The 245,818-nt window shown below is 43.6% G+C and overlaps 1 protein-coding gene, 1 long non-coding RNA gene and 2 other non-coding genes across 4 annotated transcripts; 3 read left to right on the top strand and 1 right to left on the bottom strand.

Annotated features, from left to right (window-relative positions):
• The first annotated feature begins 20,234 nt into the window (after positions 1 to 20,234).
• On the top strand, positions 20,235 to 20,371 carry LOC114814880. The gene has a single exon (XR_003762676.1). It is a non-coding gene; the product is annotated as a small nucleolar RNA SNORA7 (small nucleolar RNA).
• A 7,393-nt stretch (positions 20,372 to 27,764) lies between these two features.
• On the bottom strand, positions 27,765 to 40,723 carry LOC114814509. The gene is made up of 3 exons (XR_003762301.2): positions 40,571 to 40,723; positions 40,015 to 40,103; positions 27,765 to 27,800 (listed from the first exon to the last, which is right to left on the bottom strand). It is a non-coding gene; the product is annotated as an uncharacterized LOC114814509 (long non-coding RNA).
• LOC114814854 lies at positions 31,742 to 31,879 on the top strand. Its single transcript, XR_003762650.1, has one exon. It is a non-coding gene; the product is annotated as a small nucleolar RNA SNORA7 (small nucleolar RNA).
• A 7,641-nt stretch (positions 40,724 to 48,364) lies between the features above and the next one.
• NDFIP2 (Nedd4 family interacting protein 2) lies at positions 48,365 to 147,965 on the top strand. The gene is made up of 8 exons (XM_029073692.2): positions 48,365 to 48,600; positions 79,778 to 79,946; positions 87,570 to 87,697; positions 120,071 to 120,158; positions 135,336 to 135,460; positions 139,058 to 139,124; positions 143,902 to 144,007; positions 146,410 to 147,965. The coding sequence occupies exons 1-7, from the start codon at positions 48,562 to 48,564 to the stop codon at positions 144,003 to 144,005; spliced, it is 720 nt and encodes a 239-aa protein (XP_028929525.1). The 5' UTR covers positions 48,365 to 48,561; the 3' UTR covers positions 144,006 to 144,007; positions 146,410 to 147,965.
• The last annotated feature ends 97,853 nt before the right edge of the window (positions 147,966 to 245,818 follow it).

The following is a 245,818-nucleotide window of genomic DNA, read 5'->3' as shown; positions in this document are numbered from 1 at the left end:
TGACGGGCTCGCAGTCCAGAAGGGGGAAACAGACAACAAAACATTCTTTCATTATATAGTATTTATTAAGCGTTTACTATGTGCAGAGGACTGTACTGAGCGCCTGGAATATACAATTGGGCAAAGGATAGCGACCATCCCTGCCCCATGACGGGCTCACAGTCCGGAAGGGGGAGACAGACAACAAAACATTCATTCCTTCAGTCGTATTTATTGAGCGCTTACTATGTGCAGAGGACTGTACTGAGCGCCTGGAATGGACAATGGGGCAACAGAGAGAGACCATCCCTGCCCAATGACGGGCTCACAGTCCGGAAGGGGGAGACAGACAACAAAACATTCATTCATTCAGTCGTATTTATTGAGCGCTTACTATGTGCAGAGCACTGTACTGAGCGCTTGGAATGGACAATTGCGCAACAGATAGAGACCATCCCTGCCCATTGACAGGCTCACAGTCCAGACGGGGGAGACGGACAACGAATCATTCAATAGCATTTATTGAGCGCTTACTATGTGCAAAGCACTGGACTGAGCGCTTGGAACATGCAAAGCGGTGACAGATAGAGACAGTCCCTGCCCTTTGAAGGGCTTACGTTCATTCAATAGTATTTATTAAGCGCTTACTATGTGCAGAGCACCATACTGAGCGCTTGGAATGGACAATTGGGCAACGGATAGAGACCATCCCTGCCCAGTGACGGGCTCACAGTTCAGAAGGGGGAGACAGAAAACAAAACATTCATTCATTCACTCCATAGTATTTATTGAGCGCTTACTATGTGCAGAGCACTGTACTAAGTGCTTGGAATATACAATTGGGCAACAGAGACCATCCCTGCCCAGTGAGGGGCTCACAGTCCAGAAGGGGGAGACAGACAACAAAACAGTCATTCATTCAATACTATTTATTGAGCGCTTATTATGTGCAGAGCACTGTACTAAGCGTTTGGAATGTGCAAATCGGTAACTGGTATAGACAGTCCCTGCCCTTTGACGGGCTTACAATCTAATCGGGGGAGACGGACGGACAAGAACAATGGCAATAAATAGAATCAAGGGGATGAAGTAATAATGTTGGTATTTGTTAAGCGCTTACTATGTGCAGAGCACTGTTCTAAGCGCTGGGGGGATACAAGGTGATCAGGTTGTCCCTCATGGGGCTCACAGTCTTCATCCCCATTTTACAGATGAGGTCACTGAGGCCCAGAGAAGCGGCCCAGAGAAGCAGCGTGGCTCAGTGGAAAGAGCCCGCGCTTGGAAGTCAGAGGTCATGGGTTCGAATCCCGCCTCTGCCACTTGTCAGCTGTGTGACTGTGGGCAAGTCACTTAACTTCTCTGTGCCTCAGTTCCCTCGTCTGTAAAATGGGGATGAAGACTGTGAGCCCCACGTGGGACAACCTGATTCCCCTGTGTCTCCCCCAGCACTTAGAACAGTGCTCTGCACGTAGTAAGCGCTTAACAAATACCAACATTATTATTACAATTGGGCAACGGGATAGAGACCATCCCTGCCCCATGACGGGCTCACAGTCCGGAAGGGGGAGACAGACAACAAAACATTCATTCAATCGCATTTACTGAGCGCTTACTATGTGCAGAGCACTGTACTGAGCACTTGGAATGGACAATTGGGCAACAGATAGAGACAGTCCCTGCCCAATGACGGGCTCACAGTCCAGAAGGGGGAGACAGACAACAAAACATTCAATAGTATTTATTGAGCGCTTAGTATGTTGCAGATCACTGTACTGAGCGCCTGGAATGTACAATTGGGCAACAGACAGAGACCATCCCTGCCCACTGACGGGCTCACAGTCCAGAAGGGGGAGACAAACAACAAAACATTCATTGATTCACTCAATAGTATTTATTGAACGCTTACTATGTGCAGAGCACTGTACTGAGCGCCTGGAATGGACAATGGGGCAACGAAGAGAGACCATCTCTGCCCAATGACGGGCTCACAGTCCGGAAGGGGGAGGCAGACAACAAAACATTCAATTGTATTTGTTGAGCCCTTACTATGTGCAGAGCACTGTACTGAGCGCCTGGAATGGACAATGGGGCAACAGATAGAGACCATCCCTGCCCAGTGACGGGTTCACAGTCCGGAAGGGGAGACAGACAGCAAAACATTCATTCATTCATTCACTCAATAGTATTTATTGAGCACTTACTATGTGCAGAGCACTGTACTGAGCACCTGGAATGGACACTGGGGCAACGGAAAGAGACCATCCCCGCCCAATGACGGGCTCACAGTCCAGAAGGGGGAGACAGACAACAAAACACTCATTCATTCAATAGTATTTATTAAGCGTTTACTATGTGCAGAGCACTGTACTGAGCGCCTGGAATGGACAATGGGGCAACAGAGAGGGACCATCCCTGCCCAATGACGGGCTCACAGTCCGGAAGGGGGAGACAGACAACAAAACATTCATTCATTCAGTCGTATTTATTGAGCGCTTACTATGTGCAGAGCACTGTACTGAGCGCTTGGAAAATACAATTGCGCAACGGATAGAGACCATCCCTGCCCAATGACGGGCTCACAGTCCAGAAGGGGGAGACAGACAACGAATCATTCAATCGTATTTATTGAGCGCTTACTATGTGCAGAGCACTGTACTGAGCGCCTGGAATGGACAATTGGGCAAAGGAGAGAGACCATCCCTGCCCAATAACGGGATCGCAGTCCGGAAGGGGGAGAAAGACAACAAAACATTCATTCAATCGTATTTATTGAGCCCTTACCATGTGCAGAGCACTGTACTGAGCACTTGGAATATACAATTAGGCAACGGATAGAGACCATCCCTGCCCAATGACGGGCTCGCAGTCCAGAGCGGGAGACAGACAAAACATTCGATCGTGTTTATTGAGTGCTTACTATGTGCAGAGCACTGTACTAAGCGCCTGGAATGGACAAGAGGGCAACAGATAGAGACCATCCCTGCCCAGTGAAGGGCTCGCCGTCCAGAAGAGGGAGACAGACAACCAAACATTCATTCATTTAATAGTATTTATTGAACGCTTACTATGTGCAGAGCACTGGACTGAGCGCTTGGAATGTACAATTGGGCAACGGATAGAGACCATCCCTGCCCAGTGACGGGCTTACAGTTTAATCAAGGGAGATAGACAAAAACAAGAGAACATAATCACGATAAATAGAATCAAGGGGATGTACACCCCATTAACAAATAAATAGGATAATAAAAATATATACCAATGAGCAGGGAGAGGGGGTTTAGCTGAGGGAGGTGAAGAGGGAAAGGGGGAGGACAAGTAGACAGGCATCAATGCCATCAAAATAGATCAATCGAATCATAGATGTATACACATGATGACAATAAAAACATATAATAATTATAATAATGTTTGGTATTTGTTAAGCGCTTACTATGGGCTAAGCCCTGAGCAATACTGGGGAAGCAGCCGTGGCTCAGTGGAAAGAGCCCGGGCTTGGGAGTTAGGGGTCCTGCGTTCGAATCCCACTCCACCATTTGTCAGCTGTGTGACTGTGGGCAAGTCACTTCACTTCTCGGGGCCTCAGTTCCCTCATCTGGAAAATGGGGATGAAGACTGTGAGCCTCCCATGGGACAACCTGATTACCCTGTATCTACCCCAGCGCTTAGAACAGTGCTTTGCACATAGTAAGCGCTTAACAAACACCAACATTATTATTATTATACAGGGTAATCAGGTTGTCCCACGGGAGGCTCACAGTCTTCATCCCTATTTTCCAGATGAGGGAACTGAGGCCTCGGGAAGTGAAGTGACTTGTCCAAAGTCACACCGCTGACAGGTGGTGGAGCTAGGATTAGAACCCATGACCTCTGACTCCTAAGCCCGGGCTCTTTCCACTGAGCCAAGCTGCTTCTATATTATATATACAAATATATGTATTATTGGTGATAATATTCATGGTATTTGCTAGCACTTTATGTGCCAAGCAGTGTTCTATAAATAATAATAATGTTGGGATTTAAGTGCTTCCTATGTGCAGAGCACTCTTCTAAGCACTGGGGTAGATACGGATAATCAGGTTGTTCCACGTGAGGCTCACACTTAATCCCCATTTTACAGATGAGGTAACTGAGGCATAGAGAAGTTAAGTGACTTGCCCACAGTCACACAGCTGACAAGTGTCAGAGCCGGAAGTCGAACCCATGACCTCTGACTCCGAAGCCCAGGTTCTTTCCACTGAGCCACGCTGCTTCCCAATAATATATTATATTACAATTATATTATAATATTATAATGTTTCTATATAATATGTATTATATAATATATAATTGTTATGCATACATTATACATAAATTATCTATACAATATATACATTATACATATATTGTATATTGTATAATATGCTTTATATTATATATGATATCTTATATGATATATTATCAATAATTATATGTATTATCGATGATGATAATAATCATGGTATTGGCTAAGCACTTACTATGTGCCAAGCAGTGTTCTAAGCGCCAGGGTAGGTAACAAGCTAATCAAATTGTCCCACGTGGGGCTCACAGTTCTTAATCCCCATTCTACAGATGAGGTAACTGAGGCCCAGAGAAGTTAAGTGGCTTGCCCAAGGTCACATAGCAGACAAGTGGCAGAGCCAGGATTAGGACCCAAGTCCTCTGACGCCCAAGCCCGGCCTCTTGCCACTATGCCACGCTGCTTCAATACCCACGTCAACTGATGGCTTCGCCGTAGCCCATCCAGCCACCTCGGGTCTTTTCGCCCGCCGCCGCCAAAGCGGGACCCAGGCAGCAAGAGAAGTGTGGAATCTGTTAAACACCTACAGTAATTATAATAATATTTGTTAAGTGCCTACCATGAGCCAGGCACAGTTCTAAGCACTGGGGTAGAAACAAGATAGTTGGGTTGGGCACAGGCCACATAAGGCTGTCAGTCTTAGTACATGTTTTACGTTTACGTTTCACGGATGAGGGAACTGAGGACCGAGAAGTGATCTGACTTACCCAAGGTCACACTGCAGACAAGGGGCAGAACTGGGATTAGAACCCATGACCACCTAAAGCCTGGGCTTCGGAGTCAGAGGTCATGAGTTCGACTCCCGGCTCTGCCACTTGTCAGCTGTGTGACTGTGGGCAAGTCACTTAACTTCTCTGTGCCTCAGTTCCCTCATCTGTAAAATGGGGATTAAAAGTGTGTGAGCCCCACGTGGGACAACCTGATTACCCTGTATCTCCCCCAGCACTTAGAACAGTGCTCAGCACCTAGTAAGCGCTTAAATACAAACAATTAACTCCCAGGCTTGTGCTCTGTCTACTAAGCCACAGTGCTTCTCATCCTCCCAGGCCGGGCTTCTATCCACTAGGCCCCATTGCTTCTCACATGCCGAGCAATGTATTTATTGAGCACAAAGGACTCACAGTCCTAATCCCCGTTTTACAGGTAACTGAGACACAGAGAAGTTAAGTGACTTGAACAAGGTCACACAGCAGAGAAGCAGCTGAGCCAGCATTAGAACCCAGGTCCTCTGACCCCCTAAACTTGTGTTCTTTCCACTAAATCACGCACCTTCCATCCACCTGAATGCCCAGCAATCACTCTAGACTATAAACTCCTTATTGGCAGGGACGGGACCTGCCAATTCTGTTGCTCAGTACTCACCCAAACCCTTAGTACTCTGCATATGGTAAGCGCTCAATAAATGGGAAGCTCAATGAGAAGCAGCAAGGCCTAGTGGAAAGGGCATGTGCCTGGGAGTCAGGGGACATGGCCTCTAATCCCGGCTCTGCCACGTGACTGCTGGGTGACCTTGGGCAAGTCACTTCACTTCTCTGGGCCTCAATTACCTCATCTGTAAAACAGGGATGAAGCCTGCAAGCCCCAAGTGTGTCCAACCTGATTAGCTTGTATCTACTCCGGGGCTTAGAACACTGCTTGGCACATAGTAAACACTTCAAAAATACCAAAACTATTAGTAGTAGTAGTACTTTTGGTAAGAATAATAAAAAAATCAATCATATTTATTGAGCGCTTACTGTGTGCAGTATTGCTGTACTAAGCTTTTGAGAGAGTAGAATATAAGAATAAAACAGACACTTTCACTGCCCACAGTGAGCTTACAGCTTACAGATATTAATAAAAATAAATTACGGATCTGTACAGAAGTGCTGTGGGGCTGGGAAGGGGATGAATGAAGGGAGCAAGTCAGAGTGACATAGAAGGTAGTGGAAAAGAAGGAAATGAGGATTTAGGGAAGGCCTCTTGGAGGAGCAGTGCCTTCAATATGGTTATCAAGATGGGGAGAGTAATTTTTTGTTGGATATGAGGAGGTTGGGCATTCCAGGCCATAGGCAGGACGTGGGCGAGAGGTCGGCGGCGAGACTGAGGACAGTGAGTGAGTTGGCATTAGAGGGCAAAGTGTGCAGGCTGGATTGTAGTAGGAGAGTATCGAGGTGCGGTAGGAGGGGGCAAGGTGATGGACTGCTTTAAAGCCGATGGGAAGGAATTTCTGTCTGATGCAGAGATGGATGGGCCACCACTGGAATTTCTTGAAAAGTGGGGAAACATGGACTGACCATTTTTGTAGAAAAATGATCCGGCCAACAGAGTGAAGCTTGGACTGGAGTCGGGAGGTCAGCAAGGAAGCCGATGCAGTAAACAAGGAAGAATAGGATGAATGCTTGGATTAACACGATAGCAGTTTGGGAGGAGAGGAAAGGGCAGATTAGGGATGTCATGAAGGTTGGACCTACAAGATTTAGTGATAGATTCAATATGTGGGTTGAATGAGAGAGAGGAGTCAAGGATAATGCCAAAGTGATGGACTTGTGAGTTAGGAAGGACGGAGGTGCTGTCTTCAGCGATGGGAAAGACGGGGAGGGCAGGGTTTGGGTGGGAAGATAAGGAGTTCTATTTTGGACACGTTAAGCTTCAGAAGTCCAAGGGACATCCAAATAGAGATGTCTTGAAGGCAGGAAGAAATGCAAGACTGCAGAGAGAGAGAGAGATCAGGGCAGGAGATGGAGATTTGGATATTATCTGCATAGAGGTGGTAGTTGAAGCCACGGGAGCAAATGAGATCTCCAAGGGACGGGGTGTAGTTGGAGAATAGAAGGGGATCCAGAACTGAACCTTGAGGGACCCCCACAGTTGGGGGGAGGGAGGAGGCAGAGGAGGAGGCAGAGGAGGAGACCGCAAAGGAGACAGGGAATGAATGGCCAGAGAGTTAAGAGGAAAACCAGTAGAGGCCAGAGTCAGTGAAGCCAAGTTTGGATAATGTTTTCAGGAGAAGAGGGTAGTCCACAGTGACGAAGGCAGCTGAGAGGTTGAGGAAGATTTGGATGGAATAGAGGGCATTGGATTTGGCAAGAAGATCACTGGTGACCTCTGAAAGGATGGTTTCTGTGGAGCAAAGAGGATGGAAGCCAGCTTGGAGGGTGCCAAGGAGAGAATTGGAGGAGAGGAATTTGAGACAGCGGGTATAGACAACTCACTCAAGGAGTTTGAAGAAGAATGGTATTCCTTCATTCAATTGTATTTATTAAATGCTTACTGTGTGCAGTGCACTGTACTAAACACTTGGAAAAGGACAGTGCAACAACAGACACATTTCTTGCCCACAATGGGCTCACAGTCTAGAGGTGGAGACAGACATTAATATAAAAAGAAAAGAATAAATATCAGATGCATACATATGTGCTGTGGAGCTAGGAGGGAGAATGCATGGAATGAAGAGAGCAAGTCAAGGTGAAGCAGAAAGGAGTGGGAGAGGAAGGCTTAGTCAGGGAAGGCTTCTTGGAGGAGATGTGCCTTCAATAAGACTTTGAAGTGGGGGACAGTAATTATCTGTTTGTTATGAGAAGGGAGGGCATTCCAAGCCAGAGGAAGGATGTGGGCGACTGTGGGGAAAGGAGGAAGATGAAGAAATGGCAGCTTCTGAGCCTGAGCGGATTGGGAAGAGACCCGGCAGGTGGACAGACGGATGAGCAGATGGCAGGCAGGGGGACCGATGGCCGATAATGTGGTCTGGCTGAGCCCACTCGGTGGAGAGATCTCAGTGTCCCCAGGCAGGTCTCTGTCCCGGCCGATAGTGGCTGGGCCGTGCCGCTTTGAGGCCTCTCGGCCTCACGTATACCGATCAATCAGTCATACTGACTATCGATTGATTGATTGACTGTCATCATGGAGGCAAAAGTTATTATGAGGTCGAAAAAGTGTGTCCATGACGGTAGGTGGCTAATGTGGGTGGAATTAGAGGCCTCTAAAATTGAAGTCAAAGACTGTGGGACTCAGTAAGCTCAGCAACATGGAGACTGAAATCTCCGAGAGACGGTACAGGTGCTGGGATCTGACCCAGACTGTCAGAACAGGGGCTGGGGTCTGTCCAAGACCTTCAGGTTTATGAGGGTCAGGGTCATTCCTTCTATTTCATTCATTCAGTCAGTCAATTGTAATTATTGAGTGCTTACTTTGTGCAGAACACTGTACTAAGCACCTGGGAGAGTACAACATAGCAACAAACAGTGTCAATTGAAAGTTCCCAAAATCACACCTAGGACTCTATTCCCATCTCCTCTAGTTGCCTGCTGTGTGACCTTGGGCAAGTTACTTAACTTTTCAGTGCCTCAGTTGCCTCGTCTGTAAAATGGGGATTGAAAACCTGTTCACCTTCCTACTTGGACTGTGACCCACCTGGTTGACTTGTTTCTACTCAAGAGCTTAGAACTTTTGCTTGACAAATAGTAAGCACTTAACAAATAAATCCTCTCTCGCCCCGCTCCGGTCTATTCTTCACTCCGCTGCCCGGCTCATCTTCCTGCAGAAACGATCTGGGCATGTCACTCCCCTTCTTAAACAACTCCAGTGGTTGCCTATCGACCTCCGCTCCAAACAAAAACTCCTCACTCTAGGCTTCAAGGCTCTCCATCACCTTGCCCCTTCCTACTTCTCCTCCCTTCTCTCTTTCTACCGCCCACCCCGCACGCTCCGCTCCTCTGCCGCCCACCTCCTCGCCGTCCCTCGGTCTCGCCTATCCCGCCGTCGACCCCTGGGTCACGTCCTCCCGCGGTCCTGGAACGCCCTCCCTCCTCACCTCCGCCAAACTGATTCTCTTTCCCTCTTCAAAACCTTACTTAAAAATCACCTCCTCCAAGAGGCCTTCCCAGACTGAGCTCCTCTTCCCCCTCTACTCCCTCTGCCATCCCCCCTTTACCTCTCCGCAGCTAAAGCCTCATTTTCCCCTTTTCCCTCTGCTCCTCCACCTCTCCCTTCCCATCCCCACAGCACTGTTCTCGTCCGCTCAACTGTATATATTTTCGTTACCCTATTTATTTTGTTAATGAATTGTACATCGCCTTGATTCTATTTAGTTGCCATCGGTTTTTACGAGATGTTCTTCCCCTTGACGCTGTTTAGTGCCATCGTTCTTGTCTGTCCGTCTCCCCCGATTAGACTGTAAGCCCGTCAAACGGCAGGGACTGTCTCTATCTGTTGCCGACTTGTTCATCCCAAGCGCTTAGTACAGTGCTCTGCACATAGTAAGCGCTCAATAAATACTATTGAATGAAAATAACAAAAAAACTCCCCTCACTCAGTAAATGGTACAGTGCTTTGCACACAGTAAGCACTCAATAAATACAATTGAATGAATGAATAAATGCTAGCGATGATCATGTTGTGAGATAGGCCTCGAATTTGCTTAGAAACACAGTCTTCCTCAAAGCCTCTTGCCTTGGATTGCTTTGTCATCATCATCAAAAACGATATTTGTTGAGTTCCTCTTACACTTTACTAAGCACTTGGGAGAGTGCAACAGAAACAAGTCATGTGATCCTGTCTCCACAACTCTCCAGAATCTCAGGGTCCCCATCTTTCTTTCTGTAAGGCCCTGCTGCCACCCCAGAAATTTATCTTGACTTTCATACTGAAAACAATATAAAGAGAACATCGGCACATCATCACCCTATTTCTATGTAAACCCTAACCTCTTTGCTATTAATCCTAGACTTTTCGCTCTACATAGTAAATCTTCGTAATCTCTAAAACTTACGTGAGAATGTTAAGAATTTTTAAGTAGACTGTCCTCCCTCATCCTAGTCCGTAAGCTTGTTGTGGGCAGGGAATGTGCCTGTTTATTGTTATATTGTACTCTCCCAAGCGCTTAGTACAGTGCTCTGCAGACAGTAAGCACTCAATAAATGTGGTGGGCTGACTACAACCATTCAAAATTTACTGCTATCGTAAGTCTAAGACAATCATGTGCTGTACAAAATTGTTTTGTCTAAAGATCACACCTATTATAAACACTATAAATCAAATTTATATTGATTTATATAAATCAATGTGTGCTGCCTCAGCACACAATAAATCAAAGATGCTAGTGGATTATTTTAACATATTCGCTAATCCACGGGGTACAAATAGAATGTGAAGCAGTAAATTCATTCATTCATCAGGTTAAATGAATGCATGAATGAATTCACTGCATCACATACCATTTGTACCCCCTGGGTTAGCGACTACGTTCAAATAACTTGGTCTTTTGAATTCCTGATTTTATTTTGCTTTAGATTCAATTTTTTAATTCTTTAATGTATTTTTTGCCAGTGTTTAAGAAGACCAAATTTTTTTTTAAATCTTCTAAATTTCAAATTTAACTCTTTAAGTTATTTTAAGCCTATAATTCCACTTTACCGTTAGAGAAATCTGTCGATAGACTGATGCAGCGCCAGCAGGGGGAGCTCAAAATTTGATTTTTGTCGTTGTTATTGTGCTTATGAATTACCCTTTTGTATGTCAAATAAAGACTCTAGAAAATCAATATATGATTCAGAAACAAAATTATTAAAGATAATATAATAATAATATAATAATAATTAAATTATTAAAATTATTAAGACATGCACCGGTCCTGTCTCCATCCAGTCTCTCCGCCCTCAGGTCCAGACATCAATCATTCTGTTAACCGGATTATTTGTCTAAAAAAGTGTTTTGTGCCAGTCTCCCCTCTCCTCAAGAACCTCAAGTGGTTGCCCATTGATGTCCTCATTAAATAAATATTCCTTACTAAAAATAAATGGTGGTATTTGTTAAGCGCTTAAGGTGTGCAAAGCACTGTTCTAAGTGCTGGGGGATACAAGGTGATCACGTTGTCCCACATGGGGCTCACAGTTTTAATCCCCATTTTACAGATGAGGTAACTGAGGCACAGAGAAGTTAAGTGACTAGCCCAAAGTCACACAGCTGGCAAGAGGCAGAGCCAGGATTAGAACCCACAACCTCTGACTCCCAAGCCCGGGCTCTTTCCACTGAGCCATGCTGCTTCTACTATTTACTACTGGCTTTGAGGCACTCAATCATCTCTCTCTCCCCAACCTCAGCTGGCTCACCTCCTACTACAGCCCAGCCCACATATTTGGTTCCTGTAACTTTAACCTTTTTCCAGCACCTCAATCTTCTTTCATTCATTCCATCGTATTTAATAATAATGTTGGTATTTGTTAAGTGCTTGTTATGTGCAGAGCACTGTTCTGAGCGCTGGGGGAGATACAGGGTCATCAGGTGGTCCCACGTAAGGTTCACAGTTAATCCCCAATTTACAGATGAGGTAACTGAGGCACCGAGAAGTGAAGTGACTTGCCCACAGTCACACAGCTGACAAGTGGCAGAACCGGGATTAGAACTCATGACCTCTGAATCCCAAGCCCGGGCTCTTTCCACTAAGCCACGCTGTGCCTACTGTGTGCTGAGCACTGTACTAAGCGATTGGAAAGTACAATTCAGCAACAAAGAGAGACAATCCCTGCCCACAAAGGGCTCACAGTCTAGAAGGGGTAGGGAGGACAGATATCAAAACAAGTAAACAGGTATCAGTAGCACCAATATTAATAAATAGAATTATACATATATACACATTGTTAGAAAAAATAAATAGAATTATAAATATGCATATATATACACAAGGGCTTTTGGAAGGGAGTAAAGGGAATGAGTTGGGGTGATGGGGAGGGGAGGGAGAGCAGAGGAAAAGGGGGGATCTATATCCCTCAAATACTTTGATACTCTCCCCACCTCATCCCCACAGCAATTATATACATAATACACTCTGCTGCTTTCCCTAGCTGTAGTCTATTCTATTGTCTGTCTCCCCCACTAGACTTTAAGCTCCTTGAAAGCAGGCATCATGTCTCCCAATTCTATTGTATAGTACTCCCGATTCATTCCTATTGTCTTGAATCTGGTGCAATGCTTAGTACAGTGCTTAGCACATAGTAAGGACTCAATAAATATAGTAATAAGAAAGTACAAGTGCTTACTATTATTGTTATTTTTATTATTACTCTTCTCCCAAGCACTCAATACAATGCTCTGCACATAGTAAGAGCTCAAAAAATACCCCTGATCATTTTATTGATTAAAATGTAGATTAGAGATCAGAGCTTTGATTTCTCTTCTTTGGATTTTTCATTTTTCTTTTGTTCATTTTTGGCAGCATAGCACACTAGGATTTGAGCATCAATCTTATCAATCAATTAATCAAAAGTATTTATTGAGTGCTTTCTGGGCACAGAGCACTGTACTAAGTGATGGAGAGAGGAGCACAGACTGTAGACTGTAGAGGAAGGCTTGACAAACTTTAAACTATAAGCTGCTTGTGGTCAAGGAACATGTCTGCTAACTCTGTTATATTGTATTCTCCCAAGCAGTTAGTACAGTGCTCTGCACACAGGTAGCTCTCAATAAATACCATGGATTGATTGGAGAGCATGCTAGAGGTGGTAGGTGAGATCTTCTTTCTTCAATTTCAGTTCCAAAGACTCAATAATTATTTATAGTTGACTTTCCTACTTGAAGAAGGCCCCATTGATGATGAAATTTACCTGTTGGGGGGGGCGGGGAGGAGGATGTGTGTGTGTGTGTGTGTGTGTGTGTGTGTGTGTGTGTGTGTGTGTGTAAGCCCAATGCTGTATCCAAAATCTTGGTCCCCTTGTATGCATCAAAAATCTGTTCCTTGTTGTGTTGCTGTGGTTGATGCTTGCAGCACATGACACTGTGTTTGCTTGTCTATCATTTACCATGAAGCTCGGTGTTATCCTTGACTCTTCTCTCTCATTCAATCCACGTATTCAATCCATCACAAGTCTTGTCAACTCAACCTTCACATCGTTCAAATCCATCCTTTCCTCTGCATCCAAACTGCTACCATATTAAACTAAGCATTTATCTGATTCCGCTTTGATTACTGCATCAACCTCCTTGCTGACCTCCCTGCCTCCTGTCTCCCCTAGGCTCCAGTCTGTATTTCACTCTGCTGCCTGGATCATTTTTCTACAAAAATGTTCAGGCCATGTTTCCTCAATCCTCAAGAACCTCCAGTGGTTGTCCATCCACCTCCACATCAAACAGAAATGCCTTAAAGCACTCAATCACCTTGCCCCCTTCTACTTTAGCTCCTCGACACCCCGACCCACACACTTCTCTCCTTTAATACCAACCTACTTACTGTACCTCAGTCCCGTCTATCTCAACTCTGACCCCTCACCCGGGTCCTGCCACTGGCCTGGAACTCCCTCCTTTTTCATATACAGCAGATTATCAGTCTCCCTTCCTTCAAAACCTCATTAAGAGCCCATATCCTCTAAGAGATCTTCCCTGATTAAACCCTCATTTCCACTTCTCCTGCTCTCTTCTGCATCACCCTTGCACTTGGATTTGCACCCTTTATTCACCCCTCCCTCAGCCCCTCAGCACTTATGTGCTTACCTGTAATTTATTTATATTAATGTCTGTCTCCCCATCTAGACTGTAAGCTGCTTTTTGCTGGCAGGGAACATGTCTACAAACTCTGTTATATTGTATTCTCCCAAGCACTTTGTACACCATAAATACTCAATAAATATGGTTGCTTGTTTGAATTTGTCTCAAAAAGAGATATTCCTTTCTTGATAACAGGATCCCATGCTAGTCTAAGGCCTGGAACACAGCAGCAAGGAAGTGCTGGCATCTCAAAATCAGGAATACATAACTTTAACAGGTACATGGTTGCACTTTTATTGAATAAACACAATCTCACTTATACCATCCACTCAACTAACAGACTTCACTTACTCTTTTGCACTTTTTTATTTCATATTTAAAATATGAAATATTTTATGTAACCATCCCAGCGCTTAGTACAATGCCTGGCACATAGTAAGCCTTTAACATATACCATAATTACTATTATTATTATTTCCTTTTTTTCCACCAGAAATTTACTCTTGGCTTTCATTATCATACTTCCCTGACCTGAGAGAAGGGGAATTATTAACCTCTACAATTTTGTCTTCCTTCAGAGAGATGGTAAAGGGGAGGAAGAGGAAGGGGGCAGGGGGTGAAGGAAAAGAAGACAAGGAAGAGGGAAAGGAAGAAGGAAAAATTATTAAAAGAGTTGGTCCAAAACCAACAGGATTGGACATAAATCTAAAATACCAAGTCTAAGTACTATGCCCTGCCACACAGTAAAAACTTAACATTCTTAAAATAAAGAAGACCTTGCGTTTCAGAGCTTGATATTCCAGTTAATTATTCTTTGCAGAGAGTGAAAAGATGACATTCTTTTAGGGATAATTAGTCTTGAAAATGAATATACAATTAATAGAACTGGAAGCCACACTACCACACTGAAACTCTTCCTTCAGTGATGATTGAGCTACTCCTCCAGAAATGAAATAGAACCTTCCACACCTGCTGCCGCTGCGTCTCATCCCCTCGGATCAATCATATTTATTGAGCACTTACTATGTGCAGGATACTGTACTAAGTGCTTGGGAGAGTACAATATAACCTAGTTGACAGACATATTCCCTGCCCACGACAAACTTACAGTGCAAAGGGGAATTCAGACGTTAATACAGATAAATTTCCTCCCCAGGGAGGAAAGGGGCTAAAAGTTCGATCTCAGAACCCTGGATGTAAATTTCAGAATCAAGGGCATGACATCCACCAGGATTATGTGGCAGATACCATTTAAAGTGCAGGGGAAGATACAGGGTAATAAGTTTGGACAAAGTCCATGTCCCATGTGGGACCTCACAGTCTTACTCCCCATTTTACAGATGAGCTGAGGCACAGAGAAGTGAAATGATTTGCCCAAGGTCACCCAACAGAAAACGAGGGGAGGACCTGGAATTAGAACCCAGGTCCTTCTGATTCCCAGACCCATGCTCTATCCACTAAGCCTTGCTGCTTCTCAGTTGGCTCTGAAATGCTTTTAAAATTTCATCCTCACTTTTTCTGCACTGGTGTGTCAATCAGATGATCTCTCAGTCAATCAGCAATCAATCAGTGGTATTTATTGAGTTCTTTATTGAGTTCTTACTGTGGGCAGAGCAGGGCTCAGATTTGTGGGTAAAACCTTTCCCGTCAAGGGAGAACAACATGGAAATTATAGTCCAGAGTCAACTGCAGCAAAAACGACCTTTGAAAATCTGTAGTCCATTGAGTGGAGAAAAGGCTGAAAACATTTTCATTCAAGTCAGAATCTGTGAATTTTTTTTCAAGTGTTTGTTGATTTTGCTTCAGTTGCTTAAACAGGAGCAGTGATGTTGATAAAGCGTTTTATCTTCTTCTAAAGATACAAAACATCTCCTATTGTTAACTGTGAGTTCTTTTGTAGATAAGAAGGAAGTAGTCTCCTTGCTGACCTCTCAACCTCCTGCCTCTCCCCACAGCAGTCCATACTTCACTCTGCTGCCCAGATCATCTTTCTATAGAAACATTCAGGAAATGTCACCCCGCCCCCCCCCGCCCAAAATTATCCAGTGGTTGCCTATCCACTCCATATCAAATAAAAATTCCTCATCATTGGCTTTAAAGCACTCCAACACCTTGCCCCTTCCTACCTCATCTCACGTCTCTCCTTCTACAACCCAGCCCACACACTTCGCTCCTCTGGTGCTAACCTTCTCACTGTGCCTCCATCTTGCCTGTCTTGTCACCGAGCCCTGGCCCATGTCCTACCTCTGTCCTGGAGCTCCCTCCCTCCTCAAATCCGCCACATAATTACTCTCCCCCTCTTCTAAGCCTTGCTGAAGCCACATCTCCTCAAAGAGGCCTTCCCAGATTAAGCCCCACTTTTCCTCATCCCCCACTCCCTTCTGCATCACCCTGACTTGCTCCTTTTGCTCTTCCCCCTCTCCCAGACCCACAGCACGTATGTATAAATCTGTAACTTTATTTATTTATATTGATGTCTGTTTATTTGTATCATTGTCTCTCTCCCCCCTCTAGACTGAGCTCACAGTGGGCGGGGATTGTCATTCTTTACTGTTGTATTGTACTTTCCCAAGTGCTTAGTACAGTGCTCTACACAATAAGTGCTTAATAAGTATGACTGAATAAATGAATGGACTAGGAAATGTAAAATTCATACCTAAATAGTCACACAAAGAGAAAAGGTCGTATAAATTTAGAACAAATTATACAAATTGAGAAGTAGGGTCTGATGAGCCAATGAGGAGACAAAGTTTCTAAATCTGGTTTTCTGGGGGGTTTTTTGTATTTTGTTAAGAGATTATTACGTGCCAGGCACTGGACTAATCGCTGGGGTACATCCAAGCTAATCAACTTGGACATAGTCCCTGTCTCACATGGGGCTCACAGTCTTAATTCTCATTTCTCCATTTCATACACGAGATAACTGAGTGACAGAGAAGTTAGGTATCTTGCCCAGGGTCACACAGCAGACAAGTGGAGGATTCGGGATTAGAACCCAGGTCCTTTTGACTCCTAGGCCTGGGGTCTATCCACTAAGCCACACTGCTTCTTTAGTTTTCCTCTAATGCAAAGGTTGCATTCTTACCAAAGAATGCAAGGAGAAATGGGCTGCGATTCTCATCTTTTCTAGAGCTCCACAGGCGAACGCCTTCAAGAGCACAAACTGTTCCTTTCGGTAAAGCGGCACACCCACCCCAAGCGGGCTGGGATTGTTGGAAGAAGTTTCCTTAATTCGTTAGTATGTTCTAGCCAAAACACACACTGCAAACACAAGTCATGGCTATAAGTAGACATACCCAATGCAGAAACAAAACAAAACCTTCTATTTGGGGAAACAGATTTGAGAAGGACTGTTTACATATGAGACGCAAGTCTCCCTGAACTTCTTGACTTCCCTCTATTTCTTAGGCTGGAAAGAGATTTCCTGTTTCTCTCTTGAGCACACACTCCCCTGGATATGAACTGTTGGCTGGCATTTGTGAGTGGCTCAAACCAGCAGCTGTTTCTCTAAATTGCTGGAAACTGCCGCCAAACCAAAAGAATAGAAAATTTGGCATTGACATCCTTCTCCAATTATGCATTATTTAAATAGGAAGAATGTGTTCATGACTATAGGACGAGAGGATGTTTCGAACCTGAATTCAGGTCTTGTGACAACTGAGAAGCAGCTTGGCCTAGTGGATAGAGTACAGGCCTGGGAGGGGGAGGACCTGGCTTCTAATCCCCAGTCTGCCACTTGTCTGCTGTGTGACCTTGGGCAAGTGATTTCACTTCTGTGTGCCTCATTTACTTCATCTGTGAGATGAGGATTAAGACTGGGAGCCCCATGTGGGACAGGAGCTGTGAACAAGCCAAATTAGCTTGTATCTCCTGCAGGATTTTTAGTACAGTGCCTGCTACATAATGAGCACTTACCTCATTAATCTCCTACTGCAACCCAGTTTGCACACTTAACTCCTCTAATGCTAATCTTCTCACCATATGTCGATTTCTTTGACCCCTCCTCCACGTCCTACCTCTGGCCTGGAACGCCCTGCCTCCTCATATTAGACAGACAATTGCTCTCCATCCCTTCAGAGTCTTACAGAAGGCACATCTCCTCCAAGAGACCTTCCCTGACTAAACCTTCCTTCCTCTTCTCCCACTCCCTTCTGTCACCCTGACTTGTTTCTCTTATTCATCCTCCTTCGCAGCCCCACAGCATTTATCATTCACTCTTATTTATTGAGCACTTACTGTGTGCAGAGCACTGTACTAAGGGTTTGAGTTTGGGTGGGAAGATGAGGAATTCAGTTTTGGATATGTTAAGTGACTGTGTCCAACCCGATTTGCTTGTATCCACCCCAGTGCTTAGTACAGTGCCTGGCACATAGTAAGCACTTAACAAATATCATAGTCATAGTTATTTTGGCAGCTGGCATGCCTTGTACCCAGGGCTTCCTGGGTCATTCAGATCAGAAAACATTAGTTATTAAGCAACTGATTTGGAGAATGTGACTGCAAATCTCTTAGAATCACAAATTAAATCTGCAGGGGCAGTGGTTAAAGAGGGTGGATATGAGCCTTGCAAATCTATGACTTGTCACCTCAAGGAGACTTTTTTTTTAGGCTTATTATATGCCAGGCACTCTAGAGTAAGTGCTTAACAAATACCATAATTATTATTATTTATAGAGAAGCAGCATGGCTTAGTGGAAAGAGCCCGGGCTTGGGAGTCAGAGGTCGTGGGTTCTAATCCCAGCTCTGCCACTTGTCAGCTGTGTGACTTTGGTCAAATCACTTAACTTCTCTGTTTCTCAGTTCCCTCAACTGTAAAATGGGGATTAATAATAATGTTGGTATTTGTTAAACACTTAACTATGTGCAGAGCACTGTTCTAAGTGCTGGGGTAGATACAGGGTAATCAGGTTGTCCCACGTGAGGCTCACAGTTAATCTCCATTTTACAAATTAGGTAACTGAGGCACAGAGAAGTTAAGTGACTTGCCCACAGTCACACAGCTGACAAGTGGCAGAGCCAGGAGTCGAACTCATGACCTCTGACTCCAAAGCCCAGGCTCTTTCCACTGAGCCATGCTGATTAAGACTGTGAGCCCCATGTGGGACAACCTGATAATCTTGAATCTTTCCCACCGCTTAGAATGGTGCTTGGCACATAGTCTTAATCCCCATTTTATAGATAAGGGAACTGAGGCCAGAGAAGTGAAGTGATATTCCCAAGGTCACACAGCAGATAAGTGGCAGAAGTAGAATTAGAACATAGGTCCTTCTAAATCCCAGCCCTGTGGTCTATCCACTAGGCCACTCTAAAATAAGCTTTGTCTTACTCCTATCTCTGAATTAGAATTTGTGGGATTAGAACCACGTCCTTCTGACTCCCAGACCTGTGTTCTTGTCTCCTTCACACTTCTTTACCTCCTCCTTCTGGCCGAGAACTTCCTCCCCCTTCCTATTCTACAGAGCACCACTCTTCCCATCTTCATAGTCCATTAAAATCATCTCTCCTCCAAGAAGCCTTCCCTCCCAAACCTCTCTTTTCCCCAACCTATTCACGCTCCCTTCTGTGTCTTCTGTGTGCTTAGGTCTGTATTCCTTAATCACTTTGATAGTCCCTTTAGACTGTACACTTGTTGTAGGCAGGAAATGTGTCTACGGAGTCTGTTTTACTGCACTCCCCAGATCAGAGCCAGAATTAGAACCCAGGACCTTCTGACTCCCAGGCTCGAGTGCTATCTACTAAGTCCTGCTGCTTCAGGGTTGTGTGTAATGGTCTAAAACAGTCCCCCTAATGTGGTTTTGGCTTTACTTCAGTAATTGTTCTGTTAAAAGGAAAACATCCTGTAACACATTAAATATTAAATAGACAGGATATTGCATTATGCAATGCATCCCACATAAATTAGTAGTGTCACTTTGGGCAAGTCATTTAACTGATCTGTGCCTCAGTTTCCTCATCTGTAGGGATTCAATACCTGTTCTCCCTCCTCCTTAGACTGTGAATCCCTTGTGGGACCTGATTATCTCGTATCCACACCAGCTGTAAGTACAGTGCTTGGCATATAGTAAGTGCTTATCAATTACCACAATTAACATTTTTTTATTAACTTTTTATTAACTCTTCTATAGTTGAACCACCGACAGAAAGATTATTTTGATTGTGAATCCTTAATAAATAAATAAATAAATTTTAATAGTCTCATAGTTTTTTAATTACGGTAGTTTTCTTTGTTTTTACAGGCATTAGAATTGTTTCCAATTTTCTCTGCAAATGTAACGAGTGGATTACTTGAAAAACTTGAACAGTGAAAGGTGGGCTAAGCAACACAATGCAATTCAGGCATCTTGCCAGGATGTCTTATTATCATCAAGAAGCGATGTAGGGGAGTTCTAGGAAAAGGAATCCAATGCCTTCCTAATGTACTATACTGAACAGCTGCCTTCCTAATGTACTATAGTGTATATCTGCCTCCCTAATATACTATCCCCTCTCAGGGTTGCACCTGGAGAGTTTCCAGTACTTTACCAGTCTTGACTATGAAGGGAGAGTCAAGCAAAGGCCTGTCCATTCCATTCCTAGCTTGGGCAGTGGCTAGTGAGTGGAAGGCAATCTGCTACAAGTCAAAACTCAACTGTGCTGGGCAGCAGTGGCGTGGGAGAGATTTGAGGGCGGAGACTCAAGTTTACTGCTCAGAAGGAGGCAGTGGTAAACTACTTCTGTATTTTTACCAAGAAAACTCTATGGATAGACTACCAGAACCACTGCAGATGGAGGTGGGGTGTTCTGGGAGAGATGTGTCCATGGTGTCGCTATGGGGTCGGAGACAGCTTGACAGCATGACAAGACAAAAAATGTACTATATTGAATATCTGCCTTCCTAATGTACTATCCTAAATATTTACCTTCCTAAGGTACTGTAGTATGTATCTGCCTTCCTAATGTACTATCCTGAATATTTACCTTCCTAATGTACAATTCTGCATATCCAATTATTGCACAGTACATCTTTTGGAAAAAGACCTTCATGTTAATTTTCTAAATTACAGGGGAGCTTATGCAGTGTCAGACAAATGATGAAAAGGAATCTATAAGCAGATAAATATCTAGCCCCGTGCTTAGAATAGTGGTTGACATATAGTAAGTGCTTAACAAATAATATAATACTAATGATAGTGATAATCATAGAGAAGTAACGTGGCTCAGTGGAAAGAGCAGGGGCTTGGGAGTCAGAGGATGTGGGTTCTAATCCCAGCTCTGCCACTTGTTTACTGTGTGATCTTGGGTAAGCCACTTAACTTCTCTGTGCCTCAGTTACCTCATCTGTAAAATGGGGATTAAGATTGTGAGCCCCATGTGGGACAACCTGATTAGCTTATATCTACCTCAGTGTTTAGAAGGGTGCTTGGCACATAGTAAGCACTTAGCAAATACCATAATCATCAATAATAATAATAATTTGATAAAAGCTTGCTTTAGAGTTGAAAAATTGAAGGACAAGTCAAGATGCTTCTTACCTCAGTAAACACTATCCTTCAGTGGTACGTATTAAGTGCTTACCGTATATAATACAACTGATTTGGTTGATATGTTCCCTGCCCAAAATGAGAAGCAGTGTGGCCTAGTGGATAGACCTTGTGTCTGGGAGTCAGAAAGACCTGGGTTCTAATTCTGGCTCTGCCACTTGTCTTCCTCTAGACTCTAAATTTATTGTGGGCAGGGAATGTGTCTACCAATTCTGTCATATTGTACTCTCCCAAGCACTTAGTACAGTCATCTGCACACAGTAAGTGCTCATTAAATGCTCTCGATTGATTGGCAAGTCACTTAACGTCTCTGTGACTCAGCTAAATCATCTGTAAAATGGAGGTTAAGACTGTGAGCTCCAGGTGTAACACAGACTGTCCAACCTGATTAGCTTGTATCTACCCCAGCGCTTAGTACAGTGCCTGGCACATAATAAACGCTCAACCAATACCATTAAAAAATGAGCTCACAGTCTAGAGGGTGAGACAGACATTAATGTAAATAAAGAATTTATAGAAGTGTACTGAACTGAAGGGGGTGAGAATACCAAGTGCCAAAGAGCACAGATCCAAGCGCATACACAACGTGGAAAGGAGAGGAAGTCGGGGAAAAGCAGGAACAAATATCCTGTGTTCCCGTGGCATTCGGTTGCTGGAAATAAAGAAGTCGGTGATTCTATACTATTCACTGCGTGCCTATTGAGTACACAGCACTGTAATAAGTATTTGTAAGAGTACAGCTGCAGCAAAACACATGTTCTCCGCCTCCAAGGATCTTAAGATCTAATAAGAGAGGGAATACGGACAAAAATTCTTCATAAACAGTAGGAACAGGAAGAAGAAAAGGGTAGAGCGAGTAGAACAAGTATTTCAGGATGAAATAGCTGAATAAATAATTGAATATATAATTGAAAACAGATGTATCCTGATACACCTGGGTGATGTTCTTTGACCACAGAGTTGGGTGTCATGAATGGCTGCCTTGTGGGGCATGTTTTTCCAAAGACTTACATGCAAATAGTCAGGATTATTTCCAGAACCCTGACTTTATGGCTGAGTGCTCACAAATAAGTAAAATTGACACTATAAATTCCTCTCCTTCTAGCCCACTTCTTCCCCAACTTTTCCTCACCTCCTTAAGCCAGAATGAGCTATTGTAGGATGCACTGCGATGTAATGGAAAGAATGTAAGTCAGAGAATCAGAGGGGCTAGGATTTATTCCTACCACTGCCACTTACCTTCTGTGTGACCTTGGTCAAGTCATTTAACTTCTCTGTGCCTAAGTTTCCTCAACTAGACAGTGGGGATTCAATACCTACTTAAACAAAAGCTCCATGTGGACAGGGACTGTGGACGAGCTAATTAACTCATATCTACCCCAGCACTTAGAACAGAGAAGCAGCATGGCCTAATGCGTAGAGTACAGGTCTGGGAGACAGAAGGACCTGGGTGTTAATACCCACTCTGCCAGGTTGAACACAGTCCTTGTCCCACACAGGGCTCACAATCTAGGTAAATGATGGTATTGGTTAAGGGCTTACTGTGTGCCAAGCACTGTTCTAAGCACTGGGGTAATCAGGTTACCCCATGTGGAGCTCACCGCCTTAATACCCATTTTACAGATGAGGTAACTGAAGCACAGAGCAGTTAAGTGACTTGCCCAAAGTCAAGCTGACGATTGGCAGAGCAGAGGTTAGAACTCAGGACGGCTGACTTCCAAGCCCGTGCTCTTTCCACTAAGCCACGCTGATTTTGAGGTAGGGAAGAGGTATTGAATCCTCATTTTACAGATGAAATAACTGTGGCACAGAGAAGTGAAGTGACTTGACCAAGATCACACAACAGGCACATGGCAGAGGCAGGATCCTAATAATAATAATGATAATTGTGGCATTTGTGGTGTTTACTATGTGTGAGGCACTGTTCTAAGTGCCAGGATAGATACCAGATACTTACGTCCCTTTCCCACATGGGGCTCACAATTTTAACCCTCTTTTTACAGAGATAACTGAGGCACAGAGAATGACTTGCTCAAGGTCATGTAGCAGACACATGGCGGAGCTGGGACTAGAACCCAAGTCCTTCTGACCTCCAGGCCTGTGCTCTGTCCACTAGGCCAAGCTGCTTTTCTACAATACTTTGCACATTCAATCATGCATTCATTCCCTCAATCATATTAATTGAGCACATCCTGTGTGCAGAACACTGTACTAAGTGCTTGGGAGAGTACAATGTAACAGTACAGACACATTCCCTGCTCACAGTGAGCTTACAGTCTAGAGGGGGAGACAGACATTAATATAGATAAAAAAATTGTATGGAAAGCATTCAATAAATACCAATGATCGATTAATGATTGAGCACCTAAAGTGTGCAGAGTGCCACGAATCCGAGACACATTGTCTTTGGGTCTAAGCAGGGTCATTGTTGATGGAAGTCACTTTATGCTGAGTTCAGGCAGTGATTCATTCATTCATTCATTCATTCAGTGGTATTTATTAAGCTCTTACTATGTGCATAGTGCTGTCCTAAGTGATTTGAAGAGTGCAATACAACACTAAACAAATACATTCCCTGCCCACAATACAACACTAAACAAATACATTCCCTGCCCACAGCGAGCTTACAGTCTTGAGGCGGGGAGAGAGACATTAATATAAACAAGTAAATTATGGATGTTGACATAGGTACTGTGGGCCTGGGAGAAGGGAAGAACAGTGACAAAACATTCATTTAGTTCATATTTATTGAACACGTACTGTGTGCAGAGCACTGTACTAAGTGCTTGGAAACAACCCGCCTCCACCCAGTAGGCTGACCCCGGCTGGCTCCATCTTCTACCTTTTAAGCTTAATTTCCCCAATCCTGTTGTAATATTGCTTCCTTGGATCCTTCCCCTGGGAAGCAGCATGGACCTGAGAGTCAGGACCTGGGTTCTAATCCCAGTCCTGTCAATTGCTGGGTGTGTGACCTTCGGCAAGTCACTTTATATCTCTGTGCCTCAGTTCCCCTGTTCTCCCTCTCCTACTTAGGCTGTGAGCCCCATATGGTACAGGGACTGTGTCTGACCTATTTCACTTGTAACAACCCCGGTGGTCAGAGGAGTGTCTGACACATAGTGTTTAAGAAATGCCACTAAAAAATAAAATTTCATTATTGATTTAAGGGTCACTTGTAATGCGGTCTGTACACTTAAGGGTCATTTGTAATGGTTTGCATCCTCAAGGGTCACTTGAAATGGTTTGCAAACTTTAGGGTCACTTGTAATGGTCTATATCCTTAAGGGTCACTTGTAACGTCACTTTATGTTACCATTGTCCTCCAGTCATCCTTGGCTTGCCTATATATATCTGGACCTCTTAATTTTGGCTAGCAGTACCTCCTAGCTCATGTTTGCCAACTCTGTTATATTGCTTGTAAGCACCCCAGGGCTTAGTACGGTGCCTGGAACATTGGAAATGCTTAGCAAGTAATGTAATTATTATTAATGTACTCTCCCAAGAGCTTAGGACAGCGCTCTGTATACAGTAAGAGCTCAATGAAGACCATCAACTGATTGATTTAGAGTACTTTATCTGAGGAATTATCTGTTCCTTTATCTGTATTTATCTGTTTTCACTCTACTGGTTGGTTTGTTGTTTCTCACTTCATTTTCAACAGTTTCGATGGTGTAGGAGCCTCTTTGTCCTCTAGACTGTGATCTCATTGTGGGCAGGGAATATGTCTGTTTACTGTTATATTGTACTTTCCCAAGTGCTTAGTGGAGTGCTCTGCAGTCAGTAAATGCTCAGTAAGTACCACTGATCGGTTGAATGATTGTATCTACCTAGTGCTTAGAAGAGTGTTTGACACATAGTAAGTGCTTAACAAATATCTTGAGCCGTCTTATGCCATCAAGTCATTTCCAATCCATAGCTACGTTATCGACACGTCTCTCCCAGAACGCCCCACCTCCATTTGCAATTGTTCTGGTAGTGGATCCATAGAGTTTTCTTAGTAAAAATACAGAAGTGGTTTACCACTGCCTCCTTCCACACAGTAAACTTGAGTCTCTGTCCTCGACACTCTCCCGTGCCTCTGCTGCCCAGCACGGGTGAGTTTTGACTTGTAGCGGATTGCCTTCCTCTCAGTAGCCACTGGCCAAGCTAGGAAGGGAATGGGTAGGCCTCTGCTTGACTCTCCCTCCCGTAGTTGAGACTGGTAGAGTACTGGAAACTCAGGTGCGACCCTGAGAGGGGGCTCAACAAGTGATTTTGGGAAGTGGAGTGATTTTGGGAAGTTGATCCTCGATGGTTTCTATTTAATCAGCAAGATAGTTGACACAGTCCCTAGAGGTAAAGAAGAGATTTGGGGGTGGAGGTGGGGGGTAACTGCAGGGAGAAGTTAAAGGTTGGGAATAGTTGGAGAGAGTTGTGAGATTGAGGATAAGTGAAGGAGGAATAGCCAAGTTGCTGGGCAGAAGAGAGAGCCTTGTAGGTGTTTACAATCTAATGTGCTAAATTATGCAAAAAATAGCATCAACAGGAAATGAGAAAAGTTTTAAAAGTCATGACTCAGCTGAACTGTGGTTAGAAGGGGAAAAAATGTGCTCAAGGTATGTGGTGAGGAAGAAATCATGCTCCTTTATGAGAAAATCAGCCAATCTAATCACCTTAAGAGGTCAGATCATAATTATGGTGTTTGTTAAGTGCTTACTATGTGCCAGACAGGGTACTAAGATGGGAAGAAAGGTTAACTTGTTTAATAGCCTAGGTGCAGCAAGATTGTTTGCTACCTGGAAAGAATAACTAGGGAAAATATATGTCCGGATCAAATTATTCCTTTCAAAGGACCAATAATGAATTATTATGTTGGTATTTGTAAAGCGCTTACTATGTTCCGAGCACTGTTCTAAGCGCTGGGGTAGATACAGGTTAATCAGGTTGTCCCACATGAGGCTCACAGTTAATCCCCATTTTACAGATGAGGTAACTGAGGCACAGAGAAGTTAAGTGACTTGCCCTCAGTCACCCAGCTGACAAGTGGCGGAGCCGGGATACGCAGCCTACTGTTAGGAAGTGGGCTTTAGGGAGGTAAGATTGAAGGGAGGAATTTAAAGTTGATCACTTTCCCTTATCTGCAAAATGAGGATTAAGACTATTAGTCCCATGTGGGACAGGGACTGTGTCTGGCTTGATTACCTCCAATCTACCCCAGTGTCTGACACATAGTAAGCGCTTAACAAATGCCTTAAAAAATTAAATTTGAAAAGGTAAAATAACAACTCCTGGGCCATAACCTAGATGCCATTCAGTTCACAGCTCCCCACACAGCTCCGTGTGGTTATGCAGCCGCAGAATCACTGGAAAGATTAGCTTAAACTGGAAGATTGGAACAACATTGAAGAAGATATTTAAGTGGATTGGAAGGCCTTTGCATTGAGCTCTTCCCTCTCATGCCGTCCGGTTTCTTTAGGACCCAGTCTGGGGCCGGGCACCAGGAGAGGAGCTGAGGTTCAAATCCGGCAATAACTTGATTTTCTGGGCTCTGGCGCTCAATAAATATGATTGAATGAATGAATGAATGAATCTGGTGAGCGATAAGCTGGGTCCTGTGGGAGTCTCTGATCTGGCCTGGCCTGGCCCCTGGAACACTCTAGCTTCACTGCTTCCTCCTGGAACACCCTCCCTCTTCAAATCAGATGTGCAATGACTCTCACTGCAGCATTTATTGAAGGCACACCTCCTCCATGAGGCCTTCCCTGACTAATTGTTTCAATCACATTTATTGAACACTCACTGTGCAGAGCACCGTACTAAGCGATTCCTTTTCTCTTCTCCCACTCCTTCTGAGTTGCCCTGACTTGCTCCCTTTATTTATCTTCCTTCCCACCCACTGGCACTAATGTACATATCTGTAATTTATTTATTTCTATTAATGTCTGTCTCAAGCTCAAAGTGAGCAGGGAATGTGTCTGTTCATTATTATATTGTATTTTCCCAGGCATTTAGTATAGTCCTCTGCACACAGTAAGTGCTTAATAAATACAGCTGAATGAATGGATAAATAGATCATCTTAATGTATATGATATTAATAAAAGGGAAATAATAATAATAATTGTGGAGTTTGTTAAGCACTTATTAGGTACCAGGCACTGTACAAAACACTGGGGGGACGAAACAAGCAAATCAAGTTGGGCACAGTCCTTGTCCCATCCTTGTCCCATATGGGGCTTCCAGACTTAATCCCCATTCTACAGATGAGGTAACTGAGGCACAGAGAAGTAAAGTGACTTTCTCAAGGTCACACAGCAGACAAGTGACAGAGTCAGGATTAGAACCCAGATTCTAATATGAATACTACCCAGAAATCACACAACGCGTAAGCCATGTCCAAAGAAGATTTAATCTTGAAGATGCAGTGTCAATCAATCCATCAGTGGTATTTATCGACTGCTACATGTGCAGGGCACTTTACGAAGTGCTTGGTAGAGTCCAGTACAGCAGAGTTTGTAGCCATGTTCTCTGCTCATGAGGTGTTTACAGTCTAGAGGGAGAGATAGAAATTAAAAACAATTATAGATATTTAAATATCTACATAAGTACTATGGGCTAAGGGTGGGTTGAATATCAAATACTGAAAGGGTACAAAGCCAAGTGCGAGGGAGACGCAGGAGGGAGAGGAGGTAGGGGATATGAAGGCTCTCTCCTCTGCAATCTCTTACTTCCCCCAGCCTTCAGGACATCTCTTCTTGACCTTCTCACTGTGCCTCAATCTCGTTTATCTCACCGTCGACCCCTTGCCCACATCCTGCCTCTGGCCTGGCCTCCTCAAATCCGACAGACAGTGACTCTCCCCCGCTTCAAAGCCTTATTGAAGGCACATCTCCTCCAAGAGGCCTTCCCAGACTAAGCCCCACTTTTCTTCATCTCCCACTCCCTTCTATATCATCCTAACTTGCTCCCTTTGCTCTTCCCCTCTCCCAGCCCCACAGCATTTGTTTTGATTTTTGTCTCCTCCCCCCTTCCCCCACGCCCCCGAGAGTGTAAGCTTGTTGTGGGCAGGGAATGTCACTGTTTATTGTTGTATTGTACTTTTCCAAGTGTTTAGTACAGTGCTCTGCACACAGTAATCACTTAATAAATCTGATTGAATGAATGTCCCGGTGAAACCTGAAATTAAACATGGTCTAAACAGAACTCCTCCTATTCCCACCCAAACCCTCTCCTCCCCCTGACTTTCCCCTCACTGTAGACAGCACCACCAGCCTCCCTGACTCACAGGCTCATAACCTTGGCATTATCCTCAACTCATTGCTCTCAGTCAACCCATATATTCCATCTATCACCGAATCCTGTCAGTTCAGCCTTCACAACATTGCTAAAATCTGCCCTTTCTTCTTTATCCCAACTGCTACCGTGCTAATCCCAGCATTTATCCAATTCTGCCTTCGTTACTCCATCAGCTCTCTTGCTGACCTCATAGCCTCTCCCCAATGCAGTCCACACTCCATAATAAATCATAATCATAATAAAATAATAATGGTTTTTGTTAAGTGATAAGTACCCTGTAGACAGTTTGGGCTCTTTTCCTGTCCCTCAGGGGGCTCAAAGTCTAAGAGGGAGGGGGAAACACGTATTTCTTAACCTGCTTGGAATTATATAGTTTGCTCCTCACTGGTACCACCAGTGAGCTGTTATCATCAATAGTACTTATTGAACTCTTACTATCTACGGAGCACTGTACTAGGTGCTTGGGAGAGTATTAACCAACTGAGTTGGTAGATACACTCCCTGCTCACAGTGAATTTACAGTCAATTAATATATTGAATAATACTGAGTGCTTATTGATATTATTATATCAATAATAATATAATCTATTGACAATAATATAATAATATATTGAATATTATTGAGAGGACTGATCTAAGTACCGGAGAGAGTACAGTACAACAGAGTTGGTAGACATGCTCTCTGCCCACAGTGAGCTTTTTTTCTTTTTTTAATGGTATTTCAAGTGAGAACTTACTATATGTCAGGCACTATTCTAAGCGCCGGGGTAGGTACAAGATAATCAGCCTGGACACAGTCCCTGTCCCACATGGAGCTCACAGTCCTAATCCCCACTTTACAGATGAGGGAGCTGAGACCCAGAGAAGTGAAGTGACTTGCCCAAGGTCACATAGAAGACAAGTGGAGGAGTCGGGATTAGACCCGTGCTGTCTTCACTAGGCCATGCTGCTTCTTGAGTTTATAATCAATCGATCAATGGTATTTATCGAGTGCTTACTGGGTGCAGAGCACTGTACTAAGCACTTGGGAAAGTACAATGAAATAGAGTTGGCGGACATGTTCCCTCCCCTCAAGGAGCTCTTTGTTCTCCCCTTTGCCTTGAGGAAAGGCAAGCCCTCCCCCTCCTTCCCTTCCCTCCTCACCATCGTCCTTTCCTCCCCTTTCCACCCCTTCCTCCCAACCCCACCCTAAGGCTCAGTGGAATTGGCTGGCCACCCCCAGGAGCTGTACTCTTGTTCTGTTCAACTGCCATCTGAAGGGGTTCTATGTCCACCCTTTTAACAAGAACAGGAAAATAGGGAAAGATGCATCCTTCCCAGAAAATTAGTTGTTTAGCTCCAGACCTGTCCTATTTTTGCCCTTCCCTTTTCTGACTAACCCCCTTTTATTAGGGGGTGTTTCCAGAGCGGTAGAGGAAGTAAAGAGGAACTGCAATGTAATATAATTTGCACTGCTCAATGCAAATCAATGTTTGACATCCTGGATGGGGTATTTTTCTTATTGCTGTTAGTAAATGGTACCTATAAAGCACTTACTCTGTGCCAGCCACTGTACTAAGTTTTACAGTAGATAGAAGATAATTGGGTTGGACATAGTCCCTGTCCTCCATGGGGGCTATGTAGGAGGGAGGAGGATTTCATTCCCATTTTCCAGATGAGGTAAATAAAGCACAGAGAGATTACTCATGGACTTAGTCATGATCAGAGAAGCAGCGTGGTCTAGTGGATAGAGAAAAGGTCTGGGAGTCTAATGCCGGCTCTGCCACTTGCTTGCTGTGTGACCCTGGATAAGTCACTTCACTTCTCTGTGCCTCAGTTACCTCATTCATTCAATCATATTTATTGAGCACTTACTGTGGGCAGAGAGCTGTACTAAGTGCTTGGAAGAGTACAATATAACAATAAACAGACATATTCCCTGCCCCTAATGAATTTACAGTCTAGCGGGGGAGGTAGACGCTAATCTAAATGAATTACAGATATTTACATAAGTGCTGTGGGGTTTACAGTCTAGAGTGTGGGGGAGATAAAAAAAGGGTCATCAGAAGCAGCGTGGCTCAGTGGAAAGAGCTCGGGCTTAGGAGTCAGAGGTCATGGGTTCGAATCCCAGCTCTGCCACTTGTCAGCTTTGTGACTGTGGGCAAGTCACACTTCTCTGGGCCTCAGTTACCTCATCTGTAAAATGGGGATGAAGACTGTGAGCCTCACGAGGGACAACCTGATTACCCTGTATCTACCCCAGCGTTTAGAACAGTGCTCTGCACATAGTAAGTGCTTAACAAATACCAAAATTATTATCATTAGAGGAGGAGACACATAGGAGGGAAAGCAGGTATTGAGCACTTAGTAGAGTGCTCTGCACACAGTAAGCGTTCAATAAATACGATTGGATGAATTTAATATCTATTTCACAGAAGCAGCATCTGTAAATTGGGGATTAAGACTGTGAGCTCCAGGTGGGACATCTACTGTACCCAACCTGATTAGCTTGTATCTACCCCAGCTCTTAGTATAGTGCCTGACACATAGTAAGCACTTAACAAATATCACAGGAAAAGAAAAAATGGCTCACCCAGCAGGCAAGTGGAAGATTCAGAATTAGAAGCCAGGTCCTCCGACTCCCAGGCCTAGGTTCTTTCCATTATGCCACGCTGTTTTCCAAAGAATCTATAAGACTCTGAGCCCCACGTGGGACAGGGAGTGTGTCCAACCTGATTAGCTCCTATCCATCCCAGTGCTCAAAACAGTGCTTGACACAGAGTAAGCACTTAACAGATCCCATCATCATCATCATCTCAGTTAACACTTTTTATAACTCCACCTATTGATGAAAGATACTTTCCAAAAGAAAATCGCTTGTCAGAGCAGGAGCTGCTACATATGTAGAACAAACACATGGCCCAAGAGATTGAAGAGGCAGGTATTGCATAATCTTATTTCCACCTTGCTCCCCGGGACTTAGTCGATCTTTGCCCTGACCCTTCTTGGTGTCAGACTTCAAAGATTTCCGTTCACCTCCCTGAAGAGGAGGTTCCGGAAAATGAGCCAAGGTTTCAGTTTTGTTGGGATGGTGACGAATTGCTGCTGACTGCCGTCCTATGGCCAGAGATGGTCAGCAGGACTCTTGAAAGATCCACTTACACCCAGTGAGATGGTGGTGGCTGAAGTGAGTTTTTTAATGGTACTTGTTAAGTGCCCCACTCAGGGTCGCACCTGGAGAGTTTCCAGTACTCTACCAGTCTCACCTATGGGAGGGAGAATCAAGCAGCGGCCTACCCATTCCATTCCTAGCTTGGGCAGTGGCTAGTGAGTGGAAGGTAATCTGCTACAAGTCAAAACTCACCTGTGCTGGGCAGCAGTGTAATGGGAGAGAGTCGAGGGCGGAGATTTGAGTTAACTGCACATGGAAGGAGGCAATGGTAAACCACTTCCAGATTTTTACCAAGAAAACTCTATGGATACACTACCAGAACGATTGCAGATGGAGAGCGGTGAGGTCTGGGAGAGATGTGTCCATGGCGTCACTATGGGTTAGAAATGACTTCACGGCATAACAGGACACGTTAAGTTATTACTTTGTGCCAAGCACTGTACAAAATGTAGATAAAATAAAATCAAGTTGGACTCAGCCTCCGTCCCACATGAGCTGTACAATCTAAGTAGGGGGTATCATGGAGAGAATTCGCTCCCTTCATTCTACTGAAACTGCCCTCTCAAAGGTCACCAGTGATCTCCTTCTTGCCAGATCCCACCATCTCTACTCCATCCTTATCCTCCTCGACCTCTCTGAGGGCTTCGACACTGTGGACCACCCTCTTCTCTTGAAAACATTATCCAAACTTGGCTTCGCTGATGTTGTCCTCTCCTGGTTCTCCTAATTCTCTGGCTGCTCATTCTCTGTCTATTTTGCGGGTTCCTCCTCTGCCTCCCACCCCCTAACTGAAGGGACCGCTCCAGGTTCAGTTCTAGGGCCTCTTCTATTCTCCATCTACATCCACTCCCTTGGAGAACTGATTCTCTCCCATGGTTATACCACCTCTATAATAATAATAATAATTGTGGCATTTGTTAAGCGCTTAACTATGTGCTAGGCACTGTACTAAGCGCTGTGGTGGATACAAGCAAATCGGGTTGGACTTATTCCCTGTCCCACGTGGAGCTCACAGTTTCAGCCCCCATTTTACAGATGAGGTAACTGAGGCCCAGAGAAGTGAAGTGACTTGCCCAAGGTCACACAGCAGACAAGTGGTGGAGCTGGAATGAGAACCCATGACAATTCTGACTCCCAGGCCCGTGCTCTATCCACTACGCCATGCTGCTTCACATGTTGCTTCTGCTCTATGCAGATGGTAGCCAAATCTACATCTCCAGCACCGGTCTCTCTCCCTTTCTGCAGTATCGCATTTCCTCCTGTCATCAAGTCAGTGCTACTTGGATGTCCTCCCTTCACCTCAAGCTTAACATGTTCAAAATAGAACTCCTTATCTTCCTACTCAAACCATATCCTCCCCTTGACTTTCCCATCACTGTAGACAGAACCACCATCCTTCTTATCTCACAAGCTTGTAATACTGGCATGATCCTTAACTCATCTCTCTTATTCAATCCATATAATCTACCACTAAATCCTGTAGGTATGAACATTCACACTGCTAAAATCCTCCTTTTCCTCTCCATCCAAACTGCTACTACACTGATCCAAGCATTTATCCTATCCCGCTTTGATTACTACATCAGCCTCCTTGCTGACCTCCCTGCCTCCTGTTTCTGCCCACTTCAGTCCATACGTCACTCTTCTGACTGGATCATTTTTCTACAAAACCATTCAGTTCATTCATTCATTCATTCATTCAATCAATCAATTGTATTTATTGAGCACTTACTGTGTGCAGAGCACTGCACTTAATGCTTGGACATACAACAATAAACACATTCCCTGCTCACAACAAACTTAGAGTCTAGAAGGGGAGAGACAGACATTAATATAAATAAATTATTTAGAGATATGTACATAAATGCTGTGGGGCTGGGAGTGGGGGAGAATAAAGGGAGCGAATCAGGGCAATGCAGAAGGGAGTGGGAGAAAAGGAAAGGGGGGCTTATCCTGAGAAGCCCTCTTGGAGGAAATGTGCCTTCATTAAGACTTTGAAGGGGGGAGAGTAATTGTCTGTCGGATTTGAGGAGGGAGGGTGTTCCAGGCCAGAGGCAGGACATGGTCAAGGGGTTGGTGGTGAGATAGGTGAGACTGAGGCACAGTGAGAAGGTTAGCATTAGAGGAACAAAGTTTGAAGGTTGGTTATATAGTAGGAGAGTAGCAATGCGAGGTAGGAGGGGAAAAGGTGATCTGGTACTTTAAGGCCAATGGTGAGGAGGTTTTGTTTGATGCGGAGGTAGATGGGCAACCACTGGAGTTTTTTGAGGAGTAGGGTGACATGTCTTGAACATTTCTGTAGAAAAATGATCTAGTCAGCAGAGTGAAGTATGGACTGGAGTGGGGAGGGGCAGGAGGCCGAGAGGTCAGCGAGGAGGCTGAGGGATAGGACGAGGTGACCGTATTAACATGGCAGCAGTCCATGTTTCCCCATTCCTCAAGAACCTCCCACAGTTGTCCGTCCACTCCGCATCATGCAGAAACTCCCTACCATAGGCTTTTAAAGCACTCAGTCACCTTGCCCCTCCTAATTCTACCTCTTGTATTTCCTACTACAACCTAGTCCACACACTCTACTCCCCTAATGCCAACCTACTCACCATACTTCCATCTTGCCTATCTCACTGCCGAGTTTTGCCTACATCCTACCTCTGACCTGGAACGCTCTTCCTCTCTTTGGCCAACAGATGATCACTCTCCCTACCTTCAAAGCTTTATTAAAAGCAAGTCCCCTTCGAGAGGCCTTCCCCTACTAAGCCCTCATTTTACTCTTCTCCCACAACCTTCCATGTTATCCCTGGTACTAGGGTTTGCACTCTTTATTCACCACTCCCTCCTATAGCACTTAAATTCATATCTGTAATTTAATTATGTTCATGTTTGTCTTCCCCTCCCCTCTAGACTGTTGTGGGCAGAGAACACATCTACCAATTCTGTTATATTGTAATTTCCCAAGTGCTCCTAGTACAATGCTCTGCACACAGGAAGCACTCAATAAATATTGTTTATTAAGATGAAATTCCCATTTTACAGATGAGATAACTGAGACTTAGAGAAGTTAAGTGACTTGACCAAGATCAAACAGCAGATAAGTGACATAGGATTAGAACCTAGATCCTGTGACTCCCAGGCCTGTGCAAGAGGGTAAAAAAGTAGTAGAAGGGGCCCAGTCTTCAGTGCATGCCTGTGTTTTTTTGTTTGCTTTTTTCTGATGGCATCTATTAAGCGCTTCCTAAATGCCAGGCATCGTACTGAGCACCAGGGTAGGTCCAAGTTACTCAGGTTGGACACAATCCCTGTCTCATATATGACTCGCAGTCTCAATCCCCATTTTACAGATGCAGTAACTAAGGCCCAGAGAAGTGAAGTGACTTGTCCAAGTTTCCACAGCAGACAAGTGGCGGAGCGGAATTAGAACCCAGGTCCTTCTGACTTCCAGGACCTGGCTCTCCCGTCGTTGGGTAGGGATTGTCTCTATCTGTTTTTAAAATGTACTTTCCAGGCACTTAGTACAGTGCTCTGCACACAGTAAATGCTCAAGAAATACGATTGAATGAATGAATGAATGAATGAATGAATGAATGAATGAATGAATGAATGAATACGCCACACTGCTTCTCTACAAGCAGGAACATGATTGCAGCTCTATGCCTCTATTCCCTCATCTATAAAATGGAGATTAAGACTGTGAGCCCTATATGGGACAGGGACTGTGTCCAACCTGATTATCTTGTATCTACCCCGGTGCTCAGTACAGTGCCTGGCATATACTAAGTGCTTAATACAGACCATCAGAAAAAAACAAACAAAAAAAACACAGGGGTTCACTGAAGACTGGGCCCCTTCTGCTACTTTTTTACCCTTCTGCACAGGCCTGGGAGTCACAGGATTTGGGTTCTAATCCTAGCTATGTCACTTATCTGCTCTTTGATCTTGGTCAAGTCACTTAAATTCTCTGAGTCTCAGTAAGCACTTAACAAATACCATTTTTTTTTAAAGGGGGTGAAGGGAGCTGGTTTGTAGCACTCTGAATAATAAGAGGAGAGGGAGGGCCAACCATGTGACCTTAAACTGGGTTAGATAACACCAGCTGCCTCCAGCCAGAAAGCTGCTATTGTGAAGCAGGTGTATACTGGATACACCCCCTGGGGTGTATGGTGCCACTGCACAATAGCAGCTAGAGAATGGGCCTGGGAGTCAGAAGGTCATGGGTTCTAATCCCCACTCCACCACTTGTTTGCTGTGTGACCTTGAGCAAGTCGCTTCACTTCTCTGGGCCTCAGTTCCCTCATCTGTAAAATGAGGGGATTGAGACTGTGAGCCCCAAAGGGGAAAGGGACTGTGCCAACCCAATTTGCTTGTATCTACCCCAGCACGTAGTATAGTCCCTGGCACACAGTAAGTGCTTAACAAATAATAATAATAAATAATAATGCAGCGTGGCTCAGTGGAAAGAGCACGGGCTTTGGAGTCAGGGCTCATGAGTTCGAATCCCAGCTCTGCCACTTGTCGGCTGTGTGACTGTGGGCAAGTCACTTAACTTCTCTGTGCCTCAATTCCCTCATCTGTAAAATGGGGATTAAGACTGTGAGCCCCATGTGGGACAACCTGATTCCCCTATGTCTACCCCAGCGCTTAGAACAGTGCTCGGCACATAGTAAGCACTTAACAAATACCAACATTATTATTATTATTATTATTAATGGGATTTGTTAAGTGCTTACTATGTGCCAATCACTGTTCTAAACTCTGGGGGGGGGGTGGTACAAGGTAATGAGGTTGTCCCACATGGGGCTCCCAGTCTTGATCCCCAGATGAGGTAACTGAGGCACCGAGAAGTTAAGTGACTCACCCAAAGTCACACAACTGACAAGTGACGCAGCTGGGATTAGAACCTATGACTTCTGACTCCCAAGCCTGTGCTCTTTCCACTGAGCCACGCTGTTTCTATAATTATTTTCACAATTATGGTCATCATTATTATTACTCCTCTTCTTCCTCCTCCATCCTCCTCCTCCCCTCTTCCTCCTTGCATCCTTTTTTGTGCAAAACCTAGGGAACTCTAATTCGTTTTATCACCGCCTGGTTTTCCCCTCTACCTTAGGAAAGGGGTAAGGCTCCTTTTTCTTTTCTTCCAACTACAATATCCTCTTTTTAAAATGATTGTATTTGTATTTTAGATTAAAAGCAAGATTGTTTTCTGCTGTGAATGCAAAACAATTAAAAGGAAACCCTTTGAACTCCTTTAATGGCTTTTTTGGCTCTCGAAAATGGAGAATGGATTAGCATACGAGTGAGATGACTCAGGAGAACACGATTTTACAAGGGGCTCCTGTCTTCCTTCATCGTTTCGACTTGCACACCCTCCAAACCCAAAATATGAGCTTAAAATCTAATTACATCTCTCTCCATCCACCAAGATCAGACACAGCAACGCATGCTATTCCTGTGAAGTAGTCACTGGCTGCTCAAAGTCTAGGCGCTGTTCAGAAGGGAAATGCATTTCCGCATTTTCGGGGCGTCTTGGAAATGAGCTGTTAACACATTTGTCCCCACACCCAAAATTTGTGAAGTTACTTTGCATCTTAATCATCGGCTATTGAAAGGACATCACGGATTTATGTAAAGCCTTTCATATACAGATGTTACCCCCTCACTGAGTAGCAGTGCAGCCGGCCTAGTGGCTAGAGCACGGGCCTGGAAGTCAGAAGGACCTGGGTTCTAATCCAGATCCCCGCTTGTCTGCTGTGTGACCTTGGACAAGTCGCTCAACTTCTCTGTGCCTCAGTTCCCTCATCTGTAAAATGGGGATGAAGACGGTGAGGCCTATGTGGGACAGGGACTATGACCAAACCGATTAGCTTGTATCTACCCAAAAACTTAATACAGTGCTTGGCACAGAGTAAGCGCTTAACAAATACCACAATTATATTATTCTCTTTATTAGGTAGTATGTAATGAAGACACTGTACCACCTCTTCTTTTCTCCTCTCCTTTAACTCTGCTCTGCTCTGACTCCTGTGCCACCCACCTCTCCTTCTTATCCACAGGGCCCAGTTCTCCCAATTAATTCCTGGAGATCCTGCTTGGAGCCAGTCAGATTGTTTCTGATGCTCTCCCTCTTTCTACCCAACAGATAATTACTGTCCCGCCTTCAAAGCCTTATTGAAGGCATATTTCCTCCAAGAGGCCTTCCTCCACTAAACCCTCATTTCCTCTTCTCCCACTCCCTTCTGCATCACTCTTGCATTTGGATTTACACCCTTTATTTACCCGTCCCTCAGCCTCAGAGCATTTATGTAGATATCTGTAACCTATTTATGTATATTATTGTCTGCCTCCCCCTCTAGACTGTAAACCTTTTATGGGCAAGGAGAGTATCTTACCAACTCTGTGTCACTGAGCTCTCCCAAGTGCTTAGTAGACTGCTCTGCATACAGTTCTAGTAATAATAATAATAATAATAATTGTGGTTTTTGTTAAGCATTTACTACGTGCCAGGCATTGCCCTTATCACTGTGGTGAATACAAGCAAGTTGGGTTGAACACAGTCCCTGTCCCACATGGGGCTCACAGTCTTAATCCCCATTTTACAGATGAGGTAACTGAGGCACAGGGAAGTTGAGGTGACTTGCCCAAGGTCACCCAGCAGACAAGTGGCAGAGCCCAGATTAGAACCCAAGTCCTTCTGACTCCCAGGCCCGTGCTATATCTACTAGGCTGTGCTGCTCAATAATTATGATTGATCGACTGATCTGAAACGGAGAAGAGAACTCTTCCTTTCAGCTCTCCATGCCCAGGTGTGATCCATTTAAGGGAATCTGGGTCAGAGAGAGAAATGTGAATTTGGACCACTGCATCCAAAATAAATGTTCTTCAGTTTTTTCAGAAGGCTCTTCCTTTCTTTATCCAACTGCACGATGACAAATAGACACTGTGCCAAAATTCATACATCAAACTTGACTGAATAGATCAGTCTTGATTCATGCTATAGAAGACTACAACTGGCCATTACGTGCCGGCAAATTCTTGTCATGGAGAAAGACTGCATCTCTCCAGAACATATGTTTATTAACTGTCCTTTCAAATCGTAGTTATACAATTGCCAGGAGGAACTCTCAATAACGGTAAACTGATCAGGGCCAACTCTAATCATTTGAGATCAGAACAATCTCTAGCTGGAGAAATAGGAGGATATCCCAAAGGTACATTTAAAAACAGTATTTCTCCTTTACTATAGCTAAGTGTAACTTCATAATGCTAAGACAAAGTAAAGTTGGTATAAATAAAAAGCTGAAAGTTGTCAGGACAGCTTAAAATCAGAAAAAAAACACAAAAAACCCTGCTATCAGTCTGACTACACTTATAAAATGTAGAAGCTTCCCAGTGTGGCAGGATTAAATGGGGAACGTGCAAGGAGTCCTAATTTCAGAAGCTCCCAAATCTGCCTAGGAACTTGGCACCCTTACACTAAACAAAATAAATGGAGCAAATATTTTAGCCAGTGTGCTCTGCTTTGAGAAGATTCTATAGTGGCCTTCTTAAGGTACCAAAGGCAGGTCAAAACTGGAAATTTCAGGACCTTCCTGACCTCCACTTAGGGAGATGCATGCCATATGGGCCTGGGAGTCAGAGCAACCTGGGTTCTCATCCCGGCTCCACCACTTGTCTGCTGTGTGACCTTGGGCAAGTCAGTTCACTTCCTCTGAGCCTCAGCGACCTCATCTGGAAAATGAGGATTAAGACTGTGAGCCCTAAAATAATGATGGTATTTGTTAAGTGCTTACTATGTGCCAAGCACTGTTATAGATACAAGGTAATCAGGTTGTCCCAAGTGGGGCTCACAGTCTCAATCCCCATTTTACAGATGAGGTAACTGAAGCACAAAGAAGTTAAGTGATTTGCCCAAGGTCACACAGCAGACAAGTGGCAGAGCAGGGATTAGAACCCATGTTCTCTGACTCCCAAATCCGTGATATTTCCACTAAGCATGCTGCTTCCCTGTGTGGGACATTGGGCTGTATTTCTTCAATAGTATTTACTGAGTGCTTACTATGTGCAGAGCACTGTACTAATTGCTTGGAATGTACAAATCGGCAACAGATAGAGACCAGTCCCTGCCCATTGACGGGCTTACAGTCTGTATTTAACCCAATTTTCTCATTTCTACTCCAGTGCTTAGTACACTGCCTGGCATACAATAAGCACTTAACAAATACCATAAAACAAAAACAAAACCATGGGCCCAGAGCTGGAGGGTGGATAAAAGCCAGGGCCTAGTGGTTTCAAAGAGGTCATAACTAATATGTCAGCTTACCTGGAGGCCAGTACAGTTGCTGCTGTTACATCATGGACTGAAGTGGTGGTCTTGTCCAAAGGTGATCTGAAGCATCACGGGCTTTATCTCTGCAAAGGGGAGGGGAGAAAAGAGGCCGGGGGGGGGGGGGGGGGGGGGGGGTGTCTTCTGGATGCCAGAGGTCATGGCAGAAGAACCGAATGTGTCCCATCCTTTTCCAAGTTTTCCCCTTCTCCCCTCTCATCTTTCCTCTCTTCTTTTTGTCTTTTTATTTCCATTCCTCTTTCTTCAATCAGTCAAGCAATCAGTTGTGTTTATGAATGCTGACTGTGTGCAAAACACTATACTAAGCTCCTGGTAGCATGTAGTACAATGCAGTACAATAATATACTAAAGATATTCTTCCTCTTTCATTTCTTTCCTTTACCCCATTCCCCAAAGTCCTCTTCCTTCCCCTCTTCCTTCTTTCTTTCCACCTCTTCATCCCCCTTTCCTCTCTCCTCCAGTTTACCTCTTTTTCCCATTTTCTTCCCCCAACCATCTCCTCCTTTTTCCTCTTCCCCTTTTCATCTCTCACCCTCCTGTCCTCTTCCCTTTCTGCAACTTCAGCTCCGCACTATCCTCCAGGGCTTAGAACAGCGTTCTGCCCAGTCAGAGCTTAATAACTACTCTCATTATTTCTTCTACCCCTTCTCTCCCCCAGGCCGTTCTGTCGGAAAGTGACCAGGTTTCTGTTCACCACCGTCATAGTAAGCTCATTCCTGATCACCCCTCGCTAAGACACGAAGGTCATTCTAAGTCTGAAGGGAAAAGGAGGAATGAAGCCAAGTTGTAAACATCATGCCTGAGGGGGCCAGTGTACTTTTTAAAACAGCTGAGGCTCAGAAGGAAATTTCTGGGACGGATTGGTCTTGCAAAATCGCAAAAATAGTCAGCACATTGAACGTAAGCGGGAGCCCAATCCTGCTCTGATTTCCCAGCAGGCAACGGTCTGCACACACCATTTGGTCTTGGTTACCGACCAGACTGAAACAGGACCCACTTACACAGTGGAACCTACCCAGCTCCTCATCATTGATGGCATTTTTTGAGCGTTTCCTGTGTGTGAAACAATGTGTGTGTTACAATGCAACATAGTTGGTAAACTTGCTCTTTGCCCATAAGAGACAATAGTGGAATGGCCCCATCAGCTTTTGAGATATCTAGTCTAGCATGCAAATTGAGTTTTTTAAATGGTATTTGTTGAGTGCTTACTATGTGCCAGGCACTGTACTCAGCTCTGGGGTAGATACAGGATAATAGGCTCAGACACAGTCCCTGTCCCACATGGGGTTTACAGTCTTAATCCCCATTTTACAGAAGAGGGAACTGAGGCACAGAGAAGTGAAGTGTCCGAGGTGACGCGGAAGCAAAGTGGCGTGGCGGAGAGGAGTTAGAACCCAGGTCCTTCTGACTCCCAGGTCCATACTCTGTCCACTAAGCCATGCTGTTTCCCTAATGAGTTCTGGTGGTCAAAGGGTAATGTAAGATCTGATGAGAAAAGAGGAGAAGGATGCCGGTTCCCAGGTAAACTAAATTAAGACAAACAAGACATGATTTATAAATCAGTCAATCATATTTAGTAAGCACTTCCTGGATACAGAGCGCTGTACTAAGCACTTGGGAGAATACAGTGGTAAGCACTTGGGAGAATACAGTGTAACAGAGTTGGTAGACACATTTCCTGCCCACAGTGAGTTTACTGTCTAGAGAGAGCTACAGCTCCTTTCTTTACAGAAATGGCCACTAACAGGGCTCAAGTTCTAGTCTTCTCCTGACTATTATCAGCCTCCTCACTGGACACTTCATTTCAAGACTCTCCTCTCTTCAAAAACCTCAAGTGCCAATCCATTTCCCTCTACATTAAGTAGAATCCCCTGAACATTGGCTTCTAAGCTCTCTTCTTTTTGTTTTCTTTCCTTGCAGGATACTTCTCAACCTGCCTTTTTTGCTCCTTCAATCGACCCTTCTTATTGTGCCTCACTTTGGCTTCACCTTCCTCTGATTCCTTTTTCTTTTGTTCCCCCTGCTGGGAATCTACCTGCCGCCTGCCCCCCCCCCCCTTTTTTTTTTTAATAGCATTTTTAAGTGCTTACTATGTACCCGTCACTGAACTAAGCCCCGGGGTAGATACAAGATTGTCAGGTTGGACACAGTTCCCTTCCCACATGGGGCTCACAGTTTTAATCCCAGTTTTATAGATGAGACAACCGAGGCACAGAGAAGTGCAGGACTTGCCCAAGATCACATTTCCAGATTAGAACACAGGTCCTTCTGACTCCAAGATCCCTGCTGTATCCACTAGGCCCTGCCCAAATCTACCAGACCACAGGACTCCCCATCTTTAAAGCTCCCCTGAATGTGAGCTCGTGGGCAGGAATCTGTCCATCTGTTATTATATTGTACTCTCCCAAGCACTTAGTACAGTGTTTTGTATCCAATAAGCGCTCAAGGAATATGATTGAATCCATGAATGAAGTCATACTTCCTCTAGGAAGCGTGCCTCTGTGGCCTAGTGGAGAGAACACAGGCCTGAGGGTCAGAGGGACCTGGGGTCTAATTCCGGCTCTGCCACTTGTCTGCTACGTGACCTTGGGCAAGTCACTTCACTTTTCTGGGCCTCAGTTACCGCATCTGTAAAATGGGAGTGAAGACTGTGAGCCCCATGTGGGACAGGGACTGTGTCCAACCTAATTGACTTGTATCTAGCCCAGCTCTTAGAACAGTGCTTGGCATATAGTAAGCACTCAACAAATACCATTATTATTATTATTATTACTGTTATTTTTAAATTCCTTACTCCACCTACCAGCCTCTAAGTACTTACGCATATACAGACCTAAGAAGTTTACTTATTTTTTCGACAACTTAACTCTTCATGCCCCTACTTCCAAGTCTAATTTCCTCTTGATGGGCTATTAGTAAACAATTTATAACTGCTTATCTCCTCCATTAGCTTGTAAGTTTTTTGAATGCAGAAACTATTTTTAACTGCTGTTGCAGTATTCTCTTCTGCACACTGCTCAGTGAATACTATTGATTGATTGTTACCTTACAATCTAATTATGTTGAATTTGCGGGGGCGGGGGTGGGCAGCGGGCGGGTTTAATTCACAAGAAAATGGAAAAACAGGACTGGAAGGAAAGGTGCTTATTCGGGTCAGAAGCCTGTGATGATGGCAAAATAAAAATTTCTGGATCGGCTGGTTCAATATAAAGATTGTCTTGTTGCATCAGAAATGGTGATTCTCCCAACAGCTGCCCTTATTAAAGGGAAGGTTAGTGCTTGTTAAGGGTGGACAACATGTCTGACAATTCTGTTATACCCACCCAAAAATTTAGCATAGTGGTCTGCACACATGTGGCCTAGTGGGTAAAGCACAGGCCTGGAAGTCAGAAGGGCCTGTGTTCTAATCCCGCCTCTGCCACTTGTCTGTTGTGTGACTGTGGGCAAGTCGCTTCACTTCCTCTGCTCCTCAGTTATCTCATCTGCAAAATGGGGATTAAGACTGTGAGCTCCATGTGGGACATGGACTGGGTCCAACCTGATTTGCTTGTATCCACTACAGTGCCTGGCACATAGTAAGCGCTTAACAAATATCTTATTTATTATTAATGTTATTATTAGTAGTAAGCACTCAATAAATGTCATGGATTGATTGGTAGTGGCCCCACCCATATGGGCCTGGGCCAGGCAGGGGGACATGGTGTGACACCCAGGCTCTGCTGTCTTTTCTTTCAATGTGGAGAGATGGAGCCAGGGTGGCTACATCCCCTCTAGCCCCTTGACATCCCTCCTAGTCCCCTGCTGGCAGGAGGTGGTCTCCATCCTGGTCTGGGAACCTGCTCTCTATCACTCAATCCCCTCAACCCCTCCTACTCACTTCGCTGCTCTCCTACTGCATCTCAGATGGCACACTTTTGCTCCTCTAATGCTAGACCTGTTTCCTATAGCTCATCTCCGCTCAACTGTATATATTTTCATTACCCTATTTATTTTGTTAATGAATTGTACATCGCCTTGATTCTATTTAGTTGCCATTGTTTTTACGAGCTGTTCTTCCCCTTGACGCTGTTTAGTGCCATTGTTCTTGTCTGTCCGTCTCCCCCGATTAGACTGTAAGCCCGTCAAACGGCAGGGACTGTCTCTATCTGTTGCCGACTTGTTCATCCCAAGCGCTTAGTACAGTGCTCTGCACATAGTAAGCGCTCAATAAATACTATTGAATCTATCTTGCTGCCGACCCCTCACCATGTCCAGTTCTGGCCTGGAACTCCCTCCCTCTTCATATCCAACAAACTATCACTCTCCCCACTTTAATAATAAATAATAATAATGGTACTTGTTAAGTGCTTACTATGTGCCAAGCACTGCTCTAAGCTTTAGGGTAGATACAAGTTAATCAGGTTGGACAAGTCCTTGTCCCACATGGGGCTCACATTGGGGAAGCAGCGTGGCGCAGTGGAAAGAGCACGGGCTTTGGAGTCAGGGCTCATGAGTTCGAATCCCAGCTCTGCCACGTGTCGGCTGTGTGACTGTGGGTGAGTCACTTAACTTCTCTGTGCCTCAGTTCCCTCATCTGTAAAATGGGGATTAAGACTGTGAGCCCCACGTGGGACAACCTGATTCCCCTGTGTCTACCCCAGTGCTTAGAACAGTGCTCTGCACATAGTAAGCGCTTAACAAATACCAACATTATTATTATTATTACATTCTCAATCCCCATTTTACGGATGAGGTAACTGAGGCACAGAGAAGTGAAGAGGGAGGGTGTTCTGGGCCAGAAGCAGGATGTGGGTGACAGGTCAGCAGCAAGATAGATAGACAAGATCAAGGTACAGTGAGGAGGTTGGAATTAGAGGAGTGAAGTGTGTATGGGCTGGATTGAAGAAGGAGAGTAGCGAAGTGAGGTAGGAGGGGGCAAGGTGATGGAGTGCTTTAAAGCCGATGGTGAGGAATTTCTGTTTGATGTGGAGGTGGATGGGAGACTACTGGAGTGCTTTGAGGAGCGGGGAAACATGGCCTGAATGTTTTTATGGAAAAAATGATCCGGGCAGCAGAACGAAATATGGACTGGAGTGGGGAGAGACAGGAGGCAGGGAGGACAGTGAGGAGGCTGATACAGTAGCAGAAGCATGAGAAGCAGCGTGGCTTAGTGGAAAGAGCAGGGGCTTGGGAGTCAGAGGTTGTGGGATTTAATCCTGGCTCCGCCACTTCTCAGCTGTGTGACCTTGGACAAGTCACTTAACTTCTCTATGCCTCAGTTCCCTCATCTGTAGAATGGAGGTTAAGACTGAGCCCCATGTGGGACAACCTGATTAGCTTGTATCTAGCCCAGTGCTTAGAACAGTGCTCGACACATAGTAAGCGCTTAACAAATACCGTTATTATTATTATTATTAGTTACAGTAATCAAGACAGGATAGAATGAGTGCTTGGAGTAATGTGGTAGCAGTTTGGATGGCCAGGAAAGGACGGATTTTAGCAGTGTTGATACAGACAAGTGGCAGAGCGGGGATTAAAAAGCAGATGTTTGGACCGAAGGAGAACTGTGTGTAACCCCGCTGTGTTTGCCTTGCCGACCAGTAGGCCAAACGGTGGACAAACACCTCCTCGGGCCTGGGCGTCCCCGTCAGCGGTCAACCCTGCTCCTCCGCTAGTTCCAGGCGAGGGTCCCTCCACAGACCCTCCTTCTGGCGGCGGGTCTGAGCGCTCAGAGCTGGGGTCACTGCAGGTGCCAGACCCGGCCCCCCCGAGTCAGAAAACACACACACTCCCACACCCCCTCCACACCCCTAGTCCCACTGTGTGCACTCCGGTTGCCCAGCCCAGGCCTCCTGTGCCAGAACACTCACATGTACGTACAGACACACACACACACACCCCTTAACTCATACCCCTGTAGCAACTGAGGACAGCTGACTCGGTTACACTATGCCCGAAAACAAACAAACACACACATAGGTCACTCTGCCCAGGCCGCCCCTGCCAAAACACCCACGTATACACTCTCCCACACCCCTGTAGTCACTCGGGGCGCCTGACCCGAGCTTGCTGTGCCAGAAAAAGCACACACACCCTCCCTCCTCACCTCTGCCAAACTAACTCTCTTCCCCTCTTTAAAGCCCTAGTGAGAGCTCACCTCCTCCAAGAGGTCTTCCCAGACTGAGATTCCCCTTTTCCCTCTGCCCCCCCTCACCCCCCTTCAGCTAAGCCCCCTTTCCCTCTGCTCCTCCTCCTCCCGCTTCCCCTCCCCTCAGCACTGTGCTCATCTGTATGTATTTTTATTACCCTATTTACTTTTTTAATGAGGTGTATATCCCCTTGATTCTATTTATCATGATTAAGTTGACTTGTTTTTGTCTGTCTGTCTCCCCTGATTAGACTGTGAGCCCGTCAGTGGGCAGGGATGGTCTCTATCTGTTGCCCAATTGTCCATTCCAAGCGCTTAGTACAGCGCTCTGCCCATAGTAAGTGCTCAATAAATACTATTGCATAAACACACAACCCCCCAAAAAAGAAATGACACAGTAGTCACTCTGGTTGCCCGACCCAGGCCCCCGTTGCCACAACCCCCACACCCACACATCCCTGCAGTCACTAGGGGCCCCCGCCCTGGGTCCACTGTGCCAGACTGAAAACTCATCAGGGGGCAGGGGCTAATAATTATAATAATAATGTTGGTATTTGTTAAGCGCTTACTATGTGCAGAGCACTGTTCTAAGCGTTAGGGGAGATACAGGGTCATCAGTTTGTCCCTCGTGAGGCTCACAGTCTTAACCCCCATTTTACAGATGAGGATGAGAGTGTCAGCGTGGCTCAGTGGAAAGAGCCCAGGCTTGGGAGTCAGAGGTCATGGGTTCGAATCCCTGATCTGCCACTTGTCAGCTGTGTGACTGTGGGCAAGTCATGTCACTTCTCTGTGCCTCGGTGACCTCATCTGTAAAATGGGGATGAAGACTGTGAGCCTCACGAGGGACAACCTGATGACCCTGTATCTCCCCTAGCGCTTAGAGCAGTGCTCTGCACATAGTAAGCGCTTAACAAATACCAACATTATTGGACTGTGAGCCCGTCAATGGGCAGGGATGATCTCTATCTGTGGCCGATTTGTCCATTCCAAGCGCTTAGTCCAGTGCTCTGCACATAGTAAGCGCTCAATAAATACTATTGAATGAGTAAATGATTGTAGTAGTGTACTCTCCCAAGTGCTTAGAACACAGTAAGCGCTCAATAAAGACGACCTAAAGAGTGACTGGTTTCTGCCTGTCTGTCAATGATTTGCTATTGTTTTAATGAAACATTCATCCCCTTGATTCTATTTATTGCTATTGTTTTTGTCTGTCTGTCTCCCCCGATTAGACTGTAGGCCCGTCAATGGGCAGGGACAGTCTCTATCTGTGGCCGATTTGTCCAACCCAAGCGCTTAGTCCAGTGCTCTGCACATAGTAAGGCTCAATAAATACTATTGAATGAATAGTAAGCACTCAATAAATACTACTGAACGAATGAATGATTGTAGTAGTGTACTCTCTCAAGGGCTTAGGACACAGCAAGCGCTCAACAAAGACGACCGAACGAGTGACTGGTTTCCGCCTGTCTGTCAACGATTTGCTATTGTTTTAATGAAATGTTCATCCCCTTGATTCTTTTTATTGCTATTGTTTTTGTCTGTCTGTCTCCCCCGATTAGACTGTAGGCCCGTCAAAGGGCAGGGGCTGTCTCTATCTGTTACCGATTTGTCCATTCCAAGCGCTTAGTCCAGTGCTCTGCACATAGTAAGCGCTCAATAAATACTATTGAATGAATGAATAGTAAGCGCTCAGTAAATACTATTTTAATAAATGAATGATTGAGGTAGTGTACTCTCCCAAATGCTTAGAACACAGTAAGCGCTCAACAATGACGGACCGAAAGAGCGACTGGTTTCCACGTGTCTGTCATCGATTTGCTGTTGTTTTAATGAGATGTTCATCCCCTTGATTCTATTTATTGCTATTTTTTGTCTGTTTCCCCCCATTAGACTGTAGGCCCGTCGAAGGGCAGGGACTGTCTCTGTTATCTGTTAGTCCAGTGCTCTGCACATAGTAAGCGCTCAGTACATACTATTGAATGAATGAAGAGTAAGCACTCAATAAATACTATTTTAATAAATGAATGATTGTAGTAGTGTACTCTCCCAAGTGCTTAGGACACGGCAAGCGCTCCATAAAGACGACCCAAAGAGGGCCTGGCTTCCGCCTGTCCGTCAACGAGCCGGCGGCGGCGGCGGGGGGACGGAGTGAGCATGCGCGGCGGGCGGGGGTGGGGGCGCGGCCCCGCGCGGCGCCTGCGCAGTGCGGCGGGGCCGGTCCCCGCGGAGGGCGTGGAGTGTCGCCGGAGCGGCCGGAAGTGAAGCGGCTCCGCCCTCCGCCGCCTCCGCCGCCCCCCGAGAAGGGCGAGGGCGAAAAGAAGGGCGAGAAGCAGGGCCCGGGCCGGTCCTGCCCCGTCCCGTCCTGCCGCCGCCGCCGCCCCCGGGGCCCGGGCGCCATGGACCTCCACCAGCCGCCGGCCAGCAGATACCGAATGGTCAGTTCTACCACCCCCGATCGCCCCCATCCCCCGGTCCCGGGGGCTCCGAGGCCTCCCCCCCCCCCCCCCCCGTAATCCCACTACTACTAGTAATGATGGCGTGTGTTAAGCGCCTACGCCGTGCAAAGCACTGTTCTAAGCGCTGGGGACGATTACCAGGGCATCAGCTGGGCTCACAGTCTCCATCCCCATTTTCCAGTTGGGGCAATTGAGGCCCAGAGAAGTGAAGTGCGCTTGTTTTCAGGAGATGTGCTTCCCCTTGATTCTGTTTATTGCTGTTGTTTTAGTGAGATGTTCATCCCCTTGATTCTGATTATTTGCTGTTGTTTTAATGAGATGTTCATCCTCTTGATTCTGTTTATTTGCTGTTGTTTTAATGAGATGTTCATCCCTTTGATTCTATTTATTTGCTATTTTAGTGGGATGTTCATCCCCTTGATTCTGTTTATTTGCTGTTGTTTTAATGAGATGTTCATCCCTTTGATTCTATTTATTTGCTATTTTGGTGAGATGTTCATCCCCTTGATTCTGTTTATTTGCTGTTGTTTTAATGAGATGTTCATCCCCTTGATTCTGATTATTTGCTATTGTTTTACTATGAGATGTTCATCCCCTTGATTCTATTTATTTGCTGTTGTTTTACTATATGTTCATCCCCTTGATTCTATTTATTTTAGGGAGATGTTCATCCCCTTGATTCTATTTATTTGCTATTGTTTTAATATGAGATGTTCATCCCCTTGATTCTGTTTGCTATTTTAGTGAGATGTTCATCCCCTTGATGCTATTTATTTGCTATTGTTTTAATGAGATGTGCATCCCCTTGATTCTATGTATTGCTCTTGTTTTAGTGAGATGTTCATCCCCTTGATTCTGTTTATTTGCTATTTTAGTGAGATGTTCATCCCCTTGATTCTATTTATTGCTATTGTTTTAATGGGATGTACATCCCCTTGCTTCTATTTATTTGCTATTGTTTTAATGAGATGTTCATCCCCTTGATTCTGTTTATTTGTTATTGTTTTAATGAGATGTTCATCCCCTTGATTCTGTTTATTTGCTATTGTTTTAATTCATTCAGTCAATAGTATTTATTGAGCGCTTAGTATGTGCAGAACACTATACTAAGCTCTTGAAATGTACAAATCGGCAACAGATAGAGACAGTCCCTGCCCTTTGACAAGCTTACAGTCTAATCGGGGGAGACAGAGAGACAAAAACAATAGCAAAGAATAGAATCAAGGGGAAGAACATCTCATTAACAAAATAAATAGGGTAATGAAGATATATACAATTGGTGAGATGTTCATCCCCTTGATTCTGTTTATTGCTATTGTTTTAATGAGATGTCCATCCCCTTGATTCTATTTATTGCTACTGTTTTTGTCAGGCTCCCCATTAGACTGTAAGCCCGTCAATGGGCAGGGACTGTCTCTATCTGTTGCCGATTTGACCATTCCAAGCGCTTAGTACAGTGCTCTGCACATAGTAAGCGCTCAATAAATGCTATTGAATAAATGAAATGACTGGCCCAGAGTCACCCAGCTGACGAGCAGGATTTGAACCCGTGATCTCGGAGTCCCCGGCCCGGGCTCCTTCCCCTGAGCCCCTCTGCTTCTCTTCGGCCTCCCCAGTGGCCGCACCTGACCGCCCTTATGGCTCAATCGACCGATCAATCAGCCAGTCAGTCGATTCAGGGGCCCCCATATCGATTGAGCTCTTACTATTGACGATACTGGTATTGGTTAAGGCCTTACGACTTGCCAAGCACTGTTCTAAGCGCTGCGGCACTCAGCCCTTCCAGAGGCCCATCCGGGGGGAATCTATTGAGCGCTCACCGGGTGCGGAACCCTGGCCTAAGCGCTGGCCACAGTGCAGTTTAACAGAGCCGGTGGACACTGTACTCTGTTTCATTCATTCACTCAGTCGTATTCATTGAGCACTTCCTGGGTGCAGAACGCTGCCCAAAGCGCTTGGGAAGGACACTTCGGCAACAGATAGAGACAATCCCTGCCCAACCACGGGCTCACAGTCTAGAAAGCCCTGTATTGAGCGCTCTCCCAAGCGCTTAGTACAGCTCTCAGCACACAGTTAAGTGGTCAATGAATGGGATCGATTGATAGGTCAGGGTTCCGGTAAACTGGCCTATAACTTTGGAGCCAGGGCTGATCCTTGGGGCCCCGTGGGGGCCAGTCAGTCAATGGGCTTGCCCAAGCGTCCAGTACAGCGTTCTGCACGCTCCAGTTGTCACTTGTCAACTGTGTGTCTGTGGCCAAGTCACTTAACTTCTCTGTGCCTGTTACCTCATCTGCAAAATGGGGATTAAGACTATGAGCCTCAGGTGGGACAACCTGATTAGCCTGTATTTACTCCAGGGCTTAGAACAGTGCTCTGCACATAGTGAGCGCTTAACAAAATAGCAACACTATCAGTTGAGTGCTTACCCTGTGCAGAGCACTCGACTAAGCACTTGTGAACAGGGCCCAGCACTTAGAGCGGTGCTTGGCATGTAGTAAGCCCTTAACAAGAAGTGACATGGCAGTGGATAGAGCACAGGCCCGGGAGTCAGGATGTCACAGGTTCTAATTCCGGCTTCGCCACTTGTCTGCTGCGTGACCTCGGGCAAGTCACTTCACTTCTCTGGGCCTCAGTTTCCTCATCTGTAAAATGGGGATCGAGACTGTGAGCCCTATGTGGGACAGGGACACAACCTAATCACCTTGTATCTACCATAGTGCTTGGCACATAGAAAGGGTTTAACGGGTACCATAATCATAATAATTATTATTTTTATAATGATTATGCTTGAAAGCCTGATATAATAGACTTGGTAGAGGCGATCCCAGTCCACAAGGGGTGGCGGTACACCGTCCTAAGTGCTCTGCAGAGTACAACAGTGCAATGTGGTTTTTAGACACAATCTCTGCCTTCGAGGAACTCTGCCTGATCTGTATATATTCATTCAATCGTATTTATTGGGCACTTACTGTGTGCAGAGCACTGAACTAAGCACTTGGGAAAGTACAGTACAACAGTGTCTCTGTCAGTGAGAAGCAGCGTGGCTCAGTGGCAAGAGCACGGGCTTGGGATTCAGCGGTTGTGGGTTTTAATCCCAGCTCAGTCACTTATCAGCTGTGTGACTTTGAGCAAGCCGTTTAACTTCAAAATGGGGATTAAGAGGGTGAGCCCCACGTGGGATGACCTGATTACCTTGTATCCACCCTAGCGCTTAAAACAGTGCTTGGCACATGGTAAGTGCTTAACAAATACCATAATTATCATTATTATTCATGAGGGAGTAGTATTTATCGAGCTCCTGTGGGCAGAATGGTGCTGAGTAGAATGCTTGATACAGTCAACACTAATTGTTAATATTATTATTGTTGTTATTATCAGATCTTAAACTGGGAGTCCCACCTGGGACAGAAACTGTGCCTGACCTCATTAACTCTATATCTACCCCAGTGCTTGACATGTAGTAAGCGCTTACCAGATTCCATCAGTGTTATTATGATTATTAACGTTTTTCTTGTTCCAGCCAGGTTGGTCACTCTTGGCTGTTGTTAATTATTGACAATAAAAATTGATTTTTTTGCCCTTCCTAATGCCAGGCCATGAACTAGGAGGCAGGCAAGGGGTGGGAGCTGCACTTCATTGTTTTCATATACATTAGAATTTATTAATTGCTCCCTTATGTGTCACACCCGTTCTGTGATGTTAAGTTTTGTGGTTGCCGAATCCAGCATCCTTTTCCATAAAGAAGTGTCTGTAATATTTGAAAGATGCTGAATGTTTCCTCAGTAGAATAAGAATAAAAATAGGATTGGAAGGATTCTTTTAGTTCTCCCCGTCATGACTTCTCATCCTCTGTGATCTCCTGGCATCTGCCGGAGTTTCAATAATAAAGGTATTATTTATTATTATAAATGATCTTTGTCGGCTGGCTCAGAGTTTTTTTGTTAGGTGTTCAAGTTGTGTGCCAGGTAGCAGTTTTTTTTTTTAAATCACAGTACGTTTCATATGGTTATTTAATTAAAACTTTTATCAGTGGGGAGAAAAGCTGAATTCCCAGGCCAGTTGAGTAATTTGTGCGGGTAGGCAGTCAAACCCTGAAACCTTCATAGACTTTTGGTGAATTGGTGTGGCCGGTCAAACCGAAATTGTATGTTAACATAATCTGCATTTCAACTGAAAGATTTTGATAAGGCATAATTACTAAAGCCTCTTAGTAATGATGGCCATTCATTTCCAGGTAACTCTGTGTCTTGAGGTGTCCTCAGAGGTTCCAAAGGCCCACATTTTCTTTTTCATGTAAATCGACAGAAGGTTTTACACATTTCAGTTTTAATCATGCTTATAGTTTGGAACTGGAGGTCCGGATGAGCTTTTAAATGCAGAACAGCTTTGGAGATAGCCTAGAGTTGTCCCAAAGGATGGGAGACCCATTTCCAGTTGGAAAGCGAATCAATTCATTGTAGCATGATGGCAATCAGGACATGTAATATTGATGCCGTTGGTGAATACCATTAGTGAAGAACAGAACATAATTTTGGGTTTGTTTATCTTCCTTCTCTCTGTCCTTAAATCTTTCTCTTTTAGAGGCAGCAGCAGGTATGGATTCTCTCATCATAGGCCTTTGCTTCCTCATCTTTATGTTGCAGAAGCTTTTATGAAGTGGCATGGTGCTACAGAGGGAGCTGTACAAAAAAATCCAAGCAGCCATTGCTCACTACTTTTCATTTATCTTTCCTTTATATGTGGCTATCCTATGCTTGCATCTTATATCGTATTATTTTTTTCCTTCCGAAACCTCCCAAAATTGATACCAACTTTGACCATTTATTTCTGAAAATTTTCACTTTTTTCCCCACTTTGGAAAGTCGTGAAAATCTACTCTGCACTGCCGCTTTTCAAACGGAAGAATTCTTCTTCAAAGTAAAAGTGAGCAGGCCACAGGCCATTTCTCATTTCAAAGCCAGTGTTAGTATGCCTGCTAGGAATAGGGGATAAAGGCATATTCTCTTAGTGAGAATCATAGGGAGGGTTTTGAGAAGTGAACCCATTTTAAAAGTTCTGTCAGGATCTATTTAATATTTGATTTCATATCCAGCAGGCCCTCTGTTTAGTTTACCATTATGTGATTAATCTCTGCTCTCATCTCCCTGGCCAAGTCAGGATAAAAACCCAGGTGATTAAGGGTTCCCATATTCCAGTGCTGAGAGCCGGATGATCAAAGCCTACTTTGTTCAAGTCACAGCCTCTGTCCTTTGGGAAGATCAGGACTGTGAAAGTTGCTGGAAGAGAAGTAGCAGTGGCCTAGTGGAAATAGAGAACCTGGGTTCTAATCCCAGCTCTGTCACTTGCCTTGGGCAAGTCATTTCACTTCTCTGGGCCTCAGTTCCCTCATCTGCAGAATACTTTTTCTCCCTCCTACTTAGACCGCAAGCCCCATATAGGACGTGATTATCTTGAATCTACCCCAGTGCTTAGTTCAGTGTTTGGAACACAGTAAGCACTTAAATGCTACAAGTATTATTATTATTATTGTTTTTATTAAGAGGCTATCGGGAACCAATAGCAAACGGATAAAAATAGAGGCTCAAACAAAGTAAGGCAAAGCACACTCTTTAAGGGCCCGTCTTGAGAAGGACTGTGTCATTAATGCCTAGACTTCTGCAAATGCAGATCTCATGCCGAGGGATGGAAAGCTTATTTTCTCTTGTGGTAATGCCTAGAACTCAGGAAGTGCCCTTGACCAATGAGCACGATAGTGTGAATCATGTAGAAAAGCAAACGTACAGTCAGTTCTTCCGTTTCGTGTGTCTTCACTGTCTGTCTTAGGTAGCGTAGGACTATGGAATTAGGGTACTTTCTTCCAGGCCCCACATCTGTCTGGACACAGTGCTGTGTGGTGTTGGAACAAGATGCGTGGGCGAGGCCCAGGACACAGACAAGCTGAATATTCCGTTGTGAGTTTTCCCGTGACACGGGGCTCTGCCAGGACACCACCCCCACGTCATAGGAGAACAAAATGCACTTCCATCAGGAGTGGGCCCATGTCCCTTGTCATTCAGCGGATCAGGTTGAGGATTGTGATTTGGGCAGTATAGGTTATCAGGCCACACTGAGGATGCTGAAATATTGGCCAGCCTGACTTCTTTGACCTAGAATGGAAAGATGTTTGGTGGTTCTTGTAAGGTGGAGATCTCAGTCTTTGGCTTTGTGTGAGAGATGGGCCATTCTAATAATCATAACAATAACAATAATAATGATAGGAGTTGGGCCCTACTAAGCCAAGCACTGAACTAAGCACTGAGGTCAAGAGAGCTAATTGGGTCAAACACAGTCCCTGACCCATACAGGGCTCACAGACTAAAGGGGAGGGAGAACAAGATAAGCAGGACGGACGCAGTCCGTGTCCCACATGGGGCTCACGGCCTTAATCCCCATTTTACTGATGAGGTAACTGAGGCCCAGGGAAGCGAAGTGACTTGCCGAAGGTCACTTGGCTGGCCAATGATGGAACCGGAATTAGAACCCAGGTCCCCTGGTGCCCAGGCCCTTGCTCTTTCCACTCCATAATGGCACTGATTTGCAGGGAGAACAGTGACTATATTTGCTGATTTCCAGATTTTACAGTATTCTTTAGTTTGGGATTGTCTCTGCCAGTTTTCAGTTTTTAGGTTGCCAGTACTTAGATCTGCCTACACAGGTGTAAAAGGAGTTTTCGAGATTAGAATTTCAATTAGAGCCAAGCTTTTCCTTTTGCTATTAGGCATCGGAAGGATTAGGTTTGTCACTGCAAGAGTCTCCTAGGTCTCTGCTTTCAGATTTCACCCTAGACGTCAAACCTGCCACGTCAGAACACATTTTGGGGTTTGAGGCATTTTAGGGATTCACTGGATACCATCTCTCCTGAAGGAGGAATTGAAAGTGGCTGTTTGAGCATTTACCACTTGCTTCCTTGTCCTGTGACATCAGTCAATCAATTGCAAATATTGAGCGCTTTCTGTTTGCAGAGCACTATACTAAGTGCTTGTGAGGGTATACTATACTAGAGTTGGTAGACGCGTTTCCTGCCCTCAATGAGCTTACAGTCTGGAGGGGGTGACAGACATTAATAGAAATAAATAAATAAATGGATATGTACATAAGTGACGGGCTGAGGGGTGAATAAAAGGAGCAAATCCAAATGCAAGAGCGACACAGAAGGGAGTGAGAAAAGAGTAAATGAGGGCCTATTCGGGGAAGGCCGGTGGAGGGGGTGTGCTTTCAATAAGCCTTTGAAAGAGGGGGAAAGTAATTGTCAGATTTGAGGAGAGAGGGCTTTCTAGGCCAGAGGCGGGTTGCTCGTGAGGGGTCGGAGATGAGAAAGACGAGATTGAGGTACAGAGAGAAGGTTGGCGTTATTGTGCGGGCTGGGTTGTAGTAGGAGAGCAGTGAGGTGAGATACGATGGGGCAAGGTGATTGATTCTTTTAAAACTGATGGTGAGGAGTTTGTTTGATTTGGAGGTAGATGGGTAACCTCTCGAGGAGTGGGGAGACCGGCATGGGCACTCCTGCGGCCCCAAGATGCCTGTGTAGGTTCCGTGGACCCAGGACAGTGGGGATAGAGCTCAGAGTAGGACCCGAAATAGTGAGACACCCGGGCCAGACGACCTTCGAGGCTGGGATACGGGTGGACGACCCCAGTGACAGGGGTGGAGGGACATGAGATTAGGGCTTATGGTGTCAGAGATAGCCACAGGGATGGAGAGGGGAGGGGACAGAGGGTGGAAGGAGCGATGGAAGAGGAGCGGCAGGTGGGGAGCTCCGTGGGGCGCTTGGCTATCTTTTGGGGCATCCTTTTGGGAATGGGGGAAAGAAACAAATGACATCCAAGTCAGTACTATACGATGATTCGCAATACACCCGTATTTTGGGTGAATATAGTATAATCTAATCTTGGGGTGTGCCGATACTGAAATTCGAGTCAGTGTGGGGAGGTGCGGGAGAAGGGGGTCGAGTTGGAGGTACAGAGAAGGAGGGAAAGCAGAAGGAAAGAAATAAACCAGAGGAGGGGAAGGGGATTCGCAGGCTAATTTTCAGTGACGTCTAGGTTGTGGCAATCGAATCAGGGCTAGTTCTGGAAAGGACCCTAATAAATTAAATTGAATGCATCGATGAGAAAAGTTAGCCAGGGATACAGCTATGTGTGAGATGGCCGCGTTTATGAGGATCTCATCAAAGCTGGATCGTGGATTGAGCTGGTAGTATTATTTAAGCGGTACCACACGCAACTACCAGGCTACGGTGTAGCTCAGTAATGACATCGGTAGTTAGCCCGGATGGAAAGTGCGTTGAGGAATACGAGAAATGTGTAACAGGGAAAGCGAAACTAAGTCACAGAACAATTGATTCTGATAAAAAATACTTTTGCATGCTCAGTTTGGGGGGAACTAATGACGGGCAGCCCACTCCTGGAACATTCAGCTTTAGGAGATTGCCAGGTTTAGAAATGACATGACATTTGCTGTTCACAAAGCAATTATTCATCAGATAGACAGTTGTTCTTCACATTCAGAGAGGACTCTCTGATGGTAAAGTTCACTTCTGGGTGCGTGTGTGGCTCGAAAGGCCAATGTGGGATTCGCAGCACTGGCCCCATTGGGCAAGCAGAAAGCTCGTCCCTTGTTGCATGTTGTGCGTAATATTTGCCCCCCCCCCCCCCCCCGCAGTGTTTTCTCTGTTATTCATTAAGGATGTGACAGGCAAATTGTTATTTAAATGATGAAAAATGAGACGTGGAACCACTTCATTTTTTGGGGGTGGGAGGGGTCCTGTCGGTATTTTCCCTGCTTTCAGAATCTCATATGCCTTCCGAATGTTCTCATCGCCTCCGCTCCTTCATACTGTATTGTTAACTGCCTGTAAGGTATCCAGTTCTTGAAAAATGCAGATGGATAATATGAGGTGATTCCGCCTCCGCTGGTAATGGAAACCAGCAGCTTGGTGTCTCTTACATCATGTTTAATGACCCGATACTTTTCTTCTGGTAGTACCAATCAGTGGTATTTGTTGTGGACAGGGAAAGTGTCTATTATTGTAGTCTCCCAAGCGCTTAATACAGTGCTCTGCACTCAGTAAATAAGATCGAATGAATGAGAGGAGCTTACAGTCTAGTATACACTGGGGAGGCAATCAGTTAATCAGTGGTATTTATTGGGCACTTACAGTTTGCAGAGCTCTGTACTAAGCACTTGGGAAAGTACAGGGTAATAGAGTTGACAGAAAAGTTTCCTCCCACAACGAGCCTACAGTCTAGAGGGGGAGACAGACTTTAAAATGAATTAGGGATATTTACATAGGACCTGTGGGGCTGAGAGTGGGTTGAATAAAGCATACAAATCCAACTGCTTGGGTGAAGCATTAGGGAGAGTGAGTAGGGGACATGAGGGTATAATAGGGAAGGGTCTCACAGAGATGTGATTTTTAGCAAGGTTTTGAAGGTGGGGAGAGAGCATCTTTGGGGTCCGAAGGGGGAGGGAGATCCAGGCCAGAGGCAGGACATGGGCCCGAGATCAGTGGCGAGATGAGATCAAGGTACAGTGAGTAGGTTGGCGTTAGGGAAATGAAGTGAGCATGCTGGTTTGAAATGGTAGGAAATCAGCCAAGTAAGGTGACTGCTTTAAAGCCAGTGGTAAAGAGTTTCTGTGATGCAGAGGCGGGTGGGCAACCATTGGAGTCCTTGACTGGGGAAACATGAACTGAACGTTTTTTTAGAAAATTGATGCAAGCAGAAGAGTGAAGTATGGCCTGGAGTAGGGGCAAGAGTCAAGAGGCAGAGAGGTCAGCTAAGAGTACAGTAGTCAAGGTGGGATTTACTAAATTCTTTGATCAGCGTAGTCGCCGTTTGGGTGGAGAGGAAGAGTGGATCTTAGCGATGTCGTGTTGAATATGTGGGTTGAATAATATATGAGTCGAGGATAATGCCAAGGTTACAGGCCTGGCAGAGAGCATAAAGGACCCTGGAGTTGGGGGCTTGGGTTCTAGACCCAGCTCTGCCCATTTTCCAGCTGTTGGACCTTGGGCAAGTCACTTACCTTCTCTTTGTCTGTTTCCTCATCTGAAAATGGGGATTTAGTAGCTGTTCTTCCCTTCCCCTAGATTGTGGGGCTAGGAATCATATCTGAGCTCATTATCCTGAATAATAATGATGGTATTTGTAAAGTGCTTACTATGTACCGAGCACTCTTCTAGGTGTCTACCCCAGTGCTTAAAGTCATTGCTTGGCTTAGGTAGATGCCTGATGAAGAACATCATTGGCATCGGGTATTCCAGAGAGAATTTAAGATGACATTGTCAAATTTAATTCGGAGGCAAAATTTTTCTCATCCAACTAAATGGTCATGTGTTGGTGTTAGTGATTGCTTGACACTGCCTTTCCTTAGAATACTAGTAGATTTGAAAGCAGCTAACATGGGGAATAACTCTGACCACATACCTGTTACCATTTGCAGTTATGCCAGGGTTGCGAGGTGGCGTATTATTGAAGTCATGAGCAAACAGGGTTTGTGTTTTTCTAATACAAAATAGCTAGGGGCTGTTGCTAAAAGTGTTTACATTTCATTTGCCTATTTGCTTTGGTTAAAAAAAAAAGCAGTGAGAAAAATCATCTTTTGGTGGATTTTTTTTTTTTTTTTTTAGGGCACTCTGCTTTGAATGCACTGCTAAGGCCCAAAACAAGGTAGAACTTCTTTTCAAATTGTAACCTGTTTCAGGGGAGGAGGAAGGAGACTAAGTCAAGTGACTTTAATAAATGGTGAGGAGAAAGAATGCTAACCCATTTTTAGCTGCCTCATTATATTATGCCAAACAGGTTAGAGCACCTGAAAATAGTTATTTGAATGTGGCATTTTCAATCAAGCCACTTTTTTATATTTTTCTCTATTAGCCTTTTATTTTTCCATATCTTCCTGCTTCTGCTCCATGAACAGCTCATTGTTGAGTGATTAAATGTCAGCCAATTATCTCTCATTTCTCCTCTATGTTTATTTATATCTTTTAGTGCTACTGGTAAAAATGACTCAAAGGTATAAAACAAACCATTACACAGTTTTTTCCCCCCCCATATTGCTCTCACTTCTTGTGGGGGGAGGGGAGTGAATGGTTTCTGGATCATCCAATTTGGATTGAATAGATTCACATACTGAAAATTCAGTAATTGGGCAATATTAATTTACTTGTATTGATGTGCCTCTTCCTCCAAATGCTTTAAATGCTAAAGAATAGAAATATTATACTTGATGCAGGCACTATTTGTAAAGCACATGTAGTTCTCTAGTTCACGATAGCGGTAGCCTCTCATGAGCCAGCGAGCCAGAGAATTGATGTTTATATTTTTTCTGCGAGAGTGGATCAGGGTTTACTACAGTGCTTTGTACCCCCTAAGTGCTCAAATACCATTGGTTGGGTGATTGATAAAAAGTGCTAGGTAGGCTACATGTACCCTCTTTGGTCTTCTGCAACAAGAAATTTAACCATATATTCTCAAAATTTCATGTGATTTCTTTTTTGTATGTGGTTTTCGCTTCCTCCTTCATTTTATCTCCTTGGATAATGTGAACTATGCTAGAAGCATACAATTCTCACTTTTCTTTTTGTACCATCTATAGCAATCATAATTATTGGGCCCATAATTCTACCAGCGCATGATTGTGTTTTGCAAAATTAGTGACAATATACAGTGCAAAAGGAAAGAACAATATATATGAATTTAAGTATTTAGAAAATTTAGAAATAAAATTTTTTTTCTTTAAGAAGCCCTTTTTTTGGGGAAAAAAAAGGTATCACACATTTTCTCCAATCTACATTATTTCTCAGAAAATATACCTCCTCGTTACACTCCTATGCAGAACTTAATGAATGAAGGACACCTCACAGAGGCCTTCTTTTTTCAGAATGATGCCTATAATAATAATTGTGGTATTTAATTGCTTACGCTGTGCCAAGCACTGTACTAAGCACTGGAGAAGACACAAGAAAATCAGGTCAGAGACAATCTTTGTCCTAAATAGGGAGAACAGGTATTTAATTCCCATTTTACAGGTGAGGAAACTGAGGCACTTAGAAGTTAGTCATACACAGCAAGCAAGTGGCAAAGCCAGGAATAGAACCCGGGTTCTGACTTCCAGGCCCGGACTCTTTCCACTAGGTCACACTGCTTCAAATTTTTTGGATTTGCAATTAGACAAAACTAATATCGGACCTCTACGATCAACCCAAAGTACTAAATGACCTCCTTGGGCTACACCTACAAAAGCCCTTTGTCACCATCCGCTTTCATTAAGGGCTCCAGTGATCTCCTCCTTGTCCAATCCAACGGGCTCTACTCCGTCCTAATCAACCTCCACTTCTCAACTGCCCTTGACGTTGTAGACCAGCCCACCGCTCATGGAAACACTTTCTAACCTCTACTTTGCTGACACTGGTTTTCTTCTTACCTCTCTGGACCCTTCATTTCAGCTTCTTTCACCAGCTCCTCTTTGCCTCCCACCCTGTAATTGTGGAGGGGTCCTTCAAGGACAGTTCTGGATCCCCTTCTATTCTTCATCTACACCAATTCCCTTGGAAAACTCATTCTCTCCCTTGAGTTCAACTACCACCTCTATGTGGATGATTCCCAAATCTACCTCTCCAACCATAACCTTTCACCTGTCTTAAGGATATCTCCACTTGGAGTCCTAGACTGTAAACTCATTAAGGGCAGGGAACTTGTATGCTAATTCTCTTGTATTGTTCTCTCCTAAGCACTTAGCTAGTGCTCTGCACATAGGAAGGCTAAATCAATACCATTGATTGATTGAATGCCTCCTATGACACTTCAAACTTAGCGTGTCCCAAACAATACTCCTCATCCTTCCGCACAAATCCTCTTCTACCCCGAGACTTTTCAGTCACTGTCTACACCACCACCCTTTCTGTCTCACAGACCCTTAATCGTCGCATAATGCATTCGTTTATTCAGTAGTATTTATTGAGCACTTACTGTGTGTAGAGCACTGTACTAAGCACTTGGAATCCTCAACTCATCCTACTCATTCAACCTGCGTATTCAGTCTGCCACTAAATCCTGTCAATCTGCCTTAATGGCATCTCTAGAATCTGCCCCTCCCTCTCCATCCATATTGCTAACACATTGCTCCAAACACTCATTTTATCCTGCTCTCGCTACTCCAGCAGCCTCCTCTGTGACCTCCCTTCCTCTTGTCTCTCCCTTCTCCAGTCTGTACTTCAGTCGGCTGCCCGGATCATTTTTCTAAAAAGAAAAAAGTTCGGCCCGTCTTTCCCCACTCCTCAAGAACCTCCAGTGGTTGCCCATCCACCTCCACGGCAAACAGAAGCTCCTTACCATTGGCTTTTAAAGCACTCAATCAGCTCTCCTCGCCTCCTCCTCCTCCTGGTTTCTTATTTCAACCAAGCCCACATATTTTACTTCTTCACTGCCAACCTACTTACTGTTCCTCAAATTTGTTTGTCTTGCTGCCGACGCTTTGCCAACTTCTTCTCTCTGGTCTTGAGCTTCCTCCCCCTTTGTATATGTCAGACCACCCCTCTCCCCACTTTCAAAGCCCTATTAAAGTCATACCCTCCCAGATGCTTTCCCGGAATAATCCCTCATTTTCTATATTTCCTCTCCCTTCTATGTCACTTAGGCACTTGGATCTGTACCCCGTAAGCCCTTGATAATCACCTTATCCCCTCAGTACTTTGAGGTTTTCACTATCTTTAATGTCTGTCTTCCCTTCTAGACTGTAAGCTTCTTTAGGGCATGTGTTATGTCTATCTACTCGGTTGTATTGTACTCTCCCAAGCGCTTATTACAGTAGTCTGCATACGGTAAAAGGTCGATTAAAACCATTGAGTGATTGGAAAGTTTGTTGTTGTTTTTTTAAGGTAGCTGACCCGAGCAGTATAAGTGCGTGGCAGGGAGATCTAGAGGATGATCAGTTACTTTTTCAAGAGGCTGCCAAAGTAACCTGGCTGGGATATATAATGAGCATCTGATGCAAGACGTTGGCCGTTTTGATGGAGTGGAAAGGGTGGATCTAGGACAGGTAGAGGGAAAACTGACTGGCCTTAGTGGCAGACTGAATGTGAGAGTTGGAAGGTAATGAGGTACCAACATAATACTGAAGTTGGGGGCTCTGGAGGCAGGAGAATGATCATCATAAGTGTCCTTCTATCTACTGTGCTGGGAAAATTAGGTGGAGGAGAGAAATCTAGAGGGAAGATGAGTTGTTCAATTTCAGACATATTGAGTTTCAGATGCTGATGGGACATCCTTGTGGAGATGTGCCATAGGCAGGAGGAACTCCCAGGGCATTGAGTTTCAAGTGGAAAGAGTAGGGCACCCAGAACAAAAAGCTTTGAGGGGCATCCACTGTTCAGAAGGAACATGAAATCCTCTCCTGCCTTGATTATTTATTCAGCCTCTTTGCTGACCTCCCAGCCTCCTGTCTATCCCCACTCCAGTCCATACTTCACTCTGCTGCCCACAGCGTTTTTCTCCAAAAACTTTCAGGACGTGTCTATCCACTCATCAAAACACTCCAAGGGGGGCCCATCCACTTCCGCATCAAACAAAAACTCCGCCCCATTGGCTTTAAAATGCTCAATCACCTTGTCCTCTACTACCTTACCTTGCTACTCTGCTACTACAACTTAGCCTGCACACTTTGCTCCTGTAATGTTAACCACCTCACTGTGCCTCGATCTCAACTATCTCGCCACCGACCCCTCGCCCACATCCTCCTTTTGGCCCGGATTGCCCTCCCTCCTCAAATTTGACAGACAATTACTCTCCCCTGTTGCTTAGACGCCTTACTGAAGGCACATCTCCTCCAAAAGGCCTTCTAAGCCCCCCTTTCCTCTTCTCCCACTCCCAGTCTGCATCGCCCTGACTTGCTCCTTTTATTCATCCCTCCTCCCAGCCCCACAACACTTATGGACATATCTGTCATTTATTGATTTATATTGGTGTCTGTAGCCCCCTCTAGACTGTGAGCTCGTTGTGGGCAGGGAATGTGTCTGTTGTTATATTGTACTCTCCCAAGAGCTTAATGCAGTTCTCTGCACACAGTAAGCACTCAGTAAATATAATTGAATGAATGTAAGGCAGAAAAGGAAGCAGCCCAAGAGCCTGAGGAAGAATGGACAGGAAAATTGGAGAGAAAACAGCATGGCCTAGTGCAAAGAGCACGGGCTTGGGATGCAAAAGACCTGGCCGGGGGCTGCTGATCCCGGCTCTGCCACTTGCCTGCTGCATGACCGTGGGGAATTCACTTGATTTCCTGGTGCCATTAATTCCCTAATCTGTAAAATGGGAATCATATATCTGTTCTCCCTCCCTGCCTAGACTCTAAGCCCATGTGGAACAAGGACTGGATTTTCATAGGCACCCCAACGCTTACTACAGTTCCTGGCACATAGTAAGCACTTATCAAATACCATTATTGTTATTTATGATCATTGTTGTTATGATCATTGTTAAGGTTATTAAGTAAACTGAGAGGACTGTCTCTGCATTTAAGATCAGATAGCATTTTTAGGAGGAGCGAGTGGTCCTTGAGGCCAAAGGCAGCTAAGTAAAGAACTATTACCTCAGAATAGTAGTAGTAGTGATTATTAAGTGCTTACTGCACACATGCAGAGCACTGTACTAAGTGCCGGGAAAGAGTGTACTCGTACCTGGAACCTTTTGAGGAGCAGGTCAGAGAGAGCCTCTCGACTTGGCTAAAAAAGATGAGAGAGTAATTGTAGACCTAGAACAAGTTGGGGAAACCAAGGGAACTTTGGGAAACACACATCTCATGGTTTCCATTTTGCTAAGAGTTGGCGAGGGTGTCAGGTGTGAGGATGGGGGAAGAGACGGAAGGTAAGGGAATGAGTGATCTGGAATCATTGGCAAGGCAATGGGCATGAGAGTCGAGGAAGGGTAAGTATCATTCCTGAGCAGAATAAAGATCAAAGTCAGAGCAAGCAAGAGTGAATTTGAAGGGGCAGAAGTGGGCCTGGGCCCCAGGGCTTGGATTTCCGCCAGCAACGTGTTTTGCAGTACGAGCGAGCCGGAGGCAGGGCCCTGTGAGGGGGTGATCCAGGGCCAGGGGTGGGTGGTGCGAGATCGACCAAGAGTGTCAATCTGGTTTAAAAATGACTATTCCGTGGTAATTCTATCTCCTTTTCATTTCTAATTCTATATCGACTACATTTTTAGAAGAGTAAAACCAACCGGCAGGCAGCAGCGCAGGATATTTTCCTCTCAAGAACATATACGGTCTAGGCTGGCTGTGCTTACATCTGACGCTGAGGATGCCTGATCCGGGGTTTGGATTTGTTGGGGCAGGGTGGGCCCAAAGGACAGTCCAAGGAGGAAGTGCGCGGGGCTTCACTTGGATCGCCGTGGCATAGGAGGCCCAAGGGAACCTGGATGTGAGGAAAGGACGAGGGATGTGAAGCCTAGAAGGAATGGAGGGAAACTCACTTGAACCAGTCTGTCAGTCATATTTATTGAGTGCTTACTGTGTGCAGAGTCCTGTACTAAGCACCTGGGAGAGTATAACAGAACAATAAACAGACACATTGCCTGCCCACAACAACCTCCCTTTCCCTCTTTTTTCCCTTTTCTCTCGGGGAACAGTAGTTCCTCTTGTCGTCTTTCAATCAGTCCTATTTATCGAGCACCTACTTTGTACAGAGCTTTGTACCAAGCACTCGGGAGAGTACAATACAGCGTTGTTGGTAGACACGTAATCATATCTCTGGTATTTGTTAAGCTCTTACTGTGTGTCAGGCACTATACTAAGCACTGGGGTGGATATAAGCAAATCAGGTTGGACACATTCCCTGTCCCATCTAGGGCTCAGGGTCTTAATCCCCATTTTACAGATGAGGTAACAAGTCCAGAGAAGTGCAGTGACTTGCCCAAAGTCACACAGCAGACAAGTGGCGGAGTCAGGATCAGACAGAACCCATGGACTTCTGACTCAGGCCTGTGTTCTGGCTCCTACACCATGCTGCTTCCCATTCCCTGACCACAGAGAGTTTACCATCTAATAATAATATTTAAGTGGCTTTTAAGATGTGATTCTTTTAGTTGAGTGAAATTCCTGGTGGTCGTATGCTAAGGAGAGATAGCTAAAGAATAGTTGAACAAAGAGAAGAAATGGCAGAGGTACTTATTCCTTGAAATGAGTTAACTGTAGATAGTATGTCCAGTTAAAATAATTAGAACTTTTTTCAGCCTTTTCATGGAACTCATGATTTTTCCATGCTACCTGAAATTCTTCTTGCATATTTAAGATACACATAAGCTACCTACCTGCTGGATTAAGAGATTAAGATATCTCTTAATCAGATATCTAATGTACTCTTTATTACATAATTATTGGACAACATTCTGCATTGGAAAACATTTTATAGGTGCAATTGCTTGGCCTTATTAAAAATTGAAGTAGAGTTCAAAGAGCTCTTCATCCACATATTTTACTCTCCCTGTAGCCTTTTCTTTAGAAGCAAAATTCCATACTTCAGGAGAGAAAATTGAGCTCTGAGCCTATCAAACCTGTTTCTCGAGCCTATTTTAATTAAGTTGTCTCCTCCCTCTTGGTTTCCAACAGATATGAGGGGAGGGAATGTGTTAGATTGTTGAGTTGTACTCTCCCAAACACTTAGTACAGTGCCCTGCGCACAGTAAGCGTTCGAGAAATACGATTGATTGCATACGGCATGATTAAGGCCGTTTAACTTCTCATCAATCATCAGTAGTATTTATTGAGCGCTTACTATGTGTTTGGGAGAGTCTGCTACAACAGATTTGGCACACACGTTCCCTGCCCACAACGAGCTTCCAGTTGAGAGGGCTGTCGGGTGCTGGGCTGCCTCCATTCTGTTTTTTTTTAAAGGCACAGATTACAACAGGGCTTCCTACTCCACTCCCCTGACCCCCAAATGCACTGTTTTATATGTTTGAGGTGACCTCCAGATTACAAAGCCTTGTAAGAGGAGTAGCATGATGTAGTGGATAGAGCACGGGCCTGAAGTCAGAAGGTCATGGGTTCTAATCCCAGCTCTGCCACGTGTCTGCTTGTGTGGCCTTGGGCAAATCACTTCACTCTCTGGGCCTCAGTTATCTCATCTGTAAAATGGGATTGAGACTGTGAGCCCCACGTGGGACAGGGACTGTGTCCAACCCGATTTGGTTTATCAACCGTGGCGTGTAGTACGGTGCCTGGCACATGGTAAGTGCTTAAATACCATAATTATTATTATTATTATTATTGTAATGAGACTGGCACAGGACCTTGTGAGAGGTGTTTATCTTTAGGTTTTCCTTGTTAATCACGTGAATGACGTTTTCAGGCTCAACACTGTGGTAGAATATATCTGTTCTACCAGGTTAAAGATGATGCTACCTGTGGTGAGATTTTATTTGTGAGTGGGTGGGGCCAGTGAGACCGATGCTGACTGATGTTTGCGTAATGTGCAGTTGCAGGTTTATTCATTCTTTCATTCATTCAATGGTATTTGTTAAGATCTTACTATGTGCAGAGCACTGTTCTCAGAGCTTGGGAAAAAAGGCTTAGTGGAAAAGAGCACGGGCTTGGAAGTCAGAGGTCGTGGGTTCTAATTCCAGCTCTGCCACTTGACAGCTATGTGACTTTAGACAAGGCACTTAATTTCTCTGTGCCTCAGTTCCCTCATCTGTAAAATGGGGATTAAGACTGTGAGCCCCAAGTGGGACAGCCTGATAACCTGGTATCTACCTCAGCACTTAGAACAGTGCTGGGCACATAGTAAGTGCTTAACAAATACCATCATCATTATTATTATTATTATTATAGTACCCTTTCAAGCACTTAGTTTGGTGCTTTGAGCATTTGTAGGAGCTCAGTAAACAACTCTTGCTCATTGTGGTGAATGTTCTGAAGCTTGACCTTCTTGATACTTGTTCCATTTCTAATGGTTGCCCACCAATATATGCTCCTACGCCACATCCCCCTCTAAACTAGAGAAGCAGCGTGGCTCAGTGGAAAGAGCACGGGCTTTGGAGTCAGAGGTCATGAGTTCGAATCCCGGCTCGGCCACTTGTCAGCTGTGTGACTGTGGGCAAGTCACTTAACTTCTCTGGGCCTCAGTTACCTCATCTGTAAAATGGGGATTAAGACTGTGAGCCCCATGTGGGACAACCTGATTCCCCTATGTCTACGCCAGCGCTTAGAACAGTGCTCGGCACATAGTAAGCACTTAACAAATACCAACATTATTATTATTATTATTAACTGTCAGCTCACTGTGGGCAGGGAATGTTTGTTATACTCTCCCAAGCAAGTACAGTGCTTTGTACACAGTAAACACCCAATAAATACGATTGAATGAATCAGTGAAGGACATCAGTGAGGTTTCTCTTCATCGTGCCTCTAAGGTGTTCTTATGGGGTCCTTTTTCGGGTGGTCAGCTACAACTAGAGCAGTCGTATTGGTCCCGTGGTCACCCTAGCCATTCCCCTCACATGCCCGGGGACCGGTTCTGAGGCTGGGCTTTGTTTGTGATTCCCTCTTGCCTTGTCATTCCTTGTTGTCTCTTCCCTAAAGCGACCACGTTGTACTTGTTGACTTGTATTTCTAATAGAAAACAAGGAAGGGACTGAATCAGTGGAACTGCCAGGTCTTGGTTTTTTTTTTATTTTAGGTTAGCTCTCGTCCCTGGGTTTGGGACCCCTTTCCTCCCTTTGGTTTGGGTCACAGTGTTTCCTTGATTCAGCTCCCCAAACTTTAGCAGGATACAGAGTAGAGTCAAAGGGTGCTTACTACTACCGCTGATAATAAAAGTAATTATTGTATTTGTTAAGCATTTACTATGTACCAGGCACTGTACTAAGCAGAAGCAGCATGGCCTAGTGGCAAGAGCACAGGTTTGGGAGGCAGAGGTTGTAGCTTCTAATCCCGGCTTTGCCACTTATCTGCTGTGTGACCTTGGGCAAGCCACTTAATTTCTCTGTGGCTCAGTTACCTCATCTGTAAAATGGGACTTGAGATTGTAAGCCCCACGTGGGACAATCTGATTACCTTCTATCTACCCCAGTGTTTAGAACAGTGCTTGGCACATAGTAAGTGCTTAACAAATCCCATTATTATTATTATTATTATTATTATTAAGCACTGGGGTGTATACAAAGAAATCGGGTTGGACACAGTCCCTTTTCCCATATGGGGCTCACAGTCTCAATCCCCTTTTCCAGATGAGGCAATTGAGGCCCAGTGAAGTGACTTGTCCAAGGTCACACAGCAGATAAGTGGTGGAGTCAGGATTAGAACCCATGACCTTCTGACTCCCAGGACCGTGCTCTATCCACTGTGCCATCCTGGGGGAATTGGGGACATCATTTAAGCAGCTATGCCGGTTCGTCTATGAGTCGGGGTGGGGCGTGTGAGGCATTGCATAATTATGGAATTGGAGACTTGGGGAAGATTGTTTCCTGATTCCACTGAGAGAACCTATGTAGCTGGCGCCCTTTGATTGAAGCAGATGCCTAATTAGGTGAGCAACGAGTCAGTAGAAACCCATCAGGGGAGCGGCCTACAGTGTTGAGAAGCAGCGTGGCTTAGTGGATGGAGCCTGAGAGTCAGAAGGACCTGGGTTCTATTCCCTAATCCGCCACTTGTCTGCGGTGTGACTGTGGGAAGTTCACTTCTCTGGGCCTCAGTTACTTCATCTTTAAAATGGAATTCATTCAATCGTATTTTTTGAGCACTTACTGTGTGCAGAGCACTGTACCAAGTGCTTGGAAAGTACAATTCAGCAACAGATAGAGACAATCCTTACCCAACAATGGGCTCACAGTCTAGAACGAAGAGTATAAGCTCCATGTTCAATCTGATTAACTCGGTTCTACACCAGAGCCTAAAACAGTGCTTGGCACATAGTAAGAGTTTAACAAATGCCCCAATTCTTCTTCTCCTTCTTATGTTTGCCCGAATTTGGGGGCTCTTAGAGCTCATGAGCTTTACAGGTGGTGTGGTGGCTGATACCAAAGCTTATTCTTTATCACCTGAAACAACAGATGGGATCTCCGTGCTGCTCCACTACCGGCTTCCTGTCAACTTGGGGAAATCCACCCTTCAGGTCTTGGATTGATACTGTTAAATTGGCAGCCCATCTCTAGCTCATAAAGAGTAGTTTAATTAGTCTTGCTTTCATTTTTGAAAAATTTCTTTTTTTTTAATGGACCTTTGAAGTAAATGGAAACTGTCAGCATGTAGTGGGCAGGGAATGGGTGAGTTCTATTGTTGAATTGTATTCGCCCAAGTGATTAGTATGATGCTCCATACACAAGAAGTGCTCAATAAATATGATTGACTGGTTGATCGACACTGGAATGCCTGAGGCTCCTGTCGATGTTGGTCGTATTAAATTCTCCCAGGTGCTCAGTACAGTGCTCTGCACACAGTAAAGGCCATTGATGATGAAAATGATCTCTCCTTTTGAAGTAGTTCTGGCTCCTTAGAACCACCATCATTTTGGGTGGAGTTAATAGTAATTATTCAACACTTTCTGTTTGCAGAGCACTGTACTAAGCACTTGGGCGAGTACACGATAACAGTATAACAGACATATTCCCTGCCCTCAACTAGTTTATTAGTCTAGAGGGGGAGACAGGCATTAATATAAAGAAATGTGACAGATATGTACACAAGTGCCTTGGGGCTGGGAGCCCATTATAGGCAGGGGAACCGAAGCACAGAGAAGTGAAGCGACTTACCTAAGGTCACCCAGCAGACAAGTGGTGGAGGTGGGATTCAAACCCAGGTCCTTCTGATTCCCAGGCCCGTGCTCTATCCACTAGGCCACGCTGCTTCCCTTCCTGCTTCGTCCTCTTCCCTCCTTCCTCCTGTTCTTCTTTCCTCCTTGAGCCATGTCCCTACCTTCCGCCCTCCCACACACCTATTCTGTGTTCTCCCCACTCACTTCTCCGCCTCCCATTTATCCAGGTTCCTTCTGAGCATCTCTACTTATGTCTTCGCCTACTCATCAAACTACTTTGTTCCCACTTAAGTTTAGAAAACCCACCTGACACTCAAATCACCAAAGTATATGGAAATTTTTTCTCCATGAAAAAATCAGAAAAAGCTCCTAGAGACAGTATTTACTTACCTATGTGCATAATCTTCCCCTCCCCCGATTTTTGAGGCAGGAATTAAAGATTGTTTTCTGTATTAAGTACTAGGAATTGTAAGGAATGATAGCAAGTGTAAGAAGATGGCAAGGGTCAGGATGTGGTAGCACCAAAGAGGAGTCTTGCCTTTGAAACAGGTGCTCTCTGGAATAGGAAGAGGAGAGTGTGCTTAGGAATATGGGTACTGTAATTAGCTGAGTGTCTACTGTGTGCGGCACTTGGGAAAGTGCAATAGAAATGGGGCATCATCTCCAGTAGAATCTCTTGCACCCTCATTGCTAAGCTTAATTTCTTACATAATGGCCCCTTCCATTTTCAGGTTGCCAAAATTAGGGAAGAATTGGGACAGTTATATGAGTAAATAATGGTTTCAATTTTAATTATTTTGTTATCTGTCTCTCCTTGCTCCTCCTCCAAGACTGTAAGCTCCTTTTGGGCAGGTAACATGTCTATCAAATCTCCCCCAAAAGCTTAATCCATGGAAACAGCAAGTTGTAGTGGATAGAGCACGGGCCTGGGAGTCAGAAGGTCCTGGATTCTAGGCTCGGCTCTGCCACTTGTCTGCTCTGTGAGCTTGGGCAAGTTATTTAACCCCTCTCTGCCTGTTACCTTATCTGTAAAATGTAAGTCCCATGTGGGGTGTGGATAGTGTCCAAACTGATTAGCTTGAATATGTGTGTTGAGAAGCAGCGTGGCTTAGTGGAAAGAGCATAGGCTTGGGAGTCAGAGGTCGTGGGTTCTAATCCCGGCTCCACCACTTGTCAGCTGTGTGTCTTTGGGGAAGTTGCTTAACTTCTCTGTGACTCAGTTACCTCATCTGTAAAATGGAGATTAAGACTGTGAGCCCCACCTGGGGCAACCTGATTACCCCGTGTCTACCCCAGCACTTAGAACAGTGCTTGGCACACAGTAAGTGACAAATGCCAACATTATTATTACTCCAGCACTTAGAACAGTGCCTGGCACATAGTAAGTGCTTAACAAATACCACAATTACTATTATTGCTGTATTATACTCTCCCAAATTCTTGGTACAGTGCTCTGCACACAGTAAGGGCTCAATAAAGATGATTGAATCAATTATTAAATCCAAGTGCAAAGGCAGTATAGAAGGGAGTGAGAGAAGAGGAAATGGGGGCTTAGGGAAGAAGGTACCCCTTTCAGTAAGGCTTTGTGGGCAGGGGGTGCGGGGGTGGGGGGGTGGGGAGAGTGAGTGTCAGATATGAAAAGGGAGGGCGTTCCAGGCCTGAGGGCGATAGGTTGGGGGTGAGATAGAGGAGATTGTGGTACAGTGACTAGGTTGGAATTAGGGGAGCTAAGTGTGTGGTTTGGGTTGTAGTAGGAGAGCAGAGAGACAAGGTAGGAGGGAGCAAGGTGTGCTTTAAAGCCAGTGTTAAGGAGTTTCTGTGTGATACGGAGGTGGATGGGCAGCCACCAGAGGTACCAGAGGAATGGGGAAATGGGGACTGAATGTTTTTGTAGAAAGCTGGTCCAGGCAGCAAAGCGAAGCATGGACCAGAGTGGGGAGAGACAGGAGGCAGGGAGGTCAGCAAGGAGGCTGATGCAATAATCAAGGTGGGATAGGATAAGTGATTGGCTTAACGTGGTAGCGGTTTGGAGGGAGAGGAAAGGGTGGATTTTAGCGATGTCGTGCAGGTTGAATCGACAGGATTTGGTGACAGATTCATTCATTCAGTCGTATTTATTGAGCGTTTACTGTGTGCAGAACACTGTACTCAGTGCTTGGAAAGTACAATTTGGCAACAGATAGAGACAATCCCTACCCAACAACTGGCTCATAGTCTAGAAGGGGAGAGGTAGACAACAAAAGAAAACAAGTAGACAGGCATCAATAGCATCAAAATAGATAAATAGAATTATAGCTATATATACATCAATAAAATAAAGTAATAAATATGTACAGATATACACAAGTGCTGTGGGGTAGGGAGGGGGGTAAAGCAGAGGGAGGGAGTAGGGGCATTGGGGAGGGGAGGAGGAGCAGAGGAAAAGGGGGGCTCAGTCTGGATACGTGTTGAGAGAGATAAGTCAAGGATCACGGCCTTGTGAGACAAGGAGGATGGTGGTGCTGTCCAAATCTCCCCATTCCTCAAAAACCTCCATTGGTTGCCTTCACATCAAGCAGAAACTTCTTACCGTTGGCTTTAAGGCACATAGTCAGCTCTCTCCCTCTTACCTAACCTCACGGATCTCCTGCAACCCAGCTCTTAAAATCTGCTCCTGTAACACCAGCTTTCTCTCTGTACCTGGATCTTGTCTTTCTCTCCACGATTGCTTGCCCACGTTATCCCTCGGGCCAGGAATTCCTTCCCCCTTTATATCCAAAGAGTCCACCACTTTCCCCACCTTCAAAATCCTTCTAAAATCTCATCTGCCCCTAGAAGCCATCCCTGATTGTTATTTCCCGTCTGTCCTCTCTTCTCCATTGACTGTGCACTTAGCAGTGTTTCTTAAGCACTTTGTTACTCACCCCAGCCTCACAATACTTAGGTCAGGATTCTCATACGTTATCATGTCCCTCATCCCTAATCTGCTTTAATGCCTGTGGGCAGGGGCAGGGATTGTGTCTAACCGACTGTTGAATTGTACTTTCCCGAACGTTCAGTACAGTGCACATAGTAAAGCCTCCTTCATCACCATCGTTATCCTTATCATAGGCTTTGGGAACTTGCTTGGGATAAGATAAGAGTTTCTGCTGTGAAAGTACAGTGTATAACTTCGGGGGGGGGGGGCGGGGGGGTTAAGGAAATGTTGATTGATTTGTATCCACCACTTTTATGATTTTTATCTTTGCCATAGTACAGTTCTGACCAAATACCATTTTACGTATAAGGGAAACATTGATGAGTCAAAGGGGCATAAATCAAAGGTGATCTAGGTGATTTTTTTTAAATGGTATTGGGTTAAGTACTTACTAAATGCCAAACACTGTTCCAAGCACTGGGGTAGATGCAACTGAATTAAGTTGGATACGCATGGTGCCCACAGGCTAAGCAGGAGGAAAAACCGGAGAACTGAGGCACAGAGAAGTTAAGTAACTTGCCCACCGTCACAAAGCAAGCAGTTGGCAGAGCTGGGATTAGAAAGCAAAAGTCCTCTGACTCTCAGGCTTGTGTTCTTCAGAGTCTCATTGTTAGTCAGTGGTAGTTATTGGACACTCACTGTATGCAGAGCCCTGTACCAAGAGCTTGGGAGAGTACGATATAAAAATATAACAGACACATTCCCTGCCCACAGCAAGTTTACAGTCTAGAAGTGGAGACAGACAGTCATATAAATAAATAAAATTATAGATATGTACATAAGTGCTGTGTGCCTGGGAGGGGGAATGAATAAAGGGAGCAAGTCAAGGCGACCCAGAAGTGTGTGAGAGAAGAGGACAGGAGGTCTTAGTCAGGGAAGGCCTCTTAGAGGAGATGCTCCTTCATAATAATGTTGGTATTTGTTAAGCGCTTACTATGTGCCGAGCACTGTTCTAAGCGCTGGGGTAGACATAGGGGAATCAGGTTGTCCCACGTGGGGCTCACAGTCTTAATCCCCATTTTACAGATGAGGGAACTGAGGCACAGAGAAGTTAAGTGACTTGCCCACAGTCACACAGCCGACAAGTGGCAGAGCTGGGATTCGAACTCATGAGCCCTGACTCCAAAGCCCGTGCTCTTTCCACTGAGCCACGCTGCTTCTCCTTCAGAAAGGCTTTGAAGAACAGGAAAGTAATTGTCCGTCATATTAAGAGGGAGGGCGGCCCAGGCCGGAGGCCCGACGTGGGCGAGATAGACGAGATGGAGGTACATTGATGCCCGTTTACTTATGATGTCCATCTCCCCACTTCTAGACTGTGAGCCCATTGTGGGCAGGGACTGTCTCTATTTGTTGCTGAATTGTACTTTCCAAGTGCTTAGTACAGTGCCCTACAGGCAGTAAGTGCTCAATACAATTGAATGAATGAATGAACTACCTCATCTGTAGAATGGAGATTAAGCCTATGAGTCCCATGTGGGACATGAACTATGTCCAACCTGATTACCTTGTATCTACTCCAGTGCTCAGAACAGTACCTGGCCCATTGTAAGCACTTAAACAAATATCAATTAAAAGGTATCAATCAATCAGTGGCATTAAAGTTAGCATTAGAGGAGCAAAGTGTGCAGGCTAGGTTGTAGAAGAGTAGTGAGGTGAGGTAGGAAGGGACAAGGTGATTGAGTGCTCACTTCATATTATACAGCAGGGGATCCAGGTTGTTTCAGTAGCAGACCCCATGATGAGAAATCCATATATAGGTGGGACACACAGATATTTGTTTTGATAAAGTATACACTGTTTGCTTTTCAAAGACATGGATTAAAAAAAAATCCACTTTATTAGTACAAAAGTGAACCGTTGCAAACTAGTGGTAGTCATGGATCGATTTTAATTAAGTCAACGAGAAGGCTGGTATTCAACAGGCTGAACTATTCTCAAAAACTGTGGGTGTGTTCAGGGTGTGTCTCAGTTATGACTCAAGGCCTACTGTCACTGCTATAGACCCTCAGCTTCTGTGGAAGAGAATGTACTTTCACAGAGCCGGGCGGAATCCAAACACGGCCCAGATTTTGGCCACAAAGCCAGTCATTTCAAGATTGTTCTGAGGTTAATATGGTCTCTCCAGTGTCATTTTCTTGGGCACAGTTCACTTTCCACTCAATCAGACCCGCCTGAAACTGATCCACTCTCATAAGACAGACGCTTGATAATTCATATGCATCTTGAGGTTGGCACTCCAGAGACAAGCAGAGAACTTTAAGGTGTGATTCATACTCATCAAAATCTGTGAATCTCTTCTGAAATTGATTCCGTTTCCACCACAGAAGTCTAAATCTTTAGCATCTGTGATTCCCTTGATCTCAAGGCAGGTCAACTGGGGGAAATGAGTGTGCAGTTGTATTTTTATTTAGAATTTACTGTAGTCTCTATTTGGGAAACAGCATCGCTTAGTGGAAAGAGCACAGGCCTGGGAGTCAGGGGACCTGGGTTCTCATCCCGGCTGCTGCCACTTAATAACGATGTTAATAATAATTGTGGTATTTGTTAAGCGCTTACTATGTGCCGAACACTGAAACACTGGGGGGGGAAATACAAGTAAATAGGGTTGGACACGGGCCCTGTTCCACGTCGGGCTTGCGGTCTTAATCCCCATTTTACAGATGAGGGAACTGAGGCACAGGGAAGTAAAGTGACTTGCCCAAGGTCACACAGCAGACAAATAGTGGAGCTGGAATTAGGACCCATGACCTTTTGACTTCCAGCCCGTCGTCTATCCACTGGGCCATGATGCACTTGCCTGCTGTTTGACCTTGAGCAAGTTGCTTAACTTCTCTGTAACTCGGTTTCCTCATCTGTAAAACAGGGATCAAATAATCTTTCTCCTACTTAAACGGTGAGCCTAGTGTGGGACGGGGACTGTGTCCAACCTGATTCTCTTGTATAGTACTTGGCCCATATTAAGTGTTTATTATTTTGCCACCTTCTCAATCCACATCTCAACTTTGAATCTGAAAACTCATACTTCTTTGGTCAAGTCAGGAGTGCTTTCTTTTCTCTGCAGCCTCAAGTTCAGTGTGCTTAGATATTTAAAGAAGCATCAGTAAGTAAACACAATCTCATGGGCCATGGGAGATTCACGTGTCAGAGCTCATGTTTGCTAGCCTTTTAGGTAAAAGAAAAAATTGCAAAAAATCTGCGTCTTGGATTACATAGCTCTCCCTGAGAGAAGATGTTTAAGTCCCTTGGGGGAGCCAAGTGTTCTAAGGATTAATTTTTGTTAGTCCTTTCTGACTCAGGAAATATTTCTTTTAAGCCCGTTCAATAGGTTACACTTAAAGCAGGCCCCATAGACTCAGCCAAGTTTGATGATGCTGTCTATTGTGATATTGTTAATGAACTTTAGTATCTCACACTTGGAATAGTCTCTTGTATGAGGTATTCTCCCTCAGGGGAAACCCCGTAAATTCAAGCTACTACAGGTGCTGATTTCTTTTTGGAGAATACAAATGGAAAAACTTTCCAGGGACTCTGCCAAAATACTGCTTCCATGACGAAAGAAGCAGTGAAGGAAAAAAAAAAACCATAAAACTTCCTGACCAGTGACCACTAGAAGTAGTTAAGGGTTAAAAGTCATTATACCAACTACCATGTCTATGTGGATGATTCCCACATCTACATCTTCAGCTCTGATCTTTCTCCTTCTCTGCCATCTCATATTTCCCTGCCTTCAGGACATCTCTACTTTGATATCTCACTGACATCTCAAGGTTAACATGTCTAAAACAGAAAACAAAACAAAACCCTCTTCATTACTTTCCCAACATTGTAGACAACACCTCCATCCTCAGTCTCACAAGCCTGTAACTGTGGCATTTTCCTCAACTCATCTCTCTCATTTAATAATAATAATAATAATAATAATAGTTTTTGTTAAGTGTTTACTATGTTAAGTGTTTAAACTCGGGTAGATACAGGTAATCAGGTTGTCCCATGTGGAGCTCACAGTCTTGATCTCCAATTTATAGATGAGGTAACAGGCACAGAGAAGTTAAGTGGCTTTCCTAAGGTCACACAGCAGACAAATGGCAGAGCTGGGATTAGAACCCACATCCTCTGACTCTCAAGCCCGTGCTCTTTTCTCTAAGCTACGCGGCTTCTCATTTAACCCAGATAGTCTGTCACTGAATCCTGTTGGTTCAACCTTTACCACATTGCTAAAATCTGCCCTTTCCTCTCTATCCGAACTGCTTCCACGTTATTCCAAGCACTTATCCTCTCCCGCCGTGATTACTGTGTCAGCCTCCTTGCTGACCTCGCCGCCTCCCATCTCTGCCCACTCCAGTCCATAGTTCACTCTGCTGCCTGGATCATTTTTCTACTGAACTGTTCAGTCTGTGTTTCTGCACTTCTCAAGAACCTTTAGTATCCATCCACACTCCTTACCCTTGGCTTTAAAGCAAATAATCAGCTCACCCCTTCATATCTTATTTTGCTGATTTCTTACTACAAACCGGCATGCTCACTTCACTCCTCTAATGCCAACCTACTCACTGTACCTCAGCCCCGTCTTTTCTCGCTACCGATCCCTCGCCCACGACTTGCCTCTGGCCTGGAACTCCCTCTGCCTTCATATCTTACAGGCCATCACTCCCCCACTTTCAAAACTGTATTAAAATCACATCTCCTCCAAGAGGCCTTCCACAGCTCAGTCCCCTTTTCCTCTACTCCCTCCTGTATCACCCTTGCCTTTGAATCACCTTACTCTCAGCATTAGAGCACGTAGGTACATATCTCCCCTTCTAGACTGCAAGCTCATTGTGGGCAGGGAATGTGTCTGCCAACCTTTTTGTATTGTATTTTACCCCAAGTGCTTAGTACCATGCTCTGCACACAGTAAGCACTCAATAAATACCATTGGATGATGGTGATGATGATTTGTTTTTTGATAAATAAATTGTAAATTTTGATAAATTGTAATTTGATAATTAGCTAACACCACCTGCCCCCTTTAACCTTTCCATCTCTTCACCTCCACTCTCATGGCTTTTTAAATTGCATCCCCATAGTTTCTAGGGATATTCATTGCTTGCCCCCTTGAGAAGTGCAGTAGAGGATTTAGTGTTCTACAGCCGAAATAGTGTGAAAGTTTGTATTGTCCACCTTTACCCAAGCCCTCTTGTCCGAGGACCTGACCGGCATTTTACCATGGGAAATCCAAGTAAAAGGAATATTGTTAAACCTCAGAATTCTAATGATGAAATAGATGACTATATTGTAAATGTCCTTTGGTTCTTTTTTCAAAGAAGATCCCCGTTGGTTGAAATTCTTATCCAGGGAGAGATTCAGGTTGTTGGACCGTGATTTTCATTCTGTTTGTTTTGCCTGGTTTCAGGTATGCATGCAGTGCTCTGCACACAGTAAGCACTCAATAAACACCATTGATTGAATGATTGATTGTGACACTTTCTTTTTGAGCAGTGTAGTTTTATCATCATCTGGTATAAGGTAGTTGCCACGGAGCATAAATACTCCTAGAATCAGTGGGTCACTTCAGTTTTTTTTTTGCCACTCCCATGCTACAGTTGGTGTGATCAGTTATGATGATGGTATTTGTTAAGCGCTTAAATAATAATGTTGGTATTTGTTAAGCGCTTACTATGTGCCGAGCACTGTTCTAAGCGCTGGGGTAGACATAGGGGAATCAGGTTGTCCCACGTGGGGCTCACAGTCTTGATCCCCATTTTACAGATGAGGGAACTGAGGCACAGAGAAGTTAAGTGACTTGCCCACAGTCACACAGCCAAGTGGCAGAGCTGGGATTCGAACTCGTGAGCCCTGACTCCAAAGCCCATGCTCTTTCCACTGAGCCACGCTGCTTACTATGTGCCAAGCACTGTTCTCAACTTCACGTTGTCTGCTTGCCTATTCGTGCCGTTTATCACCTTCGGAGAGTTGCTTACCCTGAGCTCCAAGAGACAATTGGAAGTGGAGCGAAAATGGCGTCACATGTGAGGAAAAAGAGAAAAAGGTTTTGACTTTTGTTGAGAAAAGAGTTGACTTTGAACAGGCTAAGTGAGCAAATCTTGTTGCTTGTGTACCTAGGGTGTTTATATTGCAATCTCTTCTCAGTACCCATTCTCCCATCCCACTTGCTAAAACATCCCCCCCCCCCCCATTATTAATATCTGTAGTACGAGGATGATGATGGAATCTCCCCTCAAGAAAAGTCAGTGACACCTCGGGACAGAGAATCAATCACCTCTGCTTTATCCACTTGGGTTTCTCTAGCTCGCCGCCGTCATCCGAATGAGGCTAATTGTTACCATTTTCTCCTCACAGTAAGGCCTGAAGAAATCAGGCTGGCTTAATGTATCAGTCCTCTGATTCGTTTAATGTTTCTTGTTGTCGTTGTTTAGCTCCACAATGAAGATGACGCTTCAGAGTCGCCTGCTGAGGAGCAGCCGTCCACTTCAACCCAGGCGACGCAGATAGCGCCAAGTCCTCCCACCCCTGAAGCTGAAGCAGGCACTTCCCCGCCGCCTTACAGCAGTATTGGAGTTCCTGTGGGAGCCGCGGCTGCCTCAGGTATTTGCCTCAGTTTAAGCCGTTTCTTGTTTTTTTTGTTTATTTTTTGAATATTATTCCTGGGAATTGTGCTTGGACTTAATTAAGTTGAATAACCTTCCCTTGAATGTCTCTACATTGAAACATCATTCGTTTAGACTCTGCCATTTTGGAAGGAGCCCCAGGTGAGCACTGTAGATTTATTAGTGTCTGGTATAATACAGTTGCCATGGTACATTGTAACTCCTTGAATGAGTGGGTCACTTTCAGTCTTTTTACCTACCCATGATCTCTCCTCCATTGGAGTCGGGGCCTGTTGGTGCTGCCGTTGGTTGAGAGGGTTCGGAGGCACGTCTAAGCTGGTCCATGTGAGGAAAAGACACAGGAAACGGGACTCCGGAAGCTGGAATTCTCTAGGGAGAGAAAGGGCCACTCTGTTATAGTGAAGCAGCATGGCCAAGTGGCAAGAAGGCGGGCTTGGGAGTCAGAGTTCGTGGGTTGTAATCCTTGCTCTACTACCTGTCTGCTATGTGACCTTGGGGAAGTCCCTTCACTTCTCTCTGCCTCATTTACCTCATCTGTAAAATAGGGTTTGAGACTGTGAGCCCTGTGTGGGACAAGGACTGTGTCCAACTTGATTACCTTCTATCTCAGCTCTTAAAACAGTGCTTGGCACATAGTAAGTGCTTAACAAACACCATAATTATTATTATTATTATAGTGGACTCTCCTAAGCATTGGGTACAGTGCTCTGCACACCATAAGTGCTCAATAAATGCTATTGATTGATTGGAGAAGTTCTATTCAGGAAGGAGAGCTGCTCTGAAGACCTGTGAAAGTGGCCTTCCACAGAGGACTTCCTCGCCAAACGGACTCTACTCTATCTGGCCTCTTGGCAGTCTTTGCCATTGTGGAGCACCTGCTTCTCCCAGAAACACCAACTGTGGTTTCTCTGACACTGTCAACTCCTGGTTCTCTTCCTGAACGTCTGACCACTCCTTCTCAGTCCCTCTCTCTGGCTCACACTCCCTATCTGAGGCTGTTCATAATAATAATACTTGTGTGCCAGGCACTGTACTGAGCACGGGGGTGGATACAAGGAAATTAGGCTGGGCACAGTCCTTGTCCCACATGGGGCTCACAGTCATAATCCCCATTTTACAGATGAGGTAACAAGCCCAGAGAAGTGAAGGGACTTGCCCAGGGTTCCACAACAGGTAAGTGGCGGAGGCAGGATTTGAACCCATGACCTTCTGACTCTCAGGCCTGTGGTGCTTCTTACGGCTCATTTCTGAGTCTCCATCTATTCTCAGTTGATACTCCCTCGAAGAGCTCAGCCCTCTCAGGGTCGCATCTGGAGAGTTTCCAGTACTTTATCAGTCTCAACTACAGGAGGGAGAGTCAAGTGGAGGCCTGTCCATTCCATTCCTAGCTTGGGAAGTGGCTAGGGAGTGGAAGCAATCTGCTACAAGTCCAAACTTACCTGTGCCGGGCAGCAGTGGCCCACAATGAGCTCACACAATCATGTGCTCTCGTAGCTTCAAATACTGCCTGTATGCAAATATACCTTTGACCTCCTCTGCAGTCTGCCATCTCCTCCTGCCTCCGCCGATCGCCAGTTCAACACGTCCAAAACAGAATTTGTTTTCCCTCCAGAATCCTCTCTTCCTCCTAACGCTCCCATCAGTACGGACAACAGCACCATCCTCCCCACCTCTCAAACCCACCACTTGTCTGCTGTGTGACCTAGGGCAAGCCACTTTAAGTTCTCTGTGACTCAGTTACCTCATTTGTAAAATGAGGATTAAGCCTGTGAGCTCCAAGGAGGACAACCTGATTACTTCGTTTCTACCCCAGCGCTTAGAACAGTGCTTGTCACATAGTAAGCAGGGGATAGCAGGAGCAGCAGCGGGGGTGACATTGAGGGTGGCAGCGGGGGCTGATGCTGGTCCTGGGGTGTGGGAGAGTAATGCCAATTTGACGCTCCTGGCACAGCTGCAGTGGCTCAAGTGGACCCCAGGAGAGTGACTTTTTTTTAAAGTGGTATTTGTTAAACAATTACTATGTGCCAAGCACTGTCCAGAGCACTGGGGTAGATACAAGCTCCTCAGATGGGACCCAGTCCATGTCCCACATGGGACTCCCAAGTCTTAATTGGGCTCTGCCACTTGTCAGCTGGGTGACTTTGGGCAGTCACTTAACTTCTCTATACCTCAGTTACCTCATCTGGAAAATGGGGATTAAGACTGTGAGCCCCACGTGGGACAACCTTGTATCTACCCAGCACTTAGAACAGTGCTTGGCAAGTAGTAAGTGCTTAACAGATATCATCATCATCATCCCCATTATCCAGCTGAGGGAACTGAGGCCCACAGAAGAGAAGGGACTTGCCCAAGGTGACACCACAGACAAGTGGGGGAGATGGGATTCTAACTTAGGTCCTTCTGACGCTGGGAGACTTCTGAGAGCTCAGAGCCCGGGTATGTGCCCTGGGGAATAGAAGGCCAGAACCCACAGAGAGGGGATGTAGTGAGTTCAAAGCACGCTGGCTCCCTGCCACGGCAGCCAAGGAAGGTGGGCCTGGAACCGGGCATCTGGCCGATCGGAAACCATTTTCCTGCTCACCTGCTGCCGATGCCAGTGGCACACGGTTTGAATATGGGCCACATAGTAGAAATAGTCCTCATTCAGTTGTATTTATTGAGCACTTAGTGGGTGCAGAGCACTGTACTAAGTGCTTGGGAGAGTACAATACAACAATAAACAGCCACATTTCCTATCCATAAGGAAGTTACAATCTAGAGGGCTGGAGACAGCCATTAATATAAATAAATACAATTATGGCTATGTACATAAGTGCTGTGGGACTGTGCAGAGCACTGTGCTAAACTCTGGGCAAGTAGACACGGGCCCTCTCCCTCATAGGGTTCACAGTCTATGAATGTAAGTGGAGGCAGATTCATGAGGAACAATGAAGCCCTGAAACAGCACAGAGGACAAATACGCAATACAGAAAATGAAAGCCACAGTCAGTAGGGAGCGGTGGCTAGAGGAGCAGAATTTCTCCTCAATTTCAAAGTCCACAGCCACCAGCTATTCCAAGCTTCTTTGAGGCCCCATGTTGCAGGTGCTGTTCTCACGTGAGTCTCTGGTTTATTAGAAGCAACAAAGACAAAAACTGGGTGGGGTGGACAGGGCTGGATGATGATAAGTTGATGAGGTGCAACTTGGCCTTGTGGAAAGAACATGAGCCCGGGAGTCAGAGGTTCTGGGTTCTAATACTGACTCTGCCACTCATCTGCCTTGTGACCTTGGGCAAGTCAAATAACTTCTCTGTCAGTCACCTCATCTGGAAAATGGGGATTAAATCCTACTCCCTCCTTCATAGATTGTGAGCCCCATGTAGGACAGTGTACAACCTGATAAACCTGTATTTTGGCAGTGGTTAGTACAGTGCTTCACATGTAGTAAACACTTAATGGATAACTTTTTTTTTTTAACAAAAGATGATGGAATCGTGGGGCTAGGGAGGGAAATCACATTTGGGCTGCAAAAATTCTGTCGGGGATAGTTGAGGGGAAAGGATACAGGGAGGGAGGGGCAAAAAAAGATCCATGGTGTACCTTTGTACCAGTCTGTAAGAGTTGGTGATCATATCGGGGTTGATTCTGGAATGGGATCTAACTCACTAATTGACAATGCATCCTCATTTTGGGGGCCAAGTGGACAGAAGATGGGCCTGAGAGTCAGGGACCTGAGTTCTAATCCTACCTCTGCCATTTGCTCTTTGTGTGAAATTGGGCATCACTTCACTTCTCTGAGCCTCAGTTTCCTCATTTGTAAAATGGGGATTAAGACCGGAAGCCTTAGGTGGATCGTGAACCGCTTGCTTGTATCTACCTCAGCACTTAGTACAGTGCATGGCTTGGAGAAAGCGCTTAAATACCATTAAAACAAAAACAAAATCATTAGTATCAGAACACACAGCTGCCTCGGAGATTTAAAAATTGTATATAAAATGTTTTTTAATCAGCTGCATTATTTTTTTTTAGTGTTTGAGTTTGGACCAGGCCTTGTTCTAAGCTCTGGGGTAGATACTAGGTAATCAGGTTGGACACAGTCCCTGTCCCACATGGGGTTCACAAGGCTTAATCCCCATTTTACAGATGAAGGAACTGAGAAGAGACGTGACTTGCTCAAGGTCACACAGCAGAAAAATGGCAGAATCTGGATTAGAACCCAGGTCCTTCTGATTCTCAGTTCTATGTTCTACCCACTAGGCCATGCTTCTTCTCAGTCACACTTTTTCAATCACTCTATTCTTTTTAAGCCATTTAATTCACTCCAAATCTAGTTTTTCAGGTCTGTAATCTTTGTACTTTATTTTGCTTAATAATCATATGTAACCTTTTCATAAAAGGAAAATGATACGTGGTGATTTGGTTTCACATTTGGAAATAGACTGCATCTCAAATAGTCCAGATTGGTTACTTTGTCTCCCACTTTCCATCTTGGTGTATTTTGGCATTTTGTCAGAAGCAGCAGCATTGCCTAGCAGAATGGCCTAGGAGTCCAAAGACTTGGCTTCTAATCCTGCCTCCACCACTTGTTTGCTGGGTGACCCTAGGCAAGTTACTTCACTTCTCTGAGCCTCAGTTTCTTCATCTGAAAATGGCAATTAAATCCTACTCCCTTCTGTTTAGACTGAGAGCCCCATGTAGGATAGGGATTGGTCTCACATAATCTTATATCTACTCCAGTGCTAGTACAGTGCTTAGCACACAGGAGGAGCTTAGCAAATATCATTGTTATTTTACTCTATTTTTCTTTTTCAATTTAACAGCAGCATACCAAGTAATTTTCTGTTTTGCAGAATAGCCAGTGTCCTTCTCTTCAGTAGGTCAATCCTTTCAGATGTGCTATATTTCACTTTTCATTAATGTGAAAAATAATTCTAACTAGAACCTATGGGGAATCCAAATATCAAGCCAAGAAGAAGTCTTACTGGTTTGCATTTTATTCAGTAATTGAATCTTTGTGCCTTGTTTTTTAGCTGAATTATGTTGTTTGCTAGAGATAAATACACTTCCTATGGGCAGAGAAAGTGTCTGCTAATTCGGTTCTATTGTACTCTCCCAAGCACTTAGTACAGTGCACATAGAAAGCACTCAATAAATACCCTTGATTGACTAGTCAGAGAAACTTTACAGGGTGCAGTAGTCTGGAGTAGTGATTACACCCGGTGGGAGTAATAAATGTTATTACTTTTAGATGTCATCCTTACAAAGGTCAGAGAGCCCCATGCTCTTATATATCGCCCTGCTTGCCTCTATAATTAACCTTGAAATTTAAGATCACCCCCAGATAATCAGATTCTGTTGTATTCATTCTTCTTTGGGGTGTATTTTCACTTAATTTTAATGCATTACACCACAGAGACACTTGTTAGTTCCTTCGTTTTTGTTTTTTAATAGTATTTGTTCAGCGCTTACTCTGTGACAGGCACTGTACTAAATGCTGGGGGAGAAAAAGCTAATCAGATTGGACACAGTCCATGTCCCACAGGGACCTCACGATCTTAATCCCCGTTTTACAGATGAGGGAACTGAGGCCCAGAGAAGTCAGGTGACTTGCCCACTGTCCTTTGGCAGACAAGCGGTGGAGTCTGGATTAGAACCCAGGTCCTTCTGAGTCCCAGGCCTGTGCTCTATCCACTAGGTTAGAGGATTATCCACTATTCCTCTGGTATTACTTTGTTAACTCTATCTGGGCATCATCAGCTTCACTGTAGAAAGTATCCATCTTAATCATATTTATTGAGCGCTTACTGTGTACAGAGCACTGGACTAAACGTTTGGGAGAGTACAATATAAAAGAGTTGGTAGACACATTCTGTGCCCGCAGTGTCTAGAGGGGGAGACAGACATTGATATAAATAAATTGCAGAAAATGTTTATAAGTGCTGCGGGACTGAAGGTGGGGTGAATAAAGCGTGTGAGTGCCAGGGCGTCACAGAAGGGAGTGGGAACAGAGGAAATGAGGGCTTAGTCAGGGAAGGCGTCTTGGAGGAGATGTCCCTTCAATAAGGCTTTGGAGGTGGGGGAGAGTAGTTGTCTGACAGATAGGAAGGAAGAGAGCGTTCTAGAGGCAGGACATGGGCAAGAGGTTAGCTTGGGAGTCAGAGGTCATGAGTTTTCTCTTAATTAACAAGATGGTCTTTGTTACAATGAAGTGATGTGGTCTACTGAACTGAGTGCTGAATTGAAATTAAAAACTCTTGGAGTTCTCAGCTTTTACTGATCTGGTTTGGGACCATGTGGAATTATTTGAAGGCCCATTTGACTAAAAATAGCAACACTGACCTCGTCAGTATAACAACACTCTGGTGATGTTCATGATGTGTATCACTTATGATATTTGAAGATATAATATTTCTCTAGGTGAACTCTGTCCATGGGTGTGGGTGAGGCTGAAGTGACTAATCTGTGACCAGCCATCCTATCATCTGCACCAGGCAGTTGTAAAAATTGTCGTAGACTCTCATGATGTTTTCATTGAGAATCACAGAGTAATTAAAGTTTTTGCTAGATGAGTTAACTTCCATTCATTCAGTCATATTTATCAAGTGCTTTACTGTGTGCAGAGCACGGTACTGAGCTCTTGAGAGAGTACAATAGAACAGTTTGTTGTTGTAGTGTATTCTTCTAAGTGCTTAGTACAGTGCTCTGCACACAGTAATCGCTCAATAAATATAATTGAATGAGTAAACGGACACGTTCCCTGCCCACATTGAGCTTACAGTCCTTCTCTCCCCCATAGGATTGTTGTCTGCCAAATTAGTCTGTTGGTGACCGTTACCTCATAACTGTCTCTTGCTCTACTGTGTATATTGTATATTCTATGCATATTTTTTTAATCAATCAGTCATATTTATTGAGCATTTACTGTGGGCAGAGCATTGTCCTAAGCACTTGGGAAAGTACAGTATGAAAGAGTTGGTAGACATGTTCCCTGCCCACAAGGAACATACTGTCTAGAGAGGGAGAGAGGCATTACTATAAATAAATAAATTACAGCTATGTAAATAATGCCATGTGGCTGAGTGTGGGGTTGGTACAGGCATGTAGTACATATTGTTTGAACCTGTGCCTCAGGAAATCCAATGACACTTTTCTTTGCCCCTCTGACTTGGTGTTTTGACTCTTTAGCCTGCTGTTTGGTAGCAGTTTGTTTTTTTTAAATGGGATTTAAGTGTTTGCTATATGCCAGGCACTGTACTAAGTGCTGGGGTAGATATGAGTTATTCAGGTTGGACATAGTCCATGGCCCACATGGGACTCACAGTCTGTCCTCAAAGACTAAGAAGAGGTAACCTAGGCCCAGAGAAGTGAAATGACTTTCCCAAGGTCACACAGCAGACGGGTGGCGGATCTGGGATTAGAACCCGGTTATTCTGCGCTTGTGAATTCTATTCCAATTTTCTTCTTATAGGCCATGTAAACAGCACTACAGATAGTGAAATACAGTAATTGTTCTTTATTAGTCATTTAGCTAGTGGAGGTAATGATTGTGCTACCTGAATGGTTGATGAACCACTCATAATCTTTACTCTCTCCCCCTCTTGATTCTTTTTTTTTTTTGCAGAAACACACAGTGATCTTTATCCTGGACCCCCTCCCTATAGCGTAGCTACCTCTCTTCCAACATACGATGAAGCAGAGAAGGCCAAAGCCGCCTCCATGGCAGCAGCAGCAGCGGAAGCAACCCAAAGAGTAAGAAAACTTCATCTTTTTAAAGCCTATTTCCAAATTATTATCTGTCTTGATCAAATTATATGCTTTAGTTAATGGATATTGAAAAATGCAGCTCAGGCCCTTGAGGGGATCTGTTCTAGAAATCTGGGTCAGAAGGCAGTATACCTGTGAATTCCCCCAAATCTGCTGTAAATGAGAGAATCATGTATTGAGAGCCCAAAACAATCTGTGTTTGTGTCGCCTTGTTGGCCCTGTTACCACAAATTAGGGGAAGTTCTGTTGAGAAATAGTGAGACCTAGGGGAAAGAGCCTGGGCAGTGCGACCCGGGTTCTAATTCCGGCTCTGCCAGTTGTCTGCCCTGTGACTTTAGGCAAGTCACTTCACTTCTCTGGGCCTCGGTTTCATCAACTGTAAAATGGAGATTTAAATATCCATTCGTCATCTTACTAAGTGTGTCAGCGCCATGTGGGACAGGTACTGCGTCCATCCTGATTAACTTGCAGCTACCCCAATGCTTAGAGAAGTGCTTGACACATATTGTGCAGTTAACAAATGTCATAATACCAGTCCTTATTACTGTCATCGTCTCCTATTCCTGTCTCTTTCTAGGCACCAATGAATTAAATAAGATACACTCACGTTTGTAACAAGTAAACAAAAACTTAAGTCATTCCAATGACTTGTGTAATTTTGTGTACAGCAATTAATGTCACACATGCCACCGGCATTGGCTTTTTCCTTAAATACCACAGTCTTATTAAAACACTCATTTTGGAACCAATCAAGCAGTTTTGTTTCATATGGGTGAATTATTTTTTGGCAGAGACCACGAGAGATAAATGGTGTTTTAAGACTACAGACATAAATGGGCAATTGGAACATTAAAAGTTAGCTGAGAGTAAAACTTCTTTTCTTGAGATTCTTCTTTCATCTTTTGAAAAATTGTCTGAATAATCGCATAGGAATAGTACACTCAGATGATTGTATTGTGTTGGCACATGTATTGTGTGTTACTGTGAAAACACCTTTTGAAGTCTTGACTTTAAATGTTTACCAAGAAATGTAAAACCCCAAGTCTCAATCACACTGAAAATCAAGACTTGATTATAGATTACGAAGGGAAATTCGTGTTTGTGCCATGAGGAAAGAATTGTCAGCCAGGCAGAGTTCTTTTCAAACTTCACCCACAACCATAGAAAAATTTCATCGTCAGTAGCTTCAGCTTCAAATAGGAATGATGACAGTAAAAAAATAGTGTTGTATATTATCAAATTTTCTTTCTTGACAGATTTTGTCACATAAAGCCAATTTAGTCCTTTGCCGCTCGAATGACTTGATACACAGACGGTGGAGGAGGGAGTGTTAACATTGTGTAGGAATAATTTTTTATGGTATTTGTTAAGTGCTGTATATGTATCAGGTACTCTACAAAGTATTGAGATAGATACGAGATAGGTTGGACAAAGTTTCTGTCCCAAATGGGGCTCACAGTCTTAATCCCCATTTGACAGATGAGGTAACTGAAGTGAAGTGAAGTGACTTGCCCAGGTCACACAGCAGACAAGTGGTGGAACTGGGATAATTTCCGGGGGTAGTTCTTTTTGTGAGTGTTGTTGCCTTCACAACTTGCTCAGCTAACCCAGGCAAAACACTCAGAGTGTTACAGGTTGTAAGGCATTGTTGATGTCTCTTCTCTGATATTGCACTACATCGTTTTCTAGTTACAGACTAGGTTCATGTGTTCCTTTCAGTCATTTTAAGCCTGAACTGTCCCAAAGGGTTTTGTGAGGGACAGGCTTTTCATAGGCATACACTGTGATACAGCTGTGATGTGTTCCTCAAAAATGTGGATGTATCCGTAACTGCCGGTTTATGGGAGTCCTGTTAATTGCATCCAATTTAAGTTCCATTCCAGAACCAGCCCTGTAATGCTGACTGGTTCTACAGGTCAGATAAAATTACATTGTAAATCCCTCCCTGCTACCCCCTTCTTGTGCTTATCCTTTCCCTTATTCCTTTTTTTTAATTATTATTTTGGTAAAGTGCTTACTATATGTCAAACACTGTTTTCAGTGCTGCGGTAGGTAGTCAATCAGTTGTGTTTATTATTTATTGAGCATTCACTCTGTGCAGAATGCTGTACTGAGCCCTTGGGAGAGTACAATCAAACAATAAACACATTCCCTGCCCACAACAAGGTTACACTCTAGAGGTACAAGATAATTAGGTTGGATACAGTCCCTATCCCGCATGGGACTCAGTCTGAGAAGGGAGGACGGGTACTGAATCCCCATTTTACATTTGAAGAAACTGAGACCCAGAGAAGTGAAGTGATTTGCCCAAGGTCCCACAGCAGACAGTGGAAGAGCTGGGATTAGAACTCAAGATCTTCTGACTTTCAGGCCCATGCTCTGTCCATGAGTCTGTGCTGCTGATTAAAAAGAGAAGGAAGGCCTAGGCTTTGTTGTTCCACTTCAGCCAAAGTCAGGACAGAACAGAGCTTCAGCTTCCCATGAACCAGCTCCCATCATCTTCGCTCCTTTCCCACTTACACCTTCCTCCTCCCTTGCTTACCCAGCGGACAGAGCCCAAACGTGTCTCATGCCGGAGCCCGAAGAGGGAAGCCAGTCGGGAAACTTCAAGCCCCTGATGGGGAATGACAGGGAGGAGGTGGGGATAGGAGGGGAGGTTGTGGAGAGAATTGATGTCCTTTTTTTTTTTTTTAAAAAAAAAAAAAAAAGGTTTGTGCCAGGCACTCTTTTAAGCTCTAGAGTAGATAGCTAATTGGGTGGATGTAGTCCCTGTCCCACATGAGGCTCACACTCTTAATCCCCATTTGACAGATAAGGGAACCTAGGCACAGGGAAGTGAAGTGACTTGCCCCAGGTCACCCAGCAGGTGTGGTGGCGCCAGGGTTAGAACCCAGGTCCTTCTGACTCCCAGGCCCGTGCTCTAGGCCTTGCTGCTACGTCGAATGGGGCTTACCAACCCTGGGCTACATTGGTGATTATTTCATGGCTTATCTTCAAGGTTTACATTGTTTCTTCATTTGGAACTGGAAACGTATCTGTATTTTGAGATCCAGTGCTCAAGATCTGAAAACAGGGACCTTGTTTATCCTCGAAGACTTTGGAATCTGCAGCAAGTATTGAATTCCTCCCAAAGGGGCCTCTTCTGTTCCATTCCCTTTGGGCAGAGTCCTATTTCGAATCAGTTGCTTACTCATTTGCTAGCTAATGTTTTCTAATTTAATTGGATCGTATTGGTCAAGAAGTGTATTAAGCTGGACTGATCTATTCACATTCAGATTAGAAATTTGGAAAATAAGGCTCTTGACTGGTCAGCCCTAAAAAGTATGTTTTTATGATCTGAAAACATGAGGCAAGGCTCACAGAACTTTCAAAAGTGTCAACTCATGCTTTAGGAAAAAAAAATAAAAGAAAGCTAATTTAGATGTTATTTCCTGTGGAAAACAAAGTTTGTATCTCAAGCATTGAAGTATTGTGTCAATGATCAGGTAACATTTCCATTACAGTGAATATTTTCTCAAATATATAGGCAAAGCTCTAATTACTTAATTTAAGAGTGTAGTTTGAGGCATTTTTTCCCCCACAATACTTTCTAACTTTCTTTATTTTTGGAGTTCCGAGGCAAGGAAAGGACAACAGCAAGTGATTGGAGTTTTCTATATGGCCTTTAGTTTAGCAGAAAGAGCTTTAGGAAGCAATAATATATTTTTGTTGGGTTAAAATTTAGTCGTAGTGGTATATAATAAAGTGGTTATGGACTTAAGGGAAAGAAAATTGCCAGGCCAGAATAAAGCACTTAGATTGATGCCTAATAAAAGTAGTGTCCATGTACTTCCTAATTTTAAAAATCTGCTTGAAATCAATCTAAAGTAAAAATTTTCAAGTTTTATTGGCACAACATTCTGAGACCTCAAGAAGAAGAGATTAGGCAGCGTGGGAAGTTAATGTCTAAAACTCTGACTCTGAGAGGATATTGTGACTTCCTTTGTGGACATAATAAACCACTGTACTTTTCTCTCTCTTGAAATAAACAAGATCTTCTGAATTTGCCCAGCAAGTATTTTGAAACTGTGAACTAGTATTTCAGTTATAAATTTGCTAATGAGACCTCAGATTCTTGGACCAGCTCTGCTAAAACCTTGTCTCTTAGAGACACTCACACAGACCTCAGCCATAGAAATAGGCAGTTTTTCTATTGTAGAAAATAGATGTAGGCAGTTTTCATCTCTCTGAGGGCAACTTCCTCTTTCCAGATCTGTATTAACTAGAGAGATTCATTCATTCATTGTTATATTCATTCATTCATTGTCATATTTATTGATTGCTTACTGTGTGCAGATCACTGTACTGAACACTTGGGACAGAGGTGGAAGGATGACTTTGTCAAAACCTTCCCCTCTTCCCCCATAGAGAAAGTGATAATGATCATTTTTTAACTTTTATCTTATTCTTTCAAAGTGCTTGTATGTTAGGGTGAGAGTTGGGGATTCTCCCAGCCCTTTTTTTTGGCTGAAATTTGATCCCAACACAATTGAAAGAGGGCTTGATTGCCACTTGAAAGATAGCCTGAATGCAGGGAAGTTTCCCTAAGGTTCTAAAGCCTGTAAGGCCTTTCCTTCTCAGGAATGGAGTGCTTTTGAGGATTCACTGTGATCTCCAAACTGGGCCCCTTGGTTTGTTTCCACCTCACCATGACTTTAGTAGGACACTCCCGTTCTACTAAAATCTATTCTCCATTAGCCAGTCCTGCTTCTAAAGGACTGGTTGCTGTGACTTTGGAGATATTTTCTGCCTCCTGCTTCTCTGTGCCTTATTGTGACTTCCCAGAGGCACAGTCACTATTCAGCCCCAGACCCTTGGGCTATAGATTTTACCCAGTTTTTAGTTAGTTTCAAGTTGCCAAGAGTGGCAGGTTAGCTACAGCAGAAGATATGGGAATTGAAATAGCCCATCACCCAAACCATCAGTATTGGCCCAAGAGCTTTTTAAAATAAAGTCTCAATCAAATGCCTTTCCTTACATCAACTAATACTTTGGCTCAGAGGTGACTTCTCCTACCCACAAACCATCTTAATAAAAATAATAATGGTATTTGATAAGCGCTTACTATGTGCAAAGCACCATTCTAACCACTGGATAGAAGCTAATCACGTTGGACAGAGTCTCCATCCCACATCCATTGTTTTTACGAGATGTTCTTCCCCTTGACGCTTTTTAGTGCCATTGTTCTTGTCTGTCCGTCTCCCCCGATTAAACTGTAAGCCCGTCAAACGGCAGGGACTGTCTCTATCTGTTGCCGACTTGTTCATCCTAAGCGCTTAGTACAGTGCTCTGCACATAGTAAGCGCTCAATAAATACTATTGAATGAATGAATGAATGAATGGAGCTCACGTCATAATCCCCATTTTACAGATGAGGTAACTGAGGCCCAGAGAAGTGAAATGACGTGCCCAAGGTCACATAGACAAATGGCAGGGCTGGGATTAGAACCCAGGTCCTTCTGACTCCCAGGTCTGTGCTCTATCCACAAGGGCACGCTACATCCCTGCAAGCATCCTGAAGGAGTCTCAGATTCTCCCTTCATGGAGAAGTCCTCCAGCTGCAGAGGATTTTGCAGAGGAAGCTTGGTTCCTCAGGATCTGTCCTCTGACACGCCCCCCACCCCCCCCCAAAAATGGGACAATGTCGTCATTTACGTCCTGTCCCAAGAATCACTCTACCTCAGTTAATCTAAAATAGCCCTCCTCCAGCTAGTTAGCCCATTCTTTGGGGAGGTACAACCAGAAATAAATAATTGACCCTCTGTCTAATGGTGTATGCGGGGAGGAAGTTGAGATTTACTGTCAGTTACTTGCTTTACTTTGACTTTCCAGTGTCCCTGTGTATTAAAGAGAGGCAGATAGCATTGTCCTCATTTAACAGTTGAAGCTGAGACATAGGGAGGTTGTAATTTGTTTGAGCACACATGGCAGACCGGTAACATTTGAAATAGAACCCAGGTCTTCTGACTTCCAGAGTCATGCTACTTTCCCTCTGCTTTTGCCCTTAAAATGCCCTCATACCATCAACCATCTCCTCTCCTACAAAAATCTCTTCTCACATCACGTTGTCTCCATTTTCCTATCTAAATATACTCCAGTCCTTACCATTTTGATATGCTATTTGTTAAACTAATAATAATAATATTTTTAGTATTTCTTAAGCGCTTACGCTTTGGCAGGGAATGTCGCTGTTTATTGTTGTGTTGTACTGTGCTCTGTCCTTTAGGTCACACTGCTTCTCTCCATATCCCATCATATTTTACCCCTTCTCCTAAAACCCTTCATTCATTCATTGTCATTTATTGAGTGCTTATTTTGTGCAGAGCACTGTACTAAGTGCTTGGAATGTACAGTTCAGCAATAAAGAGAGAAAATCCCTGCCCACACCAAGCTTACAGTCTAAAGAACCCTCTCTTTAAAGATATTTTCCCCAGAGTAGCACCACTCTTTTTACTATGCTCTTCAGAAATACTTTCCTCACTTGCCTGCTTGCTCTAAAAATAGCCAGACCTTTAGCCTTTTAAGTCAATCCCCATCATTCCTTCAGTCTACTCCTGCCCCATCCTTTTTTGTCCTAACCCCAGCCTCTTGCAGTAGTTGCCTCCCATTAAGTCAGTTGGCCACATGATGAAGATTTTGTTTTGAGAGCTGTGGGTTGTTTTTTTTTTTTAAACATTTCAGTGCCACGCTAAATGGGTATTCACTGGATTCCATTTTAGAGCCTAAATGGTAACATTTGAATAGGAGTTCTTTGGGAATTTATCTTATTAAATTTTGCACCTGCTCTTCTTAGCCTCTAGCAATGTATTCATTCAGTAGTATTTATTGAGCGCTTACTATGTGCAGAGCACTGTACTAAGCACTTGGAATGTACAATTCGGCAACAAATAGAGACAATCCCTGCCCATTGATGGGCTTACAGTCTAATCGATGGGCTTACATGATGATGTGCTTTCCCTAAAATGGTTGGCATGGAAAATATTCAAGTTAGTTCAAGATCATTTTATAGCTTTCTTTTACATGGTTAAAGAAACAATTCTCCATGAGGAGAAATGTGGGACGTTTTTGGATTTCCATTAATGAAGTACATTTCTCATTTTTCCCAGTGATTTTCCCTGCATCATTTTCTTGGTTAGCATTTTTCTGCCTCCTCTTAGACCTTTCCAAAAATCTTGACAAAATTGCCAGGTATTAAGTATTGTTTACTAAAAACCCAGAGAACACCTGGCACTGGTGTTTTTTTAGAAGCACAGAGAAGAATCTTAGAATAAGTGCTGACTGCACAAGAGTTTTATACTTTGGGGGGTTGGCTGATATTGACACTGGTGCATTAAGTGAGACTCTCAAAGAAAACAGGACCCATTTAATTGAATTTTAGATCTCTGAAGTGATACCTTTTCATTTTAATACTGTAAGCTCACTGTGGGCAAGAAACATGTCTATCAACTCTGTTGCCCTCTCCCAAGTGCTTAGTCCAGTGCTCTGCACACAGTAAGCATTCAAAAAATACCATTGATTGATAAAATCAAAGTTGAATTAAATTTGAAACGGATTTTCCTTATCTTTGAGAACAGTGTTCAGAAATATTAAGGGAAACTTATTATAAGGCAAATCACTCTTTCAGTGCCTGCCTGCAATAATCTTTCCATAGTACAGTGGAAACAGCATGGCCTAGTGGATAGAGCAAAGTCCCGGGAGTCGGAAAGACTTGAGTCCTAGTCCCGGCTCCACCACTTGTCTGGTGTGTGACCTTGGGCAAGTCACTTCACTTCTCTGTACCTCGGTTGCCTTAACTGTCACATGGGGGTTAAGACTATGAGCCCCAGGTGGGCCAGGGACTGTTTCCAACCTGATTAGATTGTATCTACCACAGCACTTAGAACTGTGCTCGACACATAGTAACTGCTTAACAAATGCAGTCATCATTATTACTACCTATCACGCTTTTTCAGGCCTCTGGTCTATATTGTTCGTATAGGCCAACGTAATGGTGGAATAAAAACCTCTGTTTAGCTAACTGCAGACTGGAATCCATTTCTTTGAGTACTCAGAAAGAGGTACTTCTGGTTTCGTGATTTCTAACTTGCAGTTGTAACAGGAAAAAAGTCATTGAGTGGAAGATCACCCATTGTTCCCTCAGAAGCACTTTTTCGTTTTAAGAACTTTTGAATACCTATTCTTAAATATAACATCTAGTATCTGATAGCCTCAAACCTTTTGTATTGCATTAGAACATACCAAACCCTACTTTATAAATTATGTAGAAAAAGAAGTAGCCATAATGTTTCCTGGTATCTTCAAAATGAGCTGTAGATGAAATTTTCCTGGTGGCGCATTGCTACTTTAAAGCAGGTTATACTAGACAATCAAAATGTTAAGCAGCTTGATTTGAGAATACTTAATTATAATTTTGTACATCAAGGTTTTATCAATCCTGAGTAGGTATTGATGTTAGATTGGCTCCCCCACTGCATTACAGTGGGAGTATTGAAATTTATAGGCATTACACCTTTCCCTCTCAACTTGAACCCTGCATTTTAAAATTCAGAGAGATGCCATTTAAAACATTTGGTGGAAACTCTTAAAATGTTTTGTTCGTGTATTTTCACAAATGGTTTTTGCTTAATGTTCCTTATTTTTTCATCTTCTTTTCTATTTTATTGTTTTACATGCTAGCACGGCCAGTATAGGGAATCTAGGAGTCTGTTTGATGAAATATTCCTCAGCCCATCAGAGGTATGATATAGTTCTACATAGTTTAGACTTTGCTGTACATTTTGCAGCTCATGAAAAATGCTTCGTTTTTCACTTAGTAGAATCAGTCTCACTGAAAAATAAAAAGGGTAATATTTGCATCATTGGAATTTGGCATTATCTTCTGTCCCAAATTGTTAAAGTTGTTCTTTTACTGAACCCTCTGTGGGTTTTCTCTGCTTGTTTCTCTTTCCAGTCACATGCGCTGAAAAGATCTTCTTTAATGCAGTTAAGAAATCTGGGGTAATGAAAATATTACAGTAGAGGTAAAATGCTCACTGGGCTAATTTTCTAAGCAGATAAGCTTATTATGCTCTCCCTTTCTTCCTATCTTCGTCCTCTAATTTATATTAGCTTCATGCAAATGTTCCAAGCCATTCTGGAAAGAAGACATATCTGCCTAGGTAGTTGATATAATACCAAAAATAGGACATTTGCAGAGATTAATTACACAATGCTATCAAATTTCCTTTTGTGATATTTTGAAATATTTGTTTACAGATCTTGTAATCCATAGGAGCTTTAAAAACCGAATGGCTACTGTTTATTTCATAATGAATGATGCCTTGTCTTGAAGGGCTGTAAATGTCTGAAAGCAAAAGCTTGTAATTTTATACGGGCAAAATATTTCATTGGGATTTAAAGCAGGTGGGCAAGACTTGAAATGGAGCAATGGATTTAAGTGAGTTTTGGTTTGTTGAGGTATTATTGGAATTTGAAGTCAGTACCTTTCAGTTTACATGTGTAGGTAAACATAAGCATGTGTAATGAAATAGACCATAAAAGCCGGAGCCTTTTCATATTTTCTTTTATTTTTATGTACCCCTTTATGGATTTCACATGCCCTTATATTCTGCACATTTTCAGCACTTAGAACATACCCTCTAGACTGTAAGCTTTTCGTTGACAGGGAATGTGTCTACCAACTCTGTATTCTCCCAAGCTGTTAGTACAGTGCCCTGCACACAGTATGCTCTCAATAAATATCACTGATGATGACACCCGTGTGAATATGATAGGTCAGAAACTTAGGAAAATCCCATACGATACTCTTTTATTACAACACTATCTCAAAAAAAGTGGATGGGCTTATAAAATTCTTTTAAAAATGAACTTTATGGTAGAATGAACTTTATGGTAGTAGGTTAGGGAATTGAGGAAAGGAGGCTAATATAAAGAGGCAGTTAGAAATGAAGGCAAGCAGTGGAGTGGAAGGACAGGCGTGGAGTATGAGAATAAAGAGAGAATGAAAAGGGAAAGTTGGGAGAGAGATAGTGAGATGGAAAGAGATAAGGGAGACAAAGTTAGTTTATAGGTTCCAGGGCAGATAGAAGAAGATAGGAAGAATTGTTGAGAGATGGAGAAAAGCAGGATAAGGGTTCTAATCCTGACTTGGTCAGTTGACTGCTGTCTGACCTGGGCTAGTCACTTAACTTCTCTATGCCTCAGTTTCCTCATCTGTAAAATGGGGAGCCACTACCTGTCCTTCCTCCTCCTCAGTTTTGGAGTCCCATATGGGGTAGGGACTGAGACCGACTTATCTTGTGTTTAGTAGAGTCCTCGACAAGTAGTAAGTGATTACCAGGTATCATGATTATTATTATTATTAGAATCAGAAGGGAGGAGTGATGAAGAAGTAAGAGACAAAGAAAAAAGGAAAAGAGAGGAGAAAAAAAGCATCAAACATTATTTCTGCTGGTGCAACAACAAGCAAGCCAAAAAAAAAAAAAATTGGAGGTGTACAAAACTGTTCATTAAAAGCAATCTATATACCATGAATTTGGATTTTTCCATAAGTGATGTTGGTTGATTGCACAAGGGAAGAGCCTTTAATAGACTAAAGATTTAATATATAATTTCGTAGTAGGTGCTTCTCAGCATTTTATGATGGACTTCCAACTGTCTTAGAGTTGCTGATAACTGGAAGGACTCCATTGCTGCTGTATATCCATTGATATATGCCAAGAAAAAAACTTCTGTTATACAAACCCCGGAAGAAATACAATCTATGTTGGAAATCTCTAGACTGTCTGACCTTGGGTGAGTCACTTTACACTCTACTAAACACGGGGTAGATACGAGGTAATCAGGTAGAGCACAGTCCCTGTCCCACGTGGAGTTTACATTCTAAGTGGGTGGGAGAACAGGTATTGAATCCCCACTGTACAGTTGAGGAAATGGAGGCACAGGGATGTGAAGCGACTTTCCCAAGGTCATGCCACAGGCAAGTGGTAGTGGCAGGGTTAGAACCCATATCCTCTGACCCCAGGGCCTTGTTCTTTCTACTAGGCCACACTGATACTCCATCTTTCATAGAATCCACTTCTCACATTTGTAAAAGTTCTTGAAATCAATGAGGATATGGGTTTCCCTGTTGGAAAATATCTTGCACAGTTTCTGGAGGTTCTTAACGAACAGGCTTGCGATGGGTAACTTCCCCAACTAGCTAAGTACTCATCGTCTTTTCTTTCTGATGCCGTGATTTTGAAAAAGAAGCAAGGGGCTTGAAAGAGTGAGGAAAAAGGCCAAGGAAAGGGTATGTGTGAGTACTATCTGAGCCATTGCCTGTTGATTATGGTTCTCACAATGAGTGTGAACGTGGTTTCTCAGGGACAAGTTGCTGCTTCAAGCCCTATTTCTGGCTTGAGGACTCCTGTGTGTAATTTATTTAGTTATATTAATGCCTGTCTCCCCCCCAGACTATAAATCACCTACATTTTTGTGGCCTCGTGGAAAGAGCATGAGCTTGGCTTGCCTGCTGTATGACCTTGAATTAGTCACTAGAAGCAGCGTGGCTCAGTGGAAAGAGCACAGGCTTTGGAGTCAGAGGTGATGGGTTCGAATCCTGGCTCGGCCACTTGTCAGCTGTGTGACTTTGGGCAAGTCACTTAACTTCTCGGTGCCTCAGTTACCTCATCTGTAAAATGGGGATTAAGACTGTGAGCCCCAAGTGGGACAACCTGATTCCCCTGTGTCTACCCCAGCGCTTAGAACAGTGCTCGGCACATAGTAAGCACTTAACAAATACCAACATTTCTTTTCTTTCACTTCATTTCTGTCTCAGTTTCTTCACCTATGAAATGGAGATTCAGTACCTATTCTTCCTATGGCAGCCACATGAGAGACAGGAACTGTTTATTATCTTTTGTCGCCCCAGTGCTTAGTACAATGCTAACAAATGCCATAATTATTTTTTCTTTTTGAGTACTGAATAGCAGGTGTATCCTGATGCATGCCTATATTCTTCAATATTCTAGATCAGCTGAATTTAAACAACTGAGAAGCAGGCAGCATGGCCTAGTAGCTCGATGTGGGCAGGACACATGGCTGTTTGTTGTTGTATTGTACTCTTCCAAGCGCCTAATACAGTGCTTTGCACACAGTAAGCACTCAATAAATACGATTGAATGAATGATTGGATAGGTAGAACGTGGGCCTTAAAGTCAAAAGAACCTGAGTTCTAATCCCAGTCACTTCTCTGCTATGTGTCTTTGGACAAGTCACTTTAACTTCTCTGTGCCTCAGTTACCTCATCTGTAGGTGCAGTGTGGGCATGCAATGTGTCTGTTTATTGTTCTGTTGTACTTTCCCAAGTGCTTAGTACAGTATTCTGCACACAGGAAGCAGTCAAATGTGGTTGACTGGAGGAGCCAGGATGGGTCTCAGAGCTATGGGTGTCCCCTATCCAGCTCCTACAACTTGGTGCGTCACTAGGTTTCTAGGGCAAAGTTTGGCCCAGGGGCACTGAATCAGAAGCGGCAGTGTGGTCTAGTGGATAGATGGATAGAGCACGAGCCTGGGAGTCAGAAGGCCCTGGGTTCTAATCCCGGCTCTGCACTTGTCTGCTGTGTGACTTTGGGGAAGTCAGTTCACTTCTCTGGGCCTCAGTTACCTCATCTGAAGAATGGGGATTAAGACTGGGAGCCCCATATGGGACATGGACTACATCCAACCCAAGGGACTTGAAACTACCCCAGTGCTTATTAACGCAATGCCTGGCACATACTAAATGCTTAGCAAAAGCTACTTAAAAAAAAAAAAAGCAAGAAGCTCTCTTCCAAAGGGGCCTGAAAGGTGACCCTAGCGGCAGGAGTTAGAGAAGAACAGCGGGAAACCTGGCAAGTGTCCAGCCACTTCATTTTGTGGCCAAATTCTTCCCCTTCAGCCCTACCACAGCTTCTTTCCTGAAATGTCAAGCCAGGGGAGGAGAAGGGAGGGGGCCTTAGTTGTGAGGGATTCTGCTCTGGACATTTAGGTTTGGCAAAAATGACTGGTTTTTCCCAGCCCTTGGCCAGGCTCACCCACTTAACAAGAAACTGTTGAAATCATCCGTTTTCTAATATGTTTTTAATGTTTATCAATTCTTGTATACTGGGGGAAGAAAGATTCAGGTATTCTCATGGAGACAGAACACTACATATGGCCTTCTGAGGGTGGGATTTTAAAATTGATTAAAACCAACATGTAAATATGCTGTTGATTATTAAATCGAACAGGAAGGGAAAATTGTGTTCCTCATCCCACGTTATTTGTGCATCTGTTTCTTTGCTGATCTCCCTTCCTCCTGTCTCTCCCCACTCCAGTTCGTACTTCACTCTGCTGCTCGGATCAGTGAATATCAGAAAAATGATATTCCGGATTTGAATCACATGAGCTGTGGTCCTTAGTTTACTGGATCACATCCTGGCTAGAAATCCCCTTTTTAGAGCTGCCACCACTCAACATTGAGAAGCAGCATGCCGTAGTGGCTAGAGCATGGGTCTGGGAGTCAGAAGGACCTGTGTTCTAATCCTGCCTCCACAACTTTTCTGCTGTCACCTTGGGAAAGTCACTTCACTTCTCTGGGCATCAGTTACCTCATCTGTAAAATGGGGATTAAGAATGCAGACTCCACATGGGACATGGACAGGGTCTAATCTGATTTGCTTGTCTCTACTCCAGTGCTCAGTACACTGTCTGGCACATAGTAAACAATTAACAAATTCTATTAAAAAACCAACAATCTGGTAAACGGTCAAATCTGCCAGGATTTGGGAAACCAACTTGGGGAAAGACAAGAGAAACCATGTCGTGTATCTAAGAGGAAGAAAGACACTATCACTGATCTTGGAAATGAGCAGAGTATATTTTTAAAAAACCCTTAACATTCTTCCATATCAAAATTTAAGAAAATCTCACTAATCCTGGGATTGGTGGGAATATTCTCTCACGGAGAAGTCAACTAGACCAAAGATTGGGGAAAATGAAAGGGATAAATGATCATGTATGGGGAGAGGTGCAAATCTTAGAATCCTCCAGCGATCACTACTCAAACTAGTTTTATTTAATCTATTCATAAATGATTTGGAATCAGCAAACAGGGAAGATTTCCAGGTTTGTAAATAGCATTAAGATTTTCCAGGTGGTGAAATGCCACACTGATAAGGATCCACCGCAGGGAAACCTCATAAAAGAGAATGACGAAGCCAAAGGTGGTGGGGTAACTTCAGGGCAAACAAGTTCAAGATAATGCATTTGGGGAAAAATAATCCAAATTTCAAGATGCCAGAAGACCTGGTTACAATCCAGCCCCGGCTACGTTCTGGATAGCTTCAGAAAGGATAGGGAAAATTACATGGTTTACCATTATGCGAAAACTATGGTACAACCACCTATTAAGCATTTAGTACAGTGCTGCGCACACAGTAAGTGCTCAATAAATACGATTGAATGAATATTGAAACACTGCATGATGTTTGGGATGCCAAACAGGTATTTTAGAGGTGGAAAGGATGATGATAGAGTGGCAGAATGAAACCTGGGAAAGACAGTTGACGTGTCCAAATTCGGGAAAGATATGACATGGTAGATTGTGTGCCCTATGTGGGACAGGGACTGCAGTGTGGCCTAGTGGGTAGAGCATGGGCCTGGAAGTCAGAAGATCTGGGTTCTAATCCTGATTCTTCCACGTGTCTGCTGAGTGACCTTAGATAAGTCACTTCACTTCTGTGGGCCTTGGTAACCTGATGTGTGAGTAGTGTGTCATTCATGGATGGTGTCCAATCTGATTAGCTAATATCTACTCCAGCATTTAGTACAGTGCGTCGCCCGTAGTAAGCGCTTAAAAAATACCAAAAAACCCCTTGTGTCCCCAGTGTTTAGAACAGTGCTCGACACATAGTAAGTGTTTAACAGATGCCACTGAAAAAAGATGCGTTCATCAAATTGCATAGCACCTGGATGAAACAGCACTTGTGATGCTTGAAAGCAACCAAATGGAAAATCTGTTTCTGAGTGGATGGAGATATCTTTATAAAGGCAAGAAAATGTAGCTGGTTGTTCGATAAATCAATCAAGAATTCGTATTGAATGAGCACTTCCGTTTGCTGAGCATTGTACCAAGTGCTTGGGAGAGAAGAGCAAAACAGAGTTGGTAGACATGTTCCCTGCCCACTAAGAGCTTACCGGCCAGAGAGGGAGGCTGACCTAAAAATAAACTGTAGATATGAACATAAGCGTATATGGTTGATGGTGAGTTGATTATCAAGTGTTTAAAGGGGGCTAATCCAGTTCTATAGGCGATGTCAAAGGGAGTAGGGTTGGTGAGAGATGTTGTTGTGAAACTTTATGTGAAGTAAAACTCGTTCTGCTGATGCTCAATCATTCCAGCACTATGAAGGCGCACATCAGCAGTTTCTTTGATAACATGTCCCTCTACCATTTGAAAAGGTACTTTGTCTTGTAAGTACACCCCCTAGTTCCTTCATGGATTTCTGCATTTATTTACACTCTCCTTAGCACTATTATTAATTAGGTGTACTTAAGTGATTTATTTTCACTAGTGGTGTATGTTTTTCTGTTTTTCTCCTTGGTAGAGTGCAGACATCCTGTGTGTCTCTTCTTTCTTCTGTACTTTCCAAGCATCTTGTATAAGGTACTCTACCAAGTGGGTGTGTTGTTACTAATCACACATCATGGCAGAGCTGTTGTACTGACTTCTCAAGAAAAGATAATAGCCATTAAAATAGTGACTTCAGTTAATCTATTTAAACCTTTTTAAACTAAGCATGCTAATGTGTTTCAGATATGTTCAATTATTATTTTGAAGTTTGCTAATTCTGTTGTATTATACTCTTTCAAGTGCTTAGTACAGTGCTCTGCTCAGAGTAAGCACTCAATATATATGATTGATCGAGTGAACTATTAAGTAATGTAGTGCATGGAGGAATGAAACCAGTGAGACAGAAAAATCAGGGCTAGGCATTTGAAGGAGTTTAGGAACTAAAGCCCCCTCCTTTAAATAAGAGTTGTGAATTCCAGGAGAGCGGTCAGGTGAAATTTGCCACCCAAGAACTCCAAAGCATTCAGCCTTCAGGGAAGGAGGGGCGGTTACAGGGTGAAGTTGCGATGCATTTTCCGATTCACATTCAGCGATGAGGGTTGGACTCATTCCTAGAGCAAGTGGGACAAATTTCCCCAACCTGGACTCTGTGGTGAGGCTTTGGACGGTGACCCGGGCCTCTCTTTTCTCTCTCACACCTCCCACTTGTTCTTTCCCACCCAACTAATCTCTCTGTCACCCCACTCCCTGGGAAACTCCCAGTTGAAGCCGCTGCCACCCAGCTACCCATACGGGGGGTGGAAACTGGGGGACCGGGGAGAAGGGATGGGGGACTGATGACTGAGGAGAAGGGAGCTAGAGATGGGCCCGAAGCTAAGGCCAGAGGTGAGCCAGGACACAGGGCCTGGTGTTTCTATGCCACATATACTTTCCACCATCACCACCAGTCTTCAGTCCAGGGCCTTACACCTCACATTCAGTCAGTTTGTTTTTATTGAGCTTTAACTGTGTGCAGAGCACTCATTTGTTCATTCATTTACTCAGTCATATTTACTGAGCATTACTGTGTGCAAAGCACACAGTACAATACAAAAGAGAGTACAATACAACATCAGACAGGTACCTTCCTTGCCCACAACGAGTTTGCAGCCTCATTATGTTCCTACGACTTTGCTACTTGTGAATCAGAGCACACGGAAGGGCACAGAGCACAAGTCCAGCTCTTTTGTTCTTTGGCCCTCTTTTTGTTAGTACTCTCCTTTTCTTTCATCTGTTTAGCCTTTCCTGTTATTCTTTCTTCTCATTGCATCACCTCCTCTAGATGGTAAACTCGTTGTGGGCAGGGAATGTGTCAGTCATATCGTTGTTTTGTACTCACCCTAGTACTTAGTGCAACACCTTTCATACAGTATGTGCATAACAGGAGAAGGAGCGTGGCTCAGTGGAAAGAGCCCGGGCTTGGGAGTCAGAGGAGGTGGGTTCTAATCCCGGCTCTGCCACTTGTCTGCTGTGTGACCTTTGGCAAGTCACTTAACTTCTTTGTGCCTCAGTTAACTCATCTGTAAAATGGGGATTAAGACTGTAAGCCCCACATGGGACAACCTGATTACTTTGTGCCTACCCTAGTGCTTAGCACATACTAAGTGCTTAACAAATACCATAATAATAATAATTAATACAATTGATTGATCTCCCCAGGGTTGTCATCTTCAGAGTTCCTAATCTTGAATCGACCAAACAGTCGTATTTATTGAATGCTTCCTGCGTGCAGAGCACGGTACTAAGCGCTTGGCTGAGGACAGTATAGCAACATAACAGACACATTCCTTGCCCACAATGAGCTTTATGGTATGGGGAGGAGACAGACATTAATATAAGTACATAAATGATGGTTATGTACATAAGTGCTATGGGGCTGTAATTGGAGAAGGGAGCAAGACAAGGTGAATCAGAAGGGAGTGGACGAAAAGCATAAAAGGGGCTTAGGGAAGACCTCTTGGAGGCCATATGCCTTCGCTAAGACTTTGAATTGGGGGAGAGTAAGTGTCTTTTGGAATTGAGGAGGGAAGGCATGCCAGACCAGAGCAGGATGTGGACAAGGGGTTGGCAGCAGGATAGACATGTTACAGGCACAGTGAGAAGGTTAGCATTAGAGGAGTGAAGTGCACAAGCTGAATTGTAGTAGGAGAGCAGCGAGGTGAGGTGTGAGGGGGCAGCTCTCTGCTAAGCAGTTGTTTGGGTAACCTCCTGTCATTTTCCTTGTGCATCCCACCCAATTTGGATGTGTTGAAGTTAGCATAGCTTCGTTGGTAGGAGACTGACTTCATAATTTTGTTCTGCTGCTTGTTATTGAGTGTAGCCCTCAAGTGACACTAATGGACCTGCTCCAATAGTTGGATGTGGTGCTTGTATAAAGTGCAGCTGTCAGACCCTTACACACGTCTGGATGGCATTACAGCTCGGTACACATTCGGTTTGGTCCCAACCCTGAAAATCCGACAGCCATCACACTCTGTCTCACGGTCTCTCAGGTACGTTTTGGCCAGTGTGCACTGTCTAGGTAACAGAATCACGCCACAGCGTTTAGCTCTGTGACACCGATTTATATTTTTCAATTCGCGTTGGCTTTCCTGGCACAGGTCGATACATCACCTTGGCTTTCCTTGGGCTAATCATCTGTCCTAAACTGTGGACTGATTTGGTGAATTGGTTTACGATCCCTTTCATAGCTGTTTGAGTGTTCTGTCTCTAGGGCGCAATCATCTGCATTTGGCCTTTTCTTGAATGATTCTCCCTAGGTCTGAAGATAATGCTTGAAAGCAGTTGATTTGGAAATTTCCCAGAGTTGCAGAAGTATATTCTCACACCTGCAACTAGGTCTCTTATTACGTCCTCCGGCATGGCTAGGTAGTACGGCTGCCTTAGAATAAATTAAACAGCACTGGTCTTTTTGGGTTTTTAAAAGTTTTGTTAAGGGCTTACTCTGTGCACTGTACTCTCTTCATTCATTCAATAGTATTTATTGAGTGCTTACTATGTGCAGAGCACTGTACTAAGCACTTGGAATGAACAAGTGGGCAACAGATAGAGACAATCCCTGCCGTTTGACGGGCTTACAGTCTAATCGGGGGAGACAGACAGACAAGAACAATGACAATAAATAGAGTCAAGGGGAAGAACATCTCGTAAAAACAATGGCAACTAAATAGAATGTCTTGTACAAAGCGCCAGGGTAGATATCAGCTAATCAGGTTGAACACCGTCCCTGTCCCACAAGGGACTCCCAGTCTTAATCACCATATTACAGATGAGTTGGCTAAGGCCCAGAGAAGTGAAGTGACTTGCCCAGGGTCTCACAGCTGTGTCACATTGCGATCTGAGACCACTCCGTGTTTCAGGGAATGTTCAGTTCACAATGCCCTATATTAGCCAATCCTGGAATACTCTGGAGAACAATGAAGTGCCTCCATAATTCCTGGAATCTGAATTTCTGTCTTTTTTCTCAAAGGCAGTGTTGAAAGTGGCTTTACCTCAAGGGTCCATATGTGGAGAAAGAGATAAACAGGATGTCCCCTCTATATTTGTAGATCTCTGCAGGATTGCTATCTGGTCAATCAATCACTGGTATTTATTGAGTGCTTACTATATGCAGAGCATGCTATTAAGCGCTTGGGAGAGAAATAATAGTAATTATGTACAGTACAACAGAATGAGCAGATAGGTTAACAGTGCTCGGCACATGGTAAGTGCTTAACAAGTACCAACATTATTATTATTATATATGTTCCCTGCCTGTCATGAGGTTGCAGTCCAGGTCTCGATGCTTTTCCATTTATCAGTGCTGGGGTTACCACAGTGACTTGTCCAATTATTGGTAGAAGAGTCCTGTGTATACATATATCGGAAGGTTTTACGTTTCGTGTGGCCTCTTCTTCAGTAGTAGAAGGTATGTGGAAGATAACATTTCATTGTTCCTACCGTCTTTTTGGGATTCTTCCTTGCTTGTAATGAGTGGAGCTGATCTCACTGGGGTGGCATGATGAGGGCTATATAATGCTGCAAGCAGTAGGTAGAAGTTTTTAGTTCTGTGGTATTTTGCATAGCCCTGGAATACGTAAGATGTGAAGCCCCTTCCAACCTAATGACCTTAAATTCTATCCCAGAGCTTGTAAGTGCTTAAGTAAGCAAGAGCAAGGGCTTGGGAGACAGAAGTCATGGGTTCTAATCCTGGCTTTGCAACTTGTCTGCTGTGTGACCTTGGACAAGTCACTTAACTTCTCTGTGCCTCAGTGGTACAGTCAGATTACCTTGTATCTACTCCAGCGCTTAAAACAGTACTTGGCATATAGTAATCACCTAATAGATGCCATTATTATTATTATTGTTATTATTATTGTTATTCTCTCTCCCTCTTTGGCATCTCACAACCCGTTCCATGTGGTGTTTAATGTAATCTGCAAGTCACAAAGCAAATTTCTGAAAGCTCGTTTTGTCCACTAAAGAGTATTCTACTGACAAACCATCAGTCAAGCAGTCATATTTATCGAGCGCAAACCATGTGCAGACACGGTACTAAACGCTTGGGAAAGTACAGTATAACAGAATTGGTTATGTTCCCTGCGAGGCGTGACCCTCTGCTGCAGTTCTTCCTCTTGGTTCTGACAGTAGTGGTTAGTGGACTCTCTCCAATGCTCAGTCGGTCGTATTCATTCAATCTTATTAATTGAGTGCTTACTACTGAGCGCTTACTGTGTGCAGAGCACTGTATTAAGCGCTTGGGAGAGTACGACAGCCAGCCGGCTTTCTATTAGGTGCCATTTTGGCATTTTCCCTGAGGTTGAGAAGAGTGCTTGTGCTTTCTCAGGTAAAGTGTGGAGGATGGGCATCTGACGAGTTCATGCATGTGTTCTTCCGCCGCCTCCTTGCCCTCACTCCCACATGCACAGTCCCGGGTGAAGTGGGATTGAAGCCAAGGAGCCCAAAGGGCTTTGTTGGATCCAGGAACTGCAACTCATTATTCCCCTTAACTGGGTGGTCTGGGGTTTTCAGTTGGGTGAAACAGTCACAGTAAGGGTTCAATATGTGCTTTCAAGTGAGGAGCGTGGTCTAGTGGATACAGCACGGGCCTGGAAGGACCTGGATTCTAATCCTAGCTCTGCCACTTGTCTGCTGTGTGACCTTAGGCAAGTCACTTCACTTCTCAGTGCCTTCATCTGTAAAATGGGGATTGAGACTGGAGCCCCATGTGGGACAGGGATTGTGTCCAACCTGATTTGCTTGTATTTCCCCCAGCGCTTAGTACAGGACCTGGCACATAGGAAGCACTTAAGAAATAGCACAATTATAGTTATTATTATTATTTTAATGGGGATGATGAAGGGATGGGAGCTCTTGGGGAAGCTTGAGGTGCCCTTTCTGCCACTTTCCACCTCCTTGCTCACCTCCACACCACTTTCATTCCCATCTGGCTCATTTTCTTCTCCAGCAAAGTCACCAATCACATGCCTCCAAAACAGCCATCTCAGCTTTCTCTAAAACGGTGGAAAGAGTTTGTGGCTCTTTCTAGACCTCCAGTCTTGTCCATGAGGGAGTTGCCCAAGACCGACTCAATGAGCAGATTGCCCTCTCATTTTTCTTTGCCAAACCTAAAGGCAGTAATGGGGAAGGAGCTCGCTCATCCTCAACGCCTTCAGAGTGGCACTCTTTACCTAGAGAGGGTACTGAGACGATGAGAAGCAGTGCGGGGTAGTGGTAACAGCACGGGACAGGGAGTCAGAAAACCTGAGTTCTAATCCTGGGTCCCCCATATGTACGCCCTGTGATCTTGGGCAAGTCAGTTGTATTTATTGAGCCCTTGCCGTGTGCAGAGCCCTGTACTAAGTGCTTGGGGAGTACAATAGAGCAAAGTTGATAGACACGTTCCCTGTCCACATTGAGGTTACAGTCTAGACAGACATTAATATAAATCAGTGAATTACAGAAATGTACTTAAGTGCTGTGGGGCTGAGTGAGGGGTGAATAAAAGGTGCAAATCCAAGTTCCAAGGTGACAAGTTTCGAGTCACTAAGTCATTTAACTTCCCTGTGCCTAAACTCCCTCATCTGTAAAATAGAGACTAAATACCTGCTCAGTGAGCCCCTATGTGGAAACAGACCTGTGTCTGATCTGATTGTATTGCATCTACCCCAGCACTTAGCATAGTGCTTGTCACATAGTAACCATTTAACAAGCACTCCAGTTATTGTTGTTAATGGCCATTTGATGGCACGAGCAATTGGAACGATAAGCTCTGGGAAAGCCTTTCTTCAGACACCCTCAGGTGAGTTGCAGTTCTGTTCCAAGGCTAGCATCTAGCTGATAGGTAAAGCCAGGGCCTTATGCTATAATGGCAGCCAAACAGAGAGAGTTGCCATAAATTAGATGTGCCATCCAGAAATCTGGTCCACTCCTTGGATTGACATTGAACATTACTGCATATAACCCCAGCTCTACCCAAGAAAACTTGCTTCTGATGCTTAGTCCCCAGCTCCCCAAATTCCTACAAACCAATCAGCGACTTCCAGCACTGAAGAATGTATTGGCACCTATCCTCAATACTAGTGTGTTATATATATAGTTAGGGGAATATTCATTTATTTATATTCATTTCGTGGACTGGAGTGGGGAGAGACAAGAAGCAAGGTGATCAGCGAGGAGGCTGATACAGTAACCCAGGGGGGACTTGAGGTGTGACTCCTATAGTATTTGTTAAGCATTTACTCTGTATGTGTCAAGCACTGTTCTAAGCCCTGGGATAGATATAAGGTAATTAGATTGGCACAATCCCTGTCCCACTAGCAGTTTTAAGTGGGAGGGAGAGCAGGCATTGTACCCCCAATTTATGGATGAGGGAACTGAGGAACAGGGAAGTGAAGTGACTTGCCCAAGGTCACCCAGCAGATAAGTGGCAGAGCCAGATTAGACCCAGTTGCTCTGACTCCGGAGCCTGTGTTCTTTCTATTTGGCCACACTGCTCTTGCAGTCTTGGGTCTTGGTAGCATCTCCGTGTTGAAACTCTTGTAGCTCCAAGGACTAGGTCATCCCCAGGAGGGAAGCCAGTTCATTCTTGTGCGATCTTGTCAGCTTATCCAATGGAGAAAGTATGTAACCCCGGTTTCTCACACCCCTGGGAGGGAAGCTAGATGGAGGTTTCCTTGGCCCAGAACTCAGAAGTTTGTTTTTTGGTTTTGTTATTTGTCAGAATGTGCATTCCTCAAGGGCAGAGATTGTGTCTGTTAGTTCCCAAGTGCTTTGTTGTTGTGCTCTAAACTATCAGTTCCTTGTCAGCGGGGAACACTGTCTGCTAACTCTTTTGTATTGTATTCCCCCAAGTGCTTACTACAGTTCTGTGCACATAGTAAGCACTCTGTAAATCCGGGCTCTACCACTCGCCTGCTGTGTGTTGTGTAAAATACAATTCATTCATTCATTCAATAGTATTTATTGAGCACTTACTATGTGCAGAGCACTGTACTAAGTGCTTGGAATGTACAAATCGGTAACAGAGACAGTCCCTGCCCTTTGACGGGCTTACAGTCTAATCAGGCGAGACAGACAGACAAAATACAATTGAATGAATGAATGACCTGGGGCAGGTCACTTCACTTATCTTTTCCTCAGTTACCTCATTGGTAAAATGGAGATAAAGAGTGTGAGCCCAATGTGGGACAGGGACTGAGTTCAACCTGATTAACTTGTATAATAATAATCATAATGATGGTATTTGTTAAACGCTTACAAGGTGCAAAGCACTGTTCTAAGTGCTGGAGGGATACAAGGTGATCATGTGGTCCCACATGGGGCTTGCAGTCTTAATCCCCATTTTACAGATGAGGTAACTGAGGCACAGAGAAGTGAAGTGACTTGCCCAAAGTCACACAGCTGGTAAGTGGCAGAGTTGGGATTAAAACCCATGACCTGACTTACAAGCCCGGGCTCTTTCCACTGAGCCACATTGCTTTGCTGCTTGTATCTACCCCCGTGCCTAGAGTAATGCTTGGCATATAGTAAGTGCTTAACAGCAACCATTATTATTGTCATTATTAATAATAGTAATAATAACCACCATTGATTGATTTGCAGTGGACACAGGTGCTCAATAAATTCTAGTGATTGCTATTGATTGAGGGTATGGGCCTGAATTTCCTTCACTTGCCTGCTGTGTGACCATGAGCAAATCACTTAATTTTTCTGTGACTGTTTCCTCATCTATAAAATGGGGAGCTTCAGTCAATCAGTTGTATTTATTGAGTGTTTACTCTGTTCAGGACACTGTACTAAGTGCTTGGCAGAGTATAATATAACAGTTGGCAAACACATTCCCCACCCACAGTGAACTCACAGTTTAAAGGGGAAGATAAACATTAATATAAATAAGTAAGTAAGTAAATAAATAAATAAATAAATAGATATGTACATTAAGTGCCGTGGGGATGAGTGGAGGGGCCTGAATAGAGGGAGCGAATCAGTGGTGATGCAGAAGGGAGTGAGAGAAGAGGAAATGAGGGCTTAGTAGGGAAGCCCTCTTGGAAGGCCTTCAATAAAGCTTTAACGGTGCAGCGAATCTGTCGGATAAGGGGAGGGAGGATGTTCCAGGCCAGAGGCAGGATGTGGGCAAGTGGCTGGCAGCGAGATAGATGAGATCGAGGTACAATGGAGTAGGTTGGCATTGGAGGATCAAAGTGTGCGGGTTGGATTGAAGTAGGAGAGTAGTGAGGTGAGGTAGGAGAGGAGAAGATGATTGAGTGCTTTAAAGCCAATGGTGAGGAGTTCCTGTTTGATATGGAGGTAGATGGGCAACCACTGGAGATGCTAGAGGAGTGGGGAAGTATGGGCTGAAGGTTTTTGTAGAAATATGATCTGGGCAGCAGAGGGAAGAATGGACTGGAGTGGAGAGAGACAGGAAGCAGGGAAATCACCATGGAGGCGAGTGATCTAGGTTGGGTAGGATGAATGCTTGGATTAACATGGTAGCATTTTGGATAGAGAGGAAAGGGCAGATTTTAGGGAGGTTGTGAAGGTTGAACTAACAAGATGGGCCTGGGAGTCAGAGGCCCGGCTTCTAAGCAGCATGGCTCAGTGGAAAGAGCACAGGCTTGGGAGTCAGAGGTTATGGGTTCAAATCCCGGTTCAGCTGCTTGCCAGCTGTGTGACTTTGGGCAAGTCACTTAGCTTCTCTGTGCCTCAGTTACCTCACCTGTAAAATGGGGATGAAGACTGTGAGCCCCACGTGGGACAACCTGATCACCTTGTATCCTCCTCAGCGCTTAGAACAGTGCTTTGCACATAGTAAGTGCTTAACAAATGTCATAATTAATTGATCCTAGCTCTGCCACTTTGCTGTGTGACCTTGGGCAAATCACTTGAATTCTCTGTGTCTCAGTTTTTACATTTGTAAAAATGGCAATTAAATCCTACTCTCTCCTGCCTACATTGTGAGCCCCATTGTGGGACAGGGACTGTGTCCAAGTGGATAACCTTGTAGATACCCCAGTGTTTCCAACAGTGCTTGGCATATGGTAAGTGTTTAACAAATTCCATAATTAGTATTATTTCCCTCATACTTAGACTGTGAGCCCCACAAGGGTTGAGGATGCTGACCTGATTATGGTGTCTCTACCCCAGTGCTGAGCCCATAGTAAGTGCTTACACAATAACACAATTATTATTATTATTGCACTTTCTCTCTCTCTCTCTCTCTCTGCCTCTGTCTCTCTCTCAAAGCCCCCCTTCGCCCTGTGGCTTTCAGATTCTTTTCCTGCCCACATTAAAATCTGAATGCTATTTATTAAGTACTTACTAAGTGCCAGGCACCATTCGAAGCCCTGGGATAAATACAGGCTCATTGGGTTGGATACAGTCCATGTCCCATGAGGTACTTAACAGTCGTAGAATCCCCATTTTACAGATGAGGTGACTGAGGCACAGAGAAGATAAGTGACTAGCTCAAGGCCACACAGCAGGTTTAGGAGGAGGAGCTGGGATTAGAACCCATGTGCTTCTGGCTCCCAGGCCTATACTGCTTTCCTTTAAAGTGTAAGCTCGTTGTGGGCAGGGAATGTGTCCTTTTATTGTTGTGTTATACTCTCCCAAGTGCTTTGTACAGTGCTTTGCACACAGTAACTGCTCAATAAATAGAATTGAATGAATGATTGAGTGAATGAATGCTTCCACTAGGCCATGATGCTTCTTAACTCCAGGTGTTTTTGTGTCACCTCTGGCATTTTAATATGGAACCAACCGCAGTTACTTTAAAAAAAAAATGAGTGGGGGAGGATGAAAAGAGTTGCAAATAATTCTTATTCGGTTGCTAGGGAAATCAACTTTTATAAAAATGACTCACCCCAGAAGAAACCTGGGAGGAACTGGGAGATTGCACCAGGAGCAGAATTCCTGTCACTGAAAAAGATCAATTGTCCCTGCTGGGGGAAGTGTCAGGGTCCGAACTTTAATACTAGGCTTTAGCCTGAGCTGGGAAAAGAGGTAAACAGAAGGGCAGACAGGAAGTTTGGATCTTCGACCACATGGAAAGAAGAAAATCAGCCCAGGTTATAAACAGAGAAGCTTTTGGTGAAGCCATATGGTTGATTACATGGAGAAAACTCAGAGGATCTTTCTGGAATTTTAAAAATGTTTAACCCTCTTTAGGATTAAGTCCGGGGGGTGGGAGTGGAGGGAAGAAGATGATATTTCCAACTACATTGTATTTTATATTTGTTTTCTCATGCTGGTGTTTAGTTTCAAGTGTGGGTGAAGAGTTGCCCCAGGTAGTGCTCCAAAAATACCTAAGGACCCATCTGAAAGTCTCCAAAGTAATACTTTCAAGGAGAATGCTTAGTACAGTGCCCTGCACATAAGTGCTCAATAAATGCATTTATTGATCGATCAAAAGCAGGGGGATCAGCCCAGGTAAAGCCAGGCCCCCGCTTCCCAGCTCTCCTTCAGACCTTTTTCCTTTCCATTTTCTTCCTGCTGCCCTGCAGCAAGGATCTCCGGGATTTTCTTTCAATCCTCAACAACCCCCAGAGGGAAGGTTAGATCTCTGGCAGGAGGCTGATGTCGAGGGGAGGAGGAGGTCACAGCCAGGAGAGCTCTCCCTCCCAACCGTTATGGTAGAGAAGCAGCGTGGCTTAGTGAAAAGAGCATAATGATGGTATTTGCTAAACGCTTACTGTGTGTCAAGCCCTGTTGTAAGCACTGGGGTAGATACAGGGTAAACAAGTTGGACACAGTCCCTGTCCCACATGGGGCTCGCAGTCTTAATCCCCATTTTCAGAGGCGGTAACTGAGGCACACCCCTCTCAGGATTGCACCCGGAGATTTCCCAGCACTCTACCAGTCTTGACTATGGGAAGGAGAGTCAAGCAGAGGCCTACCCATTCCATCCCTAGCTTGGGCAGTGGCTAGTGAGTGTTCATTCATTCATTCATTCAATAGTATTTATTGAGTGCTTACTATGTGCAGAGCACTGTACTAAGCGCTTGGAATGAACAAGTCGGCAACAGATAGAGACAGTCCCTGCCGTTTGACGGGCTTACAGTCTAATCGGGGGAGATGGACAGACAAGAACAATGGCAATAAATAGAGTCAAGGGGAAGAACATCTCATAAAAACAATGGCAACTAAATAGAATCAAGGCGATGTACATTTCATTAACAAAATAAATAGGGTAATGGAAATATATACAGCTGAGCGGATGAGTACAGTGCTGAGGGGATGGGAAGGGAGGGGGGAGGAGCAGAGGGAAAGGGGGAAAAGAGGGTTTAGCTGCAGAGAGGTGAAGGGGGGGTGATAGGCAATCTGCCACAAGTCAAAATTCATCCGTGCTGGGCAGCATTGGCATAGGAGACAGTCGAGGGCAGAGACGCAGGTTTATTGCGCGGAAGGAGGCAGTGGTGAACCACTTCCATATCTTTACCAAGAAAACTCTGTAGATCCACTTCCAAAATGAATGCAGATGGAGGTGGGGCATTCTGGGAGAGAGATGTTCATGGCGTCGCTATGGGGTCGGAAATGACTCGGCATAGGACAAGACAACTGTGCCACAGAGAAGTCAAGCGACGTGCCCAAGGTCACACAGCAGACAAGTGGCAGAGCTAGGTTTAGGATTCATAGCCTTCTGACTCCCAGGCCCGTGCTCTATCCACTAGACCAAGCTGCTTCTTGAATGAGCCTGGGAGCCGGATGACGTGGGTTCTAATCCCGGCTCTGCCGCTAAGGTGCCAGAGAGTCGGGGCCTGGTGCGTGGGTCTTCTCCACTTTCATCCTTTCTGAACACCAAAACGTTTTAGTCACCCTAGTCTGGGCAAGTTGGCCAATAACTTTAAGGTCCTTGAGGGCAGGGATCATTGTGTCCACTACCTTTACTGTACTGTGCTGTCCCAGGTGCTTAGTACAATTCTCTGTACCCAGTAATTGCTCAGTATATACACTGGTTGATGTGAGCTCCTCTAGATTGTAAACTCATTGTGGGCAGGGAATATGACTGTTGTATTATACTCTCCCAAGTGCTTAGGTCAGTGCTTTGCATCAGTGCTTTGCACAAAATAAGCACTCAGTAAATACAGTTGAATGAATAAATGATAGTAGTGGTGGTGGGGATAGAGCCTTAGCTCCGAAACTTAAGGCCTGAGAATCTGTGCGCAGCAGTAATCCCAACCCCAACACTTATCCGTTGTGTGACCTTAGGCTAGTCACTTCACTTCTCTGGGCCTGTTACCTCATCTGTAAAATGCGGATTGAGACTGTTAGCCCCATGTGTGACAGGGACTGTGTCCAATCCGATTTGCTTGTATCCACCCCGGCGCTCAGTACAGTGCCTGTCACATAGTAAATACCTAACAAATGCCACAATTATTATTATTATTATTTGTGGTGATAGTAGTTTTCAAAGCTCTCCCATCCTCACCAGTCCGTTCCCACTGGGAGGGCAGTGGTGTGGTGTCCAGCACTTAGAACAGTGCTTGGCATATAGTAAGCGCTAAACCAATACCATAATTATTATTAATATGAACGGGTTTTTTTACACGGAAGACTCTTTTATGGCCACAGTCTCAGGCCAGAGTTGGGCCCCAGTGTCAAAACCCAGCCGGCAATTGCTTTGATAGAGATCACGGCTGGTCCCTGGTCCCCGCTCTCAATGTTCATCTGTTTTTGAGGATTCCTACTGGACCTGGCCATCTCGTAAAATGCACAAATGGTTCCTCACCCCAATGGCCTAGTCTAAGCAGGCTCCTTGCAGAGCCAAAACCAGAACCAAGGAGTCCTGAGAACGAGAGCTCTGTTCTTTACCCCCGGGCCAGCAGTTTCGAACTTGCCTATGCCTACAGTCAGTTCACTAGGCACCCACCTCAAAAGTCTCCAGGATTTTGCTGGCAGTGAGAAATCAGATTAGGCTTTGGTGATCAGGATGATCATAACAAAAATAAGTATTATCATTTTGGTATTTATTAAGCACATACTGCATGTCAAGCATTGTTCGAAGTGTGTCAAGCGTTGTTCAAAGCGCTGGAGTAGATGTAAATTATTCAGTTTAGATACAGTCCACATCCTACATGGGGCTCAAAGCCTAAGTTGGAGGGAGAACAGGTATTGAATCCCCATTTTACAGTTGAGGAAACAGGCACATCCCAGCGACTTGCCCAAGATCCCACAGCAGGCAACTAGTGGAACCCAGGTCCTAGTGGTTTTTCCACTAGGGCAAGGTGCTTTCTTTGATCTTTCCATTTTCATGGATTTAATACACCATCCACCTGAGTCAATGTACTTGAGCAAAGACTGTAAGCTCATTGTGGTCAGGGCATGTGTCTGCTTATTGTTGTAATGTACCCTCCCAAGTGCTTAGTAAAGTGCTCTGCACTCAGTAAGTACTCAGTAAATACAATTGAATGACTGACCGACAAGTCCATCTCTGTCTTCTTTGAACCTCAGAGAACAGAATTGAGGTTAGCTCGCTGTGAGTAAACAGGGTCTCATCAAATTTATTTCAACTCATGCCCTATCAGCAGGAAGTCTATGTAGAACCAGCCCAACTCACAAAACTCCATTTCAAAGTCCTGTACTGCCGTGGAATTCAAAATCCTCACTGGGAAGTCCCACCAGGTGACCCTTGGATTTGCACCCCTAATTCTCCCCTCCTTCTCGACCCCACGGCACTTATGTCCAGATCTGTAATTTATTCATTTATATTATTGTTTGTCTTCCCCTCTAGAGTGTAAGCCCCTCATGATTAGAGAACGTGTCTTCCAGCTGAGAAGCAATCAATCATATTTATTGAGCATTTTCGTGCCTACCAATGTCAAGAAGCAGCTAGGCCTGGTGGATAGAGCCCAGGCCTGTGAGTCAGAAGGCCTGGTTTCTAATCCTGGCTCCGTCACTTGTCTGCTGTGTGTCCTCGGGTAGGTCACTTAACTTCTTTGGACCTTAGTTCACTAAGTTGTAAAATGGGGATTAAGACTGTGAGCCTCTATGTGGGGCAGGTGCTGTGTCCAACCTGATTAGCTGGTATCTACCCCAGTGCATCTCCTGCCACATAGTAAGTGTTTAACAAATGCCATTAAAAGAAAATCTTAAAAACCCTCTGTTACATTGTACTCTCCCAAGTGCTTAGCACAATATTCCACACATAGTGTGTGCTAAATAAAGATGATTGGTTTGATGGCCTGATTGATTGTTACAGCCCAGCACATGAGCACACGACAGGGTTTCTTCAGAATCAAGTACAGATTCATCCTCCACATTCATCAGAACTTTGTCTCCAAAGGAGCTGGCTCAGTGGAGGATCCCTTTATCCACCGATGGGGAAATGAACCAAGTTCTCTGAAGGTGGGAAACGTGACTTCCCACTCTGTTATATCGTACTGTCCCAACCGCTCAGTACACAGTGCTCTGCATGCAGTAAGCCCTCAGTAGATACCACTGATCGATAGATCATTTGGTTGTGTAAAACTACACAACTCACAAGGGCCGTGTTTCTCCTTAGGCTTTGACTTTGTCAGGACGTTGAAGGAGAATGAGAGAACTACTACAGACCCTAGGATGGGTGGAGGCTGGCTTCATAATGGTGGCATTTGTTAAGTAATAATAATAATTATGGTAACTGTTAAGTGCTTACTATGTTCCGGGCACTGTTCTAAGCGCAGGGGTAGATTCAAGATAATTGGGTTGGACACAGTCTCTGTCCCACATAGGGCTCACAATCTTCACCCCCATTTTACAGAGGAGGGAACTGAGGCACAGAGAATTTAAATGACTTGCCCCAGGTCACACAACAGACAAATGGCAGAGCCAGGATTAGAACCCGTGACCTTCTGACTCCCAGGCCCGTGCTCTAGCCACTAGGCCATGCTACAAGATAAATCAGGTTGGACGCAGTCCCTGTCCCTGTGGGGCTCACAGTCTAAGTAGGAAGGACAACAGGTATTGAACCCCCATTTGCAGATGAAGAAGCTGAGGCACAGGGAAATGAAGTGACTTGCCTAAGATCACACAGCAGGCTAGTGGCAGAGCCAAACCCAGATCCTTTACTTTATCCACTAGGCCACACTGTTTCTCATCCTGGGGAGGAGGTTGGTCTCCCATAAACTTCACCGGAATGATTGACTGATGTGTCCGTAGGCAATCAGTCAGTCATTAGATGGTATTTCGTGGCTCAGTGGAAAGAGCATGGGCTTGGGAGTCAGAGGTCATGGGTTCGAATACCAGTTCCGCCGCTTGTCAGCTGTGTGACTGTGGGCAAGTCACTTAACTTCTCTGTGCCTCAGTGACCTCATCTGTAAAATGAGGATTAAGACCATGAGTCTCATGTGGGACAACCTGATTACCCTGTGTCTATCCCAGCGCTTAGAACAGTGCTCTGCACATAGTAAGCGCTTAGCAAATACCAACATTATTATTATTTATAGAGTGCTTACTGTGTGCGCAGAACACTGGACTCAGTGCCTGGGAAAATACAATACAGTTGGTAGAAACAGTCCTTGCTCCTAAGTGGCATGCAGTCCGTAGTCCATATATATCTTTGGGCATTCAAGTTCCTTTAAGCAACCTTTGTAAATTGGTTAAATGCCATTTTCTTTTTAGATTATTTGATTTGTGGTTTTTAAATAGCTGCAGTTTGCTATTTTTGTTGACCTAGCATAGGAAAAAAAAAAACCCATTTTACAGGGTTGCAGATTTTTTGTCATCACTGGAAAACACCTATGAGCGTAGAAGACAACTTCAACTTCTAGTACTATAAAGGAAACCCAGTAGATTAATATGAGTTTGGGTGGGATGCAGGGGTCTTAATTCCTTTCTCTGTTCATCTGTACATGGCTGAAAATTCATATTTAGTTTTATAAACCTCTCCCTCTCTTTTTTTTTTGGTAGGGCCAGAGCAGCCAATCCCCCTGCCTCACCTCTCCCCTGAAAAAAAAAAAACCCAAACCTCCCAAACTATAGTTTTTTGTTTGATTTTTTTCTTATACTTAGTTATGCCTAGCAGATTACTTATCTAAAGTTCTACTTATCAGAGTGTGTTATAACATTTTGAACTGGAAGACATAAATAGTTCTACCAATTACAACTGTACAAAATCTTTTTAATGATAGGACCAACTAGTGAAAATGGAAAAAAAAAAACTTAGCAGGGGTTCAGTGTGACTGTTTTTGAGGCAATGTCTCGCAATATCTTTGTGACAAATACTAACTTGACACATCCTCTAAATTCAGGAAGAAGAGTATCCACCATGGGACGACTTCAGCGATGCCGACCAGCTTAGAGTAGGCAACGATGGTATCTTCATGTTGGCATTTTTCAGTAAGTTCTTTTCTCCACTGAAAATCTTCAGTTCAATTTTTCTTTGCATCCCCCTCTGTGATATGTGGAAGGACTGTACTATGGCAAAACATTTCATTTCTCCAGAGTTAGACACAGCAAATCCTGTCATTTCGGCTCTCGCCCATGTTTCCATTCCGAGAATTCCTTGGAATCCCTCAGAATTCCTCACAGCCCTCCTTCCTGTCGGCTTTAAAGCACTCAATCATGCTACCTCACTGCACTGGTGTCCCATTAACAGCCCAGCCCTCATGCCCTGCTCCTCTAGCGCCAACTTACTCACCGTGCCCCGATCCTGTCTGTCTCACCTCCCACCCGTTTCCCATGTCTTCCCTCTGGCCTGGAACTCCCTCCCCCTTCATATTTTTCAGACCACCACTCTCCCCACCTTCTAAAACTTATTAAAGTCGCATCTCCTCCAAGAGGCCTCCCCTAATTAATCTCTCTTTCCCTCAACTCCCTCTCCCTCCTGCAGCATTCAGCACTTGGATCCCTACCCGTTAGGCATTTAATCTTTGCTTCCCTTCAACGCCCCCAGCACTTAGATACATATCTTTAAGTTATATGTGTTATAAGTGATGTCATGTTCGTTCTCCCCCCATACTATAATCTCTCTGTGGGCATGGAAAGTGTCTGCTAACTCTCTTGTACTGTACTTTCCCAGGTGTTCAGTACAGTGCTGTGCACTATTAAATACTCGGCAAAAAGCATTGATCATTTGATTGATTTAGCATTTCCAGCCAATCTCTTTTTAAGTGGGAATTCCATTCCTGAAGAACCCTGCCCTCAAGGACAATTCATGATGGAGCTTTCTGTAAAGACATTCCATTGTCTTCTGTCCGGGCACATCCGCCATGCATCCCCAGCAGCATCCTTTCCCCACATACTTGGGAAAATCCCTACCCTGAGGGAATTCGACCACTAATTATTGGTTTTATTCAGTGCAAATGGGTTTGCATGGAAATGTCAGAAATAAGTGAAGTACAAGCTTACTTTAAGCACTAGTCAGATAAAGCTTGAAATCTTTTTCATCTTCTGTAATCCTATATTTCATCTACTGTGATATTTGCCGTGCAGTGTTTCATTTGGTTTTGAACCATCTGCCTGCCCATCAGCTCTCATTTCATGTTGAAGCAATTGCCAACAACACATTTTTTGGCAGCCTGGGGATTTGCAGGGTTACACCTGCCATGACTGTAAGCTCATCGTGGTCAGGGAACGTCTATTTCCTCTCACAAGTCCTTAGAACAGTGCACTGCACATGTTTGTGTTCAGTGAATACTTCTGATTGATTGTAGGGGGACCGCCTGAATGCTGATGTTAGCTAGAGTTTACAGAAGTATTTCTCTATAGTGTCAGTTTGCTTTTTTTGTGGTATTTGTTAAGCGCTTACTATGTACCACTTTACTAATTGCTGGGGAAGATACAAGATAATGGGGTTGGACACAGTCCATGTCCCACATGGGGCTCACAGTCTTAATCCCCATTTTACATATGGGGTAACTGAGTCACTGAGAAGATAAGCCCCTTGCTTAATGCTGAAGACAAGTGGCAGAATTGGGATTAGAACCCAGGTTATCTGACTCCCAGATTTATGCTCTTTCCACTGGGTCAAGCTGCTTCTCATTTGACATTTCTCATTTGCAATATTCTGTCTTAAATACCTTAAAAACTGGAGTGCAGTTTCAAAACTCCTTGGTCTTTCTGTCAGATCACATTGGTCTATTAACCCAAACCTACCTTCAGATTTCATGTGTCTTTCTCTAAGAAACTCTGACTTGAAAATACCATCTCTACTCACAAGCCTAGGTGAGATTCTGTGGCTTAGTGTGGAAGCAGCGTGGCTTAGTGTCAAGAGTCCGGGCTTGGGAGTCAGAGGTCGTGGGTTCTCATCCCACCTCCACCACTTGTCTGCTGTGTGACCTTGGGCAACTCACCTAACTTCTCTGTGCCTCAGTTCCCTCATCTGTAAAATGGGGATTAAGACTGTGAGCCCCATGTGGGGCAACCTGGTTACCTTGTATCTACCCCAGTGCTTAGAACAGTGCTTGGCACTTAGTAAGTGCTTAATAAATACCGTAGTAATAATAATCTGTTAAAATCTTAAATTTCATAAGAATGAATGAATCAGTCAATCAGTGGTATTTATTGAGCTCTCACTAGGCACTGTATTCAGAATGTAGGAGACTACAATACAACAGAGCTGGAAGACATGTTACCTGCACACAAGGAGATTTTTCATCTCCTAATCTTTTGTATTTAAATGTTGTATTTGTAAATGAGAAAGTAATTTATAAAGATAACTGCTGATTTTTGCTGGTCCTCAGCTATTACTCAGCTCCTCTAAGGCCAAATCGGTCCTTGTGCCTTTCCTTTTGTTGCTAATTTTCTGACACATAGCAGATTACCTTTCAGATTTTCCTATTCTCTGCTGAAAGTCACTACAAAAATAACTAGAATTTGAGCCCCTTGTGGCATAGAGACCGTGCCATCCTATATCTACCTCAGGGCTTGGTACAGTGTTTGGAACAGAATAAGTAAGCACTTAAAAAATCACCACAGATATCATTATGGTGTTTTCATTGTTTCGGGCCCGAGTAAGATGCAGACATTTCCTGGATTTGAGATTCTCTATTCTTGTGACCTCTCCCTGTGCTTTCCCACACAGTCATTAGAGAAGCAGCATGGCTCAGTGGAAAGAGCACGGGCTTTGGAGTCAGAGGTCATGGGTTCGAATCCTGGCTCGGCCACTTGTCAGCTGTGTGACTTTGGGCAAGTCACTTAACTTCTTGGTGCCTCAGTTACCTCATCTGTAAAATGGGGATTAAGACTGTGAGCCCCACGTGGGACAACCCGATTCCCCTGTGTCTACCCCAGTGCTTAGAACAGTGCTCGGCACATAGTAAGCGCTTAACAAGTACCAACATTATTATTATTATTATTATTATTAGTCATTCTTTCGTCATTCTCCAGGCGTGAAAATAAAGCTAGAGCCCTACCCATCCCTGCCGGACACTACAATTCCACAAAAGACATGAAATTCTTCAAAGACATGAAAAAACAAAAAATTCTTGGGACGTCAGCCGCTTCTGGCTCTATTTGTGATCTCCAGCTGCCATCTGGTGGCAAAGTCTAAATGATAGTTTAAACCACGTTTTCCAGGCCATCTGGTGGCCGTTTCTATGCTTATCTTTCCCCCGCTGAAATTGCAAAATGTTGAAGTCTATCAAAGACTCTTTCCAACTAGATTGGCACGATTTACGTTGAAAATGGGGAAATTAGGACACCATGCTACCGCCGTCTCCGTCTCTTTCATTTACCGTGAAAGTCACAGAAGGGATGAGGGGCAGGGGGACAGGTGTGAGATTAAACCCAGAGCATTCCGAGCCGTATCCATGGACCCCAGATTAAGCAGTAGATCATGCTGCAGACAGAAGATGTAAATCCACATATTTAATTTGAGCTCTAGAAACTGGGGGTCAGTATGAGGGTATCTGATTCAGTTGATCTTGTGTACTCAATCCACCAGTTATTTTTACCCACAAATTATTTACATTAGAGTACAAATATAAGGTCTGTGCACATTTTTTCTCAAATTGCCCAGGTTATCTTATCAAAGTATACATCTGATTTTATAAACTGGAAAGTGTAGTCTTTGTAGTTTATAGCTCTAAAGAGCTTTTGAATCCATATTATTATTTGTTATAAAAGAAGAATTTAGTTAAAATTGGGATGTGTCATTAGCATCTTTTCTTGTTGGATGGTCTATCTGGATGATTTTATTTTATTTATTTTTAAAATCCCAAACTCTCAGACATCCCTAGGACTAAATCTTAATAGTGTCTATGGTCCTTTAGACTGTATTGGACTGTAAACTCCTTGTGGACAGGGAATGTGTCTACCCACTCTGTACTGTACTTTTCAAGTACTTAGTTCAGTCCTCTGCATCCAGTAAGCACTCAGTAAATACCAGTGATTGATTGACTGATGGTAGTAAGAAGAAGGAAGGTGATAAAGGAACAAATAGTTGAGAATTGTGGATCTATAGGTCTCCCAAGATTGCTTATTTCTGTACTATCCATTCTTTCGGTCACATTTACTAAGTGATTACTATGTATAGAGCACTGTACTAAGCGCTTGGGAAAGTACTGTACAACCATAAACAGTGACATTTCCTGACCACAATGAGCTCACAGTCTAGAGGACTTATTAGACTGTAAATTTCTTGAGGGCAGGGATCAAGCTTAGAACAGCGCTTCGCACAGATACCATCATTATTATTATTATATCTACCAACCCTATTTTATTGTACTCTCTCAAGCACAGTGCTCTGCCCACAGTAGACAGTACTGATGATGATAATGATGGTATCTGGTAAGTGCTTACTATGTGCCAAGTACTGTTCTAAGTGCTGGGGTAGATACAAGGTAATCAGGTTGTCTCACATGGGGCTCACAGTCTTAATCCCCATTTTACAGATGGGGTAACTGAGGCACAGAGAAATGAAGCGACTTACCCAAAGTCACACAGCTGATAAGTGGCGGAGCCAGGATCAGAACCCACAACCTCTGACTCCCAAGCCTGTGCACTCCTTGAGGACAGAGATCATATTTACCAATTCTGTTGTAGTGCAGTTTCCAGAGTCCTTAATACAGTGCTCTGCACAAAGTTATGTGCTCGATTGAGTGATTGATTGTGAGGGTTCAGGACACCTGCCCTTCACCCAGCCCATCTCGTCTTCTGGGCCGGAGAGTAGCAATTCTCCAAGAATTCAGCTGACGTAGGGTGCACTACCTTAATAAGCCCGGTCCTTCCAACCATTAGCTCAGCCATTAAGCAACCCATCTATCGTGGGGTGAGGGGGAGGCAGAAGGCTCCTTGAGCTTTGCAAGAGAGCCCTTGGAGAGGATGTAATTCCATAATAATAATAATGCTTTGTGTTTTGGGTTTTTGGTTTCTTCTGATGGCATTCAAGTGCTTATTATGTGTCAAACACTGTACTAAGCACTGAGGGAGATTCAAGCTAATCAGGTTGGACACAATCCCTGCCCCACATGGGGCTCGCAGTCTCTGTCCCCCTTTTACAGATAAGGAAACTGAGGCACAGAGAATAATAATAATAATAATGTTGGTATTTGTTAAGCGCTTACTATGTGCCGAGCACTGTTCTAAGCGCTGGGGTAGACACAGGGGAATCAGGTTGTCCCACGTGGGGCTCACAGTCTTAATCCCCATTTTACAGATGAGGTAACTGAGGCACCGAGAAGTTAAGTGACTTGCCCAAAGTCACACAGCTGACAAGTGGTAGAGCTGGGGTTCGAACCCATGACCTCTGACTCCATAGCCCGTGCTCTTTCCAGTGAGCCACTCTGCTTCCCTAAGTGAAGTGAAGAGAAGTGAAGTGACTTGCCCAAGGTCACACAGCAGACGAGTGGCGGAGTTGGGATTAGAATCCAGGATCTTCTGACTCCTAGGCCAGTGCTCTGTCTACTAGGTCACACTGTGAACTGTCATATGGTGAAGTATATTTTCCCCTAGACTTTAAATGCATCCCATTCTAGAATCAGCCCCCACAGGATGACCGAGGACTACCATTAGGGGAAATGTTTCACTTTAGGTTGCGTCCGGCCACCCCTTCTCTCGTAGCCCTCCCCCTTATTCCTTGGGGCTTTCTTGACCCTCGGGGAGGCCACAAGCATTTTGATTTTTGTAAATCAAGAAACCATCTGGTTCCTGCTCAAGCCTTGTGCCTGCTGCCATTTCCAGCAAGAAGGAGGCAGTAAAATATGAGGGGCTCAGGTGGGGTCCTGGTGGCCAGATACCCGACCGGGGAGCCAGTTCAGTTTGACCTGATGCCGTTCCCTCTTAGCCTTCTCTTTTGGCTCGGCTCCAAATTATCTCCTTTTCTTTTCCTTAACTTTTTTTCTTTCTCAGTGGTATTTGTTTAGTGGTTACTGTGTGCTAGCCAGTGTTTTAAGTGCTGGGGTGTTTATAAGTTAATCAGCCCTGATACAGTTCATGTCCCACATTGGGCCCACGGTCTTAATCCCAGTTTTACAGATGAGGTCACTGAAGCACAGAGAAGTGAAGTCACTTGTCCCAGGTCACAAAGCAGATAAGTGAATAATGCATAATAATTGTAGTATTTGTTAAGCACTTACTATGCGTCAGGCATTGTACTAAGCGCCGAGGTGGATACAGGCAAATCGGGTTGGACACAGTCCCTGTCTCACGTGGAGCTCACAGTGTCCATCCCCATTTTACAGATGAGATAACTGAGGCACAGAGAAGTGAAGTGACTTTCCCCAGACCACACAGCAGACAAGTGGCAAAGCCGGGATTAGAACCCAGGTCCTTTGACTCCCAGGCCTGTCCTTTATCCGCTGTGGTGGAGCTGGGATTAGAACCCAGGTCCTTCTGACTCTCGGGTCTGGGCTCTGTCTAGGAGGCCACACTGCCTCTTCCCTGCAAATACCTCTCTCCTTGCTCTCTGCTGCCCATCAGCAGCCATGGAGATCAGGGTTTGCTTCAGCCCATGGACATTTCCAACTCCAAGTTTCTGCTCCCTTCTCCCATATCCTCACCAAAGGTAGACTCTGAATCGGGGTGGGAGAAAAGAGGGCCCAGCCTGCAAGTCATTTTGAAGGGATAAATGCAGAGGTCGGATGAGGAAACGGAAGGCTGGCGAGTGAACCGTCTTCCCCACAGCAATTGGACGTAAACCTTAGGCAGGGTTTAAGAATCCTGGGCTACGTCAGCAATCATTGCATAATGCATGTCTGGATTTTATGGATTCTGGTCATGTGGAGCCAGGGGTAACCTTGTACAAGACAACCCTATGAATGATAGGAATTTTTTTTTTTTTTTGGACAATGCATTACATAAATGTACTAAATTACATGAAGATGCATTTGTAAATGTACTTAAATCCATTTTGACAACGTAAAGGTATAGGAAATACTTGACACAATAGGGAAAAATCTCTCTTCTTCTGTTTTATTTAGCTTAACCTTTAATTTAACAGAGTGATAAGTTATTTTTGGTAAAACTGTAAAAATCGAACCCCATCTTTATAAGTAGACTTTTCTAGTGCCAAGTGAGACATTTGGCAAAATCTAGGGCTGGCCAGCGTAAATCAAAGTCTTTTATCCTATTGAATAAATTTCAACAGTGAAGGTTATTTTTTTTCACCTTGACTACAAATGCAGGGGGCTAGAGGCCTTCCCCAACTAAGCTTTCATTTCCTCTTCTCCCCCTCCCTTCTGCATCACCCTGGCACTTATATTTGAACCCTTTATTTACCCCTCCCTCAGCCCCACAAGCACTGATGTATCTATCTGTAATTTATTTATATTAATGTCTTTAGATTGTAAGCTCATTGAGGGCAGGGAACGTGTCTACCAACTCTTTTATACTGTACTCTCCCAAGCACTCAGTACCGTGCTCTGCACATAGAAAGCGCTCAATAAATACGATTGATCGATCGACTGACGGAACACTTTAGTCCTTACATACCCTAATGCAGCAGCCAAATATACTAACTTTCTTCCTACAGTGGAAGAACTAAATCCAGGAAGATAATGCCCGAGGCCCCATGTTAATTGTGCCATAACCAGGATTAGAACTTGGCCCCTGACTTCCAGCCTTTGAGCTTTGGTGAGTAAATAGAGAGATATTAGTCCAGATAACGTCTTCTGACTGAGCCAAGAAAAGAGGCATGCAAGAATTTGTGGCAGTACAAGATGACCTTTAAAACATCATGAAATATGGACATTTTCAGTGGATTTGGCACACTAGATCAAAATAGACCTGTTGGCCCTTCTCAGTGTCTTAGTAGAGAAGATCCCTTGAAATTACCATGGCAGAGCAGTTAATAAAGAGCAAATGCCACCCCTTTCTCAGAGACTGATGGTTCACAACAAAGGGAATTGCCTCGGGGTGAGACAGGAACTCAGTAATGCAGTTCAGAGAAACCAGTACAGTAAAATGAGTTATCTGATTTATTCAGTGTCTGGGAATTTATTTGCTTTGAAATCTGGCGGGTGTATCTGGCATAAGGGTAATTTGTGTGGCAGTGGAAAATTCGCAGTCAGCATTCAAATGTCAGTTGGTGTTGTGTGTGGGTTCTGTTTTGTACTTGCCTGCGTCCTCGTTAGAACTAATACTGTTGAGAATTCAAGGCGAGGACTTTGTTGTGTGCGGTTGTAAGCAATTGCCAGTAATACCCTTCCCACCCACTCTAATCTACGATTTGAGACAGTGAAGATCCTCCTAGACCGTTGTGCCATAAGATGAAAATTTCTCTTCTCTAACAATAATCGTGGTATTTGTTAGGCGCTTAGTATGGGCCAAACACTGTTCCCAAGCCCCGGGGAAGATAGGAGGTAATCAGGTTGGACACAGTCTTTGTCCCTCATGGGGCTCACAGTCTTTGTCCCTCATGGGGCTCACAGTCTTGATCCCCATTTTACAGATGAGGTGATTGAGGCAGAGAGAAGTAAAGCGACTTGCCCAAGGTCGCGCAACAGACGTGGCAGAGCTGGGATGACCAAGGTTTGAGCCATCGAGTTAACCTGAAAAGATCGGAGCCTCTCCCTATTTGTAGGAGTTAAAACAGTCATCATTCTGAGGCTCCCCTTTTGCAAGACTAATCTGGGAATGGACAAAGAAATTCTCCCTATAACACTCGCACCCTTAGCAGCACTGTTTTCAAGTCAGAGAAGCAGTGTGGCCAAGCGGACAGAGGACGGGCCTGTGAGTTAGAAGGACCTAATTTCTAATCCTGGTTCTGCTGCTCATCTGCTGTGACCTTGGTCAAGTCACCTCACTTCTCTGTGCCTCAGTTACCTCTTCTGTAAAATGGGGATTAATACCATGAGCCCCTTCTGGGATAGGGAGTGTGTCCAACCTGCCAGTCAGTCATATTTATTGAGCACTTACTGTGTGCAGAGCACTGTACTAAGCACTTGGGAGAGTACACTATGGCAGTGTAACAGAAACATTTTAGCTTGTCTCTACCCCAGTACAGACTACAATGCCTGGCACATAATACTAAAAGCAAAAAAAAACACCACCCCACCAATTCTGGGTTCTTGTTCTCAAACATTTGAAGCAGTTGAATTTCCTGACATGCTTGTGCTTTAGTTTGCAGGCATCAGAGCTATATGGCTAGCTCACCTTTCTTGGGATAGTAGTAGGAGTATTTATTAAGCATTCACTGTGTGCAGAGTACTGCGCTAGATGCTGGGAGAGAACCCCCAGGTGGGAATTAGACATGGTCTCTGTCCCTAAGGGCCAGAGGGCAGGGAGAGAATCTTGGAGAGTATTATTATATAGATGGCAAAACCGAGTGTGCTACTTACAGGGTTTACTCCTCAAACCCTCTCTGGTCATGTTCCTAGCTCGACGGTCTGAAGCACCTAGAAAGGAGTCAGGCATGTTCCCTGGAGTGGGTGGAGGGGCAGGGCAAGGAATATAGGCTTGGGTAACGTCTCTGTGCCCCAAATATCTGCCCAACAGAGGAATTGGGCCAGTGTGGTCCTCAAAGGAATTGTCGCCGGGACTATTATTGTAACCCTGACAACATTTTGGTGGCAGCATCTTAAAAACATCCCCAAAGTCTTCCTCCCCAGCCCCCTTGGTCTCCCTCCTTGGTATCCCAGCCAACTCCATCTCTGGCGCTGTGGGATCTCTCCAGAGTTGTACGTGGTTGAGAACTGCTCAAAAGTGGGAACAGGAAAATAAGGTAAGAAGGTATCTGAATAAGGTCACCCTTGGACACACAGAAAGAAGTTTTTGTTGTTGTTTTTGTTGCGGAATGTCTGATCGTGTAGTCACACAGTGAGGGGCATTCATTTTCTGGAGAGATAAGCATTAGTTGGCCTACTTACATTTGAGCATCCCTCAAACAAAACCTACCTACTGGGCGGGCGTTCTGGTTCCTCCAAGAGACGTTTCATGGAGACCTGTCCCTTTGGGGTCAGAGTGGGCAGAGTAACTTTTAGCACGTGTCTCTTTTCCATTCCTACTCTCTCCTGCACCGTCCCCTTTTCCAGGTTAATTCACTTGACTGGAGCTGAATTTTCTGAATGCTACTCCTCACTTTTTTCTACACTTTACAAAAATCTCCAAATCAGGATAATTAAGCATTTAGTGTGGTACTTTGCACACGGTAAGTGCTCAATAAATACGATTGAATGAATAATTGCAATTCACACATTGAAAAACCTTTCATAGCTTGGATCACCCAGCAATTTTTAGCCACTATAGATTGATGTTGCAAATAAAGCTAACTTTCGCTCTACCTACTATTTAACCCTTTGACCATACAGGGCTTCTATTTCTGCATGCTCTGGATGGCTCGCCCTAGGAACTGTGTCCAGCATTTAAGTAGGTTCCTTGCCAGTTGATAGTATTTTGGGTTATTTGTGCCTCTCCTGGGGCTAAATTGAACTATTTTGGAGCTGGCACTAAAATGTTTGTGCTTGTGGTTTTGACCTAGTTTTCGAATGAAACCAAAAGCTTGCCTCGCTTGAGTTCTGTCCATTCTTCTCTATGATTGTAAAAACTGCCCCTACTTCCTGACTTTTTGAGCCATTCCATCAGGCTGACTCCTGGGCTGTAATTGATTCAAACGTAATCCCAAATAACAGAGACTTGGGACGAAGCCAGCCCATGGGCATCTAAACTACACTTCCATCAGCAAAACTTCTCTGGATGGAATGGAAGAAGAATGGATTGGCAATCGGGGACCGAGTGGGTCTCTGTGGGCTTCCTCAAAAGGAGCCAGGAGGGGCGGGGCCAGAGGAAATGATTTAAGGACGCAACAAAGCAAAGGCTTAGGTAGTACAGCTCAGCTGAGCATTTCAAGGCAACTGAAGAAAGCACATCAGCGTTGTACAGTCCAAAAAAAGTGGCTCTTTCTGATATGAAGTTTTGAGGAAATGATAAAGCCGAAAGCAAAAGCAATACCTGGCGCTGCAATAATAATTGGGGTGTTGGGTAAGTGCTTTCTATGGGCCCAGCCCTCTATTAGGTACTGGGGTAGCTACAAGTTAGGTCAAATACCAATATGTCCACACAACCAAGGATGATCTTAGTGGGTGCTTGATCCAGAAGAACCCTTGGGAGTCGCATTAGCTTTTGTAGCCACACGGGCAGCCAGAGCTGATCCCGAACATCTATAACACCAATCTTGAGGATGTGGCACCCTTGGTATCGCACGCTCCAGACTCACCAGTAACCGGCGTCGGACCTTTTTGTATTGCCCCCGGGTCTCGTTCTCATCCTGCCTTGCACCTGAGAAGCAGCATGGCTTAGTGGAAAGAGCAGGGGCCTGGGAGCCAGAAGGACCTGGGTTCTAATCCAGGTCCTAATGTAAACTTGTCTGCTGTGTGACCTGGGGCAACTCACATAACTTCTCCGTGCCTCAGTTACCTCATCAGTAAAATGGGGATTAAGATTATGAGACCCATGTGGAACAGGGATTTTGCCCATTTTTTCTTCCTACCCCCATAAGCATTTACAAAAATAATCCTTTGTTGCCTCCTCAATAAGTTGGAAGGCTTGTGAAATTATGCAGCAGAGGCAATTAGGTGAGTAAAAATGGTAATGGGGTAGAGAGCATTTTGCCTAGGTCCTAGAAAAAATTGAAAAATAGTAATGACGGTCCCTACCTTCAAGGAGCTCTCAGTGTAAGTGGGGAAGATGGTACACACAGAAATCAGAATCTTAGGAATTGTGAAAAGGACTCCAGAAATAATCAAAGAAGAAACATCTATATTTAAACAGTCCCAGCTTCACCTGAGGATCTCCTAGTCAGTGCTGGCCTCATGGAAATAGAATCAGGCAGCCAGTTGTATTTATTGAGTGCCTAGCATGTGCGCATGGTACTAAGAGCTTGGGAGAGTACAATATAGTAGAGTTGGTAGTAGACACATTCCCTGCCCACAGTGAGCTTACATTCTAGAGTGACGTGAGGGCAGGCTTCACATGCATTTTCTGCTCCAGAAGGGAGGAAGTAAGGCTGAGAGAGAGCAGTTCCAGGACTCCCAGATCAATAAGTGAGTCAGTCAGTGGACCTAGGAGCTGGGAACGGATGACAACTGGTTTTGTGGCGATTCTTTGAAAATTTACAATTTTGAAGTCTCGATTCTAATAAAAGTCTGAGTTAGCTTCCTTCCCCCCCCACACCCCCACACCTATATTTGTTTTCACTAGCTTATTTGTTTCATGCTTTTTACTGCCCAAGTCATCCAAGTGACTGTAAAATTTTCACTAGGCCCTTGGACATTCACCAGTTTTAAACGTCGGTATGTTCAGAAACAGTGATTACTGGGGAACCTTCTATCAGAATATAACATATGCTTGCCTCATGAAGCCCTCTACCTTTTTTTTTTCCCCTCAAGTGTCTCAACTTTCTTCCTGTAGTCAAGCAGATCTTGAGTCCCGTCTTCTCTATGAAGCCTTCCCTGATAAATTGGTGACTTTCCTCTATTGATGCTGCATTCACTTCCCAAACAGCTACCCGCGCCCCCCACCCCCTCCTTCACTCATCACTTCACAAAATGCCTTCGTCCTTTCGTATGTGTTTGTTCTTTTCCATCCACATGGTTTTAACAGTTCATAACGTCAGTATACTAGAGCGAAGGAGCATCACAGTGAAAAGTTACTCTTCTTTCTCTTCTCCCGTCAGCCCCTTTCCACCTCCCATCCTTACTTAAGCTGTGTATGCCCTTCCCAGATCTCTTCCTAACAAGCCCCCCAACTGGTCTCCGGGGTGCTAAAAACATCCTTCTTGTTTGGTAATCTGTGTGTTGCGCTAGCACAGTAAAGCTGGGTGTGGAAAAGACATGGACTTGAGTGCAGCCGAATCAGCTAATGCTCCAAAGTCTGCTCTGAAACCCGGTTTGAGCTGTTCAGGTACATTCATTACTTTTCTACCGTACCCATCAATTCAGGCCTTTTAAGCACCATCATCTTTTCTCACTTATGTGACTTCTTTAAACAGTAATTCCCGAAGCTCGGTAACTCTAATTCAGAATATATTTACGGTAGGAAATATGTTTGGTCTCAGTGATGAGAGAAAACCAGTGTAAGTACAAGAAAAACTGTATTTTTTATGCATATTAAAAGCTCCTTATGGGCAGGGAGCGGGTCTGCCAATTCCTTTGTACTCTCCCAAGTGTGTAGAACATAGTAAGCACTCAATAAATACCATTCATTGATTGTATATGAGATGTACAAACCCACTCTTATACATACCGACGTATAACTGTCATTTGTTTTTAAAGTTGATTCTGTTGACAATGAAAAAGTAAAAGCACGAACACAGCTTGTTTCTTCTGCTATTCCATTTAGCTTTCACATATACAGAATTATTGGGTATTTATTCCTCTAAAAGAAGGTTTTAGTAAGAGTTAAATTGTTGCAGGTCTGGTGGGAAAATAAATAAGATTCTTTACTATTTCATATCCTTAAAATGTTTTTCAGTAACAATAATAATTATGGTATTTGTTAATCGCTTACTATGTGCCAAGCACTATTCTAAGTAGTAGAAACTGGATACAAAATTCCATAATGGAATTTTTTTAAGTCAGGAAATGGAAAATTTCTTGAGACTTATTTCAGTGGGACTTAAAAGTCTCTCCTTAGCACAAATTTTTCTTAAGAAATTTTTACTGAACAGTACTGTATCCCATATTTGAAAAAGTCAGAAGTGAACTTTTGGTGACTTGACATTTTCACAGCAGGAAAGATTCCTGTTTCCTCAGAACATTGGAGAGCTACCCCTTCTTTTTGACTGAAATGGCGGCTGCCATGGTTCAAATTCTCTTCAGAACTTCCCATTTTCCGTCACATCATTGACTCCAAGGTCATCTGTCAGCTCTGTCCTCTCTTCCCTATTGACTCTTCTCCGCACTTAGACCCCAGCTTGCTCTCTTCGCTCTCCTCCCAAGCCAGCCTTCTCACTAACCCTCCCTCTTAGTTCTCGGCTTGCTTTGCTCTCACCCTGCCTCCTGTCTGGAACTCTACCCTGCTTCAGAACCCTCAAACCACAGCCCTGCGCATCTTCATATCCCTTTTGAAAACCCACTTCCTCTAGAGACATTTCCTAGTAAATTGCTACCTCCCCAAGTCGTAGCAATTGGAACAGTCAGTGGAACAGCAGCGTGGCCTAGTAGAAAGAGTACGGGCCTGGGAATAGGAGGACCTGGGTTCTAATGCCGGCTCTGCCACATGTCTCCTCTGTGACCATGGGCAAGTCACTTACTTCTCTGTGCCTCAGTTACCCTATCTGTGAAATGGAGATTAAATCCTGCTCCCTCCTATTGAGACTATGAGCCCCAGAGACTGTGTCCAATCTGATTACCTTGTAACTACTATTAAGCTTGGCTTAATCGGTGGTATTTATCGAGCACTTACTATGTGCAGAGCACTGTACTAAGCACTTGGGAGAGTGCAACAGAATTAGCAAACATGTTCCTCTCCCATAATGAGCTTGCAACAAGTACAATTGTAAATTATAAATAAATGCTCTCTCAAATGCCTATTGCTGACTTCTGCGTACATTAGGCACTCAGTGAAGTCTATCAGTTGATTGGTAGATTTTCCCATATTGCTTGCTATCTGATTCTTATTGTTTAATAGATTTATCCCATCATTTGCTTGAACTCTGTTTCCTTCCTACCCAGTCGCCCTATATCTACCCTAGGCCTCAAAAGTAAATTTTTTAATGTAAGAAAGTTTTAACCTTAGGGTGTAGATCCTATGCAACTGCACCCCTTCTCATATAAAATGTATAATTTTATTTGGCTTTATTTGGATGATGAGATGTCGTTTGACGTGGGGATTTGATTATATATTTGAGAGCATAGCAGGGCAGTAGTAAAAATCACTCCCTCACACTAATTGAGCACCCACTAGGTATCGTGCACTGTAGTGCTTGGGAAGTGCAAAGCAAGGAAGTGACATATTTCCTGTCCATAGGGAGCTTATCCTGTACTAGGGTGATGTCTTTAATGTTTTTTCAATATGCTATTCACTCATGGCAACGTTTTTCTTTCTTTGAAAATGTTTAAACAAAGTAGAATATATCTTTTTCTAACTAAATAAGACTTTGCTCATCACTAACATGCCGTTTTTTTTGTTTGTTTCTAGTGGCATTCATTTTCAACTGGATCGGATTCTGTTTATCCTTCTGTATAACGAACACCATTGCGGGGAGGTATGGTGCTATCTGTGGATTTGGCCTTTCACTGATCAAATGGATCCTTATCGTTCGGGTAAGCTTTCTTAATCGATTCTAGTCCTTTCAATCCTAGAATGAAAATTGCCATTCATTTAAAAAGCTTGATGACAGTTATATCCAAATCATATACTTTTTGACCAAAGACAAATGCTAACCCTGTTGTTGATCCTTCCTGTTTTTAGGAACATTTTTGTCATCAGGTAGTCCATTTATTTAATAATAATAATTATGGTGTTTGTTAAGCGCTTTCTATGTGCCAAACACTGTTCTAAGCACTGGAGGGGGAGAGATACAAGGTTATCAGGTTGTCCCCCGTGGGGCTCACAGTCTTAATCCGCATTTTACAGATGAGGTAACTGAGGCACAGAGAAGTTAAGTGGCTTGCCCAAGGTCACACAGCAGACAAGTGGCAGAGGCAGAATAAGAGCCCATGTCCTCTGACTCCCAAGCCTGTGCTCTTTCCACTAAGCCACGCTGATTCTTATTTGGACCCCAAGCTCCCGTTATGAAAGAAGCTTAGCTCTCCATGGAAAGGGAAATAGAAATAGAAAATGTTTGGATCTCACTTCCTTTTTCATGTCCCATAATTTCTTTCTGCCTGTGCCCCTCAGATTCTATGCTCCTCATCTTGTGGGGGGAAGCACATCTTTTACTTATATTCTTCCAAGTACCTGGTGCTGAGCTCTGTAGAGAAGCAGCATGGCTCAGTGGAAAGAGCCAGGCCTTGAGAGTCAGAGGTCATGGGTTCTAATCCCGGCTTTGCCGTTTGCCAACTGTGTGACTTTGGGCAAGTCACTTAACTTCTCTGTGCCTGTTACCTCATCAGTAAAATGGGGATTAAAACTGTGAGCCCCACATGGGACAATCTGAATACCTTGTATCCCCCCAGTGCTTAGAACAGTGCTTTGCACATAGTAAGCCCTTAAATACCACCGTTATAACCAGTGCCAAGCACTGTCAAATAATGATGGTATTTATTAGGTGCTTACTATGTGTCGAGTACTAAGTGCTGGGGTAGATACATGCTTATCAGGTTGGATACGGTTCCTGTCCCACGTGGGGCCCACAGTCTTAATCCCCATTTTACAGATGAGGTACAGGCCCAGAGAGGTGAAGTGACTTGCCCAAAGTCACAGAGCAGGCAAATGGAGGAGCTGGAAGTAGAGCACAAGTCCTTCTAATTCCCAAGCTCATGCTCTAGCCACTAGACTGCACTGCTTCTCAGCATTGTACTAAGCGCTGGGATAGATTCAAGAGAAGCTGGTCCCACCTGGGTCTTGCAGTCAAATAGGAGGGTGGACAGACATTGAATCCCTGATTTGCAAATGAGGAAACTGAGACACAGAGAAGACAAGTGACTTGCCCAAAGTCACACAGCAGATACATGACAGACCTGGAATGAAAACCCAGTTCTATGATTCTGAGACCTGGGCTCTTTCCAGTAGATCTCACTGGTCCTCCATGGTAGGTGATCAGTAAATACCTTTGAATGAATAAATCCAACTCCAAGAGTATGGACACAGCAAAATCTATAGGTGGCCTTCATCAAATTTGCTTTCATCACAGTTTCGAGAGTGAGTTTTAATGAGCCCCCTGTGGGACAGGGACTGTGTCTGACCTGATTGTCTAGTGTCTACCCCAGCACTTAGTGCAGTGCTTGGCACACAGTAAATGCTTAACAGATAGCACAATTAAGTATTGAAATTAATGGGTCTATAGTTTTAGGTTAACTGCTTATTTTTTATTTAATGCTGACTTGGGAGTTAAATTCCGTGTTGCTTATTGCTTTCTAATTTCCCTAACGGGTAGGTAATTTGCCTTTTGTAACTTGATCTGCAATTGATTGGGGATGTTTTCAGTGGAAGAGACTGCTGTCAGGTAGGGTTTTTAGTGAGCAATTAAGTGACTCCTTTTTATTTTTGGTTTTTGGTATCTAACTCTGGTTAACTCTTAATGAGAATCAAAATCAAAGTAGCTTCCAAATCTGGATTGTGAATTTCCTTCATTCCTGTTCCCAAATCCTTGTTAACATTTCCAACTTTTCCCTGGTGTCTAGAATCTCTAAGACCCTGCTGAAATGTCCTTGCCCTCAGGATCAGCTGTTAAGAATCTGTTTTGTCTCTCGGTTGTGGTCGAACGTGTGACAGGAGTGGGAAAATTTTGTATTTCAACATTTTGAGCTTTCTTTGAAATTTGGGGTAAAAGATGCCTTGTTTTAGAGCATTAAGCGGGGATTTCAGTCTACATAACTTCAACCTTATGTTAAAGCTTGTCAGTCATACACTGAAGAGAGCTCTTAGAGAAATAATTGAGATCTTACACAAGCATGATATTCCTTTCAGTAGTGATGCTCTTCTGAGTAGGTGGGTGGTATGCAGTTGGAGAGCATTTTCATTTTTCCTGGAGTTGATTGAATTTTTAAGAGTTCTTGGAAATAGCACTTAGCAATTGGAAGTGGTTGCCTGTAATTTGGAGACTCTTGTAATAGCCTCAAAATTGAAAGACGAATCGCTTAAGTCTTGGAAATAAGATTGTGTCTATAGAGCTTAATCACTTTCCGAGGAAAATGGAAATAGTTTGGAAGTCGCAGATAATGCTGCGTGGGACTGATGATCAGATAATGTTTTAGGCGATAGGACAGGAAGTGTCTGGTGTCTTTTCAATCACCATCTATTCACAAATGTTTTGTTAAGTCCCTTTCTTAAAAAGGAGCTAGCAAAACTAAATGAAGGAGGTTAAAAGGAAGACTGGGGAGATCACTGAAGTGAACTCTGGAGGCATTTGATTAGCTTTTTAAAATAAAAATCAGTGAAGCATGCAGTCTGGACTCTGGTCATGGAAAAGATACCTGTCTCCAATAGCATCACACCCTGCCCTTCAGCTGCCTCTTCATATTCCCACATCCCAGAGAATATCAAACTGCCTACCATGGTCACTGACAGGAACAGTGGAAATGCCAATTCAAGGTTCATTTAGTTGCACCCGGCTTCACTACTGGGAACTGAATCCCGGAGCACCGAGTTTGAAAATGAAAAGACTTTAATGAGTTGGGGGTCTTTATGTGGCTGGTATTCTGGGCAGCGATTAGCAGCGGGGGGTGTACAGAAGGTCAAAAGCTCTTCTTTCGTGGGGTCAGAAGAACATCCCCATCTGATAAGATTAAACTAATGTGGCTTTTGGTGTTAATATCTAAAGCAGCAGGTTGCTGTAGTGTGTTTGGGATGGTAGTTGTGGCTTTGGAAGAACACTGAAAGAGAACTGACAGTGACTCTTAATGGAAAAAAAGTTTGATTCACATAGCCTACGTTTAATCTTTTGCCCAGGCAGTTTGAAAGTGCCCTTTTTCAGTTTCTAAAATAGCCTTTACAAAAGCAGTTTGGGTCATGAAACAGACTTTTTACCCCCCAGGAAAAAAGTTCCAGTTTATTTTATACACTGATATTTTTTTCCAAATTATGTTCCAAGTGTGTGTGTTTGTGTTTCATTTGTTTTTTTTAAAATGATTCCATGTTTAAAAGAATATCTTGAAGGGAAGGCTTCTCCTGGAGGGTTTTTTTCTCAGTGGGGTCTTTTAGGATCTCTGTGTGCATACGGTTGACTTTGATTAATCGAATTTGTGTTCTTTTCTTAGTTCACCGATTACCTTACTGGATATTTCAACGGACAGTACTGGCTCTGGTGGATATTTCTGGTTCTCGGTAAGTTTATTATTCTATACCTATTTAAAGCAGTCTTTTGATTTAACTCGTAGAGTCTTTATTTCAACGCCCTAGTGAACAGTGTTGTAACTTCAGGTAAAATCGACTGCTCGGTTCACTCCTGTTCGATTCTGGTATTCTTGAAATTTCTAAACAGTGTTTTGATTGTCTTTTTAGTTCACAAAAGACAAGCGATGTCAAGTTGAAATGTTTTGATTGACTTTTAATGTTTCAAGGCTGCTGAGCCATCTGGAACAGCACCCGTGGCTCTTGTGCAGTTTGAGCAAGTTGTAGAAGGAATTGGAGAAAATGTGTTTTTCTCTAATATAAGGTCATTTGTTCATAAGCGGCCATGAAAGACCTTAGCCGTTAGAGGACACAACAGATTTGGGATGTTGTTTCTCCCTTCTTGTTTTGGCATTATGGAAACCTCCTTAAGCCTTTGAAATGCATATTGCATTAATCATTACTCAGCCAGGCATACGGAAAGGCTTCATGCCTTCTGATCACAGCGCTTCCGCTGGGTTGTCTTCTCAAAAATCCTCTCTTTTGATTCACGCTGAGGAGTTTTATGGATTTCCAGTTCGTGCTTCCTTGTCTCCCTTAAAGCAGTACAACATCAAATTCACACCGTTTTATTGAATGTCTCCCCGGCTCCCACGCACACCACGCTCCCACCATTTCTAGTTGATGCAGTGTTATGGACCAAACATATTATGCTCGTACTTTGAGTGCCTACGCTTCCTATTCTCTGGTTAAAAAAAAAAAAAAAAGTATCAGAAAACAGTGTTGAGTTCAGTAGGTGGCACTCTTTTCCCGGAATCAGCGGCCGCTTGTGGGTCCTAAATCTTTAGGACCAGATGGAAAACAGGCTCTCGTTGGTCATTTAAGGTCAGTAAAAATTCCCTGGCTTTAGAATAATAGGAACATTAATCTAGTGCTAAAGTTTGTGGCCAACTTGCACTCGGTTAATTATTAATCTGGTGAATTGTAGCATTTCCTATGTAAGTAGAAATATTAGGGTTAGGAAATCGAGACCGGCCCAGTGAACAGTGACTTGAGCTACAAACTAAGGAGTGTGGTGTATACAGCGTGGAAAGGTCCACGGGTTGGTTCTGATGGCCACATGAGGGTACAGAAAGAGCCACGTTTTCCACAGCGACCTCCTGGAATAAGAGGGACTTTCGGGTACAGTAATAACACTACTAACTGTGGTATTCGTCCAGCGAGTACTCTGTGCCAAGCCCTACACTGAGTGCTAGGGTGGCTAGAGGATCGTCAGGTCAGTTATAGCCCCTGACCCACATGGGGCTCAAAGTCTAAGTAGGAGGGAAATGGATATTGAATCTTCATTTTTCATTTAAGGAAATTTAAGCAGAGAGACATTAAGATCCTTGCTCAAGATCACCCAGCAAGCAAGTGGCAGAGTCAGGATCAGAGCCCTGGTCTTCTGACTCCCAGGCCCATGCTCTTTCCCTAGGCCACACTGGAGATTCTTTGAATGAGAGAGAAAAGCTGGGAGAAGAATGCACAGAGGCACTGAGGAAGGAAGAGTACAACTCCACAAGTTGTACTCTTGTACAAGAGTCTTCTTAACAAGAAGTTAAGAGTACAACTTAAACAACTCCAGTGGTTGCCTATCGACCTCCGCTCCAAACAAAAACTCCTCACTCTAGGCTTCAAGGCTCTCCATCACCTTGCCCCTTCCTACCTCTCCTCCCTTCTCTCTTTCTACCGCCCACCCCGCACGCTCCGCTCCTCTGCCGCCCACCTCCTCGCCGTCCCTCGGTCTCGCCTATCCCGCCGTCGACCCCTGGGTCACGTCCTCCCGCGGTCCTGGAACGCCCTCCCTCCTCACCTCCGCCAAACTGATTCTCTTTCCCTCTTCAAAACCTTACTTAAAAATCACCTCCTCCAAGAGGCCTTCCCAGACTGAGCTCCTCTTCCCCCTCTACTCCCTCTGCCATCCCCCCTTTACCTCTCCGCAGCTAAAGCCTCATTTTCCCCTTTTCCCTCTGCTCCTCCACCTCTCCCTTCCCATCCCCACAGCACTGTACCCGTCCGCTCAACTGTATATATTTTCGTTACCCTATTTATTTTGTTAATGAATTGTACATCGCCTTGATTCTATTTAGTTGCCATTGTTTTTACGAGATGTTCTTCCCCTTGACGCTGTTTAGTGCCATTGTTCTTGTCTGTCCGTCTCCCCCGATTAGACTGTAAGCCCGTCAAACGGCAGGGACTGTCTCTATCTGTTGCCGACTTGTTCATCCCAAGCGCTTAGTACAGTGCTCTGCACATAGTAAGCACTCAATAAATACTATTGAATGAATGAAAGAGTAAGGGAAACAGTTTTTGCAAAGATCTGCCTGGACTTTTTCCTTCCCCCAACTTGGCTTTCAGCTCCAGTAGGGTCCTGATAATTTGTGGGAGGCTAGACAGATGGACATGGGGTCTCTCCTCCGCTGGGTACTCTCCTCTCCCACCACCAACTTCACCCTCCCTTTTGTTCCCACCTGATCACGGTTAAGAATTTACTAGTTAAGTCAGTGTTTGGCCCAGGATTGGGAGTTTAAGCTCGGTCAGCGTCAATGCGACTAATAATGCGAATGCTGTCTTTCTGTCTGAGGTTTTTCACTGGACCCTTAGATCTAGGTCCCGTACCAATATTATTTTACACATTTATTATCTATTCTGATTATTGTTACTAACCCCGTGTGAATTGAATGATGAGTATTGAGCCGCATTTTGCAGAGGGGGAAAAACAGAGGCAGAAGATAATGTGGGCCCCGAATCTCTTGGCAAGGTGAGGTCGCTCAAGAAATAAACCAGGATTGCCACCCATTGAAAATTTGTGGGTTTTATTCCTTAGAAATGATCCCATGTCATTTTATTAGGTGGTGGGCATAAATACGAGTTACTTTTGCCATGGTGGTCAATGGCAATGAAGTATTCGATATAGGGGGTTATTTATAAGCATCCAGTACATATGCACTTATACATGGATCTGAAGGTAGATGATTGAAATCAAACCTACTAATTGTTGGCAGTTTTTAAGCCATCTTGTCAGGCATGATATTGGTTGCCTTGAAATCTGGCCAGTGAAGGACCAAATGACTTGATTTCTTTTATACACTTTGAAGCGAGAAAGGGGAGATTCCCTGAGGTCTCCACAGTCTTGGATCCAGCCTCACTGGATCCCATCTTCCAGCTTCAAAGTTAGAGCCTCATGGAGATTTCTAAGCAAGAAGATGGCCCAAAGGGGTCTTAACCATTTCAGAACGAAACATATGTAAAATAAATGAATCAATGAATCAATCAGTCCCACAGGTGCTCCCCCGTGGCTTCAGGTGGCAGACTCGGCCTGAACTGACAGGCTGCAGGGATGGTTTTTCACTGCCTCCATGAGATTCCTGCTCCTTACATTCATTCAGTGGTATCGAATTAAAGCAGCTTGGTCCAGTGGATAGAGCACGGGCCTAGGGGCCGGAAAGACGTGGGTTCTAATCCTTGCTCGTCCACTTTTCTGCTCTGTGACCTTGTGGAAATCACTTCACTTCTCTGGGCTTCAGTTCCCTCTTCTGTAAAATGGGGACTGTGTCCAACCCAATTATCTTGTATCCAACCTGATTATCTTGTATCTACCCCAGCATTTAGAACAGGGCCTGGCACATAGTAAGTGCTAAACAAATATTGTTGTTGTTGTTGTTGTTATTATCATCTCTTGAGCGGTTACCTTGCTCAGCAAAAAAATTGTGCTATTTGTTAGGCACTTACCAGCGAGACTGTGAGCCCCACGTGGGACAGGGACTGTGTCCAACCCAATTTGTTTGCATCCACCCCAGCGCTTAGTACGGTGTCTGGCATATAGTAAGTACTTAACAAATACCATAATAATTATTATTATTATGTGTCAAGCACTGTACTATGTAAGTCCTGGGACACCATCCCTGTCCCAAATGAAACTCACATTCTTAGGTAGGAGGGAGACCCCCAATTTGGATGGACTAAGGTATATTTAGGCCACTTCCAACTTATCCTCCAGGTGAATAATTGAACAGAACGTGAAACAGCTTCCTGGTTTGTCCATTAATTTCACTAAAAGTCATCCAGAGAGGAGTGAGTGAAATCGCTTTTTAATAAAATTTGAAATTACAGGATTGTCTGATCATGACACTTGCCATAAAGAAGTTTCCTAGAATTGTTGTTTGAGGTCTGATCAATCTTCAAACTTGGAGGCAGTGGGGCTGGTGGAGACAGCAGGGGGCTGGGATTGAGGAGACCTGAATTCCAGTGCCGGTTTACATGCTTGTTGCGTGATATAGAGCAAGCACAAAACCTCTCTGGAGCTCAGATTCCTCCCCCTTTTTAAAATGGGAATGATAATACCGGCCTCCCTCTTCCCCACAGGGATTTGTGAGGAGAAAATGAGATCACGAGTGTGAAGCGCTTTGGAAAAATCCAAGTGCTATTAAAAAAACACAGAGTACTATCTAGCCTCATTCTTTAAAATTTTCATTCTGAATGATCAAAATCACCCTCTTCCGAATAAGGCAAGTGTCAGAATTAATTGTCAATCACTTCAAATTGCTGGAATAAACAGAAATGCAGAGAATGAAATTGGTATAGGTGAAATGGGGTAAATAAAATAGACTGAATGTTCCCTTGTGTCCAGATGGTTATCAAATCTGTATATATGCCAAATATTGTGTTTCAGATGAATATGAGTAAATTTGGGTCCTTTATTTTATGCTGTGTTGTATTTTCATTTTATCAGGCCTCCTCCTGTTCTTCAGAGGATTTGTCAACTATCTTAAAGTCAGAAACATGTCGGAAAGTATGGCAGCAGCTCATAGAACAAGATTTTTCTTCTTGTATTAGAGGTAAGGAAAAAAATTTAATTGTTGATCAAGTGTATGACAATAAGGTGAGTTTCTTCCCATTGAAGGCTTTTTTAACTTATGTGCCTATCATGTTTACGTCAGTGGTTGAAATTTAGTGGGGACCTTTCTACAATTTTGGAAATCATCAAATCATTTTAAAAATGCATTTTAATTTTCATGTTTAATACGAAATAAAATCTTCCCATTTGCCCCGACATACCTTCCACCTAAGGTTCAAAATAATGAAATAGCTGCTTTTTGAGGTTTATTATAGGATATATTTAAAATGGCATAAAATGTATGTTCTGGGGAAAAGAAAAAGTGAAGCCAAATACCTGCAAAGAAAAGCAGTTTCGCAATTTTATGTGTAATGTCCTTCTGCAGAAATAAAAATCTGAGGTAAAAACAAATATAAGTTAAAAATGATTATGTGCTTGTTTCAACAATCCAGATTAAGAACTAAATATGCTAAATGAACCAAGTAGAAAGTTTGTTTTTAAAGAAACCTACATTTCAGGGTACGGCAAGATGACAGAGACCCCTTAAGTGAAGGAAATGATAGAAGGAAACCAACTGTGATCCACTGGTTAGTTTCTTTGACCCCTACTGATTTAAAGCCCCACAAAAGTGTCTCAGTCGCTTCACAGGATTAGTATTTTTCAAACTTTCAAACGTTTTTCAAAATCACAACATATAACTCTCTGGTGATCCTTAAAACATGAATTCTGTTATTTTGAGAAAGTACATGCAATGTTGAATTGCATCGTACTCTCCCAAGCGCTTAGCATAGTGCCCTGTCCATAGTAAACATTCAGTAAACACGACTAATTGATGTAGCTTTAATTTGGCCCTCGTTAATATAGAATTCATGATAATGAGACCAGTTTCTTCCTTCAGTCAATCAACAATATTTTTTGAGCACCTACTAAGCATTGAGAGAATCCAACGGAAACAGGTACACATTCCCTGTCCTTGAAGTCTCTAATGGGACAGAGAGATGGACAAAATACTCTTTACAAAGAGGGCGAATAAGAGGCCTAAGTGCTTTCCCAGTACTGTTGGCTTTGATTGAAAGCAGAAAGTCATCTGCCTATATTGTGGTTAACAGAGCTTCAGTTTTGCTACACAGCTTATCCAGCAGAGACCTTAAAGGACAGAAAACCAAATCTCCATTGGGCAGGTTTAGTGCTAGTTGGTGAAGGCATCAATGGTATATATTGAGCACTGACTGTGTACTAAGCACTTGGGAGAGTACGCTACAACAGATTTGGCAGACATGTCCCTGGTCCACAGCGAGCTAGTTTCCACCACCGCTGACGGGTCACATTAATGTCTATCTCCCTCTCTAGGCTGTAAGCTCATTGTGGAAAGGAATGTGTCCATTTATTGTTGGATTGTACTCTCCCAAGCGCTTAGTACAGTGCTCTGCACACCGTAAGCACTCAATAAGTACGACTGACTGGAAGTGCCCCCAGAGTGGCTGAGGGGGCGAGCAGTGGGCTTGGGAGCTGATACAGACCAAGGACAGTGCCCATGAGGTGCTCTGCTGATCTAGGATCCCAATCCTGAAGGTCTCACTGGAACCCAGGGAAGATAGAGCCACAGGTCCTCCTTGTGAGGCAGTCCTATTCAATAGTATTTATTGAGCGCTTACTATGTGCAGAGCACTCTACTAAGCGCTTGGGATGAACAAGTCGGCAACAGATAGAGACAGTCCCTGCCGTTTGACGGGCTTACAGTCCTAGGGACCAGGAGCATGGTAGGAGGGAAAGGGAATACCGGCAGGAGCTGAAGGTGGAAACTCTGCTATGGAGATACCAAATAATAATAATTGTGGTATTTGTTAAGTGTTTACTTTGTTCCAGGCACTGTACTAAGTGCTGGGGGATATACAAGGTGATTGGGTTGGACACAGTCCCTGTCCCACATTGTACTCCCAGACTTAATCTCCATTTTTCAGTTGAGGTAACAGGCCCAGAGAGGTGAAGTGACTTGTCCAAGATCCCACAGCAGACAAGTGGCAGAGCTGGGATTAGAACCCAAGTCCCTCTGACTCCCAGGCCCGGGCTCTGTCCAGTAGGCCACGCTGCTTCTTGAAGGTGGTGGTCCCTTTCTGCACCCCTTTCCCTACTGCTCCTATGGCAGATACTCCCACTTTTCTCCTGCCATCCCCAATGCCCTGATCTGGCAAAATGAGTTTTTAAAATACATCCTGGATAATGCCTCACTGTGAAAAAGTTGATGGTAGAATTTCTTTTTTCTAATCCTTTTGAAGGGGAAGTGGTTGCCTTTGCTTGGGAGGAAAATACCACTTGATTCTTAAATGCCTGTAAAATTAGGTCGTTTTCATTGTCACTTAGGTTGATGCCAGTTCTCAATTCTAATTCTTTCTTTATGTCTAGGCTGCATCCACCAGACATTCCTTTCCAATGTGAAATTTCCAGATGATGGGTAAAACTCCCAACTTAATAGAAGACTGCTTAACAGAGAAGAAAAATCAGCGAAGACAAAGACAAAGCTTTTCAGTACTATCACCGGGTCCTCTATTAAATATGTATAACGAGTATTACCTTCATATGCACATTGGCATATGTGCTAATATTAAAATAGGGAATTGACAAGTAACAGACCTTTCGATTGATATCGGTTAAAGTGCTGTCAGACCTGGTTAAATCAGTGTTTTGAGGTAACAAAGACTTAGATGGAAACTCGTCTTGTAGATTGCATGTACCACTGACTGATTGATCGGAAGTTTAGCTAAATAAAAATGAAATCTCTCTAATTATTTAGCTCGGCCAGTTTGGGACCTTAGGTGGACCGGCTACATTACGGTATACATCGTTAAAAAAAAATGTAACTGAAGCCTGATGTGCTTAGTATTTGAAGGGTCTTGTCAAATTTTGATCAAGGCACCGCTTCCACTGCTAAAATTCTTTCCCTCTGTAAATAGCCCTGTATAAATTAGTGTCTGAGTCACCGTCTTAGGGATTGTGTCCAAGTATTTACTCATTCATTTTAAATTAAGTTCACTCTTAATACGGATAATATATATTTTTTAACAATTTGGATATCAAAGGAATAGATTGCCTTAGGAGTGATTTCTGCGAGAGGGCCAGAGTACCAGATGTCCTTCAAGTGGAACATTTTCCTTCAGGTTTCAGTGGTGTCGGAACAAAGAACTCGGTTTGTCACGTTGTTCGGCCACCTTGAAACGGGACTCGTTTTAGCTATTATCACATTTGTTTTATTTAAGGCATTTTTTGAATAAAACTCATCTGTCCGATTAACTCATTTAGGGTTCAGTCTTTGGGGAAAAAAAAAGGTGCATCTCCTAAGGTGGGTTTGGAAGTCATTTTAGAAATAGGCACTTTTCTTTAGGTGATTACTCTCATTTTTGAAGTTCAGCTAACAAGTAACGATCTGCACTATTAATAGCTGCTTGCTTTTCCGAAGAAGGGGGATTAACCGTTGAGGAAATCATCTCTCATTTTGGAGCATGTGAAGTCTGTTTGGGGTGGTGGGAATCACTTGGGGGCTGTGTTTGCTACCTGGATACAATAGGTCGCCGCAACCTTCATCACAACTGGAAGCCAGACCCCAAAACATGCAGTCTCCAACATGTTGGCACCTTGGCAAAGCCATTTACTCCTCATTCATTTTTAATTTTTTCAACTTGATCCTTAGTTTTCAATTAATAATGAAGTTAAGGAGACTGTCGCTTCAGTATTAGAGCTATGTGAAATGCAGAAATGGTAAGATTGTTCATTTTATTTTAAGTCTTTGCAACTGATTAAAAGTAATTCAGGGGCAAATGGCCTCCATTTCTGAGAAAAACAGTCATTACTTTTGAACAGTTAATTTGCAAGCTCTTCTGAATGTCATCTGAATTTTTTCCTATGCTTTACTCATTGTCTTTATGGTTAGCAAATAAAACATATGGTTTTGTTTTGCTAATTGAGACTCTTTGTTTTGGTTTTTTTTTCCATAATTTGTTTGTTCCTCTTTGAAGCTTTCTTGTGTAAGTTTAGAGCTACAGTGTCTCAGATAAAATATCAGTGGGTCAGTATTAACTAAAAGTCATTACCTGAGTTGTTTAATTCCTAAGGGACTAATTCTAATAGCCATTTAAGAAATTTGAAGCGAGCTACTTCTTTCCCTTGTTGCCTGTATTTGGGCTCGTTTCCTATTAGAGTAGAATTGTTTCTCGTATGTTCAGCGGAAAGATGATTATCCAGTCCTCAAGTGTGCAGAGGACAGATCATCTAGCCTAAGGTTAGTTTTTCAGGGGCCCACCTAAGATTGATAAATGTGACTTAAAAAAAAAAAAATTCAAACTCCCTACCTAATACCTGAATTGTCCCTCGTTTGATTCATTTGGACAGTTGGCTTTCTACTCTGATTATTTGTAAATGTAGTTCCAACGGTCGATCACTTATAATGACTTGCTCTGCCAGCAGACATCTCTTTTTACTGAAGGTCAGCTTTAGACTAGTATTTTTCTTCCCGCTACTGCACCACTTTCTGAAGGAGGCTATGTCATTTCCCATTGACCAGCAAAATTTGCCCCTTTGTTCTGATATAGAGGACTATATGGGGTTAAGTGTGGATGTTAATTTAAAGTGGATGTTATCTAATACACCCCCCCCCCCCCCCCCCCCGGTGATGCAGTGTTGTGGTAGACTGAAATCTCATCAGCAGGAACAAGGGAATTGGGATGTTATTTTCAAAGACCCAACAATCTCTTCCAGATGTATCAAATGCGGCGTACTTCCCTTGCTATTTCCTGTGGGCTTGGAGAGGGGCAGCTGTCTCTATATTCTGGGAACACCTGGTCAGCTTTGCCCTCTGCCTTCAAGCTTGGAAACCAAAAACCGTGTGGTGTCAGGACAAGGGGAACCAGAAACAGTTTTCAAATGAACCCAGATGGGTTTGGAAGTTAAAACTTCCCGGAATAAAAATTCCGGGAAACTTTCCACTGTAATTCAACATCGTGGACTTGAATCAGAAAAATCCCTGCTTGATAGTTTTCTTCTGCAAAATGATTTTCACCATTTACACCGTTAGAAGGAAGTAGTTCTACTTTTCTGAATACTGGTGTTTGTAGAATAATTTGATACTTTGGGTTTTATTTTTAGACCTGGCTTTGAATAATGGGCTTTCACCATCTAGCTTTGTCATCAATCAGGCAGTCAGTCGTACTTATGGAGTGCTTACTGTGTTCAGAGCACTGTACTAAGTGCTTGGGAGTGTATGTACAGCAATAAGTGGACACATTCCCTGCCCACAATGAACCTACAGTCTATGTCATCAGTACATCAGTGCTGGGCTTGTAATGCCAGCCCCATAATAGACTTTCCAAACTAACTCCATCCCTTGCATCAGTAAACCTTATATCTATCTATACTTTATCAATTGGAAAAATGCCAAATATGCAGATAGTGAAGTCCTAGTCGACTTCAGAATATGTGAGATTTTGTTACCCTGATCATTTACTTTGAGAAACAGAGTTCCATAGCTTTGTAAAAAAGAAAAAAAAACACATTTGCAAAAGAGAATGCCACATTTTGGGAAAAATTGCTTTTCAATCATATTTATTGAGTGCTTACTGTGTGCAAAGCACTGTAGTAAGCTCTTGAAGCACTCTACTAAGTGCATACTTTCCTTACTTTTTAACTTTTTTCCCTCAGTTGCCTTCATTTCACTCTTGAATGTGCACGTGGAGGACAGGAATTCAAAAAGTTAGCAATCAATCTTCACCAGAGGGCGGAGAAGCAGTGAGGCATAGTGGATAGAGCACAGGCCTGGAAGTCAGAAGGACCTGGGTTCTAATTCCTTACCCACTCCTACCTTACCTTGCCACTTTCCTACCACAACCAACCCTGCGCACTTCACTCCTCTGATGACAACCTAGTCACTGTACTTCAATCTCATCTTTCTCGCTGCCATCCTCTCGCCCACGTCCTGCCTCTGACCTGGAACACCCTACCTCTTCGTATGTGACAGACTACCACTCTCCCCCTCTTCAAAAGCCTTACCTGAAGGCCTTCCCTGACCAAGCCCTCATTTCCTCTTCTCCCACTCCCTTCTGCGTCACCTGTGAAGTTGCATTTGCACGCTTTATTTCCCGCACCTCAGCCCCATAGCATTTGTTTATATATCTGTAATTTATTAATTTATTTATATTAATGTCTGTTTCTCCCTCTAGGTAATCTTGAGGGCAGGGCATCTGTCTATCAACTCTGTTATAGTGTACTCTCCCAAGTGCTAGTGCAGTGCTATGCTCACAGTAAGTGCTCAATAAATACGATCAGTTGATTAATCCTGCTCTGCTGCTTGTCTGCTGTGTGAACTTAGGCAATTCACTTCTGTGCTTCAGTCACCTCATCTATAAAAAGAGGATTAAGACTGTGAGCCCCATGTGAGACATGAGATGTGTCCAACTAGATTAGTTTATATCTACCCCAGCACTTAGTACAGTGCCTGGCACAGAGTAGGTACTTAACGGACACCGTAAAACAAAAACAAAAGCAAAAAGTGTCTACCCACTCTTATATTGTTCTTTCCCAAGTGCTTAGTACAGTTCTCTGCACACAGTAAGCTCTCAGTAAATACGATTGACTGAGCTAATTCCATATTTCGTTTTTCTGTGGGCTACACAGCATGAACCAGTTGTGTACTCTTTCTGAATTTCCCAAGCATTTAGTACAGTGAACCAGATCAAGTGGGTGCTCAGTAAATAAAAATAATTATGGTACTTATTAAGCACTTACTATGTACCAAGCACTGTTCTCAGCAGTGGGGTTCTCAGCAAATTAATCAGATTGGACAGAGTTCCTGCCTCATATGGGATTCATAGCCTTAATCCAAGGCACAGAAGTTAAGTGACTTGCCTAAGGTCACACAGCAGACAAGTGGCAAAACCATTATTAGAACCCAGGCCCTTCTCATTCCCAGGCCAGTGCTCTGTCCCCCAGGCCGCACTGCTACTACATCTTGTTTTTAAGACTACTTTAAAATGAGATCATGATACTTGTCAGAGAAGAGAGGAGTTTTTACAGTGGCCCCCAAAATAAATCGTCTCATTTTTCATTCCTCTTCCTTGTCTCCTACTAAGTTTGGAGGGCAGCTCACCGTGGAAAGAATTCCATTCAAAAGACTATTTTCAATTTTAGGGTGGAAGACCCCCTGACCAGAAAAGGTGAAGTGGTTCAAAGGCACCTGAAGCTAAGCACTTAGTATGTGTCAAATTACTGTTCTGAGTGCCAGGATAGGTACAGGTTAATTAGGCTAATTAGACATTGTCCCTGTCCTGCATGGGACTCACAGTCTAAGTAGGAGGGAAAATAGGCATCCCTGACAGTTGAGGAAACTGAGGCATGAAGAAGTGGCTTGACCAAGATCACGGCAAGCAATTGGCATAGCCAATATTAGAGCTCAATTCTTTCTGACTCCTAGGTCTCTCTACTTTCTACTAGGCCACACTGCTTCTCATTTTGAACGATTGTTGGGAAATGAGAATGGAATGCTGAGAAATGAGAAAGTGGTGGCTTATAAATTCTCTCCTAGAACTTCTCCAATTTGGCTTCCATCTTCTACACTCCACAGAAGCTGCCCTCTTCAAGGTGACCAATGACCTCTTTGCCAAATGCTATAGCCTCTACTCCATCCTAATCCTCCTAGACCCCTCAGCTACCTCTGACACTGTGGACAACCCCCTTCTCCTGGAAACTTTATCCAACCCTGGATTCACTGACACTATTCTCCCTTGGTTCTCCTCCTATCTCTCTGACCACTCCTCAGTCTCTTCTGCTGCCTCCTCTGCCTCCCACCCGCTGACAGTAGGAATCTCAAGGCTCACTTCTAGGTCTCTTTCTGCTCTCCCTCTACACCCACTCCCTTGAAGAACTCATTCACTCCCATGGTTTCAATTACCATCTCTATGCAGATGATTCCCAAATTAACATCTCCAGCCCTGACCCCTCTCCTTCCCTGAAATCTCTGATTTCCTCCTGCCTTCAAGACATCTCTACTTGGATGTCCCGCCGACACCTCAAATAAAATACTTCCAAAGCTGAACTCCTTATCTTCCCACCCAAACCCTGTCCTCCCAATCAATCTCTTTCCCATCATCTAGACAAAGCCACTATCCTCCCTACTTCACAAGCCCTTAACCTTGGCTTTGTCCTCAACTCGTCTCTCTCATTCTACCCATGTATTTGATCTGGCACCAAATCCTGTCAGTTCTACCATCACAATATTGCTAAAATCCACCCTTTCTTCTCCATTCAAACTGCTGCCATGCTGATCCAAGCCCTTCTATTCCACCTTGACTACTGCACCTGCCTCCTTGCTGAATTCCCAGTCTCCTGTCTCTCCCTACTCCAATTCATTATTTCCCTCTGCCCCCCCTTCACCTCAACAAAAATGTTCAGTCCATGTCTCCCCACTCCTCAAGAACCTCCAGTGGCTACCCATCCACCTCCCCATCAAAGAGAAACTCCTTGCTATTGGCCTTAAAGCACTCAATCAGCTTGCCCCATTCTATTATTATGGTATTTGTTAAAAACTTATTATGTGTACTAGGCTCTGGGGTTGGATGCAAGCAAATCGGGATGGACAGAGTCTCTATTCCACATGGGGCTTACAGTCTAGATCCCCATTTTACAGATGAGGGAACTGAAACACAGAGGAAATGAAATGACCTTGGGCAAGTCATGCAGCAGACAGTGGTGGATCTGGAATTAGAACCCATGACCTTCTGACTCCCAGCCCTATGTTCTATCCACTACGCCATGCTGCTTCTCCAGTAACAATGATGATGGTGGTATTTGCTATGCACTTAATATGTGTCAATCACTCTTCTAAGCACTGGTATAGATACATGTTTATCCAGTTGGATACAATCCCTTTCCCACATGAGGCTCACAAATCTGAATTGCCATTTTACATATGACGTAACTGAGGCCCAGAGAAGTGAAGTGACTTGCCCAAGATTACACAGCAAACAAGTGGCAAAGCTGGGATTAGAACCCATGACCTTCTGACTCCCAGGTCCGTGCTCTATCCACTATGCCCCCGCCCACACGCTCCGCTCCTCTAGCACCAGTTTACTCACTTTGCCCGATCTCGACTACCTGGCCACCAGCACCTTTCCCACATCCTCCCACTAACTAGGAACTCCCTCTCCCTCCATAGTCACCAGACTCCCATTCTCTCCATATTCAAATCTTCCTTAAGTCTCATCTTCTCCAAGAGTCCTTCCTAAATTAAGCCCTCTTTTCCCTGGCTTGCTCTCCCTTCGCTGTCATCTATGTACTTGGATCTGTGACCTTTGGACATTTGATATTTGCTCCACCCCCAACCCCACATGTATATAACTTTATATATTATAAATTATATTACTGTCTATCTTCCCCTCTAGACTGTAAGCTCACTATGGGCAGGGACCATGTCTATTAATTCTGTTCTATTCTCCCAAGTGCTTAATAATAATGATGGTGTTTGTTAAGTGCTTACTCCGTGCCAAGTACCGTTCTAAGCACTGAGGTAAATACAATGTAGTCAGGTTGTCCTACGTGGGGTTCATAGTCTAAATCCCCATTTTACAGATGAAGTAACTGAGGCACAGAGAAGTTAAGTGGCTTGCCCAAGGTCACACAGCAGACAAGTGGCAGAGATGGGATTAGAACCCACATCCTCTTACTCCCAGGCCCGTTCTCTTAAGTGCTCTTCACATAGTAAGTGATCAGTAAATGTGACTGGTTGTAAATGCCTTTTATTCTAGGATAGTCTTCTTGTATTATACTCTTTCAAAAGCAAAGTACCTTGTTCATCTTCCTCATGGCATTGCAACTGGTACTGTATTGGGAGAGAGTCCAGGAGGGGAAATCAGCTGCCCAAAATAGTCGTAATAATAACAATATAATGATAATAATTGTGTTTGATAAGCACTTACTATATGTCAAGCATTCTCCTATGCCCTGGGGTAAGTACAAGGTAATAAAGTCCTACACAGTCCCTTCCCTATGTGGGGATCACAGTCTAAGAAGGAGGTAGGGCAGGGAGTTAATCACTGTTGTACAGAGGAAAAAACTGAGGCACGAAGAAGTGGAGTGACTTGTCCAAGGTCATGCAGCAGGCAAATGGAGCTGGGAGTTCCAGGGAGCTGTGGTCTTTCTGCTAGGCCATGCTGCTTCCCATAGATTCCATAATTTGATGCTGTCACTCAGCAGCAGTTTGGATCAATCGATCAATTTGATTTATTGAATGCTTCCATGTGCAGAGTACTGAGTGCTTGGGAGAGTAATAATAATGTTGGTATTTGCTAAGTGCTTACTATGTGCAGAGCACTGTTCTAACTGCTGGGGTAGATACAGGGTAATCAGGTTATCCCACGTGAGGCTCACCATTAATCTCCATTTTACAGATGAGGTAACTGAGGCACAGAGAAGTTAAGTGACTTGCCCACAGTCACACAGCTGACAAGTGGCAGAGCCAGGATTCGAACCTACAACAGAATTGGTAGACATGTTCCCTTTCCACAATGAGCTCACAGTCTAGAGGAGGAGGCAGATATTAATATAAGTCAATTACAGATAGGTATCAAGTGCTGGGGGAATGAGTAAAAGGAGCAAATCAGGGAGGCACAGAAGGGAGTGGGGAAAAAAGGAACAGAGGGCTTAATCAGCAAAGGCCTCTTAGAAGAGATGTAAGGTTTTGAAGACAGGGAGGGAAATTGTCTGTCGGATATGAAGCTGGAGAGCATGGTCCCCAGACCCCAATGTGAGAAACATTGGTGGATAGGTGTGTCAAAAAGAAGTCTATGAAAACAGTGACAAACTAGAGCAGTAGCTCTTGCTAACCCAAAGAGGAATTACCAGAAGTAGGTCAAAATGTAGTCAGCAGATATGTCATTTTTACCTCGTTGGACTGGGCAAGGAAATGCTGATTTCACAAACGAGAATAGTTCTGGTCCCAGATTGGCATTTCAAACAGAAAATTGTCATTTATTAGGCTCTTTATTGTATCTACAATAGGCAGAAGAGGGTAGTGGATAGAGCTGACCTATTATGATGCGTGGTGCTACCAGTAGAGGTCATTGTTCCATAGGTAGAATAGAGTAATAATGTTAATATCGATTCATATTTCTGACCCTTGTATTTTTTGCTAAGCCTGACATTTAGGTCTGTTTTGTGTCTACAGCCTTAGGAAAAAGTGGAACTATTAAGAAAGATAGTAAAGCTTTACTTTGACCTTTGATATTGTTATAGAATATATTTCAAAATGAAAGACCAAAGGTTGGCCCAAATGTTTTCTTTCTTGATTATAAAAAAAAGAATAAATTCCAAACTAGCTATGGAATCTAGGTTAAGATGCTTTCAGATTATAAACTCGGCTCAAGCCACCCAACAGCCTAGCTCATCTTATTTACAAAAGAAGTGTAGCTTGTATTTTTCTTCCATACTGAGCATCCGCAAATATTGGGTAAGTAGTGACTTTGGGATAAAAAAGAGATCAGGAAGAGATAAAAACCCACAAATACCCCAAGAGAGTTTCACAGCCCTCAGCTGGTTATGCTTTGTAAATTATGACGCTCTTTTAAACTTTAATGTTTCTGCAACAATGCCACCATTACTGTTGTTAAGGAAGATCATACTTCAGCAGTTTTTACTGGCGCGAGACTAGAACTTTACAAAATTATGGGAAAGGGAAATGAAATTTGCCTCAGAATGTTTTGGGTCAGATAATGGCTTTTAAAGAAACAACTAGAGGTATGTGTTTCTAGTTGTTTTTTTTTTTTAATTTGAGGGACGGTGGTTATGTCTATTTAAATAAGGGTTTAGGTGGTGGTGATGTTCTGTGTCCTTTCCTGGCCACTGCAAGAGTGTCTGAAATAAAATTTAGTCAAGCCTGAAGTTGTGTGATTTGCCACACAGCCGGCATCTTTCTCACTGAGTCCGAGGTTCGTATTCAGCCATGCCTTACAGATATTAAATGGATTCTCCTGGTGGCTGAGGGCCAAGTGCAATCTGTTTTAAAGATAACTTGTAATGCAATTTGACACACACAAACGTTCAACTTGATGGCTCCTTATTTGGGGTTTTGTCCGAAGTATCCCTCTGAACCCGTTCCTTTCAGCTTTAGCATCTGTCAGCTGCTGTTGTCACTAGGAACGATTGCCACCGCTGAAATACAGATGCCAAATTATGTATGGTATTTGTCCGTTGTGTCTAGGTGTTTTGTTTTCTGTTTGGCTGTCTCTGGACTGAGTATGGGCAAAAGAGGAAAAGTCAAGAGTGTGAAGGTCCTGATTGTCCTTTTGATGGAATCTATCTGCTCCTAGACTAATTTTGATTTGTTTTGGGTTTTTTTCCTAATATGAAGTGGGTAGGAGAATAAGATGCCTCTCATTTCCCTGACAACCCATTTACCTTTTGTATTTTGAGTGAATCAACAGTGAATTATTTAATTCATTATGCAATTCGCTAGCATACTGCATTTTTTGGAACTTTTGACTGGAGTTTCTTTTTCTCAGGGTATTGAATCTGGGAAAACTTAGAAGGAAAAATGATATATTGCCTTCTTGATGGAAAAAAAGAGAGCCCTTTCAAAACTGATATAATGTGAGTATTCTATAAATTAAGGATGCATAAAAACATTGCAGCAGTAACTAAATAAAAAGAATACTGCTGATGAGATGATTTTTATTTGTTGAAGACCAGCTGTGGTCAGTGTACTGTACTTGGCAAAGTATACCACAAGTCCTTACTTGGAAGGAATTTACAATATACTGGAGGGAGACAATCAGAAAGAGATGGTTAACATACAATGGGAATGAAAGGGAAACCTAGTTACAAGTGGTAAAAAAGTAAGCTGAACTATCAATAAACAACTGAGTAAATAAGTGGAATAAATAAACCAATATACACATGAACAGTGGCTATTGACATGACAAGAAAAGTGAGAACTAATCAGGATATGACCTCTGGAAGAGTTTTTTTGTTTGTTTTATTTTGTTTTTGTTTTTTGAGAAGGGTGTTAAGGTGAGGAGGGTTAGGGTTTGTTAGATTTAGGTTGTCAGGAAGTACCAGCAGGGGAAATTGTGTTGGAGATGGGAGAGTGGAGAGTGAGGTATGGTTAAGAGGGAACAAAAGGAGTAACTAGCAAAAGCCTAAGGTGTAGCAGGAAAAGAGAGTGGGAAGGTAAGAGACAATTGGTAGAATAATAATGTATTTGTTAAGCACTTACTACGTGCAGAGCACTGTTCTAAGCACTGGGATAGACACAGGGTAATCAGGTTGTCCCACGTGAGGCTCACAGTCTTCATCTCCATTTTACAGATGAGGTAACTGAGGCACAGAGAAGTTAAGTGACTTGCCCACAGTCACACAACTGACAAGTGGGGGAGCTGGGATTTGAACCCATGACCTCTGACTCCCAAGCCCGTGCTTTTTCCATCGAGCCACGCTGCTTCTCATCAGTCTAAGTGCTTGCTGTGTGCAGAACACTTGGGAGAGTATCATAGAGTAAGGAGACACAAACCCTACCCTCAAAAGGGCTCACATTCTGGTAGGTGCAGGATTAAGAGTAGCCCTATTAATTAACATTAATACTGTCGTGGGACTTTGATTAGTAAGAATTTGTCAAGAAAAATTTAAAAAAAATCTGACCCCCACAATAATGGTACTATTCATTCATTGTATCATATTTATTGAGTGCTTACTGTATGCAGAGCACTGTACTATGCGCTTGGGAGAGTGCCATACAACAATAAGCAGACATATTCCCTGACTATAAATATATATATATGTATGTATGTTTTGGCCACTGATGCTCATTCCCCTCCAGGAATTGTGGGATAGACCAGTGAAAATCCTTTTGACTCATAATTTCAAAAAAATACCCATTATGGAGGGTGCAGAAAATTAAAACCAACAGAATTCACATCGGTGATCTTCTCAGAGGCATGGCTGCATACATTTCAGTGGGTATTCTCCTTTAATTATAGTTAGATTTTAGGCTGATCAGTGTGTATTACTCTTAGTATTTTTGGTTTTTTTCCCCATTATCAAATGGGTAGGTGAGGTACTGTAAGCATAATCATATGAAATGAAATTTTTGATGGTACTTTTAAATATTTTTCAAGCCTAGTAAGTCACAGTCTTTTAAATGAAGTCCTATTTACCTTTTTTTAAAAATTTTACTGGAGTTAATGTTATTCGGCATACCACAGTGCTCATTGCATGTTTTGTTGAACTGCAAGATATCCATATTTAATTTTCCAGCATTCATTTTGTCCAGGCTAAACTAAAAAAAAAATAGTTTTTAAAAAATTAATTTTAATTAAAATATGTTGTCAACTCTTGACAAAGTGTTTTCCGAGCAACATTCATGCACATATCTGGTCCATTCCCGTTCTGTTTGGCAAAGTATACTTTTTTTTTTTTCCTTTTGCCTGCATGTAAATCAGTTGTTTCAGTTGTTATATATATTTTTCAGGCCAACTGGTCTTTGTTGGCATGTAGCACGTGAACAGTATGTGAGGTTTTTTCAAGGGAAAACCCTATACCGGAAATAAATATATATCATACATCTTCCTTATATTCCTGTCATAACATTAAATCTATCCCCAGGAGTTTATTAGCAACCATTCCGTAACTAAACAGCCTGTCTATTTTATTCCAAACCTTGTCAAAAATTATATTAAACTAAGTAGTATACAAATCAGTCATGTCATACAATTGTAGCAACTAAGAGTGAATGAAGTTCTTCATGTATTAAAATTCTGGAGCTGTGATATATCCTCTTTAAGAACATTTCTGTTTTGTACTCTAAACAGAGATGTAAATTTTACTTCCTGCTCTGCACAAGCTTCTCAAATGGCATAGGGAATGGGCTGAGGGAGGTGAAGATTTCTAGTTCTTAATGATAATAGTATTGTACTTTGCTTTGGAACTCTTTAGAAAAATTAAATTTGCATCAGTTATCTGATTTGGACCTAACAGTATCCGTCTGAGGGAGGCATCATTATCCCCATTTTACAGATGGAGAAATGGATGCACAGAGAAGCAGCATGGCCAAAGAAGGAGCACGGCCTAGTGGTTAAAGCATGGTCCTGGAAGTCAGAAGGACCTGGGTTCTAATCCTGGCTCCACCACATGTCTGCTGTGGGATCTTGGGCAAGTCATTTCACTTCTCTGGGCCTCAGTTACCTCATCTGTAAAATGGGGATTAAGACTGTGAGCCCCATGTGTGAAATGGACTCTGTCCAACCTGATTAGTTGGGTCACGTCCTCCCGCGGTCCTGGAACGCCCTCCCTCCTCACCTCCGCCAAACTGATTCTCTTTCCCTCTTCAAAACCTTACTTAAAAATCACCTCCTCCAAGAGGCCTTCCCAGACTGAGCTCCTCTTCCCCCTCTACTCCCTCTGCCATCCCCCCTTTACCTCTCCGCAGCTAAAGCCTCATTTTCCCCTTTTCCCTCTGCTCCTCCACCTCTCCCTTCCCATCCCCACAGCACTGTACCCATCCGCTCAACTGTATATATTTTCGTTACCCTATTTATTTTGTTAATGAATTGTACATCGCCTTGATTCTATTTAGTTGCCATTGTTTTTACGAGATGTTCTTCCCATTGACGCTGTTTAGTGCCATTGTTCTTGTCTGTCCGTCTCCCCCGATTAGACTGTAAGCCCGTCAAACGGCAGGGACTGTCTCTATCTGTTGCCGACTTGTTCATCCCAAGCGCTTAGTACAGTGCTCTGCACATAGTAAGCGCTCAATAAATACTATTGAATGAATGAATGAATTAGTTTATACCTATCCCAGCATTTAGAACAGTGCCTGGCAAATAGTAAGTGCTTAACAAATACAATTTTTTTTAAAGATCAAACCATTTGCATGAGGGCAGATAAAAACTCTTAACTATTGGCTTTAAAGCACTCAATTACGTTGCCCCCTCCTACCTCACTTCGCTACTCTCCTACTACAATCCAGCCTGCTAGTTCATTTCTCTAATGCTAATCGTCTCACTGTTATCTCGATTTTGCCTATCTCACTGCCACCCTCTCGCCCACATCCTACCTCTGGCGAGGAAGGGTGTTCCCTGGAACACCCTTCCTCCTCATATCACACAGACCCTACCCTACCCTACCCTGCTTCAAAGCCTTATTGAAGGCACATCTTCTCCAAGAAGCCTTCTCTGACAAAGCCTTCCCTGACAAAGCCTTCCCTCCTCTCCTTTTCTACCCCTCCCTTCTGTGTCGCCTTGATTTGCTCCCTTTATTCATATTCATATCCCCTCCCAGCCCCACACCACATATATACATATCTGCAATTTATTTATATTATTGCCTGTTTCCCCCTCTAGCCTGTGAGCTCGTTTTGGGCAGGGAATGTGTCTGTCATTATAGTGTACTCTCCCAAGTGCTTAGTACAGTCCTTTGCCCACAGTCAGTGCTCAATAAATACAGTTGAGTGAATGAATGAATGAAAGATAGACTGGTGCCAGAGATGATGAAGATAAGGATGGCATTTGTTAAGCGCTTACTACGTGCCAAGCACTGGGGTGGTTACAAGATAATCAGGTAGACACAGTCCCTGTCCCACATGGAGCTCACAGTCTTAATCCCCATTTTATAGATGTAGTAACTGAGGCCCAGAGAAATGAAGTGACTTGTCCAAGGTCACAGCAGACAAGTGGCAGAGCACAGATTCGAACCCATGAGCTTCTGACTCATAGGTCCATGCTCTAACCACTATGCAGTGCTGTTTTTTCTGGTCTCCCAATATCCATCCAGATCTATGTGTTTCCCCCTAGACCACGCTGTCTACAGGGCACCTTGAGAGAGCTGGAATCCAGTGTAGCTTCATTACAGTCTTGCTGCAGGCTTGGGGAGAAGCAGCAAGGCCTAGTGGATAGAGCATGGGGCTGGGAGTCAGAAAGACCTGGATTCTAATCCCAGCTCTGCCACTTGTCTGCTCAATGACCTTGGACAAGTCACTTCACTTCTGTAAGCCTCAGTTATCTCATCTGTAAAATGGGGATTAAGATTGTGAGCCTCATGTAGGAGAGGGACTGTTCAACATGATTATCTGGTATCTACCTCAGGCATCATGGTCTAGTGGATAGTGCCCGGGCCTGGGAGTCAAAGGACCTGGGTTCAAATCCCAGCATTGCCACTTGCCTCTTGTGTGAACTTGGGCAAGTCACTTTACTTCTCTGTGCCTCAGCTACATGATCTGTAAAATGGGGATTAAGACTATGAATCCCATGCAGAACATGGACTGTGTCCAACCTGATTAGCTTGCATCTACCCCACTATTTAGCATAGTAACTCTCATACACTAAGCGCTAAAGAAATACCATTAAAAAACCAGATATTTAATCCCCATTTAACAGATGAGAATCCTGAAGAAGAAACTGAAGAACAAGTCTCTGTTGGTGGATCCCAAACTGGGAGGTTTGATTTTGATTTCTGACCCTTAAATTGCCCCATTGTGACCCCAAATTGAAGAGTGTGGAGTCAGGTTAGGGACTGGACAACACTGGACTTAAGACCCTTCCCTAGTGGGGTTGGAATTTGGTACAATTTCCCCCTCCCTCCACATCTTACTTGCCCATTGCACTTTTTCCCCTGAGACAGGGACAGAGCAGAAAGTGGAAGTGACTCTGGGAAAGAAGGGCTTCAAAGCCCTCTCTGCACTCCTCTCATGGAAAGTTCCAGACACCTAGCAGGCTTTTCTCCCCATCCCACTCTCCCATAGCTAGGCCCCAGCTCCTATGTACCTTCAGGCATTGCCTCCACAGCAATCTAGGCTGTAGAAAACTGACCAGGCTTTTTTGTGACTTTGTATTAAAATGTACAGCTTCCATCAGTAGCCTGATTTGGGGAGGATGAAAAGGAAGAGATGGCTGTTATTTCAATCAATCATATTTATTGAGTGCTTACTGTGTACAGAGGACTGTACTAAGTGCTTGGGAGAGCACAATACAACAATAAACAGACACATTCCTTGCTCACGGCCAGCATACTTATGCTATGAAACTCATCTATGGATTGACATTCCTGTGAAAACTACCTGGAATGAACTCCCAAATATCAGTTATGACCTGCTTTGTAGAGGCAGTTGTGAAATTTTCTTCACTGATCTAAAAATATTCTAATTTATTGAGAGATAAATACAAATGGATGCTCTATTTTTAGAGCAGAATGTTTGTTCTTAATTCCTGGAATGTGTTTTTTTCCTCTCTTTTTAAAAAAATGTCAAGCACGTGCACATCCATCTGCCTTGATCCACACCATAAGTGATGGGCAATTCAATAATGGATTAAATTAATCTTGTGAATTTCTTTCCAGGACTTTTGGCATTCTTAATTTGTGGTTTATAAAACCCATTGAGATCCTTAAATAAAAGATACTAGAATGTTTAAAAGCTGATATCACTTATACCAATAAAATTAATCTCCCAGTTCAGTTTGATCATTCTACCTTAGGGCTATGCCTATTAAAAAAATTTAACTTTAAAAGCTTAAAAGCAACATGCAAGTCTACAATCAGTGGTATTTACTGAATGCTTACTGTGTGTGGAACACTGTATTAAGCACTTGGGAAAGCACAATATAGCAGAGTTAGTATAGCTGATCCCTGTCTACAGTGGAGCTTACAATCTACAGGGAAGACAGACATTAAAATAAATTACACGTAGGGGAAATAGTAGAGTATAGGGAAAATTGTGGGAGACTTTCACCCTCATCTCTTCAAAATATGTTTTGCACTCCGGTCCAAATGGTTCTGAACAAAGAAACTCAAGGGATACTGTCCCTGCTTTTAGGCACTGACAACTGAAGATGCACCACTCACATTTACTATCCTACCGAACTCAGATAGCTTATAGCCTCATAAATGTGTGAAAGTTCGGGAAAATGTGAGTGGTTGGAGATACAGAAGCCATTTGACGTGTACTTATACTGGAGAGAACTAACGTGTTTCCTTGGTGTGCGAGGAAAGAGGAAATTCTTTCTTGAGGTGTGAGGAAATTCTTGCTGTATGAAAGATTGACCAGTTAAAGCCGAGAAGAAGTGTGGTCTTGTAGAGAGCAGCAGGGAGTCAGGACACCTGGATTCTAATGCTGTTTGACCTTATTGTTGTTTTATGCTGTCGAGTCATGTCCGACCCAGAGTGATGTCATAGACACTTCTCTCCCAAAACGCCCCACTTCCATCTGCGATTATTCTGGAAGTGTATCCATAGAGTTTTCTTGGTAAAAATATGGAAGTGGATTACCATTGCCTCCTCCCATGCAGTAAACTCGAATCTTCGCCCTCGACTCTCTCCCATGCCGCTGCTGCCCATCACGGGAGTTTTGACTTGTAACAGATTGCTTTCCACTCACTAGACACTGCCCAAGCTAGGAGTGGAATGGGTAGGCCTCTGCTTGACTCCCCCTCCTGTAGTCATGACTGGTAGAGTACTGGGAACTCTCCAGTACTGGAAACTCTCCAGGCGTGATCCTGAGAAGGGTGTGTGACCTTAGGCAAGACATTTAACTTCCCTATGCCTCAGTTTGCTCCTCTATATAAATGGAAATATAGTACCTGTTCTCCCTCCCTCTTCGACTGTGTCCCGTGTGGGATGGGTATTGTGCCTGATCTGATTATCTTGTATCTATTGTAGTACTTAGCACAATGCTTGGCTCATAATGATTGCAGTTTTTGCTAAGTGCTTATATGCCAAGAACTGAACTGAGCACTGTTAGATATAAGATAGGTCCCACTTGGGGCTCACAGTCTAAAAAGGAGGGAGAACAAATATTGAATCCCCATTTTGCAGATGAGGAAACAAAGGCACAGAGAAGTTAAGTGACTTGCCCAAGGTCATGCAGCTGGCAAGGTCACACAGCAGAGCCGGGATTAGAACCAAGTCCTCTGACTCCCAGGCCCAGGGTCTTTCAACTAGGTCACACTGCTTCTCCATAAGTGCTTAAGAATATATTAATGATTGTTATTAGCTAAAAGGGGAGACGGACAGAGTTTTGAAGTAGTGAACTTGAACCAAAGAGTTCTGCTTATGAATGCAAAGGGGAACTGTGTGTTTGGAAATTTCACTGTAGGAAGATCTGCCTAAAGATCGCTGGCAAGATTCTCAGAAGTCTCGGGTCTTTGGTTAGGTATACTTTTACTGGAGAGATGTTGGCTTTCTTTACGCCTATATTTGATTGGCCTTTCACTGATTAGGTACAAAATAGGAATGAACATACATTTAGTAACATGCCTTTCTCAGGTAAGTTGTCACCTCCTTTTCCTATTGCCTGCTCTGTTTTTGCTAGAGAATCTTTCAGATTCTCCAGTACCAAATCCCTGTGAAAGTCTGTGATTCTTTTTTTTGGTGTTTTTTTTTTTTCTCACAGTTCCTCCTCATTTCTGGTATTGCCCCCCCAGCATCTGCTTATGGTAGAATGGGGGTAGGAAGACTGATTTGTTTACTTGTGAGACTATGTTTTACTTCTTTTAGTTCCTGTGAAGAAAAAAAAAAAGACCAGAGGTGTTTACATAAGGGTAAATAATATCCGAATGCTTACTGAGTGGCTAGATGAGTATCTGAAAGGTAATGGTTTATGTAAGCTGAAAATCAGTCTGACGCTTATGCCCACCCAGAAGGCTCAATAAAACCTCATTCCGTTGTTCTGCTTAGAGTCGGCCTTCCTGAATTCAGCCAAATAAACTTTTAATGAGTGACCTATTTGAAAAAAAAAAAAGCCTCTCCTGGTTGCCCAATGAGTTGATAGGATATTTTTAATGCCTCTTCCCTAGCAGCCTCTGTTCCCTGGTATTTCCCCTCTGACTGAAATCTGACCAAAGCAGAAATAACACAAAGTAAACGCCACAGGAAAGAAATACAGTGCTGACAACAGCTGTCCACAGCACTTCGGTCTCCTGCTTTCAGAGTGAAATAAATTAAGCCCCTTGTATCGACCCTCTTGTGCCTGCCTCCGGCTTCAACCTAGGGGGAACTTTTTAGCCAGAAAGCAAATAGCCCAGGCTCAATGCTAGAGCCTGCCTAATTGTTAAAATAATGATGAAACGGCAGTCATAGAATACAGTCCATTTGTTTGGATGGAAGTAGCTGGAGCCTTCAAAAATAAAGTTATAATACCTCCTGAAACACAAAAAGGAAATGATTTGGGATCCTTTGCATTGTTTTAAAATAAGGGGTGAAGCTAATCTGATAGGAGGTGATCATCGAACCTCTTTTTTTTAGGTGGGAGATGGGGACAACTACCATGTCCTTTTAACCTACTGTGGGTTTTCAAATGGAGGGAATATTTTCACTTGCACAGATCGAAGGGACTTAGCCTGCAGCAGCTACTTCCGTCCTTTTGTTTACTAATTCTTTCCTTAGGAACTTTTGTAGGGAGCCTGGTGTTGTGAAATCTGAGGCAAATGTGAACAAGTTAGAATTAGGAATGAACAGAGTTTGATTAGAAAGTAGTTATTGAGGATATTGGACTTTTTTTTTTTACCTTTAGTCCTTTCACCTGGCTTGCTCAGGTGCAAAGATAGGGTGTATTGTCAGTCAGTCATATTTATTGAGTGCTTACTCTGTGCAGAGCACTGTACTAAGCACTTGGGAGAGGAATATCTACAAGAGGCCTTCCCTGACTAAGCCCCTCTTTTCTCTTCTCACACTCCATCTGTGTGGCCCTGACTTGCTCTCTTTGTTCTTCCCCCAACCTGGCCCCATAGCACTTGGTAATTAATTGATTTATATTAGTGTCCGTCTCCCCCTCTAGGCCATAAGCTCGTTGTGGGCAGAGACTTTGTTTATTGTTATATTGTTCTCTCTCAAGTGCTTAGTACAGTGCTCTGCACACAGTAAGCATTCAATAAATACGATTGAATGAATGAGAGTACAATCTAACAATACAACCGACACATTCCCTTCCCACAGCAAGCTTACAGTCTAGAGGGGGAGACAGGCATTAATATAAATAAATTACAGGTATGTACTGTGGGGCTGGGAGGGGGGATGAATAAAGAGAGCAAATCAGGGTGATGCAGAAGGGAGTGGGAGAAGCAGAGAGGAGTGCTTAGTCAGGGAAGTACTCTTGGAATTGCCATCGAGATTCAGACCAAACTGAACGTCTCCTGGGCAATTGTCTCCTCCATCCTTCTTTATAGGAGGCAGCATGGCCTAGTGCAAACTGTATGGGATGGGAAGTTGGGGGACCTGGACTCTAGTCCTTTTTCTGCCACTAGTCTATTGCGTGACCTTGGCCAAGTCATTTAACCTCTCTGTGCCTCAGTTTCTTCATCTGCATAATGGAGGTAAGATCCCTGCACTCTTTCACACTTAGGCTACAATCCTCATAGACGGGGACTGCATCAGATGGGATAATTGTCTATTCATCCCTGTATTTAACACAGTGTTTGTCACATAAGTGCTTATTACTCTGGCTGTGAGACCAGGATTTTTCACTTAGGCCCTCTATCAGAAATTCCATCATTCTCCCCTGCAAACAATCCTTACCATGCAGTGGCCAGGCAGGATCACAAAGGGGCCAGATCTTGGAATGCAGACAAACCATTGTCATTCATTCATTCATACATTCAATCGTATTTATTGAACTCTTACTGTGTGCAGACCACTGTGCTAGTCACTTGGACGGTACAATTGAGCTTCGGGCTTAACTTTGCTGGGTGGGATACGAGAGGAGAATGGATAATACCCTGAAATCTATAGTGTGGTGAACTGAAATGAAATATTCATTTAATATATGAATATTATTCATTGAACTCACTGAATAATTATTGAACATGTCCAAAACTGAACTCTTTATCTTCCCATCCAAACCCTATACTCCCATGTCTTTCCTGTCACTGTAGGCAATACCACTATTCTCCCTATCTCACAAGTCTCTAACCTGGACCTTGTCCTCGACTCATCTCTCTCATTCCACCCACATATTCAACTGGTCACCAAATCCTGTCAGTCCTATATTCACAATATTTGCTAAAATCTGCCCTTTCCTCCCCACCCAAACTGCTACCACCAGGATCCAAGCACTTGTTCTAGCCTGACTCAACTACTGCATCGGCTTCCTTGCTGGTCTCCCGGCCTCCTGTCTCTCCCCACTCCAATCCATACATAGCTCTGCTGAATGGGTAATTCATCAACAAATACACTCAATCCATGTTTCCCCACTCCTCAACAGCCTCCAATAGCTGTCCATCCACCTCTGCATCAAACAGAAGCTCCTTACCATTGGTTTTAAAGCCCTCAATCAGCTCGCCCCATTCTATTTCACCTCACTGATCTCTTACTACAACCCAGCCTGCACTCTCCACTCCTCTAGCACCAACTTGCTCACTGTGCCCTGATCTCATCTGTCTCACCGCTGACCCCTTTCCCACTTCCTCCCTCTGGCCTGAACTACCTCCCCCTCCATATACGCCAGACCACCATTCTCTCCAACCTCAAAGCATCACTGAGGTCACATCTCCTCCAAGAGATGCGATTAACCCTTTCTTTCCCACGGCTCGCTCTCCCTCCATCGCCAATCCAGTTGAATCTATGATCTTTGGACATTTGATATCCTCTCCAACCCCACAGCACTTACGTACATATCTTTAAATTGCATATTATTAATTATTTATTTTTATTAATGCTGTGGGCAGGAGTCATGTCTACCAGCTCTGTAATATTGTACTCTCCCAAGCACTTAGTACAGGGCTCTGCACACAATAAGCACTCAATAAATATCATTGATTGTTGATGTCTATCTCCCCCTCTAGACTGTAGGCTCATTCTGGGTACTAATTCCCCTAATTCTGTTGTATTGTACTCTCCCAAGTGTATAATGCTCTGAACATAGTAAGTGCTCAATAAATATCACTGTTTGATTGAGGTAGAATGAAGAAATACCTTAAAGACAGAGAGAAGGTGAACCTCAAACAATGTGTCATAGCAGTGGAGAAATGGGCTTTAGCCACTGGAAACAGCTCTGCTAAACCTTCATTCATTCATTCAGTCATATTTATTGAGTGCTTACTGTGGGCAGAGTACTGTAGTAAGCACTTGGAAAGTACAATTTAGCAACAGAGGCAATCCCTACTTCTGTTTTAGGGCAGAGGTTTGGGGAATATTGTAGTAACAGTAATTATGGTATTTGTTAGGTGCTATGTGCCAAGCAGTAGTAATAGTATTAAGTGTTAGTATTAAGTGCGCTTGCTATGTGCAGAGCATCATTCTGAGCACTGGGATGAAATGCAAAGGAGAGAATTAGACACAGCTCCTGTCCCTCAAGGAGCTCATTGTGTTACCAAGGGGAAGAAACAAAATCAGTGTTATGTATTGTGGGTAAAAAAATGCAACAGTACAGAAAGGGGTATTCTGGACATGACATCACCATCCTCCTTGTCCCATAAAACCCTCAGTCTTCATGTCAACCTTGACTCCTCGCTGCCTTTCAATTCCTACATTCTTCAATACCACTAAAACCAAGCGGTTATTCCTATAAAACAAATCCCAGATCCTTTTCTTTCCATCTGTCCAAGCAGCTACCATCCTGTACCAAGCTCTAGTCATATCACAGCTAATAATAATAATAACAACAATGGTATTTGTTAAGCACTTAGTATGTGCAAGGCACTGTATTAATCGCTGGGGCGGATGCAAGCAAATCGGGTTGGCCACAGGCCCTGTCGCTCATGGGACTCACAGTCTTAATCCCCATTTTACAGATGAAGGAAATGAGGCCCAGAGTTGTGAGGTGTCTTGCCCAAGGACACAGAGCAGACAAGTGGAGAAGTTGGGATTAGAACCCAGGTCCTTCTGACTCCCAGATCTATGCTCTATCCACTAGGCCATGCTGCTTCTCACAGCTAAACTACTCCATCAGTCTCCTTGCAAGTCTTCTAGGCACTGTTCTCTGCACCCAATCTACACTACCCACTGCTGACTGGATCATCGTCTTGAAGCCTCTAGACCGAAAAATCCTTGTGGCAGGGAATGTGTCCGTTATACTGTACTCTCCCAATAATGCTCTGCACACTGTAAATAAAAACGATTGATTGGTTGATTAAAGTATCGCTCAGCTCAAGTCTCTCCTCTCTTCTTCTCAAACTCCCCTGTCTCTCAGTGTCTCCTCTTGATTGTCTTCAAGATGTTCTGCAAATTGTCCCCATCCTACTTCTCTGCTCTCTTCAACCATTATTCCCCACCTTGTTCACTTCATTCCTCCTGTGCTAACCTCTTGACTCTTCTGCCTCTTTGCCCTTGCTCGTGCTCTTCCTTTTCATCTGTGAGCTTTTCGTGGGCAAGGAACTTGTCAACCAACTCTATTGGTACTCTCTTAGGAGTGGAGTCCAGTGTTCTGCATACAGTAAGCATTCAATAAATACCACTGATGGATCGATTTCCCAAAACCTGGAACTCCCTCCCCACCAAAATCCATCAGACCACAGAATGATGCATATCCGAAGTCCTCCTAAAATCCCACTTCCTCCTACAATCCTTTTCCATTTAGTCCCCATCACCTCGAACTGTACAATCTCCCTAGCCATTTCGAGAACATATTACATTTGTATTTACATCCTCCCTCTGCACTTCTGTATTTGTTTGTCCAATTGTGCATTCACTTATGTACTTTGATTTCTCTAGTTGAATATGTTTTATGCCCATCTCCTTGATTAGAGTGTAAGCTTTTTGAGGGAGAAACACATAAAGAAAAATAAATTATATTTAAGTACTCACTATGTGTACTAATAGCTGGGGTAGATACAAGAAGATGAGGTCCCACAGGAGGCCTCAAAGTCTAAGTTAAAGGGAAAATAGTTATTGAATCCCCATTTTGCAGTTGAGGAAACTGAGGCAAAGAGAAGTGAAGTGACCTGCCCACGGTCACACAGCGGACAAATGGCCGAATCAAATTAGAACCCAGGTCCTCTGCTTCCCAGACCTGTGGTCTTTCTACTAGGTCATGCTGATTGTCTTTGTACTTTCCGTGCCTCATTGTACTTTTCCAAACATTACAGGATATTGCACCCGAAAGACAGTCAATTAACATGCTTATGATTACTACTACCAGTCAATCAGTCAATCAGTGGCATGTACTCAGCACTTACTGTGTGCAGAGCATACACTGGAGTTGGCAGACTCCGTGCCCACAAGAACCTTACAGTTTGGTGGGGGAGGCAGACATTGAAATGAACTACAGATAGGGAAAAAGTGTAAGGATGTTTGCATAAAAGTTTCAGAGCTGAGGGGGTACATATCAAAGTGCTTAAGGGATACATAGCTCAATGCATAGCTGACACAGAAGGGAGGGTGGGAAGGGGAAATGAGAACTTAGTCAGGGAAGGCCTCTTGGAGGAGATGTGATTTCAGGAGTGCTCTTGAAAGTGGTGAAGGTGGTGATCTGTCTTAGATATAAAAGGGGAGGGAGATCCGGGACAAAGGGGTCAACTGCAGGAGCGATGAGATGAAGGAACAGAGAGTAGGTTGACATTAGAGAAGTAAAGTGTGAAGGTTGTGTTGTAGTAAACCAGAGAGGTAAGATAGAAGGGGGAGAGAGCCAATTAAGGGCCTTAAAACCAATGGCAAGGTATTTTTGTTTCATGAGAGGCAGAGAGGCAACTACTAGAGGTTTTAGAGGAGTGGAGGGGTAAGGACTGAATGTTTTTTGAGAAAACCGATCTGAGCAGCAGTGTGATGTGTGGACCGCAGAGGGGAGAGACTGAAGTCAGGGAGGCCAGCAAGTAGGCCGGCACGGTAGTCAGGGAGAGAGGATAAGTGTTTGGGTCGGCACAGCCTAGTGGATTCAGCGTGGCCTAGTCGACAGAGCATGGGCCTAGGAGTCAGAAGGACCTGGGTTCTAATTCCAGCTCTGTCACTTGTCTGCCTTGTGACCTTGGGCAAGTCAATTAGCTTCTCTGTGCCTCATTTACCTCATCTGTAAATAGGGAGTAAGACTGTGAACCCCATGTGGGACTGGGTCTGTGTCTAATCTGATGATTTTATATCTACCCCAGCGCTTGGTACAGACCCTGGCATATAGTTAGTGCTTAACAAATACCATAAAAAAAAAATACATTCCTAGGATTTTGTCTCCCAAACTCTATGCATAATATGGGACTCTGCATATGGGACCGAGTATAAGATCAATAAATTCCAATGATCAATCGATTGATTCACAGGCCACCCAGCCTAGAAATCAGTCCAAAATATCAGGCTATGCAGGGCCAAGGCCTAACGGTTTGAGAGATGCTTGAAAACTTGAATTTTATAAGCACCACCAGTGATGCTTATAACCAAGCTAATCAATCAATAGTATTTATTGAGCGCTTACTACATGTAGAACACCGTACTAAGTGCTTTAATAAACCCATGCTAACTTTTCCTTTTTTTTCTCTCAGATTGTAGCTTGGGGAGAGAGAAATACTATAGACAATGGGTCAGACTTTAGGTTTCTGAATTCAGGACTTAGGCCTTGTTCCTAATGTCAGCCCCTAGCAAAGAGAGCTAATCTTCTTCCCTTCTTCCCTCACTTTCCATCAGAGCTCAACTCTATCCCTGGGACTGTGGTGGGGGTGGGCTCGGGGAGGAGGGGGTGAGAGGGCAGCTTTTTTACTTTATTGTCCTGAAGTCCCTTTCTCCCTAAATTATTCCAAGCCCCCTGTAAGGGAGGCAGTGTGGAGGGGAGAACTACACCCATACCCAATAAAATAATATGATGTCCTTTTCCTGTCTATAGGAAGCTTAAATATTGACATATTATATACTTATCTTGCTAAATTTGCATACAAAATCAGAGAGCGCAGAGGGAGCGCTTGAATTTATGACACATGCTTGGACTTATGCATCTTCTTAATTTAAAATGTTAAATCAGAATTCATTTCTTCCCTGGAACAATGTATAAATTAAGGATTGGGTCCTGACCCAGGGTTAGATATTTATTCTAAACTTAATTACCCAGATTTGGGCTTTCAGTCAATTACAGATGAGTAAACTGCTCCATTTGGGTATTTATATGGAATAATAGAAGCTTCAGGATAGATGAACCAACTTTTACTTTGTCATAAGAAAATGGATGCATCGAACTTCTCAGGTGACTTCATCTGGGGATCCAGAAACCTCTACAACCCCACTTTCTTGTCTCTCACCCCACACTCATTAAACCGTCCTCCCCTTTTCCTGCCCAGTTTCTCCAGTGCTTCCATGTATCTCACTGCACAAACACCCTGTTGGAGCAAATGCCACAAAGGAAGCGAGTGTGATAAAATCAAACCTAGTGTGCTGTAAAACAGGGTATAAGTCTGGAATGGTAAATGCCTTCCAGCATAGTTGAGGACGTCTTACGTCAATGGCTGCCTGTTCTGTCACGTGCTTGGGGGTCAGTCTGCAAGAAAAGCAAGTACTTTTCCAGTGATTTCCCTAGTGAGGATAATGAAACAGTGTTGTCTGGTGAAGGGGACATGGGCCTGGGAGTCAGAGAACCTGGGTCCTCATCCCAGCTCTACCATTTGCCTGCTATGTGATCTTGGGCAAGTCATCTCACTTCTCTATGCTTCAGGTTCCTCATTTGTAAAATGGGGATTAATTACCCGTTCTTCCTTCTAGTTAGACTGTGAGCCCCATGAGAGACCGGGATTGTGCCCGACCAGATTATTCACTGAATCACATTTATTAACTATCTACTGTGTGCAGAGCACTGTGCTAAGTGCTTGGAAAGTATGATGCAGCAACAAATAGAGACAATCCCTACCCAACAATGGGGTCACAGTCTAGAATTATCTTGAATTACCCCAATGCTTAGTACAATGTTTGGTATATACCCTAATTTTCCCATCACTGTAGACAGCACCACCATCCTTCTTGTCTCACAAGCCCGTAATTTAGGCATTATCCTTGACTGATCTCTCTCATTCAAACATATTCTATTTATCATTAGATCCTGTTGGTTCAACTTTCACAGCATCACTAAAATCTGCCATTCCTCTCCATCCAAGGTGCTACCACATTAATCCAAGCACTTATCCTATCCCACCTTGATTATTGTATCAACCTCTCTGCTGACCTCTCTGACCCCTCATTTCCCCACTCCAATCCATACTTCACTTTGCTGCCCAAATTGTTTTTCTACAGAAACCTTCAGTTTATGCTCAACCACTTGTGCATCAAATAAAAACTCCTCACCATTGGAGAAGCAGCGTGGGAGTCCGGGCTTGGGAGTCAGAGGTCATGGGTTCAAATTCTGGCTCTGCCACTTGTCAGCTGTGTGACTGTGGGCAAGTCACTTAACTTCTCTGTGCCTCAGTTACCTCATCTGGAAAATGGGGATTAACTGTGAGCCTCACATAGGACAACCTGATTACCCTGTATCTACCCCAGTACTTAGAACAGTGCTACCCCAGTACTTAGAACAGTGTTCTGCATGTAGTAAGCACTTAACAAATACCAACATTATTATTATTATGGGCTTCAAAATAGTCAATCATCCTGACCCCTCCTACCTCACCTCTCTGCTCTCTTACTGTAACCCAGCCCATACACTTCACTCCTCTAATGCCAATCTACTCACTGTACCTCGATCTCATCTATCTTTCCTCCAACCTCTTGCTCACATCCTACTTAATAATAATAATGTTGGTATTTGTTAAGCGCTTACTATGTGCAGAGCACTGTTCTAAGCGCTGGGGTAGATACAGGGTAATCAGGTTGCCCCACGTGAGGCTCACAGTTAATCCCCATTTTACAGATGAGGTAACTGAGGCACAGAGAAGTTAAGTGACTTGCCCACAGTCACACAGCTGACAAGTGACAGAGCTGGGAGTCGAACCCATGACCTCTGACTCTGAAGCCCAGGCTCTTTCCACTGAGCCACGCTGCTACTTCTGGACTGGAACACCCTTCCCTCTTCATATCTAACAGAGGATCACTCATGTCACCTTCAAAGTTGTACTGAAGTCACATCTCTTCCAAGAGGCCTTCTCTGACTAAGCCCTCATTTTCTCTTCTCCCACCCCCTTCTGTGTCACCCTGATTTGCTTCCTTTATTCACTCCTCTCTCAATCCCACAGTACCTATTAATGTCTGTTTCCCCATCTAGACTGTAAGCTTGTGGTGGGCAGGGAATGTTTCTACCAACTTTGTTATATTGTACTCTCCCAAATGTTTAGTACAGTGCTCTTCACATAGTAAACACTCAATAAATATGATATATACGTGTATATGATGCAGATGTGTATATATAGATCTATAAATACATATTCATATATGTGTATATTTATAGATCTATATATATACATCTATAGCTAAATATGTCTATGTATGTATAACTTTTAATAGATATATATAAACATATATTTACATCTATATACACACACCTATTTATATCTATATATACATCTATTTATATCTATCTATCTATATATATATACTCATCTATTTATATCTATATATACACACATGTCATGGTGCTTACTATATGCCAGGTACTGTACCAAGTTCTGCCGTAGATGCATGTAAATCAGGTTGGACACAGTCCATGTCCCCCATTGGGCTCAGTGTCCTAATCTCCATTTTACAGATAATGTCACTGAGGCACAGAGAAATGAAGTGACTCATCCAAGGTCCCCTAACAGACAAGTGGCATAGCTGGGAGACAAGTAACAGAGCTGGGATTAGAACCCAGTTCCTTCTGACTCCCACCAGATCCATGTTCTATTTACCAGGCTACACTGGATTTCATCTATAGCAAGTACTTAACAAATACTACAATTTATGATGATGATGATGATGAAATATATTCTGTCATTACTGTGTCATCACCAACAATATCAAGTCGATGGTCTGTGGGCAGAGCACTTTGCTAAGCATTTGGGGATAAAGAAAGAATAACAGAAAAGGGGAGCAATCTATTGAGAGAACCTATAGGCCTAAACTGGCCTAGTTAATGTTTGAGATTGGGCATTGCTCTGTCTTTAACTAATTCGTTCTGCACTCCCTGCTTGCATTTGCATTTCCTCAAGAAATTGTTGTCCATTCTCCTTCTATGTCCTCTCTTGTGGAATGATATTGCTGAGTATTGGTGAGTTAACTGTGTCCCAGGCTTGTATAGCTAGTCATCTTCTGTCTTTTGTTGTACTATTGCCAAGAGCTGTCCAGAATCCAGGACAGCCTTAGGTTCATGGTATGCCCACATCTCATATAGGCCCTCACTACCATTTGTCAATCTTCAGTCTCATATGGGCTTTGATGTTCCTTTAAGTCCCTTCTCTATTCTGTCAGCTGAACATCAGCTGTCAGCCTACCTGGAAATATTAATTATATCGGGTCTTTAATTTGAAGTTCTTTGTTACTTTATCTTAATGAAACACTAAGGAGGCCTTTGATACTTTATATTAACGATGTTCGACTCCAAAGTCACACAACCTGCCTGTCTCGTATCGATTATTTTTTCCAAGCGTAGTCGCCCTCAAGAATGAACTAGGTGGTCAAGAATCAAGGGCATGGGTTAACGATCAGTTAGTGCTTAACAAAGACCATAATTATTCGAAATGCTAGGCTTACTCTCTGCCCAGTCTCAAACAAGTTCTAGGTTCTCGTAAATGTTTAGCAGGGAGAGAGTTGGTTTTTGGGATGCATGAGTTATTTTTCATTTGCCACCCGGGGGAAAGCCTCAGGCTTTCAGTTCGGTATTTTTATTTGTAGTACAAGACCACCACATAATTTGGGTTTATTGGCTTGACAGAGGATGGGTTGGTGTTGTTAAATAGCTGGGAGAGTTGGAATGGAGGGAGAGAGAGGGTTTTTAAGGGGCTGCTTGCACAAAATTGTTCCTCTGTCATGTCCAAAGCTAAGTGGAGTTTGTCTTAGAATCATAAGCAATTTTCATCACTTTATAGCATTTTTCAACTTAAGCCACCAAGCACCCCGATCAATAATAATAATTATAAATAATCATAATGGTGACTTAACTAAGTGCTTACTATGTGCCAAACACTATACTAACCTCTGAGTAGATAGAAGATTTTTAGTGCCCACATTGAGCTCACAGCTTAAGTCAGAGGGAGAACAGGTATTGGAACTCCATTTTGCTGATGAGAGAACTGAGGCCCAGAAAAATTAAGTGACTTGCTCAAGGCCATAGAGCAGATAAGTTGTAGATCCAGGATTAATAAGTGGTGGATCCAGGATTAGAACCCAGGTCCTCTGACTCCCTGGCCTGTGCCTTTTCCATTAGGCCATGCTTCTTCTCTAAACCTGTTTTGGTGAGTCATTTACATTTGTTTAGCTATGGCTTCTAATTATAGACTATTTTCATTTTCTAGGGTGAATAATAAAACATATAACAAAAAATGCCCAAAGTTGGCCCCAGTCAATACATTTTAGATCAGCTCTCCCTCTAGACTGTAAGCTTGTGGTGGGCAGGGAATATGTCTGTGGTATTGTTATGTTGTACTCTCCCAAGCACTTAGTACAGTGCTCTGCACACAGGGAGCGCTCAATAAATGCGATTGACTCTGCATACGTACCTGCTCTTGGCACATGTACCTGCTGTGAATGGGTATGGAAATGCTCTCCTCTTTTGAGGCCAGTCTGGCAAGAAGGTCTTTAAAGATCCTCAGCATACTGGAATAAGCAGTGAGGGGTCTCTGAAAAACTGAGGATCAGAGAAGGCCCTTCTCTTGGCCACAGAAAGTTTGGTCAAATCCAGGACTGATGTTGAAAAGAGTGGAGTTTGGTTGTGGGCCTACCATTCGTGCTTGAGTTTCATATCACACGACAGTACCCTGAAACTGGAAAGAGACCTCAGTCGATCAATCAGTGGAATTTATTGAGCACTTACTGCGTACAGAGCACTGTAGTAGGTGCTTGGGAGAGCACAGTACAACAGTGGAGGTAGTCATAGATCTCTGCCCACAAGGAGCCTACAATCTACGAAGGAGCTTACCGTGTTTGGGACTCTGTGAACATGGCATCACTTCTGAGCCATAGTCTCAGCGGTGGGCCACTGCCCTCTGAAAATTCCACAGAGACCCTGAAATCATCTGGTGCCGTATGGCTTCCAAACATGAAGCAGTGTCCTCTAATGAATAGAGTCTGGGCCTGGGAGTCGGAAGGACCTGGCTTCTAATTTCGGCTCTACCACTTGTCTCCTGTGTGACCTTGGGAAAGCTACTTACCTTCTCTGCGATTCAGTTACCTCCTCTGTAAAATGGGGATTATGACTGTGAGCCCCATGCGGAACAGGGACTGTATCCAGCCAGATTACTTTGTATCTCTCCCAGCACTTAGAAGGAGAAGCAGCGTGGCTCAGTAGAAAGAGCACGGGCTTTGGAGCCAGAGGTCATGAGTTCGAATCCAAGCTCTGCCACTTGTCAGCTGTGTGACTGTGGGCAAGTCACTTAACTTCTCTGTGCCTCAGTTACCTCATCTGTAAAATGGGGATGAAGACTGTGAGCCCCACATGGGACAACCTGATTGCCCTGTGTCTACCCCAGCGCTTAGCACAGTGCTCTGCACATAGTAAGCGCTTAACAAATACCAAAAAAAAACCAGTGCCTGGCACATAGTAAGTGCTTAGTACAGTGCTCTGTACATAGTAAGTGCTCAATAAATACTATTGAATAGTGGGTGCTTAACAAATGTCATAAAAAAACACACATGCAAAACACAAAAGTTGCACCTCTTAGAAAAAAGCAACAGTCAAATCACCAAGATGTGAAGCAATGACCTTCATTCCTTCATTCGAAGCAGCGAGGCTCAGTGGAAAGAGCCCGGGCTTGGGAGTCAGAGGTCATAGGTTCTAATCCCGGCTCCGCTGCTTGTCAGCGGTGTGACCTTGGCCAAGTCACTTAACTTCTCTGTGCCTCTGTTACCTCATCTGTAAAATGGGGATGAAGACTGTGAGCCCTAGGTGGGACAACATGATTACCTGGTATATACCCCAGTGCTTATAACAGTGCTTGGCACATAGTAAGCCCTTAACAAATACCAATATTAATACTATTATTATTCCCACATTTCTGGAAGTCAACACTGTTGTTAGGGTTGTGAAGGAGGGTAAATCCCCTGGATTTGATGGCATATTAGATGGGGTCCAGAAGCACGAAGGCAATCAATCAGTCGATCAGTCAATGGTATTTATTGAGCGCTTTCTGTGTGCAGAGAACACCTGGAAAGTACAATACAGAGTTGGTAGACATGTTTCCTGCCCACAATGAGCTTACAGTCTAGTGTGAGTACATTGTTCACTTCCTTAACGTGCCTCAGTTACTTCATCTGTAAAATGGGAATTAAGACCATAAGCCTAATGTGGGACAGGGACTGTGTTCAACCCAATTATCTTGTATCTACCTCAACGCTTAGTACAGTAAGTGATTAACAAAACCATAATTATTACTATTTCAATTATTACATTTGTCTGCCCCCCTCCCCTAGGGTGTAACCGTGGTGATGATGTCTATGCCAATGGAGGGAGGGCGAGTGGGTGTGGCAATCGGGGAGTGCGTTCGCTTTAGTGGGAAGACTGTCTGCCTCCTCTCCCCCCACCTCAACTCTCGGGCAGGGTGACTTGCAGTTCCTGTTAAGAGAGGAAAGAAGGGAAAGAGTGGGAGGGAGGCAGGGAGGAAGTGGGAAGGAGGAAGGGAGAGGGAGAAGAACAGAAGGGAGAGGAACTGCATACTTCCTCTACTTAAGGACTCTGGGAAACTGCCACAGGACTTCAGTCATACCACCATAATCCCCCATTTTCAGGAATAAAGGGTAGAAAGCTTTCCATTCTGCACTTCTGCCAGCAACTTTGCCAGTGTGTACTCCAGACAGGTTATTGCAGAACACTGTTAACCATAAATCCCCAGAATCAAATGTGGCTTTAAACCTCAAGGGGACACAGAAGACCTAATGTCCGCTGCACATCACAAAGGGGAAATACAGGAAACAACAGCTATGTCCACAATGTGCTGGCAGAAATTTTAAAAAAGCATTTTTAAAATGGTATTTGTTAAGCGCTTACTATGTACCAGGCAATGTTCTAAGCACTTGGGTAGATACAAGGTAATCAGGTTGGATACAGTCCATGTCCCACATGGGGCTCACAGTCTAAATTCTCAGTTTACAGATGAGGTAACTGAGGCACAGAGAAGTGAAATGACTTACCCAAGGTCACACAGCAGATAAGCGGTGGACCTGGGATTAGAACCCAGCAGACCTGAACAAATCCCTGGCGAATTTGACTTCTTCAATCAAGATCCTAATGACATGGTAGTATGAATAGCCAAGTCAGAACTGAATGAGGCTTATAGTCGTAGTAGTAGTAGTAACTGCGGTATTTCTTAAGCATTTAGTATGTGCACTGTGCACTGAGCTAAGCATTAGTTTAGGTATAATAAAATCAGATCAGGCACACTATCCCCATCCCATATAGAGCTCAGAGTCTAAGACTGGACAAGACTAGGCTTCACCATTTTACAGATGAAGAAACCTAGTCACAGAGTTATTTAGTGACTTGCCCAAGTCTACACAACGCACGTGGTAGAACAGGATTAGAACCCTGGTCCTCTGACTCCCAATCTTCTGCTCTATCCAGTAAGCCACGCTGCCTCGCTAAAAGCATTTATTATATGCTTATTTTATTTAGAGAAGCTGCGTGGCTAAGTGGAAAGAGCACGGGCTTGGGAGTCAGAGGTCATGGGTTCTATTCCCAGCTCTGTCACTTGTCAGCTGTGTGACTTTGGGAAAGTCACTTAACTTCTCTGGGCCTCAGTTACCTCATCTGTAAAATGGGAATGAAGACTGTGAGCCCCATGAGGGACAACCTGATCACCTTGTATCCCCCCAGCGCTTAGAACAGTGCTTTGCACATAGTAAGCACTTAATAAATGCCATCATTATTATTATCATTATTACTATTATTTATATTTTTATGATATTTAAGTGCTCGCTATGTGTTAGGCATTGTTATGAGCACTGGGGTAGATACAAGCTAATCAGGTTTGATACAGCCCCTGCCCCACATAGGGCTCACAGTTTTAATCCTTGGTTTACAGAAGAGGTAACAGTTGCACAGAGAAGTTAAGTGACTTGCTTAAGATCACATAGCAGACAAATGGCAGAGCCGGGAGTAGAAACCAAGTGCTTACTGTTCTTTCCCCATCACCAAATGAATAAAGCAGGATTCTGAATCTGGTCCAGACAGCCAAACTTGAGGATGGTGTTGGGAAATCCTAGGCAGGACATCCGGGTTGCCAGCTGTAGATTGGTACATGAAGCTCAGGCTTTTACCGGCTAATTGTCAGTCTATGGCACTTCTGCTACTCTGGTAGCAGTGTTACTAGGAGAAGCAAAGATTTAGAGAATTAAATCAAGAAGGCTTGTTCATATGCTCTTTGTAAAACTGACAGAGTGTATTCATTCGTTCAATCATATTTGTTGAGCACTTACTTTCTGCAGAGCATTGTATTAAGCACTTGGGAGAGTACAGTGCAATATGGCCTCAAGATTCAGAACAAACTGAAAGTCTGTGAAGCAACTGTAGTGCCTAAACTACTTGACAAACGGGAGGGCTTGTCTTATCTCAGACATCTCAGATCTTGGTAAATGCGATCACAAGTAATGAGGTCTGAAACCTCCTTTCCAGTACTAAAATAGTTTTTGGAGACCAACAATTTTTATTACCGTTATTGTTATCCAACTGATTCTTGAGAAAGTCTAATCCCCATCTTTAAGACTAATGACATTTTTCTTCTCATGTGGTATTTGTTAAATGCTAACTATAGGTCAAATGTTGTTCTAAGTGCTGGGGTAGATGGAAGTGAATTAGGTTGAACACAGTCCCTGTCCTGCATGGAACTCACAGTCTAAATAGCAGGGAGAATGGGAGAACTGAGACTCAGAGGAGTTAAATACCTTACCCCTCCTACCTCACCTCGCTACTCTCCTACTACAACCCAGCCAGCACACTTTTCTCCTCTAATGCCAACCTACTCACTGTACCTCAATATCCTCTGTCTTGCTGCTGAACTCTCTCCCCTGTCCCACCTCTGGCCTGGAAAACCCTCCCTCCTCCTATCCGGCAGACAATTACTTTCCCCTCCTTCAAAGCCTTATTGAAGACACATCTCTTCCAAGAGGCCTTCCCTGACTAAGCCTTTTTTTCTTTTCTTTAACTCCCTTATGTATCGCCCTGACTTGCTCCCTTTATTCACCACCCCTACCCCCAGCCCCAAAGCACATATTTACAGATCTGTAATTTATTTCTTTATATTCATGTCTGCCTCTCTCTCTAGATTGTAAGCTCATGGTGAGAGGGGAATGTGTCTGTTTATTGTGATATTGAACTACCCCAACACTTACTACAGTGCTCTGCACTCAGTAAGTGCTCGAGAAATACGATTGACTGACTGACAGATAGGAAGTGTGTATTTCAGGCCTCCATTTTGAGACCAATTCAGGAGCCCATTGCAGGAGATTTCTGAGATACTTTTTCTCAACATCCAGAGGCAAGATTGCCATGTAAAATCACTGAGTCTTGACCAGCACAAATGCTCACTCACCTGGTAGTGGGGAAGGGGAAGAGAAACAGAGGATCCCTGACTGCATAAGGAAAACTATGCAGCATGGCCTAGTGGATAGAGCACAGGCCTGGGAGTCAGAAGGATCTAGGTTCTAATCCCAACACTGCCACTTATCTGCCGTGTGACCTTGGGCAAGTTACTTAACTTCTCTGTGCCTCAGTTATCCCATCTGCAAAATAGGGGTTCAGTATCTGTTCTCCCTCCCCCTTAGACTGGGACCTTCATGTGAGACCTGGTTATTTTGTATCTACCCCATTGATTGGCATATAGTAAACCATTTAACAAATACCACAATTATTATTTATTAGTATTATCATTATTAGCTCACTTCCTGGGTCCATTCTTCACCAAGAGCGACAGAATACAAATACATACATACATATATAAGTGTGTGTGTGTGTGTATTTAATGGTATTTTTTAAGTGCTTACTATCTGCCAGACACTCTGCTAAGGGCTGAGATAGATTCAAGCTAATCAGGTTGAACACAGTCCATGTCCCACATGGGGCTCAGAGTCTTAATCCCCATTTTACAGAGCCTCAGAGAAGTAAAGTGATTGCCCAAGCTCACACAACGGACAAGTGGCAGAGCCAGAATTAGAACCCAGGGCCTCTGACTTTCAGGCCCATGATCTTTCCTCTAGGCCACAGATTCTGGGGATTCATCAGCCTTAGAAGTGGGGCTGGAGGCTCTTCCTCTAAAGAGTCAAAATCCTTCCTCCCTCCAGCCAACTCTGCAAGTCAAATGGCAGTTTGTTCCTCTCCAACCTTCTCTTCATAGAGTTGTTTCTCTCCTTCATCCTCCTCCTCTCCCTCCCTTCCTTTATCCTTTCTCCCCCCCCCCCTTCCCGCCTTTCCTGCCTCCCTTTCTTCCTCTCTCTCTCAACAAAACTGCAAAGCACCCTGCCCAAGAGTTGGGGGGTGGGGCAGACAGTCTTCCCCTTAAGGTGAACACATCACTCTCCCTCCCTCAGTTGGCACGGAAACCATTGCCACAGTAACAACCCTCTGGGGCCCAGACAAGTATGAGAGAGAGAGAGAGAGAAAGAGAGAGAGAGAGAGAGAGAGAGAAAGAAAGAGAGAGCACTAAAGTGGCTCCCATCACCCACCCTACCCCCAACTGAACTTCTTGAACAAGACAGTCAAAAACTGCAACCAAATGGCCGGCCACAAATGCAAAACCGAACAATTCTTTCCATCACAATCTGGCCCTTGAAGAAGTTCGTTTTTGTAAGAACGATTATAGTATTTGGGCATGGCTCGGTTAAAAGCCCGTTTCTCTCCCCCTCCCCCTACCGCATAATTCCATTTAGTGGTGAAGTAGTTAATGTAGTATCCCTGTTCTTGGCCTGGAGTTTCCATCGTTTATTGGCACGGTCTTATCCCTGGATACAATAGGAGATTGTGTTTGGTGTAAGCAGAAGGATCCTGTCCTGGCAGGCAGAATTCTCCTAGTCAACAAGCCTAATATCCTCAGCAAAGAAAGTGTATGTGCCTTGTTTGAACCTGACTTTCAAGTGTCTTTTAATCAAGACAATCATCTTGACCACACAACCTGCAACTGTTGTAAGAACTTTCACAAAACTGAAACCAAAAATATTCTCAAACAAGCTGGAGGTAGCAGCGAAGACCAGACGGGTGAGATGAAGGGAGAAACCACGGGGTCTATGGGAGGACACCTTGGGGAGAGAAGCAGACTCCACGTTCACTTGAAATCACAGGAATAATTCAGGTTTTCCCTCCTTTCTACCTCTGTCCCAGTTAACCAGTGTATAATGGCCTGATTGGGTAATCTTCGCCACCCTCGGATTGTGAGTGGTGTCTTTTAGAGAAGGAGCGCATTGGAAAGGAGCAAAATTTCTCTCCCGGCCTGTTACATCCCCAAGGGAGCCTCAGGCTCGGGCTTAGGTACCTCTGGGTCATTGTCCCCTGGACTTGGTGGGAGATCTCTGTCACTGTGAGGAGGAAGAGAGAGTCCTGACAGGGCTGTGGCCATCTTGATTTTGTCACCACTGGGATAGGGGAAAATCCTGGGTACCAGAGGGCAAGGGAAAGAGGAGGTATCTTCCTTCAGTTTTTCAAAACCAAGTTGAAGTTGTGTTACCCTTTATTCCCAGCAGAATGACAACCCTGGGGAAAATCTGTGGAGAAACGTTCTGAGAAACAACCAAAATAGTTAGCCCAAAATGGCAGCAAGCTGGCTATCCTCCCTCAGGCCCCAAGCTTACTGGAGACAGTGGAGCAGAGGGTCCTGGTATGTAAATCAATGGGATTTGAGCGCTTACTGGGTGCAGAGCACTGTACTAAATGATTAGGAGAGTACGATAGAATTGGTAGACATGTTTCCTGCCCACAACGAGATTACAGTCTAGAGGGGGAGACAGACATTCATATAAATAAATGAATTTCTGACATGTATATAGGTGAAGTGGGGCTGGGGGTGAGGTCAATATCAAGTACTCAAAGGGTACAGACCCAGGTGCCTAGACAACACAGAAGGGAGAGGGAGTTGGGGAAAAGAAAACTTAATCGGGAAAGGGCTCTTAGAGGAGATGTGACCTTAATAAGATCTTGAAAGTGGAGGGGGAGGGAGTTCCAGGCCAAAGGGAGGATGTGGAAAAGCGGTCTGCGGTGAGGTAGAGATCGAGGCCCAGTGAGCCAGTGAGGCCGAGGATAAGGAGTTTCCATTTAATGCGGAGCAGAATGGGCAACCACTAGAGGCTCTTGAAGAGTGAGGAGACGTGCTGTTAACCACGCTGATTTGGCAATCAGTTTAGAACTGTTGATTAATGAGTTGAGAAGAAGCATGGCTTAATGGAAAGAGCACGGGCCAGGGAGTCCCAGCTCTGACACTTGTCTGCTGTGTGACTTGGACACAACTTACTTATTCACTTATCTTTTTTTATTGTAAGCACTTACTATGTGTTCAGCACTGTACTTAGCACTGGGTTAGATGTAAACTAATCAGGTTAGACACAGTCCACATGGGGCTTACAGTCTTAATCTCCATTTTACAGATGAGGTAACTGAGGTCCAGAGAATAGTAATAATGATGAAGGTATTTTCTAAGTGCTGACTATGTGTCAAGTACTGTTCTAAGCACTGGGGTTGTGGTTGTTGTTGTTGCTGTCTTATGCTGTTGAGTCGTGTCGAACCCATAGCGACACCATGGACACATCTCTCCCAGAAAGCCCCACTCTCCATCTGCAATCGTTCTGGTAGTATATCCACAGAATTTTCATGGTAAAAATACGAAAGCAGTTTACCACTGCCTCCTTCTGCGCAGTAAAAACCCAAGTCTCTGCCTGCAACTCTCTCCCAGACATTGCTGCCCGGCACAAGAGAGATTTGACTTGTAGCAGATTGTCTTCCACTCGCTAGCACTTGGCCAAGCTAGGAATGGAATGGGTAGGCCTCTGCTTGACTCTCCCTCCCATAGTCGAGAATAGTAGAGTACTGAAGCTTTCCAGGTGCCACCCTGAGAGGTGAGCACTGGGGTAGGTACCCGCTTATCAGGTGGGATTCAGTCCTGGTCCCACAGTTTTAATCACCATTTTACAGATGAGGCAACTGAGGCAGTCCGATTAGACTGTAAGCCCGTCAGTGGGCAGGGACTGTCTCTAACTGTTGCCAATTTGTACATTCCTAGCGCTTAGTATAGTGCTCTGCACATAGTAAGTGCTCAATAAATACTATTGAATGAATGAACTGAGGCCCAGAGAAGTGAAGTGACTTGCCCAAGGTCGCACAGCAGAAGACAAGAAGCAAGGCAGGATTGAGTCCAGGTCCTTATGTCTCCCAGGCAGGTGCTCTAATCATTAGGCCACACTGCCTCTCATCTTCCAAAATGAACTCTCTCCATGCTTCTAGAACAGGCATGTCAAACACATGCATCTACAGTTGGGTGTGACATTACACACAGGACTGATGGTAAAGATGGGCACAAACCAGATTGGGGGTGAGATCAAGACTGTAAACTCCTTGGGGCCAGGGATTACAAGGATCACAAGGATCACATGGTACTCCTTAAGTATCATGATTATTATTATCATGTCTATTAACTCTGCTGTATTGTACTCTCCCAAGTTCTCAGTACAGTGATCAGCATAGACAAAGTGCTCAATAAATACCACCGATTGGTTGATTGGGGGGCTGGGGCATTCTGAAAGAATAGGTGTTGCCCATGGGGCGGGGAGAAGCAAACCCCAGAGATGGGGGTGGCGAGATTCCAACTCACTCCACAGCATGTTATAGACAGGGGGAACACCACAGACTGGAGGCCATGTCTTGGAGGAGGGAGACTGGCCAGCTTTGCCCTAACCCCATCGCTGGGGTGGCCCCGTTCCCTGGGGTCCCCACCCAGGGCTAGGCTGGGTTATGGCAGGGGCTAAGTGCCACCATGACTGACTGACTGACTGACTGGTTGACTGACTGGCTGAATAACTGATTGGCTACCTGGCACCGCCACCTGTGGTTTGGACCCCATGCTGCAGCCTCAGTCGGGGGCCAGCACAAGTCTGGGCAAAGCCCGCCCCTTGGCACACACACCGGTCAAGGTCAGTCCGGCCCCCATCTCCCCTGCCCCGACGCAGGAACGTGAGGACCAAAAAAAGACCCCTTTGAAATAACTGAATAATTGGGAGCAACAGCACTTGTTCTGCTCCCAGAGTCCCATTCCAGATGATCCTGCCTCACTTCCCCCGCCCCCCACCTGTATGAGGGAAGGCCAACCTGCCTTGGCACAGCCCAGCTGGCCGGCCAGCAGCAACAGGAAATTGGGAGGGGACGGAGATATGCCTGAGGGGCCACCCCTCCGGAGCCTTGGCTGACAACCTGCTCTTCCTGCACCAGACCAGGTTGGATTTTTCTTTTTGTGGTATTTGTTAAGCACTTACAATGTGCCAGCCACTGTTCTAAGCAATGGAGTAGTCAGTCAGTCACTCAATTGTACCTTCAATAGGGCTTTGAAAGGGTAGAAGGTAATTGTCTTTCGGATATGAGGAGGGAGGGTGTTGCGGACCAGAGACAGGATGTGGGAGAGGGGTCGGTTGCCGGGATAGATGTGATTGAGGTATAGGTAGAAGAAGGTTGGCATTATAGGAGCGAAGTATGCGGGCTGGGTTGTAGTAGGAAAGTGGTGATAGATAACGTGGTAATCAGGTTGGACCCAATCCATATCCCACATGGGGCTCACAGTCGTAATGCCCATTTTACAGATGAGGAAATTGAAGCACAGAGAAATGAGTGATTTGCTCAAGGTCAAACAGCAGACAAGTGGCAGAACCGGGACTAGAATCCAGGTCCTTGTGATTCTTGGGCCTGGGCTCTATCCACTAGACCATGATGTTTCTCACTAGGCATCTCCCTTCTTCTTGGGTAGCTGCTGCTTCTTTTGCTCCCAGGTCTTACTCCCAGGAATTTTCCACCAGGGTGAACCTACACTCACTTTGTCACCCTGCTGGAAGACAGTTATTCTCCCCACCTTCAAAGTCTTATTGAAGACACATCTCCTCCAAGAGGTCTTCCCTGACTAAATCCCCCTTTCCTCTTCTCCCACCTGTCCAAACCACAGGTGGCGGTGCCAGGCAGCCAATCAGTCAGCCAGTCAACCAGTCAGTCAGTCACTCCCTTCTGCATCACCCTGACTTGCCCCCTTTAGTCAACTCCCTTGAGACCGTAAGCTCACTCTGGGCAGGGAATGTGTCTGTTTATTGTTATATTTTACTCTCCCAAGCTCTTACTTCAGTGTCTTGCACACAGTAGGCATTCAATAAATGCTAGTGAACGAAGGAATGAATGAATGGAAACCTCCAAGAGCGGCTCCTGGCAAGAGCAAGCCACGGCAGCAGCTGCAGTGGGCAGGATCAACTCTCTCCAAACTGGAGCCTAAATGGAGCCAATGTAAAGTGGGTGAGGGGTGGCTTCCGTTACACCTCTCCCGCTGCTGGCCAGAAGCCCAGAGGAAGGATCATCTTTATGAATGCTTAGGGTTTGTGAGTTTCAGTGTGTATGCGTGTGAATGTGTGAGTGTATATGTGTCGGTCTTCTTTTTTTTTAAATTAGGGTATCTGTCAAGTGCTTACTATGTTCCAGGCACTGTACTAAGTGCTGGCATACATACAAGATAATCAGGTTGGACACAGTCAGTGGCCCATGTGGGGCTTACAGTCTTAATTCACATTTAACAGACGAGGTAACTGAGGAACAGAGAAGTGAAGTGACTTGCTCAAGGTCACACAACAGACAAGTGGTGGAGCTGGGATTAGAACCCAGGTCCTTCTGACTCCCAGGCCCGTGCTCAATCCATTGGGCCATGTTGCTTTGATCACCCTGTGTGTGTGTGTGTGTGTGTGTGTGTGAGAGAGAGAGAGAGAGAGAGAGAGAGACTCCATCTGTCCCTTCCTATCTCTCTGAGTTTCTGTTTCTCTTTCTCCTGCCTGTTTCTTCCCCGTAATCTTGATCCCCTGGCTCTACCCCTGTGGAAACCCTGCTCTCTAATTATTTGTCCTTGAGACATTACTAGAGATAGTATTGTTCAGTCATCTCCTCTATTTTGATGTAATAATGCCTTATTGGGTGGCTAATGATTTTACAAGGAGTAGCTCCATAATTTGCATCCTTTTGTGATGTTCAAGCCTGTCTCCTATGTCCAAGGAGTGGAGGGGCCAGGGGTCCTTCTTGCTCTATATCTAGGTTGAGATGTGGGACTCTCTGAATCCTATTCTCTGAGGTCAAGCAGACCTGCCTCCCCCTCTCCCCCCGCCATTTTATCCACTTCCAACTCAGCGAAGGCTTCATGGCCTAGTCAATAGAGCACGGGCCTGGGAATCAGAGGACCGGCACCACTTGACTGCTGTGTGACCTTGGGTAAGTCACTTTAAGTTAACGTGCCTTGGTTACCTCATCTGGAAAATGGACATTAAGACTGTGAGCCCCATGTGGGATGTGGACTGTGCCCAACCTTGATTACTTTGTACCTACCCCAGCGCTTAGAACAGTGCCTGGCACATAGTAAGTGCTTAACGAATGCCATAAAAAAAAAAGGCCTGCAGGCTCTTCTGGCCAAGCTGCTGCCGTTGCTGCTGCGGTGGCTGCTGCTGGGAACGATTCCAGGACTGAAAAGTTCCCAAAGCTCAGTCAACAATGGCACTAGTGAGGTTGGGGGTAAGGGGCACCACATCGGGGGTGAAATCTACATCTTCCCTCTTAGAGGGAATTTTCATTTCCTTAATCTCCTCCAACTCCATTACTGACCTACTACAATCTGGCTTCCTCCCCTTCTGTTCCAATGAGACTTCCCTTTCCAAGATCACCAGTGACCTTCTCCTTGTCAAATCTAGTGAAGTCTTCTCTAGCCTACTCTTTCAGCACCCCTTGAATGACTTTGACATTGCACCCGAGGCCCTCCTTTCTCCTGACAATGCTCTTCAAGCCTATAATGCTCTCTAACCTTGATTCTATGCCAGATTACCTCTTACCTTAATACCTCTCCTCCACCTGTTTCTAATGGGATTTAAGTGCTTTCTATGTGATGGGCACTGTATTAAGTGCTGGGGTAGTTACAAGATAATTAGGTTGGGCACAGTGCATACCCACATGGAGCTTACAGTCTTAACCCCATTTGACAGATGAGGTAACTGAGGCACAAAGAAATTAAGTGACTTGCCCAAGGTCACGCAGCTGATGAGCGGCCGGGCCGGGATTAGAATCCAGGTCCTCTGGACTCCCAGACACATGCTGTTTCCATTAGACCATGCTGCTTCTCAGCCTCTTCCCTTTCAGTCTCTTTTGCTGGCTACTCTTGTGCCTCACCATCGGCTTTAAGGCACTAAATTTGCTATTTCTTCCTCTTATTCATCCTTATTCTTTCCCACTTCAACCCCACCTATACACATGCCTATCATATCAATTTACTCACTGTGTCTTGCTTCACTGACCCTTTGCTCACACCTTCCCTCCTGCCTGGAACTCCTTCCTTCTTCACATCTGGCAAAACATCACTTTTTTTTTTAACAACAGTATTTGTTAAGCACTTACTATGTACCAGCACTGTACTACGCACTGGGGTAGATGCAGGCTAATCAGGTTGGACAAAGTCCATGTTCCTCATGAGGTTCACAGTCTTAATCCCCATTTTACAGATGCGGTGATTTAGGTCCAGAAAAGTAAAGTGACTTGACCAAGGTCACAGAGCAGAGAAGTGGTGGCTCCGGGATTAGAATCCAGGTCTTTTGTATTCCCAGACTGGTACTCTATCCACTAGGCCGTGATGCCTCTCTTCATGCTTCTAGAACAGGTACATCAAACTCAGTCAAATGCATCAGGTATGAGGTTATTTGCAGGACTGAAGATAAAAATGAACATAAACCAGAAAAGGTGTGAGATCCAGACATTTAGACTAAGATTCTTGAGGAGATGGATCACGTCTACTTATTCTGCTGTGTTGTACTCTCCTAAGTGCTTAGTACAGTGCTCTGCACATGGTAATGCTCAGTAAATACCATTGATTGGTCGATTAGAGAGCCTGGGTCATTCTGAAAGACTAGTCATTGCCTATGGGATGGGGAGAAGCAAAGAAGAAGATAATCAGGTTGGACACAGTCAATGTCCCAAATAGGTCTCACAGCATTAATTCCCATTTTATGGATGAGGTAACTGAGGCACTGAGAAGTAAAGTGACTTGCCCAAAGTCACATAACAGAAAAGTGGCAGAGCGGGGATTAGAATTCTTTCCATTGTAGAACTCATCCTCTCCCATGGATTCAGCTACCATCTCTTTGCTGATGACTCCCAAGTCTGTCTTGCTAAACCTCAACCATTCACCTCCTTTGTAACCTCTATTTCTTCTTGCCTTTGGGGTAGCTCCATGTGGATATCCCATTGGAATCTCTGACCCAGTATGTGTTAAACCAGATGCTTAACTTTTTCTCCATCTGATTTTTTCTTCACAGTTAAGAGCAACACCATTCTCTCCATCTCCAGAGCCTGCAACGTTAATATTATTTTTGACTTGCTTATATTCAACTCTCACATTCAGTCTGGCTAAATCTTGATGGTTTTTCCTTCAAAGCATTTCTCTAATCTTCCACTCCTCTTTTTTTAAAATGATATTTGTTAAGCACTTACTATGTGCCAGGCACTGTACTAAGCCCAGGGATAGATACAAGAAAATCAGGTTGGTCGGGCACAGTCCGTGTCTCTCATGGGGCTCACAGTCTTAATACTCATTTTATAGATGAGATCAGTGTTTAGATTGGTTGTTAAGATAAGTGACTTGCCCAAGGTCACACAGCAGACAAGTGTCAGAGCTGAGACTAGAACCCAGGTCCTCTGACTCCCACACCCAGACCTTTTCCACTAGGCCATGCTACTTCCCTGTTCCTTTCCATCCAAATAGCTACTACCACACTGTTCCAGGAATTTGTCATTTCATGACTTAACTGTTGTATTAGTCTCCTCTCTGCTCTTCTCACCTCCAGAATCATCTAATACAATGTCCTTTTAGAAAAGAAAAAATAATAGCTTTTGGAACCTGACTTTACTGCCTAATGCTCTTCTTCACCTTTGGTGGACAACAGTGAGTTCATTCATTCATTCAATAGTATTTATTGAGCGCTTACTATGTGCAGAGCACTGTACTAAGCGCTTGGAATGTACAATTCGGCAACAGATAGAGACAATCTCTGCCCACTGACGGGCTTACAGTCTAATCGAGTTGTTATTTCTGGAGTTGCACTTGGCACTAGTACAGTGTTTATTAAGTAACTACCTATGTTGTGCAACACACTACTCAAAGCACTGAGAGAGTTATTCATTCCTTCATTCAATCATATTTATTAAGTGCTTACTGTGTTCAGAACACTGCAGAGCAGAGTGATGTGGGTGAGAATGACACCTGGTCCCCTATCCCCAAGGAATCAGAAGAAGAGAGTGGAGAAGGTGGTGGCACAATAAAACACAAAAATTACACAGGAGACAAAATGGATGAAAAATACAAGAGCAGTAGAGCACTGTAGCTAGAGGAGCAGAGTTCTAAGTTCATGACAGTTTAGAGTCCAGTCCCCCTGGCAGTCCACCCACAGCCAGGGCTTTCCCAGTTTTCAAAAGGCCTGTGTTATCTCTGTTTCCTGTCCCTTCTCTGGCTGGAGCTAGGGCTGGTGGGAAACACTGAATGTTTAGTGTCTGGGCAGCTTTATCTTTTGGGCTGCTAGCCTCTGGTCCCAATAATAAAGGGAGCCAGAGGCCTACACTCTTTATTCAAAGACAACAGTGTTGCAGAGTACGCAAAAAAAGACAAGTTGTGAGCTTGCTCTTTTTCTCCTGGTTGAAGTGAATGAAAGGGCAGGAATAAACATGCTCACTATAATCCACTTTGGCCAGAGATTTTGGGGAGATGGAGCAACTTCTGTCTCTCCCCTTACCCCAGTTCTCCACAGGGGGGCTGTATGGTAGGGAGGAAGGTTCCTTCTCTCTCTCTCTCTTTCTCTCTCTTCAGCATAGTGGGTGCTTAGGGGCTAAGGAAAAGATAAGGAACTTTTAGTATTAGAGATTAAGTTCTCATTGAATTTTTCCAGTCCTCATGTTTTATAGTATAGTAAGCGGTATAGTAAGTCTTCTCTGCCGAGGAAATATTGCTTTACAGGGCAAACTTTGCATTTACCCTATGAATCTCCCAAAGTAGCTTTTATTCTGGAAATCAAGAAAATACGATCCAGTAGAGTCTAGCAGCCAGGGCATGCTTAATAAATGATTATCTGGAAAAACTATTTCTCAGGCTGTGTTTGTGTGTGTGTTTATTATCTATATCTCTCCAACTGTCTATCCTATCCTATCTGTTCCTGTTGTCTACTCATTATTTTTCAAGATGTGATGTCTGGGGAGACTCATGGAAATGAACACTTTTTCCATGTCTGCTTTTAAAACATACACAAATCTTTTCTTCCCATTTTTAGTCATCCGCTTCCCTTGGTCTTTCTGGGTTATTTCCTCATTTCTCTTTTACTCTCTGCTGAACTCTCTCTTCCCAACTCCCTAAGAGTCATTGGTCCTGAAATTTTGCTTTTGAAAAATGTGGGTCTTTGTTTGGAATGCAAGGGGACAACACAGTGAAACTAGATAGTGGGTTTGTGTCTAGGGACATGAACGTTTAGATTTTAGTCTCAAAACTGTCATCTTTTTGGTATTCAGTGGTTTTTAGGCTGTGAGAAGCAACATGGTGTAGTGGATAGAGCATGAGCTTGGGAATCAGGTCATGGGTTCTAATTCTGGGCTCCACTACTTGTTTGCTATGTGACCTTGGGAAAGTAACTTCGCTTCTCTGGGCTTCAGTATCTCATCTGGGATTGAGACTGTAAGCCCCACAGGGTACAGGTACTGTGTCCAATCCGATTTTCTTATATGCACCCCAGTGGTTAGTACTGTGCCTGACACTTAGCGCTTAACTCGCTGTGTGCAGGGAATGTATCTGTTTGTTATATTGTATTCTCCTAAGCACTTAGTACAGTACTTGGCACATAATAAGTGCTCAATAAATATGAGTGAATAAATGAATGAACAGATACCACAATTATTATTAGACCAAGTTTCCCTTCCCAAATGAAAACCCATTCATTCTGTACTTTGAGTATGTCATTAATAACATTCCATATTTTCCAGGATAGAGACTTTTCATATAATACTGCCTCTACTAGGACATGAGTGAGGTGTCATCATATACACTGAGCGTGGGGCCACTCAACTAAGAAATCCTTTCTCCTGCGATTACTCCCTGCAGGCGAGATCGTATGGAGATAGCTAAATCTAACCCAGAGTTTGAACATCCCTAGTGCCTTGTTGAGCTTCGAAAAATCCTCTTTGATGTCTTTTCGCCAGCTTTGAGTCTATCTGCCAGTATGGATGGCATGTAGAAATCCATGATGAATGTGCTCATTATCTAATATAAAGTGGCATAAAACACTCATGGCAAAATCTCTGCCCCACAACCACATCCTGCTGACTGTCTGTACCAGATTAATAGCATTTATGTTATTTTTCTATCTGGGTTGACCTTGATCTGCCAGAAACTCCCTCCTTTTTATCTATGTACCATTACTGGGAAGGTGTCATCCCACATTAACAATGGATCTTTTGTACATCAAAGCACATTCCCCACACACCCAACATCCCAAGATTTCAATTCTCCTTGCATGCATAATATCGGCCTCTCTTGATTACTCTTGTACTGTCTATTTCTTCCTACCTCTGAGTGAGTTGATATTACTTTGGGGACAGAAAGGTTGTTTTTTGTTTTTGGGGGTTTTTGTAAATTATTAACGATATCAGTCTTTGGAAGCAACTTGTCAAAAACTGTCCAATTAGATCCTAGGACTGTGCAACATTAAATATGGTATTCTTTTTTTGGATCTGGACAGCAAATGTTTCAGGCATTTTTGAGAGGCAGTTTGATTTTCTAAAAAAATGGAAAATTCTAGGCTATAGTGGCTGCAGGGATATATTTTCATTTGATTCATAATTATTTTTTTTTAAGATACTAGCAGATGCCAAGTAGTGTGTTAAACCTCAGGGTAGGTACGAAATCATAAGATTAGAAACAGTCCTTCTCCCATCCAGGGCTTACCATCTAACAGGTAGGAAGAACAGATATCTTAGTAGCTTTTACATTTTCCACAAGAGGAATTTGAAGCACATGAGAGTTAAGAGATATGCACAAGGTAGGGGTAGAACTGGGATTATCTCTTTCTACAGACCTATTAAAGTCACTATCTATAACTCTATCATCTGGATAATAAGATGTATATGCTCTCCTATTTCCCCTATGTGTAGGACATTCTAATCACCGTCTTCCCCTCTAGACTGGAAGCTTTTTCTTTTAAATGACATCTGTTAATCTCCAGGCACTGTCCTACATGCTGAGGTAGATGCAAGCTAATCAGGTTGGACGCAGTCCCTGTCCTAAGTGGAGCTCACAGTCTTAATCCCCAATGCACAGATGAGGTGACCGAGGCACAGAGAAGTGAAGTGACTAGCCCAAGTTCACCCAGTGGACAAGTGGCAGAGTTGGCAATAGAACCCTAGTCCTCTGTCTCCCAGACCCATACTCTTTCCATTAGACCACACTGCTTTTTATGGGCAGGGATCATGTGTTCCGACTCCATTGTGTGGGCTCCCCGAGTGCTTAGTACACTGCTCTGCACACAGTAAGCACTTACTAAATACCATGGATTGACTGAGGTCTTTAAATTCACCTAAGATCTACAGACCCCCCTTCTCAGGATCGTACCTAGAGAGTTTCCAGTCTCGGCTATAGGAGAAAGAGTCAAGCAGAGGCCTACCCATTCCATTCATAGCTTGTGCAGTGGTTAGCGAGTGGAAGACTACTGCTATAAGTCAAAACTCCCCTGTGCTGGGCAGCAGCAGCATGGGAGAGACTCGGGGGAGTTTACTGCATGGAAGAAGACAGTGGTAAACCACTTTTGTATTTTTACCAAGAAAACTCCATGGATACACTACCAGAACAATTGCAGATAGAGGATGGTTGTGGGGCATTTTGGAGAGAAGTGTCCATGGAGTCACTGTGGGTCGGAGATGACTCGACAGAATAAGACAAGACAAGATCTACAGAAATACAGATAGAAGGAACAGATTTGTTCTTTGTATATGAAGATGATGATTCTGATCTTCCAAGTTCATGCAAGCAAGACTGAAAAGGCCTACATGGAATCAATACTCCCCTCCTGTTTGTTTCTAGTTACACTAGAAAGCTGGTCCCACTTTGGGACAAAACCACTTTCTCTTTTCGACTTTTCTTCCTTTACATCCCGGTCTTCAGAAAGTCATTCCCCCAGGAGTGGTCTGTAATGATTCTGCAGCCTCTGAATCCATGAGTTTATTTTGGGAATAGAGGGAAAAAAAACCACATTGAATAATTTCATTTGGGCTAAACCCCAAAACCTTAATCCTTTTTCCTCCTCTTCCTGAAGAGGTGTGCTGCTCAGAGTTAAAATCAGAGCATCGTGGCCAAGTGCAACGATTCTGACAGTTTTCTGGATGCTTTCTTGGATAGTTATTTCTCAGGATGGAAAAATGAAGCTCCCAGTGGAGATTCTTTTGTCTTTTGCCATAAAAAAATTAACTTCAAAGTCAGGCCTAAATTCCCTAGGTCCTTGGATAGCCTAACCTATACAGTGGGTAGATGTTTATTAATGCTCAACAAATACTAATTCTGTATGAAGATTTCTCGTGTATTTTTTTGTTATCAACTTTTACGTACACTGATGGTTTGCAGAGTCACTGCTTCTGCCATCTGCTCCATGGTCAACCCTGGGTAGGTTTGGTGAGAATTGGACTCGATGATTCCCATGTGAAAGAAAAACATTCCTTTAGCTTGCTTTAGTAATGTAATCATAATAAGCCCTTGCAAGAGCTGCTATAAGCACTGCGGTAAATACAAGATAAAAGGGCACAGTTCCTCTCCCACACCGGGCTTACAGTCTAAGTGGGAGGGAGAAAAGGGATTGAATCCCTATTTTAGAGATGAAGAAGATTCCCATGGATTTACTTGTGGGCACCAGTCAATCAGTCGATGGTATTGACTGAACGCTCACTATGTGCAGAGCACTGTACTAAGCGCTTAGGAGAGTACAGTATAACAGAGTCTGTAGACACGTTCCCTGCCAACAATGAGCTCCCAGTTTTGAGGGGACATGATTTGGTTCTAGAATGAGTCTGTTTGCTTCCAGGCTTGTTGTAAGAGTCGGCATATTCATAATAAGAAGTAAATTCCTGGGGGCAGTATGGTACTGGCAAGATCAAATTGATGTTGGAATGAGAAGCAGCATGATCTAGTAGAAAGAGCAGAGGTTTGGGAGTTAATAATGTTGGTATTTGTTAAGTACTTACTATGTGCCGAGCACTGTTCTAAGCGCTGGGGTAGACACAGGGGAATCAGGTTGTCCCACATGGGGCTCACAGTCTTAATCCCCATTTTACAGATGAGGGAACTGAGGCACAGAGAAGTTAAGTGACTTGCCCACAGTCACACAGCCGACAAGTGGCAGAGCTGGGATTCAAACTCATGAGCCCTGACTCCAAAGCCTGTGCTCTTTCCACTGAGCCACGCTGCTTCTCTAGAGCTGCTTCTCTAGAGTTAGAGGACCTGGGTTCTAATTCTGGCTCTGTTTGCTGTGTGACCTTGGGCAAATCATTTCACTGGTCTGTGCCTCAATTACCTCATGTCTAAAATGGTGATTAAATCATACTCCTTCCAATTTAGACTGTGAGTCCATGAGGGACAGGTTCTGTGTCCAGCCTGATAAACTGATATCTTGTATCTACCCCAGAACTTAGTACAGTGCCTGGTTTATTCATTCAATAGTATTTATTGAGCACTTACTATGTGCAGAGCACTGTACTAAGCACTTGGAATGTACAAATCAGTAACAAAGACAGTCCCTGCTCTTTGACGGGCTCACAGTCTAAACACTTAACAAATATCATTGTTATCAGTATTATTATTATTAATTGTAGTATTTGGTAAGAGCCTACTATGTGCCAGGCACTGTATTAAGCACTAAGTTACAAGCAAATCAGATTGAACACAGGCTCTGTCCCACATAGGGGATCACAGTCTTAATCCCCATTTACAAATGAGGGAACTGAGACCCAGAGAAGTAAAGTGACCTGTCCAACGTCACACAGCAGGCAGATGGCAGAGCCAGAATTAGAAGCCAGGTCTACTGACTTGCGGTAGCGTGCTCTATCTACTTGGCCATGCTGCTTCTCTTATTATAATAATAATGATAATTATGGTATTTTTCTACCTCGGCATTTAAAATAGTCCTTGACACATAATAAGCTCTTAACAAATACCATAAAAAACTTCTATTTGACTACTGTTTAGAGCTTCTGCAGCCCCAAGAATGGGCCCAGGGAAATATAACCATCAATGCAAGTAGTCAGTAGAGGGTTTCTGGAGCTTAGAATCAGATAAAGTGGAACTGGATCAGGAGTGTCTTCCAAGAGCTTAGTACAGTGCTCTGCACACTGTAAGTGCTCAATAAATAGAATTGATTGATTGAGAAGCAGTGTGGCCCAGTGGAAAGAGCACAGGCCTGGGAATCAGAGGACTTGGGTTCTAATTCCAGCACTGCCATTTGCCTGCTGTGTGACCTTGGGTAAATCACTTAACCTCTTGTAATATGGGAATTCAATTATTTTGTTCTTCCTTCTATTTAAATTGGAAGCCCACTGAGGGACAGGGTCTGTGTCAGACCTGACTATCTTGTGGCTATCTACCTGAGTGCTTAGTATAGTGCTCGACTCATCTATCAATCAGTCACTCATTGGTATCTATTGAGTACTGTGTGCAGAGCACTGTACTAAGCACCTGGGAAAATACAGCAGAGTTGGTAGACATGACCCCTGCCCAAAAGGAGTTTACAGTTTACAGGGGAAGGCAGATTTTAAAGTAGATTGGGGAAAGTCCAAGCACTGACTACGAGAGCGTGAGAGACCCTCATTTGTAAATAGTGAAATTAATGAAAGAGCAAGTTATTTGTTGTTTGATAAAATATACAGTTAATAATAATAATAATTATGGTATTTATTAAGCACTTACTATGTGCCAAACACTGTTCTAAGCTCTGGGGTAGATACAGGGTAATCAGGTTGTCCCTTAAGGGGCTGACAGTCTAAGAGGGAGGGAGAACAGGGATTTTGCCCCCATTTTACAGATGAGAAAACTGACAACGAGACTTTCCCAAGGTCTCTTTGATCCAACCTAATTATCTTGTGTCTACTTTAGCATTTAGTACAGTGCCTGGAACTTAGTAAGTGCTTAACAAATGCCATTAAAAATATTGTCATCCTTGCATCCTTCCCCAACAGTCAGAATTGTGGTCTGCCCACTAAATGCTCAATAAATGCCTGGATAAAATAACAACTATCTAAAATATTCAATTATTTAAGCCAAAGCAACAACTCTGGGCCTCTAGCAAATTCTTTCATTAGAAATTAAATAAGCAGTGGAATAAGAAATGTGGACATATGGAAAAAATTATAGGAAGTGGATGAACTGGATTGTTAAAGCCATCAAAAATATTTCAAGCAGTTGAAGCTAATTCATTTCATGTGCAATTGATGGCAAACCACAGTAGAAACCATTATGTGAAAGAGAAGAACCAGAATCTGATCGAGGTAAAACAATAAAAAGACTTGCCATACAATGAGAATAGAAATGTCATAAAATTGTGAAAAATGGGATAGGAGTCAGCCACAAAAAGATGTCCCGCATTTAGAAAAATCCATCTCTATTGCACTGGATATAGCCATTTAACATTAGTTTTTTTATGGCAAAAGGAGAACTGATCAAAGAAGAGCGAAGTACAATCGATTAAGTGTGACAACAGCATCTGAACAATTTATAGTGAGAAAGCAAGTCAACTGAAGATTTACAAAGACAGTTGTGAGGAAAGAAACATAAAATAGATAGGATGGATCAGAAATGGATCCATAAAGTTAATACTAAATGGAATTAAACTATGGTTTATATTAGTCACAGGTGCCCAAATAAAGATTATTCTATAAGAGATTTACAATGCGTTGAAAATCAAGCTAGAATGAAATGAACATTCAAAGATGATGCTTAGATCCTACACTGGAAATAATATTCCAATCCTGAGTTCTTATACTATACTAGTAAAATTTAAAACTAGGAAAGAAATTGTACAAGTTATAGTTGGTTAAAAGAATAGCAATTACAGGGTTATAACCACATTCAACACTTGGATGTGTATATAAAGGAGTGTATAACTTTCCACAAGAGAAAATGGTAACTTTGATAATTGATATGAAAAGTTTTTTAAAGGCATAGGAAGTTACACACAAGTTTTGAAATTTCATTACAATTCCATTCCAATAATATATATATATTTATACATTTATATTATATTTATTATATTTAAAGGACTGTAGCGGTAAGTTTTAAAGGAAATATTAAGAAGCTACTTGTTTTATCAACCAAAGAATAACTGAGAATGGAAATCAGCTTAAAGAAAAGGTATTTTCTTTTTAAAGAGTAGGGAAAAAGAATGGGTAAGTTAAAACTGAGTTTGGATCTCACAGTTTATTAGAAGTAAGAATAAATTGTCATCCCAAAAAGAGTTGAAATCTTTGGTCAAATGGCAGGAGACAAATAGATCTTCTTTCTAAAACTTACATGCAAGAGTCTGGCAGATATCATTAGCAAAATTTAGTGAACTGATGTATATATTTTATAAACTATCTGGAAGATAGTGGCAAGAAGAAGAGAAGCAACTTGGCCTAGAGTCTATAGACCATGGACCTAAGAGTCAGAAAGACCTGGGTTCTAATTCCAGCTCCACCACTTGTCTGTTGTGTGACCTTGGGAAAGTTACCTAACTTCTCTGTGCCTCAGTTACCTCATCTGTAAAATGGGAATTTAGGCTGTGAGCTCCCTGTGGGACAGAGACTGTATCCAACTTGATTATCTTGTATTTAATCCAGTGTTTAGTGCAGTGACTGGCACATAGTAAGCGCTTAACAAATGCCATAAAAACAAACAAACAGATCATTCATTCATTCATACAAGGTAATCAAGTTGGACACAGTCCCTGTCCCACATAATAATAATAGAGTTAGTGTTTGTTAAGTGCTTACTATGTGTGAAGCACTGTACTAAGTGCTGGATGGGGCTCACAGTCTCAATTCCCATTTTACGGATGAGGTAACTGAGGTCCAGTTAAGTGACTTTCCCAAGGTCACATAGCAGAAAAGTGGCAGAGCTTGGATTAGAACCCAGGACTTCTGACTCCCAAACCAGTGCTCTTGTCACTAGGCCAAGCAGTTTCATCAGCATTCAGTGGTATTTATTGATCACATACTGTGTGCAGAGCACTTTACTAAGCATTTGGGACAGTTCACTATACCGGAGTTGGTAGACACGTTCCCTCATACAATGAATTTACAGTCAGTTTAGTCAGTCAGTCGTATTTATTGAGTGCTTTCTGAGTGTAGAGCACTGTATTAAATGCTTAAGGGAGTACAATACAACAATAAACAGACACGTTCTTGCCCACAACAAGCTTACAGTCTAGAAGGGGAGAGAAACATTAATATAAATAAATAAATAATAGATGTGTACATAAGTGCTGTGTGCCTGGGAAGGGGGGATGAATAAAGGGAACAAGTCACGGTGACGCAGAAAGGAGTGGGAGAAGAGGAAAGGAAGGCTTAGTCAGGGAAGGCCTCTTGGAGGCGATGCATCTTCAATAAGCTGTTGGGAGAATACAATACCAGAGAGTTGGCAGAAACATTCCCTGCGTACAGTGATCTCACAGTCTAGAGGGGGACACAGACATTGATATAAATAAATAATTTAGAGTATATGTTTTGTAAATCTGCACGTAAGTGCTTTGGGCTGAGGGTACGGCAAATACCAGAAACCCAAAGGTAACATATCCCAGTGTGAAGATGATTTGGAAGGGAGAGGGAGCCAGGGAAAAGAGGACTTAATCAGGGAAGGCCTCTCGGAGATGTGTGACCTTAATAAGGTTGGATAATACCCCACAGTCAATAGCACCATCTTCAGACATGAGCAGCTGCTCTATATAGAACGGGTTGGGGCAGTATATTTTTTTTTTCTCTTCCCCCCTGGGATGTTAGCCCTGCCTACTATAAGCAGCTTTTCCCCCTGAAAAATGTAGGATTTAAATGTTAAATTATTAACGGGGCACTTGAAAAGTCTTCAGGTCGAATAAGTTCAGGCAAAGCCCATGTTTGTGAGACGTGAGTGAGGGGAAAAAAAAGCAGGCTTGTTAAATGAACTAGTAGATTTGTCATTCATCTAATCAGTTCTGGTACACTGAGGAGAGAAGGGAATCTAACATTACCGTCTCTGTTTAAGCGGGCGATAGCTGTGAGCGAAATGTTGATTTTTCTTCTGCCTCCAAACTCAAAGGTATCAAGGTTCACCTGGAGACTCTGGACCAACTTTTCATCAGGATGGTACAGTGCTTTGCACACAGTAAGCTCTCAATAAATACGATTAGACGAAAATACCATCGAATGAACAGAAATGCTGTGTTTTATGGTGTAAAGTGTTCCTAAGAATTGAACATGTAGGCAGAAGTGTCACAGTAATTCAGAAGTTTAATTTGTTTTGGTAATATTTTGGCTAGGAAGCAAAAACGGTAGATAGCAATTAAAATTGTTCTCGTTAGCATTCCACTGCAGTATTTTGCAAGTCTGCTAATGTATCCTGTTGCTGTATGTCTTCCAAGGATTTCTATGCCTTATTATGCCTGAGGACTTCAATAGCAAAGAAGAGTTTTGAGTTATACTCTGGGGTCATATAGTTTACTTATCACTCAGGGCAGACAGGATATTCAAATTTCATAATCATCTTAACATTCTTGCCAGCTCTAAGAAAGGACAAGCTAAACAAACATTTATTTACTTGATTGTTTAAATCTCATCTTTAGCTGTGCAAATGAAATAAGAATCTTTCCGAAAGAGACTCCTTAAGGATAGCAACAGACTTGTTAGCTTTGGACATTTGGTCTAACCCGTACTCTGTCCGTTTGGGAAAATCTGAGTCTCGGGGCAGACAATTCTCCTAGTGCATTAGGAGCCCCTGTTCTAATCTTATGAAATAGTTTTGCTTTCTGAGCACGTTTGAACTTGCTGGGGAAGTGAAGAACTTCCTTTAACAACTAGTGTGCTTGCCTCATTCCTTTCTACTCCCAAAATGGACAGGGTGAGTCTCTTAAGAGATCAGCATTTGGTTTATCTAGTTCTGCCTCATCCATGCAAAACCCTCCAGCTGCTCACGCTTCGGTCCCTACTGGTGGATAATGGGTTGTTTCTGCTTTATATACAACCCTGTCATAAACCCTGCACTCCGATGCTTAGGTGTTAGGGAAGATAGTGCTAGATTTCATCACGTTTCCCAGTCCTGAGCTTTGGCTCACTGCCAACTCCGTTGCATTCTATCAACTCTGTTGTATCACACTCTCCCAAGCCCTTAGTACAGTGCTCCACACACCGTAAGTGCCCGACTGATCAATTGATGTATTCTGTGGATTTACTAGGAAATGAGCCCTTAAAGATTAAGGATGAGTGAACCTTACTTGCTGAAGTTAAATCAATCAGCGGTATTTACTGAGCGATTACTGTGTGCAGAACACTGAACTAAGGGCTCAAGAAAGAGTATAATGTAACAGAGTTGGTAGATGTGTTCCCTGCCCACAGGCAGCTTATTCTGATCGATGGTACTTATTGAGCACTTACTGTGTCCAGAGCACTGTACTAAATGCTTAACAGAGTTGGTAGACATGTTCCCTGTCTACAAAGAGCTTACTGTCTGGAGCTATGAGTTGGAGTAGCAACTGCAAGGTTAATGGCCTAGGTCCTTGCCCTCTCTGCATGGCTGTTCAATGCCTCTCCACTTCCATAGTTCCCTAACATCCTTGGCTTGACAGCAATGGACAAAGACATGGCAGCTGATAGATTTATCTGATTCTTCAAACCACTGGAGAATCTTCTTCCGCCCTCCCCTCCTCCTTTACCAGGCTGGCCTATTTGTCTCTTCCCACAATAAAGGGCTTGTTTGCCCCTCTGACTTCCTGTTTTCTGTCTGCAGGAAGGCTTAGGCTGGTTGACGGCTTCCTTTTTTCAGGGTCATCAATAAAATTCCATGAGTTAGGGGGCCTGGTGAAAGACAGAGAGGGGAGGAGAAAGAGACAGAGAAGAACCACTGGTTTTCCGCTGGGGGGATCGTCAAAAGAAACCTCAGGGTTGGGCATTCACTCCTCAGAGATTCCACAGGGCCTGGACTATACAGGAATGCTGTCTTTGTTTCCCACAAGAACCACTAATCTCTCCACTTCCTCAGTCTATCACTCCATTTGTTTTTCTCTAAAAAGCAGCTTCCTATTTCCTCACATCTTTTGTGGCCTTCTCTTGGACTCCGCCTGCTTTCTTATTGTGGCCTAATCCTCCCCCTCACTTTCTCCACCTCCCTCCCTTCTTTCCCATCTTTTCCTGTCCCACATCTTGTTTGGCCCTGCTCTGGAACTCTGCCCTTTGACTCGAGGGCCTTGAAAGAATAAGGAGTCTAGGGGAGAAGTTCTGGCCTTTCTCCTGTCAGGTGCCTATCTCTCTACTATCACCTGTGGGGTTTTTTTCTCTCTTCGTCATTAAACCAGCTGCTTTTTGCCACACCTGTGACCCCAAATCATCTGTACTTTTACTGTACTGTACATATGTACTTTCCACTGGCTTTGCAAATTGAACCCTCAAAAATCCCTCTTGCCCGAGCCACCTACTGCCAATACTTAGAACAGTGCTTGGCACATAGTAAGGGCTTAACAAACACCATAATTATCATAATTACTTGTGATTCTCAGACTGTTCTCCCTAGAGAAGGATGTGTCAGCAGGTAGCTTCTGGGTCTTGAGGTCCCTCAAGGCTGAGACTATGCTATGAGGATGGTGGAGAGGGCTGACTGCGGGGCCTTGTCTACCCTAACACCTGTAACCCCGACTTCCTGACTGACAAGGAAAGTTACCAAAAGGTTGCTTCTCAGCTGTACTCAGCTGGACCCCGAGGGCCGTGATGAGGAGGGGTAGGGGCAGACCAGATAGGTCAGGGCCATTTGTAAATTTGATTTGCTGGGAATTAGGAATATTTATTTTTAAGTCAGGACCCCTACATTGAGTTACAGGCCCTAGAGGTAGGTTGCGGGGGTGGGGGGTAGGTGTGTGTGTGTGTGTGTGAGTGTGAGAGAGAGAGAGAGAGAAAGAGAGAGAGGGAGAGAGAGAGAAAGGGAGAGAAAGGGAGAGAGAGAAAGAGAGATAGAAAGGAAAGAACTTTAGGGCTTTTTACCCTTCCCCCACCTCTCTCTCCTGTTTAAACACCTCTCTACCCACAACTGGCCCAGGCAGGAGACAGGTTTTTTTGTTCTCAGAGCTGCCTGTGTCTCAGTTGGAAGGAAACCGAAATGACTCACTGACTATTACTGGCTCTGTGGTCATAGTTACAACAACTGGCCTTTCTTTTTTTATAGCACAGCCTTTAAAATCTGCATCGGAACTGTCTCTTTTGTTCTTGGCTTGTTCTCAATGTGAACACCTTGAGTGAGATCATAAGGGACTGTGAAGGTTGAATCGGTGCAGTTCTAGACCATGCCAGAAGTCAATCAATCAATATTTATTGAGCACTTACTGTGTGCAGAGCACTGTGCTAAATGCTTGGATGAGTACAGTGTAACAGTTGGCAGGCACGTTCCCTGCCCACAATGAGCTTACAGTCTATCCATCAATTAATGGTATTTATTGAGCACTTACTGGGTGCAGAGCATTGTGCTAAGCGCTTGAGAGAGTACATTATAACAGAGTGGGTATATTTGTTCCCTGCCTACAAGGAGCATAGAGTTAATCATCTTTTCCACCTCTGGTTGGAAATAGATCATTTCCTTTCTTGAAATGGTACAATCTCCCCTCAGGAATAAGGATGAACTTAGGACCTGATCAGAGGAATTGTTTATAAGGCTCATGACTTGCATGGCTCTGTGCTTTCTTGTCCTTTCCACTCATGTTCCCAGTGGAGCAGGGAATGCAGTAAGAAAGTATTCATTCATTCATTCATTCAATAGTATTTATTGAGCGCTTACTATGTGCAGAGCACTGTACTAAGCGCTTGGAATGTACAAATCGGTAACAGGTAGAGATAGTCCCTGCCCTTTGATGGGCTTACAGTCTAAATGGGGGAGACAGACAGACAAGAACAATGGCAATAAATAGAGCAGAGTTGCAGCATACAATAAAGTGCAAGAGTAGTCTTCACACAGTCTAGTCATTTACAGCTAGAACAAGAACTAGAACGCAGATTTTCGGATTTCCAGAGGATCTTTTTTCACTGGAATATCAGCAGGGTTTTTTTTTATGGTATTTGTTAAGCACTGACTACAGGCCAATCACTTTTGTAAACTCTGGGGTAGACACAATTAAACCTGTTGGACACAGACTCTCATGAGGCTCACAGTCTAATTAAGAGGGAGATCAGTCTTTAAATCCCCATTTTACAGATGAGGAGACAGACACAGAAAAGTGAAATGACTTATCCAATGTCACCCAACAAGCAATTGGCCAAGCTGGGTTTAGAACCCAAGTTCTAAACAGTGTAGCCTAGTAGATATAGCATGGTCCTGAGAAGCAGAAGGACCTGAATTCTAATCCTGACTCCACCATTTGTCTGCTGTGTGACCTTGGGTAAGTCAGTTGACTTCTCTGAGCCTCAGTTACCTCATCTGTCAAATGAGGATTTAGGCAGTGAGCCCTGGGTGGGACAGGAACTGTGTCCAACTTGATTATCTTGTATCTACCTAGCGCTTAATAGAGTGCCTGGCACATAGTAAGAGCTTAACGAATACCATAAAAAATGGTCCTCTGATTCCCAATCCCATGCTCTTTTCACAAGACTATGCTACTCTGTAAGGTTTCCCTTCCTTAAAGACCTGTGGGAATTCCCTAATTCTCCATCCATCAGGGAAGCTTTAATACAACTTGGATTATCTCAAGCTACCCCTCACCTACCCTTGGGATAGTTTTGGAAAACTATCCCTTCTGAGAGAAGCAGGGTGGTTGAGAGAATAAGGCACAGGACTGGGAGTCAGTCAGGAGACCTGGCTTCTAATCCTGGATCTGTCACTTGGCTGTTGAGTGACCTTGGGCTAGTTACTTAACTTCTCTGGGCATTGGTTCCTAGTCTCCCTCTCTCTTAAAGTGGGCACCCCATGTAGGACAGTGACTGATCTGGCATTGAATCCATCCCCATGCTTAGTATTCAATCATTCATTCACTCATATTTATTGAGCACTTACTGTGTGCAGAGCACTGCACTAAGCACTTGGGAGAGTACAGTACAACAATAAACACATTCCTCTTTCAAACTAAGCCTACAGTCTAGAGCTGGGGAGACAGACATAAATACAGTTAAATCAAGTGAAAATGCTTGGTACATAGTGAGTGCTTAGCAAATACCACAATTGTAATTATTATTGTTACATCATTCAGTGAAAATCCCATTTGGTCCATGAAGACTTCCCCACTTCTCCAGGTAAATTGAGGACTTCTCCACAATAGACCTGTACTTTTCTTTTTCATATTGCACTCATGTTATCTAAGTAAATTGGTTTCATTTATTTCATTGTTAGTTTTTATTAATAATAATAATAATAATTATGGTATTTGTTAAGTGCTTACTGTGTGCCAAGCACTGTTCTAAGCGCTGGGGTAGATACAAGGTAATCGGTTGTCCCACGTGGGGGCTAACACTTTTAATCTCCATTTTGCAGATGAGGTAACTGAGGTACAGAGAAGTGAAGTGACTTGCCCAAGGTCACACATTAGACAAGAGGCAGAGCCGGGATTCAATCCCATGTCCTCTGACTCCCAAGCCCAGGCTCTTTCCACTAAGCCACGATGCTTCTTTTTGAGGAACAGCTGCTTATGAGCCTAAAACTTTTTAAGGTTTCTGTCAGAAATAATGATTATCAAACAATTTCAGCTCTATGAGGGCAGGAACCAATTCTTTTTAACTTGTTTATTTAGAGCCCAGCATAATATCAAGCTCAGGTTGGTCCTGAATGTAAACTTTTTGTTGATGATGGCAAAGAAATGAATAACACATCATCTTAGAGAAGAGAATATTGAAAACTATGGACTTGTTACTGGGTTAAAAATATCTAGCTTATTCATATATTCTTACATATTTTATAATAAGCCGTGAGAAATGTAAGATTCTTATTTTTCTTTAAAAATCTCTAAAGAGAAAACAAAACATGAACAACATCTCTAACCGCCCCCCCCCCCTCCCAGCCCCGACCACATATTTCCCAAAAGAGAGAGTGACACAAATTGTTAGGTTACTACAACTAGGCAATCATCTTCTTTTTCAACTGGAGGGGCCCAAGCACACTGAGATTTTTGGGCTGCTGGTTTAACCTTTCATTCCTTCGTATTTCATAACCTTACAGAAAACTATCATTCTGTAGCAAGAGTTCAGAGATAAGTGGAACGATTTAACTTGTTGACCGAGCACAAAAGGGTAGAAAAGCAGTTCTGTAGTAGAAATATCAGCGTGTTACCAAACATTTGTTCTAATGTTCTTAGAACTAATGTTTTTCCAGGTGATGTTAAAATCTGTGCTTACCAAACCATTCTTTTATTACAGAACATTCCCTGTGTTGGGTGCTCTTAGTTTTCCTGAAATACAGCTCATATCATTTCTGAGCCATCTGCTGCTCACAGGCTTCTTGCCATCAGAGAAATGTTAATTTCTCAGAAGAAAATAGGATAATATGAAGTTTTTAAATGAATAAACTGGGGAACACAAAATCACAGAGCAAGGTTATTTTTTAACTCTCCAGATCTCCCAGGTTAATCTTGTATGAGTCCAGTTTTAATACTTGCTCCAGGATTTTTACACCTGAAGAGCTGGGGTAGGTCCAAGCTAATCAGGTTAGACACAGTCCATGTCCCAAATGGGGCTCACGGTGTTCATTCCCATTTTCCAGAGGAGGTGACTGAGGCACAGAGAAGGGAAGTGACTTGCCCAAGGTCACACAGCAGACAGGTGGCAGAGCAGGGATTAGAACCCAGATCCTTCTGACCCCCAGGCCTGTTCTTTATTCACCAGACCACGCTACTTCTCTAGTTCTCTGTGTGGAGGCTGTTTTTTTTCTGGACTCCATTTTTATATCTTATTTTTGGATTGGCGTCATTTGCAACACATATTTCTGTGATTTGTGCTGTGTTCATCACATTTGGAAGGCTTGGTTATTTTTGTTTGTTTCTGTCTTTTGTGTTTGCTGTTTCTTACCCCATTAAATTGGGTCTCTCTCCCCTCTACCTGCTGCTTGCTTTCCTTCCTACTTCCTTCCCTCCTTGAGGGCAGGGATTCTGGCTATCTTTGAAACCGCTTTAACTCCAAGTTCAGCGCTCTGCCCAAAACGGGGGCTGATGAAGTTGCCTAAAAACCAGCCTTCTAATACTAAAATTACTCGAGCACTTATGAAAATTTGTGGCCATTTTTTTGGTGGGGGCGGGGGGAGAAGGGGGAGGAGGAAGGAGAGTTGGGAAGGAGAAGAGGCAGGGGATTGGATTTTTTTGTTTATCTCAGGGAAAAGCTCAAAAGTTCACTCAGCTTAGTTTTCTTTTTCCTCTTAGCCTGCAACCCATTCGTCCAGTGACATATTCACAATGCCTGGATGACACTTGTCGTTTTCAGACCAAACCCTAATTCCCTAAACTCAAAACAGAAGAAAGGGTGTGGGTGTTTTGGTTTTCCTTTCAACCCGAACACATTTGTACGCTAGAAGTGTCTGAGGTGATCTGGGATGTGTTTCATTCTGTGGCTTGTCCTGAACTTGCAGATTTTAGTCTCTGCTTGCCAGAGTGCTTTGGGGAGTTGCTAAGCAACAGATGAATATAGTGGAGCTCTATGAGACATTTAAGGCTATGAGTGTCCTCATTTAAACAGTTTAAAGATAACATTTTAAAAGTGGTATCATTTTACAGTGTATTCATTCTCACTGTCACGAAAGGCAAGACTAATACAAATGAGCTAGAGTGTGTCTGTCTACAAAAAGTATTCTTTACAAGCTCCACCTGAGGTGGAATTCTATGGAATACCCAGAATGAATCTTCCTTTCAAAGTTTTTATGTAAGTGATCTTTTGAAAGTCACATGTCTTGATTATATTTACTGGACAAACTAAAGAGGCTGAGCCTGTTTCCTTGCAATGAACTTGAGCTAGGAGCTTCAAGTCTATGCTATAATCCACCTTGTTTTAGTATACTCTCCCTTAGGCCATAACACAATAAACATCTTATCATCACGGAGCTGTCAAGTTTGTTCAAGTTTGTTTCTTTAATCCTTCCTTGTTTTACAGATTATGCATTTTATAAACTGTTCTGGAGTGTTGGCCATTTTACCAAATGGAAACAAGCCTTGAAAATGGTAGAATTCAACGCCCAGCCCGATTCTGTAAAAATCGCTCTGCACGTGATGCCAAGATGGAGTCACGCTCTGAATACACTAGATGCTCTGAAAGAAATAGCTGAGAGCTCAGCTTTTCACCTGCGTGCTTCCAATGGGACTTTTATGTATAGCCAATTTGAGCTTTTCTGAGGCAAGGGCTCTACTTTATAATTCTTTTCTGGGAGTACATATACTTCTTATATGTACCTTAAAGAGACAGGTTTTCCTCTCATCTGTGTGTGCATGTGTGGGTGTGTACAGGCACATATATGAATACACCTCCACACATCCACAGATGAGATATGAAAACATATATATTTATATACCTTTATATACCTATCCATGTATATGTCTTGTTCAAAAACAGTTTGCTTCAAAGCTCACTTAACCTGCATCTCTTCTTGCCAAGTTGCTTATGTTCTCTGTGCCTCACTTTCCTCATCCATAAAATAGGGATTAAATCCTACTCCCTCTGACTTAGACTGTGAGCCCCAGGTGGCACAGGGACAGCTGATTACCTTGTAATTACTCCAGTGCTTAGTACAGTGCTTGGCACCTAGCAAATACTAATAAATGCTGTTATAAATAATAATTATTGAGTGCTTACTGTGTGCAGAGCACAGTAATGTACTAAGCACTTGGGAAAGTATGATACAACAGAGTTTGCCTAGTGGGAAAAAAAACACAGGTCTGGGAGTCAGGAGGCTGAGTTCTAATCCCAGCTCTGCCTCCATCCTGCTGGGTGACCTTGGGCAAATCACTTAGTTTCTCTGGGCTTCAGTTTCTGCACCTGTGAAATGGGGATTAAGTGCCTGTTCTCCACCTTACCCCCTTAAATTGTGAGTCCCATATGGGACAGGGACTGTGTTAGAACAGTGCTCGGCACATAGTAAGCGCTTAACAAATACCAACATTATTATTATTATTATTGTCCTATTTAATGGTATTTTATCTACCATAAATACTACCATAAATACTATTATTATTATAATTGTTATTATTACTTGGGTATTGATTCTTCTGATTTATTATCATTATGTAATATTTCACACCACTGGTTTCTAAACCATACTTTTCTTTGAGAGCCCAAGTGACTAATGTGTGTGCTTTTCCAACGAACTGCATTAAGTAAATAACATATATGCGTTTTAGTTGCTGAAGAGCGAGCACAGCCTGATTAGTTAACAGGATATTTGCTGCGCAATTTCCTGCCTTTGGAAGTAAATATCCCTAGGCAGGATAACGATATGTACTTCAGAACAGAGGGCTCTCATAGAGCTGGAGTATGGAAGTCTAAAGACCAGACTTTTAGGCCCAGTTTTTCCACTGATGTTGACTTAGTAAACATTTCTCTAGCTCAATTTCTTCACCTAAATCTGCAAAATGATGATCTTATCACTTGCTAATCAGCTACTTCACCTGGAGTCTTGAGGATTAATGGGATAATGGTCTCTAAAACATTCTAAGCATCAGGGTGAAGATAGCATGAAAAAAAGAAAATGTTTAATTGGTAAGTTTGATCTATGTTTACAAGGAAATATTTTACTCAGAAGCCAATAGGATTGATTAATTCAAAAGTGTAAATTCAGAAGCTGACTGAAGATCACTTTTAAAATTTGACCCAGCAGGCAAATGAAAACCTCCACCTTTTTGGTACCACCAAAAAGAGATCCATTCTTCTCAAAGAAGTGTATTTATACTTGCTATTTTAGTGTTCTATCAAGAATGAGGGGTTAACTGTTAACCTCTAATCACTGTTTCCTCTATTTGAAACAGTGATTTGTCTTTGCTCCAAATTTCCTTAGTGTTTTCATCCTTGCAAATCACTTATATAGAGTGCTGGGCCTTGAAACCATGGGATGCGAGATATGTGAATCTATTCTACTTAATTCCTCTCTATGGTCTATCAGTAGCTGGAAATGATTCTTGAAGCTTATGCATGATTAATCCAAAAAGAACATTCTTTCCTCAAAACATTTCTTACCGTTATCCACTGAAGCAATGCCGACTCTCCCTACGTCCTTTAACTATCTTTGGCCATGTCCTGGATGAATATCATGTAGATGGGAAAGGTTGGATTCCAGTACATTCCATCCTCCTATTGCCCAGAGGACTCAGCTGTAACCCAAGATTGGGCTTTAGGTGATGTAACCTTTTAGAGAAGCAGCCTGGCCTAGTGGATGGAGCTCAGGCCTAGGAGTCAGAAGGATCTGTGTTTTAATCCCAGCTCTGTCACTCTTCTGCTGTGACCTTGAATAAGTCGCTTAACATCTCTGTGCCTCAGTTACCTCATCTGTAAAATGGGGATTAATATCGTGAGCCCCATGTGGGACAGGGACTGTGGCTAACCTGATTAGCTTGATTTTACCCCAGCGTTTAGAACAGTGCTTGACATATTACTATTATCATTATTATTTTAATTATTATTATTAGTCCCTAAAGAATGCAATGTTAGGTAGGGTACCAAATAAAAGGGAAAAGAAACACTCTTCCAAATATCTTGCTGACTCTCCTCCATTCTCACTCAGCAGGTAACTGTAGAGAAGCCCAAGAAGCAGATCAACAAGAAAGACCCCAGACTATTATTAAGTTTGCCTTCCTTGACTAGAGTCTAGGAGACTAGTGACCCTTGGTCAGCAATTACATCTACCAACTCTTCCAAAGGTATTTGGAAGCAGCAGAGAAGCAGCTTGGCTCAGTGAAAAGAGCATGGGCTAGGGAGTCAGAGGTCATGGGTTCAAGTCTTGGCTCTGCTGCTTGTCAGCTGTGTGACTTTGAGCAAGTCACTTAACTTTTCTGTGCCTCAGTTACCTCACCTGTAAAATAGGGATGAAGACTGCGAGCCCCATGTGGGACAACCTGATCATCTTGTATCCCCCCAGCTCTTAGAACAGTGCTTTGCACATAGTAAGGGCTTAACAAATGCCATCATTATTATTATTTAAGTGCCTACTATGTGCCAAGAAGTGTACTAAGCGCTGGCATGGATAATAATAATAATAATGTTGGTATTTGTTAAGCACTTACTATGTGCAGAGCACTGTTCTAAGCACTGGAGTAGACACAGGGGAAATAGGTTGTCCCACGTGGAGCTCACAGTCTTAATCCCCATTTTACAGATGAGGTAACTGAGGCACGGAGAAGTTAAGTGACTTGCCCACAGTCACACAGCTGACAAGTGGCCGAGTGGGGATTCGAACCCAAAGCCCGTGCTCTTTCCACTGAGCCATGCTGTTTCTATACAAACTAATCAGGTTGGAGACGGTCCATGTCTCACATGGAGCTCCCAGTCTGAATTCCCATTTTACAGATGAGGGAACTGAGGCCCAGAGACTTTAAGTGATTTGCCCAAGGTCACACAGCTGACAAATGGCCCATGCTCGAACCTTGAAAAGTGATCTCATCTGGATTGGTCTTCAAGAAAAGGAGTATATTTAGTTTCCAAATTATTTTAGAGTCGGCTTCAATCATAATCACTCTGCAAAAGCATGAATCAGTACAGATGGCCAATATCACTCTACTTTAGGAAAACTGATTGAAGCTTGTGCTTAACATGTCCCAACATGTTAAATTTAAACATCTAAAATTTAACATGTGTAAAACAGAACTCCCTATCTTCCTACCCAAACCCTGTCCTCCTCCTGACTTTCCCATCACTGGAGACCGTACTACCATACTTCCTGTCTCACCAGCCCATAACCTTGGTATTATCCTTGCCTCACCTCTCCCATTCAACCCACATATTCAATCTATCACTAAATCCTATTGGCTCAACCTTCACAACATATCTCACATCTGTCCTTTCCTCTCCATCCAAACTGCTAGTACAGTCTGTACAGTGCCTGGCACATAGTATGCACTTAACAAATACCATAATTATTATTACCACTTCAGTCCCAGCACTTATTGTATTCTACCTTGATTACAGTATCAGCCTCCTTGCTGACCTCCTTGCTTCCTGTCTCTCTCCACTCCAGTCCATACTTCACTCTGCTGCCTGGATCATTTTTCTGCACAAACATTGAGTCCATGTTTCCCCGCTCCTCAAGAACCTCCAGTGGTTACCCATGCATCTTTGCATCAAACAGAATCTCCTTTCTGTTGACTTTAAAGCACTCAATCACCTTGTTTCCTCCTAACACACCTCGCTACTCTCATGCTACAACCCAGCCTGCACATTCCGCTCCTCTAATGCCAACCTACTAATTGTACCTCAATCTCCTCTATCTCACCGCCGACCTCTCGCCTACAACCAGCCTCTGGCCCAGAGTGCCCTTCCGTTTCATATCCAACAGACAATTACTCTCCCTCCCTTCAAAGCCTTATTGAAGGTATGTCGCCTCCAAGAGGTCTTCCCTGACTAAGCCCTCATTTCCTCTTTTCCCACTCCCTTCTGCGTTGTCCTGACTTGCTCCCTTTAATTCACACCCCCACCCCCAGCCCCACAGCGCTTATGAACAAATCCATTATTTATTTATATTAATATCTATCTCCCCTTCTCCCCTACGTGTTATATTGCTGTTTGTACTCTCGCAAGTGCTTAGTACAGTGCCCTGCACAAGGTAGGTGCTCAATAAATATGACTGAGTCATTGAGTGATTGATTGTTTACAATTCACTAGATTGAAAACTCCTTGAGAGCAATCACTCTTTGAAATCAATCACTATTTTATTTTACTCTTCCAAGCACTTAGTACAGTGTGGTCCCCATGGCAAGTACTTAATCAAGTAATCACATTTATTGAGTGCTTACTGTGTGCAGAGCACTATACTAAGTGCTTAAATACCACTGAAGGGTTGACTATGCCAGAGTCAGAAATAGCAGTCACACTCTTCAATCTGAAATAAGAACCCCATTTTCTGTAAAAATGATTTCCTTATATTTCAAATCATCATCGTCAATATTATTTATTAAACGCTTACTCTGTGCAGAGAACTATGCTATGGATTTGGGAGAATACAATATAACAGAGTTGTAATAAATGATTCAGTTCGTCATTTGTGGCACAACTGAAAAATGCAGTTGTATAATTATTCCTCAGAACCCCCTAGGAAGATTATCCTATGGAGAAGTAAAAACATATTGTCATCACAGGCCTTATAAAAAAGGTCAAAAGCAGATGGAGATAAAACTTCAGCTTTGATTGTGTGAAATGCCTTGTTCGAAGTGTGGATGATGAATATTCCATTTATATGAACAACATTCGTTTTACAAGGTAGAATTAATATTCTGAATTTCTAAAGTGCTTCTCTTCTCACAAACTCAAAGCTAAGCACCGCTGGGCGATTTAATGAGCTGTAAATCAAATGGATCAGAGAGGCCCAGAGGTTCAGGTAATTACGTATTCTGTCCAGGGCTGGTCCAATTGTCCTTTGGAATAATCTGCCAATCAGTCTGGGCAGGAGAATTGGTGGGATGGCATTTCACCTAAACAGTAAGTGGTGGGGAGGGAGGGGGTCTCAAGGTATCATTCCCCTCTTTGTCCTGAATCAAAATCCTGGTATTTTAAGGGGGAGTGTATTCAGGGCCTGCCCTGCTATTCTTGCTCCCATCTCGATGATCCTCAATATGTTTAATGGTTTCTCTCTCTCCATGCCTCCTGCTGAAATGGCATTTCCTTTATCTGCATTCACCATCAATCACATAATAAAAATGGCTGTTGTGCTCATAATTGGGGATTATGAGATTAATCCACTGGAGCTATCTCTTTGAATTAGCAATATTATTTACGAAGAGATAAGGGCAACTGCTCTCCTCCTTATATATATGTCAATCATCTCTTTTGGTTTTAAAATGGTCTTTGCAGAAAGCAAGAAATAAGAGGCTCTGCCTTGTAGGTTTGTTGTCTGGGTACAATGGCTTAACTAGGGGAAATGTACATAAATAGGTAAATGGCATTGCAAGGAAATTCCAGTTTATGTTAAAGCCAACCAAGAATATCCATTCAAGATGGTAAATTGACATTTCATTCCCTGCCATTAAAAACTCAGATCCTCTTGGATCCAAACAAGCAAAACTCTTGCTTCTTTCTCAGAAGATGCCAAAGCAACATTAAGCAATTAATTAATGATATTTATTGAGTGCTGACTGTGTGCAGTACACTGTACTAACCTCTTGGGAGATGATCCAACAGAGTTTGAGGACACACTCGCTGCTCATGATAAGTGACTATTTCAGTCTCCAGGATCAATCCAACCCAAAGGATTGGCAATAGTAGCTGAGTCATATACTTTAGGATTGTGGAGGCTTTCAGTCATATCTGCATCCTGAGGTATGGCTTTTGGCCTATGACATCAATATCCTCCAGGTTTCATTGGCTTGGTGGTTAATTGATTGACAGCTGCTGCCTGGGAATCTGGGGTCTTTAGGCTGCTCACCTCACTTTGCCGCCAGCTAATCTGGCCTCGGGGCTGGTAATGAGCTCCCAAGGTGACGATAAAATGGAGGGCCCAGGGCAGAGGGCCGGAAATCCCAGAATGCAATCAATTAGGCAGATATGCTAATGCACATAGAAGCAGCGTGGCTCAGGGGAAAGAGCACGGGCTTGGGAGTCAGAGGTCATGGGTTCTAATCCCAGCTCCACCACTTGTCAGCTGTGTGACTTTGAGCAAGTCACTTAACTTCTCTGGGTCTCAGTTACCTCATCTGTAAAATTGGGATTAAGACTGTGACCCCCACGTGGGACAACCTGATCACCTTGTATATCCCCCAGCTCTTAGATCAGTGCTTTGCACATAATAAGCGCTTAACAAATATCATCATTATGATTATATGCTGACAGCAGAATTCCAGGAAGGGCCCTGAGGCAGGTTGAGTGATATGTGGCTGACTCCAGAAATCAATCATATTTACTGAGCACTTAGTGTGTGCCCAGCATTGTACTAATCATTTGGGAGAGTACAACACCTCAACAGAACAGACACATTCCCTGCCCACAATGAGCTAACAGTTTAGAGGGGGAGACAGACATTGATATAAAATAAATAAATTATGGATATGGACATAATTTACGGATATGTCAATCACATCTACATGCTATAATCTCTGCTAACTTCAGGTTGCTTTAAGCGGATTCAAACCTTAAAAGGAAGCTTTCAGCAAAGAAATCCTTTCCCAAAATACTCCTTATCCCAAGCTGAGCAGCTACTAAATGTCAGTGTTCCCTGTGTGGCATGAGGTGATGGTAGCTTTTGCCAAGACGCTTAGTTGCTTTAATATTTTTGATCAACACCATTTTCATTCATTAATGGTCTTTAGCAAGCTGCAGACTAAAAATGCAGCACCTTACTGCAGGGTTCAATGTCCTGGAAAACTGAGCATGCCACACTGCAATGATTTTCTGAATTCAGTAGAAAAGCAGTTGGCAAACATCATTTTGCCCAGGGCACTAAAATGGCTAGAAACTATCTTGCATAGTGAAGAGGAAAAAAAATACCAATGTGATTTGAGGATGCAGATGCAGAGATTTACCCTGAAGCAGGGAAGTGACTGGTGAAATAGGATCTAAAATATCACATCTGTTCTGGGAATCTCGGCAGAGGAGAGATGTAGACATTAAATTGGAGGGAGTACAGACAAGATGCAGTGAAGATGATTGAGGGTTTGGAGCAATTGATTTATGAGTTTAGATTAAAAGAACTAAATAGGTACACTTTGGCTACGTGACAACGAAGGTGGGCCATGATAATCGTCTGCGATTATTTGAAGGTGTAAACACGAAGGAAGGAGAATTGCTACTTGGGGCTGGGGGGAGGGGGTTGTAAAAGGGAGTATAATTACCAGAACATTAACGGAATGCAATTCTTAAAGGGAGAAGAGGAGGGAGATTTCATGTTGCCTATATTTGTTGGATTTTTCATGTGAGGAACTGAAGTAAATTTGATGGTTCGAGAGGCCCAAATTGGGCAAAAGTCTAGAAAATGTTCATGCAAGACTGCATTAAACATCCCCGGTGAGGGTTGTTATTGGTGGTGAATTTGGGGGTTCTTTTGGTAATATGCCACGGGTTTGAAATGAGTGGAGGAAGGGGAGGAAGCAGTGTGGTCTAATGGAGAGAGAGAAAGGGATTGGAAGTTGGAAGACCTTGGATCGAATCTCGGCTCCACCATTTGCCTGTTTGGGAAAATTGAGCAGGGCCACAACTTCTCCGGACCTCAATTTCCTCATCTGTGATTTTAGTTGGGCCCTGAAGATGGGGAAAGTGGTGGTCTGTCAGATAAGAAGGAGTAGGGAGTTCTAGGCCAGAGGGAGGAAGTGGGCAAGTGGTACAGTGAAGAGCTAACTAAGGGAACTGGGTTGTTATAGGAGATAGGCTAGCTTCATTAGGATGGGGAAAGGGATGGCAAGCTATTAGAGGTTTGTGAGGAATGGGGACACGTTTTTAGAAAAATGACCAGGCAGCATAGTGAAGTATGAACTGGAGTAGGGAGAAACTGGAGGCAGGGAGGTCAGCAAGGAGCCCAAAGTAGGTCAGGGACTGTGTCCAACCTGATTTGCTTATATTCCCCAGCCGCCCAGAGCTTAGTACAATGCTTGGCACATAGTAAGTGTTTAAAAAATACCATTATTATTATTATTGTTATTAAATGTTACCTGGGGAATTCCCACTCCATTGGGGGGAAACTCCAGTTCATCCTTCACCTGTTCTTTTTTTTTTTAAGGTATTTGTTAAGCACTTTCTACATACTATGCACTATACTAAGTGCTGGGGTAGATACAAGCTTATCAGGTTGGATGCAGTCCCTTCTCCCATACAGGACTCTCACTCTTAATCTCCATTTTATAGATGAGGTAACTGAGGCATAGAGAAGTTAAGTAACTTATCCAAGGCCATCTAGCAGACAAATGGAGAAGCCAAATTTAGAACCTAGGTCCTCTGACTCCCAGGCCCCTGCTCTTTCCACTAGGCCATACTGCTTCTGCCCTTCTTCTGCTCTTGCTCTGGACCCTGTCAATGCTCCTCTTTGACATCACTGAAACCTGGCTCTCTCCAGCTGACACTCTTTTCCCCAGTGCTCTCTCCTGAGGTGGTCTCACCATCTCCTACTCCACCCTATCCAAAGGGGAAGGGGAAAGAGTCAGCCTCCTTGTCAGTCTCCTCTCATACTCACAACAATTCCTGAAGCAGCAGGGCCTAGTGGAAAGAGCCTGGACCTGGGATTCAGAGGTCATGGGTTCTAATCCTGGATCTGCCACATGCCTGCTGTGTGACCTTGGGCAAATCTCAAAAGTTCTCTGTGCCTCAGTTACTTCATCTGTAAAATGGGGATCAAGATTGTGAGCCCCATGGAGGACAAGGACTGAGTCCCACTTGATTACCTCGTATCTACCCCAGGACTTAGAAGAGTTCTTGGCACATAGTAAGCGCTTAACCAATACAACAATCATTATTATTATTAATTCTTAATTGCTGTGATCTACTGTTCCCATAGATTCCCACCTCCAATTTTCTGAGTGATTTTGATGCCTCACTCAATTTTCTTTGTCTTTCTTTATGGTATTTGTTAAGCACTTTACTAGGTGCCAGGCACAGTATGAAGCACTGGGGTAGATACAAGCTAATCAGCTTAAACAAGGTCAGCTTAAACAAGGTCCATGACCCACATGGGGCTCGTCGTCTCAATCCTCATTTTACAGATAGGGTGACTGAGGCACAGAGAAATGAAGTGACTTGCACAAGTCACACAGCAGACAGCTGGCAGAGCTTACTGTGGGCAGGGAATGGGTCTGTTTATTGTTCTATCATATTCTCTCAGGGCTTAGTACAGTGCTTTTCACATAGTAAGCACTCAATAAATACGATTAAATGAATGAATGAATGAAAGTTACGTGACCTGTCCAAGATCACTCATTAGGTGGTAGAACTGGATAAAAACTCAGGACCTCCGACTTCCAGGGACTCAGCTCTCCCACTCCGCCACACTGACTCCCCAAGGCCAATTGTTTTGTCTCCACCTCTTCCCTAAAACTGCAGGGGTGGGAGAGAGGAGGAGTAAGAGGAGCAGTACAGAGTTCAAGCTGTTGCCACTTGTTTGAATTCTTTGTGAGCCCAGAATAGGACAGGAACAGTGTCCAATCTGATAAACTCATATCTACCCCAAAGCTTACCATACAGCCAGTCCTTCACAAATGCCATAATTATGTTATTAGAAACTCTTGTCACAGCTAAAGGTCTACGGAGCTGTGTTGCCTTCCGTTCTTGGCAGTTGCCAGACCAGGATCCCACACAAGAATCACTTCCTAGTCCTAAACAATTCACCAGCATCATTTATTAGCTCTGCTACTTACATCATCTGGAAATGTAAGATCCCAATAAAGACAAGTGAAGTTCTGACATGAAGTCTGTCTCCTAGAATTGAAGCCCTGATCCTCACAACACAGGGGCGGTGGGCTAACCCCGCTGGATATTCTCATCCACTCATATATGAGAAGCGACGCTGGGATTCCCTTTTAAGGAAGGTCAACGTCGTTTCCTTTTCAGTGTTCATAAGCAAGAGGTAACCCCAAACCCAGTCTGGCTGACATGCAGTAAGGGTGCTCAGAAACCATAAGAAATGAGTTTATGTCTCCAACCCCGACTTGTATGAACGGGCTCATCTGTTTATTGCTAAGCCTGCTAGGCTGTTTCAAGCTTTGCTGAAATGAATATTTTGGCAACAAATAGCTAAATCTTTAAAATGGAAGGCCACAGAACCTTGGAAAATTTAATTTGCAACTGCATGTCAGCAATGGGCAAGGGACTTACCTTCTAGTACCTGTTAATTTAGTTTGGATATTTTTGGTTGTCTTGTTCAGATGGGTATCAATTAGTCCTGCAGAAGACTTGTGTAGAAATTACTACCGCAGAATAATCTCTATTGTTCCAATCCAAGTTGGCCTAAAGATTAATTGGCAAAAAGTCTGGCGAATACATTTCCCTCTCAATCAAAAAAGAAACAAAAAACAGATTCTTTCGACAGATCAGATTTTCAATTTTGCCGTTTTTCTTTGTCAGCATGAGCCATCTTCAAACAACACTGTCCAATCACGGTGCAGAGGTTTAGTGTTGGCAAGAAAACTAGGTTTCTCGCTCTTTCCCTCACTCTATCTCAGAGCATGTCTCCTAAGTCGAATGATCTCATATGACCCAGATGAAGAGGACTGCTAGGACTGGCGTGTTCAGGATCTGTGTCCCATGAGTTCCCCCCACTTTCTCTCTCTCTCCCTTCTGTTTCGTTTATGCCCTTGGACCTTAGATTTTTGGACATTTTTGGACATTTGAGGCCTCATCCTCAACCCCATAGCATTTATGCAAATCCATCAATTATTTATTTCTATTGATGTCTGGCTCCCCCTCTAGACTCCAAACTCCCTGTGGGCAGGGAACATATCTTCTGACTCTTGTCACACTCTCCCAAGTGCTTAGTTCAGTGCTCCGCTCACTGTAAGTGCTCAGTAAATATGATTTTTTGATGGGCGAGTTGGATCTAGGTAACTGGGGGAAGGGGCTGAAGTGGGGGAGAAGCGTGGCCTAAGAGCACCGGCCTGGTAGTCAAAGGACCTCCGATTCTAATCCCAGCTCTGCCACTTGTCTGCTCTGTGACCTTGGGTGAGTCACTTAACTTTTCCATGCCTCAGTTACTTCATCTGTAAAATGACGATTGAGACTGTGTGCCCCGTGTGGGACATAGACTGGATCCAACCTGATTATTTTATAACTATCCCAGCACTTAGTACAGTGCCCGGCACACAGTTATTGTTTAGAGATATTATTTAAGAAAAAAAAGAGTAATGAGGGCTATTTCCCTTCAATGACAGATTTCTTTTACCCCAAATATAATAATAATGTTGGTATTTGTTAAGCGCTTACTATGTGCAGAGCACTGTTCCAAGCGCTGGGGTAGATACAGAGTAATCAGGTTGTCCCACGTGAGGCTCACAGTCTTCATCCCCATTTTACAGATGAGGCAACTGAAGCACAGAGAAGTTAAGTGACTTGCCCACAGTCACACAGCTGACAAGTGGCAGAGCCGCGAGTCGAACCCATGCTCTCTGACTCCCAAGCCCAGGCTCTTTCCACAGAGCCATGCTGCTTCTCAGTGGAAATATTCCTTGTCTCTCTTAGAGACTAGAATTTCCTAACTCAATGTTTCATTAACAGATGTGGCTTGATTAAATTGGAGTTATAACAGTGATAAACAACTGATAAGTTAACAAAGGTGAGTTTATCACAACAAGGAATGATATTTCTTTCACACCAATGATTTACAGAGAAATCATTTTGGTTGGTCTCGTGGCAGGCATTGCCAAAAGGCTCCTAGCTAGAAAACTTAGAAGGGAACAGCAATGCCTTGTGAAAAGAGCGTGGGTTTAGGAGTCAGAGGAGCTGGGTTCTAATCCAGACTGTTCCACTTGCCTGCTGCATGACCTTGGACCAGTCACTTCACTTCCTCTGTGCCTCAATTTCCTCAACGATAATAAGTAATATCCCCTTCAGACCGTGAGCCCTTTGTGGGGTAGGGACTGTGTCTGAATTGATTATCTCGTTCCTGTCCCAGCATTTAGTATACTATTTGGCACATAATAAATGTTTAACAACCAAAATTCTTATCACTATTAGCAGCTTGCTGTCCATTTTCATCCTTATATCTTTCACCTTGAAGTTTGCAGAACGGTCTCTGAACAAGGGACTCTAGAGTAACTAGGACAGCAATTGCAAACTATTGGAACAATGTAAGTGAAATAGTGTGAAACTGCACAATGAAGATTTAGGTTGCTCCCCTTTGAAACAGTTTAAAGGGTGAGTAGAAAGTCAAGACATGTTTTTGTGTAAGGATTCTTTTGTTAAGAGTTCCATCCACGTTTAACAAAAAAAAATGTCCGTGGAGATTTAGGCTGTGCATCTTTGCAAAAACCCAGGATGTCCAGAAGTACTGCAACTAGAGAGAGAAGAAGATTAAAGAGAGAAACACACTTTTAGGCTGCCCTACAAACCCAGTTAAACCCACCCTGCATTGGACCTCACCATCATGTTTTTGATTCTGCATGCCTCCAAAGTACTCCTCTGCTGCTCTCTAAACTGTATATTACCCTCTAGATCATGACGTGAAGAATGACATTTGTACAATTAAATATGTTATCTTTCCAAGCAATACCCTCCACCCTCAATCACCTTTTTGTAAACAGTGTGTTGGGAAGGTTAAGGAAGGCTGCTGGAATGGATCGGTTTGCTGAAAAGGGGAATGAGAATGTCACTTCTCTCTGCTCTTGGCCATGGTAGAGAACAGACCGAGTTCACATTTTCGTTCTCTGAGCTCCTCTTTCCTGCAGTGTGTTTTTTTCATCAGTTTGTATTTCTGCCAGTCAGTGTCACGAAGCACTTCCTGTTTCATCCCCACTTGACAAGGTTAAGCCACGCTGATGATCTGCAGTTGTGAGCAGCTTTATTTTCCATAGATTCCTTCTGATAACCATAACATGAACTCTGGAAAACGTGTTAGGGACTGAAAGCAGGCCAAGTGTTTTCTATTAGAGCCTATTCCCACATTCAGAATTCTCTAAGGGACAAAAATGCACCGATGACATCTATGAGAAACAAATATCTGGGATAAAAACAATTTTCTCCCTTCCGGCCTACATGAAGCAAAATTTAGAGTGCAAAACATTGCTGACATCTGGGCTTTATTTTTATTTTAAAGCCAATACATCCATAATGTTTTCCTCCATGCCTTTTGTTCCAAAACGTAAATAAATGTATCGCTACACATATCCTGCTCACTTCACCATCTTTTAAGCAGGTATTCTGATTTTTTTTTAAAGCTCGTGAGACCTTTCAATGTCAACATAAAAAAAAAGGCAGGAAATGTGTCTAACAACTCTTGTACTCTCCTAAGTGCTTAGTACAGTGCTTTGCACACAGTTAGTGCTAAATAAATATGATTGATTGATTGATTGATTAGCCCCTTTTGATGCCTGTGCTCTAGACCATAGAGGACCAGGGTAATGCCCATTTCAGTGGAGAGGAAGGAGCGAGTCTGTGAAATAGAAAAGATAGAGCAGATTCAGTGATGGACTGAATATGAGAATCAAGAGAGGGAGGAGTCAAGGATATTGTCCAGGTGACAGGTTTCAGACTTGGGGGGAGGGTGGCATGTGATAAGAAAGTTAGGTGGAAGAGAAGATTTGGAAGGGCATATGATTTTATAATACAACTATAATTTATAGTTTATAATTTATAGTTATACTAGAATAGTACAATGAGCTTGCCCACAGTAGGATTATTTTATTTGGTATATCGGGGAGTGTATCTACCGGCTCTGTTACACTATACTCTCCCCAGCACTTAGTACAGTGCTCTGCACACAGTGAATGCTCAGGAAATACGATCAATTGATTTTTAGAAAAATTTGTCCAAGGTCCAGATTTCTGCCTGTGAAAAGGCATTTCTTTAGGGAAGCGGTGTGTCCTAGTAGAAAAAGTGTGGATCTGGGAGTCAGAGGATCTGGGTTCTAATTCCAGTTCTACCACTTGCCTGCTGTGTGACCTTGGGCAAATCACTGAACTTCTCTGGGCCTCAGTTTCCTCATCTGTAAAATTGGGGATCCAATACCTGGTTTCTCTCCTACTTAGACTGTAAGTCCCATGTGGGACAGAGACTGTATTTGGCTGAAATACTGTATCTGTGCTTGACACATAGAAAGAGTTTAACAAATGCCACAAAAAATACTGCAACTAACTCATCTATCACCAAGGGCACGGGCGGGTTTGTCTTTGATCAAACTCTGTATCCAAGCCTCTTCTACAGTGTCAGGTATACAGTAATTATTAAGAAAATGTTTGTTGATAACAATTATATTAAAATAAATCATGTTTATTGAGTAATTATTGTGCACAGAGCACTGTACCAAGTGCTTGGGGGAGTACTATATGACAGAATTAGTAGACATGTTCCCTGCCCACTATGAGCTCACAGACTATATTTACTGATGTCAGGTTGGAAACATTGTATTCAAGATCAAAAGACTAAAGTGAAAGTTAAAAACCCCAAAGAGTCCTGTGAAGTGAGCCTTTTTAAATGATATTTGTTAAGTGTTTACTAAGTGCCAGGCACTGTACTAAGTGCTGGCATAGATTTATGGCTGAATTATACTTTCCAAGCGCATAGTACAGTGCTCTGCACACAGTAAGTGCTCAATAAATATGATTGAATGAATACAAGTTAATCAGGGTGGACACAGTTTCTGTCCCAAATTGGGTATACAGTACAAATTCCCATTTTTACAGATGAGATAATGGAGGCACAGAGAAGTGAAGTGACTTGTCCAAAGTCACACAGCAGGAAAGTGATGGAACCAAGTTAGAACCCAGGTCCTTCTGACTCCCAAGCCCAGTAGGCCAAGCTGCTTCCCCTGTATTCAGCATCTTTCTACATGTTCTACTGATGTACTTTTTCTTGACCTCATGGAAATTTCAGACCACATTTCTTTAAACGGAATGGAAAAAAGGCATATTGTTTTTCGTGTGTGCTATTTATAGACGTCTGTTCATAGAAATTGTTTATTAGCTGCAGCTTAATGTAGTGAAGGTGGTTTTCCTCTGAGGCAGATACGTGGTTATAGACTTAACCGCATTGGTGATTTGAGTTTACTTACGGCAGGACAGCTTTCCGGTGGGCTATTTTTAGCTGGGCATTTACGAAATTACATTTCGCCAGTCACTGCTTTGAAAAATACTCGGTCTTAGTCACCGGATGCAGAAATAACCCCTTGGGCCTTCTGGGGGCTGAGTATTCTAGTCCCAACTCCCTATGCCAACGAATGAACGTGAAGATGAGTTTAGGAAACTTGAAAGAAAACAGGCCTAAGCCAAGTGGTGAAAGGACACAGCATGAGGTGGAAAAAATACCTTGTCACGTGCAATGACCTAAAGAGCAATCAACTGATGGTATTTGAGCACTGTATGGAGAAAACTCTACGAACGCTTGAGAGAAAGCAATACAGCAGAGTTGGTAGACACAATCCCTGTCCACCAGGGGTTTATATGAGCCACCAGAGCAAGGCATGTTAAACCCATTACTCTGGATGGACTCTTTACACAGTGATCTATCTTTTTGTTGAACTCAACTGGCTAAGAGCCTCATCAAGAATTCATGAATCACCATGAACGGACTCCCCTCTTCTGATGAAGCAGAATGTTGTAGTGGAAAGAGTACGGACCTGGGAATCAGAAGTCATGTGTTCTAATCCTGACCACAACTTGTCTGCTGTATGACCTTGAGGAAGTCACTTCACTTCTCTGTGGAGAAGTGGAGAAGCAGTGTGGCTTAGTGGAAAGAGCCCAGACTTGGCAGAGGCACTGTACTAAGCGCTTGGGAAAGTGCTTTACTTTAGTGTCAGTAGACACAATCCTTGCCCTCGAGGAGCTTAGTTGGAGAGCAGTTTGTCTGTGAGGATTTGGAAAGGCCAACGAGCTAGCAGGGCAGTAATCACGCAGTCCTCATGTCTCCCACCTCCAGCTCCTGATACTACAAGGAGTATCCTAGATCCTGAATCCTGAATCCTGGAGTTCTGGGCAGGTTGTCCTTTCTGGGCCACTTTCCATCTTTCCTGCCCAAGCTCATTTGGCAGAGGACAGTTAGGAAGCAGCATGGCTCAGTGGAAAGAGCACGGGCTTGGGAGTCAGAGGTCATGGGTTCGAATCCCAATCTGCTATTTGTCAGCTGTGTGACTGTGGGCAAGTCACTTAACTTCTCTGTGCCTCAGTTACCTCATCTGTAAAATGGTGATTAAGACTGTGAGCCTCACGTGGGACAATCTGATTACCCTGTATCTACCCCAGTGCTTAGAACAGTGCTCTGCACATAGTAAGCGCTTAACAAAGACATTATTATTTCCTAGTAAACAAATGTCCACATTTCTATTTAAAAATTACTCTTTCTCTACCTTCAAAGCCTTACTGAAGGCATATCATCTCCAAGAGGTCTTCCCTGACTAAGCCCTCATGTCCTCTTTTCCCCCTCCCTCTGAGTCACTCTGATTTGCTCCCTTTAGGCAGTCCCAGAGCACATGTACAAAGCCATAATTTCTCTATATTAATGTCTGTCTTCCTCTCTAGACTGTGAGCTCATTGTGGGCAGGGAATGTGTCTACCAACTCTGTTGTATTATACTCTCCTAAGCACTTAGTACAGTGCTCTTCACATGGTAAGTGGTCAGTAAATTCCATTGCTTAAAAATAATCTGAGACTTCCCTTCTCAGGGCTGCTGTGAGTTCTTGGGACAAACCTTATGGTGGTGGTGCGGAAATGATGGAGATTGAATGTATTTGTGAGAGGAAGTCCCACAGAGTGGTCTAGTGGATAGAGCAAAGGCTTGGGAGAAAGAAGGACCTGTGTTTTAATCTTGCTCCACCACTTTTCTGCTATGTGACCTAGGGCAAGTCATTTAATTTCTCTGAGCCTCAATTACCTCATCTGTAAAATGGTGATTAAGTTTGGATGTGGATGTGTCCAACCTGATTAGCTTGTATCTACCCCAGTGCTTAGAAGAGTGCCTGGCACATAGTAAGAATTTATCAAATACCAGAAAAAAATGGTTAACAATTAGATCCACTAGGAATGAGTGGGAAGTGGACTGACCAAGAGTCCCTGAATTGAAACTGGGTGTGTACAACATCATTTAAAAGGGAACCTCAAATCCTCATTGCCAACATTCAGGGTTATTTCACCTATTCCAATTCCTCACATGTACTACCATACAATCTAGATTAGATTCCCATTTGACACTGTGCCTCTATGGAGAGTCACATGGAACTATAGAAGTACTGCCAAACCTTTACTCTTGGTGAACTGAATCAATCAGTGGCATTTACTCAACACTTATTGTGTCCAGAGAGAGAGGATTAGCTGATGTCTATTCCAGCACTTACAACAGTGTCAGGCACAGAGTAAGCACTTAACAAATATTGAAAAAAAAAGATAATACTCTGGAGGTGATCATATGCCTTGGAGGAAAGAGTTTGAGGCAACTCAATTACAGCATTTATACTTTTTTTCTTTTAAGAGTACCTGTTATGCAATTACTATGTGTTCTAAGCACTAGGATAGATACAAATCCATCAGGTTGGACACAGTCCCTGTCCCATGTGAGCCTCACAGTCCAGGAGGGAGAACAGGTATGGAACCCCTATTTTACAGTTGAGGAAACTGAGGAAGAGAAACATGAAGTGACTACTCAAGTCACACTGTAGACAAATGGAGGAGCTGGGTAGAGAACCAGGTTTTCTCTCTCCCAGACCACTGCTCTTTCCCCTAGGCCATGCCATTTCCTGCCACGAATCCTATTCCTCCATCTTACTGGTCTTGGTCCAGTCCACAGAGTCCAGTCACAATGGGAGGGCAGCAGTGCGGACCCTGTGATCTCAGACAACCACAGCCTAATGGGACGATTGAAGGCCAACAGCAGGAAGGGTCAGACACCCAAACCCCAGTCCAGGCCTGCTCTTGCCAAGTGCTCTTAATCAATCCTCAAAAGTGGCCACCAAAGCATGCAAGGCAGATGCCTTTCTTGCTTGTGTTTGAGCTCTTAAGATATGCACTGGAACGAGACTGGGTCAAGTCAACCACTAGTTTTCCTCTACCTGGACGTGGCTATTTTGCTTCTTCCAGACCCATCTCCAGCTTCAAGCCTTTTGACACTTCTTGTCTTGTTATCAACTCCAAACTGGTAAGCTGCCATTCACACTGTGTCCCATTACCAGGGGTAACTGAGAGTTTACTGTAAACTCAGAACCAGAATGGTATGATACACAGGGACCTAGTTTCCATATCACCCATGGAAGAAGAAAATCTGGGGAGTGTCTGAAAGGCAACTATAACTATTCTGTCTTTCTATGCTTTTGCTTGCCAGAATCAATGCCCAAACTCTTACAAGGGTTCCCAATAATTTTAGATTAGAAAAGCATTGCCAAAAAAACAATCGCCTCTGCTAGTTCATTATCATTGCTAATACGGAGATTGTTCTGGTGGTTTAACACCTAGCTATTCCCACTGGTTTGTTGTTTACAGTTGCCCAGGAAAAAAAGAAAGGCATTTCACTGCCTAGGATAAGGTCAACAGGGCCATGGGCTGATTCTTTGATCAAGAAAGGAAAGTGAAGATAATAACTTGGCTGTAGTTCTATTCCAGTCCTAAACAGAAGAAACAAGTTAAAAAATGCAGCTCCCAGCCAGCCATCTGCCACGGACATGTGTAGTGCAGCAGGGGAGGTGAGACTTTAACTCCTGTGAATGCGGAGACTTAACTCTTTGACTCATGGCAGAGAGAAATAGCAATGCCCCATTTTCCCATTGGCTGTCCTACAGTTTTGTGTTAGCTTCCCGGTCCTTTGATCCCACCAAAACCACCACCTTTGAATATTTTTAGTTAAAGTCCACCCCAGGGAAGAATTCCTGAGACAAATGAGTTAGGTGGGGAAGAGAGTTGAGGAAATTTTGCCGATTTTTGTTGAGAAGAACTTCCACCCACCGAGTTCTGATGTGGAGTAATTTCTTTTAGACTTTTCTTCTCCCACTCAATTCTGCATCTCTTTGACAAGCTCCTTTTATTCATCCCCCTCCCAGTCCCACAGCACTTATGTATATATATCTGTAATTTTTATTTGTATCAATGTCTGTATCCCCCTCTAGACCGTAAGCTTGCTTTAGGCAGGCAGTGTGTGCATTATATTGTTATATGGTACTCTCCCAAGCGCTTAGTATAGTTATCTGCACACGGTAAGCCCTCAATAAATAAGATTGACTGACTGAACTCCTCCCTTTATTTTTCCTTTTTTTTCCTTTTCCCCTCTTCACCCCTTCATCCTCCTTCCAAACTTTATAGAAAACAGTCATTTCAATTTTCATTCAAAATAAGCTTCAGCTTCTGGGGCATCAAATATCCTTTTATTCTATTACCCACTGAATTCCAATGTTTCTAGGAAGGATCTATCTCTTTGACCCCATCAAGGACCAACTAGAAGCCACTTATAAATCTAGCTTGAAATCCCTCTGAGAAGGAGCGTGGCTCAGTGGAAAAAGCCCAGGACTGGGAGTCAGAGGTCATGGGTTCTAATCCCCGGCTCCGCTGCTTGGCAGCTGTGTGACTTTGGACAAGTCACTTAACTTCTCTGTGCCTCAGTTACCTCATCTGTAAAATGGGGATTAAAACTGTGAGCCCCATGTGGGACAACCTGATCACCTTGCATCCCCCAGTGCTTAGAACAGTGCTCTGCACATAGTAAGTGCTTAACAAATACTACCATTATTATTATTATTATTATCTTATAAAAGAGGTAGAAGCAGCTGACAGACAATCTGACAGATAATTACTCTTCCTTGCTTCAAAGCCTTAATGAGGGCATATATGTATATATCTATATATACATATATGTAATTTTAAAAATTTATATTATTGTCTGTCTCCCCCTCTAGACTGTAAGCTCACTGTAGGCAGGGAATATGTCTGTTTCACTGCTATATTGTTCTCCCTCAAGTGCTTCAAACAGTGCTCTGCACATAGTAAACACTCAATAACTACACTTGGCAAACTGACCTCATTGTCATCTGCTGCAGGGAGTCTCACAGAGGGATTTCAATTTAACCCTGACTGAATTCAACTTCCCCCCACCCCTGTCCGCCGTTTTGCAATCTCAGTTAGTTCCAAAGGGATTGAGTGAGAGAATGTGGCTAGCTCAGCAAAATCATCCATAAACCAAGTGTATGCCCTACTTAGGATAGAATACTCAATAATAATCATAGTAATAATTATTATAACAGTAGACAAACACTTAGTACATTAAGCACTCTGCACTGTAAGCGGCTCGATAAATACCACTGACTGATAATAATCATGGTATTTAAGCACTTAATAGGTGCCAAGCACTGTACTAAGCGGTGGGTCACATACAAGATGATTAGGTTGGATGCAGTACCTGTCCCACATGGGGTTCATAGTCGAAGAGGGAGAGAGAACAGGCATTGAATCCCCAGTTTATAGATGAATAACCTGAGGCATAAAGAAAAGAAGTGACTTACCCAAGGTCACACTGCAGGCAGTGGCAGAGTCAGAATTAGAACCCAGGTCCCCTGACTCTGAGGCCCGTGCTCTTTCCACTAGGCCATGCAAATCACCCCCAGGGTTAAAATGTCATAGTTTTGCTGTCTCATCTCCTAACGTAAAGGGCAACGCTGTAATTTAGCCAGGGAATTGTATGGGCTTCGAAATTCAATCTTGTGTTCAGTTCTGGAAATGTGGGAAGCGCCACACTGGAGATGCTGGTGCTATCTTTAACATCATTCCAGTGGCAGAGCTGGGACTTGAACCTGGATCTCTGGAAAGAAGGCTCCTATTCCTACTCCTGGCTTGGTGAAGGACACGGTGAGTCTTGAGGATGTTTGTCTGGCAGAACCTAACAAGGCTCAGGAAACCAGACTGCAGAAACTTATCTGCCAGTGCTTCTACTCTGAGAGGGTTGTGTCAGGGACAAACCAGGGGTATGCTAAGGCACTGGTTCACTCTGGGTAATGGATAAAGAAGTGGATGCTCATCTTGCCCCAAGTTAACTCTCTCTTCATGAGCTTTTAAACATTTTAAAAGCTGTGAATTACTAATAATTTTTTTGTGTTAACATATTGTTAATCATTTTGGGAACTCCATGGTGGGGCATCAATCTGAAATTTGGGAGGAAAACAAGGATAGGGAATGAGAGGCAGAGAGAGAAAATGCAGAGACTAAATGAGAGAGCCAGAGGGACAAAAAATCATTCATTCAATCAAATGTATTTATTGAGTGCTTATTTACATTCATCCGTTCATTCATTCAATTATATTTATTGAGCACTCACTGTGTGCAGAGCATTGTAGTAAGTGCTTGGGAGAGTACAACATGTCTGTTTATTGCTCTACTGTACTCTCCCCTGTGCTCAGTATAGTGCTGTGCACATAGTAATTGCTCAATAAATATGATTAAATGAATAAATGAACAATAGATACGTTCCCTGCCCACAACAAGCTTACAGTCTAGAGGGGCAGAATGGGGGATATAGTGACAATTTCCACAGGCAGTTGGGAAGAGAGACAGAGACAGGCATTTGTGCTGGCCCAAATATCAAGTTTAAGAGAGGTTTGGATAACTTTGTAGATGAGAGGCCTCTGATGGATTTAGAGAAGTTGTCTAAATCCTCCAACTGCTGAGTTCAATGCTCTGGGCACAATAAGCTTCAACAAATACTATTGATTGTTCCCAAAGCATTAAGATGATGTTAAAGGCAGCACCAGTCATGTGCCAGATGGTCTGTTAGAGTCAAAATACTAGGCTGAAGAGATCATTAATCAGTCCACATGTGTAGACAATGCACTCCACAATCCTCTAGTTGCTAAGCTCGTGGTGGGCAGGGAAGGTGTCTGCCAAGTCTGCTGTATTGTACACTCCCAAGCATTTGGGACAGTGCTCTGCACACCATAAGGAGAAGCAGTGTGGCTTAGTGGAAAGAGCATGGGCTTGGGAGTCAGAGGAATAGGTTCTAATCCCGGCTCTGCCACTTGTCTGCTATGTTACCTTGGGCTAGCCAGTTAACTTCTCTATGCCTCAGGTACCTCATCAGTAAATTGGGGATTAAGACTGTGAGTCCCACATGTGACAGTCTGATTACCTTGTATCTACCCTAGCTTAGAACAGTGCTTGGCACATAGTAAGTGTTTAACAGCTATCATAATTATTATAAGTGCTCATCACTGATAATTGCTGATGAGACACACAGTAGAAACTCAGGGTAGAGAGGTTCTTTCTCTGCCCAGGGACCTTTTTTCATAGGTTAACCCTCAGGTGATGTTGGAGAATAGTATTTAAATACCCAACAGGTGGGCTCTTCTTTTCTCTCTCTTCGGAATGCCAATTTATTCTTGTCTGTCTCTGAAGCAACAGGCTCACAAGCCCAGAGGCTTCTCCCATGGCGATTAGCTCTATGTTCTGAGTGAGATTATCATCAGTGGTATTTATTAAGCACCTACTATCCTCAGAGCATTGTACTAAAGGCTTGGGAGAGGGCAATACAACTGAGTTGATACATATGTTCTCAGATCACAATGAGCTTATAGTTTAAAGGGGGATGAAGATGAAGGTTGCTGCTCGCTCAGTGGCTTGCTCAAGTCAGGTAAGAGGGTTCATTCAGCTGGTTTTTTGACTGCTGTAGATATTCCCAACCATGTTATCCCCACCCCCCCTGTTTCTTTGTAGTCCCAGAACATCTCTTTGGGCTAATTTTTCCTGCTCCCATCTACTCACCTGTTCTTCTCCCTCCCTTTTCCTAGCTGGCAAACAGGGGGCCAGCTCCTGAATCTCCCAGAATTCCTGGCCTCAGGGCTGTTGGGCCTTGACCGCCATGTACGAAACAGGATTTTCACCGTTCTCATCGGCTTGTGGTGAGGGTGTAGGTGGAAGGGAAAATGTATGCCAGTTAATCATAGAATGTGCCAGATTTTTTTTTCTTTAACAGTACTCGTTAGGTGATTACTCTGTGCCAAACACTGCACTAAGTGTGGGATAGTTAGCACTCTTCACTCTCCCATCTTTTTATCCCCTCTCATCCTCTGACTGAGGCCCAAGGCAGGAGAGATCCATTCCTAAGGTAACTTGGAGGCTTCCAGAGGTCATCAATGCTATTGAGCACTTACTATGTGCCAAGCACTGTACTAAGCACTTGAATGCATACAAGGCAACAGAGCTGGCTGACGTGTTCCTTGCCCACTGTGAGTTTACAGTCTAGAGGGGATTTTGCATTATAGAGTGGGGTGGGACCATTGATCTGTTAGCCATGACCCTTCCCCAGAACAGGAAGTGAAGTCCATGGTTCAAGCAAGCAGGACTTTATTGCCCAAATGGGGACTACCGGCAGACTGTGCTAACTGCCCATTCTGGGATTGAGTCCCACCTTATTTCCAGTCTAATATTTTGATAAGGTGTGAAGGGTTGGTGTTGGAGGTCAGGTGGGGGCATTGATTTTAAGAGGAGGAGGGAAATCTCTTGAGATGCTAGTGGAAAAGATGGAAGAATCAAAGAAGTGGCAGGGGAAAGGAGGAACTGAGATGATCAGGGAGAGTTTAGGGGTATCATGCCTGTTGGTTTCTAATTTAAGTGCTTAGTACAGTGCTTTGCACATAGTAAGCACTCAATAAATATGATTGAGTGAATGAATTTTACCAGTAAAGTATGTAGCCAAGTCATTAAGGGAAAGACATGGGAGGAGGAGGGGGTTTGAGGAGGGAAAAGAATGTCTGAAGCAATGGGAGTCAATAAGAATCAATAACTCATTCATATCCCCTTTAGACATAGATATGTACCCAGTTCACCATCAGGATGGGGCTTGGGGGTGTTAGGCAGGTAGCTTGAGTGCACAGCATCATAGTGTAGTGCACAGTGTTCAGTGCAAAGCTTGAAAGTGTAATGAAGTGAGTAGCTAACCTTCTCAGTGGGCCTCATTATCGCCTGTCGCGCTGTCGACCCCTGGTCCTGTCCACATCCTACGTCTGGCCTGGAATGCCCTCCCTCCTCAAATTCACCATACTCCCCCACCCCCCAAACACTTCAAAGTCCTACTGAAGGCTCACCTCCTCCAGGAGGCCTTCCCAGACTGTCTCCCCTTTCCCTCAGCTCCCCCTCCCCTCCCCACTGCCCCGACTCAAACCCTTTGCTCTACCACCCTCCCCATCCCACAGCACTTGTGTATAGATGTACATATCTATAATTCTATTTATTTTTTATTAATGCTTGTTTACTTGTTCTGATGTGTGTGTGTGTGTATATATATGTACATATATATCAAATTCTATTTATATTAATACTATTAATGCCTCTTTACATGTTCTGATGTCTGACTCCCCCCTTCTAGACTGTGAGCCCGTTGAGGTCAGGGATTGTCTCTGTTACTGATTAGTACTTTCCATGCTCTTAATACAGCACTCTGCAAATGATAAATACACTCAAAAAATATGAATAAATGACTCCCGCTCATTATGGAGTTTACTTGCCGGAGAGGGACACGGGCAAAGGAAGTATCTACCCACGTGGTCAGCACCTGGCCCCCATCATCTCCGGCTGCACCATTCAGGGCTGGAGAATTGGGCACGTGCTGGTCTACCCCCGTCCCCTGGCAGAGCAAGGAGAAGCGAGCCAGGAGTCAGTAGCTGAACCTCCCATCCCGCCTCACCTGGCTTGAACTCGCACCACTCACAACCCCTCGTTTCCTCCTTGGCACCAGCCTGTCTGCTCCCTGTTTAGCTCAGGACTTGGGAAGGTTGAAAACACACAAACATGAAAGCATGCACATGTGTACACACATGTACACACACACACTTTTCCAGGCATGCACGATCCAGCCTCTGTTCTCATGATGCCACCATGACCCAACTCCATTACACCCCTCTACTTCCTCCATTCATTCATTCATTCATTCATTCATATTTACTGAGCAATTGCGATGTGCAGAGGACTATACTAAGCTCTTGGGAGAGTTCACTGTAGCAATAAACAGACACATTTCCTGTCCATAATGGCCAAAGCAGCATGGTGTAGCTATAAAGCATGGTCCTGGGAGTCAATAGGATCTGGGTTCTAATCCTGACTCTACCACTTGCCTTCTGTGTGGCCTTGGGCAAGTCCTTCACTTCTTTATGCCTCAGTTGTCTCATCTGTAAAATGGGGTTTGAAAGTGTGAGCCCCATGTAGGACAGGGACTGTGTCCAACCCGATTAGCCTGCATCCATCCCAGCACTTAGTACAGTGTCTGGCACATAGTAAGCACTTAAATACCATAATTATAGTCTATAATTAGAGGGGGAGAAGGACATTAATATAAAATGCATAAATTACATCCCTCCATCCCTGCCAGAGGTGAAAGGCAGCAATCATGACTTGACCCACCAAATATCTTCTATTGTTTAGGCTTGGGAGAGACAAGGGAAATGAAAATTCCCTGAGGTCAGATATAGGGGCATTCTTCACACATCTCTTCCACCCATCTTCTTCGGCCTTCTCCTCATTCCCTCCCTCTCAGTATCTCCTCTGAGAAATGAAGCTTAAGCGGTTGTCACCCTCTCGGAGGTGGTTCCAGGGGGACAGAAAGGCAGGGAGGAAATGGTGAGGAGGCTCTTTCGAGGGTGGGAGGAGATGCAGAGTCAGAGTTCCTTACAGAACCATCCCAGCCCCGATTCATAGCAGGAAGAAACTATTGTTATTACTATTATTATATTACGCACTTACTATGTGTCAAACACTGTTCTAAGTGCTGGGGTAGATACAAATTAATCAGGTTGTACCCTGTCCCTTTGGCACATGGGGCTCATAGTGTAAGTAGAAGGGTACTGCATCTCCATTTCAGAATGGAAGAAACTGAGGCCTACCCCCCAGCAGGCAAGTAAGAGAAGTGGGATTGTTAAGACTGTGAGCCCCATGTGGGACAGGAACTGTGGCCAACCCAAATTGCTTGTATCCATGCCAACACTTAGTACAGTGCCTGACACATACAGAATGGGCCTGGGAGTTAGAAGGACCATGGATTTAATCCTGGGCTCAATCCCTTGTCTGCTGTGGGATCTTGGGTAAATCACTTTACTTCTTGGGCCTCAGTTACCTCATCTGTAAAATGGGGATTAAGACTGTGAATCCTATGTTGGACAGGGACTGTTTCCAACCTGATTAACTTGGATCCACCCTAGCAATTAGTACTATACCTGGCACATAATAAGCACTTAGCAAATACCACTTTATTATTATTATTATATTCTACCAAGCCCTTAGAACAGTGCTCTGCACATAGGGTTCAGTAAATACCAATGATTGATTCTCTGTGTCTCAGTTTCCTCAACTGTAAAATAAGGAGTCAAACTAACACTGTGAGTCTCAAGTGGGACAGGGACTGTGTCCAACCTGATTAACTTGGATCTATCCCAGTGCTTAGTACAGTGTCTGGCACATAGTGAGTGCATAGTAATAATAATAATATTAATGATGGCACTTAAGTGCTTACTATGTGTTGAACACTGTTTTAAGTGCTGGGGTAGATACAAGGTAATCAGGTTGTCCCACGTGGGGCTCACAGTCTTCATCCCCATTTTGCAAATGAGGTAACTGAGGCACAGAGAAGTCAAGTGACGTGCCCAAAGTCACACAGTTGATCAGTGGTGGAGCTGGGATTAGAACGCATGACCTCTGATTCCCTAGCCTGTGCTCTTTACACTAAGCTATGCTTCTTCTCTCACTAATACCACAACTATTATTACAGTGCTTGACACATTAAGTGCTTGACAAATGCCATAATAATAATGAAATAATAATAATAATGATAATAAGGTCTAAGTGTAGCACTGTGTCCCTAGTCACCCAGAAGTGCCCATGGGATGGCTATGGATGTGGGCCAGCTGAGTGGACAACTTGTCTATTTGACCTGCAGCAGAGGTAGGAGGACCCATCAATCAATGGTATTTAGTTAACGCTCACTGTTTGCAGAGCACTGTACTAAGCCCTTAACTGAGTTGGTAGGCACATTCCCTGCACACAGGGGGCTTACTGTCTAGAGGATGAAGAAGCTTAAGGACACGACTGACGTTCTCATCTCACTCCACAGCCCTACTCCATTCACTACTTGATATTTTTTCCCTTTTCCTTCTTTCATTCCCCATAGCTTCTTTTTAAAATCTGCTAGGACTTGGAGGTCCTTTCTTATTTAATTCTTTAGATTCTGTGTATTCTCTCTCCCCTCCTGCTTTTATTTCTCCCCTCCACACTGAGCTGTGACCCGGACAATGGGGATAAACTTGCAAAATTCGGAGGCTCTCAGAGAGGTGTGAGGAATGGAATTTCTGTAGCTCCTGGCAGGATATTCTCAGGGAAATGGACCAGGGAGCCATTCTAATTTGCTGTCAGTCCAGTTACTACTTTTTGAAGTACACAGGTCTGTGAATCTTCATGTTTGTCCAGGTAAGACACAGTCATAACAATGCCTTAAACTTTGTATAGCAATTTAATTTTCCCAAACACTTTTACATTGGTTCTCTCATTTGTGTCTCCACAGCCTTTGGAGAGAAGCAGAGGCAAAAGGGAGCTCAGGAATGAGAGCCCCAGATCAATTCTCCAAAACACAAGCTCATTAGTTTCTCGTAGGTGCTCTAATCAGCCAGAACTTCTGTTTTCATGGAGGGAGGGAAAATATTCTGGAGGAAGGTCCAACCAGTTGTATTTATTGAGCACTTAGTGATTGCAGAGCACTGTCCTGAGTGGAAGAGTCCAACAGAGTTGATAGAAACATTCCCTGCTCACAGAAAGTTCATAATCTAGAGGGGAAGACAGACAGTGATAGAAATAAATAAATTATGATTATGTATTTAAGTGCTGTGGAGCTGAGGGAGGGTTGAATAAGGGGAGTAAGTAAGGGTGATACAGAAGGAAGTGGGGAAAAGAGGAATTAAGGGCTTAGTGAGGTAAGGCCTCTTGGAGGTGTGCCTTCAGTAAGGTTTTGAAGGTGGGGAGAAATCACTCAAGGAAGGCTTCCTGGAGAAGATGTGATTTTAGTAGGTCTTTGAAGATGGAGAGAGTTGGATATGAACGGGGAGGGAGTTCCAGGCTACAGAGAGCGAGTGAGCCAGGGGTCAATGGAAAGAGAAACAAAATCCAGGAACAGGGAGTAGATTTGGTTTTAGAAGCCCGAAATGTGCAGGATGGATTGTATTAGGAGACTAGTGAGGTTAGGAAGGAGAGCAAGAGTGACTGAGAGCCATAAAGCCATAGAGAGCAGTTTCTGCTGGATGCAGAGTGATGGGCAACTACTGGAGGTTTTTGAGGAGTGGCAAGATGTGGGGAGAATGATCTTTCAGAAAAAATGATTTGGGCAGAAGAACCAAGTATGGGCTGGAGAGGGGAGAGAGGAGAGGCCAAGAGATTAGTGAGGAAGCTGGTGCCCCTCCTCCCCTGCCCCCACACCTCCACCATTTGTTTGCTATGTGACCTTGGGAAAGTCACTTAATTTCTCTGTGCCTGTTACCTTATCTGTAAAATGGGTATTAAATCCTACTCCCTCCTACCTAGACGGTAAGCCCCATGTGGGACAGGGGCTGTGTCCAGCCTGATTATCTTGCAGCTATTCCAGTGCTTAGTACAATGCTTAGTTCTATGGCACATAGAAACTGCTGAACAAGTACTATTAAAAAAAAGTCAAGGGTGGTTGGGAGAGACAACACAGTTCCAAAAGTTTTCACCACAGTACGTCACCCACTTGACTATTAAAAACTTCATGGAGCAAACAAGCAAGTTAAGAGTCTCTGGCAGTTTGCCTGTGGCTAGTTCCATTGTGCCCCATGTGGGCCTGGGAAGATTTGGATGGCTCGGCATAGGTGAGAGTGGACACTGCCTTTTCCAGAGGGTCATTGTAGTTTGATGAGACTGGCTATTCTCCTACCTGTACCTCTCGAGCTCTGAATACACACACAAAGTCTAAGTGTGGCAGTGACTTGCAACAGTGACTCTGAAGCTAAGTTGTTGGGACTCAGAGATAGGGAGGGAGTCAACCTTTGGATTTGTAGGGGATTTTTCATCAGACTATGCTGAATTCATTGTGCACTCAGCTCAGTTTTGTTGTAAGTTTGGAAATTCTGGATTTCTGAGAAGCCACATGGAAAGAGGGTCCATAATTAGGTTTGGAATGGGCCTTGAGCCACTCTTGCCCTGAAGTTTCATTAGAAGTTGCCAGTTTCTAGTTAATCAAATTACATTAACCTCAGTCTCTGTAACAGACATCTTAAATATGTCACAGCAAATCCCACAGAAAGGAATGCATTTAGTGCTTCTGTAACATGGGGGTTACAGTCCTGTTCAACCTTACATTCAGAAAACTTTGCTTTACAGTATGTTTGTGTTGGAAGAATGGATATTAATATCCCCGTTACAGATGAGGAAATTGAGGCACAGAGAAGTTAAGTGTCTTCCCCAAGGCCACACAATAGACAAGTCATGGAACCAGGATTAAGACTCAGATGCTCTGATTCCCAGACTTGTACTTTTTTTAAAAAAAAATATGTGTTAAGTGCTTATTATGTGTCAGGCCTATACTAAGCTCTGGCAATAGATAGAAGTTCATCAGATTGGACACAGTCCATGCCCCACATGGGGCTCAAACTCTTAATCATCATTTTACAGGTGAGGTAACTAAGGCACAGAGTAGTGAAGTGACTTGCCCAAGGTCATATAGCAGGCAAGTGTCAGAGCTGGAATTAGAACTCATATCCTCCGATTCCTAGATTTGAATTCTTTGCACTGAACCAGCTCTTTCTCAGTCATGTGAAGATCAGTGGTATAATTATATACATATAGAGTGGACTTTAATATCATTATCATTATTAATGACAAGTATTGAATGCCTCCTGTGAAAAGAACAGTGCAAAGGGCAAAGATACTGCAGCTAATAGTGCATTTCACTTCATTTAAACTTAATACAGAGTTCTGCAAACAGTAAGTGTTCAGTAAATACCATTTCTTGATTTCACCCAAGTAGATAAGTGTGGCCAGAAATCTGAATTAAGGCAAATGTGATTTTCATCCCTCACAAAAGATACCCAAATTCAGAGAAATGCATTTATGAATCCTTCACTAATCCAACACATAAATAATTGAAGCCAAATGATCAATTTGTGATTTTGAATCTCTTGACACTGACTTTTCCTGTTTTCATTTTTCTTCTCCTACCATTCGCAAGCCAACGGAACAAAGTACACATGTATCCAAGTAACGGAAGCAGTTGACATCCTCTCTGTGTCTCGCTCTCTCAGCATGTGATTGGCAGGTGGATATTCCCTGGCATTTTTGACTGATTGAGGACAAGAGTAGTCATGCACTGGATCATGGTTCTTTATCTGCTGGGGCTGGGGAATCATGGGTTGCTTGCTGGAGACTAAGTTTTCAAACAGGTATGGGCAAGTTCGAATCTCACTTCTTCCTTCACATTCATATTATTCAATCTCTGTCTTTAAAGCACATCACAGCCATGCCTCCTGCTGTATTCTCTTGAGAAAGTTTGTCCTCATTTGTTTGATTCTCTCCATATTAAGCCACAAGAAAATGAGGTATCCAAAGGGTATGAGAGTCTACTCTCCCAAGCACTTAGTACAGTGCTCTGCACATAGTAAGAGCTCAATAAATATGATTGATTGATTGAGTGGCCCATGAAGGACAATGGAATTAGCACACCAGACTTTTCTCAGCATATAAACTGCTGCTTTGTCCTTCCACAGCACTGATTTTTGTCTAGAACTTTTCTTATGAGATAAACCACCCTAGTGGCAGGGAGCCAGGTTAAAATGAGTCTGAACCCTCAATTTGAAAATGGAGCTTTGGCCTGATCTGTTTTGTAGTCTGAAGCGTTCCCTAGCCTGAACATACCATGTAGCATTCATGCACATTTACTTAAACTGTTTAACAAGACTTCAAATTATCTGGTTCCCTAAAGGAACATTTATGGCTTTTACACAACCCTTCACACAGATCCAGGAACGATTATGAAGGAAATCCTGTGAAATATTATGGAAGTTTTATGTGGGATGGTTATATTACAGTGATTATGGAATTGTAGATACATGCTAGCTTATTATTCTCGACTTGACTCTATACTATGTGGAAACTGAAGTTGTTTTTTTTTAAATTAATGATAATGATGGTATTTAAGTGCTTACTATGTACCAAGCACTAGGCTAAGTGCTGGAATAGATACAAGCAGTGTGGCCCAGTGGATAGAGCATGGGCCTGGGAGTTGGAAGGACCTGGGTTCTAATACCAGGCTCTGCCACTTCACTACTGTATAACCTTGAGCAAGTCACTTCACTTCTCTGGACCTCAGTTACTTCACCTGTAAAATGGGGATTAAGACCGTGAGCCCCATGTGGGACATGGACTGTGTCCAACCTGATTAGCTTTTATCTACCCCAGTGCTTAGAACAGTGCCTAGTACAGAGTAAGTGCTTAACAAATGCCATAAAAAAATACAATCAGGTTGGAGACAGTCCCTGACTCCCATGGAGCTCACAGTCTCAGTGAGAGGGGGAACAGGTATGAAATTCCCATTGTCCATGTGATGAAACTGAGGCCCTGAGAAATGAAGTGACTTACCTACCCAAGATTACAGAGCAGGCAAGTGACAGAGCAGGTATTAGAACCCAGGTTCTCTAACTGCCAGGCCCAAGCTCTGTCTGTTAGGAATTACTGAAGGAATATGCAAGAACACATCACAAAGTCAGTGAAGGTACAGAATTGCTTTCAAATAGTGAAGCTACTGCCATACAGTTGAATTTGAAAGCTCTTAAACCATTTTTAATGCTCTAAACCCTGGCAGTTCTTAGTATTTATTGCACATATTAGAGATCCCACAGCCTGTAACTGAAAGGAATTGTATGGTCTATTGGAAAGAGTGCTGAATTGGGAGTCAGGAGTATTGACTACCAATTTTGGCTGTGAATAGTCCTGTTCTGGAATCCTAAATAAGTTCTTTAACTTTCCTGTTGTTTCCTCACCTGTGAAATGGATACTGTACTTCTGTCCTTCTATAACTCGAAGAAGATTTGTAAATAGGGTGGATGGAGTGCAAATAATTAAATAGTAAAAGGGAACACAAGTTTCATTCTGATTTTGTCAAAGCTTTTGTCACTAGCTCATGGCCAGATCCACCTGTGAGTAGGACTGAGGAAGGAATCTGAGGTAGGTAGTTAGCCGTGGCTCCTCAGAATCTAAATTTATTTTTAACTCATGTGAACTCAGGACACTAAACTCACTGTGGGAAGGGAATGTGTCCGTTTATTGTTATATATTCTCTCCCAAACACTTAGTACAGTGCTCTGCAAACAGAAAGCGCTCAATAAATAGAACTGATTGAACTCAAATAAGTCTCTTGACCCATTTAGACTTCAGTTTCTCTAAAGCAGAGTTAATACTTTTGGTGCTGATCCTCAGGACACTGGGAGAGGTTTATTAGTACCGTCAATCATTTAGTGGCTTTTATTGAGTGCTTACTATGTGCAGAGCACTGTAGTAAGTGCTTGGGAGAGCTCAATAAAACAGAATTAACAGATACCTTCCCTATCCATAATGAGCTTTCAGACTAGAGGGACAGGCTTAATCCAACTTTATGTACGGTGATCGTCTTTTTTGGCCAATTCCTCAAAGACTGACCTTTTTTATGGTTTTTAAGTGCTTACTATGTGCCAGACACTGAACTAAGCACTGGGGAAGATAGAAGCTATTTGGGTTGGACACAGTTCCATGTCCCTCAGTGGGCTCACAGTCTAATCTCATTTTGCAGATGAGGTAATTGAGGCACAGAGAAATGAAGTGACTTTCCTGAGGTCACACAGCAGACCAATGGCAGATCCAGGTTAGAACTCAAGTCCTTCTGATTCTCAAGCCTGTGCTCTATCCACTAGGACATGTTGCTTCTCCCCTTTCCAGGGGCTTATTAAGGTGACTCTACCCTTTGTTGAATGTGCTGACCTGGTTTTGGCACTGTTAGTGAAGCAGGGTCGGATTGAGGGAGGAGGCAGGGTGGGGATCCTTCCATAGCCAGGTCAGGGGTGTGCAGTCAATCAATCAATCAATGGTATTCATTGAGCGCTTACCGTGCGCAGAGCACTGTACTAAGCACCTGGAAGAGTAGAGTACAATTAAGTTGGTAAATAGGATCCCTGCCCAAGAGGAGTTTATAATCTACAAGGGAGAAACAGACATTAAAATAGATTTGGAATAGGTGAAATAGATTAGGGGTAGACTGTAAGCCCTATGTGGGAAGGGATTGTCTCTGTTGCTGAATTGTACTTTCCAAGCACTTAATATAGTGCTCTGCACACAATAAGCACTCAATAAATACGATTGAATGAATGAATTAGGGGTAGGTGGTCAAAAGTTCATGACTATGTGCTCTGGATCCCATCCCACAGCAAAATTACCTTCCGCACAAGTACAATCTTGACTTCCTTTCTCATCTGAATTGTGGCAAGACACGTCAATAGCAAATACTACTACTGTTAGTTGGCCAATGTGTCCGATACTGTTAGGTGAAATGTGTGTGTTTTTTCCTGTTTTTTATTAAGGTTAGCCCCACTGGCATGTAGCTATTGGGGGAAAATAAGATTTTTCAGCAAATACCTCAATAAAAGACTTAGTCTTTATTTTTTTGCACAAAATCAATAGGTGGTATGTCTTTCATTCATTCTCAATCCTATTTATTGAACGCTTACTGGGTGCAGACCACTGTACTGGGTGCAGACCACTGGAAAGTACAAATCAGCAAAAAATGGAGACAATCCTTACCCAACAACAGGATCACAGTTGGCTGGTGCAGTAGTCAAGGCAAGATAGGATAAGTGCTTGGATCAAAACAATAGCACTTTGGATGTAGAGGAAAGGGAAGATTTTAACAATGTTGTGAAGGTTGAACTCAAGGGATTTGGTGACAGATTGATTATGTGGCTTGAATTAAAGGAGGTGAGTCAAGGACTACGCTGATATCACAGACTAGTGAGCCAGGGAAGATAATGGTGCTGTTTACAGTTTTGGGAAACTCAGGAGGAGGGCAGGATTTGTGTGGGAATATGAGTAGCTCTGTTTAGGACATGATAAGTTTGAGGTGTCGGCAGGTCATTCAAGTAGAGATGTCCTGAAGGCAGGAGGAAGTACGAAACTGAAGAGAAGGAGCAAGATCAGTGCTGGAGATGTAGATTTTTGAGAATTATCCCCATAGAGATGATGAATCAGAAGGAAAAAATTCAGAGAATAATTTTTGTAGACGATTCTTTCTCCTGCTTCTTGCAGTAGGCTCATGGAAGCAGTCACAGTGGTTATATGAGAGCGATGATCACAATCAGAACTAAAGAGGACTAACCACTTATTCAGAAGCTCCCATCTTCTTCCATTCCAAAGTGGCTCTTTTCCTTTGTTTCTTTCATCTTCAGTATCAGGAATCGAGAATTAATAAAATCTAACAGAAAGAGCATGGCTGTAGTTCCAACTCTGTGCCTGACCTGCTGTGTGACCTTATGCAAATCACTTAACCTCTCACTGCCTCAGTTTCTTTATACAATGGATAATCAATCAATGGTATTAATTGAGCTCTTCGTGCAGAGCAATCAATCTTTCAACCATATTTATCGAACACACTGTGTGCAGAGTACTGTACTAAATGCTTGAGAGTGTACATTACTGCAGAGTTGGTATACATATTCTCTGTCCACAATGATCTTACAGTGTAGAGGAGATTAATAATAATAATAATAATAATGGTGGCATTTGTTAAGCACTTACTATGTGCAAATAGTATTTGTTAAGCACTTAAGATGTGCCAGCCAAGCACTGTTCTAAGCACTGGAGGGGAGAGATACAAGGTAATCAGGTTGTCCCACTTGGGGTTCACAGTCTTAATCCCCATTTTACAGATGAGGTAACTAAGGCACAGACAAGTTAAGTGACTTGCCCAAAGTCACACAGGTGACAAGTTGCAGAGCTGGAATTAGAACTCATGACCTCTGACTCCCAAGCCTGTGGTCTGTCCACTAAGCCATACTACTTCTCTAAAAATATCCACTCTCACTCCCTCTTAGATGCTGAAGGTTGTGTGGAACAGAAAATGTGTTTTATCTGATTTTCTTATGTTTACTCCTATGCTTTAGCAGTGTACTAAGTGCTTGGGAGAGTACAATATATCAATTAACAGACACAATCCCTGCCCACAGCAAGCTTACGCTATTTCAACTGTGAGCCTTGCCCAGTTGGATTCCAGTTAGTCAACTAATTTTGCTATCACCCTTGCACTTAGATTTGCACCCCTTATTCACCCCATCCTCAGCCCCACAGCACTTATGTGCATATCCATAATTTATATATCTATACTATGTCTGTCTCCCCTCTAGAATGTCTCGAGGGGGAGCCAGACATACTACAGATTGTGGACAGGGAAAATGCCTACCAATTCTATTGTACTCTCCCAAGTGTTTTATGCAGTGTTCTGGGCACAGTAAGCACTCAATAAATATGATTGATTGATTTGAGGAAAGATGGACTCTCTTTCTTTCTTGCTTGAAAGCAACCTTTCTCCCTGACTCACAGGTTGGTTGTCTAGCTAATATACCTCATCGGCCATTTC

Source organism: Ornithorhynchus anatinus, chromosome 10 (assembly GCF_004115215.2).
Source record: "Ornithorhynchus anatinus isolate Pmale09 chromosome 10, mOrnAna1.pri.v4, whole genome shotgun sequence".
NCBI lineage: Eukaryota > Metazoa > Chordata > Mammalia > Monotremata > Ornithorhynchidae > Ornithorhynchus > Ornithorhynchus anatinus.
Note: the sequence above shows the minus strand (reverse complement) of the source record. Positions and strands in the feature narration are given on the sequence as shown.

Bases quoted from the DNA above. Each gene is read 5' to 3' on its own strand.
- NDFIP2 (XM_029073692.2), top strand. From the start codon at position 48,562: ATGGACCTCCACCAGCCGCCGGCCAGCAGATACCGAATG. The intron at 48,601-79,777 runs GTCAGTTCTACC...GTCGTTGTTTAG, and splicing joins CGGCCAGCAGATACCGAATG to CTCCACAATGAAGATGACGC. The intron at 139,125-143,901 runs GTAAGTTTATTA...TCATTTTATCAG, and splicing joins GTGGATATTTCTGGTTCTCG to GCCTCCTCCTGTTCTTCAGA.